At 40.0% G+C, this 211073-nt stretch overlaps 1 protein-coding gene and 1 non-coding gene across 2 annotated transcripts; one reads left to right on the top strand and one right to left on the bottom strand.

The window, feature by feature from the left end:
• Window positions 1–91261: 91261 nt before the first annotated feature.
• Window positions 91262–187269, top strand: PAK1 (p21 (RAC1) activated kinase 1). The gene is made up of 15 exons (XM_052661600.1): window positions 91262–91436; window positions 109024–109234; window positions 121549–121649; window positions 125724–125871; window positions 130938–130975; window positions 142889–143005; window positions 146052–146226; window positions 148530–148593; window positions 159805–159853; window positions 166176–166288; window positions 169792–169909; window positions 174474–174573; window positions 178596–178792; window positions 181221–181358; window positions 185972–187269. Exons 2-15 carry the CDS (start codon window positions 109045–109047, stop codon window positions 186056–186058), a joined length of 1635 nt encoding a protein of 544 aa, XP_052517560.1. The 5' UTR covers window positions 91262–91436; window positions 109024–109044; the 3' UTR covers window positions 186059–187269.
• On the bottom strand, window positions 102701–102773 carry TRNAG-GCC (transfer RNA glycine (anticodon GCC)). The gene has a single exon. It is a non-coding gene; the product is annotated as a tRNA-Gly (tRNA).
• Window positions 187270–211073: the final 23804 nt, after the last annotated feature.

The following is a 211073-nucleotide window of genomic DNA, read 5'->3' on the forward strand; positions in this document are numbered from 1 at the left end:
AATAACATTATTTTATTTTAAATATTTATTTATTTTTATTAATCACTGGAGGATGATTGCTTTGTAATGTTGTGTTGGTTTCTGTCATACAACAACATGAGTCATCCATTAGGATACACATGTTCCTCCCTTCAGAACCTCCCTCCCTCTGCTCCCCGCCACATCTCACCCCTCTAGGTCATCACAGGGCTCCAGGCTGAGCTCCCTGTGTCATAGAGCAACTTCCCGCTAGTTATCTGTTTTGCACATGGTAAAGTATATATTTCAATGCTACTCTCAATTCTTCCTGTTCTCTCCTTCCTCCACTATTGGCTGTGCTGGGTCTTAGCTGGGGCTTTCAGGATCTTCCATCTTTGCTGTGAGGGCATGTAGGATCTTCATTTGCAACATGGGAACTCAGCTGTGGCATGTGAACTCTTGGTTGCAGCATGGGCGAGCAGGGATTGAACCCAGGCCCTGTGCATTGGGAACACAGAATCTTAGCCACTGGACCACCAAGGAAGTCCCACTAATGCTATTTTAAAATAAGTAAATAAGTATTTAAAATGTTCCATTTTAATTTCTAATATGGTAAATGTTGATAGATAGAACCTTTTAAACCATGTTCTTTGGGATCCTCAGTAATTAAGAGCATAAAGGAGTCCTGAGACCAGAAAGATCAAGAACCATTGTTCTGCCTTGCAGCTGAATCCCTGCCGTCCCACCCAGGACAGCTGGCCTCCAGTGTGGGCCTTAACACTTCAGGATGGGGAGGTCATCACCTCCTGGAACAACTGGCTTTATCTTTGGTCTACTCTGGCTCTTAGAAAGTTGTGGCAAGGAATCAAAAATCCTTGTTTTGGAGGCCCCATTGACTGGTCTTAGACTCACCTCTTATTTTCACACTTTGCAGTTTGGAACCCTCTTCCAAGTCTGGAAGACTGTGATCAATTCCCCTTTGTGGTAGCCCCAGAGGGAATTATCCTGTTCTTCTGGTGACTAATGTGCATATGTATTTTTCTGAGTCAGCTAGTGATTTGTAGGAAGCATTGCCAACCCAGAGAGCTCACAGCTGCTTTTCCAGGAGCCAGATTATCTCCAGTTCCACACTGAATTTGAGAAATTCATTTTGTTTTTATTTTTGCCAATAAATTAAAAATTTCCATTATAAACCACACATGCTTAAGGAAAATAAAGAAAAGTAGGGAAGAAAGAGACTTAAAAATGAAAATAGGGTCATGATTAGCCTTGACTTTCTTGTCTTGGCATCTAGCTCCTTTTCAGGCTTACCCTGAATGACATTCTTTTCAAACAATTTCTACAAGCAGTTATGTGAACTATGCCTCCAGAGGTCTCTCGGGTTGACAGGCTGCCCGCTGCCTGGTCAGTCCCCAGCCCTTTAAGGACAGCTGAGAAGGGGAACTCAGAGGAAACAGGAAGCTGTCAAGGAACATGATTCTTGTGCTATCTGGAGGCACTTAGGCCAGATCTCTCCAGGCTACATGGGGTCAGAAGGGATAGCTGCTGTTTCACAGAAGCAACTAGTAATTTTTTCCTGCATTTTTGGGGGATAAAAATGAAGTTCTTATAAAAATTCTACCTCTAGGAATCTATCCTAAGAAAATCATGAGAGATATAGATGGCATTAGGTATCTATCATTACTCATAAAACTTAAATTTGGAAATAAGCTTAATGTTCTACAATACAGGTTTAGTTTAAAAACTATCTGTAAGGGAACAGGGTTATATGGGAACAGGGGTTCACAACTTTGCTGTGAACCTAAAACTGCTCTAAAAAATGAAAATCTTAAAAAAACACCTGTCTCTATGCTTGTATATTCTTTGTCAGTTAGTAATAAATGACATTTACAAAAATCTCTTGAATGATGTGGGAAAATTCTCAACATAGAGTGTTAGTTGCTTACTATATGACTAACATGTAGTTTTTATATAAATATTTGTTGAATGAAAATAACAGATAAGAAATTGTATGTACAGTACTGCTGCTGCTGCTAAGTCACTTCAGTCGTGTCCAGCTCTGTGCGACCCCATAGACGGCAGCCCATCAGGCTCCTCCATCCCTGGGATTCTCCAGGCAAGAACACTGGAGTGGGTTGCCATTTCCTTCTCCAATGCATGAAAGTGAAAAGTGAAAGTGAAGTCGCTCAGTCGTGCCCGACTCTTAGCAACCCCATGGACTGCAGACTTCCAGGCTTCTCTGTCCATGGGATTTTCCAGGCAAGAGTACTGGAGTGGGTTGCCATTTCATTCTCCGATATACAGTACAGTCTTGACTATATAAATATTTTAGTTACAAAGTGAAAAAAAAATTATCTTAATGGTTGGCACCAACATATCTCATACGGAGTAAACTGTGAAAACTCTGAAATGCCCTTCGGGTACAGGTGTCAGCATATACCCAGTTTAGACATGGGGAAGCTGCTTTGCATGAAAAAAAGAAAGTAATATGGTTTATTGCTTATAAAAAGGCAGGGGAAGAAAGAAGGTGTTGGTCAATGCTCTTGCAATTGTAATGACAGAAATTTAACCCAGCCTGCCCTAAGGGGAAAACCCTGATATCTAGTTAGACATGGCTGGATTTAGAGACCAAGCTTTGTCATTCATATTTGTGAATGAGCTCTTGATTTTCTTTTCCTTAGTCTTGATTCACCCTCTAGCAGGCTCTTTACATGTGGTGGCAAAAATGGGCACTAGTGAAGTTAGACTGACTTTTCTACCAGCTCAGTGACCCCAGGGATAAGAGTCCTTCACTCACAGGAGTTCCCACAAGCTTATACCTGAATGGCAGTCTGGCCGTGGATATGGGATGTGCGAATTATCTGTGTTTAGTGACTTGTTTGGATCACTGGAGTAGGATGGGGGTCAGCCCTGCTCAAGCCATTTGGAAGTTCCAGAAAATAATTTGCACAATTCCTGGCATGGAGTTTCTAAAACCCTTGCAATTTCCTGAGTGATTAAAGTGTCTCTATTATTCATGAGTCCCTTGGATCACTGCTGAGTTTATGTTAATGAGGGGACTCCTGGTGGGACCTTCCAGTAGCTTCAGAATAGAGACTGGACACCAGAAAGACCAACCACTGGTTAGAAGGTTGGGACTTCGAGCCAGCCCAACATCCAGGGAGGGAGAAGGATTGGAGATTGAGTTCAAGCATGTGGCCCATGATTTAACCAGTGAAAATCCCATAAAACTTTGGACAGCAAAGCTCAGTGGATGCTTCTGATTGATGAACTCATGTTGGGAAGATGAGGTACCCTTATCCTATGAGGAGAGATCACACAGAAGCTATGTGTTCAGGACCCTTCCAGACCTTTCCCTATGTGTCTCTTCATTTGGCTGGTCTGATTTGAATTTTTCATAATAAAACTCTAACTGTAAGTATAGTGCTATCCTCAGTTTTGTGTCATTTTACTAAATTATAGAACCTGAGGGACATTTAGGAACCGTCTGGATTTGTAGCCAAGTTGGTCAGAAGTATGGGTGGGCTGGGACCTCATTTGTTCCTGGTGTCTGAAGGGGAGGGGGTCTGGTTGGGGACTGTGTGCTGTGGAATCTGACAATAACTTTGGGTACTTAGTGTCAGAATTGAATTGCAGCACGACAGATGATGTCATAACAACTGAAACATAATAGGATTGAGTCTGGATCCATGCCCTGCAGAACAGAGGAAGAGGTGTGGAGCCAGGAGCCCAGAGGCCAGGTGGTTATGGTAACAGATCACTGGGAAGAAACTGAAATCTTGAAGAGGGCTTTGGAATTTCACAAGATAGGTAGTTGAAATAGGGACTTCTCTTCTTGAGAGGAGTCCAAGCCAATTTTATCTCAGCCTTTCAGAAAAGGCAGTCTCTAGTTGAATTGAGTTACATACATTCATCTTTGCTATTTGAATCTGTTTTTACTTTTATGAACTGATTACAAGTAGTTTTTCCAACTGAACAGACTTCTTTCACTCACTTATGGACAGAGCTTGCTTATCTTGCACATGTGTATTCAAAGGCCTTCCAATTACTTTCAGAACCAGATGTAGAAGTGGAGAATGGAAGTGTTGGCTGACATAGGAAGGTAGATTTGCAAGGTGAGTGCAAGAAAAAGTCAAGGGGACAAGATATATCAACCAGAATGTGTCTGTTCTGTCTGTAGAGGCCTCAAAATGCCAGAAGATTCAGTAGTGTGGTGGGGGGCTGCTGCTGCTGCTAAGTCGCTTCAGTCGTGTCCGACTTTGTGCGACCCCAGAGATGGCAGCCCACCAGGTTCCCCCGTCCCTGGGATTCTCCAGGCAAGAACACTGGAGTGGGTTGCCGTTTCCTTCTCCAATGCATGGAAGTGAAAAGTGAAAGTGAAGTCGCTCAGTCGTGTCCGACCCTCAGCTACCCCATATCAACTCTATGTTTGAGGGAGCAGCATGAGCTCAGGACCATATCAGCTCACATAAATTAACATTCCCACTGGGACTAGCTGGTTTGATGAATACTTTTGGTTCATAAGTCTATGTTTGAGTTGTCCCATAGAGCAGCTCCTCCACAAAAACATGTAAAGCACATTATTGTATTTTCCTCACAAATAAGTACTGAGAGTGGTTGAGCTCTTATTCCCTTTTTCTTTTCATTTTAAACCAGTTAATAATAAAATAAACTTCAGTTTAGTTTAAATAAACATATTTAATATTTTATTATATTTATTATTATATTTTATTTATATATTGATATTGATATAATATATGCAATAAATATGATACATAACAATATATTTTATAATTTTGTTCATGAATAGTTTTTCCTTTAAATGTATTTAAAGTATACAATTTGATAAGTGTTGGCAGATAGGTATATTTGTGGTCATTGTCAGTCAGGATCATAACCGTATCCATCACCCCCCAAAGTACCCTTTGTGATTACTGCCTCCTGCTCTTTCTCCCAAATCTAGAAAACACCTGATCTCCTTTTTGCTACTATAGATTAGTTCACATTTCCTGTAATTTTTTATCAATGAAATCATATGCTGTATCTTCTTTTTTGTCTGGCTTCTTTTACTCAGCATAATTTGTTGAGATTCATGAGTTGTTTATTCCTTTTTATGTCTGAGTAGTATTCCATTGTAAGGATATACCTCAGTTTGTTTATCCATTCACTTGTATTTAAGCAAGTAATTTGGTAAGTTTTGACATACATATACACACAGAGTCGTTCCTCCCACCAATATACCCATCACTGTCAAAAGTTTATCTCCAATGTGTGGTTATTACATATAAAACTACTATGAGTATTCATATATGAAACTTGCTATGGCTATAGCTTTTACGTTTTCTCTTTAGAAAATATCTAGGGTTAAAATTACTAGATCATTTAGTAGGTATATATTAACTTTTTAAGACATTGCCAAATTGTTTTTTAAGGAATGATTTCCCAATCTTGTATATATTACCACTCTTTCTAATTCTTGCCCAACACATGGTTTGGTAAGTCTTTTTAATATTTTACATTCTGAAAAGTAAACAGTAGTATTTCATCACAGTTTTAACTTGCATTTCCATAATGGCTAATGATATTGAGCAACTTTTCATATATTGTTAACATTTTGATGCATTTCCTTCCTGTCTTGTCTCTGATCTTTTTATTAATCCTTTACTACATGGAGAGAAATGCTTTCACAAATTTTTGCTCATTGTTGAAATTTCATATTGGTGGTCGATATTTCTGTTATAATTAATGTAATAACGATGGTGTTTTTCTAATGGAAAAGTAGCTTCAAGCTTGATATAACATTGATACTGAATTCCAACCTTTAGATAGCTCTAAACTGTATGATTTTATGAATAAAAAATGGAAAGTTCTGAAGCAACTGAAAATTTAGTAGCAGTTGTAGTCTTGATATTAACTATTATTTTGTTTGCAGCTCTAAAATTCAGTGGGAGCTGGTAGTTACTGTTGCAATGAGTTTAGGAACTGCTTTGCTCCAAATCAGAGTGATTTTTGTAAAAGCAAAAACATTTCAGCTCAACAAGGTGGCTTCCGAGAATAAACTGAGCAGAGAACATCAACAAAGGGAATCTTACTTTAGTCTCAGAAACGCTGAATGTTTATCTTTAAATGAAATATTTTCTTTGTATCAGGGGGGTTCCAAAAATTGCATTTTGCAAGTTTGGTCTTGGAGTACAAAATAAAGCAGTGCAAAGGCTAACAGAGTTATGTCAAGAGTACACTTTGGTCATAGCAAACACCCTCTTCCAACAACATAAGAGACAACTCTACGTATGGACATCACAATGATGGTCAATACCAAAATCAGACTGATTATATTCTTTTTTTTTTTTTTCTCTTTGGAAACTAAATAGCACACTTTTTTTTTTTTTGATGTGCCATAATATTTATTTATTTATTTATTTTTAGTCATTTTTTTAATTTTAAAATCTTTAATTCTTACATGTGTTCCCAAACATGAACCCCCCTCCTACCTCCCTCCCCATAACATCTCTGTGGGTCATCCCCATGCACCAGCCCCAAGCATGCTGTATCCTGCGTCAGACATAGACTGGCGATTCAATTCTTACATGATAGTATACGCGTTAGAATGCCGTTCTCCCAAATCATCCCACCCTCTCCCTCTCCCTCTGAGTCCAAAAGTCCGTTATACACATCTGTGTCTTTCCTCCTGTCTTGCATACAGGGTCGTCATTGCCATCTTTCTAAATTCCATATATATGTGTTAGTATACTGTATTGGTGTTTTTCTTTCTGGCTTACTTCACTCTGTATAATTGGCTCCAGTTTCATCCATCTCATCAGAACTGATTCAAATGAATTCTTTTTAATGGCTGAGTAATACTCCATGATTATATTCTTTGCAGCTGAAGATGGAGAAGCTCTGTGTGTGAGTGAGTGAGTGAGTGATAGTTGTTCAGTTGTGTCTGACTCTTTGCGACCCCATGGACTGCAGCACACCAGGCTCCTCTGTCTGTGGAATTCTCCAAGCAAGAATACTGGAGTGGGTTGCCATTTCCTTCTCCAGAAGCTCTATACAGTCAGCAAACACAAGACCAGGAGCTGACTGTGGCTCAGATCATGAATTCCTTATTGCAAAATTCAGACTTAAATTGAAGAACGTAGGGAAAACCACTAGATCATTCAGGTATGACCTCAATCAAATCCCTTACCATTATACAGTGGAATTGACAAATAGATTCAAGGGATTAGATTTGATAGACAGAGTGCCTGAAGAGCTATGGATGGAAGTGTGTGACATTGTACAGGAGGCAGTGATCAAGACCATTCCCAAGAAAAAGAAATACAAAAAGGCAAAATGGTTGTATGAGGAGGCTTTACAAATAGCTAAGAAAAGAAGAGAAAGTGAAAGCGAAAGTTGCTCAGTCATATCTGACTCTATGCGACCCCATGGTCTATACAGTCCATGGAATTCTCCAGGCCAGAATACTGGAGTGGGTAGCGTTTCCCTTCTCCTGGGGAATCTTCCCAACCTAGGGATCAAGCCCAGGTTTCCCAAATTGCAGGTGGATTGTTTACCAGCTGAGCTACAAAGAAGACCAAGAATACTGGAGTGGGCAGCCTATCCCTTTTCCAGCAGATCTTTCTGACCCAGGAATCGAACTGGAGTATCCTGCATTGCAGGCAGATTCTTTACCAACTGAGCTATCAGGGAAAAGGAAAGATACCCATCTGAATGCAGAGTTCCAAAGAATAGCAAGGAGAGATAAGAAACCCTTCCTCAGTGATCTGTGCAAAGAAATAGAGGAAAACAATAGAATGAGAAAGACTAGAGATCTCTTTAAGAAAATTAAAGATACCAAGGGAACATTTCATGCAATGATGGTCACAATAAAGGACAGAAATTGTACGGACCTAATAGAAGCAGAAGATATTAAGAAGAGGTGGCAAGAATACACAGAAAAACTATACAAAAAAGATCTTAACGACCCAGATAACCATGATAGTGTGATCCCTCACCTAGACCCAGACATCCTGGAGTGCAAAGTCAAGTGGGCCATAGGAAGCATCACTACGAACAAAGCTACTGGAGGTGATTGAATTCCAGTTGAGTTATTTCCAATCCTAAAAGATGATGATGTGACAAGTGCTGCACTCAATATGCCAGTAAATTTGGAAAACTCAGCAGTGGCCACAGGACTGGAGAAGTCAGTTTTCATTGCACTGCCAAAGAATGTTCAGACTACCACACAATTGCATACATTTCACATGCTAGCAAGGTAATGCTCAAAATGCTCAAAGGAGGAACTGAAGAGCCTCTTGATGAGAGTGAAAGAGGAGAGTGAAAACAGCTGTTTTAAAACTCAACATTCAAAAAACTAAAATTATTGCATCTGGTCCCATCACTTCATGGCAAATAGATGGGGAAACAATGGAAACAGTGACAGAATTTTATTTTCTTGGGCTCTAAAATCACTGCAGATGGTGACTGCAGCCATGAAATTAAAAGATGCTTGCTCCTTGGAAGAGATGCTATGACCAACCTAGACAACACATTAAAAAGCAGAGACATTACTTTGCTGACAAAAGTCTGTCTAGTCAAAGCTATGGTTTTTCCAGTAGTCATGTATGGATATGAGAGTTGGGCCATAAAGAAGGTTGAGTGCTGAAGAATTGATGCTTTTGAACTGTGATATTGGAGAAGACTATTGAGAGTCCCTTGGACTGCACAGAGATCAAATCAGTCAATCCTAAAAGAAATCAGTCCTGAATGTTCATTGGAAGGACTGATGCTGAACCTGAAGCTCCAACACTTTTATCACCTGATGTGAAGAGTCGACTCATTGGAAATGAGTCCTAATGCTGGGAAAGATTGAAGGCAGGAGGAGAAGGGGATGACAGAAGATCTGATGGTTGGATGGCATCACTGACTGGATGGACATGAGTTTGAGCAAGCTCCGGGAGATGCTGAAGGACAGGGAAGCCTGGTTTATGCAGTCCATGAGGTCACAAAGAATTGACACAACTGAGGGACTGAACAACAACAACAATTAAGTTGCATTTATAGTCACCCTAGAGCTTATGTTCAGTGTATAAAAGCTGATCTAATCTTCCCATTCCAGATAAAGAAACTGAGGCCCTGGGAAGTAAAGAGATTTTTCCCAAGGGCACCTGGTGCAGTAGTGGCAGTGAGCACAGCTTAGTCAAGGTGGGCAATGGCCTCTATCCTGTTTCTTCTCTGAATGGGATCAGTTGTGAGTAAATCACAAGATCACAGAAAGTGAGTGTTGCAAGGAGAATTAGAGACCATCTAGTCTACTCCTCTTGTTGTCAAGTGAGAAAACTGAGGCTTTTGGCAAGGGGAACAGCATATCCAAGGCCATGCATAGCGATTTTATCACGTAACTGAGACTGAAAGTTGGTCCCCCGATGCTTAATTTACAGGATGGCTAAGCTGGTCTGTTGCCTCTCCAGTGAATGAGAGGCCAAGTCCAGGACTTTGCTCAAAGCTTTGATGGGATTTGGAAAATTTCCTTGTGGAAGCACTCAACGCAAGCATTTGAGTTGTCTTTGTAGCCCCAGTAATAAGGTGATTGCATCATCCATATTCCTTTACCAATGACCAATGGCAATGTAGCTGAGGCTGAGACCACAGGGCCAAAAAGCTAAGGACGGTCTCCATAGCAGATGAACAGTCATGTGTCTCTTTCCATCCATCATTCATTCAGCTGTCCATTCCTCTATTCCTTCATCCATCCATACACTATTCCACAAAACCTGTAATCGCCATTATCCCTGCCTTTGAGGAGCTCCCTGACTCTTGGGACAGTGAGACATGTAAAAAACTAATTAAGATACAAAATGTAATAAAGAGGTAACTTAAGGTCCGTTGGAAAACTTGAGAGGTATCACCTAATCTATCTAGGGTAGAGAAAAGCAGGGAGGATAGAAAAGGCTTCCCACTGTTGTGATTATGTGTTGACTCTAGAAAGATAAGCAGGAGATATTCAGATGGAAAACAAAAAGGGGGGAATGCATTCCAGGATGAGGGAACAACCTGAGGAAAGATACCTCTAAAATTTTATGAAAAATAGGACCATTTATTTTTAAAGTATTTGTATTTGTTTATACATATGCATATACAAAAGGAGTTATATATTAAAATGTTAGTAATACTTATTTATGGTGGGTTATAGGTGACCTTCCCTGGTGGTGCAGAGGTTAAAGTGTCTGCCTGCAATGTGGCAGACCTGGGTTCGATCTCTGGGTTGGGAAGATCCCCTGGAGAAGGAAATGGCAACCCACTCCAGTATTCTTGCCTGGAGAATCCCATGGACGAAGGAGCTTGGTGGGCTACAGTCCATGGGTTGCAAAGAGTTGGACACGACTGAGCGACTTCACTTTCACTTTCATAGGTGACCTTATAGGATTTCATTTTTTATTTTCATCCTTTTTCATCTTTTTTTTCAGTAGTGAATGAGTGTCACTTGTGAAATAAAATAGTAATAAAAGTTAAAAAACAGTTTAAACCTTTTTCAGAGGAGCTTTGTTATTGAAAGTCTTACTTTCTTATTGAAAGTCCTAAAGATAGTCATGAAGGTTTTTTGTCAGGAAAGACTTACTGCCAAGTTTGAAAATTTTTATTTCATATAAGGCTTTCAGAAAAGATTTTATAGTAGATTTCTATGTATACACAAAGATTTCCTACAATTTGAAGAGGCAGAAAAACTCAAATAAGAGTGTTGAAACACAGCTATTCCTTCAAACATTTATTTAACAAATATACATCATGTATCCCTTTTAAGGTCTACAGAGAATTCAGGCAAAGAGATCCCTTCAAGGACAGGTCATACAGATGAACATGAGCGTAAGACAAGGCAGAGAAGGCCAAGGGCTGGGAGAGAGGTTGGCTGTGGCACTCTGGGAGTGATGAGAGTCAGAGAATGAGCAACCGTGGACTTTCATGGATCACCACAACTATTCCCACCAGCACTATCTAAAATGATAGCAAATACCTACAACATTCAAAGTGAATTGCAGCCCGTTAGTGGGTCATTTGCACTCATCTCACACGCGAGCAGAAGGCAATGGCATCCCACTCTTGCCTGGAAAATCCCATGGACAGAGGAGCCTGGTAGGCTGCAGTCCATGGGGTTGCTAAGAGTCGGGCACAACTGAGCGACTTCACTTTCACTTTTCACTTTCATGTATTGGAGAAGGAAATGGCAACCCACTCCAGCATTCCTGCCTGGAGAATCCCAGGGACAGAGGAGCCTAGTGGGCTGCTGTCTCTGGGGTCACACAGAGTCGGACACGACTAAAGTGACTTAGCAGCAGCTGCAGCACATGCTAGCAAAGTAATGCTCAAAATTCGCCAAGCCAGCCTTCAGCAATACGTGAACCGTGAACTTCCAGATGTTCAAGTTGGTTTTAGAAAAGGCAGAGGAACCAGAGATCAAATTGCCAGCATCCGCTGGATCATGGAAAAAGCAAGAGTTCCAGAAAAACGTCTATTTCTGCTTTATTGACCAGGCCAAAGCCTTTGACTGTGTGGATCACAATAAACTCAGGACAATTCTGAAAGAGATAGGAATACCAGACCATCTGACCTGTCTCTTGAGAAACTTATATGCAGGTCAGAAAGCAACAGTTAGAACTGGACATGGAATAACAGACTGGTTCCAAATAGGAAAAGGAGTATGTCAAGGCTGTATATGGTCACCCTGTTTATTTAACTTATATGCAGAGTACATCATGAGAAACGCTGGGCTGGAAGGACAAGCTGGAATCAAGATTGCTGGAAGAAATATCAATAACCTCAGATATGCAGATGACACCACCCTTATGGCAGAAAGTGAAGAGGAACTAAAAAGCCTCTTGATGAAGGTGAAAGAGGAGAGTGAAAAAGTTGGCTTAAAGCTCAACATTCAGAAAACGAAGATCATGGCATCTGGTCCCATCACTTCATGGGAAATAGATGGGGAAACAGTGGAAACAGTGTCAGACTTTATTTTTTTGGGCTCCAAAATCACTGCAGATGGTGACTGCAGTCATGAAATTAAAAGACGCTTGTCTTTGGAAGGAAAGTTGTGACCAATCTAGATAGCATATTAAAAAGCAGAGACATTATTTTGCCAACAAAGGTCTGTCTAGTCAAGGCTATGGTTTTTCCAGTGGTCATGTATGGATGTGAGAGTTGGACTGTGAAGAAAGCTGAGCGCCGAAGAATTGATGCTTTTGAACTGTGGTGTTGGAGAAGACTCTTGAGAGTCCCTTGGACTGCAAGGAGATCCACCCAGTCCATTCTGAAGGAGATCAGTCCTCAGTGTTCATTGGAAGGACTGATATTGAAGCTTTGGACTGTAGCCTGTCCAGGTTCCTCTGTCCATGGGATTATTCTGGCAAGAATACTAGAGTGGGTTGAAATTTCCTCCTCCAGGAAACCTTCCAGACCCAGGGATTGAACCTGTGTCTCCTGGGTCTCCTGCATTGGAAGGTGAATTCTTTACCACTTGAGCCATCTAGGAAGCCCTAGTTTCAGGTATGTAACACAATTATTTAGTATTTGATATATGTTGTGAAATGCATCAGGTTAATATCCACCCCCATACATAGTTACACACTTTTTTATCTTGTATTGAGGACTTCTAAGATTTACTCTCTTAGCAACTTTCAAATATACAATACAGTGTTATTAACCACATTTGTCATGCTGTATTTACATCCCCATGATTTATTTTATAGTTTGAAGTTTGTACCTTTTAACCCCTTTCACCTATTTCAATACCTCCTACTCCTCACATCTGTTTTCTTTTTTAAATAAACTTTTTCTTTTGGAATAACTTCAGATCTACAGATAAATTGCAAAGATACTTCAGAAAGTTTTTGCATATTTTTACCCAGCTTTCCCTAATATGTTAACATCTTTCATAAACATGGTACATTTATCAAAACTGAGAGATTAACATTGGTCCAATATTATTAATGAAACTATAGATTTTATTTGGCTTCTATGTGTTCTTTCACTGATGTTTTTTTTCTGTTTTAGCATCCAACTCTGGATTATATTTGGGAATCGAGTAAAAAGTGAAATTTTATAAACAATACAAAATATCAGGGTACGTTGCTCAGATTAAGAATAAATATTGTTGTGTGGAACTTGTTTCCATTACATGTACTATAGGTTGTAGTTTTCCTGAAAGTGGCTGTTGAAAAAAGTAAGAGACATAGTGCTAAAAGACGCCAAAGAATTAAGCATTCTTGTCATTACGGAGATTAATATTCTAGGTAAAAGCAAAACAAAACATCTGAATACAATAACATGAACACTGGTGCAAAGTCAGAAAATGCAAAGTAACACAGGACTGTAGAACTAAGAGAGGACAGAGCAGAGTAGAGCGATCCTTTCATTCTGCCTACACTGATGTACTGAACAGCCTTCTCCTTTGGAATAGAATGTAACTGGCCCCATACATGTTGTTGAGTTGGATGGTGTTCTTGGATCAAGCAGGTGAATGGGATGCATCATAGGAACACACTATAAACAGTAGCTAAACCTAGTACCACTCTCCCCAGGCCCTTCTCTTAGGCCTGGCTTTGTCCTTAGTGAATTAACTAATGGTTATAAAAGCAGTTGGTAAAATGCAGTTGATATATTTACTTTGAATAAGTCACTATCTCTTCTGGGCCTCAGCTTCCTCATCTGTACAATGGGGACATGACTCTTGCCCTGGCTCCCTCTCAGTGCTGTTGGGAGAATCAAGTGAGAAGAAAAGTGTTTTATAAATTAGTGAGTGGTTATATAGATCTATATAAAAATTATTATTTCTGATATGAATTTTCATTTGTATTATTCTTTTTTGTATGGTAAACATTTTGAGAACAAGGATCATATTACATATCTTCATAACTGTAGGTCCTATAACCATGCCTAGGCCCTTATGGCAGACTCATCTCTATGCAGACATAAGGACCTTGGCACATCTTCCCTTCCATATTTAATCTCACATGTGGAGTCTCAAAAAAGCAAAGCAAAACAAAACAGATTTACAGATCATTTTTTAATGCACTTGACTGTCAGATTACTATGTAGTATACCTGAAACTAACATGATATTATGTCAAGTATACTTCAATAAAAAAATATGAAAATGGTTTAATTCTTCAAAAAAGTTTCTAAGATACATACATACACCCCAACCATATATATGAAAAATGCTGAAAATCTCACCCAATAAAGGCAAATCTTACCTATAACTGCATTTAAAAAAATTATATGGAGTTAAATGTGTAAAAGTCCAGTTCCTTTACCTCTCCCCTTTCAATTCCCAAGAGTAAGCACTGTTAGCAATTTTTCCCTATATTTATACTGACATTTACCTCCATTTTGAAAAACAAAAAATAAGATCATATTATACAAAGTTCTCGCAACTTGTTTTTTTGCACTCAACATCAATAAAGGGCATCTTTTTTAGTATAGTATATAGCTGTTGCTGTTGTTGCTAAGTCACTTCATTTGTGTCCGACTCTGTGTGGCCCCATAGACGGCAGCCCACCAGCCTCCTCTGTCCCTGGGATTCTCCAGGTAAGAACGCTGGAGTGGATTGCCATTTCCTTCTCCAATGCATAAAAGTGAAAAGTGAAAGGGAAGTTGCTCAGTCATGTTTGACTCTTCATGACCCCATGGACTGCAGCCCACCAGGCTCCTCCATCAGTGGATTAGAGAGCCATCTAATTTTAATGTTGTATAGTATTCTGCTGTGTGGATATATCATTCAATTATTTAATTAGTCACTTATTGATGGGTATTAGGTTGTTTCCAGATTTATGTAGCCACAGTACTGTAATAAGTGTTCTTGAACTTTATGTATTCATGCTATTTTTTTTTTTTTCTTGGTAGGATGGACTCCTAAAAAAGTGCCGTTTTTTTTTTTGAAGATAAAACATACATGTTTCTAATATTATTAGATGTTGTCAAAGTACTTTCCAATAAGTTTTTCTCAGTTTACAATTCCACCAATAGTGTACGAGTGTCCACCTGATTGGCATTATCAATCATTGCAGTGATTTTTTTTTTTTTTGGCCAAGCCACACCAGATCTCAGCTCCCTGACCAGGGACTGAACCCAAGCCATGGCAGTGAAAACCCAGAATCCTAACCACCAGGCTACCGGGGAACTCACGCAGTATTTTTTAAACCAATACTCTTTCTTTTTAGCTTTGTCCTTTATAGTGGAGTATAGCTGGTTAATCACTTGTATTAGTTCCAGGTGCGCAGCAAAGTGATTCAGTTATAGTATATACGTATCTATTCTTCTACTTTTTTACTAAAATTTTTATTTATTTATTGCTCTGCTGGGTCTTTGCTGCTGCCTGAGGGCCTTCTCTCTCTGTTACTGTGAGTGGGGACTACTCTAGTTGCGCTGAGCAGGCTTCTCATTGCGGTGACTTCTCTCTAGGGTGTTGGGCTTCAGTAGCTGCAGCACACAGGAGCATGGGACTGGTAATTGTGGCCCATGGGCTTGGCTCCCCCCTGGTATGTGGGGTCTTCCTGGATCAGGAATCGGACTGTGTCCCCTGCGTTGGCAGGTGGACTCTCAAGCACTGAACCACCAGGGAAGTCTCACATGTATCTATTCTTGAGGAAAAGAGTTGGAGGGGGGAAGGGATAGTTAGGGAGTTTGGAATTAACATGTACATTCTGCTGTATTTAAAATGGTCTGTTGCTCTGTGACAACCTACAGGAGGGGGATGGGGAGGGAGGTTCCAGAGGGAGGGGATATACGTATACCTATGGCTGATTCCTGTTGATATATGGCAGAAAACAACAGAATATTGTGAAGCAATTATCCTCCAACTAAAAATAAATAAATCCAGGAGCCACAACTACTGAGCCCGCGTGCTGAGTGTGTGGTCCGCGGCAGGAGAAGCCAATGCGAAGAGCAGCCTGTGCACCACAACTAGACAGCAGCCCCTGCTCTCTGCAGCTAGAGACAAACCCGCATAGCAACGAAGACCCAGCACAGCCAAAAGACAGATAGACGAGTAAGCTATAAAAGGGACACCCAACAAGGACCTACTGTATAGGGAGGGAGCTCTGCTCAATATTATAAATGGGAGAAGAATGAATCCATATTCCTAATCCTATCAGACTGAATGTGGCAGAAATGACTGATTGGCTCACTCAACATCCCATATAACTGCTTTCTGGTATGTCTTCCTGAATCGGACACTGAAAACACAAATCATATTTCCCAGACTGTTTCCAGCTGAGACCACAAATCAGATATACTTTGGTAAGACCTGAGTTTGGAACTGAGTTAAGTAGGGAGAGAGGCAGAGCATAAGGTAACCATTTGTGCTGAGATGAAGCGCAGGAGATGGCATGGCTCTGGAGTTAGCAGCTCGAAGAGAGGCTTTCTGATTGTGGGAAGGCCGCGGCTCCCTGGGTGGCTCCCACCAGTAGGACCTGGGAGTCACTCCTGAAAGCGCAGCCTGGGGTCTTTAGCATTCCCGGTGGTTCTTCAGATGATTTCATACCCTGAAATAAACATTCTTATGCTTTCTTTTTATCCATTATCTGCAGTAGATCCTATATATTTTTTCCTATTATATTCAGTTATGTGACACTGTCAAATTATTAAACTCTTGGGACCCAGCCTCCTTTTTTATATATATAAAAAAGAGATAGATAATAATGCCTATCTATGGGAATGTTGTGAGGGTTAAAAGTCAGTAAGCGGCTAAGTTACTCTGGGTTCACCAAGACTTGGAGATAGTGGGTCTGTTTTCTCTTCCTTCTGTTTAGACTTACTCATGTTGTAAAAGCCAGCTCAAATGCCATCTCTTAATACCCCTGGGGAGGCAAAATTACTGTTGTCTTCTCCAGGCTTTCACTACATTTAACTAATTCCTTTACAGGTCATAACATGTTTTACTATGACTTATTCATATATGTGTTTGTCTCTTCAAGTAGCTTTTTGAGCTCTTTGAGGGCAGGGATGCTCATGATCTAGCTTTTTGTTTTCAGGCCCTGACACAGAGCAGGGGATGAGTGAACTGTGTTGGTTGAATGAATTAACCCTAGCCTTGCCTCACTGACCTCCTCAGTATCCTACCCCTTGTTGCAACCATCAACTCTTAATGACCCCGTTGGTATCTTAGACTAGGATCACTTGGCTACAAGGAACTGGAAGCCTTTTAAATGAGCTCAAGCAAAGATGGGTATATGGGTAAGCTTTAGGTGCAGGAAACAAAAAACAACATAGCTATTGTAAGTAGAAAATGATGTAAGGAAAAATGAGGTACTTATAAAAGTTGTTGTAAATTAGGAGGAGTAAGTTGTAGGCTGGACCTTCAGGAATAATTCTCAGAATAACACTGCCAAACTGACTTGCCAGTGGAGCTGCCACTTTTTGTATAATTAGGGAGCAAGGGGATCAGGAGCCCACCAATGGAGCTACAGATTTTCATTAATATACAACATAGCTGCAACTGAGGGATCGGGATGCTATTGCTGCTACTGTGACAATAACTACTACAAAGTTAGTGATTAGCCACTGAGATACTGTTACAGAAAAACCCAGTCTCTATAACTGTTCTTTCCAGCAGCTGTAGCCAAAGCATCAGGAAGATGATCTGCCTCACTTCTGCCTTCTCAAATTTTCATGAGTGCCTTTAACTCGTGGACATTTCTTTCCTGCCCCTCCTGTATTAGTTTTCTCTTGCTCAGTAAATTATCACAAACTTTGTGGCTTATAACAACACATATTTATCATCTTAGTTTCTGTGGGTCAGAAGTCTGTGGATGACTTAGGTAGGTCCTTTCCTCAGGGTCTCTCAGAAAGCTATAATCATGGTGTTGGCAGTTTGCATTATCATCAGAGGCTTCCAAGCTCCCTCAAGTTGTTGGCAGAATTAATTTCCTTGTGGCTATAGAATTCCTGGTGGCATGTTTTTTAAAGGACAGAAGGAGAGTGAGAATGAGTCTGCCTGGAATCAGATATCCTGAGAGCACCTGGGGATAGTGACTCTATAGAAATGAGCTCAGTTAGTGCTTAGCTCTTGACTTCTAAATTCTATTCTTAATGAAAAGAGTAATAACTCTTTGGAGACATGACTTGTTTGAGGACTGGTTCAGAGAAAGTACAAGAGCCTAGAACATCTTGGGGCAAAAAGCAAGGAAGTGCTCAGAGAATGATAGAGACATGTCAAAAGGATGAGTGGTATAACTATTTTGGAAAACAGTTTAGTGATTCTTATTAAGTATGCATTTAACCCTACAACCCACCCATTTCACATCCAAGAGAACTGAAAATATATATCCCCATAAAAACTTGTACATGAACGATCACAGTAGCTTTATTCATAACAGCCAAAACCTTACAATGACAATCAATAGTTAAATGGATAAACTAGTGGTAGTATTGGGTTGGCCAAACAGTTCATGTGGGTTTTGGGGGGATGTTACAGAAAATTCAAATGAGCTTTTTGGCAACCCAATACATCCATACAATGGAATACTACTCAGCAATAAAAAGGAAGTACTGACTTACACATGAACAACATGGATGATCTCAAAATATTATGCTGAATGAAGGAAACTAGACACAAAGGAGTACCTATTTACTGAAATTTTATTTACATGAAATTTTAGAAAAGGCAAAATTAAGTTACAGTGATAGTAAGCAGACTATCAGTTGCCATGGTGGGGGAAAAGTAAGGGATTGACAGTAAAGGGGCACAAGGGAACTTTCTGGGTCAGAATGGGTGTAGAAGTGGTTACAAGGGATATACACGTATCATAAATCATCAAGCTAAACACTTAGAACAGGTGTATTTTTACTATATGTAACGTATTCCCTGATAGCTCACTTGGTAAAGAATCCAATGCAGGAGACCCTGGTTCAATTCCTGGGTTGGGAAGATCTGGTGGAGAAGGGATAGGCTACCCACTCCAGTATTCTTGGGCTTCCCTGGTGACTAAGCTGGTAAAGAATCCGCCTGCAAGGAGGGAGACCTGGGTTCAATCCCTGGGTTGGGAAGATCCCCTGGAGAAGGGAAAGGCTACTCACTCCAGTACTCTGGCCTGGAGAATTCCATGGACTATACAGTCCGAGGAGTCTACAAAGAGTTGGATATGACTGAGTGACTTTCACTTTCACTTTTATACCTCAATAAAGTTGATTTTAAAACTTGGGCAGAAGATCTGGACACTTCAAAAAACAGGCTATCCAAATGACCAACAAACTTCTGAGCAAGTTCTCAACCTCATTAGTGATCATAGGAATGCAGATAAACATAATAATGTGAAATCACTACATACCCACTGAATGATTAAAATAATAAAGACATAATACCAAGTATTGGTGGGGATGTGAAACAGCTGGAACTCTCATACACTGCTGGTGGGTGTGTAAATTGGTTCAACTGTTTTGGAAGATAGGTTTGGCATTATCTTCTAAACTGGTTTTATAATGTGAACCTTTAAAAGAAACCCACTTAGTCTCTGGCAGATGTCTCACACTTGTCACATTCCTTTAACCCACATCTGATTTCAGCTGAAAACTGGAAAACAGGTCCAGCTCTCCTCATGGTGCTAGTGTGTCACCTCACATCTTTCCTTATTTTGCCTCAGGACCTTCTCTGATACCTGTAGACCTACAAGCAAAGTCACAAGGCCTTTGGGAGTCAGCTTCTCTGGAGATAATGTCATTCAATGAGGGATGGAAGCCAGTGGATAAAAGCTCTTATCTTTCAGTGGTTCTAATCTGAGAGACATTCTGTATGTTTCTCTGAGGTTATGGTGGAAGTGAGACTCTCCACAACACACTCTCCATTGGCTTTCTCATCCCTGGTGGCTCAGAGGGTAAAGCGTCTGCCTGCAGTGCAGGAGACCGGGGTTCAATCCCTGAGTCGGGAAGATCCCCTGGAGAAGGAAATGGCAACTCACTCCAGTACTCTTGCCTGGAAAATTCCATGGACAGAGGAGCCTGGTAGGATATAGTCCATGGGGTCTTGAAGAGTTAGACACGACTGAACGACTTCACTTTCCCTTTGTCTCATTTCTGTTTTCTAGCATCACCTCCTAAATAAACTGAACCCAAATATTTATCTCAGGCTCTGTTTTTTTTGTTTTTTGTTTTTAAATCTAAACTTAGGTAGTTGATACCAGAAGTGACCTCAGGGTGAACACCCTCAGGATAGTTTCTGGAACTGAATCACTCACTGATCAGATGACAACAAGGACTCTGTTGATGATAAGTTGAGCAATGATAGCCCCTGATATGCTGTGCAGTCACAATGACTAAGCTCTTAACCAGCGGGAGACTAGAAGTACAAGTGGAAGGAGTATGTCAGAATATGTAGTAGCTTTAGCATAGGGATTCTCAGCTATTTAAAAAAATTTTGTTCCCTAAGGAGAAAAATTAATTTGAAGAATTCTTGGTGGGAGGTAGGCAAAAGAGGTGATGGTGATCAAAAGATACAGACTTGTAGTTGTTCAGTCGCTAAATTGTGTTTGACTCTTTGTGACTCCATGGACTGCAGCAGACCAGGCTTCCCTGTCCTCTGCCCTTCTTAGGTGGCTCAGTGGTAAAGAATCCACCTGCCAATGCAGGAGACACAGGAGTTTCAGGTTTGATCCACGCATTGGAAGATCCCTTGGAGTAGGAAATGGCAACACACTCTTGTATTCTTGCCTAGAAAATTCCATGAACAGAGGAGCCTGGTGGGCTGCAGTCCATGGGATTACAAAAAGTTAGACACGACTAACTTTTGGTCCAACTCTCACATCCATACATGACTACTTGAAATAAACATAGCTTTGACTATATGGTCCTTTGTCAGCAAACTGATGTCTCTGCTTTTTAATACACTGTCTAGCATGAAAAGGCAAAAAGACTTCTAGTTACAAGACAAATATATCTAAGGAATGTAATGTATAGTATGATGGCTATAGTTAAGCATACTGTTTTGTATATATGAAAGTGGCTGAGAGTAGGTCTTAAAAGTTCTCATCATAAGAGACAAAAATTATAACTATATATGGTGATGGATGTTAACTGAACTTATGGTGGCAATTATTTCATAACATATACATGTATCAAATCATTACGTTGCATACCTAAAATGCTGAAACTCCAGTATTTTGGTCACCTCATGCGAAGAGTTGACTCATTGGAAAAGACTCTGATGCTGGGAGGGATTGGGGGCAGGAGGAGAAGGGGACGACAGAGGATGAGATGGCTGGATGGCATCACCGACTGGATGGACATGAGTGGGAGTTGGTGATGGACAGGGAGGCCTGGTGTGCTGCGATTCATGGGGTCTCAAAGAATTGGACACGACTGAGCGACTGAACTGAACTGAATACCTAAAATGAATATAATGTTGTATATCAACCATAACCCAATAAATTATCTCTAGCTAAGGAAATGAAATACTAAAAACCAAGATTTTATCAAATAGGGTTGAACTTTGGAGGATACAAACCATTATAAAATCTTAGGTGTTTTTTTGCCCACATAAGAACAAGTTTTTACTTCCTTGGGGTTTTTAAGATTGTGTGCTCTAGAACTTGAATGATATTATAATTCGTGGAATTGGCTGGATTCTTTTAGATAGCATAAAAGACAATTTCAGATTCAGATCATCCACCTATCAACTCAGGGCATGTATAAGATCCAGAAAACCTCCATGAAAGAGTTTTTAAAAATCCTTTTTCCCTGCAGCTAGAGAGGACAGTATGCTGAAAATCAGGCCTGGAATGTAATAGTTGGTGTGTCAGAGACCCCTTGACTGTTCTTATTTAAAAATCAGTTCCCAACCCTCCTACACTGTTGGTGGGAATGCAAACTAGTACAGCCACTATGGAGAACAGTGTGGAGATTCCTTAAAAAATTGCTAATAGAACTACCTTATGACCCAGCAATCCCACTGCTGGGCATACACACCAAGGAAACCAGAATTGCAAGAGACACATGTACCCCAATGTTCATCGCAGCACTGTTTATAATAGCCAGGACATGGAAACAACCTAGATGTCCATCAGCAGATGAATGGATAAGAAAGCTGTGGTACATATACACAATGGAGTAATACTCAGCCGTTAAAAAGAATTCATTTGAATCAGTTCTGATGAGATGGATGAAACTGGAGCCGATTGTACAGAGTGAAGTAAGCCAGAAAGAAAAACACCAATACAGTATACTAACACATATATATGGAATTTAAAAAGATGGCAATGACGACCCTTGTATGCAAGACAGCAAAAAAGACACAGATGTGTATAACAGACTTTTGGACTCAGAGGGAGAGGGAGGAGGGTGGGATGATTTGGGAGAATGGCATTGTAACATGTATACTATCATGTAAGAATCGAATCGCCAGTCTATGTCTGACACAGGATACAGCATGCTTGGGGCTGGTGCATGGGGATGACCCAGAGAGATGTTATGGGGAGGGAGGTGGGAGGGGGGTTCATGTTTGGGAACGCATGTACACCCGTGGTGGATTCAGGTCAATGTATGGCAAAACCAATACAGTATTGTAAAGTAAAATAAAGTAAAACAATAAGAAAAAATTAAAAAAAAAAAATCAGTTCCCATAGGTAGGGGGTGGAACCCTGAGGCCTGAGACATTTGGGAGGATGCAGCTGAGAATCTTGTACCTCTGACAAGGAGTCCCTCTCACTTGTTAGCATAGAGCAGCCACCCTTAATTTGAGACTCGTAGTTTCCCATTGCTGCTGTAACAAACTATCACAATTGTAGTGGCTTCATACAACAAGCATTCATTATTTCATAGTTCTGTGGTCCAGAAGTCCAAAATAAGTGTCACTGAGCTAAAATCAAGGTGTTGGCAGGGCTCTGTTAGTTTCTGGAGGCTCCACGGAATAATCTGTTTTCTTGCCTTTTCTAGTTTTTGGAGTTGTTTTTATTCCTTAGCTGGTAGCTCTCTTCCTGTCTTCAAAAGGTGCGTGGAGTGCTCCTCATACTGAATCACATCTCACATCTGGCCTCTTATGTAGTCTAATCTACTGCTTCCTCACTCTTCTGCCTATTTCCCCCATTTTTATGGATCCTTGTGATTACACTAAGTCGACCTGGACATTCCAGAATAACCTCATCTCAAGACCTTTATTTAATCACACATGCAAAATCCCTTTTGTGAAAGGAAGCAACATATTCATAGGTTCTGGGGATTAGGATGTGAACATTTTTAGGGAGCCATTTTGTGGTGTTGGAGAAGACTCTTGAGAGTCCCTTGGACTGCAAGGAGATCCAACCAGTCCATTCTGAAGGAGATCAGCCCTGGGATTTCTTTGGAAGGAGTGATGCTAAAGCTGAAACTCCAGTACTTTGGCCACCTCATGTGAAGAGTTGACTCATTGGAAAAGACTCTGATGCTGGGAGGGATTGGGGGCAGGAGGAGAAGGGGACGACCGAGGATGAGATGGCTGGATGGCATCACGGACTCGATGGATGTGAGTCTGAGTGAACTCCGGGAGATGGTGATGGACAGGGAGGCCTGGTGTGCTGCGATTCATGGGGTCGCAAAGAATCGGACACGACTGAGCGACTGAACTGAACTGAACTGAACTGATTATTCTGCCCACCATTGAGACTATCCAAAAATAGTTTAGAATTAATTTACTGGGTTATGATCTTGGGTTAAGTTACTTAACCCCTCTGCACCTCAGTTTCCTCACCAATAAAATGGAGGGGTGGAGGATAACAGTAGACTATCTCAGAGGGTTGTTAGAGGTTTAAAAGAGATGGTGCTTAGAACAGTTATCTGGCACATGGTAAGTACTATGTGATCACTTATTAAGTACATTTTCATAACATATTATGTGTCAGGCATATTCTAGATACTGGGGATATGGATAGTATGGGTAGGAATATAACTCGCTCTAAAGGAGCCCAGGGAGTCACATACACAAATACAGTTACTACACTGTCAGTTACATGCCATAAACGGCATGAAGTACTATAAGATGACAGCATTGTGAAGGCTCAGAGAAACTTAAGAAATATTAATTGAAAGAACAAAGGAACAGGACGTTTGAACTGGGCTTTGTAGAATGAATAGGCTTTGGCCAGTGAGATAAAAGAGAAGGGCTATAGACAGGAAGAAATGTAAGTTCAAAGAACATTAAGTAGCATTTTAGTGTGGCTGGAACAAAGTATATACCATGTGAGATGAAGCTAGACAAGCTGGTGTAAGCACCAAGGTTGTACAGTGCTAAATTAAGGAGTTTAGATTTTATCCTGAAAGCAACAAAACCCTTTCAGAGTATTTAAATAGGGGAAGGCATCAGATTTGTGTTTTTAAAAGGACACTCTGGTTTGGGAGAGAATGGATACATGTATACGTATGGGTGAGTCCCTTTGCTGTTCACCTGTATCACAACATTGTTAATTTGCTATACCCCAAGACAAAATAAAAAAGAATAATCTGGTCATTAAGAATGGATTGAATCTGGAGACTCTGAAAGCTGCTCCAGTTGTCTAGGTGATGGTGGTGAGTGAACAGAAGGGCAAGAACTTGAGAAATATGTAGGATACTCTACAAAGACGGTGACCAATTTGATGAGTGCTCAGGGAGGAAGAATGGGGGCTAAGTTCAGGTTTCTGGGTCAGTGAACTGCTGAATGACGGTCCATTCTCTATGATCAAGAAGTAATGTGAGTCACAATTTTGAGGGGAAATGGTGGTAGGAATAGCCAGCATTCCAAACGACTTAATACGTGTTAAACTGCACTTTATTATTACAGAAAGGATACAGGTACTACTTACAGAGAAACTATGGCTTAGAAATGTTAAAGTCGTATCACTAACATTTGTATAGCTGAAATCTGAAACAAAGCAATGATTCCAAAACCTTCCTCGCTAATGTTAAACGTTTCAGTTTTGGTCGTATGGAATCTGACGTACAGAGCGGGTATGCAAACACTACACTGGAAAACGGAGGAGGCACTGGGAAACAGAATCCGAGCTCAGGCAAAAGGTTTGCGTTGAATGTAGCCTCCTTTATAGGGAAAAACTAGGAAAAGAAGCCCATTCTTTTTCTGTCAGTAACAATTGAAACCTCCATTACCATTTCTTTGCCTCCTTCCCACCGCGCCCCTCCCCCGCCCCAAATCCAGTATAATAAACGTCTGGCTCTGAGGTCAAAGGAGATGGGGAAGTTTCCAAATTCAGCGCTTGGCATCGAGCTAGCGGCTGCGGAGAGGACCATAAGATAAGGGGTGAGCCGTATTCTTTGACCATGACTATACCACTAACAACCCTGAAACCGGCCCAAAGCCTTCTGCCTCGAAGGAGCCCGAAGCAGTAGACCTTCCGCGGTCAGAGGAGAGAGGCGAGCACAATGACGTCACGAGCAGCCGGGTGCCTACCCCAGTCTCTGGCGTCATGCGCCGATGACGTCATTCCAGGAGTGGCCCTTCCCCGCCCCCACGCCTGGCTCGGCCTCGCTCACGTGGGTCCGTCCTGTCCTCCCCGCCCCCTCCCACCTGCCGGAGGTGGGGCGGGCCGGGGCTCCGCCGGCGCCTGTGCCTCATGGGGAGGGGCGGGGGCCGGTGGGCGAGGCGGTCCGCCGGGCCAGCGGCGTACAATAGCTCGGCTGAGGTGGGGGAGGCGGCTCAGCGGCCGCTGCAGCTGGAGTCCAAGGTGTGGGCAGCACCGTAGACGGCCCCTCACGGTTTCGCCCCCACACCCCTTTCCCTCTCTGCTCGTCTGTAGCGTCTTCCTCATCGACTCTGCCGTCCTGCCCCAGACGCTTTTTTCCCTCAGACTTTTTACCCCCTCTTTCACGGAGCCCCGCGCTCTCGAGAGCCCCTCAAAGAACTCTCTGTCTCTCCACCTCCTCCCCCAGAGGCCACCCGAGCTCCTCACATCTCCGAGCAAGCGCCCCCCTCAGCCGCGTCGCCTAGGTCCCTCCGCCTCCCCGACTCCAGCCACGGTCGCTGACCCCTCCCCACCATCCTCGCCCTGTCCTGAGGGGACTCCCCGGCACGAGCGGGTCTGGAGGCGCCGGGCGAGCGGCGGCGGCGGCGGCGGCGGCGGGCGGGAGAAAGTGAAGCGGCTCCTTGCGCACACTCGAGCGCTCACTCCGCGGCTCGGCCGCGGACACCGGGGTGGAGAAGGAGGAGGAGCCGAGTCGAGCCGAACAAGCGCGGACGGTGAGAGCCTGCCTCCCGCCCTGTACCCCTGGCGTCGCGGGCTGCCGGGCTGCGGCGCCGGGCTGGGGGAGGCGCGGGGTGGGGGTTCCGGGACCCATTCATTCCCCGCCGCGGCCGGGCGGATGCGGGTGCCAGGTGAGGGAAGGCGGGGGCGTCTCTTTCGAGGCTGGCCGTTTCTGTCGGACCAACAAAGGCCCCCTGTGTAGTAACCCGCGTGGCCGCGGGTCTCTGACGCCTGGGGACCCAGAGAGCCAGGGCAAGTCAACGGAGGGGAGACCTCGCAGGTCCGGCTCCGGGAGCGACTGCCTCCTGAACTTTGTGGTCCTCGGATCCTAACTCTGGACTGCGTAGGGGGACCTAGCAACGCGGCGACAGGTTCATTGTGCACAAGAAAAGTCACCTTTGTCCTGGCCGTGGGGATCACCTATAGAGTTGAACTCCTTGAAAAATACGAGTGGACAGTGCTTGACTTATGCCGCCCCTCCCCCACACCGGCAGTACTCTGAACCTGTGGCGTTAAAACACGGGGAGACGAGATTTGGAGTTATTTTATGTTTCTTATTTCACTTCAAAAGACGTGATTATTATAACCTTTACTGTCTTGAATATTTTCACAGCAAACATTGCTGGGAGTGTTTTGGAAGAATACTTGAGAAGTTTTGCGTGTTGAGAGCAAAGTGCTTTTTGTTTGTTTAGCTCTTTGGATAACTGTCTTGCGCTTTTCCTCCCAGGACTGTGAAAGGTGATGAGAAGGGTTAGTTTGGTTACAAATAAAAATTTGAAGTCACTAGTCTAACCTTTAAGAGTTGTTCCTAGAAAAAATTTTAATCTTGCCTACTGTGTCTTTGTGCCCTGTCTAAACTGTCAGGGGAAAAGAGTCGACAGTACACAAATATCTCCTTAGTCTTACCTTATGACTTCTCCTACTTCCTGTGTGACCTTGAGCAGGTCACTTCCAGTTTTAAAGGCCCAGGAGTTTGCTTGTTTGCTTTTGTGCTACTTAGTTTTCAAGACTTTACTGAAGCACCCCCGCCCCACCCCCCCAACTCTGGCCAAACCTCGCATGAAGTCTTTGCTGGCACCCACCCCCATAATCCTTTCAGGCAAAACTTTCTCATTGAGTCCCTCAGAGGTTTGGTAGGATTTATGCTACAGCACTTGTTAACACTTTGTTGTTGTTGTTACTATTTGGAAAATCCTGAATCAGGTGCATTTGAAATCCACCTCATCTTAACTAGAAACTCTACTTCTCAAAAAAGAGGCTGAGATGTATGGAGAGAGTAACATGGAAATTTACAATACCATGTGTATTGTAACTGAACAGGGGAAACTGGAACAGAGAACTGAAACAGAGCCTCTGTGACAATCTAGAAGGGTGGGATGGAGAGGGAGATGGAGGGAGGTCCAGGAGGGAGGGGGCATGGGTGTACCTATGGCTGATTCTTGTTGATGTATGAGAGAAAACTGCAAAATTCTGTAAAGCAATTATCCTTCAATTATAATAAATAAAGTGGCAAAAAGAAAAAAAAAGGATTTTTGAAGGATAGATCATGAAACATTCCATGAAGCTTATCCAGTTAGCTTATGGGTCTGTCTCGTAAATTTGCTTATTCAGTCATTCATTTACCCAATATTACTGGAGTCTGGAGAGCTACTGTGTTTCAGGTCTCCTGCTAGGGGTATGGGGATTCAGAAACTGTTAAGACATTCCCAGTCTGTCAAAGAGCTCAAAGTCTAGTGGGTGAGGTAGGCTTGTAAACAATGAAGGCCTTCCCTAGTCTCTACAACAGCTGTACAGGGAGTAGTGTGCAATAATTGAGGCTGCTGGACCTGTTTTACAAGTCTTGTCCTGGTCAAAGTGAGTTCTGAAAGGAAGGTAGTGACCTGCCTCGCTTCTGTGAGATAGCACTTGACAAAGAGCTTTTTTGAATGTATATTCAATTCAGTATACATTTACTAAGCACATGGTATGAGGCCCTGTGTTAAATTTGGAGGAAGGACTGCTTTCTAAAAGGAGGTGGTTGTTCAGTCACTAATGTGTCTGACTCTTTGCAACTCCCAGGGACTGCAGCAGGCTAGGCTAGGCTCCTCTGTTCTCTACTGTATCCCGGAGTTGGCTCAAATTCATGTCCATTGAGTCAGTGATGCTATCTAACCATCTCATCCTCTGTGGCCCCCTTCTCTTTTCGCCTTCAGTTTTTTTCAGCATCAAGGTCTTTTCCAGTGAGTTGGCTCTTCACATCAGGTAGTCCAGGTATTTCTAAAAGGAAGGCACTATATATCCAGCCCCACTCCTGACTAGTCATTGCCTAAAGATAAAATTTTAAACTTTTTGATACGAATAAGAAGCTCTCAGAAATTAGAGTACTGCCTGCCTTTGCAGCCTCAGTTTCTACCACTTCCTTGCCACCCTCTTTTCATCTCTGCTTTTGCATGTGCTGTTCTGTCTAAAATGCCATCCTGCACCTGCCTATGGAGAAGCACTTGTACTTCTGGGAGAAAAATGAAAGTGTCCCTTAGTTTTTCCTCCTGTTACCTCCGTATAATGAGTTGCTTTTCTGTTCTCCGGCTTCTGTACAGACCACTCTTATAGATCTCTATAGCGCTTTGTTGCAAATTTTTTTGACTTTATCACACTGTTGCAAATATTAACCTGTGAATTTTTTGAGGGCAAGATCTCTTTAGTCTTAGTGCCTTGCAAAGTTTCTGGCACTGAATAAGAGTTTGAAATGAATGTATGAGTGAAGAAAGCAAATCAAGGCCCTTGAGTTTGAGATTACCTGATTCTTTGGGTTAGAATAATTTTAGCTCCAAGTGTAGGCCCTGTACCAGGATCATCAATAGAATCTGAGAATTTGTTGGACTTGCAAATTACTTGTCCCATTCCAGATACACAGATGAAAAACTCTGGGGTTGGGAACCCCAGATATTTAACAATCCTCCACGTGATTGTGATACTCGCTAAAGTTTGAGAACCACTGGGTTAAATAATCTTCCTTTAATAAGACCATTATCTTACCACCTCCCTCCCTGCTTCCTTTCTCCCTGCCTCCTCTTTCTTCCATAGCACAAAGTGCCTGACCTTCCATTCCATTTCCTTCCATTCTGTTCCATTCCATCCCATCTGTTCCATTCTGTTCAGTTTCATTCCATTCCATCCTATTCTATTCCATTCCATTTCATATCATCTGTTTTTCTCACTTAACTGAAAGCTTCCTGAAAGCAGAGAATTTTGTTTTATTTACTTCTGTAATCCCAGGGGCTAAACTAGTGACTGCATATAGCAGTCATTCAGATATTTGTTGAATGAATAATATAAAAATGATTTAACTCTATTTACTGCCAGCTGCTACGTTGGGGTTTATTGAAGAACAGTTTTCAGTAGGAAGAGGAACCTCACTCCAGTATGCAAATCCAAATGGATTCCAACATTTTGGGGGATTTATTTTATCAATAGATTGAGCTTTTTTTTCCCCCCTTTTACTTCTGTCTTTCTCCATCAGAATCTGCATGATTTTTTCTTCTTTTGTTCTTTTTTTTCAGGATCTGAAAACTGCAGCTGAAATATCCTAGGCCAGGATTGCACTTAGTTTTGCAAGTTTAAGTAAGCACCCTAACTTTTGAACCTTTTAACTTGAAACTGTCTCTTCCGGATCTCCTGTGGTTTTTGTCTTTCTCTAGTGATAACTTAAAGCCATACAAGGACCTGTTTGACTCCACACAAAGGTTTCTCTTCCTTGTGAAGCTCTTAAAGTGTTTTGTTTCTTTCACTTTCTTATTAGCCCTAAGATACCATATCCAGTTTTCTCTTTTTCTAACTTCCCTCTGGGAGATTGGCTTCATTTATTGATTCTTCATTTATAAACAGTTGTTGAGTCTTTCTCTGCCATGTGCTGGGTCCCATGGTGGGACAGATGTACGGAGGATGTGGTTCAAGTCCTTAAGGAATTAAAGATATTACAACATTATATAATAAGTATGGAAATGAAGAAGTTAAATGGAGGGATAAAGTGATGTATACTCATAAAGGTGGGAGAAAGCTGTCTTTCTAAATTTAAGTTGATCAAACAAGCATCATTTTGATAAGCAGACCTTAAACATTTTTTAGTTAAGAAGTTGGCAGTTTTATTGGGGGAAACTAAAACAAAAATCAAGGTAGAATCAGCAATTGCTAATTTGAGATACTTCTCAATTCTGTTGTTGCTGGTTTTAATGAAATTTCCTGCCCCTCTTTTTGTTTTTCTAAATCATGACTAGGAATTAGGGGAATAAAACTTTTTTAATAATAAAGAGAAAAGTTTATCAAAAAGAATGTGCTGTTTCATTTTAATTCCTAAGGACTAATGTTATTATTTTGGGTGGGTGGTTAATGAAACCCAAAGAAAGTCAGGAGACCTTAATTTAGTCTTGATATTACTGCATGACTTTACGGAAATTATTTTATCTCTGTGCCTTTGGTTGTAACTTTACAATCAGGATAGTAACAGTTGCTATGACTGGCTTACAGGTTTATGAAGCAACTAAAAAAATATTGAATATAAAAACACTTTTGAAAAGTATAATTTGTTACCTAGTTGTTAGGTTGTGGTAAACTTATTAATAGCAGTTTACATTATTGAACAATAAGCAGGGATCCCCAACCCAGGGGTCCAAATCTGGGATCTAATGTCTGATGATCTGAGGTGGAGCTTAGGTAGAGCTTAGAAATAGAGTCCACAATAAATGTAATGCACTTGAATCATCCTGAACAACCCCCTTCTGTGGAAAAATTGTCTTCCATGAAACCAGTCCTTGGTGCCAAAAAAGGTTACGGACCACACTGTACCAGATACCATGCGAGATATTTTTTCCAGTCTTCAGAATGAACCTGTAAGATGATTGCTAGTATCTCCATTTCAGTGATAAGGAGGCTAGGCTTAGACTGGTGAAGGGATCTTGTTCAAGGTTTTGCTGAAAGTGACAGACCTCAGTTCCAGTCCATATCCATCTGATACAAGCAATTATGTGTTGTGTTCGTTATTCCAGCTGCTTTAATTTTTCTGTATGGCAGAGTTTAGAAATGTTTTGTAAGTTTATTGCTGTGAAAGTTAAGTTTTTTCTTCATTTAGCTTTCTTTCTTTGTGCATAGAACGACTGGTGAAGAAAGATTTACTTGCGTTTGTGTTTATCATGATTAGGTAAAAGAATAACATCCTTCCTTGGTACTTTTTATTCAGCTTCACAACAGCCATCTATGAGAGATATTTATTTTATAAGTTAGTATCATAGAGATATTGTCTTACTCAAAGGCATATCATTAGGAAATGACTAAATATTGATTTAAAACTATGTTTTAAAAATCTAAATGTTTTTATTTAGATAAAAAATACTTTTATAAAATTATTTTTGCCACTATATCATAAAAGGCAATAACCTTTTAAACTCTATGAGGCTAAACTTTGGGGCACTAGAAATGTCCTTTTAGATTGCTCTCTAAACTCTCTAACCTCTTCTCACTAAGAAAATCCTGACTGAAGTCCATGGTTTGAACCACAAAAAAATAATTGCTGATAAAACTCTGCCATATGGTCATGATATTGCAGACTTACAGGATAACACTTTTTCATTGAAGTTGAGAGAGCAGACTTTATCTGTATTCTGAGTCACTTGTGCCTGAATATTTGTTTTTCCTTTGCCAATGTAAATTTATTAACATAGTGCAATACATTTCTCTGCTTTAGTGTTAAGCTTTATTTCTTATAAATAACTTCCTCCACTCTCTCATCTAGTCTTTGAGATGGGAGAAATCTGTGTGTCAGGATCCTCTAGATTATCCCCTCTCTAGGAGTAGTGTAGTAATAAGTCAAAAAAGAACCAGAGCTTCATTGATCCCTCATAAATAGGATTTTATTTAGTATTGATTAATTCTCTAAAATTTATCTAAGTCTATTAAAAAACTCCATTATGTTTTGGCTCTTATTCATGGAGATGGTGTGTGGTAATTTGCTTGCAGCATTGGGAAATTCATTCTTGTTTATGGGGCTTTCTTCCTCCACTTTTCCACTTCCAGTCCTCTGCAATGTCCCTTTCCCTTTCACTTTGTGTAAGTACTGAAGCTGACAAGAGCATTCTTCTCTTTTATAGAATCTGCCTTTTGAATCTTTGGAGATGATAAATGACAGTATATGTGTAGCTTCTACCTTTGTCTCTCTGCCTGTATTTTCATGGTTTAGCTTTTCTCATTTTCTCTCTCTCTGATTTGCACAAAGGGATTGATGGCTTCCTCATCGAAACTCTTGTCTCATAGTACTTTGTATATTATGGCAATATTATTGTAGTTTTTCTGGGGAAGGAGAAGATGTAGAAAGAAAAGTTAGACAAAGACCTACTAGGACACTTATTTAGGCCTCTATTTCTTCATTTGGAAAAGAAAAATAATACCTAACTTACGGGGTTGTTGTGAAGATTAAATGAATAATATGTGAAAATGAATTGTAAGATGTTAAGTTATATAGATGTTAGGTACAATTGTTGTAATTTTGTGACTACTATTTATGTCTATTATGTATAGCAGTGGTTTTTAGTTTTGGCGATGTGCTTGAACTACTTGTGAAGATGTGAAAAAAAAAAAAAAATACAGTTGCCTGGACTGTATCTCAGGTCTACTTAAGCAAAGTCTTCTGGAATCCTTATTCTTGAAAATTTACAGATGATTCTGATAGGCAGCCAAGTTTGAAAGTACTGCCTTATAATATTTTGCATAAATGTCTTTTGTACTTACTATATGAAAACTGTTTTAATTGTCATCTGCTGCTGCTGCTAAGTCACTTCAGTCGTGTCCGACTCTGTGCAAAACCCCATAGACGGCAGCCCACCAGGCTCCTCTGTCTGCAGGATTCCCTAGGCAAAAATACTGGAGTGGATTGCCATTTCCTTCTCCAATTGTCATCTAAAGTCCATTTATTTGCTAAACACATATTATGCATCAGGCATTGTTACGGGCTCTGAAGAAACAGATTGTAACCTGGTGCCTACCTTTAAATTTATAGTTGAGAACCAAACATGACTGTAGACAATTGTATTATATTGAGAAAAAAAATGACACATGGATATGTATGCTGGTGGTATGTGAAGACAGAGGAAAGGCATCTACTTCACCTGAAGTAGGGATGGCTTGGCAAGCCTTCTCAATGGAAGTGGAACCTAAATTGGATTTGGAGAGATAAGCAGGAGTTAACCAAGGCAGTGGGGGAGAGGTAGAAAGAGAAGGGAAAGGAGAACCTTCCTGAAAGAGAGCAGTATGAAGATTAGAAGGCTTGAGAGCATAATTTGGGGAACCCTGAGTAATGTAGTACACTTAGAGGATGGGGTGCAGAGTGGGGAGTGGTAAGAAAGGACAGGAAGGCAAGGCCCAGATGATGAACGACCTTTTGGATAGTGTACAAAGTACTTTCACTAATGTTATCTCACTTTATTCTTTCAACAGCTCCTTGGGTTAGCTTAAACAGATATTATTTCATGTCCATTTTATAGAAATGAAAACAGAGGTTAATTGAAACACCTGAGGCTGTACAGCACAGCTGTGGTTTGAGGACTGGTCCTTCTGACTCGAGCACATATTTTTCCCAATACACTTTTTCCAATAAGACTAGCTGTCTTATACTTTTATGGGAGATCAAGTGAGCTCCGTAGATAAGTGAATAGCAATTTGTAAGCTGTAAAGTGCTTGACTCATGTTGGCTATTAGTCGGGAGTTTGGACTAAGTGACCTATTCAAGTGCTTTTAGCTCTTAAGATTCTGTAGGCATTTTCTGGGATTTTCCTTTATCATGAAAAAAAAAAAATATATATATATATATTTTTTTTCCACCAGGAGTTGGTAACTAGGGTCCAGCAAGCTAAAATAGTATCAGATAGTTACTCTTCCAATTTGATTGTCTTTACTCAGATCCCCTTGTTTTTAAAATACATGTATGTTTCTTTTATTATGAAAGTAATACATGATTCTTGCAGAAAATATGGAGAATACAGAAGAATAAAAGATAAAACAAAGACAACAACAAATGTCAGAGTTTTATTGTACAAAGATGATCAGTGTAGCATTTCATCTGCTCCCTTCTGATCTTTTTAAAAAGTGAGTTTGGGATGGTGAACTCCCTGTTTCTCAGCCACCTTCTACCCCCAATCTCATTGTATACTGAGGATAAATGACATCAGGAACAAATCATCACCCTCAGCCTTGTTATAACTGACCTTTTACTGGGGATAGTGCTAAGTACTTTACATTTGATTTTTCATTTACTCCTCAGAATAATCCTACAAGAGTGATACTGTTCTATACTCATTTTACAGATGAGGAAATTTAGAAGCAGAGAGATCAAGTTGGGATTTGAAGACATGTTTATAATTACTACTATGTAACTATGGCAAGTCACTTAACCACCCTGAGCCTCGGTTTTCCTTAGCTGTGATATAGATGTATTAAATTTGATGTCAGCTTCTTAGTTCAATTATTTTATGACTAGTAGGTTTTTTTTTTTTTTAATTTGTTTGTTGTTTGCTTTTACCTTCTCTCTTCCTTCCCCCCCCCCCCTCACTTTTACTACTTAGTAACATAGTCCCTGACCCCCATAGTCTATTAGTAATAGTGTTTCAGTGTGGAAACAATTCTCCATGGGCTAGCAGAGCAAAATTTTAATTTCCAGGCTGTGGCATGGGTAGAAAGGGACTTGGTATAGTTGGGAGGACTCTTAGTTCCCCCATAACTTTCTGAAGAATTATTATTTTATAACAGTTTCTTATATTTAAAATTATTTTCCCATCTGGAGTTATCTGGCCAGTTCAGATTCTGAGATTTTTATTTGGTATCTGGGTAGATTTTGCTTGATCAGTTCAAGACGTTATCTATATGTAATCTGCAAAATAAATGAAAACAAAACAAGAAAGTAGGTGAGCAAAGGGTAAAATTTCATTATGATAGACCTTTGAAAGTCCAAGTTTCCTAAGTGGCCTAGAGACAATTAGTATATATTTAGGTTTGTGTGTGTGTGCTTAATTGCTCAGTCATGTCCAACTGTTCGAAACCCCATGGACTGTAGCCTGCTAGGCTCCTCTGTCCATGGAATTTTCCAGGCAAGAATACCTGAGTGGGTTGCCATTTCCTACTCCAGGGGATCTTCCGAACCCAGGGATCGAAGCCACGTCTCCTGTGTCTCCTGCATTGGCAGGAGGATTCTTTACCACTGAACTACCTGGGAAGCATTCATACTCTTACGTGTTACTCTGTGGCATTATTTGATTAATATCTGTCTACTAGACCCTACTCTCCAGAGAATCATTTTTCTGAAGAGAAAGAATTCTAACATAGTACCTATTTCCTTAAAAAGTACCTTTTTTTTTTTTTTTTGCTGTCTGTTGTAGATGCAGTTCCTAATATATAGTAGCTATTCTGTAAATGTTTTTGACTGGATGAGTAAGAGTAGAGCCAGCATTCAAACTGAGGTGCATAGACTCTTTAATCAAGTTTAGCAAATATGCAAGAATCCTTTCATTGTCCGGTGTTGGGAGAGGCCAGGAGAGAGGAAACCTCACTATGTTAAATATTTAGCTGCCCAGTACAAACACCTTTGACCTGAGTCAAAGTTGAACGTATGCCCTGATGCTCAGTAAGGATGTGGAAAATTCTTAAGGGGATCTCCAGCTACTTTGCCATTCTGGGTCTTTCTTCCTTTTATTTGAGTTAAGGAATTATGTTACCAAAAAATGGTATTGGATTAAGGCCCTTTTAGGCGTATTTGCGTTCCAGAATATTCTTTTTTTTCTTTTTTAGTGTTATCCCAGGCAGTTGTTTTGTATCAATTTCTTTATAGTGCCAAGTAATTCTAATAAGGCTTAACACATACATTACTTTCATCAGTTAAAAATAATAGAGCCCCATTTAACCAACTTTTGTAAGACTGTTAATAAATTTAAAATTCAGACACAATTCCATCAGTCAAATAAATGAACTCTTCTGTTTTCTTTTTTCTTGTATGTAAACATACTTACTTACATAATTATAATCAAAATATAAACCTACATTTGTTGTTTGCCTTTTTTTCTTGACTTATAGTAAACATTCCCCCCCATGTTACTGCTTAGTATCCATTATAAAATTTAAGGTGATATTTCATAATTTGCCTAAAACCATTGTGTTGGTCAGTGTTGTACCTGAGAAACAGAACTGGTAGAATTCCTTAGCATGGAAACCCCAGTTCTGCTCTTAAGGCCTTTCAATTGACTGGGTGAAGCCCACTTATATTATGAAGAATAATCTCCTTTATTTAAAGTCAGCTGAATGTAGACGTTTACTATATCTATAAAATACCTATTAAATACTTTACAGCAGCACCTAGATTAGTGTTTAATTGAATTACTGGATACTGTAAGCTAGTTAAGTTGACACATAAAACTAACCATCAAAATCATTTAGTTTTCTTGTTATAAATTACACTAATTTTATTGATAACATTACATATAGCTTTCTACTTTCAGAGTTTATTTCTTTAGAATAAATTCTGATCAGTGGAATTGTTGAATCAGTGATATGTATACCTAATAAGCTCTTTATAGCATTTAATATTTGGAAACTAAAAATACCACCAGTTTTTCTTTTATTGATTTCTTCAGGAGTTGGTCTGTTCAACTGACTTATTTCCCATTTCCAAAAGCCTGTTTTCCCCCTCGCGTTTTCTAAATCTGGAAATAGCCACTTTTCTTCAGGGTTATCTTCAGTTTCTACCTGTCACTTTCTCTTTGTGCTTTCATTTCTCCCCCCTCCCCGCCAACTTTGTCTCATTTATCACAAAACAGAATAAATTAAAAAAGAATAGATAAAATAGAAGCTTTATATTCCTACTTCTGAATTTGAGAATCTACTTGAACTTGAACCCATTCCTTTCTTTATGAAGGAAGTGATTCTCTTTCAAGGAGAGGCCTGATCCTTTGTATGCTTTTAGATTCCTGGGGTCCTGTCTTAGAAATCTCACTTCACTATCTTCTTAGAGTTATCATAAGCAGTATTCAAATGCTTTATTTAAAGGAAAACAGTTTTCTTCTCTACCACACAGTAGTGCTCCTGAGATCCCATGTCAGCCTTCAAGCTAAGCACTATCTTTGCGCTCTTTCAAAGGTAGTCTTCTTTATATAGCTGTTTACAACTTCTGCTTCTAATTCCTTACCTCCTATTTACTTGGCAGCCTACTCCACTCTGTTTCTGTCCCCACCACCTTATCATAATTGCTTGTGCTAAAGTCCATAATTACCCGTACGGTGCCAAATTTACTTAAGAAAGAAAAAAGCAAATCACTCCAAAACCATACCCACACATATACCACCTCCCTTCCCATAATCCTTTAATGTCGTCAAAATGTTCTGTTGTGGTGCAGAAGTCAGTTTTTTTTCCTTTAGTAGTTTGAAACAAAGGCTACACAGAGAGATTGGCTGATATTTCATTTATGTCTTCTTTAATTTCTAAATTCCCTCTCAGTCTCTCCGCCCCCATCCTTTCAGATTATTTGTTGAACAAACCAGTTGTCCTATTGAGTTTCTCACTCTGCATTTTGCATCACCCTGTTACAGTTTAAGAAGTTCCTTGGTCCTCTCTATTACTTATAAGTTAGAATCTAGAGGCTTAATAAAATTCAGGTTTTTTGTTTTGTTTTGCATGACCACTTTATATATGTTAATGTGTTCTTTCATCAAGAGGCTCATAGTGCCTGCATAGCCCTCTTTTGTGTTGTTAGCAGCCATGGAATTTCCTTTTTATTCTTGTCTTTCTGGACCTCTCCATATATTTATTTTATTGATTACTCCCACTTTAAAAATATTCTTTTCCCTTCTGTAATATCACTTTCCTTGTTTGTCTCCTACCTCTGACCATTACTCCATTTATTTTGTTGCCTTTTTCTACAATGTTGACTTTAAATGTTGCAATTCCTCAAGGGAGAGATCCTCTTCTCTTACACTGTGCTCTTTGTACTTGATTTCATTCATTGTCCTACCTTTGAATATTGTATGTATGGTCACAGCTTCCCCATTTCCCCAGATACCTCTAGCTTAAACTTTTCTCCTTAACTCTAGATCCTTATATTCAATCGCCGGCTTGATATTTATACTTTGGAGCCTTACAACATCTCCTACTTACTATGCTCTAAACTACATTCTTGGTCATTTTTCATAAACCTGGTCCTCTTCCAGTCATCACTATCTTACTAAGTGGGATTTTTGATTTTTGGTTGCTCAAACCTGAAATTTAAGATTCAACTCTGACACCAACCTTCTCTCCTTTCCTTCATATGGAAAACTGTACTCCCAACCTTGTTAATTTTACTTCTGTATATTTCTTGAATTCATCTACCTCTCTCCATTTCTGCTGTCACCTCCCTAATCCAGACTACTATCCTCTCTACCTTGGACTATCTTTTAACAGAGTTCTGTGCTTGAAATGTGTAAAAGCTTTTTATTTTATTTAGGAAAAAATATAAATTTTTTTCTTTTTGGCCACATTGCATTTCTTGTGGGATCTTAGTTTCCCAACCAAGGATTGAATCTGGGCCCTGGTGAAAGCAGTGAAAGTGCCGAGTCTTAACCACTGGACCGCCAGGGAATTCCCAAATATCAAATCTTAAACATGCTTTTAAGGTTTTGAGTGACTTGGCCTTGTTTTTTGTTTGTCTAGCTTCATCTTGTGCAACTCTCCACCTCAGTGGTTATGATTCAGAGATATTGGCATCCCCCTAAAGTTTGAGAAAGTCTCTCTTACTTCAGGGCCTTCACACCTGTTCTCCCCTGGTATGCTTCCCCTAACCGCTGTTTCTGGTTTCCTTCAGAAGTCTAGCTTCTTTCTCCCACCTCTTTTTCTTCTTTAAGAAAATTGAGTATTTTCTTCTTTTTAAATATTGGGTATCTACTGTGAACCAGGACCTATTTGATCTAAAGATCGCCTTCATTATCCTCTTACTGTATTTTGTTTTTTTCTGTAATAGCTTTAATTTATTTGCTAATTTTTGGCTGTACTAGGTCTTCATTGCTGCATGTGGGCTTTCTCTATTTGTGCCGAGTGGGGGCTCCTCTCAGGTTGCAGTGTTTGGGCTTCTCATTGCAGTAGCTTCTTTTTGTTGCAGAGCACAGGCTCTAGGGTGTGCAGGCTTCGGTAGTTGTGGCCCAGGGGCTTAGTTGCCCTGTAGCATGTGGAATCTTGCGACACCAGGAATCGAACCAGCAGGAATTTGCCTGCTGTGGCAGGCAAATTCTTAACCACTGGACCACCAGGGCAGCCCCTGTAATGGCTTTTATAATGACCTGTAATTCTGTCCTTACTGACTGTTTAATGTCGAGCCTTTCAGCTCCTTGGGGTCAAAGATCATATCTCTTTTGTTCACCTTTGTTCCCCATCACCTTAATGTGGTGCCAGAATATAGTGAGTGTTGTAATATTTGCTAAATGAATGAGCTCACATTATCAAGGATTATCAAGCCTTGTCAGTTTTATCTCTGAAGTTTTTTCCAAATTTGTTTTTATCTTTCTACCTTCTGTGCTCTGGTTTAGACCATAATTGTCTTTTCTGTAGGTTTGTAATTAGCTCTTAACTAGTGTCCTGGCTACCAGTCTTTCTGTCCTCTTATTCACCCATTAGTCTGTCTGAAATAATTTTCCTGATCCTGTTAACTATTCTTCTCAAAACCGATCAGTGTGTCCCCATTGCTGGTGGAATAATATGCTAATTAGTTTGTTACTCAGGGAACTTTACAATATGATCCCATCTACTTCTTCAGCCTCATCTCACTTGACCCTAATCCATCCCTAAAAGACTGAATTTTATTCACTTTCATATATCACTTTGATTCCTTCAGCCTGGAATTCCTTTTTTCTTTATGCTGTTAAAGCTCTTTGCTCTTTAAGATTCAACTTAAATCAACTGAGCTGTCATTTTTTCCCTGTAGGCTTTTAGCCCTCATATACCCATTCATGACTATAAATTCCTTGATGGTATGCTATAGACTGAATGTTTATGTCTCCCCCAGATTCATGTTAAATCCAAATACCAAATGTGATATTTGGAGGTGGGACCTTTAAGAGGAGTTGAGGTCATGGGGACACAATAGGATTAGTGTCCTTATTCTCCCCTTCTGCTATGTGAGAGAGAATGACTATCTATGAATCACATAAAGAGTTCTCACCACTGAATCTTCTGGTCCTTTGAACTTCTCAGTCTCCAGAACTGTGAGAAATAAATTTCTGTTGTTTGTAAACCACATAATCTATGGTATTCTGCTGTTGTTATTTAGTTGCTAAGTCATGTCCAACTCTCTTATGACCCCATGGACTGTAGTCCTCCAGGCTTATCTGTCCATGGGATTTCCCAGGCAAGAATACTGGAGTGGGTTGCCATTTCTTTCTCCAGGGCATCTTCTTGACCCAGGGATCAAAGTCGGATCTTCTGCATTGCAGGTGGATTCTTCGCCACCAAGCCACCCATGGTATTCTGTTGTTCAGTCACTTAGTTGTGTCCAACTCTGCAGCCCCATGAACTGCAGCATGCCAAGCTTCCCTGTCCTTCACTGTCTCCTGGAGTTTGCTCAGACTCATGTCCATTGAGTCAGTGATGTCATCCAATCATCTTTCCCAGCATCAGGTATTCTGTTATAGCAGCCCAAAAGGTCTAAGACAGGTAATACTTTGTTTTGTTCCTTGCTGTATACTCAGTATCTTAAACAGTGTCCGGGATGTAGTAGGCTCTCAATAAACTTCTCAATAAACTTACTGAATTTTTGAATAAAATAATTTATCCACTGTCAACAAATATTAAACTTTTTTGAATTTTCATAGCACTCATTCCATCCTTTGGACTATGATTAGATGTATGGATGGTCATTTGTTATCCATGGCAACCAATCGCTTATAAAATCAGTCCCCACTCAAATATCCCCTTCGTTGCTCACCCCTGGGCTTTGTTCTCCTCACCCTCTTTGTCAGTAGTTACATTTCTAATGGTAGTATAATTAACATCTAAGAGTATGATGCAGGTATGTTCTAAAACAAAAGCTGAAATTTCTGCAAAACATGAAGAATTTTATGAATTTGAAATAAAGTTATGCTGGAGAATGGCTTGAACCACACACAACCATATCATTGACAAACGAGAATTAGGTAAAGTTAGACCAGTTTAAAATTGAAGGAAAAACTAGTGTGAATAAAGACATAATCGCAGACTCAGAGGAGAATGATTTGAGTAACAAAGGATTCAGAGAGACCCTTGGGAAAAATTGGTGAAGCTCTTGAATACTTTTACAAAATTGATCCTCTCATCAGTGTGTTCTGAAAGCCAAATGTGAAATGACCCAGTGAGTGATCTTTGGTTTAAGAATTACCTTGGTGGTGATTCCAGGTTAAATTTTATTAAATTACAGATTACAAAATTTTGTTTTATACTTATCTTGATAAAAGCCTCATCTACTTTTTATCTGTTTTTATTTACTAGGAAATTTTTGTCTCTCATCAGTTAACTTAATTGGCATTTTTAGGTATTAGCTATCCTCAGATAACAGGAATTCCTTTGTATGTTTTTGTCCCTGTTGGGTTTAGTTCCCTGATGTTGGGGACTGTGCATTATTCATTATATTCCTTTGGGGCCTAGCTCAGAGTCTGGTATATAGGAGATACCTAATAAAGCAAAGTGTTAGGAAGAAGTGAACAGTAATAGAAGAGATTTGGAAAAGCGCTTTGAAAAGATGCTGTTTGGGGAGGAAAACTAAGATCCCACAAGCCGCATGGTGTGGCTGAAGGTGGGGAAAAAGGTACTGTTTGGTACAGAGTTTACATGGCAAGTAAATGAGTAGAGTTTGACTGCTGTGCTTTGTTATGTCCTAATGGAGAACCTCTCTTATTATTCCTTGCTAGCTCCTGCCTAGCATGTACTTTAATATTCAGAGTCTGTTCTCTGCCTCAATAGCTCTTGTTATCATGAGGAGGGCTGCAGCCTGGGCATCCACATTCATGAGAACTTAGAAATGCAGAGGGACCAAATGCCATGCCTGACCTAGATGGATCCAGGTCAGCCAATCATTGCTTTTCTGCCTTTCCCTTTGTTCTGTGTGCCGCCAGGCTTCTATCCTGCAGGAGGTTTATGCTACAGCTGTTTGTGCCAATTAATACAATGCTAATATACCCTTTAATGAAAGCATGGAAACACAGGGTCCCAGCCCGTGGCTAATAGTGTCAGCTTTCAAAGTACCTTTTCACTAGGCACCTAGAAACCTTTTGACATTGTTTTTGAAACCATAGAAACAGATGCTGAAAGTGACCCTTGCTTAGGGAATCTATTCCTTCATGTTATGGGATAAGGAAAAAGAAAACCTGAGAGATGGTCAATCTTGTGCCACAGTAACAGTTCCATGCCCCCATTTTAACAATTCTCTATCTCATGTAAAGATAATTTTGTCCTCTATATTGTGTAGCAGCTAAAAACCCTTGCTATAGACCTAACCATGAATCCTGTGGCCCTACCAATTCCGGACTCTGTGATCTGGGCATAGTTACTTAACCTCTGTAGATTTAGTTTCCTTATCCTTAAAATGGTACTAACAGTAGTACTTGCTTCATAGGTTTGTTACCAGGATTACAAGACATAATAATTGTAATGCACTTCACAGATTCTGGCACTTAGTAATTGTTCTGTAAATGCTGACTGCCATTATTATTGCAGAGGAGGGGAGTGAAAATGAACCTAATGACCAGGGCTTTAATTTACAGCCCTGTCCTCAAAACCTTTGTTCCCAGTTCTCCTTCAGTTAGAATTTAAGCCTTATAAAAGCAAGGACCTTGTCTACTTGCTTCTCTGTATCCTCAAGTACCTAAAATAATTTTTAGCATATAGTAGTTGCTTAGTAAATATTTGGTGAGTTAATGAATTCTTTTAGGAAATTTTTCTCTGAATATTTTTAGATATGTTTTTTATATATCTGTACACCTACTTTTAGATATTCCAGTGACTGGAATCTTTTTTATTTACAGTTTATGTGAATTTGCACTTGTCTTTTTAGTTTTTGTGTTGTGTCCTGGATCTTCTCAGATGTCTTTGTTTCCCCCTACGCTATAAATCTTTAAGAGTGGAAGACTGTGATCTCTGCTTTGGGAGTTAGCTCCTATAGCCCCTAATATCGGAGAAGGCAGTGGCACCCCACTCCAGTACTCTTGCCTGGAGAATCCCAGGGGACGGGGGAGCCTGGTGGGCTGCCGTCTATGGGATCGCACAGAGTTGGACATGACTGAAGCGACTTAGCAGCAGCAGCAGCAGCACCTCCTAATATAATAGTTTTTTGTGCATAGTTATTATGCTTTGTAATTACTGACAAGTGACTCTAAAAATCGCTTATATCCATATTAATTTTCAAGCAAACCTCAGTCTGTGGGATAGCATCACTCCCAGCTCTAGCAAGTTGTGAATTTGTAGGGTCAGTCCTTGGTGGCAAGAGATACTTTATTGCCTTTGTGAATGTTACTCTGTGCTTGAAACACTCTCTCCTTCACCTTGCCCCTTCTCTGCCAGATGTCATACTGCTCTTTCTTCAGGGCTGTTTCCTCTGTCAGGTTGGTTTTCTTCCTTTCTTCTGTAGTTAATTCCTCGTTATGCAAATCTCTTCATGGAGGAAGTGGGCAATTTTTGCAAATGGGATGATTGTGTAGGAGGACCTTATACACTGAGGGAAGATTTGATGCAAAGAAAAGGAAGGAAACGGTCAGCTATGGGAATATGACGGTAAATATTATATGTTATCTTTAGTGTAGGGCAGTTTATTGGTCAGGTTCTTATTGATGGGGACAAGTAACAGAATATACTCTAACAAGTTCAAGGAAAATGGATTTATTAATGGGTACCAGAGAGATTAATGAGTCTTTGGGAGAATGGAAGAAATGAACCCAGGCTGAACTTCCAGGAATAAACTTTCTAAACTGCACCAGAGAACAGAGCTCTTAAGGATGCCACTGTCTTTGCAGCTTTAGAATGCAGAATCAGGAGGCTGTTGCTGCACCTGCTAGATCTAGAACTATGCTGTCTTGGTTGCAGTTTGTTTCAGCAAAAGGGATGTCCTATGCCCAGTCTCTCTCCATTCATATAATATTGTTCCAAATCATTATCTAGTGTGAGAGCATCTGATTAGCAGAACCAAAAATGACTTGTAGAGGGGAGTCTGGGAGTACTTATTATTTGTCAGATAAAAGTTAGCTGGATTGATAGTTAATAAATATTAAGTGCTTTCGGAGATAAGAAGTGGGATTCTGAGTGTTATGGAATATAATAGAATGGAAGTAAAGAGTGAAAAAAAGGGAATCTGGGAAATAGAGGGTTTGTTTTTTTTCAATCTCTGTAGTACTCAAAGCTTGAAAGGGGTTAGAATAGGTGTTGAGCAAACTGATTTACATATTCTGCTGTAGAGAGTATTCAAGTGGATTGTACCCTCTTCCAGTTGTTGTTGTTTAGTCACTAAGTCATGTCTGACTGAGTACCAGATTCTGTATCATTTGGAATTCTGTAAGCAGCAATTCCACTCAAATTTGGCATAAATCATAGTGAAATTTATGTCAATTTACAATTATAACAACACAAAAGTAAAAGCTTGTGTTACTTTTATCACCAAGTTGCCTTCCATCATGGTGGTAAATTGATGGAAACGGAGGAGCTAAATTTCTTTGTTAACCAGTGGATGAGAGAGATACATAGACAGAAGGGTCAGGGGAAAGGGAGGGAGACAGAGAAAGAGGCAGAGAGAGAGACAGACACTGACCTCATCTCCCAAAATGGACAAAATTTCTTCTCTTTAGTCCAGTTGGACCACCTTAGACCACGTATCCATCCTTGAACAGAGATTCCAGGGATGTGCCAGATGCCAGTTGGTTAAGCCTACGTTCTTGGACTATTCATTGGCAAGAAGAATGGAATTAATGTGTTTGGTTTGGATGTAGAGTGAAGACCTACCCCTGGATCTGGTTTTGGGGCCAGCTTTCCCTTCAGACAGTGGTTTTCAAAAAATGGTCACAAGGAAGAAGGAAAGAAAGAAAGAAAGAAAAGAAAGAAAGAAAAGAAAGAAAGAAAAGTCGCTCAGTTGTGTCCAACTCTTTGCGACCCCATGGACTGTAGCCTACCAGGGTCCTCTGTCCATGGGATTTTCCAGGCAAGAATACTGGAGTGGGTTGCCAGTTCCTTCTGCAGGAGATCTTCCTGACCCAGGGATTGAACCCAGGTTTCCTGCATTGCGGGCAGACGCTTTACCATCTGAGCCACCAGGGAAACCCATAGTCACTTGGGAGCTTGTTAAAAATGCAAATTCTCAGGGCATGTATCAAAAACTCTGGGTCTAAGAATGTGTGTTTTAACAAGCTCTCCAGGTGATTTTGACTCTGGCAATATGCTAAAATTTGAGAACTGCCTTAGTTACATTGGTTACTGAGGAATGAATACCTGATAAAAATCAGGGCTCTAATAAGAGAGAGGAAAAGGGGAATGGATGCTGAGCAGCCAGTAGCATCCATTTCAGACCTGTAAAGGTGAGTAGGGATCAATCAGTTCATGATGAATCTTGAACACTTGCCTCTCAAGGCTGTTGTGAGATTTCAGACTAGATAAGGGATGTGTGAGGGACCAGTGAAGGAGATAGATTGTAATAGAGATGCAGTAGAAAGTACATTGAACTTGGAGTCAGAGATTAGGCTCTCATCCTGGTCAGTTTTACCTCTCTGAGCTTCAAATTCCTTTTCTGTAAAATAGGGACTATATAACTACTGAAGTGTTGGGAGAATTAAATGAACAAAGGAATGCAGAAGTGCTTAGTTCATCATTTAGCGTATTAATAAGTAAATATTAACTGAAAATAATGATGCTTGGCTAAAGCAGGATGATTTTTATTCTGAGGTCAAGGAGATGTGTGCTCCCTTAGGATTGCCTTTCCTCCTGAGACAGTTCCCTTATTCTCAGTGATTGTTTTAGATCTAATCGTATTCAGATCATATTCATATTCAGGTCAGCTCTAGTTCAGCTGCATGAGCAATGGTTTTCTGCCTCTGCAGTCTTATCCTGAGGGAATTATGTGAATTATTTACTTCAGCTGTCACAGGACTATAGAGGTTTCTTTTTTCTTTTTTATAACTACCATGTATTGGAGGTCATGTGACCATACATATTTTATGTTCTGCCTTGGCATTTCTTTTTATTTTCTTCTCTGAGGTCTTTTTAATTTGTAAAACTATGCCCTCTTCCTCTTTTGTTTTTCATACATTTCACATTTTCTAAATATAAAATATTTATAAATTATATTAGATTACAGTGGGAAAGGCGTTTAGGATTGGCTTGGACTCTCTTCCTTACTTTACATATAAAGAAACTAAGACAGGAAAGTAATTTATCCAGTAATTTATCTTGGGTCCTGCTCCTTAGCCTCTTCTGTTTTCTTGGCAAGGAGGAATTACATCTGGGGTTACATTTCATTTTTTGTTCTGTGATATTAATTAGTCAAAAGTCACTTGTAGGTGCATCCCTCGTGGCTTAGTGGTAGAGAATCAGTCTGCCAATGCAGGAGACATGGGTTTGGTCCCTGGTCTGGAAAGCTCCCACATGATACAGAGCAACTAAGCCTGTGCGCCGCAACTATTGAGCCTGTGCTCTAGAGCCAGGAACTGCAACTACTGAGCCCACGCACCCTAGAGCCCGAGCTCTGCAACCAGAGGAGCCACTGCCACGAGAAGCCTGAGTCCTGCAACTAGAGGAAAGCCGCCGGAGCAATGACGACCCAGTGCGGCCCAAAATAAATAAGAAAAAAGCCACTTGTGAATTGTTTTTATCTGATAGTCTACTGTAAATGAAGCAGAACTGATGTCCCAACCTAGGAAGATTACCAAGTGAATAGGAGTGTTGTGAATCCAGCAGTGGGCGGAAGGGTCCTGACATACACACATTCTTCCCTCCTAGACACATTTGACATGTTATCAGATGTGTCACTTATTGGAGGTGCCAGCATTGTGTTATTAGGTGGCTTGTGGCCTTTTCTATGTTTATGTCTGGAGTACCTGAGGAAGGAAGGAATGAAATTGAATGGATAATTTCTACTCTGTGGCATAGAGTAGAAATTAGCTTATCTGTACTATCAATAACAGTTAAATTTTTTTTTTCTTTTAAAGAGTTACTGTTGGGTGGCAAGGAAACCAGAGAAACCACGTTTCATAGTTTTGTTGGTAGTAATTAAAGTCTAGATTTCCAGCTGAAGGGGAGCCTAATGATTATCCAATCTAATACCCTTATTTTATGAATGAGAAAACTAAGGCCAAAAGAAGACAAATTACTCAGTATTATACAATAAGCAAGTTCCAGAGTTAGGACCACATCTCAGCCCTTCTGACTCTGTTAAATATATTTCTGCTACACTGTTCTGCAAGGCAGTGAGTATTAGAGGAAACTTGGAGTAGTGAGAAGAGCACAGATTTGAGGGCAAAAGATCTAAGTAAAATCCACGACTCTGCCACTTACTGGCTTGTTTCTGAGAAAAGTAATACCACTTCTGTAAGTACCAGTTTCTTTCTTTGTAAAACAGGATAATGCTGACTGATACTTTCTTACCTGCTTCATAGGGTTATTACTAGAATAACATGTAAGATGCACTGGAAAAAAGGGATCTTAAGACAGATGTGGCCAATTTGCTTATGGATTTCAGCTGTATCACCTATAAACAGTGATTTTTTGGCAAGTCACTTAATTGCTGTGAACACAGTTTTTCCTTTGTAACACTGGAACAATAGTATTTCTATTGCAGAGTTGTTTTGAGGGCTTTAGTATATGTAAAACATTCAGAATGGTGCCTGGCACATAATAGATGTTCAGTGAGTGAGTGAGCTCTTCTCAGATGACTTAGTTCTGCCTTCTCAGAACTGTTCCTCTAAAGGCTTAACATGGATATAGCAGAACTTATTCTGTGGCTTTGAAACTATTTTGTAAAGTCTGAATCAGGAACTATAGGTGGGGTAGGGTATGGGCTTTGCTGTTAGTCAGGTTTCCATTCTAAACTGCAGTGGTCTATAGTCAGACTTTTCAACCCAGGGAAGAGCCTCTGGAGATGGCAGGCATGGGAGCATCAGGTTTCCATTCTAAACTGCAGTGGTCTATAGTCAGACTTTTCAACCCAGGGAAGAGCATCTGGAAATGGCAGGCATGGTGAACTGTTTGAAGAAGAGGTGGAAGAAGCTTGGTGACTGGGAAACTTGGGAGGAAGAATGGAAATGGGACAAATATTGCTCTTCTTGGTCACTACTGCCTGCAGTCCACAGAATATCAGTATGTCAGTACCTTAATTAAAAGTGAAAACTTTTTTTTCATTATGATCTAAGTTTCTGACACTGTAAGTACCTCAAACTTCTGGGACAATATCTAAATCCTCTGTTACTCCAAACACCTGACTTAAAGAGTAGATATGCAATATATTTTTTATTGAAAGAATGAATATCTGAAATGGAGAAGTGCTGTGACCCATAGGGGTCCATAAATCCCTGGTGGCCACTAATCTCTCACCAGCTCTACCTGGCAGAGATACTTGTATTTAACCAGGTGTTGCTAGTTTTTAACCCTAGCAATTTGAAGGATTTCAGGTCTTGGGATTTTTAAGTTTTGCTCTACTGCTGACTTCCCTTTGCAGTCTTGGTTAGGCCAGACAACTGTTTTCTTCAACCCTAGTCTTTCTGTGGCACCTACCAGGTTCCTCTTTCTGGTTTTTAATGCTGGGATGGGGTTTGTGGTTATAATGCATGGGAGCTGGGGAACTTGAGATCTTCATGGTCAGGGAAACTATTTCCTCAGACATTCCAGGATTATGGGAAAGTGTAATGCTGAGGAGTTCTCTCCCCCACCCCTCACAAAAAGGATATTCTCGTATAAGTCATTAATTCATTAATGCATACTAAACGTATATACTGGAGACCAGGCATTCTTTTGGGTGCTTTAAATACATCATCTTGCCAAATGCTAATGAGTAACTCTTTGAGGTAAGCTGGTAATATTGCCCTCAGTTACACAGATAAGAAATAAGGAATTTAGATAAAGGAAATCACTTCCCTTAGCTAGCAAAAGGTAGACCTAAGATTTGTATCCATGTCTTTATGACTCAAAGATACTCACTGATTACTGTGTCTGTCTTCTTTACTAAATGGGAGCTTCCCTGGTGGCTCAGACGGTAAAGCGTCTGCCTGCAATGCGGGAGACTGGGGTTCGATTCCTGGGTCGGGAAAATCCCCTGGAGAAGGAAATGGCAATCCACTCCAGCACTTTTACCTGGAAAATCCCATGGACATAGGAGCCTGATAGGCTACAGTCAGTGGGGTTGCAAAGAGTTGCACACGACTGAGCGACTTCATTTTCACTTTCACTTTCTTGAAAGCCAGGGTCTTAATCTGATTCAAATCTGTGTTTCCTATTCTCAGCACAGGAATCGAAACAGAATAGATTTTACTGAACATTTTCTACCCTGGAAAGTCATCAGTTCAGTCGCTCAGTCATGTCTGACTCTTTGCGACCCCATGAACTGCAGCATGCCAGGCCTCCCTGTCCATCACCAGCTCCTGGAGTTTACCCAAACTCGTGTCCATTGAGTCGGTGATGCTATCTAACCATCTCATGCTCTGTCGTCTCCTTCTCCTCCTGCCTTCAGTCTTATCCAACATCAGGGTCTTTTCAAATGAGTCAGCTCTTCCCATCAGGTGGCCAAAGTATTGGAGTTTCAGCTTCAACATAGTCCTTCCAGTGAACACCCAGGACTGATTTCCTTTAGGATGGACTGGTTGGATCTCCTTTCAGTCCAAGGGACTCTAAAGAGTCTTCTCCAACACCACAGTTCAAAAGCATCAATTCTTCTGCACTCAGCTTTCTTTATAGTCCAACTTTCACATCCATACATGACCACTGGAAAAACCATAGCCTTGACTAGACAGACCTTTGTTGGCAAAGTAATGTCTCTGCTTTTTAATATGCTGTCTAGGTTGGTAATAACTTTCCTTCCAGGGAGCAAGCATCTTTTAATTTCATGTCTGCAATCACCATCTGCAGTGATTTTGGAGCCCCCCAAAATAAAGTCAGCCACTCTTTCCACTGTTTCCCCATCTATATGCCATGAAGTGATGTGACCAGATGCCATGATCTGGAAAGTCATAGATTCAGACATTAGAGCAATCGGGATGAGGTATTAAGAAACTATCTTCTAGTCTATGTTATTTGCCTGGAGATAACCCAGTCCTCAAGGTGAATTTTTTGTAACCTGTGGGATCAAAAAGGAAAGCATTATATACTCTAGAAATCCATAAGAGTAATGCAAACTTTATAATGCTCTAAAGAACTTAGTGTCTCATTGGGAAAATAACACATCCTCTACTGTTCTGTCTTGAGATAAGTAAAAGAGCCTGCCTGAAGTGTAAGGTGTATGCTAAATTGTTTTTAGGCCAAGCTCTCTTTGCCTGTTACTCTGTACAATGAGGTATGGGACTGGATGACCTCTGTGGCTCCCACAGCTCAGACATTTAGATAATGGTCTTAGCAGCTGTTCTATTGCTGCTTCCTCCATTAATGTGATAACAGATCATTGGATGCACTGGATAAGCCTCTCATGTTCTATAGTCTCACTGTCCCTCTTTAAGTCCTCTGCCTAGTTTCCCTTAAAGTCTATTGCCTGTTTTAGTTTCTTTTTTAGACTGTTACTGTGCAGGCTTGTGTTCCCTTTTGAGGTTGAACTGAGTTGTGTAAAGCTTCAGGAAGTGGCAGAAGCACCTTCCTCAAACCTGGTTGCACCAAACACCCATCAAGTCTAGTCTTGTCCTCAAAGAGGAAGAAGCAGCCTGGGTTCCTTAGCCAGTAGATACCAGTTTCTACCTTGAGCTCTCTGTGTTATTTTCACCCCTTAAAGAAAGGCCATTTCTTTTTAAATTCCAAATGCCTCACTTTATATATTATTAATATTCCTAGGCCATTTTCATTTCTGTTCTCTGGTGAATACTTTCCTCAAGAGTTTCTCAAATGACTACCTCTCTTCGCCTCTCATACCACTTTTCTCTCGACAAAATATTCCTGTGGGTCGGCCCTTCTTTATGCTAATCTTCTGGTCCTGTGTAACCCATTCATTTCTGTTCTCCTCTGAGTTTTCTCACTGTTGCTTAAATAAGCCGTATGTTCTCTGTCATGTCTCCCTAGCTTGTTTTTCATGGTTTCTTTTGTTTAAGATGTTTTCCTTTGCTTACTATTCTTTCACTCAACAATCTTCAAGGCCCATTTCAGATATCTCTGTCTCTGGTACCTTCCCTGATACTCTCCTCCTGTTCCAGAGAGAATTAATATCCACCCCCCCCCCCTTTTTTAGTGTTTATGTGATAACTTTGTTCCAATGACTGTAAAAAGCATTTACTGTTTTGTATTGTACCTATTTGCATTATATTGTATTGGAATTATTTGTTCACCTGTCCTGTTTCACCCTAAACACTTCTTCAAAGCAATCAGCCCTTTGAACGTGGAAAGTACCTGGTATTTACCAGGTGGTCAATAAAAAAAGAAACTAACATTTATCGAGTGACTTATTGTTGTGCAAGCTGTCTTATATACATAATCTCTATCCTTATACTAGGTCTCTCATGTAGGTATTATGTCCATTTTACATATGAAGAAATCGAGACCCAGAGAGATTGGATTCTGAAGACTAGGATTCAAACCTGTGTGCTGACTCCAAAGCTTGAGCTGTATTTAGAACTATTCTGACTCCTAATTCAGCATTCTTTCTGTGCACATCAAAAAAACACAAATTGAATATGTAGACGTTTAATGCGTTGATGGATGAGAGTTCAAATGGGAGTAGGGTTCGAATAGCTGTGGCACTCAGTGTTATTGCTGTGTATTAAGAAATGGCCTTAGACTCATTAATGCCTTAATTGGCTCTGTAGGCAATCCTATAACTAGGCATTTAAAAATAAATCTGTTTTAGCTGGTTGGCAGATGTAACAACACCTACCTTTGGGCATGTTCTGTTCTAAAAAGGGATGAAAAGCTGCCTCTCTCACACTTTCATAGGCAAGGGGGATGAGCTCAGCTTTGACCTGAAACAGTGTTAGTGCTTTTGAAATCTTTCATTTTCAAGCTTTGTCATATTTTTGTCAGGTGCTGGTAACCTACATCTTCTGCACTGTAGAATCAGACAGTTGGAGCATGAATTGGGATATGGGATTCTTACCCCAGCTGTTTGAAAAGTCTAAGCTCTAACCAGGGAGAGCCTAAACACAAAGTATTTTTTGTAGTTGGTAAAGGAAGACAAAAGGTAGACCTTGGGAAACACCTCTGTTTTCTTCTTTTGTGACATGGGCTATTGAAGTCTGACTAATAGCAAATGAGTTACAGAAAGGTAAAAAAATTAAGACTGGGTTTCAAGCTCTTGTTAGCTCACTGTGAGTTTGAGCAAGTAATTTCTACTTCCTAGGCCTATTCCTTTATGTGTTCTAACCCAGTGCTTCTTTCTGGGGAATGTGATCCTGCTGTCCAAGTACCACATATCTCTGTGGCCTAGGGACCATGCAAGGTTTTGGGTTACAGCTTTTTTGCCCTTCTTTTTTGATTACAAATACCCCATTCACTATGGATAGTCTAAAATTTTGTTGAAATATCTCCTCTTCTGACGTCCCCCTCACCCATTCTCTTTGTTTAGGTTTATTCCCCCCGCCCTTTAAAAAAAAATACCTTTACTGTCATTTTAGTGTGATTTTGGGGAAGAACACAGGTAAATGTATTTTTAATCTGCCAAATTTAACTAGAAGCAAACTTCAAAAGCAGTTAAAGAAACAGAAAGTAAAGTTGCATTTATATAATGGAGTTGTGAAAACTTCACCATGAAAATTAATGAGAGGATAAATCTTCTGTCCTAGGTTCAAATCTTGGCTTTGCCATCTACTGGGTATATGGCCTTGGACAAATTACCTCCCTATGTCTCATTTTTGAGATTATTATCATTTTTTTTTTAAGAGAAAAGATCTATCAGAAGTTATACTGAGCTAGGAATCAAAATATGATTTTTCTTGTAGCAGACCATGAGACCGTGACCGAATCCTTACCCCTTTTTGGGCCTTAGATTCTCTCTCTGTAGAGTGAGGAGACTGACTGCATGTCCTCTGAGTTCTTTTTTCCCTTACTGTTTTAAGGAGTCTGGGATTCTCCTGATTCTTGAAGAGCACTGATCCTTTAATGCTAACTTCCAGTCCCTTTGTAGCCTCATTAAGGCCTAGGTCTTGGAAAAACAGGATTGGTTGTTCTAAAGTCTGTCTGTACCTGCCTACCATACTGACCAGAGCTTGATACTTGAAAAAGAAAAAGAAGGATCACAGTGTACAGATCCATGGCTCTTAGACAACACACAGTAAACAGGCAGCTAGTTGAAAATATTTCAACTTTTCCCCCTTTTCTTTCTGGTATTAGGACAAGCCAGGGTAATGAGGTCTTAGCATGAGAAAGAGCAGATTAAAGCTTTTAAAAAAACTTTATTTTGTTTTTTAGTTTTAATTGGAGGACAGTTGCTTTACAGTGAGGTTTTTGCAGCCATGGATTATTGTGTGTCTGCTTTTAGAGGAGAGAGAGGCACTAGAATTGCTGTAACATTCAATGATGAATGTATAATAGAGAGATGTACAAAGCATTATTTAAGGGAGAAGGAAGAAGGGAGGAGAAGAGACAATAAAGACTCCATAGAGGAGGAGACACTTGAGTGAGAATGAACAAGAGTTTATCAATTTTAAAATATATTGATGTCTTTTAGTGTTTCTTTGCCTTGTCTCTGGATTTTGCACAACCTAGAAGACTCCTCCTTTGGGAATTCACTGGAGCCTATTGGGAAGAGAGAAGTTCTTTGGAAATCTGAGTTAGTGTTTTTCTGGTGCTGGCTTAGACTTCTTTAACTAGTGGTGACATGGGACAGCAGGATACTTGGCCAGACTGTTGTTCTTGGTCTGTTTGAGGTTTGGGTCTGCTAATTCATTTATGTCAGTTAAGCAGAAAGCTGTGTTTGCCCCTTTGAGAGCTACCAAAGTGAATTTCTGAGAGCTGTTTGGAGTCTCTACTTCCTGTCATCACAGGTAGTTGTGGGGTCTTTAGGACCTAATCTATTAGGGTACCTCAGTGATTAATTCTCTTAATGTATCTCACCAGTATATTTTTGCTTTTGGACTAAAAATTGATTCTGTTTTGATTTTGCTACTTTTTTTTTCTCCATCTTTGGTGTACTTACAGCCTAGTGGTGGGTGGGGGTCGGAAGGAGCCCTGTAAATCAGTAACAAATACAATGGACAAGAGAGAATGTGGCATTTACTGTAAAAGAGAGAAATGATATTGTATACTTTGAAGAAGATATTACTTCACGATTGCACTAGATGGTCTATAAGCTCTCTCCCAGTCCCAAATAGTACATGGTTCTTTGATTCTGTGAAATTTTTATTTATGAGTACTAGAGAGAATGTGGTATTATCTATATAATAGATACATAAAAATCTCATAAAATTTTTTTGATTTTAAAATAGCTAATTCCAATGTGACAAAATGATAGAAGTAGGAAAAGTGGTTTTCTGGTTATCAAATTCTGAGACAACCAGCAGTGGTTGTTGAGCATTTTCCAGAAAGTAATCAAGTGAGAAAATGTTTCCTGAATACCTTTTCGAAGGTCAGTCTTTCCCTGAAAGTGGTAGATAATACAAAAGATATATGAAATGTTGTTCCTCTGCTTGAGAGGCTTTGATTTCATTAGGAATATAGGATGCATATGCTAAAAAAATTAAATAGTCCCAGCTAATAAACTGGGTACAAACTTTGAGAATTTAGTGAAAGGTAGATGATTAGTTCCCTAGGGCTGCTATAATAAAGTACCACAAACTCGCTGGCTTAGAACAACAGAAAATTACAACCTTACAGTTTTGAAAACCAGAAATCTGAAATCAGAGGTGATGGCAGGGCTACGCTCCCCTTGAATGTGCAAGAAGAGCAGGATCTGTTCTAGGCTGCTCCCTAGCTTCCGGAAGTCTCAGGCATTCCTTGGCTTGTAGCTGAACATCTTCTCCCCGTGTCTCTTCAGTCTTTTCTCAAAGTGTATCTGTCTGTTGTGTCAAAACTTCCCCTTCTTATAAGGACACAAGTTGTATTGGGTTAGAGCTGACCTTCATGATCTCATTTTAGTTTGATTGCCTCTGTAAAGACCCTATTTCCAAACAAAGTCACATTCTGATGTACCACAGGTTAGGACTTTAACACATCTTTTTTTTTTGGCAGGTACCATTTAAACCCATAACAATGGGGTTTATGGTTAAGGAAAGAACTTGGTCAGGTAAGATTTGAATTAGCAGAGAGAAGTAGAAATGTTATGAGACAAGTCTTTGCACTATCCAAACAACCCTAATTAGAGAACGCTCCAGGAAATTCATCTTAGTGGAACCAAGTAGTTCTGAGATCCCCAAGCAGGGACATTTGGAGACAAAAGATTACTTCAATTTTTTTTTCAGTTGTCTTATTCACAGCATACTATTGTGGGCAGCTTTTCTTTTTCTATAAGCAATTTTATTGCTGCATACCACATAACCAGTCTTGACCGTTAGGATGCTGATTGAATGGCCCATAAAAATTTTTCTAGGTAACAGAAATTAAGTTATTTTAACTTAGATGTCATTTATAATAATAGAAAATATTTTGCTTTGTAAATGTAATGAATTTACAAAAAAGTAGATAACTTCACTCAAAGAATTTCACATTAGAAACTGAGGGTGGATCATGACATTTCTTAACCTGTGGCTCTAGGGGTTAGGGCAGTAGTTCTCGTGTGGGTACTTCTAGAAGGCTTAAAAGCATATTGATGCTCAGATCCCTCTTCCTCTGCCAATATATATATTTTTGCAGGTGTAGGGGGTACAGAAGTAGTTATGGGGTTCAGGAATTAGTGTTTTTAAAAAGCACTCCAGGTTTGCATATCTGGTTGTAGCTCACTGGATTGGGGGAATAAGAAGTAAATTGGATTCTTGTCTTTGCTGTGACCTCTGTGCATTCCCTAAAACCTTTGCATCTCAGGTACTTCTGAGAATAAGAAATCTAGATATGTATCTCTGGCATGTACCGGCTGTCTAGTAGCCACAGGCGAATTACTGGAATTCTTTTTGAGTCTCAGTTTTCTCATTTATAGAATAGAGATTTTAAAGAAAATTATTTATTTTGCTGGGTCGTCATTGCTGTGTGGGGTTTTCTCTACTTGTGGGTAGCAGGGTCTACTCTCTAGTTGCTGTGCAGGCTTCCCATTTGTGGTGGCTTCCCTTGTTGTGGAGCACAGGCTCTAGGGTGCCTGCGGGGCAGTAGTTGCAGCGCTTGGGCTCTAGAAGTGAAGTGAAGTGAAGTTGCTCAGTTGTGTCCAACTCTTTGTGACTCCGTGGACTGTAGCCTACCAGGCTCCTCTGTCCATGGGATTCTCCAGGCAAGAATACTGGAGTGGGTTGCCTTCTCTAGGGGATCTTCCTGACCCAGGGATCGAACCTGGGTCTCCTGCATTGCTGGCAGATACTTTAACCCTTGAGCCACCAGGGCTCTAGAGTACAGCCTTAATAGTTGCCTTGCAAGGGCTTGGTTGCTCCAAGGCATATGGGATCATCCTGGATCAGGGATCGAACCCTTGTCTCTGGGATTGGCAGGTGGATTCTTTACCAATGAGCCAACAAAGAAGCCTTAGAATGAAGATTATTAAACTACCTTCCAGGGTTGCTGTGGCAGTCAAATATTTCTGGGTACTCAGAATGGTTTGTAGAATTCAAAGTACTCTGTAAATGTGAGGGTTTAGAAATTTTTCAATGGCTGATAACTTGCCCAAGGTGTTAAAATTGCTTGGTGCCCTAGACAGGACTAGATTCCCCATTTCCTGAACCTTTCAATTTTCTCATTAACTTGGAAGGTGATTTTTTTCTTCCTGTCTCTTTAATTTATTTAGCTCTTTTGTTAAGTGGGGCCTGTATGCCTTCTGTATTGGATATTTTCAGTTTCCTTGTTGTAGTGAACAGCATATTGGTTTAGTGGGAAGAACATGGTCTTTGGAGTTGTGTGGATATGAAGTTCAATTCTGCCTGTCTTACTAACCAAATCAGTTTAACCTCTTTTAGGTTTCAGTTTCTCTATAGGTTAAATACAGCATTAAATGAGAAAATGATGTGATAACACTTAGCACTATGCTTGACTGGTAATTTTTTCTTGTTATTATGAGCAGCAGTGATAGAGGAGGATACTTTTAATGCAGTTGGATAAGTGGCAGAGAAGTGGCCTTTCCATTTGACTACACTGAGCGGCATCATCTCCTTTTGGTTACTGTTGGAAGTGGGCTTTGTTGGGTTATCTTCTAGTCTTTGTAACAACTTTAATTTGTATAGTTCCAACTATTTTAAAGATACTTTTACAAATTATTCTCATTTAATCCTCACAGTACTCTGCAAGGAAAATGTCCCTATATATTCACAGAAATCTCAGCTGAGAGAGATTAAGTGACTTGGTCACCCTATGAATAAGCCATGGAGACAGTTATTGTTTAAGGGGAAGCTCCAACCCTTGAGGCCTTGGGTTTTGTTTTAGCTGGACTTTTTGTTTCATAACAGGGGCTTTCTGATGTAAACCCAGGAAACCTTAGTTTTGTGGTTGCATTAGTTATCTATTGCTCTCTAAATAAATTACCTCTGAAAATCAACAGCCTTAAAAAATAAACATTTATTATCTCACACAGTCTCTAAGGCTGAGGAATCTTAGAGTGGTTCTGGCTCAGTGTCTCTAATGAGGTTACAGTCAAGCTGTTGCCCAGGGCTGCAATTATCTGGAGGCTCAACTGAACCTAGAGAATCCTTTAACACGCTCACTCATCTGGTTGTTGCCAGCCTCAGTTTCTTGCTGGCTGTTAACAGGCTGACATCTTCAATTCTTTGCCACATGGCCTCTCCATAGGGCAGCTTACAGCCCTTGAGTTGGCCTCCCCACAGTGAGTGATTGGAGGGAGGAGAGAGCCACCAGAACAGAAGGTACAATGTCTTTTATAGTCTAATTTCAGAAATGATGCACCTTAACTTCTGCTATATTCTTTTGATCGTACATGCTGACTCTTCTACCTAATGGGAAACGATACACAGGGTGCAAATACCAGAAGGCAGAGTATTTGTCTTGGAGGCTGGTTATCACAGTTGTAGAGAATCTTTGAAGCCTGGTTAACCATAATATACAGGTGCAGATTCTGTTCCATGTTTCATGCATGGTGGATGCCAGGAGAATTCCCATATGTCTTTAAGGGATGGTTTCTCAAGATGCAGGGAGCAGAGAATCCTTCAGAAGCCTCCAGAGTCTTAATTATCTACTCTCAGTCTAAGTTGGTAACATAATTATGCCTATTTTTACAGATAGACACTTTACTGAGGGGTTGAGAACATGAGAGGCTTTCTTTGTCGTTGGGTTCTGTGTGGTGAAATTTTCCTTGGAAGTCTGAGCATTATGATTATTTTACCCTTAGAGAAATTTTGCAGAGGGAACTATACAGGTCAGTTCACTTAGTGCTTTTAAAAATGCTTTCATAGTGATTTGCATGTGATTATTCCAAGGGAGTAGTGTGATGATAAGGGAAATCGGCTGCCCTGTAAGTCAGCACCTCTGATTTTTGAGTTCCACTGTTGGCACTGACTGTGTGATCTTGATAAAGACATGTTCTCTCTGAACCCTAGTTTTCTTAAGCATGGAGGTGTTACACTAGAGTCTCAGGGTTTTGAAGTGCAGCCTCACAGAATATGGGGGTGAGAATGGGAAGTGGAAAAGAGGCTGAGGAAGTGGAACTTCCCCATCTCCTTTTCAGGCAGTGCAGTACTACTTTTTTATCTGTTTAAGTATTGGTGTTTCTGTAAGATTTGATTGGAAGAAAGGTTGAAAGCCTTCAGAAAAAGTTGGGACCTGAGAGAATTGAGTGATCTTAAAAGACTTCTTTGGGTAAAGAAAGGGGATGGTTTTTCTGATGCCATTGGATAAGCAGTTGTCTTGGGGTGCTGGAGTACCCTCTTTTCTACATTTCTACAATGAAACAGTGGACCTGGAGAAGGAGGGAAGGGGAATGGAAAAGAAAACTCCTTGGGTAATTTTTCCCCTCCAGAATCTGCTAATCTTTCTGTTGTTGTGTGAGGAGAGAACTGTAGAATTTTAAGACTGAATGTTCCCTTTTAGGACATCTAACACAACCTTTACTCCACGTTTAACTTTCTTCTGCAAAGTTCCTGTCAAGCGTCTCTCCAGTATCTGCTTGCATACTTCCATGATGGAGAGCTCTCTATTGCTGGAGGCAGATCTTTTCATGGTTTGACACGTTGACTCTTAAAACTAAAATCCGCTGCTCTGTGGGCTTCTAATCACTGGCCTCTCACATGAGGAAGTTCAGGCTCAGGCAGATGAAATGGTATGTCAGGCCATTATGTGTGCATCTTCCCTTCCGCCTCCAGCCAAGGGGATCAGACAAGAAAGAGACCTATTAGCATGTTATTGGAGCCCAGATTCATCCTTGTGTCTTTGTAGGTGAGTGGTTTTTATTAAAACTATTTTTCTTTTTCATGAATTTGCTGAGTTTATTAGGACTAGAATAATTAGAATGTATTATTCTTCAAATTTACTAGTGTGTGTGTGCATGTGTGTGTGTGTGCTAAGTTGCTTCAGTCGTGTCTCTTTGCGACCCTGTGCACTGTCGACCACCAGGCTCCTCTGTCCATGGGATTCTCCAGGCAAGAATAGTGGAGTGGGTTGCCATGCCCTCCTCCAGATCTTTCCCACCTGGGGTTGAACCCATGTCTGTTATGTCTCCTGCATTGGCAGGCAGGTTCTTCACCACTAGTGCCACCTGGGAAGCCCCCAAATATATTAATACTAGAAAGAAACTTGGTGATCATATGGTCTGTTTTGATTATCATTTTATAGATTAATAACTGAATTCCAGAGAGGAAAACACATCTGCTTAAAGTAATATACAGAAATTCTTATGACAGAACTGAGATTAGGACCTTGGTCTCCTTATCAGGAGCACCTAGTCCTGGATGTCTTTTCATAGACACTCTTATAGAGAAGTTGTACCAAATGCTGGAACTTTTCTTTTTTTTTTTTTAGTGCCATATGGCTGTGTCCCTTGAGATTTCTATTAGGAGAGACATAGAATCAGTTAAAAATTACATAGATTTTCATCTAAAAATACCATGCTGTTTTTCTACATCACAAGACAAGGTAGAAGAATTCCATCCACAAATATTTATAGAGCACCTATAGAAGCTCATTTGCTACATTCTTGAAAATGTCTATGTCAGGTCACAATTCAGAATCTTCATTTTGTGAAGCTTCCAAACTCTTCCCTTCCTCCCCTGACCTCTCTGCTTCATGGAAATGTTTTTTACAATAGAACTTTTCATGCTGCGTGGGCAGTGTGGTGTGGTGAAAAGAATATGATTGTTGGATTCAAACCAACAGACCTGGGTTGGATCTTGGCTCTAGTAATTCATGTAAAGTGCTTATCAGCATGCTAGACACATAATAAGAGTTCCTGAAATGTTGGCTACTGTTATTGTAATTATTTTTTATCGTTACCCATGTCTTATTTCTCCTTTAACCTGGGGGCTCTGAAGGGAATCTTTTTTTTTTTAAGCTGTACGTCATAACCCATGAGTTGTGAATTTAACATAGTACTCTGGACCAGCATTTTTAAAAAGTGAAAAAACAAAATGTCAAGTATAATATACCAGAGAAAATGTCAGGATATATTATATATTCAAAGAACATGGATTGTCTTTTGAAACTTTTGTCTCAGTTTTATATTTATAGGTGTGTGTATGTGTGTGTGTACTGGTCTCCATCTGAATTGTATTATTATAGGTTGTAGTCAAAACAGTTTGATAAATTCTGCTTTATTGAAGAGACTGCTATTTATATCTTTTATTCATAAGGCCTAGCACAGGGTGTGGAACACATCTGATGTGCATGAAATTAAGAAAAGGCAGTCTGAAATTAATTGCTTAATATGCAATACAGACAGTAAATGAGATATAGGATCAAAGAAAGGGGAAATTGTCTTGAGAAACAACTTAGTAAAATAGTTGTGAGCTTAGTTTTTTTGTGTCTGAAAGATCTAGGGGTAAATTGCAGCTCTGCTACGTATTGGCCAAGGCAGTAGGCAAGTTAACCTCTGCTGGCCTCATTTTCTTCATCTCTAAAATGGAGATAAATAATTACCTCAGGTTGTGAGGATTAAATAAGATAAAGTTGCTACAGTGGCTGACACATAATGAACACTTGCTTAATATTTTCATGAATGAAAGTGGTCACGGGAGACTTTTTTGAGGCGGCAGGCACTTGTCCTTGAAGTACTGATAAGAATTAGACATGGGAAATGTTTGAAAAGTCCTGCATGTAGACTCTGTTAAAGGTATGTATTACATGTTTTACTCTGTTAAAGGCCTCAGTTTTTTTCTCTTACGTATCCTTTTCCCATGTTTTCTTCACCAAGATACCCACAATCTTTTTTTCTCTTCAAAACCACTTCCTGGGAAGAAAGTCCAACGTAAGCTGTAACAACTTGCCTTTGGCCCCTCCCTGAGACCGGTTCATTCCCATAGACAGGGAAAAGGAGATTAACCCAAGTTGTCTGACCCAAGTTATACTTTTAGGCAGAACATCTGCCTAACCTCGGGAGACAGTAATAACCCAAGGAGTTTCAGCTTGGCCTCTGCAAGAAGGGACCCAGGGCAGGTAAATGGGAATAAATCTTGGTTTCTTGTCCAAAGCCTAGCCTGAAGTTCTAGAGGCAGGTCCTTGCGAAGGTAGGCAATGGAAGGGTGGGGAGAAAGGTCTGCCTTTCTCTGACTTTTGATGATGCTAGAAAAGAAACAGATTTTGTTTTCAAACCTGAGGATGAGGGAGGGAGAGTTGAAGAGGGGAGAGGGCTAGAGAGAGTGGGGAAGAGAAAAAGGAAGTGCTTGTTAGGTATCTGAATTAGCTGTGGAAGGAGCACCAGTATGCACTCCAGTGCTGGCTTTCCTACTGGGTTTCTGTTCTTTTGTAAACTACTTGCCTGTTTTAGCTCTGTAAGGAGCTCTCTAAAGTCTGTTTCAGGTCTAAAACTTTTCTATCTATTTAATAGCATCTAGAAGAAAAATTCAGATAAAATACTCTAGGAGTCTGGAGGAGAGAGAGAACTTCTGTTTGATTTGTTTGGTCTGTTTGGAATTTCTGTGTTGAGACTAATGATAGTTTAGATCATACAGTTTTATGTTGGGGGCTCAGGCCTATATATTATAAGATGTTTAGCTGCATCCTTGTCCTCTACCCCATAGTATCTACCCCCACTCCAGTTGTGACAATTAGGAATGTCTCTGCTGCTGCTGCTGCTGCTGCTAAGTCGCTTCAGTCGTGTCCGACTATGTGCGACCCCATAGACGGCAGCCCACCAGGCTCCCCTATCCCTGGGATTCTCCAGGCAAGAACGCTGGAGTGGGCTGCCATTTCCTTCTCCAATGCGTGAGAGTGAAAAGTGAAAGTGAAGTCGCTCCATCGTGTCTGACTCTTCACGACCCCATGGACTTCAGCCTACCAGGCTCCTCTGTCCATGGGATTTTCCAGGCCAGAGTACTGGAGTAGGGTGCCATCGCCTTCTCCGAGGAATGTCTCTAGACATTGCCAGATATCCCCTAGGGAATAAGATCGCCCCTGATTGAAAACCAGTGGTCTGTATACATACAAATTGTGGGGACAGCTAGAAGTTAAAATTAATGATGATGATGTTGTTGTTCTTTGTCACTAAGTTGTATCCAACTCTTTGTGACCCCATGGACTGCACCTTGCCAGGCTCCCTTGTCCTTCACTACTTCTTGGAGTTTGCTGAAATTCACGTCCATTGAGTCAGTGATGCTGTCTCACCATCTCATCTGCCGCTGTCTTCTTTTGCCCTCAGTCTTTCCCAGCATCAGGATCTTTTCCAGTGAGTCAGTTCTTTGCATCAGGTGGCCAAAGTATTGGAGCATTAGCTTCAGCATCTGTCCTTCCAATGAATATTCAGGGTTGATTTCCTTTAGGATTGACTGGTTTGATCTTGAAATCGAGGGAGTCTCAAGAGTCTTCTCTAGCACCACAATTCGAAAGCATCAGTTCTTCAGTGCTCAGCCTTCTTTATGGCCCACCTCTTACATCCATATGTGACTACTGGGAAAACCACAGCTTTGACTATATGGGCCTTTAAGATGAATTTGATGATGATGATGATGATGATGATAAAAAAAATCTCATGGCAAGTACTATGTGCCAGACACTGTTCTAAGGCTTTAAATATATTAACCCACTTAATCTCCATAATAATCCTATGAGTTAGGTACTGTTATTGTCCCTGTTTTACAAATGAATAAACTGAGGGAATAAGGTTAAGTGAATTAATAACTGCTAATATTTTTTATGAAATGCTGTGTCAGGGACTCCACTAAGCACCTTATCTATGTTATCTCATTTAATCCTCACAATCACTCTGTGAGCTGAGTACAGGTGTTATTGCAATTTTACAAATGGGAAAGCTGCACTGTCTAATCCGGTACTGAGCACTGCGACACACGGGAATAGATTGGTTCCAGAGTACTTTTTTCTATTTTATCTTCAGAATAGTATTGTGAAGTAGATAGAATTATCTCCATGTTATAGTTGTAGACACTGAGATTCAGAGAAAGGGGAAGAAACTGGTGAATGGAGCTGGCATTTATTTTGTGTGTATATATATATATATTTGTGGTTGACCATGATGCTTCTAGCCACACAAATCAGCAGGCAGTTAAGTGAAAACATGCAGCCAAGGAATACTGAGCCCCTATTTATGATGGAGAGCTGAGAGCCACTCCTGATTTGTAATCTAAAGTTTGTTGGTGAGGTTTTCGTCTGCTTTCCTAGGCACTTCCTGATTGACACTGGCTGTGTATCACAAGTTGTAATTATGTTAAAATTGACTTGCTTATTTCTTTTTTAATATCTGAGTTCTGTAGCGTTCTATCCTGTAAACTCCTAAATACAGACTTACTTGTAAACAGACTGTTCACCATACTATCTCAGCACAGTGCCTTGTGTGTAGTAGTTACTTTGTGAACTTTCTGAATCAGTAGGCACATGGGAAGGGAATAGAGTCAGAGAGAACGATTTATTCAAGGTCAGACGGCAATTTGGTAGCAGTTTGGGGACTAGATCTTATTTTTCCTATCTTTAGAACCGGAATTCTTTGTAAAACATTGTACTGCTTGCCATGTACCTGTTGTACAGTTGAGATTATATGGACTTACTTTGTGGCCTTAGGCAAATCCATTGGCTTTCCCTTCTATAAACAAAAGTATTAAACAGCTGCTCATTTCTCCTTTCCATCTTTGGTTGCCCACCAGTAGTGTCCTGGTGTGGCCTGCAACCACAGGATAAGTGTCTACTGAGAACCAGGGACACTCCATTCTCCTTGCCAACCAGATAGAAATCATGTTACCTCTCTTGAACAGTGACTTCATAGTTCAGTGATGATGTGGTGGGTGAGGGTATAAGGGTTGAAACAAAGTAGGTTTCGGTTCTAGGGGAGGAAGGCAATTAGGTATCTACTTACATTTCTTCTTTTTTCAGTATCGCAACTAAGTTTCTATGTTCATAACTTTAGAGTTTTCTTACTTTTCATTGTACATTTTGTGGTCTGCTCATTTTCTCTTTAGCTTGTAGGAAAAAGACACAAAGCTACTTAAATTAGTTGAGAAAAATGTTCTTCTATTTCAGCTGTTTTGGTCAGTAAAACCAGTGACAAGAAATGTCTATCAAGAAATAATAACTGTCTTAGGAAATTAGCTGTATGCAGGGCACTTTCCATGTCTGTTTTCTTGCTTCATTTTCCAGTCATTTTGCAAAGGTAGTGATTACTATTATTACCTTAGTTTTACAAATAAAGAAAGTAAGGTTCAGGGAGAAGTCATGGTTGATGCAAGTAGAGAGTAGTAGAACTGGGATTTGAACCTAGGTCTGACTCTTAAGATTGGGTGGCGATGAGTGCTCATGTCACTCCATCATAATGAGTTTGTGTTTATCAGCTTTACTGAGACATGATTCACATACCAAAACATTCACTTACTTAAAGTGTACAGTCAAATTTTTTTTTTTTTTTTTAGTATATTCACAGAGTTGTATAGCCATCATCACATACTTCAGTTTTAGAACATTTTGTCCTCCTAAAAGAAACCCTGTATCCATTAGTAGACACTCACCATTCTCCCCCATCCTCATCACTCTGCCCTGGGCACTTATTAATCTACTTTTTGTTTCTTTAGATTTGATTTGCCTATTTTGGACATTTCATATGAATAGAATCATACAATATGTGGCCTTTTGTACCCTGTTTCTTCCGCTTAGTGTGTTTTCAAGCTTCATCCATGTTGTAACTTGTATCATTTCTTTTTATTGCTGAATAATATTTGGTGACTTTTTTTGCTGAATAATGTTTCATTGTATGGATATATCATGTTTTATTAATCTTTTTATCAGTTGATGGGCATTTGGATTGTTTCCACTTTTCTGCTCTTATGAATAATGCTGCTCTGAACTTTTTTGTGTGTGGATGTATATTTTTATTGATCTTAGGTATATATCTAGCAGTGGAATTATTAGATCATACACTAACCCTATGTTTAACTCATTGAGGAGAAGCCAGACTTTCTCCCAAAGGAACTACAGCATTTTATATTCCCATAGCATTGTATGAGGGTTCTAATTTCTCCACATGCTTATAGACACTTACTATTCTCTCTCTCTCTTTTTTTAAAATTATCTGTTGGGTATGAAATGGTATCTGTTTTGTGATTTTGATTTGAATTTCCTTAATGACTAATGATGTTGAGCAACTTCTCATGTGCTTATTGACCACTTGTATATCTTTAGATGGGACGGGTGTCTATTTAGATCATTTGTCCATTTAAAAATTGGGTTGTACTCTTACTGTTTTTGTTAAGTTCTTTATTTATTCTGGTTACAAGTCCCTCATGAGATACATGGTTTACAAATGTTTTTTCCTATCCCATGGATTGTCTCTTCACTTTCTTGATGCTATTTCTTATAGCACAAAATTTAAAATTTTTATATAGTTCAATTTATTTAGGTTTTTTTTTTTGCTTTTGGTACCATATCTAAAAAAACTATTATCTAGTCCAGGGTCATGAATATTTACAGCTATGTTTGCTGCTAAAGATTTTGTAGTTTTAGCTTTAATATTTAGAGCTAGGATCCATTTTGAATTACTTGGATATGATGTAGAGGTTCAACTTCATGTCCTGTTGTCCTGGTACCACTTGTTGAAGAATATTCTTTACCCATTGAATTTGTCTTGGCGTTTTTGTCACAATCATTTTACTCTTTACATAAGCATTAATTCTGGAACTCTCAATTCTGTTTTGTTGATCTGTGTATGTTTATCTTTATGCCATTACCACATTGCAGCTTGGTAGTAAGTTTTGAAATTGGGGAGTGTGACTCCTCCACTTCTTTTCTTATTTTTCAAGGTGTACAGATTTTTTACTTTATTCTTTTTGATGCTGTTATAAATGAAATTTTTAAAAATTTCAGTGTTTGGCTTATTGAAATTATCTTTATCATATAATTATCCATATAACTGTATAGAAATACATTGTATTTCTATACAATTATATATAATAGATGTATATTATATAGCTATGTAATTGATTTTTATATTGATATTATATCCTGAAACCTAGTCAAACTTGTTTATAATTCTCATACTTTTGTGTGTGTGTGTGTTTGTGTGTATGTGTATATGTGTGTGCCTGTGTGGGTTCCTCAGAATTTTCTGTGCTGAAGATCATATCATCCCAAATAGAAAACATTTTACTTCTTCCTTTCCAATATGGATGCTTTTACTTCTTTGTCTTGCCTCATTGCTCTGGCTGGAACCATCAGTTCAGTCAGTTCCGTTTAGTCGCTTAGTTGTGTCCGACTCTTTGTGACCCCATGGACTGCAGCACATCAGGCTTCCCTGTCCATCACCAATTCCTGGAGCTTGCTCAAACTCATGTCCATTGAGTTGGTGATACCATCCTACCGTCTCTTCTGATGTCATCCCCTTCTCCTCCTGCCTGCAATCTTTCCCAGCATCAGGGTGTTTTCCAGTGAGTCAGTTCTTAGCATCAGGTGGCCAAGGTACTGGAGCTTCAGCTTCAGCATCAGTCTTTCCAATGAATATTCAGGATTGATTTTCTTTAGAATTGACTGGTTTGATCTCCTTGCAGTCCAAGGGACTCTCAAGAATCTTCTCCAACACCACAGTTCAAAAACATCAATTCTTTGGCACTGAGCTTTCTTTGTATTCCAACTCTCACATCTATACATGACTACTGGAAAAACCATAGCTTTGACCAGATGGACCTTTGTCGGCAAAGTAATGTCTCTTCTTTTTAATATGCTGTCTAGGTTGGTCATAGCTTTTCTTCCAAGGAGCAAGCACCCTTTAATTTCATGACTGCAGTCACCATCTGCAGTGATTTTGGAGCCCAAGAAAATAAAGTCTCTCACTGTTTCCATTGTTTCCCCATCTATTTGCCATGAAGTGATGAGACTGGATGCCCTGATCTTCATTTTTTGAATATTGAGTTTTAAGCCAACTTTTTATATCTCCTCTCTTACTTTCATCAAGAGGCTCTTTAGTTTTTTGCTTTCTTCCATAAGGGTGGTGTCATCTGCGTATCTGAGGTTATTGATATTTCTCCCAGCAGTCTTGATTCCAGCTTGTACTTCATCCAGCCTGGCATTTCACATGATGTATTCTGCATATAAGTTAAATAAACAGGGTGACAATAAACAGACTTGTTGTACTCCTTTACCAATTTGGAACCAGTCCATTGTTCCATGTCCAGTTCTAACTGTGGCTTCTTGACCTGCATAGGATTTCTCAGGAGGCAGGGCAGGTGGTCTAGTATTCCCATCTCTTTAAGAATTTTCTGCAGTTTGTTGTGATCTACATAGTGAAGGGCTTTGGTGTAGTCAATAAAGCAGAAGTAGATGTTTTTCTGAAATTCTCTTGCTTTTTCTGTGATCCAAAGGATGTTGGCAATTTGATCTCTGGTCCCTCTGGCTTTTCTAAATCCAGCTTGACCATCTAGATGTTCATGGTTCATGTACTGTTGAAGCCTGGGTTGGAGAATTTTGAGCATTATTTTGCTAGTGTGTGAGATGAGTGCAATTGTGTGGTAGTTTGAACATTCTTTGGCATTGCCTTTCTTTGGGATTGGAATAAAAACTGACCTTTTCCAGTCCTATGGTCTCTACTGAGTTTTCCAAATTTGCTGGCATATTGAGTGCAGCACTTTCACAGCATCATCTTTTAGGATTGGAAATAATAGCTCAACTGGGATTCCAACACCTCCACTAGCTTTGTTCGTAGGGATGCTTCCTAAGGCCTACTTAACTTCACCTTCCAGAATGTCTGGCTCTAGGTGAGTGATCACACCATCATGGTTATCTGGGTCATGAAGATCTTTTTTGTATAGTTCTTCTGTGTATTCTTGTCACCTCTTCTTAATTACTTCTGCTGTTGTTAGGTCCATACCATTTCTGTCCTTTCTTGTGCCCATCTTTGCATGAAATGTTCCCTTCGTATCTTTAATTTTCTTGAAGAGATCTCTAGTCTTTCTCAGTCTATTGTTTTCCTGTATTTCTTTGCAGTGATTATTGTGGAAGGGTTTCTTATCTCTCCTTGCTATTCTTTGGAACTCTGCATTCAAATGGATATATCTTTCCTTTTCTCCTTTGCCTTTTGCTTCTCTTTTTTTCTGAGCTATTTGTAAGGCCTCCTCAGACAACCATTTTGTCCTTTTGTATTTCTTTTTCTGAGGAATGGTCTCAATCACTACTCCTGTACAATGTCACTAACCTCCACCCATAGTTCTTCAGGCACTCTGTCTATCCGATCTAATCCCTTGAATCTATTTGTCACTTCCACTATATAATCATAAGGGATTTGATTTAGGTCATTCCTGAATGGTCCAGTGGTTTTCCCTACTTTCCTCAATTTAAGTCTGAATTTTAAAGGCAAATTTTTACGAACAAAGCTAGTGGAGGTGATGGAATCCCAGTTGAGCTATTTCAAATCCTAAAGGATGATGCTGTTAAGTGCTGCACTCAATGCAATGTTAAATAAAAGTGGCAAGAGCAGATGTCCTTGTTTTGTTTCTGATCTTAGGGAGAAAGCATTCAGTTTTTTACCAGTTATGTATGATATTAGCTGTGGGTTTTTCATGAATACCTTTTATCAGATATAAGGAAATTTCCATCTCTTCTTGATTTCTTGAGTGTTTTTATCATGAAAGGGTGTTGAGTTTTGTCAGATGCTTTTTCTTTATCAATAAGATGATTTTAATAGTTTTGTCATTTGTTGTATTAATATGGTATATTGATGGATTGAAATTTGGACATTTAACAAACCTTGCTACCTAGCATCATACTGTGTTTTATGACAAGGACTTATTGGGCACCAACTACTTCCCAAGCCTATAGAAGTACATGGATTACTAAGATGTTGGAGCCATCCACTATATTTGAGGAGACAGAAAAACACACAGGCTTAAAGTTGAGAATGCAAGAGTGAGATAAAGACAGTATCTTGTGTTGATATGTGATAAAGTGAAAATGAAGTTGCTCAGTCGTGTCCTACTCTTTGCAGCCTCATGGGCTGTAGCCTACCAGGCTTCTCTCTGTCCATGGGGTTTTCCAGGCAAGAGTTCTGGAGTGTTTTGCCATTTTCTTCTCCAGGGGAATCTTCCCATCCCAGGGATTGAGCCCAGGTCTCCCGCATTGTAGGCAGACGCTTTACCATCTGAGCCACCAGGGAAGATCCCAAAAGAATATAAAATAAAGTAGCTTGAAAGTGAAAGTGAAGTCACTCAGTTGTGTCTGACTCTTTGTGTCCCCATAGACTGTAGCCTACCAGGCTCCTCTGTTTATGGGATTTTCCAGGCAAGAGTACTGGAGTGGGCTCCCATTTCCTTCTCCATGATATGTGATAAGTACTTACCAAATGAACTCCACAGTGACCTTATTTTCAGGCCAGTGATTATAGGGTTGGTTTTTTTCTTTTTGGCCTCACTGCATGGCTTGTGGAATCTTAGTTCCCCAACTAGGGATTGAAACTGGGTCCTTGGCATTGGAAGCACAGAATCCTAACTACTGGATCACCAGGGAATTCCTGAGGGTTGGCATATTGTAACTTTTTTTGAGATACATCCTTTTCCTTCGTCAGGTCTGAGCTTTATCACCTGTACATGGGTAAGTTGGACTTGGTGGTATTTAAGATCCCTTTTAGTTTTAGCATAGTGTGAAATTACTTGCTTTTTATAGGGCTTCCTTCACTTAAGTCTGTGTGAAGAGTTTGTTTTTTTGATGTTTCAAGTGGCTAAGTAGTTAGGTGACTATTCTAGTTCTGAATGGTAAAAAGATTCTTTACTCCTTGTTAGTTGGCCTTAATCACACTCGCATCTCAGAGAGATTATTTCCTTTCATATTTCAAATTCTGGTGAAAAGGGATGACCCTTGTGAAAGGCTATGTTCCTAGGTAACATGTAAGTTTTATGAGAGGGAAAGGCTACTGGGAGTATGTTTCAGGGCTCAGCTGTATGTGTAAGTTAAACATTGGGCACATCAATGCATTCTATTTAGGTTTCAGTTTCTCATCTGTCAAATTGAAAAGAGAATATCACTTATTGTGTAATCTCACAGACATCGTACTAGTTGTAAATGCTATCCTAGATGCATATAGAATTGTGTATAAATGTGAGTTATTTGCAGAAGTTCAGTTGCAAATAATGTAAATAATGTATGAAATAATGTGAATATAAACAAGAATGCAGATGATTCTCAATGTTGCAAATGATAATGCAAATAATAGCAAAACATTATAAAAATGTAGCAAAATATGCCTTAATAATAGACACATTTTAAACCCCTACTGTTCATGGCCCTTTTGATATGTGCTTTAAGCATTATCTCTCTTAACACTTCACAAAAGCATTATTTCTCCAACACTTCACAAAAACTTTATCTCATTTGGTAGGTGTGGAAATTCCAATTCAGAAGGATTAAATAATCAGCCCAAAGTGGCAAAGTATGGAATTGAAACTAGACCTAACTCTACATTTCATGGCTATCTCATTACTGTTGATGTTGAGTTTGCTAATTTGGTCAAGATGGTGTCTGCCAGGCTTCTCCACTATTAATTATTAAAATAATTAATAAATATTTTATATGAAGGTACTATGAAACTATATGAGTATATTTTTCTTTGCCAAACAATGTATTTAATTATTTTAATCTGTTTGGACTCATAACTGCCTACTTTATTCAGTGGGTAACAATGTATTGCTGTATCATTATTCTGATGCTCAAATTCTGCCTGATTTGGCCAGTAGGAACATCATTCAGGTTTACTTCTATCTACTTCTGACATGTCCTGTTTTGACCACTCCCTTTGTTTCTGATCCAACAAGATATTCTAGACTCATTTGTGCTCTCTATGCACCAGCCCTGAAGTAGTCTGTTTCATCAAGGAGCCATAGTTTGTTTTATTGTTAAGTAGTGTTTAGAAGCCAGGGTCTGGCTGCTGGTATGCTTATTGTTATTGGGTTGGTGCTGCTCCCAGTCCCTGTCTGTGGACACAATGAGGAAATGAGATTCCAGTTCCCTATGACAGACTCTTCACACTGTGTGGGTGCCCTGCTCATTCTGTATAAGTTCCAACATGCTAAACCAGGCTGCTTCACCGCTGGACTCCTTCACTTCTTTCCTCTGGACTCTGACACACTGTATCAGGCGCCCATCCCCACACCCAGTACGCATGCCCTCCTTGCTGCACTCAGTCTACCACCCTGTGCCATGTGCGGATGCCCTTCTCTCCTCCTTGAGCTCCGATTCTCCTTACTAGTCTTCCTCTCCCTTCTCCACTGCCCACTGTAGGCCCTTTTCACTCTGCTAAGACTCTGGTCACAGTGTTGGGTTGCCCTCATCATTTCTTAACTAGGCTGTCATAACACAGTAGATTCCTAACAGTCTTACTGCTGCTATCTTCCCTTACCTTACATACTTCTGCTAGAGTGATATTTCTAAAAAATGTCAAATGCCACAGCTCTGCTTAATAATAGTTCCCTTTGCTTGTAGAATAAATTTCAAGTTCCTTAGGCTGATATTAAAGACTTCCTAAGATCTGACCCAAATGTACCTTTCCTGCCTCATTTCTTATTAATTCTTCTGTGTACACTGCACTCCAGTCATGGTCCCTGGCCATTCCTTAGATAAACCTCAGTACAGTTACTCTTTCATTTTGCCTTTGCGTTCTCTATCTGGTCTGCTGCTGCTGCTGCTACTAAGTCGCTTCAGTCGTGTCCAACTCTGTGCGACCCCATACACAGCAGCCCGCCAGGCTCCCCTGTCCCAGGGATTCTCCAGGCAAGAACACTGGAGTGGGTTGCCATTTCCTTCTCCATTGCAGGAAAGTGAAAAGTGAAAGTGAAGTCGCTCCGTCATGTCCAACTCTTAGTGACCCCATGGACTGCAGCCTACCAGGCTCCTTCATCCATGGGATTTTCCAGGCAAGAGTACTGAAGTGGGGTGCCATTGCCTTCTCCGCTATCTGGTCTAGCCAACTCCTTTTTTCACTATTTGACAAAATCCCTTGGGGTCCTATTTCAGAGATGTGGTGTGGCATGTCAGAGTCTGACTATAGTGTGGAAGGGATTTCCAAGGGGAGGGATTACCTGGTGAAGCCTCTCTGACCTTCATAGTAAAAATTAATCCCTTTTGTTCTTCTGATGTAGTGCTTCGCTTGTTCTTTCTATTTTTATGATTAACTTTTATCTGTTATCTGGTTCATTGGCTGGTCCTTGAAAGCACCTGATGGAACTTGTTGAGGTAATGAATTCTGAGTTGTGAGCCTTTAAAAAAAAAGAATTTTATTGAAGTATAGTTGATTTACAACATTGTAAATCAAATTTTCTGTTTGAAAGCAAGTCACTCAGTTATACATATATATATATTCTTTTTCATATTCTTTTCCAGTATGGTTTATCATAGGGTGTTGACTATAGCTCCCTGTTCTGTACAGTGGGATCTTGTTGTTTAGCCATGCTGTGTATAGTAGCTTTCATCTGCTGATCCCAGACTCCCAGTGCTTCCCTCTGCCTCCCCCCAGCATCCACAAGTCTGTTCGCTATACTTGTGAGTCTGTTTTCCTTTTGTACATATGTTTGTATTGTATTTTAGATTCCACATATAAGTGATATCCTGTGGTGATTGTCTTTCTCTTTCTGACTTCACTTAGCATGATAATCTCTAGGTCCGTCCACGTTGCTGAAAATGGCATGATTTATTTTTAATGGCTGAGTAATATTCCATTGTGCACACCCGCACATACACACACGTCACATTTTCTTTATCCATTCATCTGTCAGGGGACATTTAGATTGTCTCCATGTTTGACTATTATAAATAGTGGTGCTGTACATATAGAGGTGCATGTATCTTTTTAAATTATAGTTTTGTCTGGTTATATTTCCAGGAGTGGAATTGCTGGATCATATGGCAGCAGTGAATCTGTTGTTTTTATTTAAAATCTGTTTATAGACATTGTGAGGTCCAGAAGGCTGACTAAAGGAAGGAGTTTGGACAGTGGCACAGCTGGGTCAGATACCTGCCTTATACCAGGGGTCTTTCTGATAAAAATTATGTATTTATACTATTTTCCTCTTTTGTTAATTCCAAATATATTCTTTAAAATGATTTTTTTTTAATGCTGTCATTCCAAATAAAATAATTTGCTGGCTATACATATATGGGTATTTAAAACTGCAAGTAATAGCAGCTACTTCACAACCAAAAAATCTCTACCCTAAACTGTATGAAGGACAATATAATGACACTTTGTGTCTACTGACAGCCTGTTTGCCATTCAGTCTGTCTTCAGTCTGTCTGCAGAGAGGCATTTAGGAGGAAGTATCAGCAAAGGAGAGTTTTAGACTTTCTCAATGACTTGGCTTTTCTTTTCTGCTTTAATTGTCTCATTTCAAAGCCTAGGCTCTTTCCATGCTTCATAATCATAGCAATGAACGGTAAAAATAAATATTTTTATTTATTTATTTTATGAACCAACTAATTGGTTCATAGATGATCAATTTTATACACAGACTAAACAGTGCAGCACTTTGCCAAAAATAAGTGTAGCTGCATAAACATTGTGTATCAGCAGCAGTTCTTTGTAATTGGGTTCAGTGGTGTATTTTGTGCTACCTGGAATTACAGTTTTTAATCTGTCAGTAAGTGAAATGTGCTTTACCTTCCAAAAAATAGATAGTTCACTTTTGAGATTTTCAGTCTAAAATAATCTCAAAATTGATGTCAGAACATTTTCTAATACTACACATATTCAATATTTAGCTCATCCTACTGAGGTGTGGCACCACAGAAATTGCTATCAAGCTGTACTTACTTACAAGGCTAACTTAGTTTGATTTGGCCTGAGAGATGGTGAAATGTTCTCAACTCAAGATTATCACTTTTCTGTCTGTCTAGAGGTAACGGAGATTAAAGAAACATAAAAGCTTTTATTCTGTAGTGTTGGGGAAGTGGAATGGGAAGATCTTTAGGATGTGATGGACTGATATTTACTAATATTTAGTAGGTGTGTAGTCTTTGTCAAGTGTTAAGCTCTCTGTGCCATATTTTTCTGATCTGTAAGATGAGGATGGTAAAGCCAGTTTTTTAGAGCCATTACAATAAATATGTCTCTTCTAGGGTAGACTGATTTTGACTTTGTCAGTGACAAGTGGGATCCTAGTCATCAATCTGAGAATTGTCTCTGGCCAAGTGTATCATTTCACACCTCCCAAGTCACTTTTACTCATATTATCTTATATAATCTTCACAGTGTGTTCTGAGAGAAAAGACTGTGCAGTTGTTTCCATTTGAAAAAAATGAGGAAACTGATGCTCAGAGAAATTAAGTAGATTGTCTGGGGACCACGATTTCCAAGTCCCAGTTTAGGACATCTTCTTTTGTGCATTGACCGGTCCTTAGAAAGGGCAGTGTGGTGAAAGAGGCCTGAATTGAAAGTCAAGAACATCCTGATTATAGTCTTAGCTAGGAGGATTTGGGGAAGTCATCTCAATTTCTGCCTTATGGAGACAAAAATGCTGACTGTTGTGCTTAATTCACTTTGATTTGTTTATTCAACAGACAATTATCAAACATTTACTGTGCTTTACACTGTGGTATGCCTGGTTCCTTCCCTTAGGCTCCTTACACTTCACTATGGATAGTACATTGTCTGTATGAATGAGAAGAGCTATAACAAGTGTGTGTGTGTGTGTGTGTGTGTGTGTGTGTTTGGTGGCATTGAGGGGTGGCCCTGGTGGTGGTTAGCAGTGCAGTTAGCAGTGCAGGAGAGATGGCTTTGGGACTGGGCTTTGCTTGTGAGGAGAAATCTGTCAGGGTTGTGTGCAAGAATTAAATTGGATGATCGGTATGATTGTGCTTTGTTGATTGTAAAGAACTGCGTAAATATTAGAAATTGTCATGTCTTATAGAACAGAGAGGGACTCCCCAACCCCTGGGCCACAGATTGGTGCCTGTCTGTGGGCTATTAGGAACCAGGACACATAGCAGGAAGTGAGTGGCATGTGAATGAGCAAAGCTTCATCTGTATTTACAGTCGCTCCCCATTGCTCACATTACTGCTGAGCTTCCCCTTCCATCAGATCGGGCATTAGAATCTCATAGGAGCCCAGACCATACCGCCGGGGTCCAGCCCCTGCAGAATCCAGGGAGACCCAAAGGAGAAACGGCGTCGGCAATTGCAATTGATTTAGAGAGAGATAGATAAGAATGTTGTAGATAAGAAAATAGAGGAGAGAAAGAGGCTGATATTCCTTGGTTTACATAGAGAATCAATAAAACTTCAAGACAAGAAGTTTTCCCTGTTCACGGAGGCCACAGGTGCCCTCCCAGTCTCCTGAGGGAGTGAAGACGCAGAACGTCTTCCCGTTCAGGTCTTAGAAACCCGGGCAGATAAGTGAACGCAGGGAGCCCCCATGCTCCAAGGGATCAGCCTGAAAAAGAGAGGGAGAGGGAGAGGGAGAGGGGAGAGAGAGAGAGAGAGAGAGAGAGAGAGAGAGAGAGAGAGAGATAGAAGAAAAAACATGGGGTGACCAAGCTTCTGCAAGGCCCAAAAGCTTTATTTTTCAAAAGGTACTTTTATACCTTGCCTTATACATAGAGGGAAATGAAAGATGCAAGGTCATACAGAGTCAGCCCAAACATTCCAGCAGTTTTGCCCTTATCGAAACCAGGATTTTTCTGCATACCTTTTCCACAAAAGATGTTGTGTACAGTATCTTCTGGCCTTGGAGGCCTGTGAACATTTTATGACCCTCTTTTGATAAAGGCTACTCAACCAGAAAACTTATTTTCCCTCAAAGTGTTTTTTCTTTTTATTTCTAATCTATGTCAGCCTCAGAATATGCCAAACAGAGTTACATTTTTCACAGAGCAAAGGTGCAGTGAGTTACAAGAAAGAACCAATTAGCTCAAAAGTCTAATATGGTTAAATTCAAGGCTACACTTGTTTTTCTAGCATTCTCACTATGTTAACTAATGCATTCCCAGGTGCACAGTGGATAAGAGATATGGGAACTTAGCAACAAGCATTGGCCCAATAATGAAATCCTACATCAGCACTGGCACTACTCTAATAACTTTTAACTCTTTCAAAGGCTCTATGTTTTAGGCTTTCCGTGCCTCTCACAGCTGGGAGGCTGTAAATAATTGTATGCATAGCTGTAAGAATCTGGATATACCTGCTGAGCAAGCTAGAATGCTAACAGAGAGGGTTTGATTTGAAATATTCCTCTCATGTCCAAGAGACTTATTAGCTATAGGCCTAAGTTGATTTCCTCCAGAGAAAAGTGGTCAGGGTTAGCCCCCTGTTAATGTCAGAGGAGTTGGTGAAAGTCATGAAACAGTAAAACAGACAGATTCTGGTTTTGGGGTAGATGCTCAAGAAAGCCTAGGGAGCCCCTTGAGTTCTGAAGCCTTGCTTAACAGTTCTCTTCCACATGACCTTTGTCATGGGTGGGATCTCCCGTGGTGGCCTCCGGCACCGTACTATACTTGAAGCATCCTGAAACCATATCCTCCCTTTCCCCACCCCCCATCTGTGGAAAAATTCTCTTCCATGAAAGCGGTCACTAGTGCCAAAAGGACTTTCCCGGTGGCTCAGATGGTAAAGAATCTACCTGCAATGTGGGAGGAAGATCCCCTGGAGGATTCCCTGTGTTGGGAAGATCCCCTGGAGGAGGACATGGCAACCCACTCCAGTATTCTTGACTGGAGAATCCCCATGGACAGAGGAGTCTGGCGGGCTACAGTCCATGGGGTCGCAAAGAGTCGGATACGACTGAACAGCTAAGCACAGCACACAGTGCCAAAAAGGTGAAAGACGGCTGTTACAGAGGGTACTTCTTTTCTAAAGCCTTGACTGACCTGGTGGAACACTATGGTTGGAGTCTAAGCTTAATTAAGAAGAAAATTTTCAGTGGCAAGAAGGATTGGGAGGTCACTAAAGAAAAATCCATGTTTTAAAGTGTTTGGAGTCTAGGAGTCCTTCAGTTGGAACATACCATTATCTTTTGCTTTGATGTGGTGGACCTTCAAACTGCTTTGGGTTTATAAAGAACTTATTTATAATCATCTTTTTAAAGAAGCGCTTGTGCTCCTGCAGCATTTTAAATATTTAGGAGAGATATTTAAGGCAGCCTTGGAAACAAGAATATATCCTGGGATATAAGAGGAGTCAGAGCAAGACAAAGAGAAATTGGATGGCTGTGCCAGAAGATGCATTATATTTTTATTTTTCAGTTTTGCTTGGATTTAGTTGATATAATTGTTGAGAACCTTTTATGTATGAGGCTTTAAGTACTGAGGGAACAGAAATGAGTGAATGAAGCATTTCCTTACCAATGAGACTTATATTCTGGCTGGATATACACAATGCCTGTGGTAAATAAGTGAGAGGAGTTTCCATAAAGTGCTCTAATGTCCTAAGGGAGGAGGAACTACTGAAACTTTTGGGCAGGACTGCCTCAGAGAGGGCCAGTTAGAGGACACCTGAAGATTAAGAGTTTTCCAGGAAATAAAGGGAGATAAGGCCATTCCAGTCAGAAATAACAGCATGAACAAAGGCATAAAGGCTTAGGGTACTATCTGGTACTTAAAGCATTCAGTAAATACACATAAATCTGAGACTGTGGATTCAAGATGGTGGAGTAGAAGGACATGTGCTTATCTCTTACTGCGAGAGCAGAAGAGAATCACAACTAGCTGTTGAACACTAGAACCCACCAAAAAAAGCTACCTCACATCCAAAGTCAAAGAAGAAGCTGCAGCAAGACGGTAGGAGGGGCGCAGTCATGATAAAATCAAATCCCATACTGCCGGGTGGGTAACCCACAAACTGAAGAACAATAATACCAAAGAAGTTCTCCCACTGTTGTGAATATTCTGAACCCCATGTCAGGCTTTTCAGCCTGGGGATCTGACAAAGGGCCTGGGAATCCCTAGGGTATCCTACCTAGAAGGTCAGCAGGATTTGATTACAGAACTTCCACAGGACTGGGGGAAGCAGAGACTCCATTCTTGGAGGGCACAAACAAATCTTGTGCATGCCAAGAACCAGAGGAAAGGAGCAGTGATCCCACAGGAGACTGAACCAAAACTATCTTCTAGTGTTGGAGGGTCTCCTGTGGAGGCGTGGCTTGGCGGGGGCTCACCACAGGGTTAGGGCTTCAGACTATCAGTTTTGGAGGTGGGGGAGGGAGCACAATTCAGTCATAATAATATATTAACAAACACTTTTAGTAAATTGGGATAAGTGGGCAGATTGCTCTGAGGACCATAAGTAGAGTGACTAACTGTTTGAGGGATTCTGGGAAACCTTTCTAGAGGTGGTGACATTTGAACAGAGTTCAAAAGGATAAGCCAGAGGGCGAAATTATGGGAGAGTACTTTGTTACTGTATCCTCCCTGCTGAGACGTTGATTGGAGGTATTAATACCTTAAATGTTATCCATTTCATTCTTGGGTACCTCTGATTATTATAATGTTCTTATACTGATACAAAATAGACTATCTACTTGGTAGAGAAGACAAGGTGATTTTTATGACAAATGACAAGATAATCACTCTTGGGCAATCACTTCTTTAGGCCAATCCTAAGATTACATCCACATTTCTTTTCTGGCCTTCATTGTTCTTTCTAGTTTCTTCCTGACTGGTCTCTCCAGTTTCATTTATTCATTCAGTCATTACTTATTCAGTCATTACTATTCCTTGCATCCTACTGTGTGCAAGGAATAGTGATTAGGTCTGAAGATAAAGGAAAAGTTTTTGCTTGTGGGGCATTTTTTCTGTTGGTGGGAGTCAACCAATAAGCAAATAAATATGTCAGTTGATGTTAAGTGCTGTGCATACAAATAAAGGAGGGTAGGAGGGAATAAAGAGTGCAGAGATGGAGTGAAAAGAGGTTTTTGTTTTATAAAGAGTAGTCAGGGAAGACCTCTGATGAAGTGATATTTGAGTAGAGACTTGAAGGGGCTGAGAAAACAAGTCATATGGATATCTTGGGAGAAATATTTTTAGGCAGGTGACCAAAGGTACCAAGATCCAAAGGTGGGAGTGTATTATCCTGTTGGTAGAAGCCATTATACCTGGAGCAGAGTGAGTGAAGGAGGGGGGAGACCAGGTCAGAGATACAGCAGAGTAAGATGAGGGGTGGAGGAGGAGGATAGAAGTAAGATCATGTATGGCCTTGTAGGTCTTCATAAGGACTTTAGCTTTTACACTGAGTGATTTGGGAAGCCACTGGAAGATTTTGAGCAGAAGAGAGTGATGTGGTCTGAGACTTATATTGTAAAAGGATCATTTGGAAGGCAAGAGTGGATCTGTTAAGAGTCTACTGCAATACTCTAAGCCAGAGTTTCTCCACAGTGGCACTATTAACATTTTGGGTCAGATAATTTTTTGTTATGAGGGGCTTTTCTATGCATTATAGTGTAATTAGTAGCATTCTTAACCTCTACCCATTACATGCCAGAAGTACCTCCTCAGCTGTTTCAACACAAATTTCTTTAGACATGGCCAAATTTCTCCTTTGGAGAAAAATTTCTGCTCTTAGCCTTGAAATACTGAGTACCACTATCTCTGAGTCAGGAAGATCCTCTAGAGTAGGAAATGGAACCCCATTCCAGTGTTCTAGCCTGGAAAATTCTATTGGCAGAGGAGCCAGCTACAGTCCATGGGACTGCAAAGAGTTGGTCATGACTGAGCATCTGAGCACACACACATACATGTTTATACACTATTCTAGGTAAAAGTTGCTGATGGTGTGGACCAAGGTGGTAACAGTGACGTAAAGGTGATGAGAAGTGATTGGATTATAGATCTATATTGAGGGTAGAGTTGTTGGAATTTACTGGTGGCCTTGATGTGAAGGTGATAGGAAAAGTGGAGTCAAAGATGAATCAGATTTTTTGGCTTGAGTCACTGGAAGAGTAGAATTACCATTTATTGAAAGGGGGACAAGTGAAGAAACAACAGATTTTTGGATCTTTTAAGTCTGACTGTCAGTGACACATTTGTCTTTTGTTGTCTTTATAAATGCTCTGTCTTTGAAGGTAGGAAATAGGTCTCCTCATGTTTTCATCCTTTGTGACTGCACTGAATCTAGCATATAGAATAGATTCAGAAAATGATGAATGAATAATGAGATTATTTACTATTTCCTTGAATGTCTAGATTATTTACTGTTCCTAAATAGAGCTCATGTTTTTTCATTCTTTGGGCCTTTGCTTTTGTGGTTCCCTCAAGATGACTCTCTATCCTCACCCCTATTCTCAGTACCTTTATCTGTGAAGATTCTACTCCTAAAACCCAGCCCAGATACTCTCTCCTTTACAAAACTTCGAGCTCTACAGATGTAATTGATGTCTTCCTTCTCTGTACTTTTTTGCCTTGTTTGAACTTCAAGTACATTTTGATTTAGTTAGTTGCTTTGGAACTGACTGACACTGAATAGATTCTTGCCTTTCCCTGCTCTTCCCATCCCTCCATTGCTTATTTCTTTTCTTGAAATATTTTGGTAAGCTATTATTGTTTGCTTATTTATTTTATACTCTGCCTCACTTCATAGTCCTTAATAGACAGTTGACTCTGTCATCTAAGTACAAGAAAGCATGGTATATTAGTTGACTGTTTTAAGAGAACCAAAATCATCATCACTGACTGACATCCTCTTATGTTTAGCTGGTAATATCAGAGGTTGGAGGAAGTCTGGGAGGAGGTCGCCATTAACTCCACCATAGAGCTGCCAGAACTTACACAGGACTGGGGAAACAGACTCTTGGAGGGCACAAACAAAACCTTGTATGCACCAGGACCTAAGAGAAAGGAGCAGTGATCCCACAAAAGACTGACCCAGACTTGTCCCCCAGTGTCCAGGAGTCTCCAACAAGGTGTGGGTCGGCAGTGGCCTGCTGCAGGGTCAGAGGCACTGAGTGCAGCAGGGCATGCATGGGACCTTTTTAAGGAGGTTGCCGTTATCTTCATTACCTCCATCATAGTTTGGCCTCAGATCAAATAATAGGGAGGTAACACAGCCCTGCCCATCAATAGAAAATTAAAGTTTTACTGAGCATGGGCCCACCCATCAGAACAAGACCCAGTTTCCCCCTCAGTCTGTCTCTCCTATCAGGAAGCTTCCATTAGCCTCTTATCCTTATCCCTCAGAGGGCAGACAGAATGAAAACCATAATCACAGAAAACTAACCAAACTGATCACATGGATCACAGCCTTGTCTAACTCAGTGAAACTATGAGCCATGCCATGTAGGGCCACTCAAGACGGACAGGTCATGGTGGAGAGTTCTGACAAAATGTTGTCCATGGGAGAAGGGAACGGCAAACCACTTCAGTATTCTTGCCTTGAGAACCCCATGAACCATATGAAAAGGCAACAAGATAGGACCCTGAAAGATGAACTCCCCAGGTCGGTAGGTGCCCAATATGCTACTGGAGAAGACAGGAGAAATAAGTCCAGAAAGAATGAAGAGATGGAGCCAAAGCAAAAATAACGCCCAGTTGTGGATATGACTGGTGATGGAAGTAAAGTCTGATGCTGTAAAGAGCAATATTGCATAGGAACCTGGAATGTTAGGCCCATGAATCAAGGCAAATTGGAAGTGGCCAAACAGGAGATGGCAAGAGTGAACATTGACATTTTAGGAATCAGTGAACTAAAATGGACTGGAATGGGTGAGTTTAACTCAGATGACCATTATATCTACTACTGTGGGCAAGAATCCCTTAGAATACATGGAGCAGCCCTTGTAGTCAACAAAAGAGTCCAAAATGCAGTACTTGGATGCAGTCTAATAAACGACAGAATGACCTCTGTTTCCAAAGCAAACCATTCAGTGTCACAGCAATCTAAGTCTATGCCCCGATCAGTAATACTGAAGAAGCTGAATGGTTCTATGAAGACCTACATGACCTTCTAGAACTAACACCCCCAAAAGATGTCCTTTTCAATATAGGGGACTGGAATGCAAAGGTAAGAAGTCAAGAGATACCTGAAGCAACAGGCAAATTTGGCTGTGGAGTACAAAACAAAGCAGGTCAAAGGCTAACAGAATTTTGCCAAGAATGCACTGGTCATAGCAAACACCCGCTTTCAACAACATAAGAGAAGACTCTACACATGGCCATCACCAGATGGACGACACCGAAATCAGGTTGATTATATTCTTTGCAGCCAAAGATGGAGAAGCTGTATACAGTCAACAAAAACAAGACCAGGAGCTGACTGTGGCTCAGATCATGAACTCTTTATTGCCAAATTCAGAGTTAAATTGAAGAAAGTAGGGAAAACCACTAGACCATTCAGATGTGACCTAAATCAAATCCCTTCTGATTATACAGTGAAAGTGAGACGTAGATTTAAGGGCCTAGATCTGATAGATAGAGTGCCTGATGAACTATGGACAGAGGTTTGTGACAGGAGGCAGTGATCAAGAGCGTTCCCAAGAAAAAGAAATGCAAAAAGGGAAAATGGCTATCTGAGGAAGCCTGACAAATAGTTGAGAAAAGAAGAGAAGGAAAAGGCAACAGAGAAAAGGAAACATATACCCATCTGAATGCAGAGTTCCAAAGAATAACAAGGAGAGATAAGAAAGCCTTCCTTAGTGATTAATGCAAAGAAATAGAGGAAAACAATAGAATGGGAAAGACTAGAGATCTCTCCAAGAAAATTAGATATACCAAGGGGACATTTCATGCAAAGATGGGCACAAGAAATGAAAGAAATGGTATGGACCTAACTGAAGCAGAAGATATTAAGAAAATGTGGCAAGAATATACAGAAGAACTATACAAAAAAGATCTTAATGACCCAGAAAACTATGATGGTGTGACCACTGACCTAGAGCCAGACATCCTGGAATGTGAAGTCAAGTGGGCCTTAGGAAGCATCCCTATGAACAAAGCTAATGGAGGTGATGGAATTCCAGTTGAGCTCTTTTAAATCCTGAAAGATGATTCTGTGAAAGTGTTGCACTCAATATGCCAGCAAATTTGGAAAACTCAGCAGTGGCCACAGGACTGGAAAAGGTCAGTTTTCGTTCCAGTCCCAAAGAAAGGCAATGCCAAAGAGTGTTCAAACGACTGCACAGTTGCACTCATCTCACACGCTAGCAAAGTAATGCTCAAAATTCTCCAAGCCAGGCTTCAACAGTACATCAACTATGAACGTCCAGATGTTCAAGCTGGATTTAGAAAACCCAGAGGAACCAGAGATCAAATTACTAACATCTATTGGATCATCGAAAAAGCAAGAGAATTCCAGAAAAACATCTACTTCTGCTTTAGTGACTACGCCAAAGCCTTTGACTGTGTAGATGACAACAGACTGTGGAAAATTTTTCAAGAGATGGGAATACCAGATGACCTTTCCTGCCTCCTGAGAAATCTGTATGCAGGTCAAGAAGCCACAGTTAGAACTGGACATGGAACAGCAGACTGGTTCCAAATTGGAAAAGGAGTACATTGAGGCTGTATATTGTCACCCTGCTTATTTAACTGAGATGCAGAGTATATCATGTGAAATGCCAGGCTGGATGAAGCACAAGCTGGTATCAAGATTGCCAGGAGAAATACCAATAACCTCAGATACACAGATGACACCACCCTTATGGAAGAAAGCAAAGAAGAACTAAAGAGCCTCTTGATGAAAGTGAAAGAGGAGAATGAAAAACTTGACTTAAAACTCAACATTCAAAAAACGAAGATCATGGTATTCAGTCTCATCACTTCATGGCAAATAGATGGGAAACAATGGAAACAGTGAGAGACTTTATTTTCTTGGGCTCCAAAATTACTGCAGATGGTGACTGCAGCCATGAAATTAAAAGATGCTTGTTCCTCGGAAGGAACGTTATTACCAACCTAGACAGCATATTAAAAAGCAGAGACATTACTTTGCCAATAAAAGTCCATCTAGTCAAAGCTGTGGTTTTTCCAGTGGTCATGTATGGATGTGAGAGTTGGACTATAAAGCTGAGTGCCAAAGAATTGATGCTTTTGAACTGTGGTGTTGGAGAAGACTCTTGAGAGTCCCTTGGACTGCAAGGAGATACAACCAGTCCATACTAAAGGAAATCAGTCCTGAATACTCATCGGAAGGACTGATGCTGAAGCTGAAACTCCAATACTTTGTCCACCTGATGTGAAGAACTGACTCATTGGGAAAGACCCCGATGCTAGGAAAGATTGAAGGCAGGAGGAGAAGGGGATGACAGAGGATGAGTTGGTTGGATGACATCACCAAGTCAATGGACTTGCGTTTGAATAAACTCTGGGAATTGATGATGGACAGGGAAGCCTGGCATGCTGCAGTCCATGGGGTGGCAAAAAGTCGGACATGACTGAGCACCTGAACTGAACCAAACAGTGCTTGCATCTAAATGACCTGAAAGGTCCTGATTAGGCTAAGATGACTTCATAAACAAAACATCACTGGTCAAGGTCTTTGGATTGAAAGAATAATTTGTGATTTTTTTTACTTTGTAAAAACAAGAGACTGTATAAATGCAAGGAGTAATTGGACTTAAAAGAAGTCAACTGCCAACTTCTGTAAACTTGGGCATGTTATTATATATCTTAGATTTAATTTCTTTCTTTGACTATATAGTTTAGTCTTCTAAAGTCCCTTCTTCTTCATCTGATTCTGCTTTTTCATGTATTTAGCCAATAGTTTCTTTCTTGGTTATAATCTATTAGCCCTTAGTAATAAATAAAATGCTGGCTTCTGATTAATATACCTAAATTTCACGTGTCTTTCATTTCATCAGAGGTACCAAGCTTAGCTAAGCTTCCTGTAGCTCACCTCTGAAAGAGACAGCATGTGAATTGGCTGGTCTGCCTTCTGTCACCAAAACAGCATCTGGTTTTTGAGAACTGAGGTCTAAAAACAGAAGGTGCCTGAATCTGCTCTTTCTTGCTGAAGACATCAGTGATCCTCCCTTATACTGTATGATTCATGTTTTTTAGTTTCTTCCACCATATCCTATTTATTTTGTTTATTCGGCTTTCTAGTGCAATACCTTTTACATTTTTCTGTATGCTAGCCTCCCTTCTTAGTTATGATTCTTGGAGTCATAGGCCATTTCTAGGTCGTATTTAATCCTGATGACCAAGTCCAGGCAAGACCATATGGTATGTGTTTGTTGAATGTTTGAAGAGATTGAGTACTTATTAAATTTGCAGGTGATAAAGAATGGAAAGAAAAGCTACTGTGCTAGATGGCACGAGAGAGAGGAGAGTGAATGAGAGAGCAAGGGAGCTTGACAAGGTGGATTGAAGCCAAAAAGATGAAATTTAAGGAAGATGACAGTGAAGTTCTACATTTTAAGTTTCAAAGAAATGGCGACATTTGGGGACCCTAGAGGAGACCTAGCATGATGCTATACTTAAGAAAATTGTGGTTTTGGCTGCCTAAGCCCAATGTCAGCCAAAGGTACTACTGTGACTTTAAAGCTAGTGCAGCTTCAGACTGAATTATTGGAAGTACTAAGTATAGTTAATGGAGGTGATAGTCCAGCTACATTCTATAGAAGATGGACTGCACGTAGACTGTCATATTCCCCATGGGGAACCAGGCAACAAGAGGTTCATTGCAGACAGAACTGTATTTAGTGGAAAGTGCCCTAAAGCATCACTACTCAAAGTGGAGTTTGAACTCTTCACAGTCTGGGATGAGGTAAGCATAGAAATTGAGAGTGTATAGGAAATGGCAACCCACTCCAGTGTTCTTGCCTGGAGAGTCCCAGGGACGGGGGAGCCTGGGGGGCTGCCGTCTATGGGGTCGCACAGAGTCGGACGCGACTGAAGTGACTTAGCAGCAGCAGCAGCAGCAGAAACTTGTACAACAGTTTGACAGAGTAATTTTATGCCTAATGAATCTAATAAAAAGATAATGAAGTTTATCTTATATGTCTTTTTTTGTTTGATACTTTCCCTTTATTTTTTATTTTAATAGATTTTATTTTTAGAGCTGTTTTAGGCTTGTAGAAAAATTGACGAAAAAGTGCAAAGACCATACTCCACATCTGTCCCACTGCTCCCAGCACTTCCTCTGGAAGTGCTTAACATCTTGCATTAGTAGGTACAATTGATGAATTAGTATTGGTACATTATTATTAATTAAAGCCTATAGTTTATATTAGGGTTCACTCTTTGTGTTGTACAGTTTTGTGGATTTTGACAAATACATAGTATCAGGTATCTACTATTATAGTATCACACAGGATAGTTTTCCTATATAAAAAATGTCCTGTGTTTCACTTACTCATCCTTGCCACGACTTTCTTCGTGTGTGGCAACCACTGATCTCTTTTTTTGCTGCATCTCTAGTTTTTCCTTTTCCTGAATATTCTATAATTGGAGTCAGCCTTTTCAGACTAATGTTTTTCATTTAACAGTATATATTTGGGGTTTTCTAAGTCTTTTAATGGGCTTTCCTGGTGGCTGAACTGGTAAAGATCTTTTAATGTTTTAATTGTTCATTTCTGTTTATTGCTGAATTTAATACACATTCTATGGATGTTTGTCTATCCATTCATCTATTTGAAGCATATCTTGGTTACTTCTGAATTTTGACAATTATGAATAAGGCTGCAGTAAATATTTGTGGATAGATTTTTCAACTCATTTAGATAAATATCTAGGAGTGCAATTGTTAGATTGTTTGGTAAGCCTGTATTTAGCTTTATAACTGCCAAACTGTTTCTCAAAGTGGCTGTACTATTTTACATTCCCTTAGCAGTGAATGAGAATTCTTGTCGCTCCACATCCTCAGCAATATTTGGTGGTGTCACTGTTTTGGGTTTTAGCCATTTTAATAGATACCTAGTGGTGTTTTAATTTGCAAGTCCCTAATGACACATGGGGGATGATCTTTTCATGTGTTTATTTGCCATCTCTATATCTTCTTTGATGAGGTGTCTGTTTAGATTTTTTTGTCCATTTTTTGGTTGGGTTGTGTGTTTTCTTATTGTTGAATTTTAAGAGTTCTTTGTATATTTGGAATATAAATCCTTTATCATATGTGTATTTTGCAATGTTTTCCAAAGTCTATGGCTTGTCATTTCATTTTCTTAAAGGGTCTTTGCAGAACAAAAGTTTTAATTTTTAAATAAGCCCAAGTTTTCAGCTTTTTCTTTTATGGATTATGATTTTGTTGTATAAAAAGCCATCACCCTGTCTGAAGTCATCTAGATTTTCTCTCTGTTATCTTCTAGACTTTTTTTTTTTATAGTTTTGCATTTTACATTTAGGTCTGTGATACATTTTGAGTTAATTTCTGTGAAAAGTGTAAAGTCTGTGTCTAAATTTTTTTGCAGGTGGAGGTTAAGTTGTTCTCACACCATTTATTGAAAAGACTGTTTTCTCCATTGAATTTCCTCTGCTCATTTGTCAAGTATCAGTTGACTGTATTTGTGTGTGTATATTTAGGGTCTCTATTCTGTTCCATTGATATATTTGTCTGTTCTTTCACCAGTAACATGCTGCTTTTATCTCTGTAGCTGTAGTATTAGTCCTCTGGTAGATACCTATATATAGCTAGAGTTATATTCATAAGATATGTTGCCTAGGCTATATCCCAGACCAATTTAGTAAACCTCTGTACTAGGACTTAAGTATATATACTTAAACCTTCCCAGATAATTTTGATACATAGGGAGAGTTAAAAACCAGCATACCAAAATGATAAACTCCTTGAAGGTGTGGTCCTTTTTGATGATATGTGTGTCTCTGGTGGCTTGTACAGTTTGCTTAAATAGTTGTTGAATGAGCAGATGATTAAAAGAACTGAATGTGTTTATTTTGGAGAAGAGAAAAAGTGCATGGCCTTGATACATCATCATATACACATATCTGAAAGCATTTAATGTGACTTGGCACTGAAGGATGCTTTCTGAGTGCTCTTGGAGGTAGAATTAGAAGTTTACAGAGAGGCACCTGGCTGAATATTAGTTAGGAAGCACTGTCTCATAGTGCTCATTGCTCCTGAGCTTTCTGTTCTTTCACATTTCAGCAGAGCCCATATATAAGGGCAGATGCTTGGGAAATTAGGTAAGGTCAGATGTTACACTTACTGATGATTACTTTGAAAAACTATGTTCAAGACTGAGAGCTCTTTTCGGTTCTCCTCTCATTCATAAATTGAAGGACATGGGTATGGGAGTTAAAAGAATATTCTAAAACTACTTTGAATCTGAGTTCTCATAGTGCAGCAGACCCCTCTAGTCTGTATTATTGATTGATTATCTCCATGCTGGAAGAAATTTTCAAGAAATTCCATCTCTTCCACTAAAATTGAGATTTTGGTAGTTGTACTAGCACAGGTACTGAGGGTCTGGGAAGGGTGAAAGATACCTAACAGAAGAGCTCTTTTCTGTGCTCCTGGAGTTCTTCTCCTGTATCCGCTTGAAAGCAGATTGTTGGCATATTGAATGGACGTGTGGACATCTCTCAGGGAAAATGGGTAAATTCCATAAAATTTCCCTCTAGTACACTTAAATTCTGATCAGACATAATACTGGTTACCTGCTCTTTGCCAGGCTGTAGGAAGAGGGATATGGCAGTTGCTATAAAGATAATGGACATGGCAGAGAGAAATAAAACATAGGCTTGGGAGTCAAACCAAAGTTGGAATGAGTCAGTCCTTTGGGTGTGTGGTCTTGGGGAAGTCACTGCCGTCTTTCACTCATCACATCCTGTCTTCTACCAACTTGTGCTGCTGCTTCCAAGCCATATATCTCTAGAATATGTTTATTTCTCCTTATCTCTTCTCCAATATATTAGTCTAAATCATTACCTTCTTCTCTTGGCTAAAGTTCTGAAAGAATTTACTGACTTCTCATTTTCATAACTGTCTCCTCTGTTTTCCATTCAGCAGTTGGTGATTTTTAAAAAATATAGATTAGACCTTGTCATTATGCTTGAAACTTTCCAAATCTTTCCCATTGCTAAAACCTAGAACAAAACCCAAACTCCTAGTTATGACCCCCAAGAGGTATCCTGATATCTCTCAAGAGCAGTTTATAGAGGTAATTGACAAGGTAAATTACCCTTAGGAAGCACTTGGAAATGTGTGAAAGTTTTTTTTTTTTAATGTTTCAATTTTGGGGGGTCGATTTAGAGGGTCTGGGCCAGTGTTGGTAAATATTCTGTAATGTGTTGTTCTGCTTGGGGCCCTTTACAATGCCTGATTCACAGTATGTGTTTAAGAAATACTTATTGTACAAAACCATATTTTCTTGGAACTCAGTTTTTTTGTTTTGACTGGTGTTTTGGTTTTGGTGAGGAGGGGCTACTCTCTAGTTGCAGTGATGGCTTCTCTTGTCGTGGAGCCCAGGCTCTAGGGCGCATGGACTTTGGTAGTTGCCGCGCGTGGGCTCAGGAGTTGCAGCTTATAGGCTCTAGAACACAAGCTTAATGGTTGTGACACCCTGGCTTAGTTGCTCTGTGGCATGTGAGATCCTCCCAGACCGGAGACTGAACCCATGTCTCTTGCACTGGCAAGCAGACTTCACCACTGAGCCACCAGGGAAGCCCAGAACTCAGTTTTGACACATGTGAATTGGTGGGGCTTCCCTGATGGCTCAGTGGGGAAGAATCTGCCTGCCAGTGCAGGAGAGGTGGGTTGGATCCCTGGGTTGGGAAGATTCTGCTAGAGAAGGAAATGGCAACCCAGTGCAGTATTCTTGCCTGGGAAATCCCACGGACAGAGGAACCTGGAGGGCTATAGTCCATAGGGTTGCGAAAGAGTTGGACCCGACTTAGCAACTAAACAACAAACAACTACTTCGTAAGGTTGTGGTTATATAGACATAACATTTTGTGAAGTACCTGGTACAGAATAGCACTTAATAAATGGTAGCTGCTACAGAGATTTCTTTGCTTAGAAGCAGCTATAAGCACCCGCCCAGTGTTTTCCCTGGGGCATTCGAATTAGAACCTGACACCTTTGTTTGGGGTGTGGGTAGGTTAGTTTCTTTGCTTGAAGCCTAATATAGAATGATAGGTTTGATTTGACTTGTCCTGGGTCCAGACCCAGCTGGAGAAGCAAAGGCACAGAAGAGCCCTGGTTCTCTTTCTTGACTCTGGGGCCCACCCAGGAAGCTCAGACAGTCCCGGGAAAGCCTGGATTCACTGAGAAGTACCCACTGCTGAAGACTAGGTGGAGGAGAATAGCGGAGGGGATGGGAAGGTAGTAGTTTTTCCCCTTTCCCTCAGAGCTCCTTTACTGAAAGGAGAAGCGGGTTTTCTCCCGCCTCCTTCCCTCCCTTGTTTCCCCGCCCCTTCTGCTTCGCCAACCCTGGAGCGGAGCCTCTGCTGCGCCCTGTGAGGGCGGGAGTGTGCTGCACCCCGGAGCCAGAGCTCCGGCGGCTGAGCTGCTGCGAGCCCGGCCCTAGCCAAGTATAGCTGCCCGGGTGGAGCCTGGGTGTCGCGGGCCGACCAGGCGTGGGAGAGGTGCGGCTCTGCGACAGAAACCGCAGGCAGAGATGCCGGGGCCGGCTCCCCCGACCAGGTAATACTGGCCCACCCTGGGGCATCTTAGCTGGGCGGTGCTGGGGAGGGGGGACGGCTCTGCTGGTTTCCGGGGAGTGGTGACGCGGGTCCGGTAGACTTAGGGTCTCCTAAGTAATAGAACGGGTTTATGGTGGAATGCTCAGATGAGCCCACCCAGGGCTAGGCCAGGGCTGGAACCAGAGCCCTGGGTAGGGAAGGCTCTGAAGGGGAAGCTGGTTTTGGGGAACTTGCTCTGCCTGAGGATCCTTGCTCCTTTGCAAGCACCCTTCTGCTTGGCGGCTGGGGTGATGCTTCCGCCTGCTTTGGATTAGCTGCTGTCCTGCCGGACCGAGGGGGCTTTTCTCTCTGGTGCTGAGGAGGGGCAGTGTATTATAAATGACTTGTTAAGAGGTGGAGTGAACTGAGAGATGAGAGACCTGGGGTGAAGGGGAATTAGTCCTGTTTAGGCAGCCTTTAAGGACTTCCCGGGTGGCTCAGATGATAAAGCATCTTGCCTACTGAGTTTGTGGGCCTCAGTTTCCTTATCTGTGCAGCGAAGGGCTTGACATTTTGTTTGTGACTGGCATTTTCAGACTGCCAAACTGCCTTTTGGACAGGCAAGTTGGTAAAAGCCCTAGAGTAGACTGCAGAAATGTCCCCCTCAACACTGTAGGAGATAGGCAAACTTGGGAAACAGATTTTGGTACCTTTTCTTCCATCCAGTCTTCTGAATGGCATCTTACTGGGCTGCTCAGGACTCTGACTTCATGGACAAGGCAGAAGTTAAGAATGGTGATTTTTAAAGTATTGAGTGTAGGTATATTGGTCGTAGGGAGACAGAGCTGGGAAGAAGCAGGTCAAGGTATATTAATAGTTTTTTTTCCAAATTGGCCGATTCTTTGATACTTGGGCATAAAGCTGCTTTAATCGTAGCTGTCTTCTCTGGAACTTTCTCCTTAGAATGTCGAGCTAATGACAGACCTTGAGACTGTGTAATGTCTTAATCATGATCATCTGGCACCAAGAAACACATGTCAGGCTGATACTAACCTACCTTGATGATTTTGGACTCCCTTCTTCCCCCAGTTTTTCTATGACTCTACCACCTTATCTTCTCACCACTTGCCTTTCTACTTCCTACTCCTGATCATTTTTCCTATCCTGTGCCCTACCCACTTTTTCTCCCATTCCCATTTTCTTTTTCCTGCTCCCCTTTCTCTCGTACTTTCCCTTTCTAGTTCTTTCCCCTCCATAGCCAGTTTTTCTCTTGCATCTTTCTCTTCTTGGTTAGGCTTTCTTCTCTTTTCCTTTTGGTCCAGCTTTCTCATTCTTGGCAGGTTACTGGTTTGCAGGGACTTGCTATGGTGTTAGTGAAATCCAAACACTATTCCCTCCCTTACTTTTGCCTTTCACCACGAATCTATCTTCCCCAAGCTCCAGTCTCTCCTTACTGCCTCTTTGCCTTGCTTTGGGCCCAACAGTAAGTAGTCTTTCTTCTTGGATTTGTCCCCCACCTCATTTCCCAGAGGCAGAATGAGTAAGCCAGATGGGACGGGGAGGACTTAGGAACTGGGATGGGAGAAGGGCAAGAGTTTTCTGGAGGCTCTAACTTCCTTTAGTGAGATGAGCAACTAAAGTGAAGTTGCTCAGTCATGTCCCACTCTTTGTGACCCCATGGACTGTAGCCTACCAGGCTCCTCCGTCCATGGGATTTTCCAGGCAAGAGTACTGGAGTGGGTTGCTATTTCCTTCTCTAGGGGATCTTCCTGACCCAGGGATTGAACTGCAGTCTCCCTCATTGTAGGCAGATGCTTTACCATCTGAGCCACCAGGGAAATGGTGAGCAACTAGGAGACACACAAAGACTCTTTAGCAGCTTAGAAGCTTTGCTGACCTGAAGGAAGGGAGGCAGACCTGTGAACCTAGGAAAGAAGAGGAGGATAGCAGGAGTGGGTTGGAGGGAGAGAAGGAGGAATCCTGAGGGAGAAGAACAGTGGTCTTTTGAAGAAGAGTGGCCTGGATAAGATAGGGGTTGTTTAGGGCTAGAGATTGCTGTATTGGGAAACACTGTAGTCTGGGAAAGAGGACTATATACATTCATTTTCTTTCTCTCTGAAAACTAGGTTTTTGGGCTTGTTTTCTCCTCAGTAAACTTTTTTTCAGGAGTGTCCTCAGTCTGGGACAGTGAGAGGGAAAGCAGAGATAACAAGGCAAGATTGCTATTATACATATACTTACTGTCTAGACAGTGTGCTTACATACAAAAAGCTTTGAATATGATATCTGTTCATCCTTAAACCTTCTCTGAACCATCTATGTTAGTTTTGGTACCAGGTGTTGGGGATGCAAAAATGGAAATTGAACTAAGTTGCTGACTTCCAGTGCAGGTCTAAGAGTGGGTATCTGAAACCTCATGTGATAATGACATGTGATGTAAGAGAAACACAAGGAACTATAATAATGCAGAGGAGGGGACTTTTGATTCAGTAAGTGGCAGAGCTAGACCCTAAACTCAGGTCTTCTCTAAAGGTGATACCTGTGCTTTTATACCACATTATCTTCTGACTCTGTGTGTACATACAGTGTACAGAGGGTTTTCTTATGTTTTCCTTTCTGCCTGTCTGTGAGGCTAGACTCTAGGTGCTGCTGATATGAAAAAAGAACAGACTCCTGTGATAGGTCACTGTGCCATGGCCAAATGCTCATTATTTTGGAAGAGAAATACACTTTTTCTTTGTTAACTTCTCCTGGCTCTGGGCCACTTGGGGGACTTGATGCTGAGCTCCCTGTATGAGTCATTTGTGCTCCCGTCCCCTTCTGCACCCCTCCAATTTCTTAATTCAATTTCTGGCAGACTGTAGAGCCAAGAGACCAAATGGAGCTAGGTGAAGCATTTTATTTCCATTGGCCTCTGTAAAATAGGTATTTAATAACTGATAGTGTTGGTAAGGATCAAATGAAATAATAAATGTGTGAAAAGACTTTGTAAACTGTGAAGTGCTGCATAGATGTTACTGTGATTGTTCCTAAGTGTATTTTCAGCCATGAAAAATGCTCAGATGTTGCAGCCTGGAGGAAATGCCAAGGGTTGTTCACTGACTAGTTTAAAACTGAGCCTCAATCCTTAATAATGAAAGAAAGGGGCTAGGAAGAGGATGCTTTGCTTTAGAGACTGGTAATTGAGCCCTTTATTGAAAACTGAGGTTGAGAGGTTTAGTGTTTTCTTTGTGTGCGTGTGTGCTAAGTTGCTTCAGTCGTGTCTGACTCTTTGTAACCCTGGAGACGGTAGCTGGCCAGGCTCCTCTGTCCATGGGATTCTCCAGGCAGAAATACTGGAGTGGGGTGCCAGGTCTTCCACCAGGGGATCCTCTTGATTCAAGGATTGAAGGCACATCTCTTATGTCTCCTGCGTTGGCAGGCAGGTCCTTTACCACTAGCACCACCTGAGAAACACAGTGTTTTCTTTAAGGTCAAACAAATGGTAGGTGGCAAGCATGAGAAGTATTTTTAGTGATACCTTGTGCTATAGCAAAAAAACAAAACAAAAGAAGGAAGGGGGAAAGGGATTAAAACTAAACTGACCTCAGTTCACCTACTAAGTAGTTGGTTTTTAATCTTTCTAGTATTCATATATAAAATAGAAGATATTTTTAAATATCTTGAGTTATAAAGTTTAAAATAATTATATATAAAAAAGGAAAGTATATAGTAGGTACTTTATAGCTATACTTACTTTTATCCTGCAGAAATACCTTTGAAGTTACCTTCTTAAGAAAGTCTTCCCTGACTCCTAGGCTGTTAAGGGCTTCTATTTTTATTTTTTTTCATTGAAGTGTGGTTGATTTACAATGTTGTGTTAGTTTCAGGTGTACAGTGAAGTGATGTAATTTTATATATATATATATATATATATATATATATATATATATATATATATATTTCAGCTTCTTTTCCCTTATCAGTATTACAAAATATTGAGTATAGTTCTAACAGCCCCTTTTTTGGATTCATGTGCATCCTCTTGTTACTCATAGTGGCACTTACCATGTTGTACTGTCATTGGGGTTTATGTATCTGTCTCTCCTGTTAGCATGTGAATTATTACTAGACAGAGAAGGTCTAGTAGATCTTGGTGTTTACTGTTATTAAGCCCTATTTAATTTCTATGTATACATTGATAAATACGACAGAGTTGCTCCTTTGTGAAGCTTACTGTTTAGTGAGAGAGATGTATAATAAGTAAGCAAATATAATTAAGATTCATTACAGATGTTGTAAAAACCCAGAATTCCATTTGTTGAAATTAGCTTTAGGGTACTTATGAAGAAAGCTGAGTGCCGAAGAATTGATGCTTTTGAACTGTGGTGTTGGAGAAGACTCTTGAGAGTCCCTTGGACTGCAAGGAGATCCAACCAGTCCATCCTAAAGGAAATCAGTCCTGGGTGTTCACTGGAAGGACTGATGCTAAAGCTGAAACTCCAGTACTTTGGCCACCTGATGTGAAGAGTTGATTCATTGGAAAAGACTGTGATGCTGGGAGGGATTGGGGGCAGGAGGAGAAGGGGACGACAGAGGATGAGATGGCTGGATGGCATCACCGACTCGATGAACGTGAGTTTGATTGAACTCTGGGAGATGGTGATGGACAAGGAGGCCTGGCGTGCTGTGATTCATGGGGTCGCAAAGAGTCGGACATGACTGAGCGACTGAACTGAACTGAACTGAGACATGCAGGCAAAATATTTAAAAGAGTGTCGCCCAACTCTTGGGCCCAAGTTCGTAACTGTGCCACACAGCGGGAGGCAAGCAAGTGAGACTTCGTCTGCCCATCTCCATCACTTACATTGCCTGAATCATCACTTGCATTAGCACCTGAACTGAACCTCCCCATCCCCGCTCTGCACCCCCACCCTGTCTGTGGAAAAATAGTCTTCTGTGAAACCCGTCTCTGGCACCAAAAAGGTTGGAGACTGCTGATCTAACAGATAGTTATTGGTCTGAAAAAGCTTTGGGACTAAAGATAAAAACTTGGGTTTCATCAACATATAGATGATATGTTAAGTCATGGGAATGGATGAACATCTAGGACAGAGTGTAGTGTGAGGAAAGGAGCTTCCTAGCCTGGGACATGTGTAGGATAGCTAGTGAAGGAAGAGTCTACAAAGGAGATAGGAATGGACAGAAATATAGAGGGAAAGTTAGGTGAACGTGCTTTCCCAGAAGCCAGGAAAGTAGAGCATTTGAAAGAGAAGGGAGGTCAGTTACACTGAATACTGTTGGGAGGTTGAGCAAGATGAGGACAGAGTACCGACCGTTTGATTGGCAACATGGAGATGATTGACAAGGAGGCTTGACAAGACTACTTTTGGCCAAGTAGTAGGGTGTTAGTTGACAAACAGAAGGGGAGGAAGTGGAGATAGTATAAGTAGACAGTTCTTTTGAGAAGCTCTGTTATGAAGGGGAACAAAGAAATAAATAGTGTTTGGAGGAGTATGTGAATGTTAAGGGATGTGTGTGTGTGTGTCTTTGAATAGGAGATGCATAGCATGTTTATATTCATCCAGTATTCTAGCTCAGGCCAAAAGTTTAGAGATCTTGGTTTTTCCTTTTTTTCTTACACTGTATATTTAGTCTCTAAATAAGTCATTTGGCTCTACCTTCAAAGTACTCTCTGCCTACTGCGATCCATTTAAGCCACCATCAGTTCTCATATGAATTATTGTGATAACTTAATTGTTTCTCTGCTTTTCCTTTGCTCCTCTGCAGTCAGTACTGTGCAGCCCTAGTGGTTTATTCAAAACATAAATCAATCCTTGAGTGTCTTTGCACACTTGCTACAAAATCCAAATTTATTGTGGCCTGTAAGGTCCAGCATATTCTGACCTCTGGCTACATCTCTACTCTTAAACTGTTAACCACATTTCTCCTTGTTCACTCAACTTCTGTATTGCTGGCCTTTTTGCTATTCTGTATGCCCCAAATATTCTTATCTAGGACATTTGTGCTTACTGCTCTCTTTGCTTAAAATGCTTCCATATATTACTGTGATTTGCTGTTGCATTTCATCCATGTCTTGTGTCTTTTCCTCAGAGAATCCTGTCCTGATCATTATTGTATGTACCACCCCCATCGCTGTCCGTTTATATTCACATGAACTACTGTTTAATTTTCATTATGGACTTGACATTGTATATTTATTTATTTATTTCTTCGCTTCTCTTACTAATCAATCCATAAAGTCCACGGACACAGTGACTTTGTTCTATTCAGCTAGATTAGAATTGGTACATTATAGATGCTAAATGAGTATTAATATTTGCTGAATGACTGAATATGTTTGTGTGTGTGTGTGAGAGAGAGAGAGGGAGGTTAATGTAGCTGCTGAAGGAGAACATTCCAGGTGAGAGGGTCTCCTGAGCACATTTCGGTTTTCTCATTGAAAGTTGGATCATTGCCTGAGGGAAGGGGTGGATGAGCATCCCAATTGATGATTTAGCAGCAGCAGCAGCAGCAGCAGCAATCTTAAGTAGGAAGAGCATCATAATTTTCAAGCTAAAGCAGTCAACCAGGTAGTGGTCTCTAGGATACTCAGCTCTTTTAGTATAGAGGCAGTTTGGAGAGAGTTAAGCTCAACTATCCTGAAGTTGGGATTTTGCCACTTGAATTTTGAAAAGGAAGAGGAGGCAAGGGGGTAGATTGTTCTTGTTTTTTGATCAGGGTGGTTTAGTATATACATGTGCAGAGAAATTCTATTATAAGCCATCTTATTATCCTACAAATTTTACTGAGCGTCAGTTATCCAGTGTCCACAGTTAATATCTTAAGTCTCATTTTACTGATCTTTACCCTGGATTAATGGGGTAGTATGACTGTTGATACCACTGTGCACTTTCGGCACATTATAGTGTATTTATTAGATGAAAATTCTAATTCTCCTTACTTTTTTATTTTTTATTGTGGTAAATGCACATAATATAAAGTTTACCATCTTAATAACTTTGAAGTGTACCATTCAGTGGTGTTAAAAATACATTATTGTACAACCATCACCACCATGGAACTTTCCTGGTAGCTCAGCCAGTAAAGAATCTGCCTGCAATTCAGGAGACCCAGGTTTGATTCCTGGGTCAGGAAGATGCCCTGGAGAAGGGATAGACTACCCATTCCAGTATTCTTGGGCTTCCCTGGTAGCTCAGACTGTAAAGAATCTGCCTGCAACGCGGGAGACCTGGGTTTGATCCCTGGGTTGGAAAGGTTGCCTGGAGGAGGGCATGGCGACCCACTCCAGTATCCTTGCCTGGAGAATCCCCATGGACTGAGGAATCCTGGTGGGCTACAGTCCTTGAGGTTGAAAAGAGTCAGACACGACTGAGTGACTAAGCACAGCACAGCACAGCGTCACTACCATCCATCCCCGTAGCTCTTTTTATCTTGTAAGACTGAAACTCTATCCTGTTAAACAACAACTTCTCATTCTTTCCTTTCCCCAGTCCCTAGTCAACACCATTATACTTTCTGTCTTTATAATTTTGAGTACTCTAAGTACCTCATGTAAATGGAATTATACAATATTTGTCTTTTTGTGATTGACTTATTTTATTGAGCATAAAATCCTCGAGGTTCATCAATGTTGTAGCATGTTGTAGAATTTCCTTCATTTTCTGAATAATATTCCATTCCATACCACATTTTGCTTATCCATTATCTGTCAATGAACACTTGAGTTGCTTCCACATTTTAACTATTGTAAATAATTCTATTATGAACATGAGTGTACACATAGCTTTTCCAGACTCAGCTTTCAATATTTTTGGATATATACCCAAGAATTAAAATTGCTGAATCATATGGTAATTCTATAATATTTTAATTTTTTTAGGAACTGTTTACTATTTTCCATAGTGGCTATACCATCTTATATTTCTACCAGCAATGCATAAAGGTTCCAGTTTCTCCACATCCTCATCAACACTTGTTATTTTCTGTTTTGTTTTGTTTTTTTGATAGTAGCCATCCTAATGGTATCTCATTGTGGTTTTGGCTTGCATTTCCCTAAATATTAGTGATATTAAGCACCTTTTTATGTGCTTATTGGCTTATATGCATTTATCTTCTTTGGAGAAATGTCTGTCCAAATCCTTAGCCCATATTTGAATTGGGTTGTTCATGTTTTTGTTTTTGAGTTTTAGAGAGTTGATGTTTTTTGATGTTTAAGTGATTTATGTTTAGGGAAAAAGGAAGTGATGGCAGTAGGGACTAACTGATAGTGGATTGAAGCTCAAAATAAAGTCTAGGAATGCTTTTGGAAGTTCTTGAACAGGTGAGCTACATGAATAGGAGGTTTTGTTTGGATGATTCACTCTAGATATCAGTCAATGAACATTTTGGGGATAAAGTCTAGGGTGTGATCATGAGAATAATGGTTAACTTGGGCTGTGTGCATGGTAAGTCGCTTCAGTTGTGTCTGACTCTTTGTGACCCTGTGGACTATAGGCCTCCAGGCTCCCCTCTCCATGGGATTCTCCAAGCAAGGATACTGGAGTGGGTTGCCATCCTCTGCTCCAGGGGATCTTCCTGACCCAGGGATTGAACCCACGTCTCTTCTGTCTCCTGCATTGGAGATGCAGGTCAGGAATTGCCCAAGATGATAGAAGAGGATTATAAGACCTTTGGTGTTGATTTCTGCAAGTCATCTGCAGGGGTGATAGGAGTGTGGAAGATGTGTGGTATTATTGGTAGGGTGAGGGGTGGGTGAAGGTATAGGTCAGCGTAAGTTAAATCTTTGACTCCGGATCTCTCTGCTTTTTCCATTTTGCTTTACAGGTACAATTTTTTCCATGTTTTCCAGGTACAGCTCTTTGTTCATTCTGTCTCAAGTTATAATTAGTGGAAAAAGTATTTTTAAGAGAATCTGAATAATCAGGCTAGTCATGTCCTTTGCACTGTTTGATTGAATGATCTTAGGTAAGTTGCATACCCCATGGGTTTCATATTAGAACTATAAAATAAAAATTTTGAATTAGCTGACTTTATAAGATACTTCCAGCCCCTGTGTTTTTCTTCTCTAAACCAGGCTACCTAAGTCAGTGAACCATTACTAGTTACCTAATTGTGCCAGGTCTGTGCTGTCTTGGGGACATAGACATTAGTCGTACTTAGTTTTGTTCCAGGGCTTGTTCATGGACTGGTGAGATTAATATCATGAAATATGGAACCTGCTGCACGGAATTATGTATAAAATGCTATAAATTGGGGGCAAGGTAGAAATAGGAGGGCTGTGTGAAGGTTTCGTAGAGGAAGTGAGTCAAGCTGGGTGTTGAAGAATGAGTAGGAATTTTCTTGGCAGACAAGTTGGGATGTTTTAGGCAGAGAGAACAGTGTGGGCAGAGGCAAGAGCATGAAATCATATTGGGCTGGAATGAGAAGTTTAGCCGTAAAAGAGATGAAACTGGTTCGGTAATTGGAGATAAAAGGTATTTATTGAATATCTATTTTGTGTCAGACAGCATGCTGGGGACTTTATATATGCTTTTAAATTCTCATAATAAGTCTGTGAAAAAGACAATCTTACTTGTATTTTACCAAAGAGGAAACTGGGGGTCAGAAATTAAAGTAGTTTTTCTGTGCCGAGAACCAGCTTCCAGTTTTCCTCCCTCCCTGCTATCTCAGCACTTGCTTTCTTGTTGCTAAACCAGTGCAAGTGACTGGAGGCTGCATAGCGGGAATGTCTTTGACTTGTCAGAAGGACATCCCTCAGCAAATTCAAGACTGCAACATTCCAGGCTCCTGCCAAAGAAAACCTCCTGGCACGATTTAATTAAAGATCAGATTCTCATAACCAGGTGTCAAGGGCATGCACTCCCCAGTCTTGGGTGGAGAGCTGGTCATGCAAGTCTCAGCAGCTCTAAGTTATTGGAACTGAAAAATGTGATTAATATATGAGATAGGTTTTATTTCTTTTTTCCTTTCCCATCTTCATTTAAATAATGGCCTGCGGTATTATTAGAGGTTATGTAGTCCATTCCTTTGCCTCTTGAGTGAACAGTAAGGTATGGTACCGTGGAAAGAGAGGTGATTCTATAGTCACACAGATTTCATTTCAGGTCCCTGGCTCTGTTGCCCACTAGCTGTGTGACCCTGGGTGACTGGCAGCATCTCTGAGATTTTTCTTCTGAGTTATTCACTATTTTATCCCCCAGCACCTAACACAGCTTGACAAAAAGTAGGAGATGAATAAATGTTTGCATGACTGAATGAGGAAAAGAATACCAACCAGATTTCCAGGTTTTCTTGTAAATTCCACTAATGTTAGTAATTAAAATATCAGACCTGAGTGATGTCTGAAACCCTGTTTGTAAAGACAGTTAGTCCAGGAGCTTCTATGGGGATACTTTTAAAGAATTTTGGCAACTTTGTTTAGGCATTTAGAGGCCTCTCCTAAGCTCCAAGTCCCATTGTGTGAGCTCAAGGCACCACAGAGTCCTCAGTACAGACAAATAGCAGCTGGTCCCCTCCTCCAGACCATATCTGCTTTCTCATTGTCATCTCTCAGTCTTTTCTTAATCAACCATGTCATCTTTTATTTTTAACATGGAGCTTCATTGTACAGATCTAGAACTGCTTAGAAGGGACCGTTTTTCTGACTATAGCTATATGCGTTATAGAAAATAAAAGGCCCTCTCTGCTGTGTCCTATTTTTTTCACTTTCATGTTACATTCTACAACGCCATACTCTCACACTTATGTTATTCCTATGGTCTGGAGTGTACTTGCCATCATTGTTCTCTATCAAAATCATTCTATTTATTTATTGTCTGTTTTCCTTGGTCAAGGTAATATTTCAGTGTCTGGGCCTATCCCAGACCAATTAAAATCAGAGTTCAAGCAGTGGTATCCACCCCTCCCTCCCTTTTTAAGGAAAATCTGAAACATACAGCAAAGTTGAAAGAATTTCATAGTGAATGCCTATATAATCACCATATAGATTCTTATGTCATTAATATTTTCATGTTAACTTGCTTTATCACTTCCATTATATATTAACATGTATATTATATCACATCCCTATGGTCAGCCATTAATGTATCTTATTTTTAAAAAATGCATTTCAAAGTAAATTGCGGGCATTAGCATACTTCCTCTCTTAAGTACTTCATCTGGTATTTTAAAAAGCCCCAAGCGAATTCTCATAGTCTAGAGTCAAAGACTACTATCTGACCCATTTATTCTTTAAGCCCCTACTCTTTTTTTTTTGGTTGCGCTGCATAGCATGCAAGATCTTAGTTCCCTGACCAGGGTTCTAACCTGGGCTCCCTGCAGTGGCAGCACAGGGTCCTAACCACTGGACCACCAGGGAATTTCCCTAAGCCCCTACTCATTTATATAATCTCTATATCCCTGGTTTCTGGCATAGAACCTTATAAGTAAGTACACATTAAAAATTATTTGTTTGAATTATACTTGAATGAAGAACCTACAGCTGCAGTAAAAGGTGTACTTAACTTTCACTTGACTTACTTGAGGAACAGGAAATTATTTTATCTTTTTTGTTGCTTACCTCATGGCAGACATTTAGTAAATATCAATCTCAAGTCCAGCCTAAATGTGTTTATATATTTCTATATTTGCCACTGGCTAGATTTGACTGATCTAAATGTAAATCAGGAGTAGCATAGTTCAGGTCAGTGAAGGTACAGAGGGGCTAGAATTACCTCAAGTATAGTTGGAAAATTCTTTGGCAGCGTGTCTGAAGACTTGGGTTCCAGTCCTCACTTTTAAATTTCTGTGTAGTCTTAGGCAATTTCTCTGTGCTTTTTGGACTTCTGTATTCTTACCTGTTGTGTAAGGGGATCAAATTAGATGACCTTTAAGATTTTTTCTGGCTTTGATATTATGGGTATCTTAAAATCTTTGATTATCTTGACTGTGTATTATACTAGTGGCTGTGGAATCCAGATGTGATAAAGTAGAAAGAAGTGGTTGTTGCTGAGCACATTCGTCTGAATTCGTCTGGTTTTATTTAGTATGTAAAGGTCTGTCTAGTCAAGGCTATAGTTTTTCCAGTAGTCATGTATGGATGTGAGAGTTGGACTGTGAAGAAAGCTGAACACTGAAGAATTGACGCTTTTGAACTTTGGTGTTGGAGAAGACTCTTGAGAGTCCCTTGAACTGCAAGGAGATCCAACCAGTCCATTCTAAAGGAGATCAGTCCTGGATGTTCTTTGGAAGGACTGATGCTAAAGCTGAAACTCCAGTACTTTGGCCACCTCATGTGAAGAGTTGACTCTTTGGAAAAGACTGTGATGCTGGGAGGGATTGAGGGCAGGAGGAGAAGGGGACGACAGAGGATGAGATGGCTGGATGGCATCACCGACTTGATGAACGTGAGTTTGAGTGAACTCTGGGAGTTGGTGATGGACAGGGAGGCCTGGCGTGCTGTGATTCATGGGGTCGCCAAGAGTCAGACATGACTGAACGACTGAACTGACTGAAAGTATACTTGCACGTGGTGGCTACTTGAAAAGTGTTTTCTTTCCCTTTTGTCTACTTCAGCACTATATCTTCATGCTTTTTATAGCATGCTTGATTGAGCTTCCCAGGTGGTGCAGTGGTAAAGAATCTGCCTGCCAATGCAAGAGATGCAGGAGATGCAGGTTCGATCCCTGGGATGGGAAGATCCCCTGGAGTAGAAGATGACAACCCACTTCAGTATTCTTGCCTGGGAAATTCCATGGACAGCAGAGCCTGGCGGGCTACAGTCCCTGGGGTCATAAAGTCAGACACAACTGAGCATGCATGAATATGTTTTTATATGCTTTTTACAGAAAAACAGACATAAATCATTCCTTCTCCTTGGTTGCCTCTTGACCCATATCTGTCGTGAGACTGCTCAAGGGAAACAACAGTTTGCAGCTCATAGATATAGAGGCTTCTATTAGAACTATAGCTAGTGAAAAGCAGAGCCAGGACTTAAATTTCATCTGATTTTAACTCCAGTCATCTTTTTACTCTATCACCCTGCCAGTGGCCCTTTTGAAACCTTACAGTGAACCTGCATTTATTATAGAGTCATTCAGTTGATTAATAATTAATACTTCAGTATAATTAGTTGCTTATAAATTATTAGACTCTCTGAGGCTCTGGAGCATTGGTAAAACATGGTCGTTCTGTCTTTCTCTCTGTCTGTCATCTATGATAGATAAGTGATGCTATCTGAACTCTTATTCTTAATGTTGGCCTTGGGTTTAGCTTTATCTTGCAGCTTGTCAGAAGGCATTGGTTTGTCATCTTCCCAAATCTTTGACCTGCAGAGATTGCTAGAAGATTTATGATATATTTGGTCATGATATTCAAGAGTCAAGTGTAATTCTTTTTCCTCTCAGGATTGAAATTTTGGACTTGTTTTCCTATAAACAGAGTTTATGATAGTGTAGGTTATGATTACTATGCTAGGTTCTGATGTTCTGATTATTAAAATGTTCTGATTATTGTGCTAGGTGTAGATGAACAAAATGACCTGTGAATGGATCTATGAAGTGTAAAGAGAGTAAAGACTTGTGGAGAAGCCACAGGAAAGGACTGTTTGGAGGGCTTCAGAGAAACTGAAAAGTAGTACAGAAGTACTTAGTCCAAGTAAGTGCAAAGGGAAGGTTCAAAAAAGCACAAACTTGTGTTCTGTGAGTGTTGTTGAAAGTACTGGCAATGTTTAGCATTGAGAAAATAGATTTTGGGGGAGTCTTGAGAGATGATTTCAGGTACCTAAATTTCTGTCTGAGTAAGAGGCAGTAGGCCTTTCTGACTTGCCCTGAGATAGGATTTAGGAATAATAGGTGCAAGTAGTGTTTATTTGTTCATTTGTTATTATTTTATTTGGTCACTTGTTTGTTCATTTGTTCACCAAGTCTTTACTGATTACCTGTTCTGTGCCAGGACTGGTATTGGGGATTGTGAAATGACTGAAGTTTGTTCTTGAGTTTATAATCTTAAGTCTGTCAGGGATGAGAATTGTAGGGAGAGGTGAATGTATAAACAAATAATTGCAATTCAGTGTGAGAAGATAAAAACTTAATATAAATGAAAACTCTCTAAATGAGATCACTGATGATAGAATAGGCTGACTTGTGAGACTATAGATTTCTTATCACTGGAGGTTTTCAAGTATGGGCTAGATGACATGGGCTAAAATACTGTACAAAGGATTCAAAGGTTGTATTCCAACAATAAATTTTAGGTTTTAATAAATGAGAATACTTTGGAAAGTAGAGATCTACCACCAGGAGTTTTCCAAACACAGTCACTTTACTTCACTTCAGTCACTCAGTCGTGTTTGACTCTTTGCGACCCCATGAGCTGCAGCATGCCAGGCCTCCCTGTCCATCACCAATTCCTGGAGTCCACCCAAACCCATGTCCATTGAATTGATGATGCCATCCAACCATCTCATCCTCTGTCATGCTCTTCTCCTCCTGCCCTCAATCTTTCCCAGCATCAGGGTCTTTTCAAATGAGTCAGCTCTTCGCATCAGGTGGCTAAAGTATTGGAGTTTCAGCTTCAGCAAACACAGTGGAAGAACTGAAAAATGAAGAAAAGCGTTATCAGAAAGACTGAAGCCTTTCTTGGCATTTTCCTGGGCTGTGATCCTGAAAAGGAGTTATATTCAATGAAGCTTTTGGCTGAAGGACTTAAGAGGCAAAGAAGGGCCTGCTGAGGGTATCAGGTGGCTGCAGGGAGTGTAATTTTGGAACTGGCAGTCTGGAGTGGGAAGGTACACTTGAGAACTGAGCCGGTAGAAATTCTCTTTGGAGGAGCTGAGGGACTTGCATTGGAGTTTGGGAGGGAAAATGAAGGCAGATCTGCAAAATAAAACTGGAAGAAATGGGTAAAAAGTGTACCACCCAGAGAGTTGCTCTAGATTAACAAGTTTGTCCTTGCTACTTGATTTCTTTTGTTCAAAAAGAGAAGTAAGGAGCAGTTAGTTTGTCAGAGGTAGGTCAGGATGAATTATATAAATAGACGAAGTTTGAATTTGGCCTTAAAAGATGAGTAAAGTTTTCCATCAGTCAGAAGAGAGAGAAATCATCGATAAGAAGCATTAGGTGGTGGGAAGTGGGATGGGGCAAGAGGAGGGTAAGAGACTACTTGATAAATTCAAGAGAACAGAGATTTCTGAAGTGTAATTTGACTGTAAGCTGTGTTCAGGTATGGTGGCTTAGTTTGTGAGGCAGTTCATTATCAGACTGTGAAGGACCTTAAAATTTCATCTGTACTGAACTCCTTAAGGCAAGGTATATATCACTGTCAAACTTTTGATTAATAAAAATATTTATTGAGTCCACTGTAAGTCAGATATTATACTAGACTCTTCTGGATTACAAAGGTGACAAAATTGTGCCTGACCTCTGGGTATCATTCTGGCTCCTGGTGAAGATAATTATAACATAATAGTAAAAATAAATGTGATAACCTAGAAATATACCTATTGCCTTGGGAGTCCAGAGGAGGGGACCTTAACTTCTTGAAGATGAGAACATTTCGAAAGGGCCTCTTGGAAGAAATAGCAGGTGAAGGATGAGTGAATTTGAGGATAGGAAAGTTGGCATTCTAAGCAGAGGGAACAGCATGTGCAAAGGAATGAAAGTGTGAAAGCTGCAGTACATTTAAAGGAGTTAGAGAAGTAGGATATGGCTAGAATGTAAGGGGAATTAGAGGGAATGGTAGTGGTGGGGAATGAAGCTGATGGGTAGAACTGGTAAATAATGGAAGGGCCTTCAAAAGCAAGCTGAGGAACTTTAGCTTTTGTTTTGGAATGTTACTGAAGGGTTTTGAGTAGAGTGTGAGTGTTTTAAGGTCATTGATGACATGTGGAGAAAGGATTGGGGAAAAAATGGATGTGAGGGATCATTTAGCTCTGCATTTATTAGAAAACGTTAAAAAGACTACTATAGATTTGTGCATTTGTTGTTGTTCAGTCGCTAAGTTGTGTCCAATCTTTGTGACCCCATGGAGTGCAGCACACCAGGATTCCCTGTCCTTCACTGTCTCCTGAAGTTTGCTCAGGTTTGTGTCCATCGAGTTGGTTATCTAACCATTTCATCCTTTATCGCCCCCTTCTCCTCCTGCCCTTAATCTTTCCCAGCATCAGGGTCTTTTCCAGTGAGTTCGCTCTTCTCAGCAGGTGGCCAGAGTATTGGAGATTCAGCTTCTGCATCAGTCCTTCTGATAAATATTCAGGGTTGATTTCCTTCAGGATTGACTGGTTTGATCTCTTTGCAGTCCAAAGTACTCTCAAGAGTCTTCTCCAGTACCACAATTCATCAATTTTGTCCATAGTATTAAAGTAATTGACTTCTAAAGCAGTGGTATTCAATTCTGGCAGTCACTGGGATCACTAAGTTTTAAAATTATAAAATTTTGGCCTTAATTATGGCCAGCCATACTAAATCAGAATTTATGGGGGTCAAACAAATACATTTGTATTTCTGAAAAGCTCTTGGTGATTATTATGCTTTTTTTTTTTTTTAAATTAGCAACTGTAGTTTCTAAAGCACTGTTGTATTTGACTCTAAGGAGCATACATTCTAAATAGTCATGGTTAAAGATATAATTTCCATTGTAGTATGGAAGAATAATGAAAAACTTTATTAACTCTGGATATATTTATATCTATTGTCAAGCCTATTTGTTTAAGGTAATAACATCTATCTTCATTAAAACTATTGATTCTATGTGATGGGGATTTTCCCCGCTTTCTTTTAGATTTTATTCCTTCTATTTCTCAGAAGCATTAGAAATTGCCTGTAAATTCAGTGCTGTATAGGATAAGATGGTTATGCGTTGATCATCATATATTTAGAACAAGGTCAAATTTTAGTGGAAGGAGATCCTGGAGAGATGATGATAAAGGTCACAGGTCAGCAAACTTTTCCTGTAAAGGACCAAATAGCACATATTTTAGATTTGTGAACAACCTAAATATTTTAGGTCTGTTACAGCTACTCATCTTTGCCATTGGAACATGAAAGAAGCCATAGAAAATACGTAAATGAATGTATGGGACAGTGTTTCAGTAAAACCATTTACAAAGCCAGCAGTATTACTGACCTTTGATATAGTGATACAGTTCCTACCAGAGAAGGAATGATTTTTCTAAGGCAATGAAATTAAGACTTGGCAGAGAACTCACTATGTGGAATGCTGTTGGCACTTTTATTTAATCTTCATGTGAATGTATAAATGGAAACCAAGTGATTAAGGAATTTCTCTAAAGCCTGTACATAGCACATGGATTCATACTCAGTTTAGCTAGGCCACATTTCTGCCTTTTAAACCACATTATTGTGGTTTTTTTGTACTTTCGAATGCCTTAGATAGGAGAATGAAGAGAAAAGCAAGAACCTTGTGAATTTTCAGCAGTGCTTAGGACTGAGTAGGTATTCCATCTTTGAATATGGTGAACTAAATAAGACAGCAGTGGTCATGGAATGTAGTAGAAGGGCTTGAGGTGAGTCCTGGAGGAAGGGTTGTAAAATTTGGATTTTTCTAAAATTTCTAAAATGTATTTCCTTTTGCTCAAAAATAATTAAGAGGTATGTTCTTTCTGATTCCAGTAGCTGCTGCTGGTGGTGACGATGTCAAATAACGGCCTAGACATTCAAGACAAACCTCCAGCCCCTCCGATGAGAAATACCAGCACTATGATTGGAGCTGGCAGCAAAGACGCTGGAACCCTAAACCACGGTTCCAAACCTCTGCCACCAAACCCAGAGGAGAAGAAAAAAAAGGACCGATTTTACCGAGCCATCTTACCTGGAGATAAAAGTACAGTATTTCATTTCTTTCTCATCATTTGTATACTTAAATTTTTTTTTGTAACCTGAATAAAATATTTGTTGCTTCTTTTACTGAATGTTCTTTTAATCCCCCTTTTTTTCTCATTAAATAGTTTCTTTGTCTTTTTTCCTGAAATGACTGAAGTCAAATAGAAAATAGACCCATTCTTATACTCTATTAATTATATCTGAGCAAAATTTGAGGAAAATAATTATGCTGTTGATATATTAGATCTTAGTCAATCTGAATTTGCTTGCTTTTTAAGTTCATAACTGTTTATGACCTCACAAAATATAAGAAATATTGAAATGTCTTCATTTGGAAATTTTTTCTCCCCAAACTAGTTTCATTTGGAAGGTCTTCTTCCCAGATTTTTTGATTGCCCCTTCTTTAGTCATATGTCCTAGACTTAAACCCAGATTTAAGGATTAAACATCAGTAAGAAAGACAAGTAATAGCTGAGATAAAAAATGTAGGACTTAGCATGACTTCACTAAGAAGAAGTAATGCTAGGGAATTCCCTGATTCCCTGGCAGTCCAGTGGTTAAGGCTTGACACTTTCAGTTAAGGCTTGACACTTTCATTGGAGGCCTGGGTTCAATCCCAGGTAGGGGAACTAAGTTCTCACAAACCAGGTAGTGCAGCCAGGGCTCATTTCCTCTTCATGAATAAATCTTTTAGAATAATCAGGACTTTAACAGTGTATCTAATGAAGTCACTGATATCCTATGAATAAGATAGTGAAATAGAGGGTTGGATGTCCGCGTGAATAAATGACTTTGGTTTGACTACCCAAATATTTAAGTGGCTGTTGAAATGAAGTAAAGTTCTCAGCCATGTTTATAGGGCTTTGTTTTTATGGCATGCTGAAAAAATTGCCCTTTTGTCTGCAAATAGTTATCATGAACTTCTCACTTAGGTAGCCCTGGTTCAAATCCTGGATTTATCACTTAATAGCTCTCTAACCTTAAGTATGTTAGTTAACTCCTTTGACTTTTAGTTTCCTGTGTCTAGGAAAGGTTGGGATTTAACATTTTTGTGCTTCTTCAAGGAAGTGAAAAGATAACCCACAGAGTGGGAGAAAAATTCCCAAATCATATATCTGATAAGGAACTTATATAAAAAATACATAAAGAGTTACCCGTATGAGCTAGAAATGAAAAATTATGTCAACACAAAAACTTGTACATGAATATTTATAGCGGCATTATTAATAATAGCCAAAAAGTGGGAGCAGCTCAAATATTCATTGAGGATGAATGGGTAAATAAAATGTTATATATCTATACAAAGAAATAATATTTGGTAACAAAGAAATGAAGCCCTGATTCATACTACAAGATGGGTGAACCCTGAAAACTGGTGAAAGAAACCAGTCCCAAAGGACCACATATTATATAATTCTGTTTATATGAATTATTCAGGCAAACTCATAGATAAAAAGTAGAAGAGTGTTGCCTAGGGTTGTAGGAGTCAGTGAATGGGATTAGGGAGTGATGGCTAAGAGGTGTGGAGTTTCTTTTTTACTTTTTATTGGTGTATAGTTGCTTTACAATGTTGTGTTAGTTTCTGTTGTACACAAAGTGAATCAGCTAAAGATACACATATATGCCCTCTTTCTTGATTTCCTTCTCATATGGCCACCACAGAGCAGTGAGTAGAGTTCTCTGTGCCATACAGTAGTTTCTCAGGGATTTCCTTTTGGGTAATGAGAATGTTCTAAAGTTGATTGTGGGGATGGTTCTCCAGCTCTGCGAACATATTGACCGATTGAATTTTACACTCTGAGTGAATTTTATAGTATGTGAATTTTATCTCAGTAAAACTCTTGTTTAAAAAAAAAAAAACAAACAGCTGATGGAGCCATTTAGACATCATTGGAAACTGAGGGGATGACCTTATGTATTGAATGGGGAGCTAGAGATCTAGATATTGTTATAGTCTTGGTTCTGCCATAAATTGGCTGCCTGGTTTGGGTCAGGTATAGTCTGTGAACTTAAGGACCTTCATCTAAAATATTACAGCCACACAGATATGGGGACCACACTAATGATACCATAGCAGGGAGAAGGAAGAGGGAAGAGGGTTGTTATGGTATTATATGAAATCATGTGTGTGAAACATTTGAAAATCATAAAGTACTATAGAATTTAAGTAATCTTTCATTCAGTAAAAAGTAATCAAAAAATAAAAAATCAGTCAAACAAGTTGAAATACAGTCTCTTACAGTTTTGAAATCCTGTAATTATATAAATGAGATATAAATATGAAGTTAGATCAGGTTGTATATTATGGGAAACAAAACTAGGCCATTGTGAAGTATTTTGATCAGCAATAAAGCTGTAGATGCAGAGGTTCTTCTAGAAATCCTTGTTGAGTAACCCTAGGCCAAATCTGGTCTGAAAATAAAACTCATAGCTCAAGATCAAAGCATATAAGTTTTCCAGAAGTTCAAAGCATAGAGGTAGAAAGCATATAGTTATGAGAAGTTCTTGTGAAATGATATAGTGGCCTCTTTTTCACTCCCTAGTTTTGGATTTTCTATACATACCCTGAACACATAGATTTTACTCCTTTGCGTTAATACTTTGCTGTGCTGTGCTTAGTCACTCAGTCATGTTCAACTCTTTGTGACCCTTTGGACTGTAGCCCACGAGGCTCCTCTGTCCATCGGGATTCTCCAGGCCAGAATACTGGAGTGGGTTGTCATGCCCTCCTCCAAGGGATCTTCCCAACCCAGGGATCGAACCCAGGTCCCTTGCATTACAGGCAGATTCTTTACCATCTGAGCCACCGGGAAGCCCTATTAGATGGCTGTAATTAATGCATACATCAAAATGAAATAAATGAATTTTTTTCCCTTTGTTTGGAAATTTTATTCAGCTTGATTTCATTCAACCAATAGGCATTTGTTGACCTGCTCTTTGTGCTTAACTTAATCCTAGAAGGATCCATAGCAGTGTTGGCAGTCTTTGCAGTAGTATGCTCTTCATAAATTATTTGAAACTTTATACCTGTTACACAGAGTAATGAGCTAGAATTGAATTTAGAGAACCTGAATTGAGTCCTACCTCTAACATTTATTAAATCTGTGATTTTTTTTTATGTCCTTTTACCTGTTTATTTTAATCCCTGTATCCTTAACTGTAATGTGGGAATAATTATAATTCCCAGTCATCCCATATTATGAGTAGGCTATTGTCATTTCATGTAGTGAATGTAAAAGCATTTTTTAAACTGTAAAACGCTACAGAAATATGATTTTTTTTAAAGGGAAACCTCATTTCCTGTTTGATCTGGTATCTATAACAACTCATTTTCAGTTGGAGAGGCTAAAGCTTAGAGAAAAGTAAATTGATCAAGGTCTTACAGCTGGAAGGTGGAAGGAATGAGTGTGAAACTAAATCTTTGTAAAGTATCTACCACGTCACAGAATACTATCTGTTAACTGTTCCCAACCCAGATTACACATCTGACTCATTCATGGTTCTTTTTTGAAATACTGATGCTTGGGTCCTACCCATACTTTTGGAGCCAAAATTTCCATAGAGGAGCCTGGCAGGCTATAGTCGATAGGGTTGCAAAAAGTTGGACACAACTGAAGCGACTGAGCAGGCACACAGTCTTGGAGTCTAAGGGGATTTGGAGAAGAGAAAGAAGAGTTCTCGGTGGGCTGCCTTAGTGGTTGAGACTTGAGCTGACAATGGGTAAAATGTCTGTAGTCATTACCTAATGCTGACCTCCAACATAGCTTTAGTGTGTGCGTGGAGGGATGCATAAATGATTGTGAGAAGCTGTAATTGAGGGCCTGTGATAGGTGGTGCTGAGTTGTAGAATTCCATGTGGGAAAGTCTGGTTCCTGTGGTTAGGATCTGGAGCCTTTGGTTTATTCTAAGAAGTTCTTCAGCATTTAGTTTGGAATTTTTTTCTGGCTGCATTTTCACAACCAAAGTGGAATTCTCCAAGCTTGGGAAGAGTTTAGCTAAGTTAATTTTAAAACTGGACTACATCAGTGTTTATCTCTCCAAGTTTGGAGTGTTTTACTGCCTTGAGCTCAGATTGGCTCAGCTGAACCCATGAGAGGGGCTTCTTAAAAATAAATCTTAAAAAAAAAAGTCAATGCTTTGTACTGGAACTTGGATAGCTGTACTGCAACTTGGGATTTTGCAGTGTCAGCTTTATTTCCCATGCTACCGGGAAGTCAAATGGAATTAGCCAAAGATAGGCTTAATATTAATATTAGGATGGATGGGGTTGCAGACTTCTTTTTCCACTTTATTTCGTTAAGTCTGTGATCTTTGGTTTCATGAAATCAGGTGATTCATTCTTTTTCCTCAGTCACAATTTCTCTGTCTTAATGAGTGGGTGGGTAAATCCTACTGTTTGACACTTTCCTTTATTAATAATAATTCATGTTTGTAAAGCTCTTTAGCTTTTATAAAGCACATGCATTCTCTTTATCTTAGTTGATCCTTAAAATAATAATAGTAATAAATGTAGAAATAACAAAGAGTACTAATACAATAGTAATAAGCATAACATTTGTTGTTATTCAGTCGGTCAGTTGTGTCTGACTCTTTGCGACCCCACGGATTACAGCACACCAGGCTCCTCTGTCCTCCACTGTCTTCCAGAGTGTGCTCAGATTCATGTCCATTGAGTTGGTGATGCTATCTAACATCTCATCTTCTGCTGCCCTCTTCTTTTGCCTTCAATCTTTTCCATCATTGGGGTCTTTTCCATTGAGTCAGCTCTTTGCATCAGGTGACCAAAGTATTGGAGCTTCAGTATCAGTCCATTCAATGAATATTTGGGGTTGATTTCCTTTAGGATTGATCGGTTTGATCTCCTTGCTGTCCAGGGGACTCTCAAGAGTCTTTTCCAGCACCGCAATTTTAGACCATCAGTTCTTTGGCTCACTTATTATATTAGGAGCTTTGATGGTTGGAAATATACCAGTTTTTCATGGAGATAAATGTTATACTTCGTAGACAGCAAACTGAGGTAACTCAATTTAAATAACTTAACCAAGGTCTAGTTAGGAGTGGCTGATGTGAGATTGTAGCTCTTTATGGTTCCAGGGACCTTTCCACTCTACAGCTGTGTTAACTTTTGTGCTCAGAGAGTCAAGGACTTGCCCAAGTTCATATGACACATAGTTGCATGGAGTTTGGCATTTGACATATTGTCTCGACTTCTGGACTGGCTCTTTAGTTGTTCTAAGTCCTCAGACACCAATGTACTGTTTGAAGGCTCCCATCCTATAGATGTTCAGACTAATGCCTTTGGTAGAACTGATTTGGTTAGTTCTTTTAACTCATTTTAAAACAAATTTGCATTTAATGACATCCATTCATATTCACTTAGTCTGCAATATAGGGAAGGCACAGTGCACGTAGAAGCAGCTATGTTGGAGTCGGGCCCTTGAGGTTATTACCACTGACCATCCCTGACTTTGTGACCTTTGGCTCTACCTTTCTTCCTCTCGATTATCTAACCTGTGAATGTGAAATCGCTCAGTCGTGTCTGACTTTTTGTGACCCAATGGACTGTGGCCTACCAGGCTCCTCCATCCATGGAATTTTCCAGGCAAATGTACTGGAGTGGGTTGTCATTTCCTTCTCCAGCGGATTTTCCTGACCCAGGGATCAAACCTGGGTCTCCCGCATTGCAGGTAGGTACTTTATCATCTGAGCCACGTGGGAAATCAACCTGTAGTACGGGTACATAATAATATTTATCCCTTAGAGTTGTTGAATGGATTATTATTATTTTTAAAATATTTATTTATTTATTTGTCTGCATTGGATCTTAGTTGTGGCATGTAGGATCTAGTTCCCTGACCAGGGATGGGACCCGGGGCCTCTGCATTGGGAGCAGAGAGTCTTAGACACTGGACCACCAGGGAAGTCCCTGATTGGGTTATTAATACTAAAGATTCAAACTGAAGCTTTATTAACAGTTGGTAGTAATTTTGTGGCTGTTATTGCTTGCTGTCATGGTTTTCTTTTGAAATCTGTGATTAACACCTAAAAGTTGTTTGAGATGTACAAAATAACAACTCTTAATGAGGTTCCTCCAAGAATGAATTGAAGGGTGGTCCTGGAAAATACCTTTCTCTTTTTGTATGTAGGCTGTATTTCCAGTTGGTTTAGACAGGGCTGTTGGAGGGGGCCACATTAAAAAATTCTCTGTACTAGGACTAAGCAGACCCAAGGAAAGGTTTCCCAAGAAGTTCTCAAGAGTTCTCTGTAATGTCAGAAGCAGAACTCTAAGCTCTGGACATGGGCCTAGATCTCTGGAACAAGTACTCAATATTTGAAGCTGAGGCCAAAATGATAAGCCTCTTGAAACTAATCTCAGATATTCTTTATATGTTCAAGTGTTAAGTGATTTCATTTCCCAGGGGTTCTTTTCTATAGACTATTCATCGTGTGAACCACTCTCTTTGTTTCCATTACCAAGGTTCCTTTTGACATTCTGTGCCTGTGATGGATATATTATATGGCATATTAATAACATATCATAGAAATAATATATAAAAATATTAGATCTGGAAAACCTAAGTAAAACATAAAAATAATGTAAAAGTGTTCTTCCCTACAATCTTTTAACTGACTAGATCAGGAGAAATTTAGGAACAGAAAGCAATTCTAAAGCCTTGCAACCTGTCCAGTGCATTCTAGCTATGAGTAAGACAGATGGACTTATGTCATAAATGAATGCTTAATTTGGGCCATAGCAAGCCCTTCCCTTTCACAAAGCATCTGTTTCTGGAAGGAAAATTGCCAAATGTAAAAATAGCTTAAACCCTAGCAGTTGGAATGTAGACAAATGGTTCTCTTAAGATACTAAGGGAAGAACCTGTGGAATCAGACCTGGGTTCAAATTCATCTCTTACTAGCTGTATAAGCTTGAGCAAATTATTTAACTGCTTTTAAGTTTCCTCATCTGTAAAATGACAGTAGTAATAATATATCCCGTAGGATTATGACAATTAAGGAAAATATTCTAGTATCTTATATGTGGTTAACTCTTTAATGTTATTTCTCCTCTTCATAACAGAGGAAGCTTTCTTGATGCAGCTTGAAATTGTTTAGAGGGGGTAAAGTAGTAGAAAAGGGCCTTGGCTCTGAAGCCACATTTTTTAAAATTTAAATTACTTCCATAACTGTAGACAAGTCCATATTTCAATTTCATAGTCTCCAAGTAAAAATTGATTCTCAGGATTGTGGTGATTATATGAGATGATATATATAAAGTACCTATTAAAACTGTGGGATACTGTGTCAGGAAGAGATGTAGTTACAGGGCTTTGAGCGTGCTGATCTTTCTGTTTTCATAGACATTTGGAATGTAGGAGCTGGAAGGGCACTTGAGATCATCTAGTTTATTGTCTACATTTTTCAGATGAGAAAGCTGACAACCTGGACTACGTGGTGTAGTAGAGGCAAAACTGGCCTGGATTTTTTAGACCTTTTTGTCCTCTCCTTCCCTAGCTCCCACCTCGGCCAAAAGCTGCTTTTCTTTAGGGTTGTATTGGGTCTATTGGAGGCATTAGGACTTCATAATATCTTTTGGCCAGTGTGTTGAGCTACCACAGAACAGCATTTTAAAACAGGATTGTGTACTTCAGGTCAGAGCTGGTCAAAATGAAACATATAATCCTGCCCTGGAGAGAATTTGCATGTCTTAGGCAGATTCCTTAGATTCCTTGCCAGGTTGAGTTAGGTGTCTGATCATTTGTTCCTTTCTTCACTTAGTGTCTGAGCACCTGTTTTATGCCTGGCTTTTAGCTGATGGGGATTCATGATAAGTTGGACATGATCCCTGCACTTAGAACTGAGTCTGCTTAGAAAAATAAACTCTGAAAGTAGGCAATAACTATCATGGATGTGGGAACAGAGGGGAAGGTGAACACCCCAGTGCAGAGATGAGAAAAGACTTCACAGAAGAGATGACCTTTAAGCTGAGACCTGACAAGGATAAAGGAAAGGGTTTGTGTGGTGGTGTGGCAAGGGAAGGGAAAAGGAAAGACAGGATTTACAGGCAAAGAGAGTAACTAGAGAAAAAGTCAAGAGGTGTGGAAGAGCACATTATGTGCTAATGGTGGACCATTACTACTGGTATTTGGTGTAGACTGTATGAAATCTAAGTACAAGCATGCCTTGGAGATGCTGTGGGTTTAGTTCTGACTACCCCAGTAGAGTGAGCATCACGTGAATTTTTCTGATTTCCAAGTGAATATAAAAGTTATGTTTACACTATACTGTGGTGTATTAAGTAGATATCTATTTTAAAATAAACAGTGTTGCTGCTGCTGCTGCTAAGTCACTTCAGTCATGTCCAACTCTGGGTGACCCCAGAGACGGCAGCCCACCAGGTCCCTCGTCCCTGGGATTCTCCAGGCAAGAACACTGGAGTGGGTTGCCATTTCCTTCTCCAATGCATGAAAGTGAAAAGTGAAAGTGAAGTCGCTCAGTCGTGTCCGACTCTTCGCGACCCCATGGACTGCAGCCTACCAGGCTCTTCCGTCCATGGGGTTTGCCAGGCAAGAGTACTGGAGTGGGGTGCCATTGCCTTCTCCAAATAAACAGTGTACATACCTTAATTGAAAAATACTTTAATCACTAAAATATGTTAACCATCATCTGGTAATGCAAGGTTGCCACAAATTGGCAGTTTGTGAAGTATAGTAACTCCAAGCATAGTAAAAGAAGGTTTTCCTGTGGTGGGAGATAAAGTAGAGGATATAAGTCTGCAGAGAAGAGTTCTCAAAATCTTTATTTAAAAGTTTATTTTTTATAGAAGTTTTAGTTTCACAGCAATATTGAGTGGAAAGTACACAGATTTCCTGTAAACACTCTGCCCCCACATGTGCACATCTAACCTCACTACTAACATCTCGTCCTTGGGTGGTACATTTGTTACAATAGATGAACCTACATCAGCACATCATATTCACTTTACATCCATATTTTACATTAGACTTCACTGTTGGTGTTGTGAATCTGTGAGTTGAATAAATATGTATATGCATATGTATCAGTTCAGTTCAGTTCAGTTCAGTCGCTCAGCTGTGTCCGACTCTTTGCAACCTCATGAATCGCAGCACGCCAGGCCTCCCTGTCCATCACCAACTCCTGGAGTTCACTCAGATTCACGTCCATCAAGTCCGTGATGCCATCCAGCCATCTCATCCTCTGTCGTCCCCTTCTCCTCCTGCCCCCAATCCCTCCCAGCATCAAAGTCTTTTCCAGTGAGTCAACTCTTCGCATGAGGTGGCCTACACACGCACAAATATCCAGTATTATGCTGCTGCTGCTGCTAAGTCGCTTCGGTTGTGTCCGACTCTGTGCGACCCCACAGACGGCTTCCTACTAGGCTCCTCTGTCCCTGGGATTCTCCAGGCAAGAACACTGGAGTGGGTTGCCATTTCCTTCTCCAATGCGTGAAAGTGAAGTCGCTCAGTCGTGTGTGAATCTTAGCAGTCCCATGGACTGCAGCCTACCAGGCTCTTCCATCCATGGGATTTTCCAAGCAAGAGTACTGGAGTGGGGTGCCATTGCCTTCTCCATATCCACTATTATAGATCATGCAAAATATTTTCATCACCCTAAAATTTCTCTGTGCTCTGGTTATTCATCCTTCTTTCCACTCTCATCTCTGACGACCAATTATCTTTATACTGTCTCCATAGTTTTGCCTTTTCAGATGTCAGATAGTTGGAATCATGTAGTATGTAGTCTTTTCAGATTGGTTTCTTTCACCTAGTAGTGTGTATTTAAGGTTCCTCATTATCTTTTCATGGCTTGATAACTCATTTCTTCTTAGTGCTGAAAAATATTCCATTTTCTGGATGTGTCACAGTTTATCCATTCACCTACTGAAGGACATCTTGGTTGCTTCCAAGTTTTGGCAATTATGAATAAAGCTGCTGCAGACATCCATGTGCAAGTTTTTGTGTGAATAAGTTATCATTTCCTTTAGGTAAATAATGGAGGAGCATGAATGCTGGATTAAGATTATGTTTAATTTTTTGAAAAACTGCCAACCTTTCTTCCAAAGTGACTGAACCATTTTGCATTCCCAGTTCTAATGAATGAAAATTCTTGTTATTCCATATTCTTGTTAACATTTGTTGTTGTCAGTTTTGGATTTTGGCATTCTAGTAGGTGTGTAGGGGTTTTTATTGTTTTAATTTCAGTTGCCTAATGAAATATGATGCTGAGTATCTTTTCTGTCTGTATATCTTCTTCGGTGAGGTGTCTCTTCATGTCTTTTGCCTATGTCCTTAATCGGTTTGTTTTCTTATTATTGAATTGTGTGTGTGTGTGAAATTATAGTTTTTATTGGGTTGGCCAAAAATTCATTTGCATTTTTCTGTAAGATGGTGAGGAAAGCCTGAATGAAAATTTTTTCCAACTCAATATTTTATTAAAAAGTTTTTTTTTGGAGGTTAGTTGACAATGCTGTGTTAGTTTTAGGTATATAGCAAAGAGAATCTGACATACATATACCCACTCTTTTTTGAATTCTTTTCCCATGTGGGCCATTATTGATTATTGAGTAGGGTTCCCTGTGCTATACTGTAGGTCCTCATTATCTATTTTATATATAGTAGGAGTGACAGAATACAAAGGCTTTGGGGCTGGAAGCCTGAAGACCTCAGATCTGAAGGCCCCAGATCTGCTGCTAACTTGCGTTGTACCTTGGAAAGGCTGCTTAACTTCTTGAGACTTCTGGTTTCTTCTGTCTGATGGGCACTAGTATCACTATCCTACTTGTTACACAATTGCATTGAGGCTCCAATGGACTAGGTCTAGCTAATACCAAGACCTGAAATTCTTTTTAGTTGGGAGAGGGGTATATTAATTTGCTAGTGCTGCTGCAACAAATTACCCCAAACAAGGAGCTTAAACAAGAAATTTATTGTTTCAGTTTTGGAGGCTGGAAGTCCAAGATGAAGGTGTTTGTAGGGTTGGTTCCTTCTGAGAGCTGTGAGGAAAAATTTGTTGGGCTTGAAGAAGTACTGCTCTGATCTCTGCATTTATCTCCTCCTGTGTGCATTTGTCTCCAAATATCCCCTTTTTATAAGGACATTGTCAGGATTAGGGATTGAACCTACTTCAGTATGAACTAGTCATATTTTAAATAATTATATCTGCAATGGCTCTGTTTGCAAATAAGATCATACTATGAGGTACTGGGAGTTAGAATATATGAATTTGGGGGGAACACAAGAGTATGACAGGGGCACAATAACTCTGTAAATATTGAAGCTTTTTGTGCCAGATCAGCAGAACACCTGCTTGATACAGTACCCTTGATGATTACAAATATTTGGACTTAATGATTCTTTGAGGCCCTGGCCTAGGGAGGCAGCATAGAATAGTGGTTTAGAACTTAGGGTCTGGGCCAGACTGCCTGGATCTGAGTCTGACTGCTGCTGTTACTAACCATTTGATCTTGGGCAAATAACTTAGTCTCTATGCTTCAGCATCTTTATCTGTAAAGTAAGGATGATAGTACCTAACTGATAAGGTTGCTGTGAGGCCACAGTGAATATTAATACATATGAAGAACTTGAATTAATACATAAGATACAGAGATATATTTTACAGTGCAGGGCATATAGCCAATATTTTATAACAACTTTAAATGGAGGATAGTTTATAGCAATATTGAATTACAGTGTTGGTCACCTGAAACTAATATTGTAAATCAATTATAATAGAGAAAAGTAACTTGAATCATTGCACTTAATTAATTATTAGATACTCATTTTAAGAAGCAATTTCTAAATCTAAAATTCCATAATGTGGAGAACCCTAAAGTGATCCGTAATCAAGAATCAAAAGGTAGAAGCAGGTTCTAGAAGCTCATAGAATGTAAGATGTCTGGGTTGGAAGGCTCTTTAGAGACCATTTACTTGAGTCTTCTCATTTTGCAGATGGGGAAACCAGGGTTCAGAAAAAGGAAGTTACTTGCCCTGGATCAACAGACTCATTAGTGGTAAAACCAGGACATTCTGATAAATGTTCTTTCTGCTCCTGCCTTACTTTAGTTCAATGAAAAATTAAACCTTTAATCATGAATTGAGCATCTGCTTCAATCTAGGTCTGGTTTTGGGCTCTGTAAATACACAGGTGAATTTGTATCATAGTCCTTGGCCTTTAAAAGAGCTTAGAGCTCAACAAAAGAGCTAAATAAATAAAGATATTTATAAATAAATAAAGAGCTAAATAAATAAATAAAGCCATATCCTTGTTTTTATCTCCTTTTTCCTGTTTCTCTTGCAGCAAATAAAAAGAAGGAGAAGGAACGGCCAGAGATTTCTCTTCCTTCAGATTTTGAGCACACGATTCACGTTGGTTTTGATGCTGTCACAGGCGAGTTTACAGTAAGTTTTGGGTCACAGAAAGATGTTTGGTCTTTGCACCTGCTTGATGCAGCACCCTTGAGGATTACAAATATTTGGACTTAATGATTCTTTGAGGCCCTAGCCTAGGGAGGCAGCATAGAATAGTGGTTTAGAACTTAGGGCCTGGGCCAGACTGCCTGGATCTGAGTCTGACTGCTGCTGTTACTAACCATTTGATCTTGGGTGAATAGCTTAGTCTCTATGCTTCAGCATCTTTATCTGTAAAGTAAGGATGATAGTACCTAACTGATAAGGTTGCTGTGAGGCCACAGTGAATATTAATACATATGAAGAACTTGAATTAGTACATAAGATACAGAGATATATTTTCAGAGTTCTGGCTATGCACTGTTAGATTTAATCTTTTCCAGACTTCCTGATGCCTCTGTCTTTGCCTGAGACCCTTATTACTATCTTCTCATGTTCCTGAGAGGGACTGTTTGTGCACCTCCAGAATTGTACCAGAGAAGCCTTTGAATCTCCGTTCCTTAAATAGACCTTGGTTAAGTGGCCTTTTGGCAGGGACTCTGTGCTGGGCATTGATGATCCAGAAACAAATCAGACAAGGTTCATGCTTTAAAGGAGTAATAGCCTGGTGAGGAGCAAACATCTCAAGAAGTTAACTGATACAGTAAGATGTCTTGTAAGAGAGGCCTGTGAGAAGCTCTGAGGGCAGAGAAGGGAATGACTAAACTCATCTTTAGCTGCTATCAGTTTTCAAAGTTAGTTCTTTTAAAAAAATTTAAAAAAATTGTTTTTATTTTATATTGGAGTTTTGCTTCTTAGAAGGAAAGCTGTGACAAACCTAGATAGCATATTAAAAAGCAGAGACATTACTTTGCCAACAAAGGTCTGTGTAGTCAAAGCTATGCTTTTTCCAGTAGTCATGTATAGATGTGAGAGCTGGACCGTAAACAATGCTGAACACCGAAGAATTGATGCTCTTGAATTGTGGTTTCGGAGAAGATTCTTGAGAGTCCCTTGGACTGCAGGGAGATCAAACCAGTCAATCCCAAAGGAAATCAATCCTGAATATTCATTGGAAGGACTGATGCTGAAGCACCAATACTTTGGCCACCTGATGCGAAGGGCTGACATTAGAAAAGATGCTGATGCTGGGAAGGATTGAAGGCAGGAGGAGAAGGGGATGACAGATGATGAGATGGTTGGATGGCATCACCAACTGGATGGACATGAGTTTGAGCAAGCTCCGGGAATTGATGATGGACAGGGAAGCCTGGTGTGATACAGTCCATGGGGTTGCAAAGAGTCAGACATGACTGAGCGACTGAAATGACTGATAGCCAGTTAACAATGTTGTGAATTTCTGGTGGACAGCAGGGGTACTGAGTCATACATATACAGGTATCCATTCTCCCCCAAACTCCTTTTCCATCCAGACTGCCACGTAACGTTGAGCAGACGTCCCTGTGCTGTACAGTAGGACCTTGTTGGTTATCTGTTTTAAATATAGCAGTGTGTAGGTGGTGATCCCAAACTCCCTAACTATCCCTAACCCCCCTATCCTTTCCCTTGGTAACCATAAGTTTGTTCTCTAAGGTTGTGGGGCTGTTTCTGTTTTGTAAGTAGGTTTAATTGTATTGTTTCTTTTCAGGTTCTGCATATAAGGGGTATCATATGATATTTCTCTGTCTGAGTTACTTCACTCAGTATAACAATCTGTAGGCCCATCCATGTTGCTGCAAATGACATTCTTTCATTCTTTCTTATGGCCGAGTAATATTCCATTGTCTGTCTATACCACATTTTCTTTATCCATTCCTCTGTCAGACATTTAGGTTGCTTCTGTTGGCTATTTCTTGACTATTGTAAACAGTGCAGCAGTGAACATTGGGATACACGTATCCTTTCAGATCATATTTTTCTTTGGATATATGCCCAGGAGTGGGCTTGCAGGGTCATATGGTAGCTCTATTTTTAGTTTTTTAAACTAAACCTCAATACTGTTCTCCTTAGTGGCTGTACCAATTTACATTCTTACCAACAGTGTAGGAGGGTTCCCTTCTCTCCACACCATCTCCAGCATTTATTGTTTGGGGATTTTTTGATGATGGCCATTCTGACTGGTGTGAAGTAATATTCATTGTGGTTTTGATTTGCATTTCTCTAATATTAGTGATGCCGAATTTCCATTACTACTGCATTACTATAGATTTCCCCTTTTACAGTTGTTAAAATTTACCTTATATATTGAGGTGCTCCTATGTTGGGTGCATATATGTTTACAGTTTTTATATCTTCTTGGATTGATCCCTTGATCATTATGTAGTGTCCTTCTTTGTCTCTTATAACAGTCTTTGTTTTAAAGTCTGTTCTGTCTGGTATGAGTATTGCTACTCTAGTTTTCTTTTAATTTTGATTTCCATGGAATACCTTCTTCCATCCCCTCACTTGCAGTCTGTATGTATCCCTAGGTCTAAAGTGAGTCTCTTGTAGACAGCATATATATGAGTCTTGTTTTTGTATCCACCCAGCTGGTCTTTGTGTTTTGGTTGGCACATATAATCTTTTGCATTTAAGGTAATTATCAATATGTATATTCCTATTGCCATTTTGTTAATTATTCTGAGTTTGTTTTCATAGGTCTTTTTTCTTCCCTTCCTCCTTTGTTCTCTTGCGGTTTGATTACCATCTTTAGTGTTGTGTTTGGGTTGCTCTTTCTTATGTGTATCTATGGAATCTACCTGCAATGCAGGAGACCCTGGTTGAAGCCCTGGGTCAGGAAGATCCCCTGGAGAAGGAAATGGCAATCCACTCCAGTATTCTTGCTTGGAGAATCCCATGGACATAGGAGCCTGGTAGGTTATAGTCCTTGTCATTGCAAAGAGTCAGATATGACTGAGTGACTAACACACAGTGTAGTTTTTGGGTTTGCTGCACCCATGAGGTTTTGATATAACAATACACACACACACACACACACACACACACACACACAAGTTTTCTTTTTTAAAGTTGCTAAAAGATCCCCTGGAGAAGGAAATGGCAACCCACTCCAGTATCCTTGCCTGGAAAATCTCATGGACAGAGGAACCTGGTGGACTGTAGTCCATGGGGTCGCAAAGTGTCGGGCACGACTGAGTGACTAACACACACACACAGTCTCTTTCCCACCCAGAGGAGTTCCTTTAGCATTTGTTGCAAAGCAGGTCTGCTGATGCTGAATTCTCTTAGTTTTTGCTTGTCTTTAAATCTTTTGATTTCCATGTCAAATCTAAATGAGAGCCTCACGGGGTATAGTATTCTTGATTTTGCTCTGGTGGGCAGGGACTTTAATCCACTTGTCTGCTGATGAGTGGAACTGTGTTCCCTCCCTGTTTGTTGTTTGGCCTGAGGTGACCCAACCCTGGAGGCTTAAGGCTCTATGATAGGGCTGATGGCCCCCTCCAGGAGCGCTCATGCCAATGGGTAGTGCTGCTGCGTGCCCTTGCCACCCAGAGCCGCAGCCGTGAGCTGCAGCCACCCCTTGCCTCTTCAGGAGACCCTGCAAGCAGATAGGTTTGGTTCATTATCCTATGGGGTCTCTGCTCCTTTTCCCTGGGTCCTGTTGGGCTCAACATTTTGTGTATGCTCTCCAAAAGTGGAGTGTGTTTCCCCTAGTCCTGCGGAAATTCTGTAGTCAAATCTCACTGGCTTTCAAAGTTAGATTCTCTGGGGATTCCTAGTGCCATTGCCAGACTCCTAGTCTGGGAAGCCTGACGTAGGGCTCAGAACCTTCACAACAGTGGCAGAGCTTCTGTGTAGGTCTCCCACCTGGCAGATATTGGATTTGGTTTTACAGTGATTGTGCCTGTCCTACGGTCTCATTGCGGCTACACCTTTGTCTTTGGATTTTTTTTTTTTTTTTTTTGGTGGGTTCCAGCAAACTAGCTAACTGTTCAGCAGTTAGTTGTGAGTTTTGGAGGAGGAGGTGAGCACATGTCCTCTGCTTCCCCATCTTGAACCAATCTTCCACTCCACAGTGAGTTCTGAATTTGCTTCAGGGTCCCTGTGACTGTGCCTTGCTGACAGCCTTGCATATCTCTCTTATAGGGGATGCCAGAGCAATGGGCCCGCTTGCTTCAGACATCAAATATCACTAAGTCGGAGCAGAAGAAAAACCCACAGGCTGTTCTGGATGTGTTGGAATTTTATAACTCAAAGAAGACCTCCAACAGCCAGAAGTATATGAGCTTTACAGGTATGGAGATTGTGTCTAGGACAGTCTAGGGGGAAAAAAAAATGTTTTTATATTGGATGCCCATTGATGTGAAGGAAGAACATTATGGGAAGAGTAGAGATGGCACTTTTACTAAGACGGAATTTTGAAATTTGAGAGCTACGATATTGGGTTTTTGCATTGAACTTGAGTCTTTACTCTAAAACTCCATGTTTCTAAAAAATACTGTCATATTATGTATAAAAACATAGAGTTTGTGCTTGAAAATCTGGATTCTGATACTGACTAGGTTTTAGTAATTACTTCATTTCTTTGAGCTTCAAAATGGGGATATTATTTTCTATCTCAAGAGGTTGTAATGAGAATAAATGAGCTCATTGATGTGAAAATTCTTTGTAGGTTATAAAACAGCACCATGGAAATGTAGCCATTGTTATCATCGTTTTCAATATCAGTAAGTTATGTGATAACACATTTAAGTAGACAAGCCCAATTTTTTCCTCAAGAAACTAATTTTTATCAGTCAAATGAAAAAAGGCTAAATAATAATAAATGTTCTTTAGATGTATTCGTTGTCTCTGTATAAAGGGCTGTGTTTTTCAGAATGTTTTTCATACCAGTATTGGGATTAGAATCCAGGTCTCCTAATTCCTGGACTAGGAATTACCACTTGCTTCTAGTAACTGTTACTCGAAACACCTCCTTCCATGGCAGAGAGATTTTTCTTTTCTTAAGCAAGCCCTAAGAAGGCCTACATTTCTGGAAACTTGCCCTTTATATAGCATCTTAGAATTTTAGGGCAAGTAGTATCTTTAGTATATACCACTTCCAGTTTCCTCTTGTTTTGCAAACATTAGTGCCCCAAATGCCTTTCTATTGTGCCTAAATTAGTAGTCTCCTAACCACTATTCTTAATTCTGAGTTCAGTGCTTAATGCTGGTGTTACTGTTGTCTCTTTTAAAGGTCAGTGTTGTTGGGGATAGTGAGAACCAGGATGAACTAACTGATTTTGAAGGATGCTTTTCCCAGCAAGTATCTGGCTTGTAGCAAAGGGCACAGATGGTGAGGATGACAAACTGCAGCTTTGCTCATTCTGCATAGTGGTGCCCAGCAGAGCATTATACATGTCCCTAGCATATTCCCTTCCTGATATCTGTCCCCTCTGGATCTATCTCACTTCTTCCATTGAGGGAGTGAGTTATTCCAAGGCAGTATTGGGTTTGAGGGATCATGGGTTGGAAAGTTTTCTAGGTTAGAGTTTGTGTTTTTAAGAGTTTGTCATGGAGATGTCAGATTAGGAGCTGGTTTTGAAAGCCTCAGTAGCAGTCTTTGAAATAATCTCTTTTTATGTGTATGTTTGTAGATATGTACAAATACTGTGTATGTTTATGGAAGCAGCTCTGTGGGTTTCTGTATGTTTGGAATATAAAAAGTCCACTTTAAGTATATATGAGTGAATATGAGTATATGATATACACATTCAGGTAATTGTGTGTATGTTCCTGCGTGTATGCATAAATGAATAACATTGAAGGATTTTTTTGTTTTCTGTAAGTTGAAGACCAAAGCAGCTCCAGGCAAAACTGTATATTTGTCACAGTTATTATTATTTTTTTAAATTTTATTTTTATTTTATTTTACAATACTGTATTGGTTTTGCCATACATTGACATGAATCTACCACAGTTATTTTTTTATTGAAGTATAATTGATTTACGGTGTTGTGTTAGTTACTGCTATACAGCAAAGTGATTCAGTTATATAGACACTCTATTTTAAAATATTCTTTTCCAGTATGGTTTATCATATGATATTTTTTCCTTTAAAAAAAATTTATTAAAAATTTAAATTGGAGGATAATTGCTTTACAGTATATCATAGGATATTGAATACAGTTCTCTGTATTATACAGTAGATCTCATTTTTTATGGCACAGTTATTTTAAATGTCCTATTTCTCATTTTCCTATTTCCTTTCTTCTCATACTATTCTTATATTAATTATGACAACACTACTTCAATTTATATATGCTTGCACATAAATTATCTCATTTGATTCTCACGATGACATTGAGAGACTGGCAGCACAAGTACTGTTACCCACATTTTGCATACTCAGAGAAATTATTTAGGCTCAGGGGAAGTAAGCGATTTATTCATAAAGCCTTAACATATCAATTGAGTGATACACCAGTGATGTAAGTGTGTTTTCAACTTGGGTCTTTAAATCCTTTGCTGTCTAAAACCAAAGTGCAATTTTTCATGCCAATTTTTTTTTGTTTCCTGTATTTCTAGCACTTTATTTTCTGTACCAACTCATAGGTAATGTGATAAGCAAAATTTAGACTAGATCGACAACCTCAGTCTGGTTTTAGAAAAGGCAGAGGAACCAGAGATCAAATTGCCAACATCCACTGGATCCTGGAAAAAGCAAGAGAGTTCCAGAAAAACATCTATTTCTGCTTTATTGACTATGCCAAAGCCTCTGACTGTGTGGATCACAATAAACTGTGGAAAATTCTGAAAGAGATGGGAATACCAGACCCACCTGACCTGCCTCTTGAGAAATCTGTATGCGGGTCAAGAAGCAACAGTTAGAACCGGACATGGAACAACAGACGGGTTCCAAATAGGAAAAGGAGTACATCAAGGCTGTATATTGTCACCCTGCTTATTTAACCTGTATGCAGAGTACATCATGAGAAACGCTGGACTGGAAGAAGCACAAGCTGGAATCAAGATTGCTGGGAGAAATATCAATCACCTCAGATATGCAGATGACACCACCCTTATGGCAGAAAGTGAAGAGGAACTAAAAAGCCTCTTGATGAAAGTGAAAGAGGAGAGTGAAATAGTTGGCTTAAAGCTCAACATTTAGAAAACGAAGATCATGGCATCTGGTCCTATCACTTCATGGCAGATAGATGGGGAAACAATGGAAACAGTGTCAGACTTTATTTTGGGGGGCTCCAAAATCACTGCAGATGGTGCTTGCAGCCATGAAATTAAAGGACACTTACTCCTTGGAAGAAAAGTTATGAGCAACAGAGACAGCATATTAAAAAACAGAGACATTACTTTGCCAACAAAGGTCTGTCTAGTCAAGGCTATGGTTTTTTCAGTGGTCATGTGTGGATGTGGGAGTTGGACTAAAAAGAAAGCTGAGCACCGAAGAATTGGTGCTTTTGAACTGTGGTGTTGAAGAGGACTCTTGAGAGTCCCTTGGACTGGAACGGGATCCAACCTGTCCATCCTAAAGGAAATAAGTCCTGAATATTCATTGGAAGGACTGATGTTGAAGTTGGAAGGACTGAATATTCATTGAAAGGACTGATGGACAGGGAGGCCTGGCATGCTGCAGTCCATGGGGTCGCAAAAAGTCGAACACAACTGAGTGACTGAACTGAACTGACAATCTCAGGTTCTGGGTTTTAGCCCTCTTTGCCATGGATTTGTAGCATTTGATTTATGTAATCTTAAACCAGTTTCTTTTCCTCTGAACCTTAGTTTATTTATTTGTACAGTGAAGGGATTGGAAGTGCTTTCTGCTGTGTCATTCTGTGCTATAAAATTTAATTTTTATATATAGAAATTGTACATCTCATTTAGAAGGTGCAAACTTACTCTTCTTTTATACGATTGAGATATGTTTATTACCAGAATACCCAGTCCTCACAAACAGTAGTAGTACGGAATGTTGGAGGTGGTGCAGTGAGGGCATAGTATTCTACTTGGTATGGAATATGCTTTTGGAGAAGAAAAACAAGTGAATTAGGTTTAAGCTATATCCTGATTTGATTTCTCTGGGGTACAGCTTGCCATTCAGGGGTTGCTTTCAGAACATATTATCACAGTTTGTGGGTTCATAATTTGTCATAGGATCACAGGAGCTATACCTGACACTTTCATGTATGTGAGATCTTGGACATTATCTGGGCTTGTTTCTTGGTGAGGTAGATGTAGGATTTGATATAATATTTCTTCTCCTTAATTCCATTGGTGGTGAACTGATGAAATCAATTTTTTCTTGGACTTCTAGGAATTAAAGAATAAATCCAAACATAATACTTGGTGTTTAAACTTATTTTCTTGCTAGATCTCCATTGGGTTTGTGTTTCATACTTTATCAAGTTTAAGATATCATTGATTGTGAGATGCATTGTTATTTTACATACATGAAAAAAGAAGCTGCCAATTAAATCATGAAATACCTTTGACTGTAGGACACATCTTTGTTTTGGAGATGTTAATGTGAAAAAATATATATCTCAGAATTAATAAAATTTGGTGATATTGAGGGAGTTTAGATCTAGTGTCAGAAATAAGACCATACTTTTAATTATACTTGACATGACTATGTTGTGCTAAGATGCTTAGTCATGTCTGACTCTTTACGACCCCATGGACTGTAGCCCACCAGGATCCTCTATCTGTGGGGATTCTCCAGGTGAGAATATTGGAGTGGGCAGCCTATCTCTTCTCCAGGGGAACTTCTCTACCCAGGAATCAAACCAGGGTCTCCTGCATTGCAGACAGATTCTTTACCAGCTGAGATACCCAGAAAGCTCTTTTCCTAAGGCTTAGTGTTTCTTTCCTTGTGGGGAATAGACATGGATATAGAAGGATCCTTTCTAAAAGCTGAAGCTGCATGCCGGTCATGATTTGTTATAGACATCTCGGGGTGATACCAGTTATGAACTCTTTCCTTTTCTCTTAGAATGGAGGTAATTTCCTTAATCACTGAGGCTTGATAATGTAGATATAGTTCTAGCATAGTATTTAGAATTAGACCAGAATTCAAATCTTGACTCCAAATAACCTGTGTGTTAAATGATTTGTAGACAAATCACTTCACTGAATGTCAGTTTCCAAATTTATAAAAGTAGACATAATAATAGTACCCAGCTGTAGCAAGGATTAGAGGTGGTAATGTGTATAAAGTATTTAGCATGGTATTGGGACTGTAGTATCAGTAACACTGTTATTCTAAGCTTGGCAAGTATTTTACTGAATAGGCTTCCTAAGTCTCAAGAAAGGATTCACTGTAATTGTTTACTGACTGAATCACTTGTCTTTTTTCTTTTGCAGATAAATCAGCTGAGGATTATAATTCTTCTAACACTTTGGTAAGCCTTTATTTCCTCTATTCTGATATGGGCAGGTATGATTTTTAGGGATCAGATCAGTATGGTAGATGCAGAGTCTGGGCTGGTGGGCACTCATCTTGGTCACTCTCCCACCCTGGGCCTCAGAGTAAAGGACTTGAACTTAATAACCAGTAGATATCTCTTCCAGCTTTCATTTATTAATGCTCTAGAAATCCTAACCCTGGAACCAGAACTGGCTGCTAGACTCAGTTTTCAGTTTTAGCTTTGAACCTTAGGAAAGCCAATTTGCCTTTCTGAGCTTCAGTTTTTTCCTCAGTAGACTGAGGACTATACACTTTGCCTTAACTGGAAATGTCCTCAAATAGCTGCATTTAAAAGAGAATTCCTTCTTTTGGGTTAATTGAGTTTACAAAACCAGGATTAGGATTAATTGCTGAAGGGAGCAGATTCTATTAATTTAAGGTCATTCATTCTGTCCTCTGAAGTTGTAGTGAATGTCCTATCACTTGAAGGAATATGTAGAAGTCATTGATGACCTCATGGGTCCCTCTGACCTTCACAATTTACCAATTCCTTTTTCTAAAGCAGATTATGTGATGAAGTATTGATGTATTTGAAAGGGTCTTATAATGAGTAAACTGTGGCTTATTATACTAGATTACTGCTATTCTTTTTATCTAGTGCTGTCTCTGTGCAGAGTTGGTTATTTTATGTTGATTTACTAAACATTTGCAAAGCTGCTATTCTATGCCAGGTCTTCTGTGGAGAAGTGACAGTATAGGGATGAATCAGACATTATCAAACCCCTGATCTCCCAGTCTTGTGAGTGTCACGAAGGCACAAACAGTTACAGTACAGGATGCTAAAACTTCATGAGGCCAGGAACTATGTCTCACCTGTCAGTTGCAGGTTCCTTGGCATGTGGCACATAACGATATAATACTGAATAAAATTATACTATGGCACATACCGAATAAAAGATTGGATGTTTAAGGAAAGCTTCCTGATGGTGAAGTCTGAACTGAATGAATTAGTTTTCTTGGGGAAGAATAATAAAGAGACAAATGTATTCCAGGCAGAGGATAAATAGCATGTGGTAAGGCAAGGAGGTTCGTGAGGTTGGCTTGTACAGAGAACTGCAAGTGGTTTGTTATGGTTGGAATGTGAAGTGTAGGCAGGTCAGATCATGTAAGGAATTTTAACTTTTAAAGGTAATAACAAGCTATTGAAGGATCTTAAGTGGAGGAGTCATACATTCTAACACAATACTGAGTCACAATCCAAAAACGTTGAATCATGCTTCCAGCATTGGAGATTCGTTTATTCTGAGTCATTTTATACTGTAATCAGTGATTAAAAAAAAAAGTTCACATGTCCATTGCCAGTAGCATTCTGGCTCCTTTCATATTCATGGTTCTCTTTTAATCTTTACAGGAGTTTAATGAGACAGGTTATTATCCTTGTATAATAGATGATAAAACTGAAATTGAGAAGGGTTATTGGCAATATGTAACTGATTCCCAGTTTGTTTTGCTTTCCACTGATTCATTTTTCATCAAATGGAAGAGATACAGTTAAAAGGTGGTGAAGAACTTGCTGATGTTAAGATCCTTGAAAATTTCTCCCCATTATTGAGTTGTAAATTGTTGAAGAAGGGATGTTAACCAAAGCTGAACTGTACTTTGTGGCTCAAATGTCTTTATGTTTTTCAAGGCGAAATAGCAGCTATTATTTATTGAGTAGCTAAGATGTGCCAGGCACTGTGTTAGTAACTTATATGGTGGTGGTTTAGTGACAGTCATTTACGACTCTCATGACCCCATGGACTGTAGCCTGCCAGGCTCCTCTGTCCATGAGATTCTCCAGGCAAGAACACTGGAATGGGTTGCCATTTCCTTCTCCAGGGGATCTTCCCAACCCAGGAATCAAACCTGGGTCTCCTGCATTGCAGGCAAATTCTTTATCGACTGGGATATGAGGGAAGCCCAGTAACTTATCTATGTTAACATAATTAGTCCTCACAAATTAACCTTGTGAAGAAATTATCATCCCCACTTAACAGGTAGGAAACAGACTTTCCTAGAGACTCATAATTGCTATTGTGATACAACCAGATTAGAACTAGGGTCTTCTCAGTCTCTGTCCTGGGTTTTTTTCCCCACTGTGGCAGGGAACTGAGAAAGAAGATGTCAGAAAGGTCTTATAAAGGAGATTGCAGTAAAGCCTTCAGTCTGTTGTTCCTTGGTGAGGAGGAGGAGCCCTGGGGCTCATGCCATATGGCAGAGAGGATAACACCTGATTTGTAAAAACCTGTACTGATTTTAGTACCTACAATTAAAACCACCAGATTGTCAAGGACATTTTCTCCCCAGTTCAGAACATTATCCCTGTGGCTCAGTCCTTTTTATTTCCTTACTAGTTATATGTGGGGATATGGTTTGTCCTGTGATAGCATGGCGTCGTTTTCCATATTGGTTTCACACAGATCATTCCATTTGATGTTGGAAATATTTGAATGATACTGTAATCTCCATGACACAAGAAATTGGGACTCAGAGGTTACATGACATGCTTCCTATCCTTGAATGAATTAGTAGTAGAAACCAGTACAATATTAAGTTCTCCGCAACATTCATTTATACATTTAACCATTGATATTTATTTAGCACTTTCTTTGTGCCCAGGTATTGGTGATACAGAGATAAAATTTTTGCATTATCTTAGTCCTTGAGAAAAAACATAAGGATGAGGGCTGCAAGAGATGTACATGAATAACATACAATGAGGGTCATATTTGATGGAGTGATTTATTCTGCTTGGTAGTACAGGATAGTTGGCACAAGGTTCTTGGGCCCTCACAGTTTATTCATTTAATAAACATAACCTTTAATGTTTCTTCTAGTTCTAAAATTCTTTTTATTTGTGGCTCATTGGTCTAAGATCCATCTCTCAGATTATTTAGCATTTTAGTGCCTGAGCTCTCATTTATAAAATGATCACCTACTATGTTATAGGCTCCGTGAGTGCCCAAGAGTCAAGGATGGGTAAGGTCTTTGCTCTTGATCTCCCAGCTTAGTGAGGAATCAGACCACATAAACAAGGATTGATAACACAGTGTCAGGTAAGTAACACAGTGTCAGGTAAATGTAGGCAATGATACCAGCCAGAGAAAAGGGCAATCAATGCTTTCTTGTGTGAAGTAGCATGAACAAAAGCCACATTGTTAAGGATGTGTCATGTCAGGTGAAAGAACTGGGACTCTCCGCTTGAGCTAAGGAAGTATTTTATATAGGAAGTATTTTAAATAATGTAGTTAGATATTTATTTTAGTCTAAACTACCATCTTAGAAAGGGCTTCCCTGGTGGCCCAGTGGTAAAGAATCTGCTTGCCAGTGCAGGAGATGTGGGTTCAGTCCTTGGGTCAGCAAGATCCACTGGAGAAGGAAATGGCAACCCACTCCAGTAATCTTGCTGGGAAAATCCCATGGATAGAGGAGCCTGGCAGGCTACACTCCATGGGGTCAGAAAGAGTTGGATATGATTGAACTACTGAATAAAAACAACCATTTTAGAAAGATACCTCTGGAATTTGGATCTGTGTAGTGGGATGAATTCATATCTCTGTCTCTCTTGCTATGCTTAATTTCTTAAATTCAGAAAAGATAGATAAAAAGTAAATTCAATACAATGCTTATTAATGAACCACGATTGGAAATTTATGGAAGATAGACAGCAGATAAGATCAGATTGACTGGAGCAGCAGAAAGTACAGCTGCTCTGTGTATGTGGAAGAGAAAAATCCTAGGAAAGTAAGAGTAGCTCCAGAGAAAATGGTGTGAGAGAATATATATAAAAAACAGGAAAGAGTCCTGGGTCATCTTCAAGAGTAAATTAATTTAAATTCTGTAATTGAAAAAGCTGGATCAGCCTCCGTGTTAAGTGAGCAAAAGGTATCAGAAGGTTGATCCTAAGCTTAAAAGACACTTTTCTAAAGAAAGTACACTGCCTCTTTGTAAATTACCCATATCAGGAGAATGCCTGATACAGGTACAGGGGCCTGAGAGAGAAACAGCAGAACTGGAGTTAACTACAAATCTCTACAGCAGGTATAAAGTAGAGGAAAAGGAAAAGTAGTTCTGCAGTGGAAAAAAATACATTAAATTTCTGCATCCCAAGGATAAATTTCTTATGCTTTTGATAACTGGGAGAAGAGGAATCTCTACCATACATACTCTTCCGTGCTGACACACTCTGAAATGATACTTGTCAGTTACCTCATCTGTATAACTCATATATAGACTGCATCAGATTGCCCATTCAGAGGAAGAGATAGCAGAGAAGCACACTCACATGACTACAGAGGAAGCACATGCTAGGTGTATACACTGATTAGTCTGATTTTTCACTGATAAATATGAGCGGAGAGCCTAGACACTTGATCTCTAGACACTTGAGAGGAACAAAGCATTAAAGAGAAGGACCATGATAAAGAAATAAAACTGATGCCAGAGGAAATTGATAACTCAGGAAAGAAAATTAAAAAGAATTCTAATATTGGGTTGGCCAAAAAGTTCATTTGGGCTTTTCTATAAGACGTTTTAAAAACTGGAATGAACATCTTGGCCAACCCAGTATATTCAAAGGTTTTATAGATATTGCATCTCCCAAAACACGGTACAATCAGAGCGGTGGTTCCCAACCTTTTGGCTCCAGGGACCAGTTTTGTGGAAGACTATTTTTCCATGGATTAGGGGCAAGGGAGTGAGGACGGTTTGGGGATGATTCAAGTGTATTACATTTACTGTGCAAATGATAATCTATATTAGCAGTTACTCCCCAGCACTGGCATCACTGCCTTGACTCTGCCTCCGATCAAGTATTAGATTTTCATAAGGAGCACACATCCTAGATCCCTCATGTGTGCAGTTCACAAGAGTGTTTGTGCTTCTGTGAGAATCTAGTGCCGCTGCTGATCTGACAAGAGGTGGAGCTCAGGCAGTAATGCAAACATGGAGAGCGGCTATAAATACGGATGAAGCTTTGCTCACTGGCTGGCTTGCTTGCTTGTCTGCTGCTCACTTCTTGTGGTGCGGCCTGGTTCCTAACAAACCATTGGCTGGTACTGGGCTGTGGCCCTGGTGTTGGGGACCCATGGATTAGAGCAATCAGAGGATAAACAAGTAATTCTTAGAAATTAAAAATATGATTAAAGAAATAAATTTCTAAGGATTAAAAAATGCACATAAAGGTGGATTAATGATATAAAACATAAAGACATATGGAAAATTACAGCATAAGTGATATAGGACATTATTCAGTGAAATTCAGGGAAAACTAGAGGATTAAGACATTAGAGTAGAAAAAATAAAGGAATAATGGAAGAAAAATCTCTCAGCTAAAGAAAGGTATGAGTCTTCGGATGGAAGAGCCTACCAGTTACCACGTCAGATAACTGTAAAGAGACCCGAGAATAAAGAGAAATATTTTCAAAGCCTTCAAAATAAAAACACAGCTAATGTGGCTCATTAGCAGTAGTGTTCAAAGGAGCAGTATTTTCAGAGGTAAGAGGAAATTTATTTAGAACCAAGAATTCTGTACCTAATCAAACTAGCTTTCAAGCATGAGGTCAACATAAAGGTATGTTTGAACATGTGATGATCTAGTTTACCACCCTTGGAAAGGCTAAACACTAAATATTAACAGTATTTACCTGTTGGGTAAATCAAATCCTTTACGATTATATAGTGAAAGTGACAAATAGATTCAAGGGATTAGATCTAATAGAGTGCCTGAAGAACTATGGATGGAGGTTCATGACATTGTACAGGAGGCAGTGATCAAGACCATCTCTAAGAAAAAGAAATGCAAAAAGGCAAAATGGTTGTCTGAAGAGGCCTTACAAATAGCTGAGAAAAGAAGAGAAGCTAAAGGCAAAGGAGAAAGGGAAAGCTATTCCCATTTGAATGCAGAATTCCAAAGAATAGCAAGGAGATATAAGAAAGCCTTCTTCAGTGATCAATGCAAAGAAATAGAGGAAAACAATAGAATGTAAAAGACTAGAGATCTCTTCAAGAAAATTGGAGATACCAAGGGAACATATCACGCAAAGATGGGCACAATAAAGGACAGAAATGATATGGACCTAACAGAAGCAGAAGATATTAAGAAGAGGTGGCAAGAATACACAGAACTATACAAAAAAGATCTTCATGACCCAGATAATCACGATGGTATGATCACTCACACTCACCTAGAGCCAGACATGCTGGAATGCGAAGTCAAATGGGCCTTGGGAAGCATCACTACGATCAAAGTTAGTGGAGGTGATACAATTCCAGTTGAGCTATTTCAAATCCTAAAAGATGATGTTGTGAAAGTGCTGCACTCAATATGCCAACAAATTTGGAAAACTCAGCAGTGGCCATAGGACTGGGAAAGGTCAGTTTTTATTCCAATCCCAAAGAATGCTCAAACTACCGCACAATTACACTCATCTCACACGCTGCTGCTGCTGCTGCTGCTGCTAAGTCGCTTCAGTCGTGTCCAACTCTGTGCGACCCCATAGACGGCAGCCTGCCAGGCTCCCCCGTCCCTGGGATTCTCCAGGCAAGAACACTGGAGCGGGTTGCCATTTCCTTCTCCAATGCATGAAAGTGAAAAGTGAAAGTGAAGTCGCTCGGTCATGTCCGATTCTTCGCGACCCCATGGGCTGCAGCCTACCAGGCTCCTCCGTCCGTGGGATTTTCCAGGCAAGAGTACTGGAGTGGGGTGCCATTCGTGAAGTAATACTCAAAATTCTCCAAGCCAGGCTTCAACAGTATGTGAACTGTGAACTTCCAGATGTTCAAGCTGGATTTAGGAAAGGCAGAGGAACCAGAGATCAAGTTGCCAACATCCATTGGATCATTGAAGAAGCAAGAGAATTCCAGAAAAAACATCTACTTCTGCTTTATGGACTAGACCAGAACTTTTGAATGTGTAGATCACAGCAAACTGTGGAAAATTCTTCAAGAGATGGGAATACCAAACCACCTTACCCGCCTCCTGAGAAATCTGTATGCAGGTCAAGAAGCAACAGTTATAACTGGACATGGAACTACAGACTGGTTCCAAATTGGGAAAGGAGTACATCAAGGCTATATATTGTCACCCTGCTTATTTAACGTACATGCAGAGTGCATCCTGCAAAATGCTGGGCTGGATGATGCACAAGCTGGAATTAAGATAGCCGGGAGAAATATCAAGAACTTCAGATATGCAGATGACACCACCCTTATGGCAGAAAGCGAAGAACTAAAGAGCCTCTTGATGAAAGTGAAAAAGGAGAGTGAAAAAGCTCAACATTCAGAAAACGAAGATCATGGTATCCAGTCCTATCACTTCATGGGAAATAGATGGGGAAACAGTGGAAACAGTGTCAGACTTTATTTTTTTGGGCTCCAAAATCACTGCAGATGGTGACTGCAGCCATGAAACTAAAAGACGTTTACTCCTTGGAAGAAAAGTTATGACCAACCTAGAGAGCATATTCGAAAGCAGAGATATTACTTTGCCAACTAAGGTCCGTCTAGTCAAGGCTATGGTTTTTCCTGTGGTCGTGTATGGATGTGAGAGTTGGACCGTGAAGAAAGCTGAGCACTGAAGAACTGATGCGTTTGAACTGTGGTGTTGGAGAAGACTCTTGAAAGTCCCTTGGACTGCAAGGAGATCCAACCAGTCCATTCTGAAGGAGATCAGCCCTGGGATTTCTTTGGAAGGAATGATGCTAAAGCTGAAACTCCAGTACTTTGGCCACCTCATGCGAAGAGTTGACTCATTGGAAAAGACTCTGATGCTGGGAGGGATTGGGGGCAGGAGGAGAAGGGGACGACAGAGGATGAGATGGCTGGATGGCATCACTGACTGGATGGACGTGAGTCTGAGTGAACTCCGGGAGATGGTGATGGACAGGGAGGCCTGGCGTGCTGCGATTTATGGGGTTGCAAAGAGTTAGACACGACTGAGCGACTGAACTGAACTGAACTGAATGAAATTTTAAGAAATAGATGCCTGTGTTCAATCTGCCATCTTTATCAGGCATTCCTGAGGAATTTTTGTTTTAACTCCTTAAATATCTGTATTATATAAAATGTAAGATAAGAACCTGCTGGTTTTACATATAACTTAAAATTTTTACTTTTAAAAGGTAGCATTATTGACTGTTATTTATATATTGTAAAATTCATCCATACTAGTTGAATTGTACAATTCAATGATTGTATTAAATTTATAGACTTGTGCAGCTGTCTCTACAATCTATTTTTGGAATATTCCCATCACCACAAAGAGTTCCCTAGTATTCTTTTACAGTTCATTCAAACTCCCATGCCCAACCCTACCTAGTAAACCACTGATATTCTTTCTGTCTATATAAACTTACATTTTCCAGACATTTTATATAAATGGACTCATAGACCATGTAGTCTTTTGTGTCTAGCTTCTTTCACTTAGTATAATACCTGTGAGTTTCATCCGTGTTCTAGCATGTATCAGGACATCATTCCTTTTTATAAAAGTCTGAATAATATTTTATTGTATTGATTGTTCATCAGTTGATGGGCATTTGGCTTTTTTCTTCTTTTTGATTATTATAAATAATGCTCATAGTAACATTCATGTACAAACTTTGGTGTGGATCTGTGTTTTCATTTCTCTTTGGTATATACCTAGGAGTAGAATTTCTAAGCCACATGGTGACTCTATGTTTAACCATTTGAGGAACTGCTAGACTGTTTTCTACAGTGGCTGCACCTTTTTACATTCCCACCAACATTAGGATGCTTCTAATTTCTACATATCTTCTCCCACATTTGTTATTGTCTGTCCTTTGATTATAGCCATCTTAGTGGATATGAAGTGGTATCTTACTGTGGTTTTGATTTGCATTTCCTAATAATGATGTTGAGTATTGGCCATGTGCTTATTGGCCATTTGTTTATCTTCTTTGGAGAAATTTTTTGTCGTTGTTTATCTCTAATTTAATTCTACTGTGGTTAAATAAGACATTTTGTGTGTTTTCAGTCATTGAAAATTTATTGAGATATGTTTTATGGCCCAGCATATATTCTATCCTGAAGAATTATCCATAAGTGGTTAAAAGTAATGTGTGTTCTTCAGAACTTGGGTGGAATGTTTTTTGTATGTCAGTTAGGGTGCGTTGATGGACAGTGTTGTTAAAATCTATATCATTGCTCATTATTGAGATCTCTTTGAGGGCTGTCCAGAAACTTTAACTTTCTGCTTGTCCCTTTTGAAGCTTTTATGTATGGGCACAGAGTCAGGCATGTATAACTAGTGTGGGACCTCTCTCTAATGTCTGCTGTATCTTTGAGCAGTCTTGGCCAGAATTCATTTGCCCTATCCAGGATTGCAGTCTCAGGCTAGCAGCGGTTGACCCTCTCCTGCTGCCATCTCTGGGAGGTTACTTCCACTGATGGCCCCACTGGGCCTGGGCACTGCTCACTCCTCCAAATGAAAGTGAGACCTCTTGGACCACATAGTTGCAGCCTGCCTTCCCTGGAAGAAACCCTGCTCTAATGAAGCTAGGGTGGGATGGATGGGAGAAATCCTGGGCCAGAACATCAGAGATCCCTATGTTTTTACACAAAGTTCAGCAGTTTTAAAATGATAAGCACTTCTCAGTAGTATATGTAGGCACCTGGAGGTTTCGGGAACATTCCAAGCATGTTCCCTTCTCAGAGTCTTTGTATCTCTTCCATCTGCCAGGAATATTCTTCTCCCAAAGGGTCTGATGGCTTGTTTTCTCATTTTGTTCTGGCCATTAAAGAGGCCTTTCCATGACTACTTATATCTAAGGTAATAATTCCTTACTTTCAATCAATCTCTACTCTCACATGTTTCTTACTACTACCTGGCAATTTAGTGATGAATTTTAAATATATCTCCTTCTAAAATGTAAGACAGGACCAGGCACTTTATCTACAGTGAATCAGTGGATGAGTTGGAGTCACTTTTTAAAAAGAGGTTTGTGGTTATTAGCCATAATGATAATTTAATTGATTCCTTACATCTTTTTAACTGAGTGTTTTTATACCCACATCACTTCATTTCTTTCTCCATGTGGTCCCTTAAGGTAGGCAGAGAGCTTCTTGTCATCATTTCCATTTTATGGATGAGAACTTTGGCTTAAAGTGGGATACCCTTGGCAAAGGACACAGGGATAAGAAATAAAATTCTGGGAAAGAAACCTTTATCTCTTGATTCTGATAGTCGTTAATACAACCACCCAAAGCCATCACATGTGGAAACCAGAATGTGTTGCTACGGAAGGTGATGAAATCCCCTCCTCCACAGTTTTAGGAAGCAACACACTTGGTGTTTATAGTTTACAGTGGGTAGCCCTAGGGCCCCAAGAAGATGGAGAGGCTGCTGAGTTAACTTCATTCTCATTTTGGGGTCCTAGTTAAATTTTGTTGAGTGGAATATTAGGGGAAAACAAATTCGAGTGGAAAAGTATCAAAATATGTGCTTTCACAGGGAAGGAGCTACTATTGGATTTTAGAACTGAAAGTGACTTAAGGGCACCCCTCAAATTATACCAGTCCTCACCTCCACATTCCTCAAGTGATGAAACTTGAAGCTGAGAGGATGGATTCACTGCCTGTAGTCACTAAAACTAGTTGCTTACGAACGCCTGTCACTGGCAGTTTTTAAGTTACGTCCTGCACTGGAGCTCCTGTTAGAATCTATGAGGATGCCAGCTTTCCTTACTTAGTATGTCAAATGTGGTAAAGGCCACTCTCCCACACATAACTCTAGTATAATATTCAGCTAAATAAGTTCCTTCACTTATCCCACGTTGTTCTGACATTCCTCTCTCCAGCGGCCTCAAATGGCAGCAGAAGGGGAATTGTCTGTCCGTCTGTCTCCTGCATCAGATGGTGAGCTACTTTTAGGACTTGGACCATCTTTTTCATCTTTGTACATTTATATCAAAAACATCCATCACAGTATCTTACTGAGCACAAAGTAGATGGTCTGAAAATATCTGAAACTGTTGAATTATATCAATATCTACTAAAAGATCTCTATTGCTTCTCTGGTCCTATACTATAATCATTTAATCTCTATCAAAAATCTCATATTTTGGAGCTATTTTATCTCTTGAACATGTGTTATAAACAGTAATGGTATGATCTTTTTGCCTGGTCTTGCCCTGAAACCTGCCAGTCTTGGCCCAGCTTTGTTATAGTTTGCGTGGGAAAATCAAGTTTGTCAGATTATAGCAGATTCAATTAGTGGTGCTGGTAAGGGTCATTCCAAGACAGGGCAGAAGCTTAAGGAAATAGGTAGCATCCGATCTGGGGAAAATCTCATTGCTTCTTGTGATGTTCGGTATCTGCAGGTTGAGGTGAGGGTACCTGATAGCATAAGGGATGCAGTATATTTTGGTAAAGAAGGAAAAGGAGAAGCAAAGACCTTTCAGAACTTCTATTTACCATATCAGAAAGGACTACAGAATTATAATGATAAACTTCGTAAAATTCTGAACTCTTGATCCCTTTCCTACATATTGTACTTTATCCTCTATTCAGCACAGAGTAAAATTCATAGAGAAGAAAGAAATATGAGCTTGTCTTCAGGGTTTGGTTTGGGGTAGGCAGGTAGAGAAGCTGTCAGTTGGTTTCCCCATCCACAATTAGGCTTTGGGTAGGAGAAGGAAGCCCTCCAGGGACTGAAGGGGGAGTGGTAGCTAAAAGAAGGGGAGATGGCTGAGTTCCTGAGGCCAGCTACAAAGGTGGAGAGGTTGGAGGCTGATGTGTGTTTCAGAAAGAGTGTCAGGAGAAGGTTTCTTCTGGGAGATAGGTGGCCCTGGTAGTTTAAATTCCGTGTTGGCTTAACCTAACGAACCTGGCTTTTGTCACTGTGCAGAATGTGAAGGCGGTGTCTGAGACCCCTGCAGTGCCACCAGTTTCAGAAGATGAAGATGATGATGATGATGCTACCCCACCTCCAGTGATTGCTCCACGCCCAGAGCACACAAAATCTGTGAGTCTTTGTGATTTATTAGAGTTTGGAGGTGGGGAGTAAGGGATGGGTGCCAAGGTCTAGAAGTTTAATACTCTGGTAGGGGTCCTGAGATTTTGGAGGTGGTGAAATAACCAAATTACCTTGATTGAAAGGTACTTTCTGTATGATTAAAGACAGGAAGTGGTGTATTTATGTTTATCATTGGTTTGCAGATAGTCCCAAGGTGTCCTGAATAGTTGGTCTTTGTACCAACTTAGCCCTACTTTCTTTACAGACAGGAAGATATACAGAATTAGTGTTACTTAGTGTAGAAGTAACATAAATTGTTCCCGTCTCCTAGGTAGCAACAAATTAGCCTGCTATAGATCTTTCTTCTCTGTTAAAGTCCAGTGTTCAGGCTCTTAAGACATTATTGATGATACTGAAAGACTCAAGAGAATTTGTAAAAACATTAGTGCTATTAATATCCTGGACATCAGGAGTGCATTTTGATGCTGAATATTGGCAGTGATTTTTATTTAACTTCCTTTGAGGTTCTTGCATTTCATAATAGCCATGGTCCCTTTGCCCTTACTTTGCATAATCTGCGTTTTACATGTTTTAGCATCACTGAGCACTGATCTATCATTAGATGATACTACTAGTGTTTCTTTGTTTGGATTTTTTATTATGACAAAAACTTCAGAATGAAAAAATGATTTAGGGCTTAAACTCTGTGGTAATACAAAAAAGATTCTCTGAACTAGAGAATTCATGGAAGTATTCAAGCAGATGTTGGTTGCCTGAGTATGGGAGATGCTGTGGAGACAATTCAAGGGGATTAGATGACCTTTTAGAATTATAATTTATAAGCAGAATCTGTGGAATCACCGCTTCTATAGGTTACAAACTCACGTTAAGGAAAATGAGCTTCAGAATCAGAGTTGTCCAGAGATGTCACATTGGAAAGGTTTTTTCGATTGGCAAGCATGTTCATTTAAAAAAATTTTTCCATTAAACCATGAATTCCTTACAAGTAGAGGAAATATATCTATATATATATATATGTGTGTGTGTTTGCAGTGCTTAACATAGTTCTTAAAAGGTTTTAGAAAGGCAGTATTGAATGAACTGATAAATTTGACCTTCATAGCATTCCCCCCCAAAAGATACTGTTAATTCCTAATTTATAGAAGAAGAAGAAGATTTGGAGAGGTAAATTGATCTATCCAAAGTCTCTAAGCAAAATAGCCAGAACTGAAAGCAGGTAATTTACCCCAGGTCCAGGTTATATTCCAGCATAGTACAGTGGCCTTTTTTATATGAGCAGACCTGTGTTGGGAGCCAGAAAAAGAGAATGTTAGAGAAGGAAAAGGCAGGGTTCTTCCCCTCAAGGAGCCATGTCAGAACTAAAGGTGAAGTACAAGGCATGAAATTCATGTTTAGGTGCCAGGGATATAGTTTGTCTACATGTGCAAGAATAGAAAATTAAGAAATCACTATGCAGGAGTAGTCAGCAAAGAAACAGTAGTGTCTGCTCTCAATGTTTCAACTTATTGCTATTTCCACTAGCAATAAGTTAGTGGAAAGTTCTCTTCCATTTCTGCCTATTATAACCATGTCCATCCTTCAAAATCCGGCTGAAGAACCCCATTTATTTGTTTAGTGATTCATGAAACTTACCTGAATGCTTACTTTTTGTTAGATGACTGGTTAGATATAGAAGTGCAGTGATGAACGACTCGGATTCTCTGTCTTCATAGAGCTTTTAGACTAACCCAAAAATTGTTGTGATGTTTTTATGAAAAAAGTGATAAATGCCTTGAAGCATCTCTTGGGGCGGATGGTAGAACATGTGATCACTTCTTCTGAACCTCAGTAGTGTATAGATTGTTCTATTTTTCTGATATTTGTCTTTTTCTGCCTTGTAGTTAGGACTTTCTCCAAGACTTCCTTCACAGAAGTAGTGGATGGGGCAGCATTTTGTACAGCAAGGCAAAGAACAGATTCTCAGTAAATGCTTATTAAGGAAATGAATGAATAGGCAGTATAATAATATTAGCTGAAATTTGAAAGCTTAATATCTCCTGAATGTGATGCTGCTTATTTCACATGTTAATTAATTTATGGTTTATTAGCAACTCTATGGAGAAGGCAATGGCACCCCACTCTAGTACTCTTGCCTGGAAAATCCCACGGACAGAGGAGCCTGGTGGGCTGCAGTCCATGGGGTTGCTAAGAGTCGGACACGACTGAGCGACTTCACTTTCACTTTTCACTTTCATGCATTGGAGAAGGAAATGGCAACCCACTCCGGTCCTGGAAAATCCCAGGGATGGGGGAGCCTGGTGGGCTGCCATCAATGGGGTCGCACAGAGTTGGCCACGACTGAAGTGACTTAGCAGTAGCAGCAGCAGCAGCAACTACTCTATAAGATAAGTATCACTAGCATCACTATTTTACAGACAAGGAAACTAAAGCATAGAAAAGTTAAGTAGTCTGCCCAAAGTCATACAAATGGTAAGAATAAGATTTGGAATTTAAGTCCGGGCAGGCAGGTTCCAGAGTCGATAATCTAAATAACTCTATCTTATGGCCTCTTAAAGAAGAACAATTGCAGTTTTTTCTCTGTGAGTGTTCAGGATTTAAAGAGGGAGTAACTCAAATGAAGGTAATGCTCAGTGTTGTATTAGCAGTGAAAAGTACTGTAGGAATACAGGATATTCATTTCAGCTTGGGAAAGAACAGAATTTTGCAGATGAAGGGGATTCCCATCTAATGATAGGATGTCCTTTGAACTCTTTATAGTGAGAGTTGTGTAGCTTATATTGATTATCTTAAGTGCTCAGACTCTCACTAACCCTTGTTGTAAAAAGTGAGAGCAAGGAAGATCATTCCATTCTCACAGCCTGGGCATAGAGGAAGAGTATCTAGGATACTCTTCATTAGCAACTCTATGGAGAAGGCAATGGCACCCCAAAGGAGTAGGAGAAGAGATGAGTTTACTGAGATTTGTTCTTTGGATGTTCTAACACATAAATCTAAGAGAGGCTGGCCTCACCAAATGTTTGCACCAATAATGCAGGTATACACACGGTCTGTGATTGAACCACTTCCTATTACTCCAACTCGGGATGTGGCTACATCTCCCATTTCACCTACTGAGAATAATACCACTCCACCTGATGCTCTGACCCGGAATACTGAGAAGCAGAAGAAGAAGCCTAAGATGTCTGATGAGGAGATCTTGGAGAAATTACGTAAGCACTTTGTAGGTTTTTAAATTTCCCTCTGGTATGTGACTGGTTGAGCACAAAGAGAATTCTGTTGCTATAAAGATCTAGGTTCTATGCTAGGTATATGTCAGTGACGGCTGTGCTTTACATCTTGCCAGACTGTGCCTCTTCTCACCCGTCCCTATACCCACCTCCTCTGTCTCACCAGCCCTGATTAGATGCTATGTTAGGATGGGAATATGATGAGAGTATGTGAATAGCCCACTTCAAAGGCTGGGAATCACTTACCACAGGCATGGCTTATGGAGATATAAAATAGCTTTTACTTACAATATAATCTGAAAGGTTGTGTTGAGAAAGACTGAGGCCTTGTGTAAACCTGGTGAGGAAGAGTGCTGTGATTATTGATGTTTCTGTTGGCAGAAGACGGATCTGCCATTTGGTTGTAGAAAAAGAAGGAAGGGAAATTAACATTTTGTGAGCCTGCAATATGTACCAAATGAACATTTATTCCTCATTTTAGCCCTGTGAAGACAGACATTATAATCCTTATTTTTTGCAGTTAAGTTATTTGAGGCTAGGAATGCTAAATACTCTGCAAAAAGCCAAAAAGTGACAGATCTGGGATTAGCATGCAGCTTGTGCTCGTGTAATCAGAGCATGCTATTTCTTGCAGTCAGGTGGGAACTCCCATTTTGCTTTCTTTAGTGATGAGAAATATTAGGGCAGGTTGTTTCTCTTTTTCAGTAATCTGCAGGAGAATTCATATGAGAAGAAAGGAATGGGTTGGCCTGTAGGCTTGGAAAAAAACATCTGACAAGGCTTTTGATTTATTCTTTGAACTTATCTACTTCTAAAGAGGATTTGATGTGACTGATCTGGTGAAGTCTGCCCCCTGGCATTGCTTTCTAAAGCTGAGGTTTCTGGTTCCTCAGCTTAGTGGCTTTTGATTTCATCCTGATAATTCTTATTTGACTTTTAAAAAAAATTTCATTCTCTCCAAAGTTGCCCTTGCCCAGTGTTAGCTGCTCAGTCATGTCCAACTTTTTGCAATCCCACGGATTGTAGCCCAGCAGGCTCTTCTGTCCATGAAATTCTCCAGGGAAGAGTATGGAGTGAATAGCCATTCCCTTCTCCATGGGATCTTCCTGTCCCCAGGATGCGACCCGAGTCTTCTGCATTGCAGGTAGATTTCTTTACTGTCTGAGCCACCAGGGAAGCCTCGCCCTTACCCAGAGCCCTTATGAAATGATGAAATAAGAAAAGCCACTTACCTTGGCATCTGTTTGCTCTTGTATATATTCTTTTTCTCTGAATCAGATTTTTTTTCAGAAACAGTAATACTTAGAACATAGGATTATGCAAAAACAGATTGGCCTGAGAGTTCAGGATCCTTGGGTTGAAGCCCTAGCACAGGTGAGATCATTAACTTGGGTCTTGGGCAATTTTCTACTGTTTCCTGGCCATCCTTTTTCTCATCTTTTAAATAGGAATGTTAATCCCTGTCTCATTTGTAGATCAAATGGGATAATGTATTTGAAAAGTATCAAATCCTAGTAATTGATATTATTGGAAAGCTCTTTGGACTGGGAGACCAAACCTGAATTCCTAATCTTAACTCTGACACCAGTTTGCTGTGTGACCTTGAGGGGAAGTATCTTCCCTTTGGTGGGGCTCAGTTTTACCATCTTCAGAAGACTTTTTTTTAAACTGTGAACTTTCTCATACCTCTGTGTTTTTGCACTTGAAATGCTTTTTTTTGTAACCCCTTCTTGACTTTCTCTCCCTGGCAAAATCCTTCTAACCTGGTAAAAATTAGTACAGGTTCATTTCCCTTCTGAGGCCTTTCTGGTCTGTATTTTTGCTTTTTTCTGTATCACAGCAATTATTATATGTTCATGGAACTTTATACATGGTATCTGTTTCCTGTATGAGATTACAGCTTCTTGAGAGCAGAGACTGTCTTAACTGGGTCTCATCTGTTGGGTCCATTGACTGGGTCTTCATTTGTTGCACTCAACCTAGGGCTTAGTGCATAATAAATGAGCATATTAAAATTAGTAAATGTTTATTGAATTGATGAATTTTAAAATGAATGAAATAACTTTTAGGAGATTAGAAGTAGATTAGGGTACTATTAATAAAAGTGGTAAGGAGGTGAAACTTTTGGTTGAAACTTAAGAGGGAAAGCTAAGCACCTTAGTGTGGTTTTAGGGTATTGGAGATAGTTCTTTAAACTTTGCTGGCTCAGAGTTGGGGGAACATGGAGCTTGTTTTGTATTGTTGATCTGGGAAAAACTGATTTATGTTCTCTGTTTCTTTCAAAGGGAGCATAGTGAGTGTGGGCGATCCTAAGAAGAAATACACACGGTTTGAGAAGATTGGACAAGGGTTAGTAGGTGCCTTATATTTCCTAGAAAAATGGCTTAAAATGTGCTGATATATATGCTTTTGCTTTTGTTTTGCCTCTTATAAACCTTTTCCTTCATTCTCCACCTCACCCCTTGCCCATCTGAAGGTGTTTTATTAGGCTGATCTCAGGCTTCCAGATTATGTTTTAATATGTGAGATGTGCCATTAGCTGACATTGTTGCTAAAAATATCCCTGCATTGAGAGTGCGAAAACCATTTATTTTCTTAGCACAAAAACCTTCTTCCCAAATTATAGCTCTGCTTTTCCATATTAACCTTGTTTAGCTGGTGCTGAGACTTACCAGCACTAATATGAAATGAAAGACAGAACTTTCAGACTCTTCTGCTAGTATATGGGACCTGTTTTTCTAGTGGATGACAGAAATCATATCTCTTACTCTGGTTCCTTTTATGGATCTTGTATTCTGACCTCAGTGTACTGATTCAGCAAATCTTAGCTGAATCTCTGTTAGATACTAGGTGCCATGAGTACAGCTATGAATCAGACTGTATCTGCTTTCAGAGAGACCCTCATATCTACAGAAGGAGATAGACAGACAAAAAAAAATTATACTGTGATAAGTCTTAAAAGTGTTTTTGAGCAAGAGAAGCCAGATACAAAAGAGCAAATACTGTGTGATTTTTTTTATATGGAATTAAAGAACAGGCAGAAATAATACATGCTAATGTAAGTCAGAATAATGGTTGTGTTTGGGAGGATTAGGAAGTAGCATGAGGGAACCTTGAGGGGTTGATGGTGAACATGTAGGTGTGTACATACTGAAAAATCATCAAGTTCTATACTTAAGATTTGTGCAGATTAGTTTAGGTAAGTTATGCCTTTATATAAAAAAGAAAATGAATGAGATTTCTGTAGAGATACCCAATTAGCTAAAATTAAAAAGAAACTGAAAAAACTATCTGGCTTGTAGAAAGCTCTCAGTGTTACATGAATGAAAGCATTGTTGTTAATGAAGTCATTGAAGTTTTCTGTTTTTTCTTTCTTTTTAAATTTTTGATGCATCAGGGCATCAAAAATTGTGGCACCGTAGTTGTGGCACATGGGATCTTCCTTGCAGCATGTGGGATTTTTAGGTGCGGAATGGTGGCTTCTCTCGTGTTGTGTTGTGCAGTCTCCAGAGTGTGTGAGCTCTATAGTTGTGGTGCATGGGCTTCGTAGTTTTCAGTACATGGACTCTGTAGTTGAGGCATGTGGGCTTAGTTACCCTGAGACATATGGGATCTCAATTCCCCAGCCAGGGCTCGAACCTGAATCCCCTGCATCAGAGGGTGGATTCTTAACCACTGGAATGCGAGCGAATTCCTCAGGTTTCTTTCTTATATATCTAAGAACTTCTGAAATAAGATAAAGTAATGCATAGTATACTGATGTTGTATCTGTACAGTATTCTATAGCTTGCAACTGTTATTTGCATCTGTTGTTCAATTTAATCCTCAAAGTAGCCCTGGACTTGAGTGGATCTCCTTTTTCCCTGGTCCAGTGCTTCTGCTATTAGAGATGCTTTTCTGAGTCTGACCTAGTGTAAGATAGTTAACACAATGAGAAGACATTATTTTCCTTGCCTCTGAGTAATCTGGGATGGTATTTTCTTTAGCTAATTACATTGAGATACTAAGAATGTAGAAGAAAGGTACACAGACAAGTGTGGATAAGTCAGGTCCTATCTCTGGACATCAGTTTCTTCATTTAAGGGAGAGGGATTGTGGATTCAGGGTCTTTCACCTCCCAAACTGTTGATTATATATTATATATATATATGCATATGCAGATGTATGTGGTCCATAAATAGGCACTATCTGCAAAAATTTTGTCCTTGCTTATTTGACAGATATGTTAGTGATAAGAGAGGATTGCAATACTTATTAAGCATCTATGCTGATGTTTCCACATTCCATTATTTTAAAACTATACATGGAGTACTTCCCTGGTGGTCCAGTTGTTAACACTTTGCCTTCCAATGGAGGGGTGCAGGTTTGATATTGCACCCCTGGTTGCAGTCGGGGAGCTAAGATCTCACATTCCTCAGGGCCAAAAAACAAAACAAAACAGAAAAAATATTGTAACAAATTCAATAAAGACTTTAAAGATGGTCCACCTAAAAAAATCTTAGAAGAAACAAGATGGCAGAGTAGGTGAATGTAGAGTACATCGCTCTCCGTGGATATGTCAGGAATACACCTTCAGACACAGATGTGCATGCAGAATTCCAGCTGAGAGTGGACAGGAGTGCCTGACCAGTGGAAGGAATATATAGAACCATGCAAAACTCGGAAGGATGAAGCAACTAGGGGGAGAAACAGGAGTATTAGTAGGACTGGACCCTCAGCCAGTGGGGGAACTGAAGCAAGGGTCCAATCCCCACATCGGGGCAGTTATCTGAGCCAGAGGAGAAACATTTAAGGCTGAGAGTGAAACAGCTGATCTGTGGCAGCCTAAATGAAATGAGAATCAGACAGTCCTTGCTACAGCCATACATACCCCGGACAGGAATGCAGGTCCCCTGGAAGGCGTAGTGGCTGGGAGTTGGAGTTTAGAGATTGTGGAGCAATCCCAGGGCGAGGGCTGCTGTTGACTGCAGAGAGACAAATGGAGGGGATGTGAGGGAAGAGATTGTGGTGGGAAATGTTGGTGGAGGAAAGCCAGGGAGCCATGGAAGCAAGATGATACTGCTGAGTCACGCATAGAGGGGTGGAGCCATCACCATAGCTTCTCTCTCTACACATGCCAACATCAGCTGCTGAACAGTAGAAAGGCTGGCCCATCAAATGCCTGACACACTGAACTACAGAGTAGGACCCCATCCAGGGTGCCCTTTTAAGTGCCTGATGTGCTGGTCTACAGAATAGGACCCCAGCCAAGGGGGCCCCTCTATGTGCCTGATGCACTGAACAACAGGGTAGGATCCCAGGCAAGGGAGCCTTCTAAGTGCCTGAACGGGTGGAGTTACGGAGAAAAACTGGCCAAAGAGGTCTTCTGATAGCCAGCTATAAGAGGCTCGAAAAAAGACTCTGATAGGGCCATAACTCCTGCTGCAAAGGCAGTCCGTGTCCCCACACACTTGGCACCGCCAGGGTCCCCGTAAGCCAAGCGACTATGTCACCTTCATGCTCAACTCTCAATGGGGCAGAGCTGCCACAGGCAAAAAATGTCTTGCATCTATGCTGGCAGGATCGCTTCGGTAGTGTTTGACTCTTTGTGACTCTGTAATCTGTGGCCTGCCAGGCTTCTCTGTTAGGGAGGGGGGTTCTTACAGGCAAGAATATTGGAGCATATTGGCCAATACTGGTTGTCATACCCTTCGAGAGCACTATATTTCCTGCTGCCCTAGCCTCCAACTCCCCTAAGTACTTGGTGCTGCCAGAACCCCTGTGATCCAAGCAGCTGCACCACCTCCACACCTGGCCCTCACAGGGGCAAACCCAAGTCCTCCAGAGCAGCCTCAGGAGCAAACCCCAGTGGACGACCCACATGTAGACGTGGAAATAAAACCACAATTGAAACCCAGGGGCAATTTGGCTAAGGAAGAAGACCCCAAACCTTCCCACCAGCTGTTCAAGCTGCAGATTAAATCCACATGGTCAACTAGGCAGACTCTGTGTCTATGGAATGTATAAAAGGACATTGAGAGCTCCCACAAAAGAAAATGCACTAGTTCTGATAGCTGTGGACATTGGAGGCAAGAACACACAAGAGTAGGACCAGATTAGAATCTGAGCTGCCCCCACAGCAGGTGCAGAGACCAGTACCGTGTTGGAGGGAATCCTAGGGAGGTGAGGTGGACTGTGACTCCCAGTGAGAGAAAGGACTCTGACAGCAATGATTCAAGAAAAACATTTATTATTATTATCTTTTGACTTGTTCTGTAGATTCTTTTGGATTTTTTTTTCTTTTTTTCCCCCCTCTGTTGTTGTTGATTTTATTGGCACTATGAAATCTAATTAAGCTTTTGAGCTTCTTTTTTTTTTCCTCAGTGACATTTTTTATTGTTGTTATAAACCTCTGTCTCTACATTGGGCTTTTGCAGTTCTGTGGAGTTTTCCCTTTTTTTCTTTTTTCTTTTCTCTTTCTTTAATTTTAATTTTTTAAAAATATTATTTTTTCTACATTTATTCCTTTGTTTGCTTTTCCTACTGTTCTTTTCCCCTTGCAGTTAATCTTTAATGTATATAAATCTTCTTAATTACCTCTATTTAACTTTACATATCAATTCTTTCCTTTCTTTCCTTTCCTCTCAATATATTTGTTAATTTTATTTTCATTGCTTTATTCCCCAATTGGCACCTTGCTTTGGTTTTGTTTTCCAGTTTGTGCTTTAGTTAGTTTTGTTCTGGTAAATATAATTTTGGGTTTCCTTTGTTTGCCGGGTTAATTTATTGTACTTTATTTTTGTTGGACTGTTTTGATTTTGCTTATGGGTGTATATGTATATGTATATTCTGTCACTTTTTAAAAAATTCTTAAATTTTTATTGGAATATAGGTGGTTTACAATGTTGTAATTACAGTGTTCTGCTGTACAGCACAGTGAATCAGTTATACCTATATTTACTTTTTTTTATGTTTCTTTTTTTAAATTGAGGGATAATTGCTTTACAGAATTTTGTGGTTTTCTGTCATACATCACCAAGAATCAGCCATAGGTATATCCATGTCCCTTCCTTCCCAGATGTCCTCCCATGTCCCTCCCCACCCCACCCTTCAGCCTGATACAGAACTCCTGTTTGAGTTCTCTGAGTCATATAGCAAATTCCCATTGGCTATCTGTTTTACACATGGTATTGTAAATTTCTATGTTACTTTCTCCATACATCTCCCCTTCTCCCTCCTCTCCTCCCACCTTGTCCATAGGTCTGTTCTCCATCTGTTTCTCCATTGCCACCCTGAAAATCATTCATCAGTGTTGTCTCTTCAGATTCCATATATATATGTCAGTATGCTGCCGTCTATGGGGTCGCACAGAGTTGGACACGACTGAAGCAACTTAGCAGCAGCAGCAGCATTCGATATTTATATTTATCTTTCTGACTTACTTCACTATGTACTGGGCTGTAGTTTCATCCACCTCAGAACAGATTCAAATGTGTCCCTTTTTATGGCTGAGTAATATTCCATTGTGTGTATATATATATATATATATATATATATACCACAACTTCTTTGTCCATTCACCTGTCGATGGACATCTAAGTTGCTTCCATGTTCTAGCTATTGTAAATAGAGCTGCAGTGAACAGTGGGGTACATGTGTCTTTTTCAGTTTTGATTTCCTCAGGGTATATGCCTAGGAGTGGGATTGCTGGGTCATATGGTGGTTTTATTCCTGGCTTTTTAAGGAGTCTCCATACCATCTTCCATAGTGGCTATATCAGTTTACATTCCCACCAGCAATGCAAGAGTGTTCCCTTTTCTCCATACCCTCTCTAGCATTTATTTTTTGTAGACTTTTTGATGATGGTCATTCTGACTGTCACATTTTTTATTACTGTTATAAACCTCTGCTTCTACATTGGACTTTTGCAGTTCTGTGGAAGTTTCCTTTTTTTTCTCTTCTTCTTCTGATTTTTTTTCTTCTTTTCTCTTTTTTATAATTTTTTAAAAAATCTATTATATTTTTTCTATTTTTATTCCTTTGTTTGCCTTTCCTACTGTTCTTTTCCCCTTGCAGTTAATCTTTAATGTATATAAATCTTCATCTATCTCTATTTAACTCTGCATATCTATTATTTCTTTTTTTCTTTCCTTTCCTTGCAACATATTTGTTATTTTTGTTTTCATTGCTTTATTCCCCACTTGGCACTTTGCTTTAGTTTTGTTTTCCAGTTTGCACTTTAGTTAATTTTGTTCTTAACTGGTAAATATAATTTTTGATTTCCTTTGTTTTCTGGGTCAATCTACTGGACTTTATTTTTGTTGGACTGTTTTGACTTTGCTCCTGAGTATATATGTATATGTGTATATTCCATTTATTTTAATTATTATTTGCCTGATTTTGTAACTGCCATTTGTCTGGGGTTCATCTTTGATTTCTCATTTTTGGATATTTGTTTTCATCTTACTTAATGCCATAACAGACTACTTGTAGAATCTTTGTTCCTGACCAGAGATCAAGCCCTGAGCCTTTGGAGTGGGAGCACTGACTCTAAGACCCTAGACTACCAGAGAACTAACCGTAGGGAGCATCAAATAGTGAGAACTCACACAAAAGAAACCACTTGAATACAAGACCTGGCATCACCCAACCACCAGTGGCACCCTGTACAGGACGCCTCATCTAAACACAAACAAAACAAAAATACAAACCCAGTCATTAGTAGACAGGATTTACCACCTCACTCAGCCTTGCTGATCAGAGGAAAAACAAACAAAAAACTCAGCGCAAATCTCACCTATACAAAGCTTACACAAACCACTGGGCTAACCTTAGGAGGGCAGAAACCAAAAGGAAGAAAGAATTCAGCCTTGAAGCCTGGGAAAAGGAGACCTCAAACACAATGTTAAAAAAAAAATAATGAAAAGGCAGATAAATACTACACAAATGAAGGAACAAACTAGAAACACAGAAGTCCAAGTAAATGAAGAGGAAATAGGCAAACTACCTGAAAAAGAATTCAAATAATGATAGTAAAGATGATCAGAAACCTTGAAAACAAAATGGGAAAAATGCAAGAATCAATTGACAAAGATCTAGAAGAATCAAAGAATAAACATACAGAGACAAACATAACAATTACTGAAATTAAAAATACTCTAGAATGAATCACTAGCAGAATATCTGAAGCAGAACGAATCAGTAAACTGGAAGATAAAATGGTGGAAATAACTTCTGAAGAGCAGAATAAAGTAAAAAGAATGGAAAGAACTGACGATAGTCTCAGGAACGTCTGGGACCATATCAAATGCACCAACATTCAAATTACAGGGGTCCCAAAAGAAGAAGAGAAAAAGAAAGGGTATGAGAAAATTTTTGAACCGATTATAGTTGAAAATTTCCCCAACATGGAAGAGGAAGTCGTAGTCAATCATAGTCAATCAGTCCAAGAAGAACAGAGTCCCATACAGGATAAACCCAAGGAGAAACACCCCAAGACACATACAAACTAACAAAGACTAAACACAAAGAAAGAATATTAAAAGCAGCAAGGGAGAAGCAACAAGTAACATACAAGGGAAACCCCATATGCTTAACAGCTGATCTTTCAGCAGAAACTCTGCAGACCAGAAGGGAATGCTGCTGCTGCTGCTGCTAAGTCGCTTCAGTTGTGTCCAACTCTGTGTGATCCCATAGACGGCAGTCCACCAGGCTCCTCTGTCCCTGGGATTCTCCAGGCAAGAATACTGGAATGGGTTGCCATTTCCTTCTCCAGTGCATGAAAGTGAAAAGTAAAAGTGAAGTCGCTCAGTTGTGTTGGACTCTTAGCTACCACATGGACTGTAGCCTACCAGGCTCTTCCGTCCATGGGATTCTCCAGGCAAGAGTGTTGGAGTGGGTTTCCATTTCCTTCTCCAGAAGGGAATGGCAGGATATATTTAAAGTATTGAAATGGAAAAATCTACAACCAAGATTGCTATACCCGGCAAGGATCTCATTCAAAATTGATGGAGAAATAAAAAGCTTTTCAGACAAGCAGAAGTTAAGAGAATTCAGTACACCAAACCAGCTTTACAACAAATGTTAAAGGGACTTATATAGTCAAGAAATACAAGTGAAGAAAAAAGAGCTATAAAATTAACCCCAAACTATTAAGAAAATGGCAATAGGAACATATATATCAATAATTACTTTAAATGTAAATGTATTAAATGCTCCAACCAAAAGACACAGACTGGCTGAATGGATACAAAAACAAGACCCATATTTGTGCTATCTACAAGAAACCCACATCAGAACTAAAGACACATATATACTGAGAGTGAAAGGATGAGAAAATATATTCCATGCAAATGGGAAACAAAAGAAAGCTAGAGTAGCAATCCTCATATCAGACAAAATAGACCTTAAAATAAAGAATATTACAAGAGATAGGGAAGGACACTACATAATGATCAAGGGATCAGTCCAACACAACAATTGTAAATATCTATGCACCCAACATAGCAGCACCTCAATACATAAGACAAACACTAAAAGACATAAAAGGAAAAATTGAGAGTAACACAATAATAGTAGGAGACTTTAACGTCCCACTCACACCAATGGACATATCATCAAAACAGAAAATTAATAAGGAAACACAAATCTTAAGTGATACATTAGATGAGATGAATCTCATTGATGTTTTTAGGACAGTCTATCCAAATGCAGAAGAATACACCTTCTTCTCAAGTACACATGGAACATTCTCCAGGATAGAACTGTACACAGAAAATTATAAGACACTAATGAAAGAAATCAAAGATGACATAAACAGATGGAGAGATATTCCATTCCTGGGTAGGAAGAGTCAATATTGTGAAAATGACTATGCTACCAAACACAATCTACAAATTCAGTGCAATCCCTATCAAATTACCAATGGCATTTTTCACAGAACTAGAACAAAAAATTTCACAATTCATATGGAAACATGAAAGACCCTAAATAGCCAAAGCAGTCTGGAGAAAGAAAACTGGAGCTGGAGGAATCGACCTTCCTGACTTCAGATTATACTACAAAGCTACATTCATCAAGACAGTATGGTACTGGCACAAAAACAGAAATATAGACCAATGGAACAAGGTAGAAAGCCTAGAAATAAACCCATGCACCAGTGGGTACCTTATTTTTGACAAAGAAGGTAAGAATATGCAATGGGGCAAAGACAGCCTCTTCAGTAAATGGTGCTGGGAAAACTGGACAGCTACATTTAAAAGAATGAAATTAGAGCACTTACTAACACTGTATAAAAAGATAAACTCAAAATGGATTAAAGACCTAAATGTAAGACCAGAAACTATAAAACTCTTAGAGGAAAACATGGGCAGAACACTTAGTACATAAATCTAAGCAAGATCCTCTATGACCTACCTCCTAGAGTAATGGAAATAAAAACAAAAGTTAACAAGTGGGACTTGATTAAATTTAAAAGCTTCTGCATAGAAAAGGAAACTATAAGCAAGGTGAAAAGACAGTCTTCAGAATGGGAGAAAATAATAGCAAATGAAACAAGTGACAAAGGATTAATTTCCAAAATATACAAGCAGCTCATACAACTCAATGCCAGAAAAGCAAACAACCCAATCAAAAAGTGGGAAAAAGACCTAAACAGACATTTCTCCAAAGAAGACACACAGATGGCTAACAACACATAAAAAGGTGTTCAACATTGCTCATTATTAGAGAAATGGAAATCAAAACCACAATGAGATATCACCTCATACTGGTCAGAATGGCCATCATCAAAAAGTCTACAAACAACAAATGCTGGAGAGAGCATGGAGAAAAGGTAATGCTCTCACTCTGTTCGTGGGATTGTAAATTGATACAGCTACTATGGAAGATGGTATGGATATTTCTTAAAAAACTAGGAATAAAACCACCATATGATCCAGCAATCCCACTCTTAGGCATGTACCCTGAGGAAAGTAAAGTTGAAAAAGACACATGTATCCCATTGTTCATTACAGCACTATTTACAATAGCTAGAACATGATAGCAACCTAGATGTCCATCGATAGATGTACGGATAAAGAAGCTGTGGTACATATACACAATGGAATATTACTCAGCCATAAAAAGGAACACATTTGAATCAGTTCTGATGAGGTGGATGAACCTAGAAACTATTATACAGAGTGAAGTGAGTCAGAAAGAGAAAGACAAATATCATATTCTAACACATATAGGAGAATGGTACTGAATCACTTATTTAAAGGGCAGCAGTGGAGAAACAGACATAGGGAATAGACTTATGGACATGGGGAGAGGGCAGGAGAGGGTGAGATGTATGGAAAAAGTAACATGGAAACTTAACGTTACCATATGTAAAATAGATAGCCAGTGGGAATTTGCTATATGGCTCAGGAAACTCAAACTGGGGCTCTGTATCAAGCTAGAGGGGTGGGATGGGGAGGGAGGAGGGAGATTCAAAAGGGAGGGAATAAATGTATACCTATGGCTGATTCATGTTGAGGTTTGACAGAAAACAACAAAATTCTGTAAAGCAATTAACCTTCAATAAAAAAAAAATCTTAAAAAAACTATACATACTACATATATATGATAAATTGGCACTATTATAATTTTTTCATGTTTTTTTTTCTTCCCTTTAAGAGTGAAGAATTTTGTTTGTTTTACTTGGAATTCATGTGTCTTATTATATGTCTATTGGAGGTAGAAACAATTAAGTACTACCCAGTGGGCCTGAGTAGCTTTCCTCTATACTTATGGAGAAGAAGTCTGAAAATGTCCAGTCCTGTGAGGCCTGGGCATTTTGCCCTTGAAGAATGGCACACCTGGTGGGATAAGGGGGAATGGGGACAGGAATATAGACATCAATTTTATGACAGAAGATGGCTAGAGGTAGGATGATTAGTAATGAGGAAGTAACTGCTAATGTAGAGAATCCAGTCCTTATTTGATTGTCCATATCTTTGATCTCAACTTCCTGACATGTAGCTACAATAAAATCCTAACCAAAGAGTTGTAGTTTGGAAGATGATGACCATAATTTCTGGCTTCCAGGCAAACTTAAAAGTGACTTTTCTCCCTGAATTGACATGACTTCTCTGGGAAGCATAATCACAGGACTTGCCAAGAATACATTTTTGCACTGCATAGGATTTTAATTTTCTTCCAATCGTATCGTGTAAATCTGATACATTGTCATGTAAGGTTACAAATATTGTTGCATACCACTCACAGATATACAGAGTTCATGGTTATAAGCATAAAGTGAGATTTTTAGTCCTTTAGAATGGACATGTTCACTTTCGTAGCATTATTCCAGTATTTCTCTGCTTTCTTCCTCTGTCCCTACTTTATTTCCTCACTTCCTGATGGCCACTTGAGCCTATATTCTCTTTGCTGCTACATACTGCCTTTCATGAGAGTGGAAGAGACAATGGGGAGGATCATTTTTTGCTACTATTTTTATTAACACTTGCATTGCTAGATTGTGTGTGGAGAGCTTCATTTGACAAATGTCACCTCATCTAACACCTGGTTTTTTTTTTCTTTCCCACACCTGTTCAGTGCTTCGGGCACTGTGTACACTGCAATGGATGTAGCCACAGGACAGGAGGTAAGTATCCACCACCAACTACTACTCCTTCAGTTTTACTGTTTCTTACTCTTTTTTGTTAAGTTTTAGCCCTTCTTAGCTCAACAAGGACTCTTCTAGTTTCTTAGCATTGTAGACTAGAATTCTTTCAACATGGTGAAACTTACAGGTTTTGGAAAGTTACTGTGGCTGCAATGTGAAAAGATTGGAAGAGATAAGAGTGGAGCAGGTGACTCAGCAGGTTATTGGGTAATTCCATGTGAGAGATGATGTCTGGACTAAGGTGGCAGCACATTATAAATGGGGAAAAGTGATGTATTTGAGAGGTACTTAAGTAGATTTGAGGGCTTCCCTGGTGGCTCAGATGGTAAAGCGTCTGCCTGCAATGCGGGAGACCCGGGTTTGATTCCTGGGTCGGGAAGATCCCCTGGAGAAGGAAATGGCAATCCACTCCAGCACTCTTGCCTGGAAAATCCCATGGACGGAGGAGCCTGATAGGCTACAGTCCATGGGGTCGTAAGGAGTCGGACACAACTGAGCGACTTCACTTAAGTAGATTTGAGGGACTTCCCTGGTGGCTCAGACGGTGAAATGTCTGCCTACAATGTGAGAGACCTGGGTTCGATCCCTGGGTTGGGAAGATACTCTGGGGAAGGAAATGGCAGCCCACTCCAGTACTCTTGCCTGGAAAATCCCATGGATGGAGGAGCCTGGTAGTCTACAATCCATGTCTCAAAGAGTCGGACAGGACTGAGTGACTAAAGTTTCACTTTAAGTAGATTTGACAGAATTTGGTGAAGGTGAGGATGACTCACAAGTGAGTGATGTGTGTATGTGTGTGTGTGTATTCTTAGTTGTGTCTGCTCTTTGTGGCCCTATGGAATATAGCCCACCAGGTTATTCTGTCCATAGAATTTTTCAGGCAAGAATACTGGAGTGGGTGGCATTCCTTTCTCCATGGTGTCTTCCCCACCTGAGGACCAAACCTGCATCTCTTGTGTTTCCTGTGTTGGCAGGTGGATTCTTTACCACTAGCACCACCTGGGAAGCCCAAGTGAGTGATCAGAGGAAATATAGATTTGAAGAAGTTAGATACTGCCTAAGAGACCTTGTGAAACTGCCTGGTGGACAGTTATTTTTACAAATTTGGTGTTTAGGAGAGAAATCTGATACAGAAGAGATTTAAAACCTTGTCTCTTGTTTCTAATCTAGTGGGTCTTCCATTACTCTGTGCCTAGGATTCCGGTAGACATTGAAGTTCTCATTTGGAGGCACCTCTTTGTCTCATGTTTCATAAGCTGGGAAATCTCTAATCTTATTGCTAAGGCCTGATGACCCAAGATCTTATCTTCAGCAGAAGGAAGCCAGGAAGGGAATCTAGAATGCTTAAAGTTTTCTTTGCATTTTACTCTTTGGTTGCAGAGCAGGAATGTTGGCAGGTGGGTTGTGGATGGGAGTTACCTGGGAAAGGTCTTAGTTCAAAGACTAATGGGGCTCAGAACTTGAGAGGCACCTCTTGTTCCAAAGAAAATAAAGTTGGCCTCCTCTGAGGAAGGCTACTAGGACCTGCTTGTGTATGTTTCTTGGTTGAAACCCCATGATGTACTGGAGAAGTCACATAACTCACTATGCTCTTGTCAGGCTTTTACAAGTGTCTGAGGCAAATATTGAGGCTCCACTGAGGGTAAGTCAACTTCAAAAAAAGTTATGTTGAAGATTTATTAATTGTTCTTTGATGTGAGAGCCAGATAACTAGATGTTTACCTTTAGTGGATAGTGACAGTCTCTCAGTCCTGTCTGACACTTTGCTACTCCATGGACTATACAGTCCATGGAATTCTCCAGGCCAGGATACTGGAGTGGGTAGCCTTTCCCGTCTCCAGGGGATCTTCCCAACCCAGGGAAAGAACCCAGGTCTCCTGCAGTGCAGGCGGCTTCTTTACCAGCTGAGCCACAAGGGAAGCCCAGATGTTTACCTTTACTTACTTGCAAAAGCTTGGAAAAGTAGTTTGACCTCTGGAGCTTGAATTTTATTTCTTTATAAAATATGCATGATAACGTACACCTCACAAGACTGTTGAGTGAAGCAATGCATGTGAAAAATACATCATAAACTAAGAATTACATATATATTAACTTTTATCTGCACATATTTATTTCACACAGTGTTTACTGATCATTTACTTTATACTACACTTACGCTAAGAACTATGAAAGATTCAGACATTAAAAACACACGCATATATATTATATATATATAAGTGTAAGAAACCATACTTTCTGTTGTGTACATATAAAACTCTTACAGTGCTGACAGAAACCTGTGTTGAAATAATGGTAAGGAAGGAAGGATGGTATCATTTTGCTGATTTAAAATATGCTATATTGGAGGCAGAGATAGAAAAGAGGAGGTTATACGAATACTAAAAAGAACCCTACACAGTAGGCAGTATTATTTCCTTTTTACTGATGAGGAATTTGAGGCTTGGAGTTAAAGTAATTTTTGCGGGGTTGTACTGCCAGCAGTTAGCAAGGACTGAATCTTTTGATTCAAAAATCTTAACTTGTGTTTTCTTGACTGCTAGGCTGCAGCAAGGTTTGGCACCATGGCCTTTTGTCATATTTTGACCTCTGGAGCCTCACAGCCCTTCATGGGAGACAGCCTGGTGCTGGCTGGTTCATTGAAGGTCTGGAGTTGCATGTGTGAGAAACTGGTCACGGGAAACAAACTTGATGTCATGTGCTTGCTTTGTGGTTACAAAACTATGAATGGAAGCAAGTCCATTAGGGCAGCTAGTGCAGTGTAGCCAGGAAGGCCTTATTTTCTCCCCCAGGGAGTATAAATCTTTAGTGGAGCTGGCGGGATGCTCTGTCTTTGTGAGTGACTGCATATTGAGAGTTATCCGATGGGAAAAGAGAGCTATTGCCTGTCACATAGAGGAAGATTAGCATGTTAGTGGTGGAAGTCTTCTAGTTACACATCCGACAATTAATTTTCAAGCCTATATTTAGAGGGAATGTGTATAATAGAGAAAATAGACTGGAAGATGCTTTGAAGTCGTATAAGCCTGAAGGCATTGATTATGACCTTGGGCAACTTCCTTGTAAGTCTTAGTCTTTATTTTCTTATCTGAAAATGCAGAGGATGATTTTCACTTGACAGGGTTGTTTTACAGAGACGTTGTCAGTTGAGCACCTAACACTGTGGTGGGAGAGTGGTTGGTTTTTGCTGTCATTCCTGCTGATTATGTTGTCATTCTTGCTGCTCTGTGCCAAGTACTCATCAAATGCAGTTATGACAGTGATTAGCATTTTCACTGTTGTATTACTGTATTATTTAAATTTCTTATGTATGAGTAACACATTGGCCACTATTTCTTTTAGTCCCCAAAAGAATCCTATGAGGAGGGAAATCAGGGTGGGGATTATTATCCTTAATATTGATAAAGAGATGGAGGCTCAGGGAGCTTGTGATTGGTCAAGGCTGGGAAGTGACAGAATCAGCCACAGAGCTTAGGCCCTCAGAGTTCAAGTCCAGCTCTTTTTCTGTTGGGAGTGCTGTCTGCTGGCTTGAGTTAAGAGGGATCTGATCAGGTGAAGGGTGTTTAGCCTAGCCCATGTTTAGTCAGTAGCTGTTGGAAAGGACTGTCCCCTCCTCTGTCATCCATGGCCTGCTTCTCTTCTCCTTTGCTGCTGCCAGCAGTGACCTCTGTGAAGTTCACAAGCTCTGTCTCATCCTCCAGGGTGGCACAGGGTCCAGATCTTAATATGTGTTATAAGGGCTTACAGTCTTAATGTGATGGGCCTTTAGATCAATGTTTTCCTCTTCAGATGTTAGAAAAGGCTAATCATCAGGTGTTACGGAAAACTGTAGCCAGACCAGACGCCTTCCCTGATAGGAGACCCTGCTGCTGCTGCTGCTGCTAAGTCACTTCAGTCGTGTCCGACTCTGTGATGCCGTAGATGGCAGCCCACCAGGCTCCCCCGTCCCTGGGATTCTCCAGGCAAGAACGCTGGAGTGGGTTGCCATTTCCTTCTCCAGTGCATGAAAATGAAAAGTGAAAGTGAAGTCGCTCAGTTGTGTCCGACCCTCAGTGACCCCATGGACTGCAGCCTTCCAGGCTCCTCCGTCCATGGGATTTTCCAGCAATTTTTTCTCACTTAGAGTAGGGAGTGGAGGTGGTCAAAATGTTTAAAAAAAAATAGTTTCTTTTCTTACTGATAAATGACTCTTGGCAGAAGACTGTCCATACTTGATTTGAAGAAATAATAGAGTGTGGAGTTTTCCCATAAAAGTTGAATTATTCATCCTCTACTTTTCTGGATGATTCTAGAACGACTAGTTGTAGTTGTTCTGTTAAATGTTCATGTTCTTCGATGATGTTTCTAGGAAATAAACACTTAAATAATTTAAAGTCTAGTCCTGTGGGATGAAGTAGCCTATTGCTGATGCTCTTTGTGGTTTAAAAACAAAGTATTTATCAACCCACTGAATTCTGTCTTTTCCTCTTCATTGCCAAAAAGATTTGCGGAACACACACTGTATCAGGCCCTATGCTTGGCACCAGGGATTCTGAGCTTTCAAACGAGCTCTCAAATGTCTCGAGATACACACCTTAACTAATCATCATACAATTCAGTATGTGGTGAGTTCCACAAGACGTGTGTAAATATGGTCTTATAGGGCTTTAAAGAAGGCAAAAAACCTCTCTGGTTTGGAGAAGGAAATTTCTTTTGGTCTGATACAAAGTATAAGAAGGTTTTGAACATGTGAAAACAGTGTAAGATGTTCCAAATGGAGAGAGGCTCAGATATGAGCATACATCTTTCATTGTAGCATATGAAAGAATATAGTGAGAAGTAAGATAGAAATCAGATCAGAAGGACTTTGAATGTTGGGCCAAGGAACATCTCTAGGAACAGGAACCTTTTTAATTTTGAATCTGGGAGAGTGTTATCAAATGTGTACAGTGGGGAAGATTAATCTGGCTCTGTGTGCAGAATAAATGGGAATTGCTTTTGAGATTCTAATCCTGACTCTGCTACTGAATTGTTGTGCTTGCAAGTCACATATCCTCTCTGAATTACAATTTCCTCATCTGTCAAACATGGTCAGTAGTAATATTTAAGTTATAACATGTCTCAGAGAATTAAATGAAATACATTTGAGAATATTCTATGTAGTACCTGACACACTGCAAAAATGGATGCAAAAGTGTCTTGGAAACTAACATATTCCTTAAGTTGGTATTATGTGAAAATTTGTTTATTTCTATAGACAAAAAGCCTATCAAGATCTTTTTCATACATAAACATTAAGGATCCCCTTTTTCTATTCTCTCTTAACCTGGTCAACTCTGATTTACTTTTCCACAGTTTGAAAAGGCATCTCCCCTTTATGAAGCCTCTACATTGATCGTGTGAAAGAGTCCTTGCCAGTTTTATGTTTCTGTAACATTTTGTGTGGGCTTTGTTAAAGCACACCTCTTTTATATTGTGAGTTTTAAAAGTGTTTTTTCTAATATAAGTATTTTGTAGCAAGTTTGATCTTCAAACTTTGGTTCACATTAGAATTACTTGGAACGTGAAAGTGAAGTCGTTTAGTCGTGTCCAACTCTTTGCTACCCCATGGACTGTAGCCTACGAGGCTCCTCTATCCATGGGATTTTCCAGGCAAGAGTGCTGGAGTGGGTTGCCATTTCCTTCTCCAGGGGATCTTCCCGACCCAGGAATCGAACCTGGGTCTCCTGCATTGCAGGCAGACGCTTTACTGTCTGAGTTACCAGGGAACCCCCAAATTACTTTGAGGGCTTGTTAAAATACAGGGTTTTAGAGGAAAAGGAAGTCCCTATTTATCAGTACTTGAGCTTGGATTAAGTAGAGATCTAAGAAGGTAGAGAGATGAATGGAAAGATCAATTTTTAAATTCTTTTACTTCCTCATTTAAATTCTTCATAACCATGTCTTATCCTCACCTCCAGTGACACCAATACCAATGCCAAGTAATAAATGATCTTTATACTTAGCAAGTGAACTTTTCCATTGAATAGAAAATTTGTGCAAACTATGCACCCCCCCCCCCCCCAAAAAAAAACCCCACAGAGTTACAGATTCAGTAGGTTTGGTTGGGGCCTGAGAATTTTCATTTCCAGCACATTCCCAGGAGATGTTGCTAGACTTTGCATTGAGTACCATTGGTCTCCAGTGATCAACTGTGAGTTCCTCAAGGGCTCAGACCATATTTTATTCATCTCTGTCTCCTAAGTGTTTATGTCTGGTACTTAGTAGGTGCTCAGTAAATTTGGAGTGACTCTGGTTATACACTGGTGTACTTTGATTTCAGGTGGCCATTAAGCAGATGAACCTTCAGCAGCAGCCGAAGAAAGAGCTGATTATTAATGAGATCCTGGTCATGAGGGAAAACAAGAACCCAAATATTGTGAACTACTTGGACAGGTATGGAGTGGTAGTCCTGTCAGAGAAATAAGGCCTTTGGGACTGATGGATGATAGTGCTATTAGAGAAGGCAACACCAATACTCAGAACTGTTTCCATTCAAGAATCTTTTAAGGTGCTCAGCTCTGTGCCTCTGAGCCTGCATGTTGCTGGACAACTCTAACTGGAGCACAGTCTTCTGGGTTAGGCTGAACCCTACCACCCTATGGCTTCTCCCAGCTGGTCCTGCCCCTGGGAATGCCTTCAGCCTGTCTGCCTGAGTCAGATGCAAAGGTCTTTAAATCATTCTGCATCTCAAATCTTTTCCTGATCCTGCTTACCCTGCTGAATAACTTGTAGTTTGCATTATCTTAAAATGTGACATTCAGTAGTTTTGTTTGAGATTTGAGCCTTGAGATTTGAGCTGTATGGAGACAGTGCAACCCCTCCTTTGTTCTAAACTCTATGGAACTTGATTTTATTCTTTTTGTTGTTGTTGTTCATTAAAAAAAAATTTTTATTTTAAGTGTTCTGTTTTCATTGTTGACCCCTAGTAAGTATGTAGTCAGTTCAAATCTCTGATCCTGGTTTTTTTTTTTTTTTCATAACAAGAGCTTGCCTTAAACTGGTAACATAGATTTTTGGTTAACTTCATTAAATTCCATTTTGATTCTTTTAACCTATCTTTCCAGCCTGTAGAGCTTGCCTTAAACTGGTAACATAGATTTTTGGTTATCTTCATTAAATTCCATTTTGATTCTTTTAACCTATCTTTCTAGCCTGTAGAGCTTGCCTTAAACTGGTAACATAGATTTTTGGTTATCTTCATTAAATTCCATTTTGATTCTTTTAACCTATCTTTCCAGCCTGTAGAGCTTGCCTTAAACTGGTAACATAGATTTTTGGTTATCTTCATTAAATTCCATTTTGATTCTTTTAACCTATCTTTCCAGCCTGTAAGAATTCTGCTCTTTAAGGTAATAATAAGAGTTGTAGCTAATATTGTGTTATGCTTTTCTTTGTACTAAGCACTTTTGTGAATAGCAGTATCTCATTATGAGGTAGGGTTTATTGTCTGTATTTTACAGATGAAGAAACTGAGATTCATAGAAGTTAATAACTTGTCCAAGACCAGTAAGCCAGTAAGTAGCAAATGAGGGTTTTGGATTTGAATATTCCTAGCATCAACGTCCATGCCCTTTCCATCATATTATGTTCTTTTCTACCATATCTGAACAAAAGAAATTGCTTCTTGCCTGGGTTTCAGACGCATCAGAGGTGAAGGTGACATTGGACCAAGTCTTAGACTCTGAGTAATTTTTCTTACTATTTATCATGCATTGCCAACTTGTTTTCATTGCTGCCAAATTGTGCCAGATTTCTTGTTCTACATCTAAAAGTGGTAAGCGTTCATTTCTTTAAAGAGGCAAGGAGGTGGACTTTGGCCTTCTCTGTTTTGGAGATGATAGTCTCTCCATGATGTAGGTCATGACTGGCTCTGAAGAATCCTCTGAAGTTATTCATCCTCCCATCTCTTTTAAGAACTTATTATATGGAGAATAAAGCATGGATAAGCTTCTGAAGGTTATAAGAATACTACATTTTGGCTCAGGATAAGGAAAAATGAAAGCTGTCTTAAGGGTATGGCCTATCTCATAAAATAGTGAGTTCTTCATTAGTGGAGGTAAGTAAACAACAAAATGCATGTGCTTGAATGAATCTGTATTCTGGGAATGGGATTAGAAGGTTTATAAATTGTTTGTTTATCATGCCTTTGCCAGTGTTTCCAGAGGCTTGTTATATTCTGTAATCAGAAATAAATTAGGCTCAGTCCCTGTCATCAGTTGTAGTCTGGTATACGAAAACATACCTAGGAATTCTTGCTGGAGGAGAAGAGTGGGTACTCTTAAGCTGAACATTCAGTGAAGGTGCTACATTTGAGAGTCTGTGGTTTTTGTGAGTTCCCAGAGGAGAACTCCATTCATATTTTTTCTTCTCTAAATATGGGATGCTCTGAAGCTTTTTTGATGGTACCTTGGCACAGTGTATAGCTGCATAGTAATTGAGACAACATGAATCTGGGCTTGAGAACATTATGTGAGGCCCAGCTAAAGGGACTCTGCTTTGTCAGTGTCCACATAATCTTTTGTACACTTGTGTTTTCCCCCCAGTCAGTCCAAGTTGACAGATGTTTTTTCGATGTGCTGGGGGATGGTCTATAAATGCACATTCTTTGTCAGGGATGAAATAGGCTTATGGCAGTGGAGGGCTTTTTAACCCAGGCCTGAATTCTCTTTTGGTCCAAGTCCCCACAGTCTTCTCCTAAGAGATTGTTGAAGGAGAAATTAATCTGTTACATTTATTCTTCATGGACATTAAAAAACTTTAAGACTTTGATGTACAGAGAATGCATAATATTATAGAAAAAGGACTGAATTGATTAATAGGCAAGAGAATATGATTTAAATCTTATCCTTTACTTGAGACTGTTTTTTTTTTCCAGTAGCCTCCCATCTGCCCAGCAGTAGTCCCAATATGGGGATGAAGATGATATGACATGCCACACAGCTCAAGCCAGTTCAGTCTGCCTCCTTTGTCTAAAGCTAGCGCAAGAGTTTGTAGAGCTCTAGACTATCTTTGTTGTTTATTTGTCTTATTTTGTAGCAGAGAAAACTGACAGGCTAGGTGATTTTTTTACTTATCATATAACAGAGCTGAGTGATCCAGTCCCTGAGTGAAACTTTCAGTTTTAGCTCTTCTCAGCCCCACAGTCTGTCCAGTGATACAGTACTAAATTGGAAACCCTTGGCTTCCAGAAGAGGCTTTGGTTCTGTAATCCTTACTGAATTTATTCCTTTCTTATAATCAGAGATGTTCAAAACGGAGATCATTGTCAGCAGAATGGCTGTGTGTATAAAACTCTACAGCTTTTTAATGGTTTTTATAACTATTACTTTATTTAACATTTGCAGTTATCTTTTATTTTACTCATTGATTTATTCAGTAAATAATGATATCTACTGTGCTACTCTCTCTGGGGATGAAATCTTGAACATGACCTGGTACTGATCTCATGGATCTCAAATCTAGTAGAACTCTCAAGGATGTTTAGTGACTTCCCTAATATTGATAACATGGACTCCAAATCCCATCTTCATCAGATGTTTGGGTACTCTCTGCTTTCAGGCTTCTAGAGGTGTGGGAACCACGCCTCATTTTAAGAAATACTGCTTTGTGTTGTGATGAAATGAAATTTTATTGCATCTTCAACCTAGTGATTTTAGTTCTACCTTTTGGGGCTTCACAGGACAGTCTGCCGTGTTTTCTCTAGTCGAATCCTTAAGAGATACCAAGCTAGTGAAACGGTCCCATAGATTCTGCTTTTCTTCAGAAAAAAGGACCCTAGACCCTTTCAGAATTGAGGGAAATGCAGAGTCACTCTGTGTATATGCTTGTCCTTTGAAAGCCACTGCTATGGCTCAGTGTACCCTATTCCTACTCACCTTTTACCTTTACCCCTGCAGTTACCTTGTGGGAGATGAGCTGTGGGTTGTCATGGAATATTTGGCTGGAGGTTCTTTGACAGATGTGGTAACGGAAACTTGCATGGACGAAGGTCAGATTGCAGCTGTGTGCCGTGAGGTAAGGTCAACAGCCAATTAGACTTGAGCAGGAAATGGCTTCCATATCTATGTATCTCAGGGTTCTGCATCTGATGGGATCTCAGCCTGGGCACTGTAGAAGTGGGAGAAATTAGTTGTATTCTCCCATCATCCTTTTATGATACCTGTTTTGAGATTTTTATCATCATTCTTTTTTCTTTAACTATATTCTAAAAGAAAGTTCATATATATATATATATACACACACACACATACATACATATATATAATCATGTATTATTTCAGCCTCTTAGAAATAGCTTCTGTGAGCATTTATTTTCCTTTATCTCTTTAATATGGGTATAATTTTAGTCATATTTTTTTATTCTGCTTTCCTGCTTTATTCATGTGTTATAAAGGAAATAAAGCAGAGTAAAGAGATAGTGACAGAAGAGATACTATTTCAGATAGTCAGGGAAGGTTTTGCCATATATTTGAGTAAAGATCTGAATGATATGAGAGAGTAAGCCAAGCAGAAATCTAGGGTAAAATACTTCCAGGCAAAAGGAATAGGAAACAAAGTTTAAATCAGTATTCTTCTCTCTCCTCGTTGCTGTCAAACATCTAAAGTCTGTAAAATGCTTGTATAAGGAGGGAGAATAAAAACCTTGGCAAGGCCTACATGAGAAGCAGTGTCCTTAGGGGATGGCCACATCTTCATTAGAGCAAGAGGATGAAGGGAGTATTTGGAGAAGTTGAGTGTATTGGATGCTTTGCTGATAAAAGCCTGAAACTTTCTCATAGCCTTATAGTATAAAAGTTTGGGAATTAGGGAAAGAGAGCATGATTAAGTGGTTAGAAGATTAGACTCAGAGTTTTATGGGGATGAGTATGCCTAGGGTTTGATGATAGAGGAATTAGAATCATGCAGATGAAATTACATAGTTTTGTAATAATATTAGGAAAAATAAAGTCATGTGAAATCACTACTGTCCTAGAAAATATTATCATCTTTTCATTAAAAACCCTGGGATCTAGAACACATACACAGGTAGGTTAATGGAATTAACACAGGCCTGGGATCTGAGGAGATCTGAGTTATTTTCTTTACTGTACCACTGAGGTGGTGTTCAAATTTGTTTCATTATTCTCCCTCCCCCACCAGGAAACTTTCAAGACGTTTTTTCCTAATCACATTTCCCCCATGAAATTTAATATCATAGATAAACTATGTACCTGTATTCTCGGGACCTTTGGAAATGCAGAGTTACTGTAATAACTAAGATGTTATTCATTTCAGTCATCCGAAGAACTGACTTTTACTGATTGAGATACATGCAAATGTGTGTTTGGCGAAATCAATATGTCTCAAGTGATTTATCTTAGGAATTGCAGCATTCATACTGTGTATACCTTAGGGGTACCATGTGGATCAAAAAGCATTTGGAAAAACATTTAAATGTTATGCAAATACATGGCATTACTATTATCCATAAGTTCTCATAGAGATAATTCACCTTTCTAAAAATACTGTTATTGAGATATAATTCACATACCATATTATTCACCCATTTAAAGTACATAATTTAAAAGATATTAGTATATTTAGTTTATACAGCTATCACCATAATCAGTTTTAGAACATTTGCATCACCCTAAAAAGAAACAAAGAATGTTCAAACTACCACACAATTGTACTCATCTCACACGCTAGCAAAGTAATGCTCAACATTCTCTAAGTGAGGCTTCAACAGTATTCAAGCTGGATTTAGAAAAGGCAGAGGGAAGTGGGAGGGGGGTTCATGTGTGGGATCGTATGTACACCCGTGGTGGATTCATGTCAATGTATGGCGAAACCAACACAGTATTGTAAAGTAAAATAAAGTAAAAATAAAAAATTTTTTTTTAAAAAAAAAGAAAAGGCAGAGGAACCAGAGATCAAATTGCCAACATTTGTTGGATCATTGAAAAAGCAAGAGAGTTCCAGAAAAACATCTACTTCTGCTTTAATAACTATGTCAAAGCCTTTGACTGTGTGGATCACAGCAAACTGTGGAAAATTCTTCAAGAGATGGGAATACCAGACCACCTGACCTGCCTCCTGAGAAATCTGTTTACAAGAAGCAACAGTTATAACCGGACATGGAACAACAGACTGGTTCCAAATTGGGAAAGGAGTATGTCAAGCCTGTATATTGTCACCCTCTTATTTAACTTATATGCAGAGTACATCATGCAAAATGCCGGGCTAGATGAAGCACAAGCTGGAATCAAGATTGCTGGGACAAATATCAATCACCTCAGAAATGGAGATGATACCACCCTTATGGCAGAAAGTGAAGAACTAAAGAGCCTCTTGATGAAAGTGAAAGAGGAGGGTGAAAAAGTTGGTTTAAAACTCAACATTTAGAAAACTAACATCATGGCATCTGGTTCCATCACTTCATGGCAAATAGATGGGGAAACAGTAACACACTTTATTTTGGGGGGCTCCAAAATCACTGCAAATGGTGATTTCAGCCATGAAATTAAAAGACACTTGCTCCTTGAAAGAAAGGTTATTACCAACCTAGACAGCATATTAAAATAAAAGCTGAGACATCACTTTGCCGACAAAAGTTCTGTCTAGTCAAAGCTATGGTTTTTCCACCAGTCAAGTACGGATGTGAGAGTTGGACTATAAAGAAAGCTGAGTGCTGAAGAATTGATGCTTTTGAACTGTGGCATTGGAAAAGACTCTTGAAAGTCCCTTGGACTACAAGGAGATCCAACAAGTCCATCCTAAAGGAAATCAGTCCTGAATACTCATTGAAAGGACTGATGCTGAAGCTGAAACTCCAGTACTTTGTCCACCTGATGTGAAGAACTGACTCCTTGGAAAAGACCCTGATGCTGGGAAAGATTGAAGGCAGGAGAAGGAAACGACAGAGGATGAGATGGTTGGATGGCATCATCGACTTGATGGACATGAGTTTGAGCAAGCTCCGGGAGTTGGTGATGGACAGGGAGGCCTGGCGTGCTGCAGTCCATGGGGTTGCAAAGAGTCAGACACAAGTAAGCAACTGAACTGAACTGAAAAAGAGACTCCATACCTATTAGCAGTCACCCCACCCTGCTGCCCCCACCCAGCCTGTTTCCCATCCCTTCCAGCCCTATGCAGCCACTAGTCTATTTTGTGTCTCTGTTGATTTGCTTATTCCAGGTATTTCATATAAAGGTGATATGTGTTCTGATTGGCTCATTTTGCTTCGTGTAATATTTTGAAGGCTCATCTGTTCTATAGCATGTGTCCTTTTATTAACAAGTAAGATTCTGTTTATTTGCCTGTCCATCAGCTGATGGACATTTGGGTAATTTCTACTTTTTGACTCTTATGGATAGTGCTGTGAACATTCATGGATAAGTTGTTGGTTGAATATGTTTTTACTTCTCTTGGGTATGTGCCTAGGAGCGGATCTTCTGGTCATGTAGAGACTTTATGTTTAATATTTTGAGGACTGGCCAAAATGTTTACCACAGTGGCTGTACCATTTTATATTCCTACCAGCAATGCATGATGGTTCCAATTTCTAGAAATCATCCTTTCTGTTTATAATTTTTGACATCCAGAGGCCAAAGTCTCCAGCCTCCTTAGGAAAACAGGTCTTACTTTTCCAGGGAAAAGCCGCTTCTGGATATTGGTTTGTTTTTAATTTAGCCATTGATGTATTCTTAGAAAGTAAAGTATTAAGTTGAGAATATTTCAGTAGTGTCCTCTAATTGGTTTGCAGCTTTTTCATGTTTTTTAATTGGTGGAAGCCTCTAAATTTTAGCTTTGGGTTATGAACTTCCTAATAGATTTAGTAGTAACCTTCATAGCATCTTTTCTGACCCTCACCTTTTACAGAACCTTATTTCCAAGGTTCTTTTCTTTCTTCTTTCTTTACTATAGCATTTGCCAATTTCAACCGTTACCATAACTTGAAAGACTTGTAAACGTTTATTTCAAGTCCAGCTTCTCTACAGCACTCAAGATTCACACCTGCAGTTGCCTGCTGGACATTTGTCTGCAGATGTTTATGGGAATGTAAAAAGCAGAATACAGCAAACAGTACAAACTACCTCACCAAAATAAGATTATCTTCCTAAATTCACGGCTTCTAGTATCTTTCCATTTGTTTAGTTTCCCAAATGTGACTCTTATTTGTCATTTTCCTGTAGTTTTTTCTTTACAAATTCCTTTCCATTCTTCCTCAGTATTTTTTTTTTTTTTTTGCCTTGGGTTCTTTGTCAAGGTGCTAACGTTCTGTAAACAATTCTAAAATACTCTGGAGGAATTCCTGTACCTAAAACTGTTATAAGCTAGGTTATAATACACTGTGGTCAAGTATCTTATAAGAAAAGTATGAGGCAACACCGAGTATTAAAAAAAAAAAGTATGTTTAGCAATGAGACAAGAGACTAGATTTTAGACCTGCCTCTTCCATTCATTTGGAGTAAGTTCTTTTACTCACTGGGGTCTCACTTTTGTTATCATAAAATGAGGAGGTTGGATTAGTGATTTTCTGTAAGTCTTCATAATTATTTGTCCTTTCTCTCTCCTTTTGCCCACATCACTTCAACAGTGCCTGCAAGCTTTGGAGTTTCTGCATTCAAACCAAGTTATTCATAGAGACATCAAGAGTGACAACATCCTGTTGGGAATGGATGGCTCTGTCAAGCTAAGTGAGTAGGAGTGATAATCACTTCTCTTCTCTCTGAGACCCTGTCTTCTCTGGGATGGTAATCCTATGAGAGTAGCTACAAGACTCACCAAAGAATCTATTTCCTTGGATATGCCGGCACTTTATGTTACTCAGCACTATATAGGATGACATTTTCCCCCCACTCATTTATACATTAAATGAAAAACATTTATTGTGATGGGCAACAAGGATACTTTTGCCTATATTTAAGTAGTTCTCAACCTACTATGGGAAACATAAAATACATAATTAGAAAAGAGAGTTTAGTGTAATAACTTTCATTCAGTCATTCATTTAGCAAACTTTTATAAAATGTCTGTTTATGTGGTTGGCCATCTGAGAATGAAAAATGTGAGTAAGAACACACAGTTCTTATTGAAGGCCTCGTAATTAAGTGAACATATAATAGCAATATAATATAACTGTAGGCAGAACATTCTGTTCAGAAGTGTAAGGACCAAGAATCCAGAGAAAGAGATTGTGTCACAGGTGGATGGGCAGCTTATGGGAGGACTGTTAGCAGTCTCTACCCTGGGGCACAAGAGGAGGAACGTATTAAAGCAGGGTCATGCCTCAGTTCAGTTCAGTCGCTCAGTCGTGTCCAACTTATTGCGACCCCATGGACTGCAGCACACCAGGCCTCCCTGTCTATCACCAACTCTGGAACTTGCTCAAACTCATGTCCATCAAGTTGGTGATGCCATCCAACCATCTCATCCTCTGTCGTTTCCTTCTCCTGCCTTCAATCTTTCCCAGCATCAGGGTCTTTTCCAAGGAGTCAGTTCTTCACATCAGGTGGACAAAGTACTGGAGTTTCAGCTTCAGCATCAGTCCTTTCAATGAATATTCAGGACTGATGTCCTTTAGGATGGACTTGTTGGATCTCCTTGTAGTCCAAGGGACTTTCAAGAGTCTTCTCCAACACCATAGTTCAGAAACATCAATTCTTCAGCACTCAGCTTTCTTTATAGTCCAACTCTCACATCCGTACTTGACTGGTGGAAAAACCATAGCTTTGACTAGATGGAACTTTTGTCGGCAAAGTAATGTCTCAGCTTTTATTATAATATGCTGTCTAGGTTGGTAATAACCTTTCTTTCAAGGAGCAAGTGTCTTTTAATTTCATGGCTGAAGTTACCATCTGCAGTGATTTTGGAGCCCCCCAAAATAAAGTGTGTTACTGTTTCCCCATCTATTTGCCATGAAGTGATGGAACCAGATGCCATGATGTTAGTTTTCTAAATGTTGAGTTTTAAGCCAACTTTTTCACTCTCCTCTTTCACTTTCATCAAGAGGCTCTTTAGTTTTTCTTCGCTTTCTGCTATAAGGGTAGTGTCATCTGCGTATCAGAGGTGATTGATATTTGTCCCGGCAATCTTGATTCCAGCTTGTGCTTCATCTAGCTCGGCATTTTGCATGATGTACTCTGCATATAAATTAAATAGAGTGACAATATACAGCCTTGACATATTCCTTTTCCTATTTGGAACCAGTCTGTTCTTCCATGTGCAGTTCTAACTGTTGCTTCCTGACCTGCATACAGATGTCCAAGAGGTAGGTTCGGTGGTCTAGTATTTCCATCTCTTTCAGAATTTTCCACAGTTTGTTGTGATCCACACACTCAGAGTCTTTGGTGTAGTCAGTAAAGCAGAAGTAGATGTTTTTCTGGAACTCTCTTGCTTTTTCGATGATCTAATGGATGTTGCCAGTTTGATCTCTGGTTCCTCTGCCTTTTCTAAAACCAGCTTGAACATGTATAGGTTCACAGTTCATGCATGTTGAAGCCTGTTGGAGAATTTTGAGCATTACTTTACTAGCATATGAGATGAGTGCAATTGTGCATTAGTTTGAACATTCTTTGGCATTGCCTTTCTTTGGGATTGGAATGAAAACTGACCTTTTCCGGTCCCGTGGCCACTGCTGAGTTTTCCTAATATGCGGGCATATTGAGTGCAGCACTTTCACAGCATCATCCTTCAGGATTTGAAACAGCTCAACTGGAATTCCATCATCTCCACTAGCTTTGTTCGTAATGATGCTTCCTAAGGCCCACTTGACTTCACATTCCAGGATACCTGGCTCTAGGTCAGTGGTCATACCATCATGATTATCTGGGTCATGAAGATCTTTTTTGTATAGTTCTTGTGTGTATTCTTGCTACCTCTTCTTAATATCTTCTGCTTTTCTCATTTACTGTGCCCATCTTTGCATGAAACGTTACCTTAGTATATCTAATTTTCTTGAAGAGATCGCTAGTCTTTCCCACTCTGTTCCTCTATTTCTTTGCACTGATATCTGAGGAAGGCTTTCTTCTCCTTGTTATTCTTTGGAACTCTTCATTCAAATGGGTATATCTTTCATTTTCTCCTTTGCTTTTTACTTCTTTTCTTTTCACAACTATTTGTAAGGCCTTCTCAGACAGCCATTTTGGTTTTTTGCATTTCTTTTTCTTGGGGATGGTCTTGATTCCCATCTTCTGTACAATATCACGAACATCCTTCCATAGTTCGTCAGGCACTCTATCAGATCTAATCCCTTGGGTCTATTTGTCACTTCCACTGTATAATCATAAGGGATTTGATTTAAGTCATACCTGAATGGTCTTGTGGTTTTCCCTACTTTCTTCAATTTAAGTCTGAGTTTGGCAATAAGGAGTTCATGATCTGAGCACAGTCAGCTCCTGGTCTTGTTTTTGCTGACTGTATAGAGCTTCTCCCTCTTTGGCTGCAAAGAATATAATCAATCTGATTTTGGTATTGACCATCTGGTAATGTCCGTGTGTAGAGTCTTCTCTTGTGCTGTTGGAAGAGGGTGTTGCTATGACCAGTGAATTCTCTTGGCAAAATTCTATTAGCCTTTGCCCTGCTTCATTCTGTACTCCAAGGCCAAATTTGCCTGTTACTCCAGGTGTTTCTTGACTTCCTACTTTTGCATTCCAGTCCCCTATAATGAAAAGGACATCTTTTTTGGGTGTTAGTTCTAGAAGGTCTTGTAGGTCTTCATAGAACCATTCAGCTTCAGCTTCTTCAGCCTTACTGGTTGGGGCATAGGCTTGGATTACCGTGATATTGAATGGTTTGCCTTGGAAACAAACAGAGATCAATCTGTCGTTTTTGAGATTGCACCTAAATACTGTATTTTGGAGTCTTTTGTTGACTGTGATGGCGACCCCATTTTTCCTATGGGATTCTTGCCCACAACAATAGATAAAATGGTCATCTGAGTTAAATTCACCCATTCCTGTCCATTTTAGTTTGATGACTACTAAAATGCCTATGTTCACTCTTGCCATCTCCTGTTTGACCACTTCCAATTTGCCTTAATTCATGGACATAACATTCCAGGTTCCTATGTAATATTGCTGTTTACTGCATCGGAGTTTGCTTCTATCACTAGTCACATCCACAGGTGGGTGTTGTTTTTGCTTTGGCCCTGTCTTTTCATTCTTTCTGGAATTGTTTCTCCACTGATCTTCAGTAGCATATGGGACACCTACCGACCTGGGGAGTTCGTCTTTCAGTATCCTATCTTTTTGGGTTTTTATACTGTTCATGGGGTTCTCAAAGCAAGTGGTTTGCTATTCCCTTCTCTAGTGGACCACATTTTTTCATGCCTAGTTGTAGATGATTAGGGTTTCATGCCTGAGAAATTAAATAAGGACCTAGTAACCAGATACTGGTATATGGGGATGGTTTTCAGGAAGAAAGCAGAATTTGGGTAGGTAATAAATGTCAAAATGGGCAGCTTAGCCTTTAATGCTAGTGTTTATGGTTTGAGGAGGAGTAGGAAGGCAGAAATGATGTTTCATGTTCCTCCTTAAAGTCTGACCAGGGCACAGCCTAGGAGCTGGATATGAAGGTGGCGGTTATGTGACTCCAGTTTTGGAGAGACAAGGGATGTAGTGGTTAGGACACTGGCAGAGCTTGATACCTTGGGGTAGGCACACAGTATTTACAGAAGAAACACTCTGCATATGAACCGTTTCTGTCTTTTCTTTTTCAGCTGATTTTGGATTTTGTGCTCAGATCACCCCAGAGCAGAGCAAACGCAGCACCATGGTGGGAACACCGTACTGGATGGCACCAGAGGTTGTGACCCGGAAAGCCTATGGGCCTAAGGTTGACATTTGGTCCTTGGGCATCATGGCCATTGAAATGATTGAAGGAGAGCCCCCATACCTCAATGAAAACCCTCTGAGAGTGAGTGTTACTAGTCCCATATCAAGATGTTTGGGCTGTTGGATTTCTCTTTTCTGGATCAAACTAGGCAGTGATAAAGTATACATGCTTAAAGAAAATGTAAATTAGCAGTCATTCATTCATATATTCAGTGATTATTTGAGTTCTTATGGGCAAGAAACTGTTCTGATAATAATAAAACAAATTAATATATAGTAACAGAAGATAAGAGCTGTGAAAGAAATAGTAAGGGGCTTAAGAGAGTAAGAGGGGGAAGGACAGAGAAGTATGCTGTTTTATTCTAGGTGGAGAATGAATTCCTCTCTTATAAGTTATCTGAGGAGACATCTGAAGAAAAAAAAGGAATGAAAAAGTAAAAAGTAAAATGAAAAAAGGAATGAGCTTTGAGATTAATCTGAAGTAAGAATTTTCAAGTTATCAAGTGTATAAAGAACTTGTTTAGAGAACATACTTGATACATCCTTGGGAAAACCAAGGAGACTAATGTCCCTGAAGTGAGTGAGCAGAGTGGACAAGGTTCTGACCATGTTAAGTTAAAATGTTTATTAGACATCTTAAATGGAGGTATTGAGTAGAATTGGGCATAAGAGTTCAGAGTTCAAGAGTGAGCATTCAGGACTCGAAATACAAATTTATTAGTAGGTATTATATGGTTGGTTTATTTAAAAATCAGAGGTAGATGATAATGAGATCACTCACCTGGGGAGAGAGGTAGTACTGAGACCTGGGATACTCTCATATTTACAAATTAGAGGAACCAGCAAAGTTGATCAATGGGCAGCCTTCCTGGTAGAAGGAGAACTGAGAGACGTGTCCTGGAGGCCGAGAGGACAAGTGTTTCGAGAAGGAGGATGGACCAGTGTGTCAAATGTGACTAAGTTGCATTTAAGCCAATGCGAAGTAATGATCATTAGATTTGCCCGTGTGAAGGTTGTTGATGACTTTGACAGTCAGTTTCACTGGAGTGATGGGAACGAAAGCCTGATTAGAGTAAATCCACCAGAGTGAAGAAATGACATGTATAAGCAGTTACTTTTCATCGTTTTCTTTCGGAGGAATTTTGCAGTTATGCTAACAGAGAAGTGAGTGGAGCCATATCTTGAAGTAGAGACTAGGGGGGTTTTCTTGTTTTGTTTTTTGTTTTGAAGATGATATTATCATAGCATGTTTTTGTGCTGATGAGAATTATCTAGTAGAGAGGAAAATGGTCATGTACAAGAGGGATGTGACGTCTGTAGGAGAGATAGTGATATCGTTAAGTAGATCGGGGGGTTGGATCAAGTACTGAAGTAAAGATCATCAAATTAGAACTTGGACAGTTTGTTATTATAATAGGAGAGGGAAAGCAGTGTAAGTGAATACAGATACAAGTAGGTTGATAATTTTGATCATGGGCAAATGTGAGAGTTATTCTGATTGTTTTTATTTTGTTATTTATTCCAACCTCTCACTCAGTGCAAGAATTCCCAGAGTTTTGTCGCTAATCGACAGTCATGTAGTTTTAGCCAGTTACCTCTTGGATAGCCCTGATTATTGAAAAGTGTTTTAGTGTACCAAACTGAAACTACCTTCCATAGTTTCTTCCCTTGCCTCCCAGTATTGCCCTGTGGATCCACATGCCACTCATCTTCCTCCACCTTAGAGTGGCCTTGAAAATGATGATGAATAGTAGTAACAGAAATGAGACTGGGATCAAAGTCAGAGGACATAAGCTTGTGTAAACAGCACGATCCCAAGCATATCTCTTTATGTTTTAGGACTTTATCTGTGAAATGGGGATGATAATTCTTGCTCTGCCTATTACCCAGAGTTATTATGGTCATTAAATGAGATAGTGTTTGTGTAAACACTTATGAAATAAAGTTCAGATTGCTTTAAAAGGTTTAGTATGATGTTTTTCTTTATCTTTCCCAGGATATGGCTTCATATTAGAGAACCAAGATGGCAACAGTGAAACAGATTGCTCCTTTACAGAATAGTTCCTTTATATATTCTTTTCCTGCTAGAAGAGATCAGTTTTTAGATGACTGAGATGATGGCACCAGGAATAATAAATTTCCTTCAGTAAATGGGCAGGTGTTTAACTCATTAGGCTAAATGTATAGTAAACCATTTAGATTTAAATCAATAATAATAAATCCTTGGATCTGTAACACACTTCATAAGCTTATGAAATGCTTTCAATATGTTATCTTGTTTTATTTTACAGACATGTGAGATAGGCACTGTTAACATCCCTGTTTTACAGACGAGGAAGTTAGAAATTCACTGGAAATTTGGCTCTTAAGTCATATTCTCTCCATTATACCAAAGCTGCCTCTTTGTCTTCTGAAGGCAGAAAGCAGCCGGCCATATTTCTTCGGGGCCTGTCTGGGAACCAGGAAAGAATCCCAGGCAGAGCCCAGGGCAATTCTGTTTGTATTTCCAGGCCTTGTACCTCATTGCCACCAATGGGACCCCAGAGCTTCAGAACCCAGAGAAGTTGTCAGCTATCTTCCGAGACTTTCTGAACCGCTGTCTTGAGATGGATGTGGAGAAGAGAGGTTCGGCTAAAGAACTGCTGCAGGTAACTGTCCCTATGTAGGGAGGTACCTAATTCAGAGAATCACATAACCAAGGCTTTTTTGCTGCATTTTTGTATGGCTGTTATAGAACTAGGCTTTTCTCCTAGCACGTCCCACACTCCTATTTCCCTCATCTTTTTCATCCCTGGACCTTTGCTGATGTTACTCCCTTGGGCTCTTCCTCAGCCTATTAAAACTCTGTACTTTTCTAGGCTGTATCTTACAGAGTTATTTTCTGAGCTCTTATTGAACTTTGCCTATATCTTCCTTTGGTGCTTGTTATGTTCTGCCTGAATTAGTCTAGCGGAGTTTGAGTCTTGATGAGAAGAAATTTTTTGACATGCAAAACTTATACAAGGTATATTTTACTGGAATAAACTCAAAAGATAGATTTTTAGGAAAGGATATCGGAAGACATTCATTTAGAGGATAGTTAGTGCAACATTTCAAGTCTTCCCAGTTTCTTCATGGAAACCCTTGCAGATGGTGGGAATGATAGTCTGCTTGTTTGTTCATTTATTTCAATTTTTTGGCCATGCCACATGGCATGAGGGACCTTAGTTCCCTGACCAGGGATCAAACCTGTGCCCTCCTGCAGTGGAAGCTTGGAGTCTTAACCATTGGATCACCAGGAAGGTCCCTATAGTCTGCTTGTTTGGAGTGAGATCCTGACAGGCTGTGGGGAACCTGAAGTTGGGGGTTTACCAAGCCTTATATATTCCACCAGCTTAATCCTGAAGTTATAGCATGATTATTTCATATGGTTTCAAAATTTGCTTTTAGTTGACCACATTATCTATATTTAGCATTTATGTTTCAGTTACAGTTTCTCATTACTAGTGTTATTTTACTACATTGCCAACTGGTGATTTAATAAGTGTGACATGCAACTTACTGACGATGAGAAATGTGTAGATTTGCACAGTCAGTCAGTATACAAAAGTCATAAAACTTTTGTATTTTGAGGACTAACACAGGGCAGGGCAGGGCAGGATGTACCATACTGCATCAAATTAAAGCTAACTATGAACAATTCTGTCTTCCTTACTGTTAGTAGATCATAACTTCTATGTTATTAATCCTTGGTTTCCTCTTACCTGGGACCTGAATCAAAATAGGTATTCAGTGGGAGAAAACATTTGCAAATGATATCACTGATAAAGCATTAATATCCAAAATATATAACCAGCTCATACAATTCAGGAAAAAAAACCCCTACAAACAACCCAGTTAAAAAGTGGGCAGAAGACCTGAATAGACATTTTTCCAAAGAGAAAATGCAGATGGTCAGCAGGCACATGAAAAGATGCTCAGTATCACTAAGTATCAGGGAAATGCAAATCAAAACCACAGCGAGAAATCACCTCACAGCTGTCAGAATAGCTGTCATCAAAAAGAATCCAAATAACAAATGTTGACAAGGATGTGGAGAAAAGGGAACCCTCCTACACACTTGATGGGGATATAAATTGGTACAGCCAATATGGAAAACAATATGGAGGTTTCTCAATAAACTAAAAATAGAACTATGATATGACCCTGTGGTTCCAGTCCTGGGTATATATATGAAAGAAACAAAAACTAATGCGAAAAGATACATGCAACTCAGTGTTCATAGCAACATTATTTATAATTGCCAAGATATGTAAGTGACCTCAGTGTCCATCAGGAGATGAATGGATAAAGAAGATGTGGATGAATACTGAAAGTGAAGTCGCTCAGTCATGTCCGACTCTTTGCGACCCCTTGGACTGTAGCCTACCAGGATCCTCAGTCCATCGGATTTTCCAGGCAAGAATACTGGAGTGGGTTGCCATTTCCTTCTCCAGGGGTGGATGAATACTACTCAACCATAAAAAAGAATGAAATCTTGCCGTTTGGAACAACATGGATGGACTTGGAGGATATTATGCTAAGTGAAATAAGTCAGACAGAAAAATAAATATTGTATGACATCACTTATATGTAGAATCTAAAAAGTAAAATAAACTAGTGAATATAACAAAAAAGAAACAGATTCACAGATATAGAGAATAAATTAGTGGTTACCAGTGGAGAGAGGGAAAGTGGGGGAGGGACATTATATGGGTAGGGTATTAAGAGACACAAATTATTACATGTAAAACAAGCTGCAAGGATATATTGTATAACCCAGGAGATATAGCCAATATTTTATAGTAGTTATAAATGGAATGTAACCTATAAAAATTGTGAATCACTATATTTTATACCTGTGATTTATGCAGTGGGCTTCCCTAGTGGCTCAATGGTAAAGAATCTGCCTGCCAATGCGGTAGATGCAGGTTCGATCCCTGGGTTGGGAAGATTCCCTGGAGAAGGAAATAGGAAGCCACTCCAGTATTCTTGCCTGGGAGATCCCATGGACAAAGGAGCCTGGTGGGCTACAGTCTACAGAGTTGCAAAAGAATCAGACATGGCTTAGTGATTAAACAACAATTTGTTGTTTAATCTTTAAACTAACATTGTATATCAACTATACTTCAATTAAAAAATAGGTATTCAGAAGATGTTTGTTGAATTGAATGGAATTGCTTAAACCTTCATTGAAATGTTACCTTCTGTAGATATTTAGCATCTCTTTGTAATCAGAGTTACTGACTACAGAGCATTGATATATTAGATAAGAGATCTGGGTTCTACCAAACCCGTTAGTTTCTAGCATCCTTTGGGACAAAACCTCCTTATAACAGGCAGGTTAGGAGCCTTTTCCTTTCATATGAAGTTTTTTCTGGAAACAGCAAGCTTTGGAAAATGTGGAAATAGTCTAAGCCTCAAGATGATATTGTTAACTAGGTATTAAAACATAGTTACTGAAAGATTAATGTCCTCTCGAGTTTTTTTCCTGATATAATAATACATGACAAATAATAACTGCATTGTGTTCTATCTTTACCACATTCTAGGCACTAAGGATTTTACATATTTTTTAACCTATTCTTTTTTAATAAACCTGTGATTTATAGATTTTTGTATTCCCATTTTTACAGGTGAGGAAACTGAGATTTCAAGTGTTCAATAACTTTGCATGATTAAAAAGTAACTGAGAAGTAGTGGACCCAGGATTTAAATCTGTGTGTATTTGGCTCTCAAGTGTGTATATTCTTGGCCACTGCCTGGTTCCGAGTGTTAAGCTGGAAAGACCTTAGGGCTTATTTTGTCTGATTTGTTCATTTCACAGAGAAGAAAACTGAGGCCTCCTAATTGGGTGTTGGATCATGCTGCTTTCTCAACTCAGGGGAGTTGTATAAACATGCAGTCTGAGAACACTGACTCTTTAACTTGTTACTGTACATTGTAAATATTCTAAACAATGACTTTCAGAATCTCAGATCATGAAAGCTTCCCATCTGTTTCTCCTGTGAGAACGATATATATGGATAGAAATACATAGGGGCTTTAGTTGGAATTCATATCTTCGTAATTTAGCCAAGATCTTTTATTCCCTTTTGTAGTAATAGTTTCTTATTCTCAGTACCTCTTTGAATCCCATCTCTGTTCAAAAAAAATTTGAAGCACTTCTAGCAAAGAATATTTGTAGATATTTCTATATTCAGAAATATAGAAATTTTAAAATTTAATGTGTGTATAGACATATACAATATGATTAATAAAAGAGACTTAGGATGGCCAGAAGAATCAAACATACTAATCATTTGTGTTAAATAGTTTTGTTTAAACATCAAATTTGGTTCTTAGTGTCCTGGTAGTGAAAGCAGAAAGAAAATACGTTAGTTAGTTCCTATGTTTCTTATCCAAGGGGAGAAACAGCCTATACCCTCAAGACACAAAGCCTTTTCACTAGTAAATGAAGAAAAGTCATTTTTAGTTGTGAGTTCAGAGTTCTGTGATGATCGTTTTCCATAATGTTTTTTTACTGAAAACATAACAGTAATTTTCAAATGGTGTTTTTTCCACAATGGTCTTTAATGGTTCTGGGTATGGCCCACAGTATAGCCCAGTGAAAGTTTTTTGGAAAAGGACCAAGTCCTTCCTGGGTTAATTAACCTTACTAAACTCAAGGATAGAACAACAAATTCCCAAATCAGTTCTTCTGAAATGCAGAATTGGAGTGTCCCATTGGGTCATGATCAGTTAAGGAAATCATACAGTACAAACTCTTCTTATGTATGTGTTCTTTCATGCAGCATGTCTTCTGTGGGATTCATCCTATTATCAGTGTATCAGTTACTTATTCCTTTTTGTTGCTCTGTAATTTTTGTATAGTATTCTGTGAGTATAATGTTACTCACTCTTTCAGTCTCTTGGACATTTAGGTTCTTTCATTTATGACTGTCATAAGTAAAACTGCAGTGAGCATTCATGTGTGTGTCTTCTGGTGAATTAAAAAACTTACTTCTCTTGAAATATATCTAGAAGTGGAATTGGTGGGATATAAGATAGACATGTGTTTAGCTGTAGGTAGATATTGCCAAACAGTTCTTCAAAATGATATGTTATCTTTGAAAGATGTCCTTCAATTTGAAGTTGATGATATGCACAGTATACAAACATGGGTACCCTGAAAATCTTGTAACGGTTGCTAAAGAAGAATGGTAAATTGTTATGAGTCTTTTGTTCTTTTTCTCCTTTCTAGCATCAATTTCTGAAGATTGCCAAGCCTCTCTCCAGCCTCACTCCACTGATTGCTGCTGCAAAGGAGGCAACCAAGAACAATCACTAAAACCACAGCACCCCAGCCTCATTGTGTCAAGCCTTCTGTGAAATAAATGCTCATTTTGGAAATTCCAACCCCTGTTGCTCTTCCTTGCCTTCTCCTCCCATTTCCTGGTCTAGTGCTCTCGAGACTGATCCTTGAAAACCATGTGTCCAGCATTGAAGAGAACTGCAATTGACTAATTGGATGACGGCCATTTTAAAATAAGGAATTTGCTCCCAACCTGTGGATGTGAGGGTGATTTATGATCAAGGACTTACATGAATAAATCCTTGGACTCCTATTTCTGCCCCACCCCGCACCAGCCAATCAGTTCTTGACTATATAGAATTTTGACTTTATAACATTATCAACTTGTGATCAGTTGAGATATTTTTCAGTGCTTGCTTTTCTGTTATCAGACTGCCCAAACACATTATTGTACTTGAAAATTAGAATAGCCCAAGGAATGCCATGTGGGTAATATTCAGCCAGGACATGAATGGCTCTTCTTTCTGGACCATGACTTTGGCACAGCTGATCCTGATATGGGTGGGAGAGCTACCATGTTTTTCTTTGTATATGCTTCAAGCATCTTTTTGGGAGGATCTAGATCCAGTCGTGTTCCCATGCTATTTCTTGTGAAATGATCTTGGCTATGTAGTAGCTTTTGACTCCCTAAATTCCCCTAGGCTGCTGCCCCCATTTTGCCCTTGTTTAGAACATTGAGAAGTTTCTTAGAGCACATGCTGGGTGAGAGTAGTGTGAGAAGTCAAGGAAAAAAAAAAAAAAAGCTGCTTTTAGAACAAAGCTGGGCATCAGCACCTGTCCAGCTATACCTATGTGATGTTTGAAGAACTCAGCATGTTTTTCCATCTGCAACAAGGAGCTAAATGAGTAACTCATCTTCTGATTGCCCTGATCTCTGGGTCAAAGAGAAAGAACTCCAAATCTGAGACTACCTGTTAGTTTTGGATGGATTTGTTGGCCTGAGATGATCGTCTGCCAGCTATGAGGGAACCCTGTTTTTACATTGCATGGCCAAGCTCTCTGCAAATGGAAATGCTTGCACTGGGTGTTGGGGATGTTTGCTACCTCCTGCTGTCTTTGTGGTTTTGGTCCTCCCGTTATGGTAGGACCCCTGGCCAGCATTGTGGCTTGTCATGTTAGCCCCAATGGCTACCTTGTCATGCTCTGAGGTACCACTGCCTCTGCAGTTTTATTTCCTTCAATAAAAGGAGATGAAAATATTCTATTTGGTGTATGCCTTTTTTTCGCTTTTCCCTTCCCTTCTTTTCTAATTTTTTATTTTGATTTTTTCTAAGTTAAGAAAAAATACATATATTATAAAAATATTCTTTCTTCTAGAATCATTTGAGATTAAGTTGCAGATAAGATGCTGCTTTACCACTATATATTTACTTTATTGTGTATTCTTTATTCTTAACACTTTTGCAGAGATGAAGACCCATGAAAGCCAGTGGTGTAGTTTGAAGACCAGACAGTCAAAGAGCAGTGGTGTAGATTCTAGTGGAAGTCTAGGGGATTCCCTGGTGATTTAATGGTTAGGATTATGCCCTTCCACTGCAGGGGGCATGGGTTTGATCTCTGGTCAGGGAACTAAGATCCTGCATGCTGTGCTGCTGCTGTTGCTGCTAAGTCGCTTCAGTTGTGTCCGACTCTGTGCGACTCCCATAGACTGCAGCCCACCAAGCTCCCCCGTCCCTGGGATTTGGAGTGGGTGGCATGGCCAAAAAAAGCAGGTCTGCACTGCTATATTTAACATGGATAAGCAATAAGGCCCTATTGTATACCACAGGGAACTCTGCTCAGTGTTATGTGGCAGTTTGAATGGGAGGGGAGTTTGGAAGAGAACAGATATATGTTTATATTTTTGACTGAGTCCCTTTGCTGGAGAAGATCGATGTCCTCCTGGCACAGTCAGAGAATAGCCTTTCTCCACATTTTTGTTTGTTCAGACTGTCAGCTAATTGAATGATGTCCACCCACCTTGAGGAGGCACATCTCCTTTGTTCAGTCTATCAATTCAAATGCTAAACTCTTCTGGATACACCCTCAAAGGCACACCCAGAAATAACATTTAATGAGATATGGGGCTCCTGATGACCCAGTCAGGTTGACAGAATTAACCATCACACTCTCCATTCCCACCTCCAGATGAAGGTGATAACTCCAGGGAGGACTGGTCAGCTGACAACTCTTATAACGCTATGTGATTATAGCTTTTAGATCAGGGGGTCAAAAGTGATGATTAGTGAGACCTGATACTGTGTTATGAAGAAAAATGCAGAGCAACAGGAGATCCTCCTGTAGTTACTGAAAGGACAAGTATGATTGGATTGCTTCTGTGTAAGACAGAAGGAATATTAGATAATGTTCCATAAGAAATGATGAAGATCCAAAGATTGTACTTCCTCACTCTTAGACTGCAGTGGTAAACTGGTTAGTCTAATGAGGGCTGAAAATTGTTTGTTAATTGCCTCTCTGGAATTTTAGAGTTGATTAGTTGGGTCATGTCTGACTCTTTGCAACACAATTGACTGCAGCATGCCAGACTTCCCAGTCCTTCACCATCTCCTGGAGCTTGCTCAAACTCATGTCCATTGAGTCAGTGATGCCATCCAACCATCTCACCCTCTGTCGTCCCCTTCTCCTGCCCTCAGTCTTCGTGTCAGGTAGCCAAAGTATTGGAGCTTCAGCTTCAGCATCAGTCCTTCTAGTGAATATTCAGGATTGATTTCCTTTAGGATGGACTGGTTTGATCTCCTTGGAGTCCAAGGGACTCTCAAGAGTCTTCTCCAACACCACAGTTCAAAAACATCAATTCTTTGGCGCTCAGCCTTCCTTATGGTCCAGCTTTCACATCTGTACATGACTATTGGAAAAACCATAGCTTTGACCAGACAGACCTTTGTTGGCAAAGTAATGTCTCTGCTTTTTAATATGCTGTCTAGGTTTGTCATAACTTTTCTTCCAAAGGGCAAGTGTCTTAATTTTGTGGCTGAAGTGTCCATCTGCAGTGTTTTTGGAGCCCAAGAAAATCAAGTCTGTCACTGTTTCTGTTGTTTCCTCCTCTGTTTGTCATGAAGTGATGGGACCAGATGCCATGATCCTACTTTTTTGAATATTGAGTTTTAAGCCAGCTTTTCACTCTCCTCTTTCACCTTCATCAAGAAGCTCTGAAGTTTCTCTTTGCTTTTTGCCATAAGGGTGGTATCATCTGCATATCTGTGGTTATCGATATTTCTTCCAGCAATCTTGATTCCAGCTTATGCTTCATCCAGCCTGCTATTTTTCATGATATACTCTGTATTTAAGTTAAATAAGCAGGGTGACAATATATAGCCTTGATGTACTCCTTTCCCAATTTGGAATCAGTCCATTGTTCCATATCTGGTTCTAACTCTTGCTTCTTAACCTGCATAATCAGGAGGCAGGTAAGGTGGTCTGGTATTCGCATCTATTTAAGAATTTTCCACAGTGTGTGGCAGAAGTCCTCTTGGAGGAGGTTGCCATTAGCCCCACCATAGAGCCTCTGAGCAGACAACCCCAAACTGGAGAACACTTATACTAAAGAAGTTCCTGCACTGTTGCAAAAGTTCTAGGGCCCACAGTAGATTTCCCAATCTGGGGATCTGGCAAAGGAATTGAGAACCTCAGGGAATTTGACATAGCCATCAGTTCAGTTCAGTTCAGTTCAGTTGCTCAGTCGTGTGCGACTGTTTGCGACCCCATGAATTGCAGCACTCCAGGCCTCCCTGTCCATCACCAACTCCCAGAGTTCACTCAGATTCATAGAATATGACAAAAACTGGTTAGAACCAAGATGGCAGAAGATTCGACTTCCAGTGGACCTTGAGCCTCATTATATGTTCATTATAATGCATTAGCATATTCTAAGTGACACATCCACCAGTGCCATGATGGTTCTGAGACCAACTATAAAAGGCCAAAAGTGGGTGATGGCCCAGTCCTGCAACTCTCCACCCTCTCCCTGAAATAGTTGGAATAATCTTCCCACTCATTAACCTATGAAATTACCCAGCCCGTAACTAACTACAGCATATTTCAGGGCCTCTCATATTCTGAGATGGCCCACACTCTTGTCTGTGGAGTGTATTTACCCCAAGGCTGTTCTTGATTTTTGAGATGAACCACATTCTGTCTATGGAATGTGTATCTCTCTAAGTAAATCCATTTCATATCTATGGCTTTGTCTCTCACTAATTTCTTTCTGTGATGAGTCATAAAGAACCTGAGCTTCACTGAGTCCTGAGATGAGTTGTGTGATCTCAGTTAAAAGACCATGGGTTCAAGTCCCAATGTGGCTTTTGGCTGGATTTGAGTCCCATCATGTCGGTTCAACTACCATCTCAGGGGCAGTGTTTCACAAGCATTAGCTCTGCTGTGAACTTTCCAACAATTTAAGCATTAGAGTGATGACTGTCTATGTAATCAAGCAGGACCCCACTGGGCCCTGCTGGACACAAGAGTGATTCTGTATTCCTAGTTTCTTATTTGCAGGATCTAGGCTTCAGCCTTCTAGACATTCCTGAGTTCCAAAGAGTAGATTCAAGCAGTTTCTAGCCAGCAAAGTAAGGAAATGCAGAAACAAGGAGGAACAATCAAGAAGCTGTAGTGTAGCCGTTAAAAACAGGATCCTGGTTCCTTCTCAAAGGATATACATTAAGTGTCTTTGACTACTTCTGTAGGAACTAAAGCCCCCACACAGGTGGAGGATGGCAACTTTAGACTGAACACAAGATTCCTGGAATACTGACCTGTTACTTCACCACCGACCAATCAGAAGGAGTCATACACCCTGCAACCGTCATCCCAAATTTTGGCCTGTAAAAACTTTTCCCTAAGAAGCATTGGAGAGTTGGGGTTTTTGAACATGAGCCAGCTATTCTCCTTGCTTTGCCCTGCAGTAAGCCTTTCTCTGCTCCAAACTCTGATGTTTGGGTTTGTTTGGACTTACTGTGCATCTGTGCCTGCGTGGTCAGTCGCTCAGTCATGCCTGACTCTTTGAGATCCTGTGGACTGTAGCCTTGTCGGCTCCTCTGTCCATGGGATTTTCCTGCCAAGAGTACTGGAGTGGGTTGCTATTTCCTCCTCCAGGAGATCCCCTCACCCAGGGGTCCAATTCGCATCTCCTGCATTGGCAGGTGGATTCTTTACCCCTAAGCCACACAAACTTTTGTTCAGTATCATTTACTATAGGGATATCTAGACATCCACCCACATAGTGAATATTCTTCATGTCCATGCAACTTAACAGCAAGTTTCCTTACATTTCATTGCCTTCAGAGTGTGGAACCAGAACTCTGAAACTGTCTACTCAGATAATCACTACTTGTCTAATTCTTTATGGGTACTGAACACATCTGTCCCCTATATGTTAGTTTTCTATTGCTGCACGACAAATTATCACAAACATCATGGCTTAAAACAACAGAAACTGTCTCACAGTTTCTATAGGTCATGATAAAGGAGCATGGTGGAGCATGATGTGGTTATGTTACCAAATCAAGTCAGACTGCTCTTTGCTCAAAAATCAATAATTGAGAGAGAGAGAGACAAATGTTAGAAAGGAGTTGCTTTTAAACAGAATGTCAACAATCTGGGAAGATGGTGGATTTGTTGTCTCCTGAAGACCATCTCCAGTGATTCTGCTCCTCCCTGGAAGTTTTTAAAGGGAAAAAGGGAAGTAATCTCAGTTAATCATTGAAATGATGGGAGTTAGAGTTGTCACCATCCCCCGCTATACAGGCTCATGTGCAGGCTTGCCAACTTCTTGTGATTTTTTTTAAGGTGCTATTTTGTTCACACAGTTTATTCACAAAATTACTGAAGGGGAAGAGATCTGATCATTGGTTAATTCATTTCTACTTCTTTGATCTACAGAAAGAGCCAGCAGATTAGGCAAGATATTGTGTGATCAAAAGATTTGAAAGGTATGCCAGGGCCAGAGATAAATAGAGCATGAGGGTGCCTGGTTAAGGTTAGTGACAAAAGGGTGCACCCTGCAGTGAGCTCTTTCCTGCCGAAAGCCGCTTACAAATCCCCACTTGTTAGAACATCATTCCATTTCTATGGGATTATGGGCAAAGGTTGGTCTTCTATAACTCTATCACGTTAACATAGGGCACCATGTTCTTGAGTGGAAAATATTGACATGGGTCTGTACCATCTCTTTGCTGACGATTATAGTTGCCCATTTACATATAAAGGCAGAACAAACTACAATTATTTTGATGTCCACAAATATATAGATTATTATGAACTATAGTGTTAATCCCATTCTCTTAAGGCCAGTTCTTGGAATTGTGCTAGCCATAGATTCAGTATTACTCAGTATGGAGCAGTTCATAGCATGGTTGCAATGCAGTCATCCTGCAGTTGTTTTCCCCTCTGATGTCAATTACAGTATCTATAGGACAACTCAAGAACAAGCATCAGACATGAATCTGTGATTCTGTTGTCCTAGTCATTAGCTGCTTGAGCCTTCTCATTTGTGACTCAGGAAGGCCTGGAAGACTTCAGCTTTTCTATAAAGAAAAGGCAGGAGATTTGGAAGGGGCCTTTGTACTGGGGTGAAGCAGGTGGCATAGGGTTCTGCTTGGTTCCGGCTGGATTTTTGCTCAAGCTCCCATCAGGTTGAAAATCCAGGTGTTAGTCAGGGTTGTAGTTCATGTGGGGATTGGAGTCATCTTCTAGTCTCTCTGGTTGTTGGTTGAATTAATTTACTTGTAGGACTGGGTCCTCTTTCTCTTACTAGCTGTCAGCAGAGGACCGAGCTCCTAGAGGCTGCCTGAAGCTTCTTGCCACATGGATCCCACAGGCAATTCACAAAAGGAATGTTTGGTTTCTGCTAGACCAGCCAGAACATAGCTCTTTGATTTCCACTTTTCTCTTACAATGCCAGAGGAAATGGCTTTTAAAGGGCTTATATGAATAGGCCAATCTCACTTAGACAATCACACTGTCTTAAAGTCAAGTGATTTGGGAACTTAATTACATCTGTAAGACCCCTTCACTATAGGACCTTAGATATATCCAACTAAGAAGGCCTTCTTTAAAGAACAGAACAAAGAAGTAGAGGAAAACAATAGAACTGAAAAGACCAGGTATCTTATCAAGAAAACTGGAGATACCAATATAATATTTCATCCTAGGATGGACATGATAAAGGGCAGAAATGGTAAGGACCTAACAGAGGCAGAAGAGATTAAGAGGTGGCAAGAATACACAGAAGACCTATACAAAAAAGGTCTTAAGGATTGGGATAACCACTCATGTAGAGCCAGACATCCTGGAGTGTGAAGTCAAGAGGGCCTGAGGGAGCATCACTATGAACAAAGCTAGTGGAGGTGATGGGATACCAGCTGAGCTATTTAAAATCCTAAAAGATGATGCTGTGAAAGTGCTGCACTCAATACGTCAGCAAATTTGAAAAACTCAGCAATGGCCACAAGAAAGGTCAATTTTCATTCCAATCCCAAAGAAGGGAAGTGCCAAAGAAAGGTGTTCAAACTACCAGACAATTGTGCTCATTTCACATGCTAGTAAGGTTATGCTCAAATTCCTTCAAGCTAGGCTACAGCAGTACGTGAACCGAGAACTTCCAGATGTGCAAGCTGGATTTAGAAAAGGCATAGAAATCAGAGCTCAAATTGTCAACATTTGTTGGATCACAGAGAAAGCAAGGGAATTCCAAAAAAAATCTACTTATGCTTTATTGACTATGCCAAAGCCTTTGACTGTGTGGATCACAACAAACTGTGGACAATTCTTAAAGAGATGGGAATACCAGACCACCTTACCTATTTCCTGAGCAACCTGATGCGAGTCAAGAAGCAATAGTTAAAGCTGAACATGAAACAATGACTGGTTCAAAATTGGGAAAGGAATACGACAAGGCCGTATATCGTCACCCTATTTATTTAACTCCCTTGCAGAGTACATTGAGAGAAGTAATTCTTCAGTTCAGTTCAGTTGCTCAGTCATGTCTGACTCTTTGTGACCCAATGGAGTGCAGCACGCCAGGCTTCTCTGTCCATTACCAACTCCTGGAGCTCAAACTCATGTCCATCGAGTCGGTGATGCCATCCAACCATCTTACCCTCTGTCATCCCCTTCTCCTCCTGCCTTCAATCTTTCCTAGCATCAGGGTCTTTTCAGATGAGTCAGTTCTTTGCATGAGGTGGCCAAAGTATTGGAGTTTCAGCTTCAGCATCAGTCCTTCAAATGAATATGCAGGACTGATTTTCTTTAGGATTGACTGGTTGGATCTCCTTGCCGTCCAAAGGACTCTCAAGAGTCTTCTCCAGTACCACAGTTCAAAAGCATCAATTCTTAGGCACTCAACTTTCTTTATAGTCCAACTCTCACATCTATACATGACTACTGGAAAAGCAATAGCTTTGACTAGATGGACCTTTGTTGGTAAAGTAATGCCTCTGCTTTTTAATATACTGTCTAGGTTTGTCATAGCTTTTCTAAAAGGAGCAAGCATCTTTCAATTTCATGGTATCTACAGTGATTTTGGAGCCCAAGAAAATTAAGTCTGTCACTGTTTCTAATTCTTACATAGGTTGATAAGAAGTCTGGGGTCCCTGAGGAGGAGAAAGGGGTATGGGCCTCTTGAGGAGGAGAAAGGGACAAACTTTTTTTCTATATTGCTTTGTCTTAGTCACATAAGATTTGTCTTAAGCTCTGAGTTGTTGTGACAACAATCTTTAACTAACTTTTTTCAAACCCAGAGCTAATGATTACACAACAAAACAACTCATCTTGCTCAAGGGTATGTTTTTCCTTAAGCTCTGTACTAATGATTATATGACAACAATGTATCTTGCTCAAGGACATGTTTCTTCTTAACAGGAACCTTCTGACTAATCTTGTTATCTTAAGACATATGACTGAATCTGGTAAAAGTATGTAAGGCCTTGATAAGACTAGCAAGGGGGCCACTCTCCTTTCCCCTTCTGATGTCTATGTCAGAAGCTTTTTCTGTCCTTTTTCACCACAATAAAACTTCTGCCACACAAAAGCTCTTAGTGATCAAGCCTGGTCTCTGATCCCAAAGCTAAATCTTCGGAGATCACCAATCGAACATCATTCACCATAAGCTATCAACATCATGCGAAATGTTGGGCTGGATGAATTACAATCTGATTATCAAGATTGCTGAGAGAACTATCCTCAGATATGCAGATGATACCACCTCAGATATGCAGGGGATACCACCCTAATGGCAGAAAGTAAAGAGGAATTAAAGAGCCTCTTGATAAAGGTGAAAGAGTAGAGTGAAAAACTGGCTTAAAACTCAGCATTCAAAAAAGTAAGATCATAGCATCTGGTCCCATCACTTCATGGCAAATAGAAGGGGAAGAAGTGGAAGCAATGACAGAATTTATTTTATTGGGCTCCAAAATCACTGTGGATTGAAATTAATGAAAGCAATGAAATTAAAAACTGCTTGCTCCTTGGAAGAGATGCTATGACAAACCTAGACAGCATATTAAAAAGCAGAGGCATCACTTTACCGACATAGGTGTGTATAGTCAAAGCTACGGTTTTTCCAGTAGTCATGTATGGATGTGAGATCTGGACCATAAAGAAGGCTGAGTGACGAAGAATTGATGCTTTTGACTTGTGGCGTTGGAGAAGACTCTTGAGAGTCCCTTGGACAGAAAGGAGATCAAACCATTCAATCCTAAAGGAAATCAATCCTGAATATTCACTGGAAGGACTGATTCTGAAGCTGAAGCTCCAAATATTGGCCACCTGATGTGAAGAGCCAACTCATTGAACAAGACACTGATTCTGGGAAAGGTTGCAGGCAAAAGAGAAGAGGGTGGTAGAGGATGAGATGGTTAGATAGTATCACTGACTCATTGGACATGAATTTCATTGAACTCCAGGATATAAGAGGACAGGGAAGCCTGGCCTGCTGCAGTCCATGGGGTTGGAAAGTGCTGGACTCAACATAGTAACAGAACAACAACAACACAGTACTTAGATTTCTGCATGACTGAACTACTGAGAAAAGGTACATGTATGCCAAAGGCAGGGAATCTTGGGAGGCTGTCAGTTTGTTCAGGCTGCTTAACAAAATACCATGGATTGGGCAGCTTATAAACAACAGAAATTTATTTCTCACTGTCCTGGAGGCTGGGACCTCGAAGATCATGGTGTCAGTATGATCAGGTCCTTAATTTTCTTGGGCTCCAAAATCACTGTGGACGGTGACCGAAGCCATGAAATTAAAAGATGCTTGCATAATCTTTCCATTGTTTCCTTCCATGCATCTCTTATTTATAGTGGCCTCTTTGTTAATCTATCACAATGCTGGATCAGTTACTAGATGCAGTAAGGAGAGCTTGAAGCATTCCAGTGTTTCCTAACACTTACGTACACCCAGTTTCCTATCCTACTCCATTGGATTACTACCCACTACCTGCCTAGGAAATTCACTGTGAACGATGGACTGCTATGTCCCATGTTTACTTGTTTCCCCACTTCCTGGGCTGACAAGATTCTTGAACAATAGAGAGGGAAAGACTAGAACAATGGAATGGGAAGAATAATACAATGGGTAAGACTAGAGATCTCTTCAAGAAAATTGGAGATACTAAGGAAATATTTCATGCAAAGATGGGCACAATAAAGGACGGAAATGGTATAGACCTAACAGAAGCAGAATATGTTAAGAAGAGGTGGCAAGAATACACAGAAGAACTATACAAAAACGATCTTCATGACCCAGATAACCACAGTGGTGTGATCACTCACCTAGAGCCAGACATCCTGGAATGTGAAGTCAAGTGGGCCTTAGGAAGCATCACTATGAATAAAGCTAGTGGAGGTAATGGAATTCCAGTTGAGCTATTTCCAATCCTAAAAGATGATGCTGTGAAAGTACTGCACTCAATATGCCAGCAAATTTGGAAAACTCAGCAGTGGCCACAGGACTGGAAAAGGTCAGTTTTCATTCCAATCCCAAAGAAAGGCAATGCCAAAGAATGCTCAAACTACTGCACAATTGCACTCATCTCACATGCTAGCAAAGTAATGTTCAACATTCTCCAAGCGAGGCTTCAACAGTATGTGAACTGAGAACTTCCAGATGTTCTAGCCAGATTTAGAAAAGGCAGAGGAACCAGAGATCAAATTGCCAACATCCACTGGATCATCAAAAAAGCAAGAGTTCCAGATTTACTTCTGCTGTATTGACTATGCCAAGGTCTTTGACTGTGTGGATCACAACAAACTGCAGAAAATTCTTAAAGAGATGGGACTATCAGATCATCTGACCTTCCTCCTGAGAAATCTGTATGTGGTTCAAGAAGCAACAGTTAGAATTGGACATGGAACAATGGACTGGTTCCAAATTGAGAAAGGAGTATGTCAAGGCTGTGTATTGTCACCCTGCTTATTTAACTGATGCAGAGTACATGATGTGAAGTGCAGGACTTGATGAAGAACAAGCTGGAATCAATCAGTATTGCCAGGAGAAATATCAGTAACCTCAGATATGCAGATGACAGACACTAGCCTTATGGAGTGTCTAAGAGGAGCTAAAGAGCCTCTTGATGAAAGTGAAAGTGGAGAGTGAAAAAGCTGGCTTAAAACTCAGCATTCAAAAAACTAAGATCGTGGCATCTGGTCCCATCACTCTATGGCAAATAGAGGGGGGAACAATGGAAATAGTGACAGACTTTCTTTCTTTGGGCTCCAAAATCACTGCAGATGGTGACTGCAGCCATGAAATTAAAAGATGCTTGCTCCTTGGAAGAAAAGCTATGACCAACTTAGACAGCATATTAAAAAGCAGAGACATTACATTGCTGATAATGGTCCATCTAGTCAGGGCTATGGTTTTTCTAGTAGTCATGTATTGATGTGAGAGTTGAATCATAAAGAAGGCTGAGCGCCAAAGAATTGATGCTTTTGAAGTGTGGTGTTGGAGAAGACTCTTGAGAATCCCTTGGACTGAAAGGAGATCAAACCAGTTATTCCTAAAGGAAATCAGTCCTGAGTATTCATTGGAAGGACTGATACTGAAGCTGAAGATCCAATACTTTGTCTACCTGATGGGAAGAGCCGACTCATTGGAAAAGACCCTGCTGCTGGGAAAGACTGAAGGCAGGAGGACAGAGATGAGAGACGACAGAGGATGAGATGGTTGGATGGCATCACTGACTCGATAGACATGAGTTTGAGCAAGCTCCGGGAGTTGGTGATGAACAGGGACGCCTGGTGTGCTGCAGTCCATGGGGTGGCAGAGAGTTGGACATGACTGAAAGACTGAACTGAACTGAAGTGAACCACCTCCTGGGATAACAGGATTGTTGGTGACTGGAGACTTGGGAGTAATTCTACAAGTCTTGGTTAGTCTTTATTCAGGTCCTGTAAGTATGAATCACACACCCATACCCCACCACACCCCACCCCAGACTGTTTTCCAGTGTGATCAAATGGCTGTCGCCTGTTTCCCTTCATGGAACATAACCTGGAACTTGAGGTGATAACTGAGCTGTTTCATGTTTTCTGTGATTTTTGGCCCATAGCTACCACCTGACTCAGATGTAAAGGGAAAATTTCCCAGTTGGCTTTGGGGTGGGGGAGGACACTGCATAGGCTTACCTCTGGGTGGGGGTAATTGAGGCTGAAGATGATAGGAAATCTGCCAGTTATTCATGGCTAAATAGCTTATGACTAGCTTCCCAGGTAGTGCTATTGGTAAAGAACCTGCCTGCCAATGCAGGAGGCATAAGAGACATGGGTTCGGTCCCTGGGTCAGGAAGATACCCTTGAGAAGGAAATGGCAACCAATTCCAGTATTCTTGCCTGGAAAATTCCATGGACAGAGGAGCCTGACAGGCTGAAGTCCATGCAGTCACAAAGAGTTGGACATGACTGAGAGACTGAACACACCAATAGCTTATGAGACTGCTCTAGCTACTGAGTGGATTAGCCTGAATTCCTTAGCCAGGATGATTTTATTTTTATTTATTATTGTTATTGTTATTTTCACCAGAGTACAGTTAAGTCACAGAACTGATCTTCACAATCTTATAGCCAAAGGACTGTCTGTGTCCTAATCAACACAACATATTTTTATGAATCATGATTAGTGGCAAGTAGGATAATCCATATTGTGCATGTGGGGGAAGGCAGTATAGTTATCTGTTGTACCCCATTCAGAACTCTGGGACCTCATTTCTTGTCTGAGTCTAAGCTCCCTAAGGCCCTGGTTCAGGAAAGGACTATTCATGGTTTTCCTTATTCCAAAGATTTTCAAAGTGTGGTTCCTGCACCAGCAATATTAACATCACCAGAGAACTCTTCTGAAATGCAAATTCTCATTGACCTCTGTGGATCTGCAGTCTGCAGATGAGCCCTCAAGGTGGCTCCAACAGTTCAACTTTGATAACGCTGCCCTAGAAACTATACTAACCATTCTCCAGTGTTGCCTATAGCTTGAAATGGTATATATTACTAATGGAATGGGGTATGATGCATACAGGCCACACCAAGATTGGAGGTGGAGAACAACAGTGGTTGAGAAATAAGGGCTAACCTGCCTAAGATTCTTTGCAGCCTTCCCTGGTGGCTCAGCTGGGAAAGAATCTGCCTGCAATGTGGGAGATCTGGGTTTGATCACTGGGTTGGGAAGATCCCCTGGAGAAGGGAAAGGCTACCCACTCCAGTATTCTGGCCTGGAGAATTCCATGGACTGTGGTTGCAAAGAGGCAGACACGACTGAGTGACTTTCACTTTGCAGGCTGGCCTCCCAGAAAAGGAGTTAGCTTTTTTTTTTTTAGGAGTTAGCTTTTGAGCCATGGAAACTAGCTACATTTGAATGCTTAAGGAAATCAATTGTACTAGAATGCTGTCTACCATATCAAAACATGGCCTTTACTCCTTACTTTGTCAGGAAAGAGCCTGTGCACTCCTGCCTAATGTATGATAAAGTGGTGAACAGGGCTAGGAGCCATGGTTCTGCCATGTCACACCATCTATTGAATCACAGCCTTGTCAGGCAGCCACTCTGTGGTTTTAAAATCTCTTTCTTTGTGAAGAAACAACCTTCCTTACTGGCAGTATGTAAGGAGGGAGTTGATTAAGAGACACTGTATAGCCACATTCATGCCAGTACCAGGGTCACTTTTATTCCTGTGTGCTGACTCCAAATGCAGTGAGCAACAGGGGCTTCTAAACCTGTTGTTGGTTTCTTCCTATAAATCCTATTCTAGAGGCCTGGTGTATATACTATCTGATCATCTGGGTTTGTTTGCTCTATGTTATTCAGTTGTATGAATTTGTGGACATTATTTATTCATTCTTCTGTTGAGCATTTGAGTTATTTGGTAATTGGGGCTATGACACGTAATGTTGCTGTGAACTTTACTGTGAATGTTGCTGTGAACATTCTTGCATGTTTATCCTGCCCATAAGCACACATTTATCTAGAAGATACCCTAGGTGTGGAATTATTAGATCACAGGGCACATACCTCTTCAACATTTTAAGATAATGCCTAAGAGTTTTCCAAGGAAGTTGTACCAATTTAGTCTCCCACCAGTGTGGGACTCCATACAAATTGCTCAACCTTGTACTCACATTTGATACTGTCAGACCATTTCATTGTAACCAATCTGGTGCATCTGTTGTAGTATTTCATAATGGTTTTACTCTTTTGTGACGTGCCTTTTCAAATCCTTTCCTCATTTTTCTCCACTTTGTCATTTAAAAATATTTTATGTGTTGAAATTCTTTGCATATTCTGGGTAATTATTGTTTTTATATTTGTGTTATAAAATACTTTGTTTCTTGTCTTTAAAATTTAACTTCATTTTGAGATAATTATAGAGTCACATGAAATGTAAGACACAATACAGAGGTATTCCACATACTCTTTATCCAGTGTCCTCCCTGGTAATACCTTGCAAACCTATCGGACAGTGTAACAATCAGAATATTGACATTGATATAATAAAAATGCAAACATTTCTTCTACCACATATTATTTATAGCCACGCCTACTCCACTCCTGCCTTATACATCTTTATTATAATTAATTTCCTTCTTTCTGCTAGCTTTGGATTCATTTTGCTCTTCTTTTCCTGATTTCTTGTGATGAGAGCTGAGGTTATTGATCCGCAACTTCCTGTTTTCTAATTTATGCATTTAGTGCAATAAATATCCCTCTCAGCACAGCCTTAGGTATGCCCCACAATTTTTTTGTGTTGTACCTTCACTTTCACTCAGTTCAGTGTGTTTTAAAAATTTATCTTGAGGCTTACTCTATGACCCATTGATTATTTAGAAGTGTGTGGTTTAGTTTCCAAATATTTGTAGGTTTTTATGTTATCTTTCTGTTATGATTTCCAGTTTGATTCCAGTGTATGAGACAACATGCTGTGTATGACTTAAGACCTTTTAAATTTGTTGAGGTTTGTTTTAAAGCACAGAATATGGCCAATGTTTTATATGTGCTATACACACTTGAAAAGAACACATATGCTGATACTGTTGAGTGGAATATTCTATAAACATCAATTAGATCTTGTTTGTTTATGTTGTTGTTGAATTCTAAATATTTGCTGATTCTCAGTCTAATTGTCCTATCCATTATGATTTGGGTATTAAAGATTGAACTGTTATTGTGGATCTGTCCATTTCTCCTTTCAGTTCTACCAATTTTTCATTAACATGTTTTTCAATTCTGTTGTCTGCTGCAAATACACATTTAGAATTGCTATATCTTCTTTGTGGATTATTGACCCTTTTATCACTATATAATGTCCTTCTATTTCTAGTAATAATCTTTGTTCTGAAATATAATTTATCTGATATGAATGTAGCTTCTTCTGATTTCCTTTGATACATGATAAAAGTTACATGATAAAACTTTTTCCATTCATTTACTTGAATCCAGCCTGTATTGTTATATATGAAGTGAGTATCTTGAAGACAGCATATAGTTGGCTCATAAATCCTATTCTTCACCTTATACAAGGGACATCATACAAAAATCAGGTCTATGAAATGAGTACAATGGTATTTAAGTCTCCAAGGAAATAAAATGATGTATGCAAAGCTTTTAACACAATCCCTGACACATAGCAAATGCAGTCCTATTTTATAATGCTTGGAACTATGTGGGTTGTCAGGAGGCTTGGAAGAAAAGCTATGACAAACCTAGACAAAGTATTAAAAAGCGGAGACATCACTTTGCCAACAAAGGTCTGTATAGTCAAAGCTGTGGTTTTTCCAGTAGTCACATACAGATATGTGAGTTGGACTATAAAGAAGGCTGAGTGCCGAAGAATTGATACTTTCAAACTGTGGTGCTGGAGAAGACTCTTGAGAGTCCCTTGGACTGCAAGGAGATTAAACCAGTCAATCCTAGAGGGCGGTCCCAAGATGGTGGAGGAATAGGATGGGGAGACCACTTTCTCCCCTACAAATTCATCAAAAGATCATTTGAATTTTGAGAGAATACCACAAAACAACTTCTGAACACTGGCAGAGGACACCAGCCATCTAGAAAGGCAGCTCATTCTCTTCAAAAGGAGGTAGGACAAAATATAAAAGACAGAAAGAGAGGCAAAAGATGGAGGAGGGATGGAGACCTGTCCTGGGGAGGGAGTTGTGAAGCAAGAAAAGTTTCCACACAGTAGGAAACCCTCTCACAGGCAGGTCTGTGGGGAGTTTTGGAATCTCAGAGGGCAACATAACCAGGAGAAAAAAAACAAAACAAAATACCACAGAATAAGCGCCTAACTGCAACTGCCAGTGGAGAAAGAACCCAGATGCTTGCGAAGGCCACTAGCAAGCAGGGCTGTCTGGGCAGGGAGGCATGGGCTGCGTCATAGGTCCTTAGGGTAAGGACGGGGCCTGAATGCCTTGAGGACAATCTGAGGGAGCCAATGTGAGATAGAAATCCAAACTGTGGGATTGCCAGAGAGAAAAAAAAGAGCTTTTCTGTACAAGGGTCTAACGCGCAGCCCAGCCTGCTACTGAACAAAGAATTGAGCAAATATGGAAGGAGAGCTAGCTGGCTACTTACAGGCCCCTCCCCCGCCAGAGGCAGAGAGGCAGGCCTGCCACAGCCAGAGCCAGAAGGCAAGGGGCTGCCTCAATCTTGGGCCCAGAGACAGCATCTTCCACCAAACTGTGAGCAAGCTCCCAGTTGCTAACCACGTCTTCCTGGAATCCTGGATGGTTGACATCAGCCAGGAGGGTCGCAGCCTGAGATCAGCTCCCCAGAGGAGACACACGGTGGCACACCTGAGATGGTGCTCTTGCGGTGCCCCTGGGAAACTGAGCGAGCGGCTGGAAACGGGGAGGTGATTAAGATGCACAGCCCACCTGGACAGTGCACTTGCCGGACACCTGGTTGCCTGAGCTGCTCGGACCTGGGAAGGGCACAAAATGCACACCTAACCGGGTCTGTGTCCTTGCGGAGTACCCGAGAACCTGAGAGGCTTAGACCTGGAAAGTGCATGAAACACAGGGCCCACTTGGGTCAGTGCCCTTGCAGGGTACCCTGGAGCTTGAGCAGTATAAACCTGGGAGCACATGCTGCCTTGGGCTGTGGCAAACCCAGTGTGGTCCATACACCGTGAGCGCTCTCCACACATGCCAGTGATACTTGTTTGCAGTGTCCCTCCTTCCCCACAACACAACTGAACAAGTGAGCCTAAATAAAAGTGACCACCTTCGCCCCCTTGTGTCAGGAAGGAAGTGAGACACTGAAGAGACTTGGCAAACAGAGGAAGCCAAAATAAACAAGGAAGGGGGAACCGCTCTGGAGGTGACAGATGCGACAGATTGAAACCCTGTAGTTAACCCGGCACATTGGAGGGGCTGTGGACCTTGAGAACAAGTGCAAGCTGGAACAAGGAACTGTCTGAGATTGAATTGACCCCACAGTGCCCACAACAGCTCCAGAGAAATTCCTAGATATATTTTTACTAGTATCACTTTTAAATTAAATTCTTTACTACTCCTTTAATTTTCATCTTTATAACCTACTATTACCTTGGAAAAAAGACCCTATTTTTAAAGCAAATTTCATATATATATTTAATTTTTGTATTTTTTTATATTGTATTTTTGAGAGCCTAACCTCTGTTCTAGATTTTTAATCTTTGCTTTTTGGTATTTGTTATCAATTTTGTACCTTTAAGAATCTAATCTTCAGTATCCATTTTCACTTAGGGATGTGATTGCTGGCTTGATTGCTGTCTCCCCTTTTGACTGCCCCTTTTCTTCTCTGGGTCACCTCTATTTCCTCCCTCCCCCTTCTCTTCTCTGATTAACTCTGTGAATCTCTCTGGGTGTTCCAGGCTGTGGAGAACACCTAGGGAGCTGATTACTGGCTAGACTGCTCTCTCCCCTTTTGACTCCACCTCTTCTCTTCCTGGTCACCTCTATCTCCCTCCTCCCTCTTCTCTTCTCTGTGTAACTGTGACTCTCTCTGGGTGTCCCTCGCTGTGGAGAATTGTTTCACCATTAATCTAGATGTTTTATTGTCAGTGCTATATGGATGGAGAAGTTTTGAGGTTACTGTAAGAGAAGGACTGAAAACCAGAGGCAGGAGGCTTAACTCCAAAACTTGAGAACATCAGAGAACTCCTGATTCCAGGGAACATTAATGGACAAGACATCACCCGAAAGTCTCCATACCTACACTGAAACCAATCTCCACCCAAGAGCCAACAAATTCTAGTGCAAAACAAACCATGCTAATTCTCCAGCAAAGCAGGAACACAAACCTGAGCATTAAAAGACAGGCTGCCCAAAGCCACGCCAGACCCATAGACACCCCAAAACTCACTACTGGACACTTCATTGCAATCCAGAGAGAAAAGATCCAGCTCCACCACCAGAATACAGATGCAAGCTGCCCCAACCAGGAAACCTTGATAAGCCACTAGTCCAACCCCACTCACAGGGAGCAGACTCCACAATAAAGAGGAACCATGAACTTCTAGCCTACTAAAAGGGCACTCCAAACACAGGAATCTAAAAAAAATGAAAAGGCAGAGAAACATTCAGCAGGTAAAGGAACATGATAAATACCCACCAAACTGAACAAAAGAGGAGGAGATAGGGAGTCTACCTGAAAAAGAATTCAGAATAATTGTAGTAAAGATGATCCAAAATCTTGAAAACAAAATGGAGTTACAGATAAATAGACTAGAGACAAGGATTGAGAAGATGCAAGAAATGTTTAACAAGGACCTAGAAGAAATAAAGAGTCAATCAATAGTGAAAAATGCAATAACTGAGATCAAAAGCACTCTGGAGGGAACCAACAGTAGAAGAACTGAGGCAGAAGAGAGGATAAGTGAGGTGGAAAATAGAATGGTGGAAATAAATGAACCAGAGAGGAAAAAAGAAAAAAAAGAAATGACAACCTCAGAGACCTCTAGGACAATGTTAAACATCCCAACATTCAAATCATAGGTGTCCCAGAAGAAAAAGACAAAAAGAATGGGCATGAGAAAATACTTGAGGAGATAATAGTTGAAAACTTCCATAAAATGGGGAAGGAAATAGCCACCCAAGCCCAAGAAACCCAGAGAGTCCTAAATAGGATAAACCCAAGGCAAAACATCACAGTTCAGTTCAGTTTAGTTGCTAAGTCATGTCCGACTCTTTGCGACCCCATGGACTGCAGCACACCAGGCTGCCCTTCCCATCACCAACTCCTGGAACTTACTTAAACTCATGTCTATCGAGTCAGTGATGCCATCAAACCATCTCATCCTGTTGTCCCCTTCTCCTCATGCCTTCAATCTTTCCCAGCCTCAGGGTCTTTTCAAATGAGTCAGTTCTTCACATCAGGTGGCCAAAATATTGGAGTTTCAGCCTCAGCATCAGTTCTTCCAATGAGTATTCAGGACTCATTTCCTATAGGACAGACTGGTTGGATCTCCTTGCAGTCCAAGGGACTCTCAAGAGTCTTCTCCAACACCAAAGTTCAAAAGGATCAATTCTTCAGTGCTCAGTTTTCTTTATAGTCCAGCTCTCATACCCATATATGACTGTTGGAAAAACCATAGCTTTGACTAGATGGACCTTTGTTGGCAAAGTAATATCTTTGCTTTTTAATATGCTGTCTAGGTTTGTCATAGCTTTTCTTCCTAGGAGCAAGCATCTTTTAATTGCATAGCTGCAGTCACTATCTGCAGTGATTTTGGAGCCCCCCAAAGTAAAGTCTGTCACTGTTTCCACTGTTTCCCCATCTATTTGCCATGAAGTGATGGGACAAGATGCTATGATCTTAGCTTTCTGAATGCTGAGTTTTAAGCCAACTTTTTCATGCTCCTCTTTTACTTTCATCAAGAGGCTCTTTAGTTCTTCGCTTTCTGCCATAAGAGTGGTGTCATCTGCATATCTGAGGTTATTGATATTTCTCCTGGCAATCTTGATTCCAGCTTGTGCTTCTTCCAGCCCAGCATTTCTCATGATGAACTCTGCATGTAAGTTACATAAGCAGGATGACAATAGATATCCTTGATGTACTCCTTTCCCGATATGGAATCAGTCTGTTGTTCCATGTCCAGTTCTAACTGTTGCTTCCTGACCTGCAGACACATTTCCCAGGAGGCAGGTAAGGTGGTCTGGTATTCCCATCTCTTGAAGAATGTTCCACAGTTTGTTGTGATACACAACAATTTTGGCATAGTCAATAAAGCAGAAGTAGATGTTTTTCTGGAACTCCCTCACTTTTTCAATGATCCAGTGGATGTTGGTAATTTGTCTGGTTCCTCTGCCTTTTCTAAATCCAGCTTCAACATCTGGAAATTTATGGTTCACATACTGTTGACACCTGGCTTGGAGAATTTTGAGCATTACTTTGCTAGTGTGTGAGATGAGTGCAATTATGCAGTAGTTTGAGCATTCTTTGGCATTGCTTTTCTTTGGGATTGGAATGAAAACTGACCTTTTCCAGTCCTGTGGCCACTGCTGAGTTTTCCAAATTTGCTGGCATATTGAGTGCAGTACTTTCACAGCATCATCTTTCAGGATTTGAAATGGCTCAATTGGAATTCCATTACTTCCAGCAGCTTTGTTTATAGTGATGCTTCCTAAGGCCCAATCTTTTAGGATTTGAAATAGCTCAAGTGGAATTCCATCACCTCCACTAGCTTTGTTCATAGTGATGCTTCCTAAGGCCCACTTGACTTCACATTCCAGGATGTCTGGCTCTAGGTAAGTAATCCCACCATCGTGATTGCCTGGGTTGTGAAGATCTTTTTTGTATAGTTCTTCTGTATATGGTTGCCACCTCTTCTTAATATCTTCTGCTTCTGTTAGGTCCATACCATTTCTGTCCTTAATTGTGCCCATCTTTTCATGAAATGTTCCCTTGATATCTAATTTTCTTGAAGAGATCTCTAGTCTTTCCCATTCTATTGTTTTCCTCTGTTTCTTTGCATTGATTACTGAGACTTGTATGTGAATGTCCAGGAGTCTCTGGCAGAGGCATGGGGCAGCAGTGGCCTGCTGCAGGGTTGGAGGCACTGAGTGTAGCAGTGTACATGGGGCCTTTTGAAGGAAGTGGCCATTATCTTCATTACTTCTGCTGTAATTTGACTTCAGGTCAAATAACAGGGAGCTAACACAGCCTTGCCCATCAACAGAAAATTAGATTAAAGATTTACTGAGCATGGCCCCGCCCATCAGAACAAGACCCAGTTTCCCCCTGTCAGTCTCTCCCATGAGGAAGCTTCCATAAGCCTCTTATCCTTCTCCATCAGACGGCAGACAGACTGAAAACCACAATCACAGAATACTAACCAATCTGATCACACAGACCACGTCTTGTCTAACTCAGTGAAACTATGAGCCATGCCGTGTAGGACCACCCAAGACGGACTGGACATGGTGGAGAGTTCTGACAAAACGTGGTCCACTGTAGAAAGGAATAGCAAACCACTTCAGTATTCTTGCCTTTAGAACCCCAAGAACAGTCTGAAAAGGCAAAAAGAAATGACATTGAAAGATGAACTCCCCAGGTCAGTAAGTGCCCAATATGCTACTGGAGAAGACAGGAGAAATAACTCCAGAAAGAATGAAGAGGTGGAGCGAAGGCAAAACAATGCCCAGTTGTGGATGTGATTGGTGATGGAAATAAAGTGTGATGCTGTAAAGAGCAATATTGCATAGGAACCTGGAATGTTAGGTCCATGGATCAAGGCAAGTTGGAAGTGGTCAAACAGGAGATGGCAAGAGTGGAAATCAACATTTTAGCAATCAGTGAATTAAAATGGACAGGAATGGGTGAATATAACTCAGATGACATTATATCCTCTACTGTGGGCAAGAATCCCTAAGAAGAATCAGCTTAGCCATCATAGTCAACAAAAGAGTCCAAAACGCAATACTTCGATGCAATCTCAAAAATGACAGAATGATCTCTGTTCATTCCAAGGTAAACCATTCAGTATCACAGTAATCCAAGACTATACCCTGACCAGTCATGCTGAAAAGCTGAAGTTGAATGGTTTTATGAAGACCTACAAGACATTTTAGAATTAACACCCCCCAAAATGTCCTTTTCATCATAGGGGATTGGAATGCAAAGTAGGAAGTCAAGAGATACCTCAAGTAACAGGCAAATTTGGCCTTGGAATACGGAATGAAGCAGGACAAAGGCTAATAGAGTTTTGCCAAGAGAACGCACTGGTCATAGCAAACACCCTCTTCCAACAACACAAGGGATGACTCTACACATGGACATCACCAGATGGCCAGTACCAAAATCAGATTGATTATATTCTTTGCAGCCAAAGATGGAGAAGCTCTATACAGTCAGCAAAAACAAGACCAGGAGCTGACTGTGGCTAAAACATGAATTCCTTATTGTCAAATTCAGACTTAAATTGAAGAAAATAGGGAAAGCCATTAGGTCATTCAGGTATGACCTAAATAAAATCCCTTATGATTATTCAGTGGAAGTTTCAAATAGACTTAAAGGACTAAATCTGATAGACAGAGTGCCTGAAGAACTATGGAAGGAGGTTTGTGATATTGTACAGGAGGCAGTGATCAAGACCATTCCCAAGAAAAAGTAATGTAAAAAGGAAAAATGATTGTCTGAGGAGGCCTTACAAATAGCTGTGAAAAGAAGAGAAGTGAAAGGCAAAGGAGAAGAGGAAAGATACACCCATTTGAATGCAGGGTTCCAAAGAATAGCAAGGAGGGATTAGAAAGCCTTCCTCAGTGATCAATACAAAGAAACATCCCAAGACACAGGTTAATAAAACTAATGAAGATCAAACACAACGAGCAAATATTAAAAGCAGCAAGGGAAAGGCAACATATAACACACAAGGGAATCCCCATAAGGATAATAGCTGATCTTTCAATAGAAACTCTTCAGGCCAGAAAGGGTTGGCTGCTGCTGCTGCTAAGTCACTTCAGTCATGTCCAACTCTGTGTGACCCCATAGACGGCAGCCCACCAGGCTCCCCCGTCCCTGGGATTCTCCAGGCAAGAACACTGGAGTGGGTTGCCATTTCCTTCTCCAATGAATGAGAGTAAAAAGTGAAAGTGAAGTCGCTCAGTCGCGTCCAACTCTTTGCGACCCCATGGACTGCAGCCTACGAGGCTCCTCCATCCATGGGATTTTCCAGGCAAGAGTACTGGAGTAGGGTGCCATCGCCTTCTCCACCATATACATTTAGCCCTGGTAAAATTCAAAAAAATTGAAATAATATCAAGCATCTTTTCTGATCACAATGCAGTAAGATCAGATGTCAACTGTAATAAAAAAAAACTATTAAAAATACAAACATATGGAGGCTGAACAACATGCTTCTGAATAAACAACAGATCACTGAAGAAATAAAAAAGACAATGAAAATATGCATAGAAACAAATGAAAATGAAAACACGACAACCCAAAACCTATGGGATTCAGTAAAAGAAGTGCTCAGAGGAAGGTTCATAGGAATACAAGCTTACCTCAAGAAACAAGAGAAAAATCAAATAAATAACCTAAGTTTACACCTAAAACAACTAGAAAAAGAAGAAATGAAGAACCCCAGGGTTAGTAAAAGGAAAGAAATCATAAAAAGTAGAACAGAAATAAATGAAAAAGAAAAAAGAAGACTGTAGAAAAATCAACAAAACGAAAAGCTGGTTCTTTGAGAAGATAAAAAAAATAGACAAACCATTAGCCAGACTCAGAAAAAAAAGGGAGAAGAATCAAATAAACAAAATTAGAAATGAAAATGGAGAAATCACAACAGACAACACAGGAATATAAAGGATCATAAGAGACTACTATCAGCAACTATATGCCAGTAAAATGGACAACTTGGAAGAAATGGATGAATTATAAAAGTATACCTTTTCAAAACGGAACCATGAAGAAATAGAAAATCTTAACAGACCCATCACAAGCACAGAAATGGAAACTGTAATAAAAAATCTTCCAACAAACAAAAGCCCAGGACCAGATGGCTTCACAAGTGAATTCTATCAAAGATTTAGAGAAAGGCTAACACCTATCCTACTCAAACTGTTCCAGAAAGTTGCAGATGAAGGTAAACTGCCAAACTCATTCTGTGAGGGCAAAATCACCGTAATACCAAAACCAGACAAAGATGTCACAAAAAAGAAAACTATAGGGCCAATGTCACTGATGAACATTGATGCAAAAATTCTCAACAAAATTTTAGCAAACAGAATCCAACAAAATATTAAAAAGATCGTACATCATGACCAAGTGGGTTTTATCCCAGGGATGTAAGGATTCTTCAATATTTGCAAATCAATCAATGTGCTACTGCTGTTGCTAAGTTGCTTCAGTTGTCTCCGACTCTGTGTGACCCCACAGATTGCAGCCCAACAGGCTCCTCCATCCCTGGGATTCTCCAGGCAAGAATACTGGAGTGGGTTGCCATTTCCTTCTCCCAATGTGATATACCACATTAACAAATTGAAAGATAAAAACCATATGATTATCTTAGTAAATTCAGAG

Source organism: Budorcas taxicolor, chromosome 25 (assembly GCF_023091745.1).
Source record: "Budorcas taxicolor isolate Tak-1 chromosome 25, Takin1.1, whole genome shotgun sequence".
NCBI lineage: Eukaryota > Metazoa > Chordata > Mammalia > Artiodactyla > Bovidae > Budorcas > Budorcas taxicolor.

Coding starts and splice junctions, on each gene's coding strand:
- PAK1 (XM_052661600.1), top strand. CDS start 109,045: ATGTCAAATAACGGCCTAGACATTCAAGACAAACCTCCAGCCCCTCCG. Junction 109,235..121,548: donor CATCTTACCTGGAGATAAAA/GTACAGTATTTC, acceptor TTTCTCTTGCAG/CAAATAAAAAGAAGGAGAAG. Junction 169,910..174,473: donor TTGCAGCTGTGTGCCGTGAG/GTAAGGTCAACA, acceptor TCACTTCAACAG/TGCCTGCAAGCTTTGGAGTT.